General features: G+C 44.3%; 2 protein-coding genes across 6 annotated transcripts; one reads left to right on the top strand and one right to left on the bottom strand.

Moving 5' to 3' along the window:
• The first annotated feature begins 149,018 nt into the window (after window positions 1-149,018).
• FANCL (FA complementation group L) lies at window positions 149,019-199,111 on the top strand. 2 transcript variants are annotated; one of them, XM_035110929.2, is made up of 14 exons: window positions 149,019-149,119; window positions 158,010-158,068; window positions 162,901-162,961; window positions 164,810-164,866; window positions 170,711-170,808; window positions 173,434-173,530; window positions 182,303-182,371; window positions 192,462-192,612; window positions 193,405-193,488; window positions 195,787-195,832; window positions 195,912-195,993; window positions 196,959-197,075; window positions 198,577-198,648; window positions 198,976-199,111. In XM_035110929.2, exons 1-14 carry the CDS (start codon window positions 149,024-149,026, stop codon window positions 199,009-199,011), a joined length of 1,125 nt encoding a protein of 374 aa, XP_034966820.2. In that variant the 5' UTR covers window positions 149,019-149,023; the 3' UTR covers window positions 199,012-199,111. The 2 variants fall into 2 exon arrangements, with proteins under 2 accessions (XP_034966820.2, XP_060129128.1); XM_060273145.1 differs by lacking the exon at window positions 149,019-149,119 and adding an exon at window positions 150,082-157,679.
• VRK2 (VRK serine/threonine kinase 2) lies at window positions 199,082-257,844 on the bottom strand. 4 transcript variants are annotated; one of them, XM_035110924.2, is made up of 14 exons: window positions 257,723-257,844; window positions 254,513-254,653; window positions 246,657-246,712; window positions 245,292-245,361; window positions 244,883-244,970; window positions 244,079-244,187; window positions 242,762-242,854; window positions 234,496-234,628; window positions 220,396-220,516; window positions 211,215-211,273; window positions 209,183-209,364; window positions 201,023-201,190; window positions 200,083-200,148; window positions 199,082-199,324 (listed from the first exon to the last, which is right to left on the bottom strand). In XM_035110924.2, the coding sequence occupies exons 2-14, from the start codon at window positions 254,646-254,648 to the stop codon at window positions 199,082-199,084; spliced, it is 1,524 nt and encodes a 507-aa protein (XP_034966815.2). In that variant the 5' UTR covers window positions 254,649-254,653; window positions 257,723-257,844. The 4 variants fall into 4 exon arrangements, with proteins under 4 accessions (XP_034966815.2, XP_060129126.1, XP_060129125.1 ...); XM_060273143.1 differs by lacking the exon at window positions 257,723-257,844 and adding an exon at window positions 248,912-248,965 and having other exon boundaries at window positions 254,513-254,631; XM_060273142.1 differs by lacking the exon at window positions 200,083-200,148.
• Window positions 257,845-288,358: the final 30,514 nt, after the last annotated feature.

The following is a 288,358-nucleotide window of genomic DNA, read 5'->3' as shown; positions in this document are numbered from 1 at the left end:
CATTTCTGCTTCAGTGGTAATTTTTACATTGCCCTCCTTTCCTTCAGATAAACAGTGGGACCTCTTTGAGTCCCCTCAGTTAATTTCAGAATTAATTTGCAAGGCTGTCATCAACAGTGTAACAATTCACTGATCAACAGTTGCAGTTCTTCATAACACTGTCAAAGTCCCAGCTGCCACTGTGCCAGCCTGGGCTTCATGGCTGTCCCTTCCCCACCCCCACCCCACCTCCTTTTCTTTCTCTTCTCCCCCACCCCCACCCCCACCCCATCCCTTTCCATTCTTTTGCCGGGGCCTAGACATCCTGCCTTGGGACTACTAGTAAAGGAGGACTTTAGAAGCATTAAGTCTTTACTGCCAGCTACAATATCTCTTCCCCCAGAGAGCCAGCTGTCAGATCAATGGTGTTTTTGTCATAAAAAATCCCTCCAAAGGGACTCAAATTTGTTTTGGCAAATGTCAAGTAGCTTTGATGCATAAAAACCAACTTAAAGAGGTCACATTTCAAAAAAACGTGACTTTATTTTTTTTATTTTTTTAAGGGGAGCTGCAGAGTTATGTAATGAAAGCAGGCCTGGATCCTAATCAAAGGGGGGATTTGGGGAGTTGGGATGGGACATCACTCAGAAACATGGGCAGATGCAGATCGGAACGAGCTGCTTGCATCTGTTTTATGTAACATGTCTGACTGGGCACCATGTCAGTGGAAATCAGCGCAATGAAATTTACATTATAGGCAACTTTGCAGGATGTTGTTGGCATTGGGCAAAAGATTCCTGTTTTGCAGGGAGTTAGAATCATAGAATCATAGAATCATAGAATCATAGAGTTGGAAGAGACCACAAGGGCCATCCAGTCCAACCCCCTGCCAAGCAGGAAACACCATCAAAGCATTCCTGACAGATGGCTGTCAAGCCTCTGCTTAAAGACCTCCAAAGAAGGAGACTCCACCACACTCCTTGGCAGCAAATTCCACTGCCGAACAGCTCTTACTGTCAGGAAGTTCTTCCTAATGTTTAGGTGGAATCTTCTTTCTTGTAGTTTGAATCCGTTGCTCCGTGTCCGCTTCTCTGGAGCAGCAGAAAACAACCGTTCTCCCTCCTCTATATGACATCCTTTTATATATTTGAACATGGTTATCATATCACCCCTTAACCTTCTCTTCTCCAGGCTAAACATACCCAGCTCCCTAAGCCGTTCCTCATAAGGCATCGTTTCCAGGCCTTTGACCATTTTGGTTGCCCTCTTCTGGACACGTTCCAGCTTATCAGTATCCTTCTTGAACTGTGGTGCCCAGAACTGGACACAATACTCCAGGTGGACACAATACTCCAGGTATTGGGTTACATGATCCTCGTGGTTGCTTCCAGCTCTACAATTCTATGATCCTACCCTGTGGGGTAGAGAGGGGGGACCCTTGCCCCCCCCGATGTTGGGCTTCAATTTGCACCATCCGTGACCATTAGCCAGGCCGAGAGTTGGACTCCAGCGATTTTGGATATAAGATACAGTTAGAAGACTGGGAGAAATTGTGGAAAGGAGGAATAAAATTTACTGCATGTAATGCTCTGAAAGAAAACATAATGAAAATTATGTGTACAGTGGAACCTCAGTTTATGAACACCTCGGTTTATGAATTTTCAGTTTACGAACGCTGCAGACCCATCTGGAACGGATTAATTCACTTTCCATTACTTTCAGTGGGAAAGTTCGCTTCAGTTTATGAATGCTTCAGTTTATGAACAGACTTCTGGAACCAATTACACCCATGCTTCGGGTTAAGTACGCTTCAGGTTGAGTACTCCGCGGACCCATCTGGAACGGATTAATTCACTTTCCATTACTTTCAATGGGAAAGTTTGCTTCAGTTCATGAACGCTTCACTTTATGAACAGACTTCTGGAACCAATTGTGTTCATAAACCGAGGTACCACTGTAAATGGTATATAACCCCAGTGAAACTGGCTAAAATGTACCAAATAAGTAATAAATGTTGGAAATGTAAGGAAAGAGAAGGAACGTTTTATCATATGTGGTGGGAATGTAAGAAAGTGAAAAGCTTCTGGGAAATGATGTACAATGAAATGAAAAAGATGTTAAGATACAAATTAATCAAAAAACCCAGAAGCTTTTCTACTTTGAATTATAGGAAAGGATATTAGTAGACAAGATTTAAAAAACTGTTTTTGTATGCAACAACTGCAGCAAGAGTATTATTGGCACAGAAATGGAAAAAAGAAGAATTACCAACGATAGAGGAATGGCAGATGAAATTAATGGACTACGCAGAATTGGATAAGATGACAGGAAGAATTCGAAACCGACGGGACCAGAAGTTCTTGAAAGTTTGGACTAAATTGGAAAAATATCTGAAAGACAATTGTAAACAACAAATCACGCCAGTAGGCTTGCAGGAAGTTTTGTAAGGAGAATTATATGAAATATTACAGAGAAAAATTAGGAGATTAAAATTGGTTATGTTTATTAAAGGTGATAGTGAATTAAGAAATACGAGAAAAAAATATGACGAATGAAAATCCTTAGACGTGGCGGATGGAAGTCAAAAAATATAGTATAAGATATGAATGTAAAATGATGTGCTAAAAATATGCAAAAAAACCCAGTAAAAATATGAGAGAGAGAGAGAGAGAGAGAGAGAGAGAGAGAGAGAGAGAGAGAGAGAGAGAGAGAGAGAGAGAGAGAGATGGACTCCAGCAACATATGGAGGGGTGCTGGTTTTCCATCCTTGCTGTAGGAGCGTCTATGAGGATTGTGGGCAGTGATTAATTTCAAAGAAATATCACATGAGAGGGAAGGTGGGAATGACATGATTGGAAACCCTCCTTCCTGAAGCAACTGGTGTGGTGCATGCCAAAGATATTGTTGGGGTCCGCTAATCAGGCCCAGGCTGCCTTGGTCACTGAAAAGCCAACAAATGCCATAGACAGAGGAGATTCCCATAATCACGCATTTATTTAGCTGAGTTAAACAGAGTGGGCAAGCCACACTCACCAGTGTGATGGTGAAGCTGCCCCAAATAGCCTTTGTTCATACTTTTTTACAGGCATCCCCCCCTCCCTTTCCCCTGATCGAAACAGGACACCCTGCCTGGAGACCTTTAAGGGGGGAGTTGCCTGGCAGAGGGAGGTTTTCCTGAAAATCGCCTAGCAACGTTATCTGCTCTTCACATATTTGTGGCTCATCCTCCTAAATTCTAAAGCAGGCAGCTTTTTTACAGAAGCAAAATGGCATCAGTTAGGCTAACCAACAAACAGGACAAGAAGAGGCCTCTGGGCTTTTCCTGAGACCCCACAATCATAAAATCATAGAGTTGGAAGAGACCACAAGGGCCATCCAGTCCAACCCCCTGCCGGGCAGAAAACACCATCAAAGCATTCTTGACATACGCCTGTCAAGCCTCTGCTTAAAGACCTCCAAAGAAGGAGACTCCACCACACTCCTTGGCAGCAAGTTCCACTGTCGAACAGCTCTTACTGTCAGGAAGTTCTTCCTAATGTTGAGGTGGAATCTTCTTTCTTGTAGCTTGAATCCATTGCTCCGTGTCTGCTTCTCTGGAGCAGCAGAAAACAACCTTTCTCCCTCCTCTATATGACATCCTTTTATATATTTGAGCATGGCTATCATATCACCCCTTAACCTTCTCTTCTCCAGGCTAAACATACCCAGCTCCCTAAGCCGTTCCTCATAAGGCATCATTTCTAGGCCTTTGACCATTTTGGTTGCCCTCCTCTGGACACATTCCAGCTTGTCAGTATCCTTCTTGAACTGTGGTGCCCAGAACTGGACACAGTACTCCAGGTGAGGTCTGACCAGAGCAGATGTCTTCACTTAGTGTCACCTGATGTACCAGTAAGGGGAGGGCACTCCACAAACAGGGCACTACATAAGAAGAACTCTGCTGGGTTTCAGGGAAAAACTTTCTGACCGAAAGAGCTGTTTGACAGTGGAATGGACTTCCTCGGAAGGTGGTGGACTCTCCTTCCTTGGAGGCTTTTAAGCAGAGGTCGGATGGCCATCTGTCCTGGATGCTTTAGCTGAGATTCCTGCATTGCAGGGGGTTCGACTAGATGACCCTTGGGGTGCCTCCCAATTCTACAAATCTATGGTTCTATTATGAGAGCCCATCTAGCCCAGCATCCTGTTTTCACTGTGGCTAACCAGATGCCTGTGGGGAAGCCCACAACTTGGCCATGAGGACACCAGTACTCTCCTTCCCAGAGGTTTTCAGCCAGTGCAGTCTTTAGCATATGCGCCGCCGGGGTGCAAAGATCCACCCAGCGCCCCAAATTTAGTTTAGCCCCCAAATTACCTTTTATTATGCTTATGTCAGACACCACATATTTCGATGTAAGAGTTAATTTCGCGTGCACAGTGCTGTTGAGAATGACAACACCGTCGTTGAGTTGTGAATGACAAGCGCCGCCATTGGCACGATGTGTCTTTGGTAAATGAGCACACAAAGTCGTAAGTCCTTTAGTGAAACAGTAGGTATACATTTTGGTAATACCTAGGTATATATCTCTTTTGTTTTTCTAGCTTGATCAAAATTATTTATTATTTCATAACAGGTAGATAGTTAAGAGCTTAGGTGGCTTCAGTGCCGGGCGCCGGGCGCCCCCCAGAATTTAACACCTGGGTGCCCCGCACCCCATGCGCCCCTGGGTGAAGACGGCCCTGTTTCCAGCAAGTAAGATCCAGTGGCATACTGTCTTCATTAGTGGAAGTAGAACATACCCACTGTGGCTATTAACCATGAACAGACTTGTTCTTCATTAATTTGGCCAATCCTCTTTTAAAGCCATGCAGGTTTGTGGCCATTGCTGCCTCCTGTGTTTGCAAGCTCCATAGTTTTAACAATGTGCTGCAACAGAGACCTCTTGACTCCTCTTTGACTTGGCTCTAGAAACAAACAGCTAACTTGTGAAGACAAAATAAAATCTATGTTATATGTTTGGATCCATACTTTCCCAAGCATCAGTATTCAAAGTGCTACTTTTGAGAGGTCCGGAGGGTGGCTACATGACAACGGGGCCTTCTCTGCAGTGGCTCCCCATATGTGGAATGCTCTCCCCAGGGAAGTTCACCTGGCACCTTCAATATGCACCTTTAGGCACCAGGCAAAAACTTTCCTTTTTAACCAGGCCTTTGGTTGGTTTCATTGATGTCCTTTGCCCTTTTAATATGTGGGTTTGGGGGGAGAGGGGGTATTGAGTTGTTGTTTTTATTTTGATTATGTATTTTGTGGTTTTATATTTTTATTTTATTCTGTGAACTGCCCTGAGACCTCTGGGCATAGAGCAGACCCCCATCATTCTGCCCAGACCCTGAGGTCCAGCGCCATGGGCCTTCTGGCGGTTCCCTCCCTGTGAGAAGTGAGGTTACAGGGAACCAGGCAGAGGGCCTTCTCGGTGGTGCCCCCCCCCCCCCCGTGGAATGCCCTCCCACCAGATGTCAAAGAAATAAATAACTACCTGACTTTTAGAAGACATCTGAAGTCAGCCCTGTTTAGAGAAGCTTTTCATATTTGATGAATTATTGTATTTTAATATTTTACTGGAAGCCGCCAAGATGGGTGGGGAATAAATAAAATTTATTATTATTATTATTATTATTATTATTATTATTATTATTATTTACTCATTTCCATTCAGCAACTACCTCTCACCCATTTGAGTCCCTGTTATGAGAAGACAGATAACTTTTCTTTTTCTCTCTCTTAAAAACAAAAACAAATCTTCCCTTGCCAAGTGCAGAGAACATCAAAATGTCAAGTGCAACTTAGCTTTCAAATTCCCTTCGAAGTCCTTCATTAAATCCTAAAGCCGTTAACAAGGGGTCTAGCTGCTCCCCCTACCTATCGCTGATACGTAATTGAGAAGCTGCTTTTTAAAAAAATAAATGAAAAGTTGAAAAAATAAACCAACATTATTAAGCTGCATTTATTTCTGGAGTGGTGTTGAAAAAAGAAGAAGGAGCCTGAAGCATTTATCTGTGTTATGTGCTTGACGTTTTCACTTCTAATCAGAATCCTTTCATTCACCTGAGCCACTATTCCCTTAACTATCTCTCTTTTCTTTTCTTTTTTTCTGGCTCTCTGGTAAAAACATGAGAGCCTGCTGGATCAGGCCACTGGCCCATCAATCCAACATCCTGCCCCCACATTTCTATGCAAAATGTAATAGAATCACATAACAATCGTGGAGTTGGAAGGTACCTGAGGTTCATCTCGTCCAACCCTTTGCAATGCACCCATGACAGGTGGCCACCCAACCTCTGGTTAAAAACCTCCAATGAGGGAGAGTCCACAACCTCCTGAGGGAGTCCGTTCCGCTGTCAAACAACTCTTACTGTCGGAAAGCTCTTCTGATGTTTCGTCAGAATCTCCTTTATTGTAACTTGAATCCATTGGGTTGAGTCCTACCCTCCAGAGCAGGAAAAAACAAGCTTGCTCCATCTTCTACAAGATTTTTATAATGGCTATCATATCTTCTCCAGGCTCTCAGTCTTCTCCATGCTAAGCGTACCCAGCTTTGGAGGTCTTTAAGCGGAGGCTTGACAGCCATCTGTCAAGAATGCTTTGATGGTGGTTCCTGCTTGGCAGGGGGTTGGACTGGATGGCCCTTGTGGTCTCTTCCAACTCTATGATTCTAACTCCCTCAAATGTTTCCCTTACATCCATTCTCTATCAACTTATCAGGTGAGAAACTGCACCAGAAAATTGTGGAATGGGAGAGAAAAAATCCTAGAGGTCCTTCCTTCTACGCTGCACTTACCTGTTGTAGGAACTTTCCGTGAAGCAAATGGGCATGACCTACAGTATGGAAGATCTAGATGAGTTGTCAGTAAAATCCATGTAGCCAATGAAACAACCAGTGTATACCCTGGTTGTATACCCTGGACATCGGGGTCTATAACCCCATGTCCAAAGAAAGTGAATGGGCACTTACCTGGCCTTGGTCCAGTATACCTGAAGGAGCATCTCCACCTCCATCATTCTGCCCGGACACTGAGGTCCAGCACCGAGGGCCTTCTGGCGGTTTCCTCGTTGCGAGAAGCCAAGTTTCAGGGAAATAGGCAGAGGGCCTTCTCGGTGGTGGTGCCCGCCCTGTGGAACGCCCTCCCAACAGATGTCAAACAGGAAAACAACTACCAGACTTTAAGAAGACATCTGAAGGCAGCCCTGTTCAGGGAGGCTTTCAATGTTTAATAGATTATTGTGTTTTATTTTTCTGTTGGAAGCCGCCCAGAGTGGCTGGGGAGACCCGGCCAAATGGGTGGGGTATAAGTAAAATATTATTATTATTATTATTATTATTATTATTATTATTATTATTATTATTGGATCATAGAGGCAATGGATCTTCACTGCTGGAGTATCCAGCTACACTATGATGCCTCTGTCATAGACAGGCTTGAGACTTTGGCCTAAGAGATTCTGGTGGCGTAACTAGGGTGTTCAATAAAAGAACATGAAACAACCCCACAGAACAATTATGATGGATGTCACCTACTTTGATGTGCTCCTTCACCCAAACCCACACCTACAGATCAACTCTGGAAAAGCCTTAAATGGCTCAGGACCGCAATACCTCAAGAACTGCCCCTCGCCATATGAACCTACCCAGACCCATAGATCATCCTCTTAGGCCCTACTTCATGTGCTTCCTCCCTGAGAGGTCCAAGGGTGGCAACACAAGGACGGGCCTTTTCTGCAGTGGCTCCCCATTTGAGGAATGCTCTCCCCAGGGAAGTTCGCCTGGTGCCTTCATTATAAACCTTTAGGCACCAAGCAAAAATATTCCTCTTCAACCAGGTCTTGGGCTGATTGACACCCAGTGCCCTTTTAAAATGTGCTGTGGAAGAGCAGATTATTGGGTTGTCTTTGTTTTCATTATATATTTTGTGGTTTTTTTATATTGTGATTTTGTTGTGAACTACCCTGAGATCTTACAGGTACAGGGCGGCATGCAAATTTAAATCATCACCATCATCATACTTTTAGACTGAGCCCAATTTATGTCCTCCCAGATCACCCTGGCCATGCCAGGGGTGGATCATCCAAAATTCTCAATCCATCAGGAATAAACTAACTTCAGAGCTGATTTCTGCATTCAGAGCTGATTTCTGCAGAAAGTCAAACTTTTTTTCGCACTTGAAAGTACTAAACTTGAACCAGCCAAAAGGCAAAGTCTGTGTATCAACATCGGTACTTGCAACGATATAAACAACTTTGTTTTCCTCTCCTATTTTGCAAGCCAAGTAGAAAGACCGTGTAATCAGCTGTAATTATTGCTTTTGAAAATGTGAGCTTTACATTCTGCGAAATCCTTTTTTTATATAAAATATATATAAATACAGGAAGCTTCTCAAAATACATTTACTCAATTCAACAAAGAAGGGGAAAATATCAAACTAAGTTAGGACACTCAAGTGTTATTTGCAGCAATCACGATAAAGTCAATTTTGGCGTAAATCATGATTGTCATAAACACTCACAAAACATATTATTTACCAGATGGCAATTTCACTCAAGCAAACACATCAAACTTATGTTTCATTATTGTCAAATAAAGATGAACTTGCCACTGGGATAACCTCCAGTACTTAAACAAACACTTCTCCGAGCACAATGGATGACGCGGCTTGTTATTTGGGAAGCAAAGAGCTCCAGATAAATTCTCATGACTTGGCAACAGCAGCCCTGAGTTGTGAGTAGAGAGGAGAGGCAGCGGACCATGGGCTGTTCTTCTTTCAGCAGTATAAAGGTTCTGGCCCAAGGAAAGAGCTCAGGTTTGGGCCAGCAGAATAAAGTCAGCACCCTGGACAGTTCCATACCTGGCTCAGACTTGAGTATAAGAACTGAAAATAATGTGAATATATTTCACATCTGACAACCAATACACCCTTTTGGTTTCAGATAGTACAGGGGTAAAGGGACCCCTGACCATTAGGTCCAGTCGTGACCGACTCTGGGGTTGCGGCGCTCATCTCGCATTATTGGCCGGGGGAGCCGGCGTATAGCTTCCAGGTCATGTGGCCAGGATGACAAAGCGCTTTTGGTGAAACCAGAGCAGTACATGGAAAAACCGTTTACCTTCCTGCTGTAGCAGTACATATTTATCTACTTGCACTTTGCCGTGCTTTCAAACTGCTAGGTTGGCAGTAGCTGGGACTGGTTTACGGGAGCTCACCCCATCATGGGGATTTGAACCGCCGACCTTCTGATTGGCAAGCCCTAGGCTCTGTGGTTTAACCCACAGTGTCACCCGTGTCCTCTAGTTTACACAGGTAAAGGTAAAGGGACCCCTGGCCATTAGGTCCAGTCGTGACCAACTCTGAGGTTGTGGCGCTCATCTCGCGTTATTGGCCAAGGAAGCCAGCGTACAGCTTCCAGGTCATGTGGCCAGCATGACAAAGCTGCTTCTGGCGAATGAGAGCAGCACACAGAAATGGCGTTTACCTTCCCGCTTGGAGTGGTACCTATTTATCTACTTGCACTTTCGAACTGCTAGGTTGGCAGGAACTGGGACCGAGCAACAGGAGCTCACCCCGTCACAGGGATTCGAACCGCCGACCTTCTGATCAGCAAGCCCTAGGCTCTGTGATTTAACCCACAGCGCCACCTGCGTCCCAGTTTACATGGGTAGACGAGTCTAAAAAGCCCGGCACACAAATTTTCAAGGCCCTCCGGCATCTACGGTGGCTCATTTACCAGAAGTAATGTATGTAGCATTACCCTGGAAGTGTATACTTGATTCTGTCCAAACTAAGCCCCCTAGAGCAAAATATACATCAGTAGGCTTAGAACATTAGACTATTAATCTCAGGGTCGTGGGTTCAAGCCCCACACTGGGCAAAATATTTCTGCATTTCAGGGGGTTGGATTAAAGGACCCTCGTGGTCCCTTACAACACTATGATTCTAAGTAGCCATTTAGATTTCCGAAGATAGCATCACTCTGGGACATTCTGGAAAATTTAATTGGCAGCTAGGCTCAGCTGCCCAGCAGTGCTGAGAGAGCTGGGATGGGGAATTGTTTTGGGGAAAGGGGCCGCAAGGAGCGTCTCCACCCCCATTGTTCAGCCTGGACACTGAGGGCCTTCTGGTGATTCCCTCACTGCGAGAAGTCAAGCTACAGGGAACCAGGCAGAGGGCCTTCTCAGTAGTGGCACCCGCCCTGTGGAACGCCCTCTGATCAGATGTCAAGGAAATAAACAACTACCTGACTTTTAGAAGGCATCTGAAGGCAGCTCTGTTTAGGGAAGTTTTTAATGACTGATGTTTTGTTGCTTTTTTATTATTATTAATATTCTGTTGCGAGCCACCCAGAGTGGCTGGGGAAACCCAGCCAGATGGGTGGGGTATAAATATATTAGTAGTAGTAGTTTTTGCATTGCTGCTGCTCAATGATTCTGATCGTTGGTGCTGCCCAATAAGCATCCTTGGACTAGATTGACCATTAGCCGAATTCAAAGGGAAGCAGTTTCATATACCACAAGCTAGCTTTCTTTCTTTTTTTGGAAAAAAGGCCAAATGATGATTTGGTTTTGTATATTCTGAATAACATGAAATCCATTACCTGAAAGGCTGTGGGGAAATTAGTTTATGTTCTACATTCACAGGATGATCCCTGAGGATGCGTTGTGAAAGGAGAGTATCAACCATGATTGATGGGGAATAGTACTGCTTCTCCACCTTTCCCCCGCAGCAGAATGAAAGGATGGATTCAGATGATCAGATTTTTTTTCTGGGAATGCTTTGCATATCTGGAAAGATGATGATTGTCAGCAGCACCAAACTGAACAAAAATAAATATAAATATGGGCATATTTTTCCATTGCGGCTCAGGTGTCAGATGCATGGGGATTTTAAAAGAAAAGGGAATGGTGACTTGCTATGTAATTAAGCCCATTTCACAGAATAGGGAAGGGTGTGCAAATAGCCTCATCTATGCTTTTGCACTGGAAATCTTACTCAATTAATCCACTCCTTCCTTCTTGCCTGGAACATTTTGTTCAAAGAAGAAGAAGAAGAAGAAGAAGAAGAAGAAGAAGAAGAAGAAGAAGAAGAAGAAGAAGAAGAAGAAGAACTGCAGATTAACCAATCACCTTGCTTCTCTCTCTCTCTCTCTCTTGTGTTTGTGTCTTTGTATAGCAAATATTATCTGCGTACTTCCTCATCAGAAACAATGAACAATGAAGACAGGCCTCTGCTCTAAGTTGGAGATCTATGCACTGTGTTGATTCTCTGTGGTTTTTCATTGGGACCCATGTTTGTTCATTGATTGGTTTCATAAAATGTATAGATTTAAAAAAATCCAAAAATCATAAAATAAGTGACAAGCTTAAAAAGAAAACCAGATTAAAATACATGTCAATATTCTACATAGCTGGATAGGCTTATCTATAAAAAAAAATGTTTTTAGCAGGCACCAAAAAGGGTACTGTGATATCAGCACATGGGAAGACATTTAGGGTGTAATAATAATAATAATAATAATAATAATAATAATAATAATAATAAGGTAATAATTTATTATTTATACCTTGCCCATCTGGCTGGGTTTCCCCAGCCACTCTGGGCGGCTTCCAACCGAATATTAAAAACAGTACAGCATCAAACATTGAAAACTTTCCTATATAGTTGTTTATTGCCTTGACATCTGCTGGGAGGGCGTTCCACAGGGCGGGTGCCACTGCTGAGAAGGCCCTCTGTCTGGTTCCCTGTAACCTCACTTCTCGCAATGAGGGAACCGCCAGAAGGCCCTCGGCGCTGGATCTCAGTGTCCGGGCTGAATGGTGGGGGTGGAGACGCTCCTTCAGGTATACAGGACCGAGGCCGTTTAGGGCTTTAAAGGTCAGCACCAACACTTTGAATTGTGCTTGGAAATGTACTGGGAGCCAGTGTAGATCTCTCAGGACCGGTGTTATGTGGTCCCGGCAGCCACTCCCAGTCACCAGTCTAGCTGCCGCATACAGGATTAGTTGTAGCTTCCGGGTCACCTTCAAAGGTAGCCCCACGTAGAGCGCATTGCAGTAGTCCAAGCGGGAGATAACTAGAGCATGCACCACTCTGGCGAGACATTCTGTGGGCAGGTAGGGTCTCAGCCTGCGTACCAGATGGAGCTGGTAGACAGCCTCCCTGGACACAGAATTAACACGTGCGCTGTGAGTCCAAAATGACTCCCAGGCTGCGCACCTGGTCCTTCAGGGGCATCGTTACCCCATTCAGGACCAGGGAGTCCTTCACACCTGCCCGCCTCCTGCCCCCCAAAAACAGTACTTCTGTCTTGTCAGGATTCAACCTCAATCCGTTAGCTGCCATCCATCCTCCAACCGCCTCCAGGCACTCACACAGGACCTTCACTGCCTTCACTGGTTCTGATTTAAAAGAGAGGTAGAGTTGGGTGTCATCTGCATACTGATGAACACCCAGCCCAAACCCCCTGATGATCTCTCCCAGTGGCTTTATATAGATATTAAAAAGCATGGGGGAGAGAACAGACCCCCGAGGCACCCCACAAGTGAGAGCCCAGGGGTCTGAACACTCATCCCTCCTCCACCACTTTCTGAAGACGGTCCAGAAGGATGTTATGGTCGATGGTGTCAAAGGACGCTGAGAGATCCAAAAGCTGTGTGTGCACTTTTCCTGGGAGTAAGGTCCCATTCAACCCAACGGGGCTGATTACTGAGGAGGCAGGAGGCAGGATTCGTTACTATAAATGAGCTCAGGGGTGTTTTAAAAAGGTGGGGCTTACTTTCTCCAGTGGACCCTTTCCCCACGCAACAACCCTGTGGGGTAGGTCAGGGAGAGGCTTGGTTACTGGTCTTCAGCTTGGTGGGTCTGATCCAAGGCGGGTCACAACGGATTCCAGCATTGCAAGAGGTTGGACTAGATGACCCCCAGAGTCCCTTCCCTCTCTACAATTCTATGATTCAATAGGCAGGAAGCTTCCAAGTTTCCAGGTGCTGCCATTCTGATTTCTGACATATGCTGAGTTATTGGGGTGGGAGTGGGGGTGGAATAACATATGAAATAAGTATTTGGAAAATTCTACCTTCGCACAAATACACCCTTGTGGATAAACCTCTTGGTCAGCAAGCACGAGAAAGGAACTTTGGAAAATTTTACACTTCCCTAGGCTTTCCCTAGGCTTATTTTTGCTGGTATAGAAGTCCAGTTGAAGAAATATAAGCATGCAAGTTGTCCATGAAGTATTACTGGCTTGGATTCTGATAGGTGTTTGGAGACGCTTCTCCTTTGAAGATCTAGCATCTTTTCTCCCATCTACTTTCTGATATACTTTTGCCTACACAAATGTCAGAGTTGACTGCAGAATAAAGCTATTTAAATGCAAAGGAAATTCAGGCCCTGCAGTCACCAGAAAGCCTTCCATTGATTTTCTCTGAACCGACTCACGCCCTTATTGAGCAATTATGATCTTGCAGTCCAGAGTTGATTAAACTTCCAAAAGAGCTGTTAAATTTCCCAAAAAAAATCCATTCCTAAGTCAAAGGACTGCATTTTGCAGGGATTCCTAAATAACACTACCATCAAGAGGATGCAAATGGAAGCCAAGGCCTATTCCCCACCCCACAAAAAAATAAAATAAAATAAGATTCATCATTAGGATCTCAATATGAATAAATAATAAGGGACATCAGAAATGTATGTTGTTTCTATGAATAAGACCTCTCAGTAATGGGAATGTTGCATTTAGTTACATTGCGAACGCTAGGCAATTGCAGGAACTAACTCTCAGGTGCCTCCACCGAGTTGTTCACAGGTGGCTGGAGGGGCAGAACAATTTATTATTATATATATATATATATATATATATATATATATATATATATATATATATGAGAGCGAACAATGAAAGTGTGGGGGGGATATGTCAATACATCAAAACATAATTTCCTCTACAAATGGAAGCACATCAAGGCTTTGTTTAATTTGCTTACAAGCCCTACGGTTACAGAAGGGGATGACTGAGAAATTGGAGGCGAGGCTGGCTTTTTCCTGGGTCCTGCTAAACTGATTTCTGGGAGAAAGTAGGGCAGTTAAGGGACAGAGGTTTTGAGCTGGAGAAGGGAGGGAGGGAGGGAGGGAGGGAGGGAGGGAGGGAGGGAAGAAAGAAAGAAAGAAAGAAAGAAAGAAAGAAAGAAAGAAAGAAAGAAAGAAAGAAAGAAAGAAAAGAGAGGATTGTAGAGTTTTAAGGGACCATGAGAGTCATTGCAATACTGGATTTTTTTTTTTATTTATTTTTTGCCCAACATGGGGTTTGAACCCATGACCCTGAGATTAAGAGTCCCATGCTCTACCGAAGAGAAAGGAAGCCAGGAAGCTGGGATAAAGTTCAAGGCAGAAGGAGCTGCAACCTTCCAAGAGAGGAAAATACAGTGACAGAGGTTGTGTGCCACCCTTAAATCTCTAACTGAGCAGGGGGTTAGATGCACTCATCGAGGGTCATGTTCCTCAAGGCACAGCGCAGACTGTAGTGCTTTAAGAGATTTGCTTTATTTGACACCTGTGTCTATTCGCACCTGGGTTTCGGTGGAGGAATAGAATTCACAGCATTGCACCTTAAGAGGGGCTTGTTCCCCACAGCAGTGTAGTATTGAAGTCCAAGGTGTCCTGCATGTCTTTCTCGTTCCTCTGTCCCCCAGCCTGCCGAGATGATCCTGCCGCATTCCACTGCCAAACAGCTCTTAGTGTGAGAAAGTTCTTCCTGATGTCTAGTTGGGATTCCCAGGCCTGGCTCTGCATTACTATAGCTGTTTCTTTGTTTCTTTATAGCCCACCTTTTTTCCTGAAAGGCTCGAGGCGGCTTAGGGATAATAACAACATGTAAAAACAGCTAATTTAAAAAGCAATTAAAACATTAGTAGAATTAAAACATGCATAACTATTAAAAACATACAGATAATTACAGTGAAAACAACATGGCATGTTCCAAAAGGTCTGATGGAATAAGGTCTTCACCTGTTGGCTGAAGGACAACAAGGAGGGAGTCAGTCTAGCTACTCTAGGAAGGGAGTTCCAGAATCTGGGAGCAACCACCAATAAGGCCCTCTCCAGTGCCCCCACCAAGTCATAGAATCCTAGAGTTGGAACGAACCCCAAGGATCATCTAGTCCAGCCCCCTGCAATGCAGGAATCTCCACTAAAGCACCCATGAGAGATGGCCATCCAACCTATAGGGCTTGATATATAGAGATGCGGGTGGCGCTGTGGTCTAAACCACGGAGCCTCTTGGGCTTGCTGATTGGAAGGTCGGCGGTTCGAATCCCCATGACAGGGTGAGCTCCCGTTGCTCTGTCCCAGCTCCTGCCAACCTAGCAGTTCGAAAGCACGCCAGTGCAAGTAGATAAATAAGTACCGCTGTGGCAGGAAGGTAAATGGCATTTCCGTGCGCTCTGGCACTCATCACGGTCCTCCATGTGCCAGTAGCGGTTTAGTCATGCTGGCCACGTGACCCGGAAAGCTGTCTGAGGACAAACGCCGGCTCCCTTGGCCTGAAAGTGAGATGAGTGCCACAACCCCATAGTCGCCTTTGACTGGACTTAACTGTCCAGGGGTCCTTCACCTTTACCTTTTACCTGATATGTCATAACCAGCCCAGAAACAGACTCCTAGAAAGTGGAGCTGTCGCAGCAAGGGAGTCTTCTGCTCCCTATAACCAGCACAGGTCAACAATTTGGCAGCAGCTCTTTGAGGCAGCTAAAGTTTCTGAGCGCTTTTCAAAGGCAGCCCCACATCGGGCATGTTACAATAATGCAAACGGCATGTAAGTAAGGTGCGCACCACTGAGGCCAAATCAGGCAGCTCATAATGAAAGTACTTCTGTCAAATATCACTTTCCACAGCCTCCCTTTAATAATTGTGTGTATACATGTCTGCGTACACACTCCATATTCACCAGATGTTTCGTGCCCCTGTGACCATCATCAATATGCCATTAAATGAAATTTCGTAGAGTGTGGCTTTAGCGCCAGTGCTACGGTTCAGCAAGCTTGAACGTATAATATTTTTTTCAACTTTCTGACACTGAAAGTAAAATTAAAAATAAAGAAGACCGTGGTTGACAGGGTGTGCGTTCGAAAGCATTCCAGAGTCAAGTTGACATGATGAATGCCCAGAGTTCAGAGGCCTAAGGACTTGCCATTTCTTAAGAAGACGCACAAAGAGCTTCTTCCCTTTCTTTCCATTTTAAATATTCAATGGGAGGTTACATAAAAGTCATTCCATTTCGTTTGTGCTACTTCAGTCTTAGGGGTGGAGGAAGGAATTAGATTCAGGTTGCATTTAAACATGAACCTGGCTATTTTACCCTTTCGGGAACATATACGCCATGTGAAACACAGCCGACTTTTGAAATTCACGCTTCTGCAAATTTTGCAGTGCTGTAATTCCTGCCCAAGTAACGCACAGAAAAGTGCATATATTGCGGCAATGTATGTGTATAGATGAATATATAATTGTTTTGCAAGTGTATGCATATACATATATATTAGGGGGAAATCTCGTGTGCGAATGTGACTTCAATGCTGGTGAATTGTCGTGGGGACATTTTTAAAAATAAAAAGTGGTGTGCAAATGTGGGGACATGAACATAAGAGTGGGAAAACGAGAAAATGAAAGTGATGCAAACTTAATGTCCTACTAAGTAACCAAAGAGGGGAAGCCCAGGTTCTAACAGAGAAATCTGACAAGGTTGGAGAAGGCAGCTTGAAGTGTGTGTGTGTGTGTGTGTGTGTGTGTGTGTGTGTGTGTGTGTGAACGCATGCACGCACGCGCACACACACACACTGCATAACTGCCAAGTACCCCGTATTTCCCGGGAAACCCCCGTTTTTTCTTACCCTTTCCCGCTGGTCTCCCGTTTGAGCTCCTCTCCTGTCAATCTCCCTTATTTTGGCTCCTGATGGCAGCCATTTTTCTGGTGTCACTTTGCGCATCTATGGGCACCAGATAATGGCCGGCGCCGGAAGTGCATCTACACACTTCCAGACATGTGTAGATGTGACTTCCGGTGCCGGCGCCGGCCATTTTCGGTGCCCATAGATGGGCAAAGCAACGCCGTAAGTTGCCTCCACGCACTTCCGGACATGCGTAGACACGACTTCCAGCGCCACGCCGGCCATTTTCTGGTGCACATAGATGGGCAAAGTGACACCGGAAGTTGCGCGGCTGCTGATCCCAGATTTCTTCGCAAGAGACTTGGCAGGTATGACACACACACACACACACACACACACACACACACACACCCCAACTGCCAGATTCAAAGCCCTGTCTTAGCCTTGCCAGGGAGGTAGAAGGTATTGGAAGAGTGGCTGGGAATCACAGGTTTGAAGAATGTTGTACGTATACAGGTACTACCTGAAGACTTCCCAGAGGCACCCAGTTGGCCACTGTGAGAACAGGATGCTTGGTTACGCAGGCCATTGGCCTGATCCAGACCCTTCTTGCCCCCTTTTTAATCATTGCCTTCCAATAAAAAAAACCTACCCCAGTTATTGTAATCTGGTAATGCTCAACACTGGATGATTTGAAAAGCATGTTGGGAATTGGTGAATAATAGTACTCTCAATGCAAAATTTATCCCCTATTTTTAGGTCGTCTCAATAGAACAGGAGGGTGGTTTAATTCTATATGGCTGTGCTTCTGTCCTTGGCAAATGGACACTTTCAAGAAGCACTTTCGGGATTTGCTTAGAATTTGACTTCCTCATTTGGAGACAGAGAGAGAGAGTCAGAGAGAGAGAGGAGAAGGAGGGGAAACACTTCACTTTATTAAAAATGACACCTTGGGGATGCACAGAAGGCCCTGCGCTGGCGTCCATGTCATGTTTCCTCAGTTTACTTCCTGTCAAAATGTATTCTTTTCCCATTTGCTCTCAGCCCTGCAGGGTCAAGGCAGCTAATGAAAATCAAGCTGTCTTTTTGTATGTGTGTGTGTGTGTGTTTGCGTGCCTTTCAAGAACGGTCAGATAACAAAATGCGGTCCCCGATCCTGGCATGTTTATTGTTAGCGATGATGTAGAAATTGATAGCAGACAGATTCGTTTTCTTCAAGACAACTTGACCCTTCGGAGAGAACTGGAGGGCAAAAACTTTTAGGTTTTGACTAGTCGGGGAGCAGTTCCATAAACAGAACATGACACCAGATGTCAGAGTGCATAAGACGGCAATGCTAGCTTAAGTAATACGGAGAGAATAGGAAGGGATGGGGTTTTTTTAATGCCTCAATTAACCTTTTGAATATGCTGTGAGATTTATTTCAATAAAAAATTTAAGTGATGCTTCATGGCATTCCGAGGCAGACATGGGGTTGGACAGGAGACCAGGCTCTCTCGCTCTCATATATCTTAAATTAATCAATCACTTGCCTTGAACATATGGAAATCTTTATGGAATCCAGCACTAAAATTAAAGGAAAAAAAAACATTTTTAAACAAGTCACATATCATCACAGCTATACATTAAGGGTCATGACTTATGCTGCTCCTGAAAATTCAGAAAAATGAAAAATGATTGTCCTGTATGTAGTCAGAATGCCTAGGAGCTAATATAAAAACAATATAGCTAAGCAACTGCTAAAAGCATTTTTGTTTAGGCAAGTTTATTCAGCTATGTAAAGCTAGCATATATTACAATATGTAATTTTGTTTTTTGCTGTATATTTTTAACTGCTGATTTGATTTATATTTTGCATTCTCGGGGGGTCGAAATGTTTTTTAATTCTTTTTCAAAAAAATGAATATGTTATTAAAGCTTTTAAAAAACACAATAAAAGAAACTAATATGAAGAGTAACAAAAACAGAAGGAGAGAGTGAAAAGAAAATGCAGAGCCTGGAGTCCATAAACACTGAGCCCTTTCCCTTCTGTTTGGCATTAAGTACCTAGCTGCAAAGGATACCTTTGTGAAGACCAGCCTTCCTCAACCTTGGGTCCCTAGATGCTGTTGGAGTACAACTCCCATCATCCTTAACCATTTGTCCTGCTAGGTAGGGATGTTGAGAGTGTAGTCCAATGACATTTGGTGACCCAATATTGCGAAAGACCCTTGTGGCCTGCCAGATGTTATAGGACTCCAATTCCCATCAGACCCATTGAGCATGGGCAGTGATCAGGGATGATGGGAGTTGGAGTCCAGCAAGCAAGAAATGGAGGGGGGGCATCACAGTCCCTCACTGGTCCACATAGCAATGTGCTCAAGAGAGCAGTAGCACTAGTGCTCAGAGAGGACTCGAAGAGAGCTCCCCGGTAGATGCCTGTGACAGCTATCTGCCAGCTGCTACTGTCACATGGAGGCTTTCAACACAAACCTATGATTAAGTTACATGTATTTGTTTTATTTATTAAATTTCTACCCCACCCTTGCACCCACTATACCCCACTGAACCGTGAAGGCTCTTTCCCATGACATATTTTCGAAGTGAATGCTCTCCCACACCTCCATTACAACATCACAAGTCTGCTTTTAGGTATTTAAAAAAGAAAACCCAAAACATTAGGGGAAAGTAATATTACGTTTCACACCTATTTGGACCCAAAAGACAGTTGATTTGCACTGAAAAGATGGCAAGCCTTTCTGTACCCCAATATAAACCGTTCCCCTATCTGATTGCAAATTTAATCAAAGGATTATACTGTTATCAGATCCTTAGTCCATCAAACCACTGTATTCTGCTCTGGTCAGACCTCACCTGGAATACTGTGTCCAGTTCTGGGCACCACAGTTCAAGAAGGATACTGACAAGCTGGAACGTGTCCAGAAGAGGGCAACCAAAATGGTCAAAGGCCTGGAAACAATGCCTTATGAGGAACGGCTTAGGGAGGTGGGTATGTTTAGCCTGGAGAAGAGAAGGTTAAGGGGTGATATGATAGCCATGTTCAAATATATAAAAGGATGTCATATAGAGGAGGGAGAAAGGTTGTTTTCTGCTTCTCCAGAGAAGCGGACACGGAGCAATGGATTCAAACTACAAGAAAGAAGATTCCACCTAAACATTAGGAAGAACTTCCTGACAGTAAGAGCTGTTCAGCAGTGGAATTTGCTGCCAAGGAGTGTGGTGGAGTCTCCTTCTTTGGAGGTCTTTAAGCAGAGGCTTGACAGCCATCTGTCAGGAATGCTTTGATGGTGTTTCCTGCTTGGCAGGGGGTTGGACTGGGTGGCCCTTGTGGTCTCTTCCAACTCTATGATTCTATGAAACTCAGTACTGTCCGCACTGACTGGCAGCAACTCTCCAGGTTTTCAGGCAGGGAACATTCCTAGTATTACCTGGAGATGCCAGGTAATGCCTGAGACCTTCTGCATGCAAAGCAGATGCTCTACCACTGAGCTATGGCCCCTTAGCTTCGCTGGTTGTATAACATTTCAGCTAAGATGTATTGACTTGGGGGCTTTAAAGAAAACAACCAGCCCCGAAATGAACACTTTTCTTCATAGACTGATCTCACAAGCCCAAAAGCACAAGAGCAACAGGCAGACATATCACAAACTTCCCCATAATGGGCAAGCATTCAGCCATTGGATCAACATCTTTCAATTTATTAGCATGACAAAGGACACAATTATTTTGGATATGCCTGAATGCAATTTTCATTAACTTTGCAATGATTTATTAACAAAAGTGTCAGGAATGTAATAAAAGCAGTGGGACTCCTCAAAATGCCAAAATGCAAAAGGAAGAGAGGGGGGGGGAAATGAAGAATACAGCAGAATTGCCAAACATGCCTCACAGCATCAGGTCAATAAGGTTGCCCGATTCTATCAAAAGCATCACCATGGTGAGTGAACTCTGCAATTAACAAAGAATAAGCACAAAAAATGCTAATATCTCATTTGAATGTAATTATGCACAGATTACTGTTCACTGGAACCAGGACGGGGGGAGGGGAGGGGATTTTTAATTGTCACCCAAATTTATGCACAATCCATAGATTTTAGTTAACTCGGAGCAGTCGGGAGGAGACGGGGTTTGGAGGGTGCATGGGATAGTCAGAAATGGTCAACCAGGAAGAAGATGCTTGGTAAATTACTTGGTATATTACTGTCCAACTCGGGACTAATGGAGAAAAGTTCTTACTTGTGGAAGGAAGGAAGGCTGGTTTGATGAGTGTAATGGCAAGTCGCTGTCAAGGAATAAGAAGTCTTTGTGCTTGGTAGGTTGAGAATACTGAAGATGGTTCAGAGATCACTTATGGTTTGCATCTATGCCGGTGATGGGCAACCTTTTGAGCTTGGTGTGTCAAAATTCGCCAAAAAACCGAGCATAACTCGGGTGGTGTGTCACTTCAAGAAAAAAACACCATAATTTCGTGATATTTATAGTTTAAATAACAAAAATGTATAATTGTAATATATAACTGTATTTAATAAACCAAAAACTAATTATTTAACCAAACCAAACCAAAAAACCCCTTATTTATCACAAAGTGCCCAGAGTTGTTGAGCTTTTTGCGGGGAGCTGCTGACCAAAGTTTTGGAGTTTTTTTTGGGGGGGGGGGGTGCAGGCAGATGATTTCAGTGATGTAACACTAATGTCTCAGCAAATGAAACTAATCTGTAGAAATTGTAACTTGAAAAAAGAGACATTGCGTATTCTTTTGTGAACCAAGAAATATTTAATAAAAATATATTTTTTTTAAAAAAGAGTGTTCACACAAGCCTCGATCCATTGCAGTTATGAGCAATTTAACTCTATGTGAGTCAACGGAGCCAAGAGGCCATTTCTCTGTACATAATCACTGTGTTCAGTAGGTTACTCTCCCACAAATGTGCAAAGGTTTGCGCCCTTGAATAACGATTTGCTGTCTATATTCATCACCCTCCCTTCACCAAATGGTCCAGGGCAGGTTATATGAGATGATGGCGATGATTGAATTCACATCCCAATTTTTCCCCCAAGGAAGTCATGGCTCTTCCCCTCCTCAACGGATCTCCGCAAAAACCCAGGGATGGAGAGGTTAGGCTGAGAGGCAGTGACTGTCCGCAATCACCCAGTGAATCTCACCTAGTGGAAGATTCAGGAAAGACAAAAAGTCCTTCTTCACATGGCAAATAATTTAACCATGGACAGAGTGGCGGCCACCAACTTGGATGGCCTTGGATGACCTGAAGGAGAGTCTCCACCCCCATCGTTCAGCCCAGACACTGAGGTCCAACTCCGAGGGCTTTCTGCCAGTTCCCTCACTGCAAGAAGTGAGGTTACAGGGAACCAGGCAGAGGGCCTTCTCAGTAGTGGCGCCCACCCTGTGGAACACCTTCCCATCAGATGCCAAGGAAGTAACCAACTACCTGACCTTTAGAAGACATCGGAAGGCAGCCCTGTTTAGGGAGGTTTTTAATGTTTGATGTTTTATCGTGTTTTTAATATTCTGTTCGGAGCCTCCCAGAGTAGCTGGGGAAACCCAGCCAGATGGGTGGGGTATAAGTAAATTATTATTATTATTATTATTATTATTATTATTATTATTATTATTATTATACAAACAAGGCTCTTGTTGTTTATTTATTGCCTTTAAATCCCACCTTTCTTCCTCCAAGGAGATAAAGTTGGGGGGGGGCGGGTACATGGCTTACCTTCCAGAATCCGGGACCGGCAGCCATGTGACACTGGAAGTTGCGTCGACATAACTTCTGGTGTTGCTTTGCCCTTCTATGGGCACCAAAAATGGCCGCCGCCGGCTTCGAAAGTCGCTTCTACGCATGTCAGGAAGTGCGTCGACGCAACTTCCGGTGTCGCTCTGCCCATCTATGGGCACAAAAATGGCTGCCGCCGACACCGGAAGTCGCGTCTATGCACTTCCGGACATGCGTAGATGCGTGTTTTGAAGCCGGCGGCGGCCATTTTTGGTGCCCATAGAAGGGCAAAAAAAAAAAAAATGGCCGCCGGCAGGAGAAAATAACGGAGAAAAACGGGAGACTAAATGATACGGGGGACCACCAGGAAAAGGTAAGTAAAAATGGGGGTTTCCCGGGGAAAACGGGGTACTTGGCAGCTATGGTACATGGTCCTTTCCCACCCCAGTTAACCCCCCCCCCAAAAAAAAACCCTGGGAGGCAGCTTAGGCAGAGAGGCAGTGATTGGCCCACAAACAGCCCCCCCATCAAGTGAGCTCCATAGCCAAGTGTGGTTCGAACCCTGATCTCCCAGGTCCTACTCACTACACTCTAATCACTACACCTCCATTGGCTCAATGCAAAAAGGATACACAATACTGCATGTTGCAAAAGTGTTTGAGTGCAGCCAACGGTTCGTAAAAGTACCAAAGTGGCTCAGCAAGGAACTGACTGGGCACAACTAATGCTAAAGGCAGTCATGTTGCCCAAAGCGTTGCTAAAATAAAGATACTCAAGGTGCTCACCGATTCTCACGCAATACTTGCTCGTTCCTCGTCCAGAAAGTTGTCCACGTTTTCTCCCACCGCATTTCCACCATCCCTGTGAGTACGTCGGCAAGGTTAGTTTGCAATAAGTTCCCCCCCCCACACACACACACCACCATCGTTTGCATTTTAATACTATTTGATCTCATTTACATGTTTAAATTTGTTCCTGTAATAAAATTCATTAGTATGTTTATCATAACCACATAATGAATATAGCCCTTATGTAAAAAAAAGAAGAAGAAAAGAAAACTGAAAGTACATTAGAGACATTACAAGCTGTTTGAAATTACAGCGCTTTGCATATTATACCTTATTAATTAAATTATAAATTATTTATTTATGTATTTCTTTAATCAGGGGCAACCACTAGAACAATATTATATTAGCAGAAGAAACACAATGCAACTCCAAAGCTAATTCACACACACACACCAACTTTACATATAGAGGCTTGCTGATTCATTTTTGCCGGGGGGGGGGGGGGTGTTGCAAATGCCACATTCCCTGCTGTGAGGCAGGATACATGAAATAGCTATTTAAAGGGCAGTGCTTTGAGGCGGGGGGGGGGGGAGATATGTCTCACACAATGAAGAAAAATCCTTGTTAAGATAATATCTCCTTTTGTCTTCCCTTTTTATGAACATAATTAGATCAGATATGCAGATGGAAAAAAGAAAAATCAATAATTATTTATGCTAATGCCACATCCTTAACATACAGAGCTGGTCTGTGCTTTCGGAGAGCAGGGCTGCGGGGGGGTGGATTTCTGCCTACTTCCGTTGGATTTCTCCTCCATTGTCATTTGCAAAGGCTTGGGGAATACAAAAAGAAGAAGAAGAAACAGACTTAACTATATCCTCTGCTGGGAAAGCCTCTCAGAAGTTCGTACGGCTGCACAGCTCTTTCGGATAAGAAAAGTCCTCTATGTGTGTCGGCTCAGAGATCTGGTCTATGGCGCATATGAAGAACGGCGATTGAGTCCCGAAGCGGCCAGGTGAAGTGTGCCACTTCAAAAAGGAGAAATGGCTGAACCCTGGAGAGATGCTGCCGGCCAGTGTGTACAATACTGAGCTAGATAAGCCAACAGTCATCTATTAGCCTGGCTTGGGAAGCGGGTGGCACTGTGGTCTAAACCACGGAGCCTCTTGGGCTTGCTGATTGGAAGGTTGGCAGTTCGAATCCCCGCAAGAACCTCTGGCAGGAAGTTTTTAATATTTGATGTTTCATTAGGTCTTTATATATGCTGGAAGCCACCCAGAGTGGCTGGGGAAACCCAGTCAGATGGACGGGCTACAAATATTGCTTATTTTTATTAATTATTATTATTATTATAATTATTACACATTTAAAAAGTGGTATGCCACTGCTGCTGAGTTGGAGTGCGCCCCTACTCATTCCACTGCATGGAACTCTGGTCTTAACATAAGACAAGTCCTTCTGGGTCAGAAGAAAGGCCTACCTACAAAGGTGTGGAGGATTCCCTGGTCCTGAAAGGGGTATCTGTGACCCTGAAGGACCAGGTGCGCAGCCTGGGAGTCATTTTGGACTCACAACTGTCCATGGAGGTGCAGGTCAATCCTGTGTCCAGGGCAGCTGTCTACCAGCTCCATCTGAGACCCTACCTGCCCGCGGACAGTCTTGCCAGAGTGGTGCATGCTCTGGTTAACTCCTGCTTGGACTACTGTAAAGCGCTCTACATGGGGCTACCTTTGAAGGTGACCCAAAAACTGCAACTAATCCAGAATGCGGCAGCTAGACTGATGACTGGGAGCGGCTCCCAAGATCATATAACACCGGTCTTGAAAGACCTACATTGGCTCCCAGTGCATTTCGGAGCACAATTCAAAGTGTTGGTGCTACCCTTTAAAGCCCTAACGGCCTCGGCCCAGAATACCTTAAGGAGCGTCTCCACCCCCATCGTTCAGCCCGGACACTGAGGTCCAGCTCTGAGGGCCTTCTGGCAGTTCCCAGTGAGGTTACAGGGAACCAGACAGAGGGCCTTGTTGGTATTGGCTCCCGCCCTGTGGAATTTCCTCCCTTCAGATGTCAAGGAAATAAGGAACTACCTGACTTTTAGACAGGGCCGTCTTAAGCGCCCCTGGCGCCGTGGTGCGCCGGATCCCTCCGGTGCCCCCCCTGCCCCATTTCCCAGCGCGGTGGGTGGGTGGGCGCAGTGTGGCTGCCACAGGCGCTGCTGCATGGCGGGCGGGCAGGCACAGCACGGTTGCCATGGGCGCAGCTGTGCGGCAGACCGGACGGCCAGCGGGCGGGCGCAGCTCGCGGCGCCCACCTGGTGGGCTGGCGCCGTGGTGCCCTGTGCCATCCAGCCCGGCCGTAGGGCCGGCCCTGCTTTTAGTTATTCCCAGGAATTGGCTTTTCATGGGCGTCTGGTTGGCCACCGTAAGAACGGGATGCTGGCCGGATTCAGCAGGGCTCTTCCGGAAGGGGGAACTAGCAGATCTCCAGATGTTGTCAGACGACAACTCCCATCATCCCTGAGCACTGCCCGTGCTGGCTGAGACTGATGGGCTCAGCTGCCAAGTATCCCGTTTTTCACGGGAAACCCCCCGGATTTTAATCTGTTCCCCGCTGTTCTCCCGAATGGAGAAAAATCCCGGAAATCCCCCGGATTTCCTACCTGCCAGGGAGCCTCCATTTTGGGTGCTGCTCTGACCATGTGTGGGCACCGGAAATAGGGCAGAGCGGCACCGGAAGTCGCTTCTACGCATGCCCGGCGGCCATCTTGGTGGTGGCTGCATGGCGGCAGCCATCTTGACCACCGCCAAGATGGCCACTGGGCATGGGTAGAAGTGACTAGATGGCCTCCGCCATGTGGCCACCACCAAGATGGCCGCCGGGCATGCGTAGAAGCGACTTCCGGTGCTGCTCTGCCCGATTTCCGGTGCCCACACATGGGAAGAGTGGCCCCGGAAGTTGCTTCTACACAACTTCCGGTGCCGCGCTGCTGCTCATCCCGTATTTTTCAGCAGGAGACTTGGTAGGTATGCTGATGGGATTTGTAGTCCAATAACATCTGGAGGGCCACAGGCTCCTCATCCCTAATCTATAGCCTTGGAAGTGTTTTATCCACTCCTCTCTGGAAATATAGAATAAAGGGATGAACTACACATTACAAGGGATTTCTTTTATCAGGCGGAACAGCTGCGGGTGGCTTCGGAATGAGCAAAGAACCAGAGGGATGGAAATTGGGTACTTAATCTTCTCCGTCCAGGAGAACATGTGTGTTTTATCTCACAAGGGAATTGGGGAGGGGAGCAAACAAATAAATACCTTGGAAGGAAACAGTTCTCTCAACAACAAGCTGAAACCACCTGGACAGGTTCAGTGATAGAACACAGACGGTTCCAGGTTCAGTCCTGCAGGTAGACCTCAAATCATATACTGTCCCTGCCAGTCAGTGCAGACAATACTGAATTAGATGGGCCGGTGGTCTGATTTGGGTTATGATTCCTATATAAATGCTTTACTTGACAAAAGAGAATTTGGGAGGTATGAAGAATTATGGGGCAGTATATATTTTTGCTCTAAGAACTCCTAATTCATACTATATAATAATAATAATTTTTTATTTATACCCCGCCCATCTGGCTGGGTTTCCCCCAGCCTCTCTGGGCAGCTCCCAACCAAATATTAAAAACACAATACAGCATTAAACATTTAAAAACCACCCTATACAGGGCTGCCTTCAGATGTCTTACATATCTTTACTTATCTCCTTGGCTCAAGGGTCACATAACTCCATACCCTCCAACATTTCTCCAATGAAAGTACGGACGACCTAAGGAAAAGCAGGACATTCCAGGATCAGATCAGAAACCAGGACGGCTTCTGTAAATCTGGGACTGTCCCTTGAAAATAGGGTCTGCTAATTTGGAGAACACCCCGTGGGTACCTTCTGAGAGGTGGGAAGTGTGTGTGTGTGTGTGTGTGTGTGTGTGTGTGTGTAATTAGGTACAAGGATGGAATGCATTTATTTATTTAAAATTATATACCACTTGATTTTGTTGTTGTTGTTTAGTTGTTTAGTCGTGTCCGACTCATCATGACCCCATGGACCATAGCATGTCAGGCACTCCTGTCTTCCACTGCCTCCCGCAGTTTGGTCAGACCCATGTTGGTCCGCCGCGCAGCACCCCCTGGCAACCCAGTGCCCTGGCGCCCAGCACCACTAGGGTCAATGGGCAAGCCGCCCCTGCTTCGAGAACACTGTCCAACCATCTCATCCTCTGTCGTCCCCTTCTCCTTGTGCCCTCCATCTTTCCCAACATCAGGGTCTTTTCCAGGGAGTCTTCTCTTCTCATGAGGTGCCCAAAATATTGGAGCCTCAGCTTCACGATCTGTCCTTCCAGTGAGCACTCAGGGCTGATTTCCTCCAGAATGGATAGGTCTGATCTTCTTGCAGTCCATGGGACTCTCAAGAGTCTCCTCCAGCACCATAATTCAAAAGCATCAATTCTTCGGTGATCAGCCTTCTTTATGGTCCAGCTCTAACTTCCATACATCACTACTGGGGAAACTATAGCTTGAACTATACGGGCTTATTTATATAAAAAACCATTTGATTTTATTCATATAAAAAACCACTTGATTTTATTCATAGAAAAAAAACACAACCACCTGAAAGCTGTTTACAAAAAGAATAAAACCATGAAATTATTGGTAAAAGCAATTAGCAGCAACTATGTAAAGCCTTGCCATATGTCCTCTTTTTCCAGGACACATCCTCTTTTTCATGGGTATGTAAAATGATAGTCGTCACATCAAGATCCATAGTTAAAAGAAGAAGTTGGCAAATGTGACCTCTTTTTTGATTTCAAAAATATGGTAGATATTCGCTTCTTCAAAATATGGCAACCCTAATGATTAAAACTAACAATAAGCTAAAAAACAAAACCCAGATTAAAACATATTCTACATGCCTGGATAGGCTTGCCCAAACATAAATATTCTTAGCAGGCAAATGAAAAGTATACAGTGATGTCGATAGGCAGGGAGTTCCAAAGTGTGGGTGCCACTGTACTAAAAAAAAATGATTTCTTACCATAGCTGCCAAGTTATCCCTTTTTTACAGGGATTTTCCCTTATGCTGAATAGGCTTCCTCGTGAGAAAAGGGAAAACTTGGCAGCTATGTTTCTTACTATTGTGGAATGGGTATTATATGGCACCTGTAACAGCATGGACCGTGGACTCAGAGATTTTAAAGGGGCTTTTCAGTACAAAGCTTTAATCCAATTTACGCCAGAACTTAGCTTTATATAAATGAATAAGTAGCTTGAGAAAGAGGAGCTTGTGGCTTTCTACCTGAGCTACGGTCATATTCTCAAGCATAGCATTTCATTAAGGCAGTGCCTTACGCTGAATAATTGGTCTGCTCCCTCTCCCAATGGCAGGCAATATTAGAGTCCAATCCATATTGATTTTTCTTAAAATACCCTGGACAATTTCAGCTCAAGAAGATGAATGTCCAGAAAAGTTATGAGCTTGTGTGGCAAACCAAGAATAACAAGGGAAACTATTTTCTCCAACTTTTAACAGAGAGCAGAGAAAGAAAAAACAGGAATGGAAAGAAGAAGAAGAAGAAGAAGAAGAAGAAGAAGAAGAAGAAGAAGAAGAAGAAGAAGAAGAAGAAGAAGAAGAAGAAGAAGAAGAAGAAGAAGACCTCATGAGTGTCTTTTGCAATAAATCCAGTGTTCTTCGATGTGACACAGTTTTTTGTTTTTTTTTTAAAAAAATCAACTGTCCTTAAAGTATTAATTTTAGTGCCACGATTACAAGACCGGCTATTATTACCTTAATGAAAAGCATTCCGTTTACAAGCTAAAAGGTCTAGGGGGTTGAATGCAGGAATAATCCAATCTAATTAGGATAACAATGTAGAAACGGGTAAAGTCACAATTGCCAACCATTTTCTAATAGACTTAAAATATGTGATGGGAAAGGAGAGTGACAGAAAATAGATCTCCTTCTTCCTCGTAGTACGCTGGAAGGAAGACGGGTGAGACCGCGTCTTGTTTGCAACAGCCTTTTGTGGGGCCTGCGATTCCTAGTTGCTCTCTCTCGGAGGAGGAGGACAGAATTATCTGGGGGTGGGGAATGCAAGGGATTGAGGGTCCTGGATATATTGGTTTCATTTTCTCAGAACAAGAAAACAAACTTCCAGCCCTTATGCAGAGGCATTCCCAAAGGTGTGTGTGTCTAACTCCTATCAAAGAAACCCAAGCAAGATTTGCCGTGGGGGGCAATGGGTGGGGGGCAGTGAAGCAAATGATACAGAGCAGCGGCAGCAACAACATAAAATACTGCAAACATGCTCCACTTGCATCACTGATATGTGGCTGAATTCATCTTTTCAGAAATGCAGCGGCCTGGCAGGTGATAAAGTGGTATCCCGGGGCTTTTAAAGGTATGCCGAGAACGTGGGCTAAGAAATAGGAAGTTGACAGGCAGTGTCACCTTGCTGGGCTGGTTGTAAACAAGAAGACAAGCAGGTGAACGCAGGATGAGGTGGGTGGGCCATTCCATGATTCCCCTGCACGCGCATGTTGGTCTAGTGTGTCTTTTACATGTCCCAGCAACTGTTTCTTCTGTCCTTCTGTTCTGTCCTGCTTGCAAGTTTTTCACAGGCATCTGACTGGCCACCTTGAGAGCCAGCTAGATGATTCTTTAACCTGATCCTGCAGACAGACTGTGCTTCGGTTCTTAACCTTGTACGATTGCATGCAGGCAAATGCCTGGAAAGGGCTTCAACGCAGCGTGGGGAGGAAGGCAAATTTCACATTAGGATTTATAAGGAAAGGCTCTGGCTGATTAAAGATCCTCCTCGTTAATTGAGAACGCTCCCCCCTGCCTTGTTCTTTTTGCTGTTGAATCTTATATCCCAGACACTTCCTCGTAGCTCTGTTTATATTTAATTCTGCATTTTTATGTCTTTTTGTTATGACCCATGTTCTCGCGTAATAAACACTGACATTTTTTAATGGCTGGGGTTAAGGAGGTATGGTCTAATTTTAATTCCTTTGAATGCTCAGTGTTTTATATATTAATGGGGATTTTATCTCCTTGGCTTCAATGGATTAGTCTCGCCGTCTGACCTGAACCCTGGGGCTGAATTAAAAAAATAAATAAAATAAAACTCTGAACTTGAATAGACCTCCATTCATACGGCAAGAGCAGGCTCTACACTCTGAATGAGGCAGTCTAGAGCTACAGCGTTAATATGTGTAGAAAAGCAAGTCCAACTAATCCCACCCAGAACAAAAGTCTCTTTATTCTGGGACTGGCTTCAGGGTTTAGGGCAGGGGAGGAGGACATCTTATCTCACCAGAGGGCCACATTCCCCTTTGATCAATGTTCCAAGGGCCACATGTCAGAGGTGGATAGGGCCAGAGGCAAAAGCTGGCTAAGAAATGCATGCAAATTTTACCTTTCTACAATAGACTAGGGCTGGATCTACACTGACCTGTTTAACGTTACCCCCTCCCCCATTAGAATGATATTAGATGTTGTTTAGTCGTTTAGTCGTGTCCGACTCTTCGTGACCCCATGGACCATAGCACGCCAGGCACTCCTGTCTTGCACTGCCTCCCGCAGTTTGGTCAAACTCATGTTCGTAGCTTCGAGAACACTGTCCAACCATCTCGTCCTCTGTCGTCCCCTTCTCCTTGTGCCCTCCATCTTTCCCAACATCAGGGTCTTTTCCAGGGAGTCATGAGGTGGCCAAAGTATTGGAGCCTCAGCTTCAGGATCTGTCCTTCCAGTGAGCACTCAGGGCTGATTTCCTTCAGAATGGATAGGTTTGATCTTCTTGCAGTCCATGGGACTCTCAAGAGTCTCCTCCAGCACCATAATTCAAAAGCATCAATTCTTCGGCGATCAGCCTTCTTTATGGTCCAGCTCTCACTTCCATACATCACTACTGGGAAAACCATAGCTTTAACTATATGGACCTTTGTCGGCAAGGTGATGTCTCTGCTTTTTAAGATGCTGTCTAGGTTTGTCACTGCTTTTCTCCCAAGAAGCAGGCGTCTTTTAATTTCGTGACTGCTGTCACCATCTGCAGTGATCATGGAACCCAAGAAAGTAAAATCTCTCACTGCCTCCATTTCTTCCCCTTCTATTTGCCAGGAGGTGATGGGATAATTAATAATATAATGCTATTTCTCTTTTTGCAGGACCCCCTGCCCCCCCCATATACGGTGACCTCTATGCAATCCATACCAAAAAAACCCGAAGCCACAGAAGCCATCTATGTGAGACTACCCAATGTTTCTTAAGGCAGACTATTAGATGCACATCCAATTTCTTCCTGCACATTTTATTTATTTGTTTATGAAGCGAGCGAGAGGAGCAATTGGAGATTCGTGCCAGCCCTGCGACAAACAGCTTCGGCAACCAAACAAAGAACTTCCTGGCCGGGGTTAGATTTTTGTCCGTTGTCCCCCCCCCCCCCCCGCATCTTCCTTTGAACTGCACGGTGCAAATGGGGAAAGCCCCCCAAAACAATATTTTTGCTCCCTTCCTTGCAACGTCTAGTTGCTAATCAGTAGTAGATCTAATCAAGGACCTAATAAGTTCATAATGGTATATTTGCTTCCCAGGAGAAGCGAGGGCTCCTCATCATCGCGGAAAATAACAACCGCCCCCCCTCCCCTCTTGCGAAAGTGCAGGCAGGATCCGCAGACATCGCAACAGTCTAATAATTTGATTGCAGGCCCTCAGGCGGGGATAGCTTAAATTACAATTAAGAGAGCTGGTGCTGCTGTTAACATCTGGGTGATGAGGCACTGTATGGATGCTGTAAAGGGAGGCTGTGTTCTCTTCACCTTCCCACCCCCACCGACAAAAAGAAAAGGAAATAATGGAATGTTTTACTGGCTAGGAAACGTATGGAGAGCATGGTCTAGACCACTTAGAATCATAGACTCATAGAGTTGGAAGAGACCACAAGGGCCATCCAGTCCAACCTCCTGCCGAGCAGGAAACACCATCAAAGCATTCTTGACATATAATAATAATAATAATAATAAATTTTTTATTTATACCCCGCCCTCCCCAGTCAAAAACCGGGCTCAGGGCGGCTGACACCAACAGAACCACAATAAAACATAAAAACAATTAATTAAAATACAGATTAAAATACAGTATTAAAATTTAAAGTGCAGCCTCATTTCAAGTAGGCCATAAGTGGCTGACACCAACAGAACCACAATAAAACATAAAAAAAAAAAAATTAGTTAAAATACAGATTAAAATACAGTATTAAAATTTAAAGTGCAGCCTCATTTCAAGTAGGCCATAAATCCAAGCCATGAGGGAGAAAAACACAGGGGTCAGGCTGAGTCTAACCCAAAGGCCAGGCGGAACAGCTCTGTCTTGCAGGCCCTGCGGAAAGATGACAAATCCCGCAGGGCCCTGGTCTCCTGGGAAAGAGCGTTCCACCAGGTTGGGGCCAGTACTGAAAAGGCCCTGGCTCTAGTAGAGGCCTGTCAAGCCTCTGCTTAAAGACCTCCAAAGAAGGAAACTCCACCACACTCCTTGGTAGCAAATTCCACTGCCGAACAACTCTTACTGTCAGGGAGTTCTTCCTAATGTTTAGGTGGAAGCTTCTTTCTTGTAGTTTGAATCCATTGCTCCGTGTCCGCTTCTCTAGAGCAGCAGAAAACAACCTTTCTCCCTCCTCTATATGACATCCTTTTATACATTTGAACATGGCTATCATATCACCCCTTAACCTTCTCTTCTCCAGGCTAAACATACCCAGCTCCCTAAGCCGTTCCTCATAAGGCATTGTTTCCAGGCCTTTGACCTGAAGCACTGTGTCCAATTTATTGCACATTATTAGCCCTCCTATTTTCATCAATGGGGCTGGGAAGTACTGTGAGTTCCTGGAACCCACTTGGAGTAGCTAAGGGCTCATCCACACTTTGGCTTGGCCTGGATTTTGATCATACACTGGTACCTTGGTTCTCAGACTTAATCCGCTCCGGATACTCCGTTCCAAAACCAAAGCGTTCCAAAACCAAGGCACGCTTTCCCTTAGAAAGTAATGCAAAACGGGTTAATCCGTTCCAGACTTTTAAAAGCGCCCCCCTAAAAGAGCAATTTAACATGAATTTTACTATCTTACGAGACCACTGATCCATAAAATGAAAGCAATACACAATTTACTATACTATAAAATAAATAAAACAGTATTGTAGATTATAGAAATTTAAATTTAATTTTTTTTCCTTACCTGCATTGATGATAGTCATTGTTTGGATTGGGGGGGGGGCTTTTATCCATTTTCGCAGTCACACAATCAATCAATCAGTTGCTGAACTGGGATCCACACAGCCACAAAAACAAATTAACTGAAAAAGCCTCAGAACAAAAAACACAAAATAAATAGCAAAAACAAAAGCATCAAATATAAGCTCCAAATATCACCTAAGAACATTGCAATCAGAAACGGAAGGCTTGAATTACAATGGGGGGGGGGGCACACGCAAATTAGCAGCCAACAGGAAACACAGGGGGACTCAAAACGGAGCACATTCGGCTCCCGAAAAAAAGTTCAAAAACCAGAACACCTACTTCCGGTTTTCAGTGTTTGGGTTCCAAGTTGTTCGTGAACTAAGCTGTTCGAAAACCGAGGTACCACTGTATTGTTCCCCTAGGTCTGGGAACTTTACTCATTGTTCTGCGGCCATGCCTTGCGAAAACCCAACCTTTCCCCCTGAATTGGATCTTACCGGATGGGGAAAATCTGAGGTTCCCCCATTTCTCACTTCAAACCCAGCGATTTGCGTCTTGATTTCCAATAGGCGATGACACCCAATCTGTAGAGCAGTGAAAGCAGATCCATTTGCGGGCCCCTTAAACTTGCTCTGCCCTCTGCCAGCTCCCACCTGCCTGTTTTCTTTCTTACAGCCAGTCCAGGGAGAGTGGCATTACTTGCCATTACTTCCTCCTGATTAGTCTCATTGTTGAGGACAAAGGAGGAAGATGGGGACAAAGCTAGAATACTGCCTGTCATAGCCTCTGGCACCACCTACTGTTGGCCTCCCCACTTTCTGGTCTGCCAGTCCCAATGGGCGCCAGCCATTGCTGCCATGAAGGTTGGCACACTTTAAAGTCTCAGATGATGGCGCTGACATGCACAGCTCATGTGCCTCTTTTGCCGACAAGCTGCTGCAAAGGGTTGGTGGTTCTGCCACCGTGATGGGGAACCCCATTTATGTAAAGGGGGCATCTTCACGGTCACCTAAAAAGGTAAAGGGGCCCCTGACCATCAGGTCCAGTCGTGTCCGACTCTGGGGCTGCGGCGCTCATCTCGCTCTATAGGCCGAGGGAGCCGGCGTTTGTCCGCAGACAGCTTCCGGGTCATGTGGCCAGCATGACAAAGCTGCTTCTGGTGAACCAGAGCAGCACACGGAAACGCCGTTTACCTTCCCGCTGGAGCGGTCCCTATTTATCTACTTGCACATGACGTGCTTTCGAACTGCTGGGTGGGCAGGAGCTGGGACCGAGCAACAGCAGCTCACCCCGCTGCAGGGATTCGAAACGCCGACCTTCTGATCAGCAAGCCCTAGACTCTGTGGTTTAACCCACAGCGCCACCTGAGTCCCTCACGGTCACCTAGGATGCTGCTATTTACTGAATGAAGTCCATGAATGAAATAATGGAAGTCTTTCCTTCCACCCTTCTCCCTATGAGTCAGAGAATTCCAGCATTTCAAAGAACAAAGTCGATGCAAAACAGGAGCCTGGAAATACTGTCAAAAGAAAAAAAACATCTCTATATATAAATACATATACTTTAAAAAGCATTCTTTCTTTTATTTAAAAAAAGAAAAGAACAAAATGCTAAAAAGGAAGGAAGGAAGGAAGAGAATCTTGCCATATGGTAACAAAACCTATATAATTCTCTTGATCTTTAATCTCTATGCCAATGTCTGTTTTACAGATTATGGCTTCAGCCTTTTGACAAATCTGCTTAGTGAATTTTTGGCTGGAAACTTTGGCACGGCAACCGCTGTCTGAAATACATTCAAAAGGCTAAACATTTTCATAATAGCTACTTTACACAGATTAGTAAGCTTCCCTTCAGGACACCAATTTAACTTCTCTCTCGCTCTCGCTCGCTCTTTTTAAAGTGACCACATTCATTTGTGTGATCACACGCACACAGGGAAAATTGATGTTCTTGTTGTTGTTGTGTGTGTGTGTTTTAAAAAATGTGTTTGTTTAATGCAGTAGTTTTCTTGAAGGTTTCTCTTTTTTTTTCTTTTTGAAAGAGGATCAAGCTTTTTGCCAACAGACAAGCTATATTGTAACAAGGGGTTATTACGGTCATTTTTCATGTAATTGGGAGTCTGTTTGGTTGCTATCCTTCGCAGGCTCATTACCTCATTTTTATAATCCATCATAAAGGGGGTTTCTTGCATGTCACAGAAATATGCGAAGCAGCCAGGAAAACAAATAAAAACTGTCGTGTGAGTATTTAAACATCTGCCCCTGATTCCCTTTTAAATGTAGTAACCAATTTTAGCCCCGTCGCAATGATTTTGCACAGAAATGGCATTATTTTAATTCTTAAGGCTTGGGCCAGGTCGCAAAGAAAAGCAAGCGTCATGAGCACTCACTGAAATTTATTTGGAGGGATGTTTGCAGAGTAAATATTCCAAATAAATAAATAAATGGACATAATAGCATCAGAAAACACCTGGACGCCAGTTTGTTTCCTTCAAGGTAGCAATCATTCCTCTGCCAGAGGAGCAAAGGCTTAAAAACAAAACCTAATAGTCTAGTGCAGGGTTCTTCAATCTTGGGTCCCTAGAAGTTGGACTACAAATCCCATCATCCACAGTCAGATTAGTGAAATGGCAGGTATGATAGGAACTGTAGTCCAGAGAACGTGGAGGAGGAACATGAGGAAGAATGGTGAGTGAGACAAAGAAGCAGCAGATCCCTGTTTCTTACAATGTCTACATCTACCTTTCAGTTGTTTGAATTTGGAGTGGAAGAATTGAGATCTGCATGGGAAATGACTGTGGGTTTTCCTTCACACAAACACACAGAAGCCTCTATGACACTTCTTAGCTTGGCACAATTAAAGCCAGTGAGACTTGGAATTCATTATCCCAGTTTGGAAACTTGCTCTTTTGTGGCATTTTATTCTGCTTTAATAAACCAAACAGACTTTTAATTAAAAAGGTGAAGAAAGGGGAAAGCTCTCCGAATGATGATTTCAAAGAAGAACGTGGATTCGCCTGGCATTTCCAACTTTGCACAGATGATATTTCCAAAACTGTGTTTGGATGCTAATGGTCTGACTCAAGCAAGCATATGTGAATTTACGCTCATGTACAGTACACCATGATCCCATTAATGCATGACACTTGTAAATAAAGCCCATTGATTTCCTCTAACCATCTTGCAGTACAGAAGGCTTCGGTGGGGCTTTGGAAAGGCTTTGATCAGCCTAGAACCAGTTGTGGCCTTCACTGGTGGACCCAACCCCACCCCATCCTGAAGGAGCGCAGTCTTGCAAGCTTGGCACTCCTGTGAGCCAAGTGAGCACCCCACATCTTGTCATCAAAAGCTTGGTGGGAAGGCCAGGGGAACTTGTTGGGACATCTCTGTTGCTTCCGTCCAGCTCTGAGCTCCTGTGTATTGTGTCTGCTGCTGTCTCCGTGTTTTGGACACTCTGTTTCCATGGGGTATCCAGTCCAAGCCCTGCACAAAGCTGTCCTGGATCCCTTTGAAACTTCACCTTACCGTTGTACTGCTGCTGAGGCCGTAGCTCAAAACAGAGCCATTTCTCACTCTCTATTCCAGACATAGGCAACCTTGGTTCTCCAAATGTTTTGGAACTACAACTCACATGATCCATAGCTAACAGGGCCAGTGGTCAGGGATCATGGGAATTGTAGTTCCAAAACATCTGGAGAGCCAAGGTTGCCTATGCCTGCTCTATTCCAAACCAGAGGGGGCAAGTAGGGACTGCCAATGCAAGCTGAAGCTTCTGAGTTAGAATCATAGAATCATAGAGTTGGAAGAGACCACAAGGGCCATCCAGTCCAACCCCCTGCCAAGCAGGAAACACCATCAAAGCATTCTTGACATATGCCTGTCAAGCCTCTGCTTAAAGACCTCCAAAGAAGGAGACTCCACAACACTCCTTGGCAGCAAATTCCACTGCCGAACAGCTCTTACTGTCAGGAAGTTCTTCCTAATGTTTAGGTGGAAGCTTCTTTCTTGAAGTTTGAATCCATTGCTCTGTGTCCGCTTCTCTGGAGCAGCAGAAAACAACCTTTCTCCCTCCTCTATATGACATCCTTTCATATATTTGAACATGGCTATCATATCACCCCTTAACCTTCTCTTCTCCAGGCTAAACATACCCAGCTCCCTAAGCCGTTCCTCATAAGGCATCGTTTCCAGGCCTTTGACCATTTTGGTTGCCCTCTTCTGGACACGTTCCAGCTTGTCAGTATCCTTCTTGAACTGTGGTGCCCAGAACTGGACACAGTACTCCAGGTGAGGTCTGACCAGAGCAGAATACAGTGGTACTATTACTTCCCAAGATCTATATGCTATACTCCTATTGATGCAGCCCAGAATTGCATTGGCTTTTTTAGCTGCTGCATCACACTGCTGACTCATGTCAAGTTTGTGGTCTACCAAGACTCCTAGATCCTTTTCACATGTACTGCTCACAAGCCAGGTGTCACCCATCCTGTATTTGTGCCTTTCATTTTTTTTATTTTTTTTTTTGCCCAAGTGTAGTACCTTACATTTCTCCTTGTTAAAATTCATCTTGTTTGCTTTGGCAAACAAGTTGTGGGTTCAGATCTCACCTCTTCCTCGAACACACTTGGTGCCCCTTTTTTGCCACCCTCTCTCAGCCTCTGTCTACTCCATTTGCACTATAGGGTTGTTATAAGATTGCACTTTGAACATGCTTGTAAAGTGTGTTTGAACTAGAAGTGGGCTGAATCTTTCCCCATTTGTCAGGGAGGCAATCCATTCCACACTAAATGTGAAATTTCTGCTCCTTTCAGCAGGTGGGCCAATTTTACCAAACCTTTCAGGTGTGGGGAAGGGGCAGCAGCTCTTGGCCTTCTTGGCTTGTGCCAGATGCTTCATAGGATGTCCACAATGTTCATGAATGATGGGAGTTGTAGTCCAACAAAGATATGGAAGGTCACAAGCTCTCCATCTCTGATTTATACACCACCCTTTAATTCAGTGTTTCTCAAATGTGGGTTCCCAGCTGTTGTTGGACTACAACTCCCATCATCCCTGACCACTGTTCCTGCTAACTAGGATTAATGGAAGTTGTAGTCTAACAGCAGCTGGGGACCCAAGTTTGAGAAACACTGCTTTATTGTCATATTTATAGCCAGCATACCTTTCACTGCCAATGAGTTGTGAGAGAGGCAGGTTGGCAGGGCAGTTGGCTTCACAGGATCCTGGAGAAGAGAAGCCTTTGGTCTGATCCAGCATGGCTCTTTTCTCATAGCCTCGTGGACTCATCCAGAGCTTCTTGGGAGGAACCGCAAGATGGTGGCAACCACACAGAGGAAAGAGATGCAAAAAGCCCAATGTGCACTGCATTTCAGCAGGGAAGCCTTTACAGAAATGTCAGTAGTTGACATCTGCCTGAAAACTTTGCTGTGCATCCCCAGGAAAGGCAAGACGGCCTGAGCCATTTTTGTCGTCTTCCCTACGGCTTCCTTTCTACATGTTTGTATTGATATTTCCTCCCTCCCACCCACCCTTCTTTTTTTCGTTTTTACCTTCCTGCACAGTTGGGAGGCCGTATCGTCACTTTTGATTTTATAATTACACAAACAATGCCTGGTAGGAAGCTGGTCGAGGGAAACGGGTGGAGGGATATTATTGGATGGAGGGGAGGGAAAATTAGAGAGATAAAAAAAAAATGAAACCCCAATCAGTACACAGTGTGTCAGTGTGGAAATTATCCTGTTTAGAACAAGACCCCCATTGCGGTGGGGAGGGAACGGTAAACAATAAATAAACGACAACTTCTGTTGACTAGCTTGGCATAAATACAGGATAGAGAGTCTGTGGCCATGTAGGCACAAGAAGCTCCCTCGTGATTTAAACACCCACTAGTGTAGCAAGGGGGTGTGATGGGGGCGGTCCACCCCATGTGTCACCCTGGAGGGGGGTGACACTTGGTGCCCCCCCCGCAACTCCCAAGCCGAGCAGCGCTGCTCCAGCGCCCCGTGAGGACAGCACCAGGACCCTCCGCCTGCGACTGCAGCTGCAAACAGAGGACCCTCTGCTTGTGGCTGCAGCCGCAGGCGGAGGGTCCCAGCGCTGTCTCCGTGCGGCGCTGGAGCGGTTTGCCAGCACCGGCGCTGTGTAGCCAGCATGTGCAGCATTGCCGCACATGCACACCGCGTAGCGGTTTGCAAGCTGCTCCAGTGCCATGTGGGGATGGTGCCTCCATTCGCAGCTGCAGTTGTGGGCGGGGGGCCGGCGCTATCCCCGTGCAGCGTTGCATGGCACACATGTGTGCCGTCCCTACGTACAACACATGCGTCATGCGTGGCGCGCTGCATGGCAACGCCCCGCCCCCGGGTGCACGCCCCTGGGTGCTGCTCCGGGTGCCCCAGGGGTTGTATCCACCACTGTTAACACCCTAGCATGAGCCTGTGTGGTTACAAGCATCGGGAGACCAGGACTGAAGTCTCCACTCGGAGATGAAGCTCACAGGATGACCTTAGGTTAGAATCATAGAGTTGGAAGAGACCACAAGGGCCATCCAGTCCAACCCCCTGCCAAGCAGGAAACACCATCAAAGCATTCTTGACATATGCCTGTCAAGCCTCTGCTTTAAGACCTCCAAAGAAGGAGACTCCACCACACTCCTTGGCAGCAAATTCCACTCTCGAACAGCTCTTACTGTCAGGAAGTTCTTCCTAATGTTTAGGTGGAATCCCCTTTCTTGTAGCTTGAATCCATTGCTCCGTGTCCGCTTCTCTGGAGCAGCAGAAAACAACCATTCTCCCTCCTCTATATGACATCCTTTTATATATTTGAACATGGCTATCATATCACCCCTTAACTTTCTCTTCTCCAGGCTAAACATACCCAGCTCCCTAAGCTGTTCCTCATAAGGCATCGTTTCCAGGCCTTTGACCATTTTGGTTGCCCTCTTCTGGACACGTTCCAGCTTGTCAGTATCCTTCTTGAACTGTGGTGCCCAGAACTGGACACAGTACTCCAGGTGAGGTCTGACCAGAGCAGAATACAGTGGTACTATTACTTCCCTTGATCTAGATGCTATACTCCTATTGATGCAGCCCAGAATTGCATTGGCTTTTTTAGCTGCTGCTGCTGCTGCTGCTGCTGCTGCTGCTGCTGCTGCTGCTGCTGCTGCTGCTGCTGCTGCTGCTGCTGCTGCTGCTGCTGCAGGTTAGTCACAGGCCACATCCGTACCATACGTTTAAAGTGTGGTGATGCCACTTTAAACGGTCATGGCTTCCCCAAAGGTATTCTGGGAGCTGTAGTTTGTTAAGGGTGATGAGAGTTGCTAGGAGGTACCTGTTCCACAACAGTTCACAGAGTGGTTTAAGAATCCATCCATCTTTGCAGGGAACTCTGGGAATTGTAGCTCTGTGTGAGAAATAGGCGTCTCCTCTCAGCACCCCGACTTATCCACCAACTTGCATGGATTTTATAAATAAATAAATAAATAGTTTAGAAAACAACAACTTGCATGGATTTTTAAAGATTAGATGAGTTCATAGTGGTTAAGGCCATCTGCGGCTGGTGAACATGAGGGTTAGGTTCCCTTTGAGAAGCGGTCTGTCTCTGAACACAAGCAGCTGGGAATCACGAGTGAGAAGAGAGAAATGTGTTATTTGCATTTCGCTCATCTTGCAGCCTCACCACAGATGGTCACTGTGAAAACCGGATGCTGGCCAAGTGGAGAGGCTATTGGCCTGATCCAGCAGGCCTCTGTCTTATGTCCTTACTTGGCTTAATGCATTGGTTCCCAAACGTTTTGGGGCCACTGCCCCCTTGGTTCCATGCTATCATCCCCAGTGCCCCTTGCACTATAAAAAAGCATTATTCAGAATAGTCGTTTTTGCACAGCCCAGTAAAGAAGATAATGGCACAATCGAATTCAAAACAATAACAATTAATTGCACATTTATTAAAAATCCTACTAAAGCGATTTAGTTTAATTAATTCAACAAAACTGATGAGCTTCATCCAGGGATACCAGCTTTTCAAAGGACTCAGTTATATACCTGCAAATGAAACGTTTTAAATGTGTTGTAAAGTGCATTGTACAAATGTGACACTAGATGGCGACGGTGAGCTACGGCAAATTCAATCTATTTTTCAAAACATTTTTTAAAAAAAGCATTTTCACAATTTATAAAATGTGTGTAGATTCCACCAAAGTCTGGTAGTCATGGAGATCTTCTGCTGTCCCCTCACCTCTTAGGACCCCACTATGTAATCCCACCACCCACTTTGGGAAGCAATGACTTAGTGAGACGCAAGGAGTTTTTCCAGCCCTACTTTAAATCTCTCTCTCTCTCTCTCTCTCCCCCTCCCTCCCTTTCTCTCTCCCTCTCTCCCTCTCTCCCTCTCTTAGAATAAGAGTTGAATCAGACGATTACTTACTACGTAGTTTGGTTTAAAATGTCCTCCCCGACAGCAGCAACTACATGGAGAATGAGACAGTTGCGACCAACAGTCGGCAAGGGAGCTTGGCATGTCACAATTATTTAGAAATTCAAGGCAGAAAGGAGTTTATGACACTGCTAAGTTGTAGTCTCAATGCCAGAGGTATAAGGTATAAGCAGACAAGCAGCAGGAGCGAACAACAGGCATTTGTAAGGTATCTAAAGTACCTATTTGTCCCCCTGACTTTGGCAAGAGATGGGGGGGATTAAAAATCCTTAGTGATTTTTAAACGCTGTTCATTTATTCCAAAATTATTCTCCTTTCCCCTGACGATAAAAGTCAATAAGACGGCAACCAACAATTATGCCATTTGATTGCTAAAATGAAATAAATGTTCTTCTTTGTCTCTGCATGTATTCCTAGGGGACTCTTCCCTCTCACTCCCTTATTCTGCTGCTCAGTGAGCCAGTAAGAAGAATATTATGAGTTCTGGGTGTTTAACCAAAAAATCCTAACATACCACAAGCCCTCAAAGAATGCAACATCTGCTTTTCGGGTTGCTGATGCTTTCTTTAAAAAAATAAAAATAAATCTATTGCTTCTGTCATTTCAGTTGCAAAAAGCACCAGAGTCAGTTTATGCATTATGACTTTTTCGTTGTCATAATGCGCAGGCGGAGCCAGGGGCAAGGGGACATGCAACCTTCCTCCCCAAAGACGAAAAGCTTGCTCTGTGCTAAATTTTGCACACGCACACACATGCACACAAATGCACACATGGAGCCAACCTTTCATTGAACCGCTTTCTCTCAATCTCTTTCCCAAGAAAGCTCCATGACAGAACACAGCTCTGTCAGTTGTTAAATCACCCCATGTTATTGGTTCTAATCAGCATTTTTCGGAACTGTTTGCGGTGCTGCTCCTCAGTCCTGACCCCTTGGTCTTTGCTGCTGCTTGGGTGGGTGGGTGGGGAATATACCATATTGGCCTGAATGTAAGCCTCACTTCCCCCCCCCCAAAAAAAATCCAACCGTGGAAAGTTAAAGTGCGGCTTATATTCGCGACCTTACGGTATGCAGCGAGGAGCGCGGGGCAAACAGCACCAGGAGCGCGGCAAAGTGGCACCCGCCCTGTGTGTAGCCCCCTGTCCTCTCCCCCAAGGCTGGGAAGGGAAAGAGCGAGGGAGGGGAGGGGCCAATAGGAATGCAGCGTGGCTCCCCCCCCCCCCGGTATGCTGCCAGGAGCAGCGAGGAATGGAGCGGCTTAAGTTTGGGTATTTTTTATATTTTTTCATTTTATCCCCCTCCAATTTTAAAGGTACGGCTTTTATTCGGGTGTGGCTTATATTCGGGCCAATACGGTATATGCTAGAAGTGACTTTCCAGTTGCCTCTGGGAAAGGGTTCCACCATGGCACAGGTCCCTGCTGTGCCCAGCTGGGCAGAAAACAACCCCCAGTGGCTTAGCTGCCAAGTATCCCGTTTTTCGCGGGAAACCCCTGGATTTTAATCCGTTTCCCGCTGTTCTCCCGCATGGAGAAAAATCCCGGAAATCCCCCGGATTTCCTACCTGCCAGGGAGCCTCCATATTGGGTGCCGCTCTTCCCATGTGTGGGCACCGGAAATCGGGCAGAGCGGCACCGGAAGTCGCTTCTACGCATGCCCAGCAGTCATCTTGGTGGTGGCCGCATGGCGGCCTCCATCACCAAGATGGCCGCTGCCATGTGGCCTCCATCAAGATGGCCGCCGCCATGTGGCCACCAGCAAGATGGCCGCCGGGCATGCGTAGAAGCGACTTCCGGTGCCGCTCTGCCCGATTTCCGGTGCACACACATGGGAAGAGCGGCCCCGGAAGTTGCTTCTTCGCAACTTCCGGTGCCGTAATGCTGCTGATCCCACATTTTTCAGCGGGAGACTTGGCAGGTATGACCAGTGGGAAGATGCAGGAAGCCTCTACATGGGGTATATTGTGATCCCACAGACCTGCCAGGGAGCCTGATTCTCAGGTATCGTAACTGTACCTACCAGGACCTGGAGCAGCAATTTTAAAAAACATAAAACCAAAACTCCCACTTCTGCCAGAAGAAAGAGCATGAAAATCTAGGAGTAAGAGGTTAAAGCCCTGAACGGCCTCAGCCCTGAAGGAGCGTCTCCACCCCCATCGGTCAACTGAGGTTCAGCGCCAAAGGCCTTCTGGCGGTTCCCTCGCTGTGAGAAGTGAGGTTACAGGGAATTGGCAGAGGGCCTTCTTGGTAGTGGCACCCGCCCTGTGGCATGCCCTCCCATCAGATGCCAAGGAAATAAACAACTACCTGACTTTTAGAAGGCATCTGAAGGCAGCCCTGTATTGGTAAGTGTTTAATGTTTGACGTGCTTTTATTATGTTGGAAGCACCTTGTGTTTTTGATGTTCTTAAAAGCTTCGTTTTGGAGCTCCCAGTACATTTCAAAGCAAAAGTCAAAGTGTCAGTGTTGACCTTTAAAGCTCTTAACGGCCTCAGCCCAGGATACCTGAAGTAGCATCTCCACCCCCATCGTTCAGCCCGGACACTGAGGTCCAGCGCCGAGGGCCTTCTGGTAGTTCCCTCACTGTGAGAAGCCAAGTTACAGGGAACCAGGCAGAGGCCTTCTCAGTAGTGGCACCCGTCCTGTGCAACGCCCTCCCACCAGATGTCAAAGAGATAAACAACTACAGTCTCTGACATTTAGAAGTTCTGTAGCAATAAGCTTGTTCAGGGGAAAGGAAGCTCAGGTTCGGGGGCTAGAGGCAGCCTTCTAAGCCTATCCATCTGTCCCTCGGGATTTGGTAAGGCTGCACTTCCTCCTTCGCTGCACCCTTCCCTCCATCTGAGGTCCAGCTCTGAGGGCCTTCTGGTGGTTCCCTCACTGCGAGAAGTGAAGCTACACAGAACTAGGCAGAGGGCCTTCTCAGTAGTGGTGCCCACCCTGTGGAACACCCTCCCATCAGATGTCAAGGAGATAAGCAACACTTTGACTTTTAGGTGGAATCTAGACACATATTTTATAAAAAAACAACACTGTGAAAATGTTTTCTTTTTATTATTTTTTGGAAATATATATATTGAATTTGCCATAAGCTCACCATCGTCATCTAGTGTCACATTTGAATAATGCATTTAAAACATTAAATTTGCAGCTGTATAGCTGAGTCCTTAACTTATATGCAGAATTCATCATGCGAAAGGCTGGACTAGATGAATCCCAAACCGGGATTAAGATTGCCGGAAGAAATATCAACAACCTCAGATATGCAGATAACACAACCTTGATGGCAGAAAGTGAGGAGGAATTAAAGAACCTTTGAATGAGGGTGAAAGAGGAGAGCGCAAAATATGGTCTCATGGCCACTGGTCCCATCACCTCCTGGCAAATAGAAGGGGAAGAAATGGAGGCAGTGAGAGATTTTACCTTCTTGTGCTCCATGATCACTGCAGATGGTGACAGCAGTCACGAAATTAAAAGACGCCTGCTTCTTGGGAGAAAAACGATGACAAACCTAGACAGCATTTTAAAAAGCAGAGACATCACCTTGCCGACAAAGGTCCGTATAGTTAAAGCTATGGTTTTCCCAGTAGTGATGTATGGAAGTGAGAGCTGGACCATAAAAAAGGCTGATCGCCGAAGAATTGATGCTTTTGAATTATGGTGCTGGAGGAGACTCCCTGGAAAAGACCCTGATGTTGGGAAAGATGGAGGGCACAAGGAGAAGGGGATGACAGAGGATGAGATGGTTGGACAGTGTTCTCGAAGCTACCAACATGAGTTTGACCAAACTGCGGGAGGCAGTGCAAGACAGGAGTGCCTGGCGTGCTATAGCCCATGGGGTCACGAAGAGTCGGACACGACTAAACGACTAAACAGCAACAACAACAACAGCTGAGTCCCTAGAAGAGACACCTGAAGGCAACCCAAGCAAGATGAAATACCATGAACCTGCCCAGGTTTTGAGATCTTCAGGAGAGGCCGTTATCTCAATCCTGCCACCCTCACAGATGCACTTGTGCCAGACCAAGATGATCAATGGCCTGGAAGCCTAGATAAATAACAACACAATTTTTAGAAGGCATCTGAAAGCAGCCCTGTTCAGGGAAATTTGTAATGGTTATGTTTTACTGCATTTTTTATATTTTGTTGGGAGCCGCCTAGAGTGGCTGGGGCAACCCAGTCAGGTGGGTGGCATATCTATATAAATAAAAATGTAAATGTCCAAAAGTTCTTGACCGATTGCTTTGAAATTTTGACACAACATTCCAATCGAATACGGGAGTGTTTGCATATAATTAGATTATATAGATGTCACACCTGTGACACGTAAAAATATTTTTTTTGAAAAACAGCGCCATCTGTTGGACGTCAAAGCAACACACACTATAGTAAATTTTTTACACCCAGGATGCCTTGGGGTACGTGGTGCCGTCCTTCCGGTGCAAGCGTGCAGAGGGTACTGAGAGCAGGTGGCCACCAGCTCCTTCTGGGAGAGTGGGGGCCGTGTCCTGTCCCTTCACCGCTGGCACCTCGGCCTTCGATAAGGACCTGCAGCTGGGCCGATAAGGACCTGCAGCTCGATGTCCGCCTTCTATAAGGACCTGCAGCTGGGCCGCCTGCCCCCTCACCCACTGGAATCCACCGGGGGAAGGGGCCAGCCCCTTCCCAAAATGTACATATGGTGGGTGGCTACTTCTGGGAAACCGGGGGCCGTATCCTGTCCCTTCGCCGCCATCGCCTCTCCTCTCCCCCCTGCTCTCGGCATGTCCACCTTTGATAAGGGACTGCGCCTGGACCGCCTGCCCCCTCGCCCACTGGGATCCACCAGGGGAACCGCCCAAACCCTCCCCAAAATGTGCATACGGTATGCGAGGGGGGGAGAGAGAGAGGTCGGGGTGGAGGGTGATGTAATGTGGGGGGAAGATGTCGTCATGTGCCGGGGGCAACAAAGAGAGGGGTGTTGTTACGCCGTGCTCCTGTCTTGGGAAACGGGGGCCCTGACTGAGCCACAGCAACGCGTGGCCGGGTACAGCTAGCAAATAATAAAAATCAGCAGCAGCAGCAGCATTATCACGAGAACCTAAGAACATCCTTCTGGATCAGGCCAACGGCCCATCTAGTCCAGCATCCTGTTCTCACAGTGGCTAACCAGATGCACACTGCTTGTGACGGTGGTGACAGAACATGACCCATGAAGATTGATTAGAGCCAGCTTTTCATGTCAGAGTCGCCGGAGGCATTTGCAGAGGATGGTGAGTGTGCCTTACAGCAGCAACAGCTTTTTTGTTTTCGTTTTCCACCACCCCTCCCCGCCTCGCAAAAAAAATAAAAAAATAAAAACCCAAAGTTAAGAATTGATCACATGCTCACAGCTGGAGACTGTGTTAGTCTTTAGTCGAGAAGGTATAAGGCATCATCATTTAGCTCTCCCCCTGCCCCAGCAGGTGGGCCAAACAGTGGCGCGGATAAGAACTATCAGACATCAGGTGCACAGCGGGAACCCCTTTTACCTGCATTGTTCTGATCCCGAATGTGGCTCTTTACACTTTTAAAGAGAGGAACACAGAGGAGGGAGAAGGGAACACATCAAATCAGTGCAGTCGCTTTGTACGAAATTAAATAAAAATATGCATGGCATCCTTGCGGGGAAGGGGGGCTTAAGTAACGCATCGTCTCGTTCTTCCCTGCTCGGTACACTTTGCTAGTCCTGGTAGTGGGACTTGCTTGGCAGATGCTGCTTATCCAAGTCCCTCTGCTACTGGACTCTTCAGAATAATGATGAATTGCTACATATTCCTGTTGTTAGAATCATAAGATGCTTAATTCTCCTGGCCCCTCAGCAGCTTTCGATGCCCTCGACCATGGTATCCTTCTGGAGCAGCTGGCACCTCTGCTGGCACAGAAACTGCCCTGGTCACCTTATATGTTGACCTCTCTCAGGAGATGGACAGGGGTAATATACCCCTGTTAATCTTGCTTGACCTCTTCCTCGACCACTATTGGTACAATTGACCCCAGTATCCTCCTGGAGAGGTTATCGGAGCCGGGAATGGGCAGCGCTGTTTTGCAGTGGTTCTGGTCCTACATTGTTGGCCATCTTCAATGGGTAATGCTTGCGGAGTGCTATTCAGCACCGTGGGGCCTTCAATGTGGGGTTCCTCGGGGTTCGGGTTTATCCCTTATGCTGCTTAACATTGGCGTAAACCCGCTGAGTGGTGTCATCTTGAGTTTTGAAGTATGTTGTCAGCACACAAGCTTGTCTTCTCCTTTACATCTGCAGGTGAGGCAGTGAAAGTGCTGGACCATTGGCTTGCCTCGGGAATGAACTGAATGAGAGCCAAACTGAACCTCGATCCAGATTCGGCAAGGTGAAAAGGAAAAGGTAAAGGACCCTCTGGATGGTTAAGTCCAGTCAAAGGCGACTATGGGGTTGCAGCGCTCTTCTCGCTTTCAGGCCAAGGGAGCCGGCCTTTGTCCACAGACAGCTTTCCGGGTCCTGTGGACAGCATGACTAAACTGCTTCTGGAGCATCAGAACAACGTGACGGAAACCAGAGTGCACAAAAATGCCATTTACCTTCCTGCTGCAGTGGTACCTATTTATCTACTTGCGCTGGTATGCTTTCGAACTGCTAGATTGGCAGGAGCTGGGACAGAGCAACGGGAGCTCACCCTGTCACGGGGATTCGAACCACCAACCACCAACCTGTCACGGGGATTCGAACCACCAATCTTTTGTTGGTTGGATAACCACCAACCACCAAGAGGCTCAGTGGTTTAGGCCACAGCGCAGTGGGTAGCTCCCTAGACTAGATGGAGGTTGCCTGTTCTAGATGGGCTTACACTCCCTCTGAAGGAGAGGACATGTAGATTGGAGCATTTGCTATTACCTGATGCTCAGGTGGCACGAAGTACCTTCCATGAGCTTCAGCTGGTGTCCCACCTGTGACTCTATCTGGGCAAGGATAGCCTATATTCTGTCGCCTATGGTCTGGTAATCTGCAATGTGTTGCATGTAGGGCTGCCTCTGAAGATGGCAACACAAGGATGGGTCTTTTCTGTGGTGCCTCCCTGTTTGTGGAATGCTCTCCCTAGGATGGCCCACCTGGCGCCTTCACTGCATATCTTTATAGGAGTTAGAGATGAAAATGTTTGTCTCTAACCAAGACTTCGGCATATTAACATTCTATGTCCTTTTAAATATGCTTGCCAGAGGATTGTTTTGTTTTGTTTTTAGATTGTGTTTGCTATTGTTATTGTTTTTATTATGCACATTGGGTTCTCGTTTTGTATTTTTATGTTGTGAGCCGCCCTGCGATATCTGGATGAATCAGACTCCTAGAATCAAAGAATTGGAAGGGACCCTGAGGCTTATGCAGGAATCTCAACTAGACCATACATGCCAAATGGCCACCCAACCTCTGCTTTAAAACCTCCAAGGAAGGAGACTCCATTGCCTTCCAAGGGAGACCATTCCACTTTCGAACTGCTCTTGCCATCAGAAAGTTCTAGCCGATGGAACCTCTGTTCTTGCAACTTGAAGCCATGGGTTTGTGTCCTACCCTCTGGAGCAGGAGAAAACAAGCTCCATCCTTCATAATGCCCTGCTTGTGGGCTTCCCTTCATCTTCTGGTTGGCCACTATGAAAAACAGGATGTTGGAGTGGACATGCCTTTGGTCTGACCCAACTGGGACACTCTTATTCTCTCCAGGGTCTTCAAGGCTATGAGTTGCCTCTGCTAAAGTGTTACCCTTGAAATCATTCAGCTCTAGTGAACTTAACGAGAAATGTTGCTGCTGTATCAAATCAAGTAATTCTGCCAAACATATTTTCCTTCATATATATTTTTTTAAAAAAAAGGATTAGCCCTACATGCGTCTCACAAAGTGAGATGTGAATCACGCATTGCACAAATAGCGATTAAGTATCAACATAAATACCTTTCCCTTAAATAGGAGTTCTTATAATTAAGCTTGAAAGCACGGAAAGCCGACTATTAATTTAACTGGAGTTGGGAGGAGGAATTGTCAGAGTGCAAAATATGAATTGTCAGACATGGCTCTTTAGGTATCAAACTCTGGGATAAAAAAAAAATCCATTAAACAAAGGTTTAAGGATAAATTATTTAAAGATCCATTAAAAAAACATTAGGCAATGTCACTTACAAAAGAAACACCCTGCAAGCCAGACAACCAGAGCATTAGGTATTTTCTTTAGCCACATTGAAATCATAGGCGGGCGGGGAGGGGAAGTACATAAAGACCTTTATGTAGCTCAGGGATGCATTATTTGATAGGGAACATTTTACTGCGGGCGTCCATTAACTGATACTTAGACAATAACTCATCGTATTTGGCCTCCCCAGGATTCTCAGATGAATTTAACTGAACATGATGCTCTTTGATCATCAGTGTTAGGACATTACCTGTGCTCTAGCCTGGCACCCTCTCCTCAGAGTGACCAAACTGATGCCCATGTGAGGCTGACAAGAAGGTCCTGTGCACAGCAGACCCTTCTCCACTCATGTTCTCCAACAACAGGTACAGAGGGAGTTCATAGCCATTGTGGCCTGTAAGGGTTGTAGATCAGTGGCAGAGCATCTGTTTTGGATCCAGGTCTCAAGTTCAATCCCTGGCATCTCTAGGTTGTTGTTGTTGTTGTTGTTTAGTCGTTTAGTCATGTCCGACTCTTCGTGACCCCATGGACCATAGCACGCCAGGCACTCCTGTCTTCCACTGCCTCCCGCAGTTTGGTCAAACTCATGTACGTAGCTTCGAGAACACTGTCCAACCATCTCGTCCTCTGGCATCCCTAGGTAGGGCTGTTAAATAATAATAATAATAATAATAATAATAATAATAATAATAATAATAGTACAGTGGTACCTCGGTTTATGAACACAATTGGTTCCGGAAGTCTGTTCATAAACTGAAGCGTTCATAAACTGAAGCGAACTTTTCCATTGAAAGTAATGGAAAGTGGATTAATCTGTTCCAGACGGTCCGCAGAGTACTTAAACTGAAGCGTTCATAAACTGAAGCAAACTTTCCCATTGAAAGTAATGGAAAGTGGATTAATCCGTTCCAGACGGGTCCGCGGAGTACTTAAACTGAAGCGTTCATAAACTGAAGCATGGGTGTAATTGGTTCCGGAAGTCTGTTCATAAACTGAAGCGAACTTTCCCATTGAAAGTAATGGAAAATGAATTTATCCGTTCCAGATGGGTCCACGGCGTTCATAAACCGAAAATTCATAAACCGAGGTGGTCATAAACCGAGGTTCCACTGTATGGTAGTAGTAGTAATAATTTATTATTTATACCCCGCCCATCTGGCTGGGTTTCCCCAGCCACTCTGGGCGGCTTCCAACAGAAAGAGAAACTCTGAAACTCTGCAGAGTCGTTGCTGGTTAAGTCGAGCTAGATGGACCAATAGTTCTCAATACTCCCATGCATTAAAACTACAACTAATCCAGAATGCGGCAGCCACGCTGGTGACTGGGAGTGGCCGCCGAGACTACATGATACCGGTCTTGAAATACCTACATTGACTCCCAGTACGCAGGGCCGGCGCGTCCATATAGGCGGACTAGGCCACTGCCTAGAGCGCCGAAATTGAGGGGTGCTGCGCTGGCCAGCCAGCCCGTCGCCATCCGCCTCCAACCGCCGCTGCCTGCAGAGCCGTCTCTAGGCTCGGTGCTGTGCGCGCCTTCTGGGGGCTGGGCAGCAGACGCTGTCTCCGTGCTGTTTCCTGCAGCCAATCAGAAGCTGTGGGCACCTCTGGGCCGAGCGGGAGGAAGCGGCCGGAAGCGGCCGAGAGCAGGAAAGAAGCGGCGCCGGCAGCGGCACGGAGACAGTGACCCCTGCCCAGGCCAGCAGCATGGGCTCTGTGCCCCATAGAGCTTCAGTCATCTCATGTGCTCTATAAAGTTTTCATCCCTCCTGCCATTCACACTGCACCATCTCACGTCTGAGCTATCAGCTGAACCGTTGATCTTCCAAGTAAAGTAAGTCAGTGGAACCACCAGGCGTGCATCGATAAGATAATACCCGGGGGGGCGGCGCCAGAAGGTGATCTCACCTAGGGCGCCAAAAACCCTAGCACTGGCCCTGCCAGTACGTTTCCAAGCACAATTCAAAGTGTTGGTGCTGACCTTTAAAGCCCTTAACGGCCTCGGCCCAGTATACCTGAAGGAGCGTCTCCACCCCCATCGTTCTGCCCGGACACTGAGGTCCAGCGCCGAGGGCCTTCTGGCGGTTCCCTCACTGTGAGAAGCCAAGTTACAGGGAACCAGGCAGAGGCCTTCTCAGTAGTGGCACCCGCCCTGTGGAACGCCCTCCCACCAGATGTCAAAGAGATAAACAACTACAGTCTCTGACATTTAGAAGTTCTGTAGCAATAAGCTTGTTCAGGGGAAAGGAAGCTCAGGTTCGGGGGCTAGAGGCAGCCTTCTAAGCCTATCCATCTGTCCCTCGGGATTTGGTAAGGCTGCACTTCCTCCTTCGCCGCACCCTTCCCTCCCAAAGCCACACCTCTCACCTGCCCAGGTTTGTACCCTTCCTCAAGTGTTTTCACCCGGCTGGGATGCGCCACTCAATGCTGATAATGCCTCTTTTGCTGGCCTGGATGGAGGAGAGAAATGGGTGCGCAAGTCCCAAGCACTGGCCGTCACAACCACCACCCATCAGGACTACACAAAGGTTCCACAAGAATATCTATCGCGTGATCATCAAGTCTCGGAAAGCCCTGTGCATAGCACTCCGCAAGTGGTCAGGTCTTGCAAAGACCTTTGCGTAGCTGGTCATGGATACGTTATGTGGGTCACCTAACATTATTGCGACTTCAGTAGATTGACAAGTGTGCAGTCCTGCCCATATACCAAACTTGGCCCATTGGGATTGGAGGAAGGGATAACAGACAGACCCACCAGCTGGACCAATTTACCACACCTGTGCTTTAAACCTTCATGGGTGATCCATGCAAAGTGGGGGTGGTGGTAGTGCTGAGACTCGCTACTTTCTAGGGTTGGCCTGTGCTAGGGCGGTGCTACCACAAAAAGCTCCTGCTTTGTGACCTGAAGCTTATGATGTTACTAGAGCAACACAGGCAGGAGACGACTAGTGGGGGCTTCCATTCTGCCAAGGCGAAGTCACAGAAAAGGCAGCGAGTGAACCACATATTTCCGCCTCCCAGAGACTTTGCAGCTGACCACAAAGTGAACAAAGGAGCCAACGAACAGGATGCATAGGCAGGTTTTGAGCCTGCTGTTTTAAAAGTTTATTAAGACATTTGATGCTGCAGAATTTGATGATGCAGAACAGGCAACTTGAGGGCAGGATTTTCCCAGAGCAAGAATCTGTGCCCCCAAGTTAGGTGTTCTTCATATTTTCCTCGCTCTGCTGATTTATCAAACAAGCAAGGAAAGGAGTGATGCTTGCCTCAAGCGTTTACCAAAAGAAGCTTTATTTACGAAGCAGCCCAGTGCATTTTGACGGGTGCCTTCATCAAGGACAGCAATCGCAAACTCTTCATTTATTCTATTCTATTCTATTTTTTAAAGACGACGCCTCTCAAGTGTTTCCACACAATGCAGCGTCTCGTCAGGAGCACATCATGCATATCCATGGAAGCAGATACAGTGGAACCTCGGTTTTCGAACGTAATCCATTCTGGAAGACTGTTCGAGTTCCGAAACGTTCGAAATCCAAGGTGCAAAGGGCAGTCTGCAAACCTAATTGAGAAAATTGAGAAACACTCAGTGGAAGCCATTTAACTTCCAAGTCATGTTCAAAAACGGAAACATTTACTTCCAGGTTTTCGGTGTTTGAAAACCGAAATGTTCATCGACAGAGATGTTCAAAAACTGAGGTACCACTGTACTGCACTCCCAGTGCCAGATTTATGTATAAGCTAAACAAGCTATAGCTTAGGGCCCCACTCTCTTGGGGCCCCGCCCAAAAAAATGTAAAGGAAAAAAAATGGATCTACGTTTCCAAAATATAAGATTAAAAACAAATAAAATAAAACCTACATACAGGAACAGTGTTTTGTGTTGTGTGTTGTGTTACATCCTAAGATGTAAGCAATGGGCCCCGCCTGCTCGCAGAAGGAAACAAGCTTGCTCCATCCTCCATGTGACAACCCTTCAGAGATTTTAAGGTGGCTCTCATATCTTCCTCTCAAGCTTCTCTTTTCCAGGCTCCCCTTTCCAGCCACTGGTAGTTAGAAGCATTTACAGGCTCCTCCCCACTTTTGTCTCATCAGCACTTGCACGAGTGCCATTTTCAGCACTGAAGGTGGGCAGGGTCAGAATGGGGAGGAGCAGATTTGTGCGCATGTTGCTGGTGTGCGCAACAACCAGGAATGGAACACTTGTGTAAGTGGGGCAGGGGCAGCTCTAGGGGTAGGCTGGGTGGCGCAGGGTGCCAGGGCGCCGGCCCACCAGCAGTGACAAGAAACGGGACGGAGCGGGGGCGCCGGAGCAATCTCCGCACCACGGCGCCAGGGCGCCCGACATGGTTGAGACGGCCCTGAAGTGGGGATTCCCCTGTACAGTGGTACCTTGGCACTCAAACGCCTTGGTACTCAAACAACTTGGAACCCAAACACTGCAAACCCGGAAGTAAGTGTTCCAGTTTGCAAACTTTTTTCGGAAGCCGAACGTGCTCCGTTTTGAGTGTTATGCTTCTGATTTAGATGCCACACTTCTGTTTTGAGTGCCACACTTCCATTTAGCGTGTCACACTGAGGTCTATCTGTTTTTGCTATTTATTTTGTGTGTTTTTTGCGACTTTTTTGTTTTGTTTTTGTGACTGTGTGGAACCCACTTCAGCTACTGATTGATTGATTGATTGATTGATTGATTGTGTGACTGCAGTACATTGTTGATTGCTTTCATTTTATGGATCAATGGTCTCATTAGATAATAAAATTCATGTTAAATTGCTGTTTTAAGGGTTGTTTTTAAAAGTCTGGAACGGATTAACTCATTTTGGATTTCTTTCTATGGGAAAACATGCCTTGGTTTGGGAACCCTTTGGTTTTGGAACAGACTTCTGGAATGGATTAAGTTTGAGAACCAAGGTAGCGCTGTACTGCAGCTGATCATACTAGCTCTGAGAGTTGTCTCCAATAATGAAATCCTATCCCACATCACTTAAAATAACCTTTGAAAGTGTAAGACGAGATAAATGAATTACCGTACTTTTCAATGTATAAGATTATGGTGTGTGTTTTTTTTAAGAATCATGCTAAAAAGTGGGGACCGTCTTATACATGGGTAGTGCATAGGGTGGATGTTTGATTGGTTGCTGCCATGTCTGTCAGCAGCTATTTTGCATGTTATTGGTTGCTGGGTCAATGGGTGGTGTTGGTTGGCTGACACTCTGGCAGTTGGGCGGGCGATTGGCAGCTTCTGCCGGCAATGGGACAGGTGGGCGGTGGATTTTACGACTTGTGCGGGTGAGTGATTTTCAGCAAACGCCCCCCCCCCCAAAAAAAGCTCAACAGCTCTGGGTAGTCCCAAGAAAGCTCAACAACTCTGTGCCATCTCTCCCCATTTTCTTAAACTTGAGTCCCCAGAAATAGGGGGCATCTTATACATGGGGCATCTTATAGACGGAAAAGTACATTATGTTTTTATGTTTTATGTTTTGCTTAGAGCTGGTTGGTGTACTCCTCCTGCTTAGAGCTCAGAGAAGCTCTGGGTAGGAGCAAATTGAGACCCTCCCTGAATCCCTGAGCACTTCAAAACCCATCAGTCATTGAGAAATTCCTTCAGTTCACGAGAAAGGAGGGCAAACCAGTCACTAAAGTTGTTGTTCTCTCTCTCTCTCTCTCTCTCTCTCTCCAACTGTTATGACATCCAATGGCAACTGTTTCATATAGTTGTTGTTGTTGTTGTTGTTTTAAAAAAAACTTATTTAAACAATTGAAAAAATTAATCATGGAAAGAGAGGGCTGGGAAGGGAGGAAGTAGCTATCCCAACAGTTAACACCACATTCAAAGGTAATTACTTTGCACATCTTATGCCTCAATTGTGAATCCCACCATCCTTCCAACTGGTGCCAGCTCCTTCTGCGTTCTCTTGTTTTAATGTTTCTTTTCTTTTCTTTTTTTAAAAAGAATTTCTTTTCTTTTCTTTTTTTGTCAAGAAAAAAAACCTTTTTTCTCTCTCTCCCTCTCCCTCTCCACCTCGCTCCTGCATGACAAGGGAACAGATGGCAATTTAAGGGGAGAATTTATGAGAGGCACAATCTTAATGTTCCATAAAGAAAAGAGAGAGTCTCGCATCAAAACCACTGACAAATGCACTCGCTAATATTAATGCACTTCCCATTCATCCAATATGCTTCCTAATTGCTTTTCTGTACATACTAATGTGGCACCTGCTGCTCAGCATTGCGGGCGCGTCAGGATCCCTCCAAAGTCAAACAGCTCCTGCAACTGGTCCTCTCCCAGTGATGAATGTAGAGCACTGTATCACACACAGTTCCTGTCAGTCCCGTAATTAAAATTTTATACTTACAGAAAAAGATAGTAAACAATTGGTCCTTAAATGGATTCACAAGAGGAACTCTTGTTACAGCCAACTTTCTAATTAGCATGCATCGCGGCTCGCTAATATATCCATGACAAGAAAGTGGAAAGAATTGTGTGTGCATGGCGGGGGCTATAAACTTGGGATTTCTCCCCCTCTCCCCATCTCTCTCTCTCTCTCTCTCTCTCTCTCTCTCTCTCTCTCTCTCTCTCTCTCTCTCTCTCTCTCTCTCTCGTGTTGATGTTCAGCTACGCAGAACCTGAAATGTGAAATGCAAGCTATCCAACCTGGTCTCGTTCCGCCCATTCATTTTGACACTGCAGGTGGCAACCAAGTGGCTTTGTTTTGGTGCTCTTCTAGAGAAGCCCGTGCTCCGAGTCAGAGGGTGTGCATAAGTGGCATGCTTGCGCAACGAAGGATGCCTCGCTCCTTTCAATCCAGGCAGCAGAGCTCAGAGGTTTGGACCATCAATACCAGTTAGCCAAAACAACAACAACCTCAAGCAGTGGCGGAGAGCAGGCGGGGCGGGGCTGGCGTACGTGTGTGCGTCCTGGGGGCGTGTCCTTCAAGCATGCTGGTTCCGGATTCTTTAGTGCAGGCATCCCCAAACTGCGGCCCTCCAGATGTTTTGGCCTACAACTCCCATGATCCTGGAGGGCTGAAGTTTGGGGATGCCTGCTTTAGTGCATTAAGGCCAAGAACTGGACTTTGAAGTGGGTCCAGAAATGATTAGGGAGCCCATTGAGATGAAAAGACACCCGAGTTTATTAAATTATTTATCTTTAAAGTTTATGTCTCTTTGCTTGGGCAAACCAGTAAGATGTGTGGGGTATAAATAGTAAAAAAAACTATCATTATGGAATGGCTTGCTCTGGTCCATGGGGTCACAAAGAGTCGGATACGGCTAAATGACTAAACAACAACAAGATCACAGTCTATTGGAAGTTGGATGTGCCCTGCCCTACAACATTCATCAGATGAAAATAGGCACATAGCTCACTACCCTCACCAACTGACCCTCCTCAAACGCCCCCCCCATTTTTGTCCCTCCACCACCACAGAGCCTTTCCCATCAGAATATAATATAATATAAAATATATAGAATATATAATAGAAAATACAAACCAATACAAACCAATACAATACAGAATAGAATAGAATAGAATAGAATAGAATAGAATAGAATAGAATATAGGGACACAGCACACACGCCTTCTGCCATCCTGAGAAAGCCACTTGAATCTTGAATTTATTTTATTTTATTCTTTGGCCAATTTACAAAAAAGAAAAAAGCACACCAATAAATAAATTTTAGAAAGGGGCAAGATTAGATGCTGCCACACAAAGATTTTTTTAAAAAAAATAAATCAAGACTCCTTGTGCTCTCCCCTCTCTTTCTTCCAGCCCAGGGCAGCCCTGCCTTCTGCCTGCCCCTCAGAGCTGGCATGTCACATAGGGCTGGGCCTTGCCTGCTCTTCAACAGCTGTCCAAGGGAGGAGGCCAGTGGCGATGGCCATGGGATGTTGCCTCGCAGCCGCAGCCTCCTCCATCATTGTCACTCGGGACAAGCGCCGGCTCATCCTCCTTCCTGAGCTTCCTGGCAGGGAAGATCGGGACATTCAAGATCAGTTCAGAAGCCGCGGTGGCTTTTGTACTTCCGGGAATGTTCCTGGAAAATTGGGACACTTGGTGGGTATTATGTATTCAGTGGTCTGTGTTTGCCTGAGCTTATATCTGGACCAAGGATTCTGAGCCCCTGTGTTCTGATTCGATACATGACATCCAATCACAGAACATTTCAGGATTTGGGCCTCTGCCATTGGCCTTTAAGCTCTGAGTCATGGTTCGCAGCTTGGAAGTTTAGACAGCCAATCACATTGGGAGTGGGAGTGGCCCAGGTCTTCAGAGAGGTATATAAGCAGTTGTTTTGCCCCCGTGGTCCAGTTCTGTTAGTTCAATAAAGGTTCTTGCGGTTATCACTGTGTCTTGCCTTGTGGGAACGCAGCTACACTTCGGAGGGTATGATGGCTTCCCTCTCAAAGAGTTCTGGAAGCACTAGTTGGTCAAGGGTCCAGAGAGTTGTGAGGAGACCCCTCTCTTCTCATGGAGCTACAGCCCCCAGAATTCCCTGGGAAGAGGAACAGGTTGTCAAACCACACTGGATGTTGTAGCTCAATATGAGGGGAACGTCACAAGCCCCAGACTTCTCCAATATTACACGTCTACCAAGATTTGTATTTAGGAGCTAGGAAATATGAACTCAAGCAGGATCACCAGTTAAGAGCCGGTGTGGTGGTGTGGTTAAGAGCGGTAGACTTGTAATCTGGTGAACTGGGTTTGCTTCCCCGCTCCTCCACATGCAGCTGCTGGGTGACCTTGGACTAGTCACACTTCTCTGAAGACTCTCAGCCCCACTCACCTCACAGAGTGTTTGTTGTGGGAGAGGAAGGAAAAGGAGAATGTTAGCCGCTTTGAGACTCCTAGTTGTTGTTTAGTCGTTTAGTCGTGTCCGACTCTTCGTGACCCCATGGACCATAGCACGCCAGGCACTCCTATCTTCCAATGCCTCCCACAGTTTGGTCAAACTCAGGTTTGTAGCTTCAAGAACACTGTCCAGCCATCTCGTCCTCTGTCGTCCCCTTCTCCTTGTGCCCTCCATCTTTCCCAACATCAGGGTCTTTTCCAGGGAGTCTTCTCTTCTCATGAGGTGGCCAAAGTATTGGAGCCTCAGCTTCACGATCTGTCCTTCCAGTGAGCACTCAGGGCTGATTTTCTTCAGAATGGATAGGTCTGATCTTCTTGCAGTCCATGGGACTCTCAAGAGTCTCCTCCAGCACCAAAATTCAAAAGCATCAATTCTTCTGCGATCAGCCTTCTTTATGGTCCAGCTCTCACTTCCATACATCACTACTGGGAAAACCATAGCTTTAACTATACAGACCTTTGTTGGCAAGGTGATGTCTCTGCTTTTTAAGTTGTTGTCTAGGTTTGAGACTCCTTAGGGTAGTGATAAAGCAGGATATCAAATCCAAACTCTTCTTCTTCTAAAACTGGGAAGGGGGTGTCAGGGGCTTGTGGATTTCATCACCTCTCACTTTCTTCCTCACTCCCTTTTAATTTAAATGCTGCTGATCGGTACCTCTCCGTTTAATCTACCTTGCAGGTAGAGTTGAGAATGAAAGGGAATCGGTGCCACACACATTGCCCTCAAACCCATGGGAGACTGTTGGGATAAAAAATAAATAATAATCACTATTATTATTTTAGTACAGAGAGCACACCACCCAGGGCATTGCTTTGCAATCAAGATGAATCAAGAACCATCTGAAAATTTACTATGATCTCAGTCACAATAATGGAGCAGCGGCGACGAAGGGTGTGTGTGTGTGTGTGTGTGTGTGTGTGTGTGTGTGTGTGTGTGTGACTCGAACCAATCCCCGCATTCATCATTAGATGTAAAAATTCATGTCTTCCCATTCCTTAGTGCTGACAGGTGCTTTTTCAAAAGAGCTGGAATACTAAAGAAATAGCATTCCTTTGTAAATAACGGGGAGTGGTACCAGAGCTTTTTACCCCTGCGCTGTAAGATCACTCACAGCAGGATACATTATAATGCAGATTTCTTGGAAGGGGGGGGGGAGAAAAATCATTTTCTGTGTGTTTTTTAAAAAAGAAAAAAACATTCCCCATATTTTATGGGAGAAAAATAGTGTCAGGCTGCAATCCTATTAAGCCCCATTTTTATATTAACCCAACCTACACAACCTACATAATTTAAAACCAAATTGCTAATACATTAGAGTTATTTCCACTGTATCTAATTAGCTTTTCATTGTTTTAACCTAAGTGCAATATCCGATCGCATCCCCCCCCCCCTCTTCCAGACGCAATGGGATGTACTTGGCCTACTCTGATAAATGAAAACTTTCTCCTTTAAAAACAAAAACAAAAAACTACGTAATTGCCACCGCACTACTTTTATTTAAAAAATTATATATGAATGTTATGAGCCAGAAGCTAGATTTAAGAGTGTGGTGAGGGACGTTCTTGGATCGATAATGTGGTCTGAAGATATGAGGAAAGTGTTAGGCCCTGGAAAAGAGGTGTGTTCAGGTATGAAAAGGCAGCTTGATGGTTAAGCATTTCAGGGAAATGTCATTTTCTCGCCTTCTATAAGAGTTGTGCTGTACGCCAGGTAGGTAGGCAGCCTTGGGGAAGAGAATCAGATGCGCTGATGTTGGCCTGCCTCAGTCCCCAGGTGTTGGTTGCCACATTAAACAGCTGATGTTTAAAGGGCAGCTTGGTGATGTCCAAGCAGATTCCCATGCGCTTCCCAGCAAGCGCCCCAGCTGCCTCCACCGCCTCAAGCAATCCTGCTTTGGGAACTTAGGGCTGGCCTGTGCATCCAGGAAACAAGCAAGCAAGCAAGCAGCAAAGCCCATGTGATACAGCCCTCCTCCAAGTATTAGACCATTTCAGGATACAGGTGAATCTCTGCTTTCACAACACAGAGTCGGAGGCCGCAGAGTTTTAAAGGAAGGGCTGTGATACCTCCAAGCTTGTAGGGAGCAAACAGGAGCCCTCCAGAACAATATCTCGTGGCAATCGGACCTGTAGAGCAAGACCCTTCTCAGGCACCTTAAACTGAGGAACAGGGCCAGAATTAGGTTTGATGAGGCCCTAAGCTCCTGAAGGTAATGGGGCCTTTATATGTCCAGCTGTCCTTTGTCGACAACAAATTGTCACTGTTTTTGTGTGTTAAATATATACTATATGGTAATTTATGGACCTAATTGGTATCTGAAGCCATTTGCACATAAAAAAATAATGTATTTTATCGAAGTAATTGATATAGAAATGAGCAAACCAGTGGTATTTTAGGGAGCAGGCTAGCAGGCGGGGCCCATGACTTACATCCCAGGAGCCTACACACCACAAAACACTGTTGCTGTATGTAGGTTCTATTTTATTTGTTTTTTTATCTTATATTTTGGAAATGTACATCCAGGTTTTTCCCCCTTTAATTTTTGGGGGGCTCCCCGAGAGAGTGGCGCCCTAAGCTACAGCTTGTTTAGCTTATACGTTAATCCGGCACTGCTGAGGAACCAAACGCCTCTTACGGGAACTAACCAGCCCAGACATTCCAAGTGTCCCTGTTTTTCAAGGACAGTCCCATATTTAGAGAAGCCATCCCAGTTTCTTATTTGATTCTGGAATGTCTTGATTTTCCCTAGGACATCCCTATTTTCATTGCTGGACGGTATGACCCCCAAACTGAGGAGCTAAGTAACGACACAACCTTTAGAAGATATCTGAAAGCAGCCCTGTAGAGGGAATTGGACATCCCCATTTTCACTGGGAAAATGTTGGAGGGTATGCCAGCCCAACAGGCAAAAGACCAAGCTCAAACCCATGGAATGTGCCTCTGTGCTCTGCTGACTGTTGAACAAGAGACTGGGTGGCAGAAAAATGCTAATATATATCTGAAACCCCACTGTTCAGCAGATCAATGGGGGCCACATAAGATTAGGCCAAAGGTCTCATGCAGTCGGAAGGGTTCACACTGACACTAAAGGGAAAGGGGGTGCGTTTCCTGAATATTCTGCATACTGACTGGAGAATGTGCATATTGTCCAGAATGTACAAAATGCACATTCCCCAGAGTTTGTTGGAGATTGTGCACTATGACCAGAGAGTCTACAAAATTCAATCAATCCCCAAGGCCTGTTAAAGATTATGTATATCTACCAGGAAATGTGCACAGTTGCATGGCTAGATTATGCGCACATTCTCTGTGAGCTCTGGTTGTTGTGCACAGTAACCACTCAGCTTGCTCTCCCCCCTGGCATGCATGTGTTCACAGCGGCAGATGGGAGTTATAATCCAAAACATCTGTAAAGCACCAGGTTGGGGGAAGCTGGATTAAGAGGGAGACAAAAACAGTGATGGCTTGCATTTTAGGGCTCTGCGTGAGTCCACTCTTAGCATTAACAGAGTTCATAGGAAATCCGAATGAGTAAAAGCGCAGTATTTTCTTTGGGAGGAACTCAATGCAGCACTGTGACAATCATTCCATGTGATGGACTGACCCTTCCTCTTCTACCCCACAAGCTGTTCTGGGGGTCCACATGCCCCACACCCAAGAGATGGTGCTGTGGGAGGAGAGGGGGGGAGCCCTCTTGAACCAGCAACAGACTTCTGTAGACTGCCACAGACTAAGCAAACTTCTGCTAGCAAGGCTTGTTTGTTGACTCCTTAAGTTTGTTTATCGAAAGGGCTGCGGGTACCACAATTTAAGGATGCTGACAAGCTGGAATGTGTACAAAGGAGCGCAACCAAGATGATCCAGGGTCTGGAAGCCAAGCCTTATGAGGAACAGTTGAAAGAGCTGGGTACGTTTAGCCTGGAAAGGATGGAGAGGAGATATGATAGCCATCTTCAAATATCTCAAGGGCTGTCACATGGAAAAGGGGAGCAAGCTTGTTTTCTCCTGCTTTGGAGGGTAGGACTCAAACCAATGGCTTCTCTGCTGCTCCAGAGAAGCGGACACGGAGCAATGGATTCAAACTACAAGAAAGAAGATTCCACCTAAACATTAGGAAGAACTTCCTGACAGTAAGAGCTGTTCGGCAGTGGAATTTGCTATCAAGGAGTGTGGTGGAGTCTCCTTCTTTGGAGGTCTTTAAGCAGAGGCTTGACAGGCATATGTCAAGAATGCTTTGATGGTGTTTCCTGCTCGGCAGGGGGTTGGACTGGATGGCCCTTGTGGTCTCTTCCAGCTCTACGATTCTATGATTCTATGATTCTAAGTTATGAGGAAGGAGATTCTGACTAAACATCAAGAAGAACTGACAGCAAGAGCTGCTCAACAGTGGAACGGTCTCCCTGAAGGGGTGGGGACTTTACTTCCTTGGAGGTTTTTAAGCAGAGTTTGGGTGGCCATCTGTCATGGGTGCTTTAGCTGAGATTCCTGCATTGCAGCGGGTTGGACTAGATGACCCTTGGTATCCCTTCCAACTCTATGGTTCTAAGAATCCATCTCTTTGTTTAGAGGAGTGTAGTGGTGAGGAGAAGGTTGCTCCCCAAACCCAACTCAAATAAAGACCAGTTTTGGTCCTCTGCCTAAGGAAAGGAAGGTGTTGTTCTAGTGGTTTCCTAAAAATAGTGTTACGGTCAAATCTTAAACTGAGAGACAGACCTTAAAGAAAACAGTACAAATATTATTTTTGCCATTTCTATTTCAGCTTCACAAGCATGCCCCACCCCCCACCTTGCTAAAACAGGGCTCCACTTCCGATCAACTTTATACTTTGGGAAAAAACGAGACTTATCTTTCCTGCCCCTTTTTTCTTTTGCTTTGAGCCTTTAAAGCTCGATATAAATTCAATCCAATTTAAAGCACAGTGACAATGTGGGCAGTCTCAGGCTATTACTCTCAATGGGCTTCCGTCCCTAAGGATGACACAGGCTTGGTCCCCATCGAAAAGTAATGGGGTAAAGCAATCACATGCCATTACTTTCAAGGAGACGAGGTCTATACTATCCGTAATAACATGGTAATATGAAGTTGCACCAGCTCATCGGCATGCAGCTCGAAAATGCAAAAGGACGACAAAGCTGAAAACATGAACACTGAGACAAAACAGGGGAGGGAAGGACCCAGACTTCCCTCCCCTCCATTTTCAGAATCACCCGAATCCAGAGTTTCTCTTCTAAGGACAGCAAGACTGAATATACATAATGATGTATACACTAGGAGATTTATCTATTCGCTTTTTTGGCAGGGGAAGAGATCCAGGGGAAGAGATCCAGTGTCTTCTGTATGGGGCAGCCACTGCACACAGGATAAATGGATCCCAAACACATTGACAAAGCAGTTTGACAGATTGGTCCGTTCGTGCAAACTCCCTCAATTCAGCTTAAAAGAGAAATAAAGGAATGGAAAGGAGAGGAGGGAGAAACCATGGGGTTTACTTTAGCTTTCTTTGAAATAATATAATGAACACATGTTTTTTATTTGTGTTTATAGTATTTTCAAGAAAATGTTTTTTAAGAGAAACACAGCCCCTCTCCTCCCCTGCCAGCCCCTTGCCAGGGGGGGAAAAACGACAACTTACTTTTGAGAAGTGGGTACCCCTGTTGGCACAGAGGTCAGCAAGAAACAGAAGAGGCTTTTATTGCCTCTTTGCCTGGAAATAAAATGTGATTATGTGCTGGGTATCAAGGGACTCATATTCTACGCTGTCTCCCAACTCAGAAGCCTCTAGAGATGCAGGCATAATTCTTCCCTGTTCACACTGAAAGGTGAAGCCACGCAATTCGCAGTTTCCGAAACGTTGCGGAACCGAAACACAGTGATCCTTCAGAACCCGCACTTTTCCAACCAAGTAATGGGTACAAAAATGCATGGAAGTGCATATAAGCAATGGCAATCTTTCTTTCTCCAAACCTTTATTAGGCATTACATATGTATATAGACCATTGTAAAATGTCCATATACAATATATATATATATATATATATATATATATATATATATATATATATGAAGTGAGGAGGGATTAAAGAACCTTTTATTGAGGGTGAAAGTGGAGAGTGCAAAATATGGTCTGAAGCTCAACATCAAAAAACCCGAGATCATGGCCACTGGTCCCATCACCTCCTGGCAAATAGAAGGGGAAGAAATGGAGGCAGTGAGAGATTTTACTTTCTTGGGTTCCATGATCACTGCAGATGGTGACAGCAGTCACGAAATTAAAAGACGCCTGCTTCTTGGGAGAAAAGCAATGACAAACCTAGACAGCATCTTAAAAAGCAGAGACATCACCTTGCCTACAAAGGTCCGTATAGTTCAAGCTATGGTATTCCCAGTAGTGATGTATGGAAGTGAGAGCTGGACCATAAAGAAGGCTGATCACCGAAGAATTGATGCTTTTGAATTATGGTGCTGGAGGAGACTCTTGAGAGTCCCATGGACTGCAAGAAGATCAAACCTATCTATTCTGAAGGAAATCAGCCCTGAGTGCTCACTGGAAGGACAGATTGTGAAGCTGAGGCTCCAATACTTTGGCCACCTCATGAGAAGACTCCCTGGGAAAGACCCTGATGTTGGGCAAGTTGGAGGGCACAAGGAGAAGGGGACGACAGAGGACGAGATGGTTGGACAGTGTTCTCGGAGCTATGAACATGAGTTTGAACAAACTGTGGGAGGCAGTGGAAGACAGGAGTGCCTGGCGTGCTCTGGTCCATGGGGTCACGAAGAGTCGGACACGACTAAACGACTAAACAATGACAAAGAAGCAACCATATAAGATATATAGCAACAGAAAGTTTCATTGGAATGTTTCCCCACTAAACAGTGCCATTCACCATTTTAAGAGAAACTCAGCCACTCTTGCAGTTACCTCCGGGTTAATATCAGATAGGTAGAATCTGATATTTTCATTGTACCCTGATGTTAAACAACCAAAGGGGGATAACATTCGTTTACATAGCTGGTTGTACAGTGGACAGTACAAAAGAATATGTTCTACAGTGTCAGGCACACTCAGATAACATCCACAATGTCTGTCATTTCTAGGGATGTTTAAATATCTGCCCTTAACAAAGGCTATGGGGAAATGCACTACATTGGGCTGGAATTATTAACTTTGAGATATAAGTGATCCTGTTATTGGTCATATTTAAACCATAGAACTGGTAATAAGGTTCACATATGCATTAGGGAAAACTGCTTTGAAGGGGGCAGTTTTTGCATATTAGGCAAAATTGTGAACAAAATGTGTACTGTATAACTAGGAGAAATTTGCTGGTGAGTTTTCATGAAACTTTTTTTTAAAAAAAATTAGCAAACTGTTTTCTTTCTCCTTTAATGAATGTGTGTTATTAAAAGAAATAAATAGAACATTTTGGTGCATAGATGGAGGTATAGGATGAGAAGTTTTTAATGTGCTGACCTTCCTCTCAAGAAGAAAAAGAAGAGTTTGGATTTGATATCCCACTTTATCACTACCCTAAGGAGTCTCAAAGCAGCTAACATTCTCCTTTTCCCTTCCTCCCCCACAACAAACACTCTGTGAGGTGAGTGAGGCTGAGAGACTTCAGAGAAGTGTGACTTGCCCAAGGTCACCCAGCAGCTGCATGTGGAGGAGCGGAGAGGCGAACCCGGCTCCCCAGATTACGAGTCTAACACTCTTAACCACTACAGCACACTGGCTCTCAAGATGCCCAAAGGGTCCTTTCTTCCCATCTATAAATAGTGTCTCCAGAGCTCTGCATTCTGCAGCCTTCCTGGGCACCCACATTCCCTGAAAACCCCACAATGCCTTAGCTGGGTTTTCCTGTAAGGAGGAGCAGGTGGGGAGGGCTGCCTATAGCAGCTGCTCATCGTTGGTTTCTTAAGTGAAGTTTTTCCCTGCATATCTGAACAAATCGGCGCAGAAAGATTCATTTTCTTTTTTAAAAAAAATGAAAAAGGAAAGGAAGAACTTCTCTTAAAAACAAAACAGCGACTACACCAATCCCAGACACCCAGTCTCAACTTAAAAAGCAGAGACATCACCTTGCCGACAAAGATCTGTGTAGTTAAAGCTATGGTTTTCCCAGTAGTGATGTATGGAAGTGAGAGCTGGACCATAAAGAACCTTCTGACTTCAGCTGACCTTCTGACTGATAGCTCAGTTGGCAGAGCATGAAACAAAAAATAAAAAAAATCCTTCCAGTAGCACCTTAGAGACCAACTAAGTTTGTCATTGGTATGAGCTTTCGTGTGCATGCACACTTCTTCAGATACCAGTGTGCATGCACACAAAAGCTCATACCAGTGTGCTGTGAGAGCCAGTGTGCTGTAGTGGTTAAGTGTGCTGTAGTGTGCTGTAGTGGTTAAAAGCGGTAGACTTGTAATATGGTGAACTGTGTTCGCGTCTCCGCTCCTCCACATGCAGCTGCTGGGTGACCTTGGGCTAGTCACACTTCTCTGAAGTCTCTCAGCCCCACTCACCTCACAGAGTGTTTGTTGTGGGGGAGGAAGGGAAAGGAGAATGTTAGCCGCTTTGAGACTCCTTCGGGTAGTGATAAAGCGGGATATCAGATCCAAACTCTTCTCTTCTTCATACCAATGGCAAACTTAGTTAGTCTCTAAGGTGCTACTGGAAGGATTTTTTTTTATTTTTTTGTTTCGACTACGTCAGACCAACACGGCTACCTACCTGTAACTTGGCAGAGCATGAGACTCTTAATCTCAGGGTTGTGAATTTGAGCCTCGCGTTGGGCAAAAGATTCTTGCATTGCTGGGGAGTGGACCAGATTACTCTTGTGGTCCCTTCCAACTCTACAGTTCCACAATCCTATGAATTAAAGATCAGGGAAGGCATCGTGAAATACCTCCTCTCCTGGGGATTTTTCAGATCAGGAAGTGCAAGAAGCTGGAGAAGCTGCAGAGTACTGGAGCAGCCATAGGCAAACTCGACCCTCCAGAAGTTTTGGGACTACAACTCCTCTCATCCCTAGCTAACAGGACCAGTGCAGGATCATGCACAGCCTGAGCATCAGATGATGCTTGTGTGTGCATTTGTATCGTGCACCTGTCCTTATCTTTCAGGTAAAGATACCCCTGACCATAAGGTCCAGTCACGGACGACTCTGGGGTTGTGCACTCATCTCACTCTATTGGCCAAGCTCCGGGTCATGTGGCCAGCACGACTAAGCCGCTTCTGGCGAACCAGAACAGTGCACTGTTTACGCCGTTTACCTTCCCGCCGGAGCCGTACCTATTTTATCTCCTTGCACTTTGACGTGCTTTTGAACTGCTAGGTGGGCAGGAGCTGGGCCCGAACAACGGGAGCTCACCCCATCGCAGGGATTCGAACCGATGACCTTCTGATCGGCAAGCCCTAGGCTCAGTGCTAGACCACAGCGCCACCTGCGTCCCTCTTATCTTTCAGAGTAACCTGCAATTCTCTCTCTAAATTTATTGAGCGTTCAGCTCACCCCACTGAAATCAGGACTTCTGTGTAGAAATACGGTTACGATCTGGACGAGAGAAGAACCAAGAGGTAAAGTGGATTTCTGAATTACCTTGATTACCCACAATACCTTTTGAGACTATGGCTAATGAACACGAGGAAGAGCATGCGATTCGTGCCTGTTTAAAAAATAAATTCCCAAATGCTCTCCGGTATTTGAGGACACTGAAAGAGAGAGAAGTGTTGTGTGTGTGTGTTAAAAAAAAAAACAACCAGTTTTTTTGGAGCCAGACCAAATTTCCCTTTTGCCACTGTAGCTCCAAAGCACGGCTTCAATATTTAATGAAATGCTTATGTTGCTGCACCTGGATACATTGTGAGCGCCAGGTCCCCCGTGGGTCATTACTGCAGCCATCTGAAAGGGGGCAAACTGTTCATCTGTGGCAGTAATGCCTGTCTTGAAGACTTGAAAGCTTACAAAACAGCAGGGAGCAAAGTTATGTTGGTTCTGATCTTGGGGAACAATTCAGCCAGGGGGCAAAAAAATCTTTGTTTCCTCCCGTCAGAGGTGATGTAGTTCGCCATAATTCTGGAAGTCGGAATTTAGGGGCTGGATGCAAGCTGGCTCCCTCTGTTCCCCATCGCATCCTCCCCATTTGGGGGGGGGGGAGCGAGCGAGGCCTCTCCATCAACAGCAAGAAAAGGACACCAATTCATGCTTTCCCTGCTAATGATCTGTTGCGTCAATAGCTCAAAACAAGCAGATGTCCTAAGTTAATGCTAACTTTCATGGGACTTTAACTGGGGTGTGTGTGTGTGTGTGTGTGTGTGGAAACGTGGCTTTTCGGAGGCATTTGTCTTCCCTGCCTTCCCAACCCCTCGCTAGAGATCTGCCGAATCCCTGGCACAGGATTCCTGGAGCACACGAGGAACCCACAACTCTGCCTCCCCCTTCCACACTCACACACACACACACACACACACACACACACACACACACTTACTTCCGCCCTGACTAATGGAATTTAATTACCGTAGTGGTATTAATCATCTGTACAGTAGAGCAAAGTGTATTTTATTACCACTTTTAAGGGTTATTGGCACAGTTATTTCAAATGAACTGTCAAACTGCATTACGTGTCAGGCATGCCAGCTTTGAGAGCCTGCAGCACGGGTGGGAAAAAAGAGGGGGGATTCAGGAGAGGAGAAGCAGCACCTTTCTAAAAAAGGGGGGGGATTTTACTATTTACATGCACGCAAGGATGGGGTGGGGGGAGGTCAACGTTCCCATGAACAGGGGAGACTTAGCTTGGGGGGGGGGGGGGCAGTTTGCTGAAGCGGATCAGAAGTGATTGTTCCATATACATAGATGTCTTTGCCTAGATTTAAAGTCAGAGGGCAAAATGGTACCATCCCATTCTGGACAGAAGCCTACTTTAAAACCAAAGGTCAGAGGCTCGAGGCAGGAAAATGGCACTGCTCTGGCACTGGCTATAGCTGCCACATAATATACATTCCCACATCTGTAAGAAACCCACCTTTTCATGGCACCACCTACCCTTTGGAACTCCCTGCCTCTTGATATCAGGCAGGTAGCTTCACCGCACTCTCTTTGGTTTCTGCCATGAGCAATTTTGTTCAAACGAGCCTACCCAGATATTTAGAGTGTTTTCCCATTATATGCTGGAAACCACCTAGAGTGGCTGGGGCAACCCAGTCAGATGGGGAGGGTACAAATAATAAAATTATGATAATGGTGATTTACTGCTGGTTTTAATTTTCTGGATGCTTTACTTGTTTTTGCTAATAATTTTATTGTTTAATATTTCCGTAAACAGCTTTGAAGTGGTTGGGTGTTGTTGTTGTTGTTTTTACAATCAAGTGGCATATAAATTTTTGTGTAATAAATAAATAACATAAAATATCCCACGACGAATTCTTCTCAATCCTTTTTTAAAAATCCATAGTGATTGTCATGCCTTGTGGAAGTCACATGGTTGAAATATGTGGTGTGCTCCTTAGGGTAGTGATAAAGCGGGATATCAAATCCAAACTCTACTTCTTCTTCCCGGCCGAGGGAGCTGACGTTAGTCCACAGACAGTTTTCCAGGTCATGTGGCCAGCATGACTAAACCCCTTCTGGCGCAAGGGAACACCGTGACGGAAACCAGAGAGCACGGAAACGCTGTTTACATTCCCGCCACAGCGGTACCTATTTATCTACTTGCACTGGCGTGCTTTCGAACTGCTAGGTTGGCAGGAGCTGAGACAGAGCAACAGGAGCTCACCCCACCGTGGGGATTCAAACCGCCGACCTTCTGATTGGCAATCCCCAGAGGCTCAGTGGTTTAGACTGAGTGGTTTAGTGGTTTAGTATTTCCTCTTGTCTGTCCTGAGCTTCCCATCATTCAATGTCATCGGATGACCCTGGATCCTAGCATTATGACAAAGGGGCAAAAATGTATTACAGTCATACCTTGGTTTAAGTACGCCTTGGTTTGAGTATTTTCAGTTTAAGTACTCCGCGGACCCATCTGGAACGGATTAATCCACTTTCCATTACTTTCAATGGGAAAGTTCGCTTCAGGTTAAGTACGCTTCAGGTTAAGTACTCCACAGACCGCCTGGAACGGATTAATCCACTTTCCATTACTTTCAATGGGAAAGTTCGCTTCAGGTTAAGTATGCTTCAGGTTAAGTACAGACTTCCGGAACCAATTGTGTTTGTAAACGAGGTACCACTGTATTGGAAGCTGTCTTCTACTGAGCTGTTGGTCCATTTAACTCAGTGTTGTCTACACTGATGGGCAGCAGCTCTCTGGAGTTTAGGGAAGGAGCCTCTCTCAACGCTACCTGGTGATTCCTGGGATCGAACCTGGGACCTTTGGCATGAAGAGGTCTACCACAGCAACTGCTTCCTGTTGCTGAATAGGAATGCCAGCCCACTTATTTTCTGTCCTAAAGCTGCACAGAATCTCCCTTTCTCTTTCTCTCTCAAAAGTGAGCATTCCTTTGTTTTGGTTACTTCCATGCAACAACCACAGCAAAACACGTTGCATTCAGATAAAACTCTTTTCGGGCCACAGAGAGCATCAGGTTGTTTCTTATATCTCACGGTGCACTCGAGGCATTTATCTCCCTGTAACACATGCTTTCCTGTGTCTGGTTATCGGAAAGCGACCTTTTCTTTAAAAAAACAAAGCAAAACAAACTTGCTTCAGTCTCACCTTGCAGGGTCACCCGGCCACACAGCCTGCTAGCTGGAGGTATGGGGTGGGTGCCAATTTGTGTGAGATATGATGGGGGAGGGGGGAATCCACCTAGAATCTGGGCACCTATGGTGGGACCAGAAATAAGAAGAATAAGAATAAGAAATAGGACAGGTCAAAACCAAAATGCCTTGCTGCTGGAGATAGGGGAGAAATTCGGCTCCGTTTGAACTGGTGACCCTCGGATGAAGGGCAGTACAGTGGTACCTCGGGTTACGAACGCGATCCGTTCCGGGTCGCGGTTCGTAACCCGAAAAGTTCGTAACCCGAACCGCCATTTTGCGCATGCGCAAAGCGCTATTTTCGTGCTTTGTGCATGCGCAAATCGCGCACGCTGCTTCTGCGCACGCACGGGCAGCAAAAATACTTCCGGGTTTGTGCAGTTCGTAACCCGAGTTGTTCATAACCCGAGGTGTTCGCAACCCGAGGTACGACTGTATAGAAATGTAAGGATAATTAAATTAAATGATTTTAACGCCTTTGAAATCCAGACTTCTCCAAATGCCGCTGTGTGGGTGTCCAAACAAGTAATGTGTACACCGATGTGTATATTTGGCAGAAAATGCACTAGTGAAAATAGCATGGAAAATGCATGATATTGGGGGGAATTGCTTGCAGAAAAACAAAAAAAAGGTGCAGTGGTACCTTGGTTCTCACATGCCTTGGTACTCAAACGCCTTGGTTCCCAGATGCCAAAAACCCAGAAGCAAGTGTTCCGGTTTTCAAACGTTTTTCAGAAGCCAAACATCCGCTGAGGCTGTCAGCTATGGTTTCCAGGGCACGTACACCAATCAGAAGCTGCACCTTGGTTTTCGAACATTTCAGAAGTCAAACGGACTTCTGGAACAGATTAAGTTTGGCACTTTTGTTTTTGCTATTTATTTTGTATTTTTGTTTTTGAGGCTTTTTCAGTTAATTTGTTTTTGTGACTGTGTGGAACCCAGTTCAGCTACTGATTCATTGACTGATTATGTGACTGCAGAAATGGATTTTAAAAAAAGCCCACCCCATCAAACCATGACTATCGTTAGTGCAGGTAAGAATTTTTTTAAAAATTTTTTAAATTTTTTTTAAAATTAAATCTTATTTATTTTAGTACAGTACATTGATTATTGCTTTCATTTTATGGATCAATGGCCTCGTTAGATAGTAAAATCCATGCTAAATTGCTGTTGTTTTAAAAAGTCTGGAATGGATGAGTACGTTTTGCATTACTTTCTATGGGAATGCGTTCCTTGGTTTCGGAACACTTTGGTTTTGGAACGGACTTCCGGAATGGATTAAGTTTGAGAGCCAAGGTACCACTGTATGCAAAAATGTGCAATGGAAAATTTGCAATGCAATGCCGATGAATTTTCATTCATAGGCTTGTAGAGTCAGACCATCTAGACTGGGAGCTCTCCCAGTCCTACTTGAAGATGCTGGGGATCGAACCTGGGAAGATGCTGGGGATCGAACCTGATCTAGCATGGAGCGATAGCCCTTCTCCAAGTCTATGAGAAGCTGTAGCTCTTTGCGTAGAAAAAAGATGGGATAAAATGTCACCCCCTTTACACCTGGCACTGCAGACGCCAACATTTCGTTGGCTTCTTTTCATTTCTGTTATTATGAATGGAGCCTGCCGTGATTACACTATTTGTTGCCGTTCTTAGTTTAGTATAGGATTTTTATTTTTAATTTGAAGTTTATGGCATTTCTCTCCCCCACCAGATCTCCCTACATCCCTTTGTATTTGGAGAATCCATGTTTGCTGGGAGAGATGGGGGGGGGGGAGAAAGGGGAAGTTCAGTTTCATTCCACTATTGATCTGTCAGACAAGAACCTAATCAATCTTCTTTATAAGCTATTAAAGCAGAGCAAGAGAAATGAACTCACCTGATACATTCAACATTGATTGCTTCTTTCGAAGAACCGAATGTCAGTCTTATCTGCTACTACAGCTGCGATCCAATTTTTCAGAAACAAGTTTTTCCTCTTGTTAGTTTCCCAAGAAATAAAAGAGTGGGTTTTTGTGCTCCCCCAACCCCACCCCATCATGATCTTTGTTTTAGCCCATCATGACCATCATCAAGATTCAATAGGGCTCATTATCTTCTGGATTTTATTAGCTACATTGGTTATGAGCTAGTGAGATGTTCTCCCCCCACAAAAACCTTCCCTACCCCAAGACCACCTAGAACAATGGTGACCATTGTGACACCTTCTGAGGGCTGTCTTGCTCCAAATCCCATCACTCAGCAATAAGAACACAAGAATAGGTGGCTGGATCAGGCCAATGGCCCATCTAGTCTAGCATCCTGTTCTGACAGTGAGCAAGCAGATACCTGGGGAAAATCTACAAGCAGGATTCGAACACAAGAGCCTTCTCCCCTTCTGCAGTTTCCAGCAACAGGGATCCAGAAGCATTGGCTACCTCCAAGCAACTATGGGGTTGCAGTGCTCATCTAGCTTTCAGGCCGAGGGAGCCAGCATTTGTGCACAGACAGCTATCTGGGTCATGTGGCCAGCAGGACTAAGCCGCTTCTGACGCAATGGAAACCAGAGCACATGGAAACGCCGTTTACCTTCCTGCCGCAGCGGTACCCATTTATCTACTTGCACTGGCGTGCTTTCAAACTGCTAGATTGGCAGGAGCTGGGACAGAGCACTCCGTCACGGGGATTCGGACTGCTGACCTTCCGATCAGCAAGCCCAAGAGGCTCAGCGATGTAGACCACAGCACCACCCGCATCCTCACTATATTCATGTACGCCATACATGGCCATTGAGCTTTGTTGGCAACAGACAAGACAAGTTGTGGAATTACTGTAAAAGCAAAGAAAGGGTATTACATATACACAGACATAGGAGTCCTCGGGTGCAATTCCAATGCAGTGCTCCTTTTCAGGAGCTTCACTAATGCAGGATAGGAAAGCATTATATTCAACCATATCATGGAGCCAAATAGTGAGATTGCAGTGGGGTTCCCGCTGAGCTTGTTTTATTTTCCTTAATACTAAATTGATTCCTGGAATATTAACTGTGCACACTTTCTCAGAAAACCCATCCATTTGCAATACGTGGATATAATTTCCCCCAGGAAGATATGATGGTGCAGTCAAGCTTATGTTTATTTATTGCACACACACACACACACACACACACACACACACACACTGTGCAAAAAAGGGGGGCAGGGAGTCTTCTAAGAGAATGTTTCAGTCAAATTAAATTAATTTCTAATTAATTTTCACTGCTATTTCCGAGAGGAAACCTTTCATCAGCGTCATTTAGGCTTTGAAAATTACAATATTAACTAATAGTAATTAAATAATAATTTATTAATTTCAATCGTTTTAATTATCTCTTCTGATTAAATTACCTGTAAATCAGTTCCACACTGCTTTTGTTATTAATTAGTTAATTTAAGAGTGAACTGCGAAAAGAAAAGAAAAGGAAGAAAACAAGCCTCTTGAGGATTCGTTTATGTTTTGTCTAAACAGGTCAGTGGGAACTATTTCAGAAGATCAGCTTGACTTCTCTGATTATTAGATAGATGCAGTAGATGGACTTTGCAACCGGCTGAATTGATCTTTCATTTTTAGACACTACTTAGACCACAGGATTTGAATAGGGGATTGAGCCAGAAGAACTGATGTGAATTCAATGGGGAAGAATAAAAAAAGAAATCAGAAGTGCAAAATAAATAAATATAAGATGCTCCAGGATCATATGTGGTGTCAGGAGCAAGATAGCACTAACTCACCCCTAGCAATTTGGAGGTTTTTTTATTAGCAAAACCAGGATATACAAAGGAGGGTTAGGACTAATGAGCACAGCAACTCATCTCCCGTAGGCCTTGACCCCATGAAGCAGCTGCTGAGACTGAAGGTCCACAGCTGCCCAAGTCCCCTCCTCTCCAGAGTTTCCCCCATGCAATCTGAGACTGCACCTGTGTGATGCTAGCCTCTCCTCTGCCCTCTTCACGCCTCTCCTGATTCTAGGAGACCTGTGGGGAGGGGAGCTTGCTGCAGCAGGAGGGGGAGTCGCCCTGGCTTCTTCACCAGCTGGACTCATCTCTGCCTTTTGGCCTCCCTCCTCTCCTCTCTCTGCCACAGACACACACACTTCTCCCTCACCATCATTCCACCTCCAATCCTTGGCTCTGCGCTTTCTTCCCTTGGGGGTTCCCCAGCTGGCTCCTCCAGCCATTCCTCTGGCTCCAACACATAGCATAAGGAAGGTTTTAAAAAGGGATGCGGGTGGTGCTGTGGTCTGAGCCTCTTGGGCTTGCCAATCGGAAGGTCGGCAGTTGAAACCCCTGCAATGACGTGAGCTCCCGTTGCTCTGTCCCAGCTCCTGCCAACCTAGAAGTTTGAAAGCATGCCAGTGCAAGTAGATAAATGGGTACCGCTGCAGCGGGAAGGTAAACAGCGTTTCTGTGTGCTTTGGTTTCCACCACGTTGTCCTGTTGCCCAGAAGCAGTTTAGTCCTGCTGGCCACATGACTGGCCGGCTCCATCAGCCTGAAAGCGAGATGAGCACTGGAACCTCATAGTCGTCTTTGACTGAACTTAATAGACCAGATGTCCTTTACCCTTTTTTTTTTTTTTAGCTAATGCATAGCTGCCAAGTTTTCCCTTTTCTCGCGAGGAAGCCTATTCAGCATAAGGGAAAATCCCTGTAAAAAAGGGATAACTTGGCAGCTATGGCTAATGAAGGCCACCAATTGAAGGTTTCTATGGAGCTGTTAATCTAGCTCAGTACTGTCTGCACTAACCAGCAGCTTCTCCCCAGAGCAGGGGTCTTCCCCACCCCGGCCCTGGAAAAGGGTGCTCGCTAGCTGGCTGCGAAGGACGGAGCTGAACTGCTTCTCTCTCAGAGGAAGTTGCCGCCTGCCAACTTTTCTCATTGACTTTGTGGGTGCCCGGCCCCTACAATTATATTATTGTAGGTGCCCAAGCACCCACGGCTCCCTGTTGTTGGCTCCCATGCCCCAGAGTTTCAGGCAAGGTTCTCACCTGTCCCTACTTGGAACACCTAGAAATTGAACCTGCAACATCCTGCAAGCAAATCAGATACGGAATATAATTGTGATTCACACAAAAAAAAAAATACTATGCTTCCAGATTTTGTATGGAGGGGTTAATATTGCAACTGGGCCATTGTCAACAATTGTTAATAGCTCACTGAATTTTCCAAAATTAAACTTAGAAAGAAAATATATGACAATCTAGGGTTGCCATATTTCAAGAGGTAAAAATCCAGTTGTTGAGCTTTTTCAGGGCAATCACTTGATAGCCCTGAAAACCCACAAATCCAGGACATTTGCTTTAAAATGTAAAATTCCCCTGGATGGGCATATCAGGCCCCTGAAAGAGGACATGTCCAGGAATTCCTGAACTTATGGAAACCCTAATGATGGCTAGTACATTTATGTTGAAGGAAACTTGTGAAGAACCCAGCTTCCGCAATAAACACTCGTCTGAATGCACTCTATCTTTAAAGGGTATCCAGGGAAATTCTTGCTAAAATGTTGATACATCTCAAGGTGTGGCATTTTTTTTTAAAAAAAAAGAACCAAAGAAACAACTGGCAATTTCCTTTTGCAAAACATCAAGTGGTTAAAATAAATGGATCTCCTTTTAAAAATGTGCAATGTGTGTTTGCCTTTAAGAACATTATCTATGTCTTTTGTTAAGTGATTTGTAATTGTTTTTAAATTGTTGATCTCTCTTTAATGGTATATTTGCAGCTGTGCGGCTGTTTAAATTCTCATCGCAGAAGCAATTTTTGGATTAACGTAAATTGTTCATCCATCTTGCGGAGCTCTTAAAAAACAGTGAAGAGCAGAGCGGGGCGGAGGCGGGGGAGAGAAAGTAGAGCAAAAAGGGGGGGGAGACTCTAATATGCAATTATTAAGAGATGCATTGTGATAACACCTTTAAATATTTATATAGCCACTGATTATATATTAAACAATTCTCACATGAACTCCCTGAAAACCCATTAATATTATTATTAGATTTCAGGCACACCTGCAGACTCTGTTCAAGGTGGGGTCCATTATCCTAGATCCTGTTAAAAAAAACCACAACACTACATAATTCAAATTCCATCCCAGTCCCCCGCCATGCCCCAGGTGGCAAAATTCATCGGGCCCAGTAGGCACCACAGCTGCTTGAAAGCACCCATGCTCCCATTTCAAAGTTCTTTTGCACCGCACAGAAATAGCTCACGGAAGCACGGTCTTGCTCCATGCTTTTCGATGCTGGGTGTGTGTCAATTAGGGATGGAAGAGAAATTTTATCCAGTCTGCATTTAAAGGCAGATCTGCCTACTTTTGCACTCTCTCCTAAACACGACACAGAACGAAACACAGCTGTCCTCGGCAACAGGGCTGACTTCATAGAATCGTAGGGTTGGAAGGTACCCTGAGGGTCATCTAGTCCAACCCCCTGCAGTCCAGGAATCTCGCCTACAATAAACCCATGACAGGTGGCCATCCAACCTCTATTTAAAAACCTCCACAGAAGGAGAGCCCATAACCTTCCGAGGTAGTGCGGTCCACTTTTAAGCAGCTCTTACTGTCAGAAAGTTCTTCCTGATGTTTCGGCGGAATCTCCTAAGCATTAGAAAGAATTTCCTGACAGTAAGAGGTGTTGGACACAGAGAGCTCGCAAAACTACAGTTCCCAGCACCCTTATAACATACTAGAGCTCCCAGGATTGTCCGTGATTATTAAAGTGGTATCAGTGCTGTGAAGGTATGCTGTGATTTGAACCTACGTTCTTAAATATTACAACATGTTGGGTCTGGTGGACTGCAGGTTTATACAGTGGTTGTCAAACAGCTTGGCTCCTCAACAAATCGGCTCCGGATGCCGCAAACCCAGAGGTAAATGTTCCAGTTTGCAAATGTTTTTTCGGAAGTCGAACATGCGACACAGCTTCCACTTGAGTGCAGGAAACTCCTGCAGACAATCAGAATGTGTGCCTTGGTTTTCGAACGGTTCCAGAGTTGAACCGACTCCCGGAACAGATTATGTTTGACAACCAAGATACCACTGTACACACTATCCTGGGAATATATCCCATTCAATGGACCTTGCTTCAGAGTCAGTACATAAGAATTCACTACCAAAAAGTCAAAAGAGATTCTGGTTTTTCAGAACGAATGCTTTCCATGGCAATCAATAGGACTTACTGCCAAGTAATATATCGGGAGCTGAGGTTGTTAGTAAGCCCTCTGGTTCTGCCAAAGAGGAACATCATTTATTTGTGTTCCACTTGCTGGGTTAAAAAAAATATGGGGGGAAAAATCTGGCCTAAGCCGTGTCCTTTGTTTACACACAAATACCCTATTGATTTAGAGCAGCTCATTCATTTGCTTGAGAACGTCGAGATCTAAAATTGATCTCCAGTTTTAAGCCGTGTGTCCTGTGAACCTGAGAGTCTTGTGCAACTTAAAAGGGTAATTAAAATAAAATAAAATAGAGCAAAATGGGGAAATGCAAAATAATAATGATGATCAAAGCACAGGTAGCGGGGGAGGGGAAGCACTGGGGGGTGGGAATGCAAAAACAAAACACCTCAAGAAGATGCATGGAAGACTTGGGATGTGATGAATATCTGCAGTTCTTATTTTGGGGAGCAAAAATTGTGCATTTGCAAATTGTTGCACAGAATATAGCAACAACTTTCTGAAATCAGCGTATAATTGAGTCTCGGATGGGAATCTATCCCAGGCCTGAGATGCCGCCGGAGGATTGAACCTGCTGTGTTGTGTTACTGTTCCCTCTGTGCAATGCTTTATTTTTGCTTACTAGAATGAATGGACAGCATCTTAAAAAGACAGCATCTTAAAAAGCAGAGACATCACCTTGCTGACAAAGGTCCGTATAGTTAAAGCTATGGTTTTCCCAGTAGTGATGTATGGAAGTGAGAGCTGGACCATAAAGAAGGCTGATCGCCGAAGAATTGATGCTTTTGAATTGTGGTGCTGGAGGAGACTCTTGAGAGTCCCATGGACTGCAAGAAGATCAAACCTATCCATTCTTAAGGAAATCAGCCCTGAGTGCTCCCTGGAAGGACAGATCGTGAAGCTGAGGCTCCAATACTTTGGCCACCTCATGAGAAGAGAAGAATCCTTGGAAAAGACCTTGATGTTGGGAAAGATTGAGGGCACTAGGAGAAGGGGACGTCAGAGGACAAGATGGTTGGACAGTGTTCTCGAAGCTATGAACATGAGTTTGACCAAACTGCGGGAGGCAGTGCAAGACAGGAGTGCCTGGCGTGCTATGGTCCATGGGGTCACAAAGAGTCGGACACGACTAAACGACTAAACAACAACAGAATGAATGGAATCAACCTACAAAGCAAAAACAGGCATTGAATACCGCTGAGATGAGAGTGAAATCTAAGCCAATAAGACACAAGCCTGCTCTGTGATCTTCAGATGAATCATATAATTGTAGAGTTGGGAAGGTACCTCAACCATCATCTAGTTCAACCCCCTGCAAAACAGGAATCTCAGCTAAAGCACTCAAGACAGATGCCCATCCAACTTCTGCTTAAAAAACCTCCAAGGAAGGAGAGTCCACCAGCTCCCGGGGGAGACTGTTCCACCATCAAACAGCTCTTAACGTCAGAAAGTCCTTCCTGAAATTTAGTCAGAATCTCATTTGCAGTTCGAGGACCCGCCCCCCGTGAGAAATAAAGACACAGTGACACATGAATTTAATAAGGCCACAACTTTATTGATTAGAGCAGGTATCCCCAAACTTCGGCCCTCCAGATGTTTTGGACTACAATGCCCATCTTCCCCGACCACTGGTCCTGTTAGCTAGGGATCATGGGAGTTGTAGGCCAAAACATCTGGAGGGCTGCAGTTTGGGGATGCCTGGGTTAGAGCAAGTGAGAGGTATTGGCTTGGCATTGGACACACGAGCAAGCATGACTCCACCCCGCTCAGCGGGGAGTCATATAAGGTTAACAACCAGTGGGAGGAGCCTGTATCAACAGGCAAATACAACTGAAAGCTTCCCCTGATGTCACTGGGGGTCGTGCCATGACCCTAGCCACCAGCAGGGCATCGGACGGGATCCATGACCACCAGATCCCTTTAACGGGATACCCCTAAAAGAGGGGGGTTGGATGATGGCCACAACCAGTCCTCAAACACAGAGTTTCTCAACCAGTGTGCCTCCAGATGTTTTGGGACTACAACTCCCATCATTCCTGACCACTGGTCTTGCTAGCTAGGGATGATGGGAGTTGTAGTCCCAAAACATCTGGAGGCACACTGGTTGAGAAACACTGCTCAAACACACCAGACAAATACTTATTCCAATGCCTAACCGCCACCCGAGCCAAAGAGGCTCGCCGCCAATACTCTCACCACTGCAACCAAATCCTAATGCTTTTTGTTATATCAGCCAACCAAATGTCATTGCCTTGATTGGAAAGATGGACGCCATCATCACAAAAGAGAGCCACCTCGCTGAACCTGGTGTCATGCAGCAACAGAAAGAGGATTTGAATGCTGCCGCGCCGCCTTAAATGCAGGTAAACCCCGCCCCCCAGCCGGCCCTTTTGGCCAGCTAGAGGCTGGGCACGGCAGCAGGAATAGCTTGTAGCAGGGGGCCAAAACACCCCCCCCCCTGCTTAGCACGGGAAGCGGATCCCGTCCGCAAAGTCTCCCCTCTTGCAAAGAGGAGAGATCTTATTGTAACCCTCCAGAGCAGGAGAAAACAAGCTTGTTCCCTCTTCCATGTGACAGCCCTTGAGATATTTGAAGATGCCTATCATATCTCCTCTTTTCCAGGCTAAGCAACCCCATCTCCCTCAAACCGTTCCTCACCAGTCTTGGTTTCCAGATCCTTGAACATCTTGGTCACCCTCCCCTGCACACATTCCAGCTTGTCAACATCTTTCTTAAATTGTGGTGCTCAGAATTGGACACAATATTCCAGGTGTGGTTTCATGGCAGAACAGTGGTACTATTAACTTCCTTTGAAGTAATAGTAAGAACAGTGCTTGTTTGTAACAGACATCACCAATACAGAGTAAGGTCCCCAGTGCCGGATTTATGTATAAGCTAAACAAACTATGGCTTAGGGCCCCACTCTCTTGGGAGCCCCCCCCCAAAAAAATATAAAGGGAAAAAACTGGATGTACATTTCCAATTGTATTTCAATTCAAGAATTACTTTGATAAAATACATATTTTGTTATGTGCAAATGGCTTTAGATACCTATTAAAGGTAAAGGTAAAGGTAAAAGCAACGACATCACCTTGCCTACAAAGGTCCGTATAGTTAAAGCTATGGTTTTCCCAGTAGTGATATATGGAAGTGAGAGCTGGACCATAAAGAAGGCTGATCGCCGAAGAATTGATGCTTTTGAATCATGGTGCTGGAGGAGACTCTTGAGAGTCCCATGGACTGCAAGAAGATCAAACCTATCCATTCTGAAGGAAATCAGCCCTGAGTGCTCACTGGAAGGACAGATCATGAAGCTGAGGCTCCAATACTTTAGCCACCTCATGAGAAGAGAAGAATCCTTGGAAAAGACCCTGATGTTGGGAAAGATTGAGAAGGGGACGACAGAGGATGAGATGGTTGGACAGTGTTCTTGAAGCTACGAACATGAGTTTGACCAAACTGCGGGAGGCAGTGCAAGACAGGAGTGCCTGGCGTGCTATGGTCCATGGGGTCATGAAGAGTCGGACACGACTAAACGACTAAACAAAAACAAAAACAACAAAAGACCCATGGCAGTTAAGTTCAGTCGCAGATGACTTTGGGGTTGCGGCGCTCATCTCGCTTTACAGGCCGAGGGAGTTGGTGTTTGTCCGCAGACAGTTTTTCCGGGTCATGTGGCCAGCATGACTAAGCCGCTTCTGGCGCTATGGAACACCAAAACCAGAGCAGTGCACAGAAATGCCGTTTACCTTCCCGCCAGAGCAGTACCTATTTATCTACTTGCACTTTTTTTTGCATGCTTTCGAACTGCTAGGTTGGCAGGAGCTGGGACCGAGCAACGGGAGCTCACCCCATCGCGGGGATTTGAACCGCCGACCTTTTGATCAGCAAGCCCTAGGCTCTGTGGTTTAGTCCACAGCGCCACCCTCGTCCCTTGATCCACCTGCGTCCTAATACCTATTAGGTATTAGGTATTATTTAATGACCTAATACCTGTTAGGTCCATAAATTACCATATAGCATATATTCAACACAAAAAACAGAGACAATTTGTTGTTGACAAAGGACAGCTGGACATAATAAGGGCCCTGTTACCTTCACTAGCTTAGGGCCTCATCAAACCTAAATCCGTCCCTGACCAACTCCTATCCTTTATTTTTGCTGCCTATGGCAGCCTTTGTGTACTGGCACACAGCACTCTTATCAAGATATAGAATCATAGAATTGTAGAGCTGGAAGGGACACCAAGAGTCATCTAGCACAACCCGCTGCAATGCAGGAATAAAGTACCAGCACCTTATTTTTTTTACCCCAAAAAGCAATGGTTAAGTATATGGTGGAATGTTAGGAACTGGGACACACACAATGACAGACACACAATGGAGCTTCGCAAAATTGCAGTGGCAAAGTTGATCCTCTCCCTTCCTTGCACTCGCTTCAACAAAACCGGCGATTCCTTGATATTTTCCAAACAACTTTGCAACATCTCCCCCCCCCCCCGTCGCCGCCCCCTTTTAAGTTAAAGAGAATGGAAAATAGTGCCCGTGGGAGAAATAAAGAATGTGTGTGTGTTAGGCTAAACCTCTAATAAATCACATCGTTAAACCCTTTATGATTCCCCCCCCTCCTTTTAATTACATCACGGGAAGAATCTCTTTTCAAAAATAATAATAATTGCACTTTAAACATTTCTTTAGAAGCACCGAACAAGACATTAATAAGAAAGTGAAAAGATAAGCAGAAAAGCAGTCAGTGAAAAATTCTATATTTGTATTATAAAGGCATTGTTTTCACGGCTGGTACCTTATTTTTCAAGTACATAAAGAGAATGCAAGCGAGAGCAGGGTGAGACAAAGATCAATGCTGAATGTATTACCTGGCAGTGGTCAGACTCAGTTTAATAAGAAAAGAATTGATCCATTAAGCTAAACCTAATTCTTCGCCGAAAATGGTTGAAATCTATTCTTTATATTGCTAGCTTCATAAAGACCTATAATATTTGGAAGAAACAACCGGGTGCTGGGTTTAATCTGATTAAACGTATTGCAAAATATACTTAACAAGAATCTATCAAGTTGTTAATGATCGCTATTAATAGCAAACAATTTTTGTATAGAATTCTTTTATTGTTATTGTTATCAGAGATGTCAGCAAAATACGATGATGTGGAATGCAGAGGGCGGAAGGAGGGAGGGAGGTAGAAAGAAAAGCCTTTGCAGTAATTTGTAACAGCTACAATTGCAGGCCTAAAACCTTCACCTACAAGACCTAAGTAATTTATTTCATCAATCCAGTTTCTAACACAAAGCGAAATTTGATTCATAAAGTATTTGAGTGCCGGCCATTAACACCTACCAGCAAAGTTCAGAGGGGCAGGAACAACTGTTTATAGCCAGGGCAGCGCAGAGCAGCATAGGACGAGAATGATGGAAAATGTTTTCACCTTCCCGACCAAGATGATTGAAAGTGTTTTCACCTTGCCAACAAAACTTTCAGAACCATTCTGAAGGGCAGTGTGGTCATTTTAATTTTGAGTGTTTCTCGGACGATGGAAATTTATGGCACCTACAGTTCTTCCCAGGATTAGAAGCCAGGACCCTTTCAGTGGAGGCTCCACATGGCGGGGAGGGGGGGGGAGATGGACAACTGTTCCCCACCAGCCCCCAGAAGGCACAGCTGGAAGTTGTGGCATGCCCTCCAATTGGTTCCAAGTTTCCCCTGTGTGTGTGTGTGTGTTTAAGAGAGAGAGTGTTTCAGTGCTAATTTCTCCTAAAAACTCTGTATTGTGGTAGCCCAGTTCTGTATTCTCACATCTGGTATGCAGGCTGAGACCCTACCTGTCTCGCCAGAGTGGTGCATGCTCTGGTTATCTCTCGCTTGGATTACTGCAATGCGCTCTATGTGGGGCTACCTTTGAAGGTGACCCGGAAACTACAACTAATCCAGAATGCAGCAGCTAGACTGGTGACTGGGAGCAGCCGCCGAGACCACATAACACCGGTCTTGAAAGACCTATATTGGCTCCCAGTACGTTTCCGAGCACAATTCAAAGTGTGGGTGCTGACCTTTAAAGCCCTAAATGGCCTCAGTCCAGTATACCCGAAGGAGCGTCTCGACCCCCATCGTTCTGCCCAGACACTGAGGTCCAGTGCCGAGGGCCTTCTGACGGTTCCCTCGCTGCGAGAAGCAAAGCTACAGGGAACCAGGCAGAGGGCCTTCTCGGTAGTGGCACCCGCCCTGTGGAAAATGCTATAAAATTGCTGTAAAATTAGAATTTCCACAGTAGTAACATATACAATAACTGATTTGATGACAAGCCACCTGCGGTTCACTTCCACCTCTTCCTGAAGCTTTCATTGTGAAATATCCATACCTTTATTTTAAAAACAGCAACAACAACAACAACCTGTCTCTTAATCTGTAAAGCAATCGTTTTAAGAAAAGCCCTGCTCGATCACATTGAGGGCCCATTTAGTTCAGCAGGAACGACAGTAACAAACCAAGAGAGTAACATAGGGACAGCCACTACTGAGAAAGTAGTGAGGTCTTCAGAACTGAACCTGGCAGTGAAAACATGAATAGGAACATAGGAAGTTGCCCTCCCATCAGAGATCAGAGAGATAAACAACTACCTGACATTTAGAAAATACCTAAAGGCAGCCCTGTTTAGGGAAGTTTTCAATCTGTGATATTTGATGTATTTTAATGTTTGTTGGAAGCCGCCCAGAGTGGCAGGGGAAGCCTAGCCAGATGGGCAGGGTATAAATAATAAATTGTTGTTGTTGTTGTTGTTGCTGCTGCTGCTGCTGCTGTTGTTGTAGTAGTAAAGGTAAAAGGACCCCTGACCATTAGGTCCAGTCCGGGACAACTCTGGGGTTGCGGCACTCATCTCGCTTTACTTGCCGAGGGAGCCGGCGTTTGTCTGCAGACAGCTTCTGGGTCATGTGGCCAGCATGGCTAAACTGCTTCTGGCGAACCAAAATAGTGCACAGAAACGCCATTTGCCTTCCCGCCGGAGCGGTACCTATTTATCTACTTGCACTTTGACGTGCTTTTGAACTGCTAGGTTGGCAGGAGCTGGGACCAAGGAATGGGAGCTCACCCCATCGCGGGGATTCGAACCGCCGACCTTCTGATTGGCAAGCCCTAGGCTTAGGATGCCCCTATTTTCATCCGAGAATTGTTAGAGGCTATGGAGTTATGTGACCCCTGAGCCAAGGAGATACCATAAGTAACTGTACAACCTTTAGAAGACATCTGAAGGCAGCACTGTGTATAGGGAAGTCTTTTTTATGTTTCATGTTTTAATATGTTTCTATATGTGCTTCTATATATGTGTTGCCCCTGGGGCAACCCAAAAAGATGGGAGGGGTATAAATAATAAAATTATTGTTATGATTATGGAATGGGACGTCCCTATTTGAAGGTAGCCCTGTTTAGGGAAGTTTTTAATGACTGGTGTTTTAATAATTTTATTATTTATACTAGGATTTTATTGAGACAAAGGAAAAATGACTTTATAGCTCATAGTCTTGAATTCTATATACCTGGGGAGCATATAGACCCAATACCTGTGGTCTATACCCACTCAAATCATTTCTACTCTCTTGCTGGAAGCCGCCCAGAGTGGCTGGGGAAACCCAGCCAGATGAGCAGGGTATAAGTAATACATTATTATTATTATTATTATTATTATTATTATTATTATTATTATTATTATTATATTTTCATCGGAGAAATGTCGGAAGGTAGGCAAGATGCATTCTCTGGGTTCCAATACACTTTCCAGCCAGGCAAAAATATCAGGCCTAAAAGTGAGAAGGGGCGTGGCCTGGGGAGCCTTCCAAGGGCCAGAGAGAGGACTGGAGGGCCACACCCAAACGGCCTACAGAGCTGCTTAGATTCTAAGTGATGCCATTTGCTTACTTTCGTACTTTGCTCGACAGCTAAATAACAGGCTTTGCCTTACAGCCCTCATAACAAGTGTGTCGTCCGCTTAAAGAAACTGGAGCACGGCGGCAGAAGGATCAATTGGGCAATTGTTCTTTGTAGACACAAGATATAGCTGTTTGCTAATGCAGAAAACAAAGGAGAAAAATAGTGCCGAGACAAAAGGCTTTGCTGGGCTGCTAAATAATAGGCCATAACCGAAGATCGGAGCTCTAAATGTTTTTCTGCTAAAATTATCCAAGACCCGCCTGAGAAAATGACGTTGCCCTTTAACATGGGAAGCTATGTAGCCATATCTGGCAATAAGTCAAATTATCATAGGAAACTCCTTTATACTGAATCTGATCAGTGGTCCATCATGGTCATTATTTCCTACACTGACTGGCAGCAGCTGTCATGGGTTTCAGGAAGGGGCTATACCCAGCCACATCTGGAAGTGCCTGAGATTGAACCTGGGACCCTCTGTATGCCAACATAACACTCTATCTTTTATTTTTTGGCAGCCAAGCATCTCTTCGGAAAATCCCACCCTCTTGTCAGTATTTCAGTGCATGATTACATTGAAATGTGTGGGTTTATATGAATGTGATTATAACTTGCTGTGAACATTTGCTGTTATCAATTTTTTATAAAAAAATGAATATTTTTAAATATTTTTTATTATTTTATAAATAATAACATACTGGAGATCCCGAGTCACAGGGTGGTTAGATTGGCCTCGACCAGGACCAGGGCCTTCTCAGTACTGGCCCCGACCTGGTGGAACGCTCTCTCTCAGGAGACTAGGGCCCAGTGGGAGTTGGCTCCCAGTACGTTTCCGAGCACAATTCAAAGTGTTGGTGCTGACCTTTAAAGCCCTAAATGGCCTCGGTCCAGTATACCTGAAGGAGCGTCTCCACCTCCATCATTCTGCCCGGACGCTGAGATCCAGCACCGAGGGCCTTCTGGTGGTTCCCTCGTTGCGAGAAGCCAAGTTGCAGGGAACTAGGCAGAGGGCCTTCTCGGTGGTGGCGCCTGCCCTGTGGAACGCCCTCCCAACAGATGCCAGAGAGGAAAACAACTACCAGACTTTTAGAAGACATCTGAAGGCAGCCCTGTTCAGGGAGGCTTTTAATGTTTAATAGATTACTGTGTTTTATTTTTCTGTTGGAAGCCGCCCAGAGTGGCTGGGGAAACCCAGCCAGATGGGCGGGGTATAAAGAAGAAGAAGAAGAAGAAGAAGAAGAAGAAGAAGAAGAAGAAGAAGAAGAAGAAGAAGAAGAAGAAGAAGAAGAAGAAGAAGAAGAAGAAGAGGCTTAAAACTATTAAGTTTCAAAAGATGCCCCAAGAGTCAAGAAAGGTACAGTTAGATCATATTCCCAGGAAAGTGACAATCTGCCACACAGACCTAAGGGAGGTCTGCTCATAAGGAATTGGCAGAAGTTTAGCAGTTTGGGGGGAGACGGCAGAGGAGATTTGCGGGTGGATCTTTTGAGGCTTGAGTTGTCTACCAGGCAGGAGAATTCCTTAATTCCACAGCAACAGCAAGGAGATGAGGGATCAAAGTCAAGCACAGAGGTTCACAGTGTGGTGTATTGGTTAAGAGTGGTAGACTTGTAATCTGGGGAACCGAGTTTGTGTCTCTGCTCCTCCACATGCAGCTGCTGGGTGACCTTGGGCCAGTCACACTTCTTTGAAGTCTCTCAGCTCCACTCACCTCACAGAGTGTTTGTTGTGGGGGAGGAAGGGAAAGGAGAATGTTAGCCGCTTTGAGACTCCTTCGGGTAGTGATAAAGTGGGATATCAAATCCAAACTCTTCTTCTTCTTCCTCTTCTTCTTCTTCTTCTTCTTCTTCTTCTTCTTCTTCTTCTTCTTCTTCTTCTTCTTCTTCTTCTTCTTTGCCAACTAAATGTCCTTTAGATGCTTTGACTCCCATCAGCCTCGGTCAGAACATTGGGAAGGACCACAACTCTATGCTAGAGCATCTTCCTTGCAAACAGGTCCAGAAATGTCCCGTCTGAAATCCTATAGAGCTGCTGCCAGTCAGAGTTGACAGTACCAAGCTAGATGGACCAATAGTCTGACTCAGTCACCTTCCTATGTTGCAATAATGTTCACCACCTTCCTCACCTTCGCAGAAAAGTGGGATAGGTGCCCGGTGGCTGTGTGTGTGTGTGTGTGTGTGTGTGCATTTATCTACCTATATGTGTGTGAGGGTAAGGCACACAAAGAAAATAAGAATTATGCACCATACGCGTATTCTTTACCTGTCAAAAATCTCTTAGTTCTTGACAATTTCTGTGTAAAAATAAACAGTAGATTTACTCTTTATCCTAACAGACAGGATAGACATATTTATACACGCAGGTTTCCTACACTGCTTTGTCTCGGAAATATTTATCATTATAAAAGGCAAAAGATGACATCCCATAATGCTCCCTCTTAGTGTAGTTAACACTGCAGGGAACAGATCTGTCTTTGTCTTCAAACTCCATTACCATAAAAAGAGCAGTAAATGAAATCTAACAGGTACACTTGCGGACCAATAAACTGGTTCTGACCACAAACATGCCTTCTGTTATGGCTGCCATTAGGTGCCATTGTCTCATCGGCCAAACAAGCACCCCTGCTTTAGTTCCATAAGGGCTGTGAGAGCATCTGATTTTGCATCCGATTACCAATTTGGAATCCTCAAAACTAGCGCCTCAAAAATTCCCAGGTTTTATTCTCTCCTGGGGATGGCATGGGACTAGGGGGTAAGCAAATCTATCACATTCGGTTTCTCAGTTTGCAATTAGTACTCTTTTTGAAAAAGTCTTCATAGAAATTCATCGGCATCTTAGTACGCATTGATCCCAATACAGACATTCTTGTGTGCAGCTTACATATTTTTTTTGTAAGGCATTTCCCCTCTGACCTAATGCATTTTTGGATCATATTTTCTCTAGCGTGGGCACACGATCCCCTAGTACATGCATTCTTTTGGTGTGCATTATTTCGTTGCAGAACACCATTGCAAAATTCAGAGAGGTGCAAATTTCACAAGATGGTTGCGTTTCAGGAAGCGTGAATTAGGTGGATTCACCTTTTGGTGTGAACCAAATCTAATTTCTCTCCCCTTCATGGAGGAGACATCAGCCTTCGTCTCGTCTTGCACCGCCCCACGCCACAGTAAGTAACTTTTCCTTAAGTGCTTATTTAGGACATTTTCAACCCAGTCCATTCTATCAGCCTGGCTGGGATCCTCTTCTGCCAGAACTATGCCCATCAGCAGACAACTCCACCTGGATGCACCTGAGGACAGGTAGCACGGGGCACTCCCATCATTTTAGCTCCTCCTCTCTGAGAATTGTCTCCTTAGTAGCCATTGTGGCTGGTCAGCATAACGGAAAGAGGAAAACTAACCTAATTCCCAATTCCCAAACTAAGACCCTGATAAGGATGCAGTTATCCTTTGGACTGTGCACTACCCCAAATGTGCAACTCTCAATTTTTTTAAAAAAAAAACCCAACAACAACAACTGTGTATTTTAGGGAAAAATCAGAAAAGGAGAATCTTAAGGATGGAATTAACATGCATCATATTTGGTGGAACATGCTTTCTGCATGGCCATCTCTACCACTTGGCAGATTGGCAACAGTGCCCCTAATATTCCTCTTGGTTCTCTAAGCTAGCCTGCTGCCATCAGGTCCATTGGAGGATACTTTCCCATTGCCAGTGTTGAGGTGAGATTCAGCTGCTAATCCATCCAGTTTGGAGAGGGGATCTTGTCCTTCACCTTAGGTAGCAAAGGGTGGCTTCTCTCACACACAGAGAGAAAACCCTTTGGCACAATCTCTTGATCTTCATATCCTGGGCACAACACTATGTGTGTTTACTTTGAAGCAAGCCCCACTAAGTTCAGTGTGACCTATTTTGGATTAGATGGTTGTGTTGTTTAAGTATGTTTAACTGGGGCCACCAAGAAGAGGACCATCAGTGGTAGGTTGGTTCAAGTGTTGGACTAGGATGTGGGAGAGCAGGGTTCAAATCCCCTTTTAGCCATGAAGCTCACTGGATGACCTTGGGCCGATCACCATCTCTCAGCCTAAGAGATGCAGACTCTGGGCTTTTCGAAGAAGAAGAAGAAGAAGAAGAAGAAGAAGAAGAAGAAGAAGAAGAAGAAGAAGAAGAAGAAGAAGAAGAAGAAGAAGTCGTCTCTAGCACTTCTAGAAAGAAAGTTATGAAGCAAAATGTGCAAGAATCCTTCTAACTGATTCTGTCAGGCATAAAAGGATATGCATACCTGTCAAGTCTCTCGCGGAGAAATCCGGGATCGGCAGCTGCGCAACACTGGAAGTTGCGTGGACACAACTTCCAGTGTCGCTTTGCCCATCTATGGGCACCAGAAAATAGCTGGCACCGGAAGTCGTGTCTACGCATGTCCGGAAGTGCGTAAACGCAAGTTCCAGTGTTGGCGCCGGCCGTTTTCGGTGCCCATAGATGGGCAAAGCAACACCGGAAGTTGCGTCTACACACTTCTGGACATACAGCGCCGGCCATTTTCTGGTGCCCAAAGATGGGCAAAGCAGCACCAGAAAAACGGCCGCCGACAGGAACCAAAATAAGGGAAATTAACGGGAGAGGAGCTGGAATGGGAGACCTCCGGGAAACGGTAAGGAAAAACGGAGGTTTCCCGGGAAATACGGGGAACTTGGCAGCTATGAGAATATGTGTGTGACCAATTTATTTTGGGACCATCTGCAAAAAAAAAAAAGGCCGCAAATTTGCATACGATGTGAATCAGATGCATATCTGTGTCCTCTTTTGTAATCAGAGAGCCCGATCCACGTACAGGGTGCTCAGTTGAGAAAATCCTTTTGGCATCCTACATTTAACAGAAATAAATGCATAGTCTTCCGTGGTTTAGCCCTGAGTCTCAGATTGCAAGCCCTTTGTGGCAGGGAACAGTGATGGTGCATATAATGGGGGGGGGAATACTGAGTCCCAATCCAGACATGACAATCTGCATACATACACGTAGCCTTTCTGGTGTGATCAGGAATCACGAAAATAAATTGGATGAGCACCTGAATATGGAAGCCATCTATTACTTTCAACAGGATGCACAGTTGGTTGTGCAATGATGTGAGCATGCCCATCTCCATTTGGTTGGGGATATGCATTCAGTCCAATGTCGAGAGATGACTTCTTGCACGTCCAACTGAGATTATGGTACCCACAGGAGCCCACTTCATAATGCATCAGTGTTTGTGATATATACGTTTACGATTGATTGGACCGGGGGGGGGGGTTGTATGCATTTATTTATTTGCATTTCTTCATAGCATTTTTTTAAAAAAATCTATAATGCCATTCTGCGAGAGTTGCTATAATAGACAGAAGCAGCTGCTATGGTCTATTGTGTAAATAAGTAATTATGGAATTTACAGACTATCATGTAAATATGTAATTATGGACTTTTTAAAAAATGTGCATTATTCTCTCCATGTATTATTTACTCAGCTTGCAACAGTTCCTTGGGATGGAGCCCATCCAGTCTATTTGGGTAAACACATCATGGCAAACATGTTTAAGATATGCATTATTTAGCAACTTAAATTTCAGCCCATAGTGCTACTCTCAGTACACCCGAGGCATTTCTGAATGTGAGACAATGCTCTGTCCAAGACATCGCAGGTCCTTTTGTAACAGGAGAAGCAGAATCCCATGTATACTGGCACCAAACTGGAAGAAGGAGCTATGAGCAAGCTTGGGGGAAACGCAAAACTTTGCAGGAGTACAGTAGATTTTTCTAAAGGGGTCAGGAGAGACGCGGAAATGTGTAGACCTGAACTTAAAAGTTGGGAAAGTAAGAAAGTGAAATGGACAGATCCTCCCTGTCCACATGTATCACCGCAAAAGAGGGCATCCTATCTGCATAACAATTGCATATGCTAATGTATATCATTGATGCACATCTAGAAGTAATCCCTATCCTTTAGAATGCAGCCCGCCATAGGGAGGAAGAACGGTTGTGAACTGTTCAGTCAGCTTACAAGCGTTAGTTCAGGCATCCCCAAACTTCGGCCCTCCAGATGTTTTGGACTACAATTCCCATCCTCCCCAACCACTGGTCCTGTTAGCTAGGGATCATGGGAGTTGTAGGCCAAAACATCTGGAGGGCCGCAGTTTGGGGGTGCCTGTGTTAGTTGTTGGTGGGCAACTTCAAGACCCTCCTTATGGTTCTTTATTTTAAGCTAGATTTGGAACGGGAAGGCCCTCAAATAAGGAACAAATGAATGACTTCTTCCTCGGAAAGGGTAGTGGAGAAGAGATCTATGAGGACCTGTGTTGAGATCCTCAGTTGAGAGCTCTCGCCTCTGGAAAACGCATGCTGAGGGCATGTGTGGTTGCCTGCCTGGACCACAGGGCATCCATTTCACACAATTCGCAAACACCAACACTTTGCCTCGCTCCCCAATTTCCTTGCTGCCTCTCCATGCTTTCCCCTCGTTCCTCCGCAGTGCCAATCTCGCCTAGGCCACCTTTGCTCCTCCCCACACCTGCCTTTTGTCCCTGGGCTTTGGAGAACTGACCTCGGCTTGTCTACTTAGCCTCCAGTTTTATTTCCCTTTCCGTGCGACAGTCGGACGTCCCGCCTGACTCTGCGCAGCTCTAGATCCTTCCCCTCTTCCCAGGGAAAAAGTGCTGGAATTCCTTTTCTGGATCTCACCATCTGCTCTACATATCCCCCCCTCGCTTTGTTTATTCTGGAAGCCCCGCCGGCATTCACAAGGTCATGCCGGATACTCTAGTCACACTATATTGCCTATGCGTGAAATCCTCATTTTGTGCAAAGCTCACAAATATATATTCATGTCATAATATCTTAATGTCTGGGAAGGAATGAGCAAGCAGAGGCGAGGGTGTCCATCGTACGCGCTCAGCATTACGGTGCCTAAGCAAGCCAATGGGAAATGCTGTCAATTCAACGCTGGAAATCGGGAGGGGAGGTGGGGTGGAAAGAGGTTTTAAGTTAGTTGGCATTGTTGGAAGTAGGGCATTCGGCCAAAAAAGGAAAGAAAGAGAGAAAGCAAAAGGAAGGCACTGCCTTTCTGTGATTGCAATTAGTTGTGTGTGAAGCAGACATGTCAATCTGGGAGGGGGGGGGACCCTGTCCGCATGTTTGTAAGAATAATTGCAGGGCCATGTTCAAGGTGGGATTATGGACAAGAAGCCCCCAGGGCCCATTGCTGCCCATGCAGTAAATCCTCATTCTGTGCAGATTTAATGAGAAAGAGACTTTCTTGTAATTCATTCCGAGGTTTGTCACTTGTTTCTCCGACATCGAGATGAGGATGTGTCACTTGCAGGAAAGGCAGCGATAATTTGGTGGCGGGGGCGGCGGACAAACCAGAATTAAGACTTTCCCCCCCAATATGCATTAATAGCTTTGAGCCAAAGTTTTGTACTAACCCACAAAGCGTGCAAATTCCTTGGTATATCAGCCTCATTCTCCGTCATGCCACGGTTAAGGCTGAGCATTTGGACTCGCAAAGGGCATTTTACTTTGTGTTCTACATCCAACAGACGGCAGTGTTTGGGATCATGTAGAGCAACTAATTATGACCACCATCTTACTATTACTGCCACTGGGAATAATAATAATAATAATAATAATAATAATAATAATAATAATAAATTATTTATTTATTATTTATATATTATTTATACCCCGCCCATCTGGCTGGGTTTCCCCAGCCACTCTGGGAGCCTTCCAACCGAATATTAAAAACAGTACACCATCAAAAATCAAAAACTTCCCTAAACAGGGCCGCCTTCAGTTGTCTTCTAAAAGTAAAATAATTGCTTATTGCCTTGACATCTGGTGGGAGGGCATTCCACAGGGCGGGTGCCACTACCGAGAAGGCCCTCTGCCTGGTTCTCTGTAACTTGGCTTCTCACAGCGAGGGAACCGCCAGAAGGCCCTCGGCGCTTCCTTGGCCACAAGGAATAGATAAGAGCTATATGAAATAGTCTGGCTAATAAAAGCTCTGAACTCTACTCTCCTGTGTTCTCTGTGTGGTGTTGCGGTTATCAGCATCATTAAATTTATTACCTGCCCTTCACCAACAGGGTGAGTTACAACATCTTAAAAATCAAGATTAAAAACAGTTAAAACAGATCACAGCTAGATGCTGAGCCAAGTCAGTCCCTGGTGTCTGTTCCCTCAATCTACTCCTTCCCTCTGTGTCATGGAGTTAGTCCTTCTGTCTAACTCCCTTACATTGTTCCACATATATTGATATAACTGAAGAAGCACACACATGAGTATATAAGACGACATCCAGGGCCTTCGTCATGGCCTCCCTACTATTCCTCCAGTAAGTAGCACAGCAAAGGGGAAGAACACTGAATCAGGAACTGAGGGCCTAAGCCCTTGAGATGTGCCAACTATGCCACACACCACAAGGGAAGAAGCAAATATCACCAGTGTCAAAGCAATGATTCTTCAACATCAGCTTCATTGGACTGGTCATGTTCTGCGGATGGCTGATGATCGTCCTCCAAAGCAAATACTCTATTCCAAACTTTAAAATGGAAAGCGCAATGCTGGTGGACAACAAAAGAGGTTTAAAGACTCTCTCAATGCAAATCTTTAAAAATGTAGTATAAACACCAACAACTGGGAATCATAGAATCATAGAGTTGGAAGAGACCACAAGGGCCATCCAGTCCAACCCCCTGCCGAGCAGGAAACACCATCAAAGACCAAAGGGAGAAATGAGCTAAGAGGAAGGCATATTTGGCAAACCCTCACCGTGAACAACTCCTGCCCGGAAACCTATGTCCCCACTGTGAAAGGATATGTGGATCCGGAATTGGCCTCCACAGTTACCTACGGACTCACTGTTAAAACCATTTTCATGGAAGACAATCTTACTCGGCTATGACTGATCACAGAAGAAGAGGAAGAGGAAGAGGAGGAGGAGGAGGAGGAGGAGGAGGAGGAGGAGGAGGAGGAGGAGGAGGAGGAAGAGGAAGAGGAAGAGGAAGAGGAAGAAGAGGAAGAAGAAGAAGAAGAAGAAGAAGAAGAAGAAGAAGAAGAAGAAGAAGAAGAAGAAGAAGAAGAAGAAGAAGAAGAAGGGAAGACCTGTAGGGTTGATCTGGACTCCGTCTGGAGTCTGAATTCATTTTGTTGGGGAGCAGCAGCCCTTGGTAATCATAGAATCATAGATTTGGAAGGGACACCCAAGAGACACCCCCTGCAACGCAGGAATCTCGGGTAAAGCATCCATAAGGGATGGCCATCCAACCTCTGCTTGAAAACCTCCTATGAAGGAGAGTCCACCAACTCCACTGTTGAACAGCTCTTACTGTCACAACATTTATCTGTATGGTTAGTCAGAATCTCCTTTCTTTTAACTTGAAGCCGTTGGTTCGGATCCTACCCTCTAGAGCAGGAGAAACAAGTTTTCTCCTTCTTCCATGTGAAGGTATTTGAAGATGGCTAATGTCCTCAGCAATATTTCTGAAGACTGGCATGAGGCTGCCCTGTTGAACCATTTCCTTAATTTCATCCCTTTTCTGCATCCTCAATTTGGTTACAATGAACTTGAAAGCCAATGCCTTTGTACTGATTGGATAAAATGCTAATACCTGGAATTGCGACAGCTGGTGCAATCCAGTGCCATTGACCTTCTTGTCAACAACCAATAATGAGTACATCATCAAATGTATGGAGAGAAAAAATAAAATAAAAGGAATCAGGGAGATCTTAGTTAGGCCATGCCAACAAAGAGATTTTATGAACCAGGCACAGAATGAGGAAAAGTATTATTAGCAGCATAAAAAAGAAAAACGTCCTGTTGATTTTGTGCATGGGGTTTTCTGCAGAATGCATTACGACTCAACTTCCCGCTGAAAGCACAAGGTCATGGCGGATACGACTTGTCACAGTATATTGCCAATGCATGAAATTCTCATTTTGTTCAGCACTCCAAAATATATATTCATGTCATAATACCTTGCAGTCCACTTACCGTCTGGGAGAGCCTGCCTATTACATATGCAGCATGGGTGAAGACAAATCCAGCAACGGTCCTGAGATCTATTTCTTCTCCCTCGCTACACATGCTAACTCCCATTAGCTGGGAGTTTCACACCAAACCGCGAATGGTTCTGCGTTAGGCTCACGGCTCAAATGGGCAAAAATGAAAAGAGAAGGAAAGCTCTGGTTGAATATACATGGACATACCGAGCGGACTTCTACTGAGTCAGAGGGACATTGGCTCAAGTAGCCCAATCCTTCGTTTTTGGACTGGAGGTGACTGCTGATGGCCACGTTATGGCTGAGCTGAAAGGATGGTGTGTTAGCACTTCTGCTGCAGCAAAAAGGGCCCCTCCTTTTGCTGATTGTTTGGGAACAGAGAGAGAGAGAGAGAGAGAGAGAGAGAGAGAGAGAGAGAGAGAGAAGGAGAGGGAGGGAGTGAGGGGTGTTCCTTCTTTCAATGAGACACACAGTGATCCCATTGGGTAGGATCACTCAAGCGATGAATCTAGGAGCTGGCTTCATTTGCCCCCAGTGACTTTGTCACATGGCTGGATCTGATCAGCTAACGGTATGCAGTGGCATAGCGTGGGTTGTCAGCACCCAGGGCAAGGCAAGTAATTTGCGCCCCCTAACCCAGGTCAAAGCTGTGCTCCCTAGTTGGCTAGAATCACACAGCAAAGGACAAAAGGAAGAAATTGGTCCAAGCATCAGACATAGAGAATGGAGGTGTCCAGAGCAGGCTTGTTTAATAAAGAACCATTTCATATAACTTCTAGCTATTAATTGTGATTGCCAACATCACTTGGATGCCAAGGACCATGGGAAATGCCCTTCATTCCTTGAATAGCATGATCAAGACCTGTGTCGGGCTACTAGCCACAGCTCAATCTGCACCAACTGTGTCAGTGAAACTCACCTTGGTACCAGGCATCAGTACTCTGTACAAGCCTTTTTCGTACCCCAGGAAGATACTATGCTTCCTGCCATGTGACGTCTCCACCCACATGTCAGACCCATCGGTTGGTCTCTCAGGCAGGTGAAGGACAGCTGTGGGCAGACTTATGGATGGTGAGGCCAATTTATTCTCCTGGACCTGCACCCACCGACTGCAGGCTCTGAAAACCAGATAATTTGCAGTGTAAAAAGATATCACTGTGAAAGAGCCAGAGGTAGCTTTTCTGCTTTGCAAAGAGGCATGCTGCTTCTCTTCTGAGATGAGCCCTTAGAAATAACACTGGCGTGGGTTTTCAGTGCGGTTTAGCTTGAATGGGGAGGATCATTCAGCAGAAGGGATTTACTCTGGTACCAACAACATCACATGACTGCATCACCTTACCCCTATGATAGTTTTGCAACTTTTTTTTTAAAAAAAAAAGTTTGCAGATTCCCACTGGCTTGGGGGTAAGCCTCGTTGAAATAAAGGGGACTAACTTCTGAGTAGGCGTGTGTAATGTTAACACAGACTTGATATAGTCTTGATTTGAAATTAATATGCTGTTTTACGGTGCTGCTAAGATTCCAACTAGAAGTCAACAAATGCAGAATATATTTCATAATATGCTGGCAATACATGCAATACTTGGATGGATATCTAAAGGAGGGGTGTTGTACCTCAAGCTTGGGGGGGGGCAAATATAGCAAATATAGCCTCCTTGGCCCTGCTGTAGATCCTGAATATTTTTTGCCTGGCTGGAATGTGCCTTTGGATTCTCTGATAATGCCTCTTGCTTGTCTGGATGAAGCACAGAGAAAAGGTGTGCCAGAGAGTAAGTTAGAAACTAGCCTATCGTAAAAAGGTAACATTCACGTTTGTCCCTCTGCCAATTTTCACCTCCAGTCCTGCCAAGCACTAACATATGGCCCTCGGGAGATTCAAGCCTGTTATTCTTGCATTGCAGGGGTTGGACTAGATGACCATTGGGATCCCTTCCAACTGTGCAATCCTATGATTCTAAGCCAGGCATAGTCAAACTCAGCCCTCCAGATGTTTTGAGACTACAATTCCCATCATCTCTGACCACTGGTCCTGTTAGCTAGGGGTGATGGGAGTTGTAGTCCCAAAACATCTGGAGTTTGCCTATACCTGTTCTAAGCCCTGACATCTCCAGCCAAACTTTGGAAAGACTCCCTGCCTGAAACCCAGAAGAGCCACTACCAGCCGCTGTAGATAATTCTGAGCTACTGACCAAAGGTCTAACTCTGCGTATGAAAGTTCCCTGCATTCCTATAAAAGGGAGAATAACCTCCAGGTGTGTCCCAAATGAGAAGAGAAGAGGGTAGCCTATTCATGCCATCACGCCACCTCCTTCCCCTTTCTTTTTCCTTTCAGTTTTTTTCATTTGTTCCTTTCTGCTATTTCCACTCAACCTACGCCACTCCCGTATTCTTCAGAGCCCTTTCATGCAGAGAAAGGGTGGGCGTTTGCGCTTTGGTGAGGACTCAACACCTTATTAACCTTTTAATAGGCGAATGCTTCTGTTCAGCGACGAAGCCCTCTATACATGCTCAGAGGCTGTCTGGAATTAATTATCATTGCAGACCCTCCAGTAATGAGCTGCCCCCTCCTACTCAAAGTAGGTCTCGGCGCTGACCGGTTCTTCTCTGGGAGAGGGACATGGGATTGTTGTTGTTGTTTGTTTGTTTGTTTTTTGCTGCTGCTGCTGCAGTAGCAGATTAAACTTCTGGAAACCCAGCGCATTTCTTAAGCCTATTTTGTCCTTCTCCAAGAACTGGCGCCGATTTTTAGCTTTCCATTTACCGTGGAGCGTGTACTGTACACTTTCTTTCTTTCTTTCTTTCTTTCTTTCTTTCTTTCTTTCTTTCTTTCTTTCTTTCTTTCTTTCTTTCTTTCTTTCTTTCTTTCTTTCTTTCTTTCTTTCTTTCTTTCTTTCCTCCCAATGAGTTCAAGGAGGCGCTGTTCCCCACGACCTCTCCCTCTTCCCCGCCCAGGGGGCAGAGCCAAAGTGTGCCCGCTCCCACACCAATGAGCAAAAACTCTTTTCTCCAGACTAGCGCCGGTGAGGACAGGCTGGGGGGTGTGTGTGTCTAAGCCACTTAAAGACGGGCGTCTGTAACCTCTCCGGGGGTCCTAACGTGAGAGCCCCGCCCGGAAGCGGCCTCGGCACCCCCTCCGCCCTCACCCCAGGTCTCGCCCCCCAGGTCGAAGGCGGAATCCGACGCGCCATCCCGCGCCTTTGCGCAGTGGAATGCGCCCCGGCCGCCGCTGCGCAAAGCGAGGGCGCAGCCCTCTCCAAACTACAGGCGGTTAGGGGGTCGCAGCTGGAGTTTGGCGTAGGGGAGGGGAGACGGGGGTCTTTGGAAAGGGGGCCAGGGAGGGGTTTCCTCCTCCACCCGCCAAAACCCACCCGCCTTGCTGATGTCGCACTTACCTGGCCCTTGGCGACGCTCCCGACCATCTCCCAGGAGAGAGAGAGAGCGCGCGTTGTATTTGGGTACGTTTTCAAAAGTCCATAATCCACGCAAGCCTTGGAGGGCGCCCGATAAATAGGAACGCTCCGCCATGATTTCTTTTGTTTAGCTAATTCTTTTCTGCATTCTGGCTTGCCCGCTCTACGCCCCCCCCCCCAAAAAAAACTCGCGCGCGCCTTCTCGCCATTACTTATATATATAATGCAATAATATAATCCTCTTCCTTTATTTAAATATTCCACCGCTCACTTTGTCCCTGGCTGCTGCTGCTGCTGCGGCTTCTTCTTCCCCATACCGGAGGAAAGAATCATACCTGCTGGTCACTCTTGTCTTGTAAGAAGACCCTTTCCCCTCCTCTCTTTGTTTTCCCTTTATCCCACACCACCAACAAAATTGATTAAAAAAAATAATGAGTAGAAAGTTGAGACTTCGGTGGCTAACTTGTGGTCCTGTAGCTGCTATGGACATTCACCTCCCATCAGCCCAAGCCAGCCTTGCCCAATGATCTGGGATGAGGGCCGCTGTAGTCATAGATAGTAGAGTTGGAAGGGACCACAAGGGTCATCTAGTCCAACCCTGTGCAATGCAGGAATCTTTTCCCCCAATGTGGGGCTCGAACCCATGGCCCTGAGTCTCATACTCTACCAACTCCAAGAACTTTTGGATAGCCACAGGTTCCTGGATTCTGGTTGAGAGCAAGGAGGTAAGGCAATAAGGGCCTAAGAGATGACTTCGTAATCCTCGTTTGTAGGGTTTCCTTTGAGCCCTAAGTCAAGGAAGTGATGGGGAAGAAGAGGGTGCATTGGCGCACGTACAAAGCACATCTGATAGCCAGTGTGCTGTGGTGGACTAGGACCCGGGAGACCTGGGTTCAAATCCTCACTCTGCCATCAAACTCACTATGTGACTTCGGGGCAGTCACTGCCTCTTAGCCTATCCTGCCTCACAGGGTTGTTGTGGAGATTAAAGGAAGAGGGGGCAGGGAGCCATGAACAGCACCTTGAGTTCCTTGGAGGAAAAGGTGGGATATAAATGCAATAAATAAATATAGGGTTGCCAATGTGTCAGGTAGCCCGGGTAGCTGTGCCTTTAGCAGCAGCTTGGTGTAGATCCATTAGCGAGTGGCTGTGCTATCTCATGCCGTGAAAAGCTTTGCTGGCTATTAAAGGCACAAGAGCAGCCCATCCTGCTTTTTGGGGGGTTGGTTGGTTGGCAGCCCTTTTAGGAGAGTGTTTTCCCTCCCCACTCAACATACGCATGGATTCCATCTGGATTTCCCTACCCTCCCTGCGCAGGAGCCCTGTCAGAATAAAAGCTGGCAACCTTTTGCAGCTTTTTGAATTCTATTCTTAAAAAAAGAGAGAGAGAAATCTTGTTGTTCCCGCAAGGGGACAATGACAATAAAGATTTATTCTATTCTATATTTCAGGCATGTCCAACAGGTAGATCGTGAGCTACCGGTAGATCACCGGATGTCTGCGGTAGATCACTGGTAGATCATTGGCTCCCCCCAAAGAAGCTGAACAACTGTGGCTCCCCTAAAAAAAAGCTCAACATTTTACCTCCTCCACCCAAAAACAACTTTGAACTGAACCCCCCCAAAATGGGCCTTCCTCCTCCCTAAAAAAAGCTCAACAACTTGGACCTGAACCGCCCAAAAAGGGGGTAGATCACTGCCAGTTTTTAACTCTGTGAGTAGATTGCAGTCTCTTGGAAGTTGGCCACCCCTGCTATATTTGCTTTAAAAACAACAGCAATGATCTGTTTTATATGAAGAGGAATCGTCGTGCATCAGCAAACACTGCCATTTCTAAGTTCTACTATCCTAACATAACTTCCTAGAAAATCACGTTACAGCGAACTAAATAGGATTCACTTTTGGGTAAACGTATTTGGGACTGGGCTTGAAGCTATCTTCAAAGCAGACTTTCCCAGCATTGGCTCTCACTGTTGGGAGCTGTAGTTCAAAACATCTGGAAGGCATCAAGGTTAAGGAAAACTGCTGGAAAGAAAGTCTCATTGAAAACGACAGGGCTTATTTCTGAGCAAACATATTTAGGACTGGGTTATAAATTCCCATGTGCAAAGAGAGTGGCCTGTTGTTTTTGCCCTTGCAGTGCTTCTGAAACCTTTCACAGCTAGATGAAATTCAGCAGGCGATAAGTTCCCTCCTTCAACATGTTAGCCCCATGTTGATGAAAGACATCTATCTGCGATATTCTCATGTGCCATGGAGTCAGTAAGACCCAGGAGCCTTGGTCAAAAACAAAAACAGGCAACCCTGAGTCATAAACTCCTGTGGCATAATTTTCTGCACATCTTGTTTACTTCTGATGCTGCTATTTTGGGGGGTCCCTCATTTTCCATTGACTTGCATGACTCTCTATCATCTTCCATCGAGGCAAGTAACAATCAGGGAGGGTGGCAGCTCCTCTCTGACCCCAGGGATAGGATGTCACATGGAATTAATAAAAGCTAGGCTGGATTACCTCTGTCTGTCTGTGCTTTACCTGCACACTTTCCCAAGGCAAGTAAAGCAGCACGTGAGCTAAGAAAAAAGCCAGTCTTCCTGTGCATTTATGAATCACTCTGGCACAGGACTGGATTTGTAAAATATGGCCTTTCGCCTCTCACGGTTGTCTTGAATGTAGGGCCCTTCCGACTGGCTTCTACTGCACGAGAATCAGGGAATTCAGAGTGTACAACAAACACACAACTGCATAGAAATGCAATGTGCATAAGCTTTAATTAGCTTATGTTTAAGTAAACAAATTTACCAGTCCAGTCGCGCTTCCGGACGTAAACCTTCCTTTTTCTGCAGAGCGTGTGCGCAACGGCAAAGGGTAAGGATGAGTCAGCTAGAGTCGTAAATTCAGGAACTCTGGAGCACGTTGCAAACTCAAAAGACTTTATTTACAAAAAAACATAGCCTGGAGATAAGGCAGACATCCTTCATCTCTGGCCAAGAAAAACTTAAACAAAACTGTGCCTCAGCGCACAAGCTTGAGGCATGATTTCTACTACAAACTGCAACCAAGAGAAAAATCCGCTACTAAGAGAGCGAGCACATGTAAGGAACTGATTATTTATACAGGTTGTCTAACATTCCCGGATGGTCCATGATGCTCAGCTGCTCAGTGTTCAGAGCGTCTAGTATAACTTAACCCTTTAATACCAACATGCAACAATGTAGAAAACTACACTGGTTGAATGTTTGCTTACCAGAAGATAAGCAGAGCCTTGTTTGGTCAGGCTGAAGTACCAATGAGCCCAGCATACTGTTTCTAAAACTGGGTCTCAGTCAGGTGCCTTTAGGAAACCCACAAAACAGCCTGGAGGCAACCGCATCTTCTGTTCGTAGGTACACTGCCTCTAAACATTGAGGTTCCATTTAGCTATCATGAACTAGTAGCCCTGGATAGACATGGAGGGGGAGAGAGACATTTCTCTTTCTAGTATTTTCACTGCATCTTGAATGATATCACCCCAAGCAAAACCCCAACAGCATGGTGACTACAATAGAAACGTGTGCTTACTCAATCTGTTATTGCATCTTCTTTTAACGTGGATTTAATGTTTCAACTGGTATATTAAAGTGTTTCCATAGCTTTGTGCTGATTAGGTCATGTTTTGGTAATGTAAATGTTCTAAGTTTTGTACCAAATTTGTATATATTTTACTGAATTACATTGTATACATTGCAGCAGCCTTTGGCTATAAGCAATAAACTTGATACCGATGAAACATAGATGAACATGCACACATACAATGCGAAAAGTCAAAGTGAGGAAGGAGGAACCTGTGGTCATCCAGATGGAAAATCTGAATCCTGTACCCTGATTTGTAACATTTTTGTTGGCTTAATAGAAGGCATTGCATCCATGTGGATTTTGACATATTATAATGAATCTTATGAAAGCAATATTTTATTTTCTCTCTGACAGAAATGTTCTTCATCAGTTTTTGTTGTTGTTTAGTCGTTTCCGACTCTTCATGACCCCATGGACCATAGCACGCCAGGCACTCCTGTCTTCCACTGCCTCCCGCAGTTTGGTCAAACTCATGTTTGTAGCTTCAAGAACACTGTCCAACCATCTCGTCCTCTGTCGTCCCCTTCTCCTAGTGCCCTCAATCTTTCCCAGCATCAGGGTCTTTTCCAGAGAGTCTTCTCTTCTCATGAGGTGGCCAAAGTATTGGAGCCTCAGCTTCACGATCTGTCCTTCCAGTGAGCACTCAGGGCCGATTTCCTTCAGAATGGATAGGTTTGATCTTCTTGCAGTCCATGGGACTCTCAAGAGTCTCCTCCAGCACCACAATTCAAAAGCATCAATTCTTTGGCAATCAGCCTTCTTTATGGTCCAGCTCTCACTTCCATACATCACTACTGGGAAAACCATAGCTACTTAGTACTTACCGGTAGTACTTAGTACTTAGATCTACTCAGATCTATTCTTCATTTTTTTCAGTCTGCCTCTCTTCCTGGCATGAACTGGCTGGATGATCTATATATTCATGCAAGTTAGGAATAACAACAAAGCCCTAGAAACTCTCCTGTGAGTCCATCATTGTGGATTCCACAAAGGCATTGTCCTTTGTCAGGCAAAATAAAAGCAATTGTAGTGGGGGTCCGGGGAGTAAACTCCCCCCCCCGCGCCTGCAGTTGCATTATCCTGAGTTACCAAACTGCTATTTTATAACAATAACTGCACATTAATTATGTCAATTTTGGCCCATGATGACAGATTACAGTGAGCAATTCATCATTGTAACATATTAATCGCGAGTATTAGTTTTTAAACGGAAGAATCGCATCTGTAACATACTTGTCATATTAGTGAAAATTACCACAATGATGAAAAATAACCACCCAGCTTGTACATGTATTAGCAAAACAAGGAGTCTGTGTGTGAGTCATGATTCTCCACCTGAGTTTTCTGTAGCCACAGATTACTATAGAGAATGAGAATGAGAAGTAATCGTCTCTGTAATTATTATTATTATTATTATTATTATTATTATTATTATTATTATTGGCTTATCCGATGTCTTGTGAATCATTGTGGGCACAGTTTTATGTGAAAGTGCCATTTAAAGAAATGGGGGGGGGGGTTGTGGTAGATGAGCATCAGCTATGTAACAGCAGGGCTGACCTTAGCAATAGACTCCCTGGGATCTGTCCATGGTCCTGAACTTCTCTGGTTTTCTAGTGCAAAGGTTGTTTTGTTTCGAACTGGACCTGCTAGCTGGCTCTATTTTTTCTCTGTGTTTGCCTTCAGCTCAAGACTGCTTGCTGGACCTGGTAGCTCCCAACCTTTCTGTGGGCTTAGCATCAACACACACACAATATTAGGAAAATCTCGCTTGGGAAACAAACCTGTTTGTGAGATTATCTTACTCTTACTTCCCCCAGAAAACTGATTCAAGGGTAGTGAGTGACATTGTGCTGCCTTGCATACTCTTGAAGGACAATGCAGGTGTCCATCAAAACAGATTAGGCTCTATCTCTGGCTGAGGCACTCGGCTGTGAACTAAGCCTTCTTATCCCTGTTGCTGGCCTGATGTGTGTGCTTGGGTTATTCTACTTTGAGAGCAGATAGTTGAGCCATCAGGCATAGGCTGCTGTCTTCTCTCCATCCAGGCTTACTGAAGTATAAGGCTCAATTCCGGGGTGGTGTATGGCCATCTGTCAAAGACTCATTAGCTGTGATTCCTGCATTGCAGGGGGTTGGACTAAATGGTCCTCGGTGTCCCTTCCAACTCTACAGTTCTATGATTCTGTGGAAGCCACAGACCAAATAACTGGACTCCTCAATGCAACAATGAGTTTACCCATTTCAATTGAATATTGGAAATTTAGATTTATTTGCTTTCCGTGTCAATCCAATTTGCTAAAGAGTTACATATACATTTTTCCACAGCTCTTTTTTAAAAAGATTTACAAGTGCCCCCCCTCCTTAAATTAAGCTACTCAACATTAATTAAAATGAGAAACAAAAAAAACTTGTAAATGTAACAATGCTGCTGGTTTGTCTACATAAAAGGATATATTTTTTTAACATACTCTTTTTTTAATTTAAGGAAGCGGCTGTCACGTAACATAACCAGGTTTTGGAACACCCTTCAGATTGTTCTTGTAGGTGTACATCAAGAGAAAGAGAAAGCTGCTCCAGAGAGATATAAGGCAGCTGACAATTTGCATAAAAGATTCTGCACTTTGGTTTTTTTTAAAATATATATGAATAAATATCCACCCATCCTTTGGCACTGTAGCTTTTTTCTTTGGATAAATGGGCACCTCCATTCTCCTGGATGTCAGCGTGGCACGTCTTGCTTCTGAAGTGCTAGCAGTTCAGTTCTTTGGAAAGGCCTGTGGCATCTGACACCTTGGCTTTATTAGCAGGCGTAGTGTTGTCACCCTGCATGTTTTCAGTCAATTGGAGTGCATTGTAGTCGCCAGAGAAGCACCCAGCAACATTTCCCAAGGCAACGTGCTATGGGAATGGCTCTTTTCCCTTTGCCGTGCACCACTGTAACTTAACACTTGCACAAAAGCTGCTCCTGAATTTAAAGGCGTCAAGCCAGGTGTTGCATATTCATAGATTGTGCCAGGCAACTGCAGGGGACGGGTGCTGATTCCTTACAAAATCATGAGAGGACGCTCCATTTTGTTTCTTCGGTATTCTTCGAGAATGACCGCTCCCCACACCAAATGGGAGGCGCCTTTTGCGTGGTCATGTGCAGCCCCCTGGATCCCAGTGCAACTCCTGGTAGTTCAGGCTGGCCTCATCCTCCCCAGGCTGGATATCTGGAGGTCTCCACCTACCTCAGCCAATCATCAATTCCGCCTGGGGAGGCGTTGCCAGGGGATTGGCCAGGTAAGGGGAGGGACCGTTCTGCCCACACAACAGAAGGTGAATCTTACCTGTGAAGCGGCAGAATCATAGAATTGTAGAAGGGACCCCGAGGGTCGTCTAGTCCAAGCCCCTGCAAGGCAGGAAACTCAGCTAGAGAATCCATGAGAGATGGCCACCCAGTCCCAAGCTGTACTTAAAAACCTCCAAGGAGAGTCCACCGCCTCCCGAGGAAGACCGTTCCACTGTTGAACAGCTCTTGCTGTCAGTAAGTTCTTCCATTGGTTCAGGTCCTACCCTCCAGAGCAGGGGAAAACAAGCTTGTTCCCTCTTTCATGCAAAAGCCCTTGAAAATGCATAAAACCTTGGAAATGGTGCAAGGGAAATGAGGAGAGCAGAATTCTAGGCATCAGGAATGGTGCTTCTTTTGCTTCTTCTGAGCAAGAAGACAAAATTATGCAAGTTAAGGGAATGGAGGCATATCTATGATATATGTAACTTGCAAATTACAACTCTTGGCTGGATGCAACAGTGGCTGAAAAGCTTTTTGCTGTCATTAGTGACATGGAGTTGGTCTTAAAATGGACTTAAGCCCATGCTTGGTTGGTTTTCTCTCAAGTTCTTCTACGCCATTGATCCAATCATTGTCTCCATTGTTTCACTGTCCCAAGCATTGTGGAAAAGTGAGGGGCCAACTGGACTCCGTGTGGTGGTAATAAAAGATATGGAGCGATCGCACCAATGACCCTGACCATTTCCCATAATGGAATTTGGTCAGGGAATTGACAGACCCATCTGCACATTTAGTTAGTAGCTTTCTCCTCACAATTGCCTGCCACCTGATATTGCCTCCTGCTCAGCATGGCAGCAGTATTATAAACAAAATGGAAATAAGATAGAGAGGGGAGGTCTGGGAATAATTAACTAAAGCCCCACCAGTCTTGTTGGAAACAGTAATTACCAATTAAGATGCAGTTGTGAAGCTGCCACTTGAAGCAATAGCAGGAACAGAAAATACAGGGAGGAAGCTATTAACTGAAGGCACAGTATCCCCTAAAAACCTCAATAGTCAGCTCACCCCAGACAGCCTGGGACCCCACTTTGCATTTTAAAAAAGAAAGAAAAGCTTCAACATTCCAAAATAAAAGCTGAAAAGACACCATATAGAAGACTAGAGAGCAACGAAATGGTGCTAAAGTTGACCAGATTCTTCATAAAAAGTGAACGACTGGCTAGCAATCTAAGCCAATGACCACTTCATATTGGAGTAGAGAATTCCATTCCAGTATGAAACGACACTGGCTACATGCTGAACCTGATGCTAAATTCTGGGTGCCGCATATTATGCAAATTTGGGACGTGCCAAAGTACAGACCTGTCTTCCCAGGGATCATAGAGCCGGGAGGACTCAGAAAGTAATCAGGTGGGACCACCTACCAGCAGTTTCCCATCGCTCAATTTGTGCATCCCTCCCCACAGAGAGGCATAATCGGGGATCACATTTCCCATCTGAACTCCCAACATCTCCAATCTGAACAACTGATCCAAGCTGTATGCTGCCAAAATGGGTGCATTTAAAATTCTTCATCCTGGCATCAAGGACGCATTGTGATTCTTGAAAAATCCTGTTATTTCCCACTCATCCCCTTTACAAAATGAACTCCCCACCCCCACCCCTAAAACTGCATTTGCTAGCAAAATACTTGGGAAGTAAAATTTCCACCCAAGCCTTTGTAGTTTACAGCGTGCTCACTTGGTAATTGTCAGTTATAATTCCTTTCAATTACCAGGGAGAAGTAGGTCAGCCAATCCTCGGTGCTTACAAAAACTTGTGACACTGAGCTGGAAGGCAAAACAGTAAAAGTTCGGCTAAACTATGATTGAGCAAACAAGATCCCCTGTGGGCTTCTGAAGTCAGTTTAGAAGTGATGCCCTAACAGGACCTCTTGAACACAAGCACGGCATCATTAAGATCCTTGGTGCTTGGCAATTTGGGATTGATTCATATGTTACCTGGGCAGCTGCTTTGTGGCAACACCGCTGACATTTGAAGACCAGAACTAACATGGGAGACAGGTCACTATTAAGAACACCAGAAGAGCCTATTGGATCAGGCCAAAGCAGGCCCATCTAGCCCAGCATCCTGCTCTTACAGTGGCCAACCAGATGTCTGGGGGAAACCAGAAAGGAGGATTCAAGCACAAGAGCACTCTTCCCCAGCCACTGGTACCCAGAAGCATTGATATTTCCAGCTGGCAGTAGAGCAGAGCCATTCTGATTAGTAGCCATCAATACAGCCGTCCATGGAGGCGCAGGTTAATTCTGTGTCCAGGGCAGCTGTCTATCATCTCCATATGGTATGCAGGCTGAGACCCTACCTGCCCGCAGACTGTCTTACCAAAGTGGTGCGTGCTCTAGCTATCTCCCACTTGGACTACTGCAATGCGCTCTACGTTGGGCTACTTTTGAAGGTGACCCGGAAACTACAGCTGATCCAGAATGCGGCAGCTAGACTGGTGACTGGGAGCGGCCGCCAAGACCTTATAACACTGGCCCTGAAAGATCTTCATTGGCTCCTAGTACGTTTCTAAGCACAATTCAAAGTGTTGGTGCTGACCTTTAAAGCCCTAAACCAGGGGTCATAAAACTTTTTCAGCAGGGGGCTGGTCTACTGTCACTCAGACCTTGTGGGGGGCCAGACTATATTTTTTTTTGGGGGGGGGAATGAACGAATAATGAATTCCTATGCCTCACAAATAACCCAGAGATGCATTCTAAATAAAAGGACACATTCTACTCATGTAAAAACACCAGGCAGACCCCACAAAAAACCCAGAGATGCATTTTAAATAAAAGGACACATTCTACTCATGTAAAAACATGATGATTCCTGGACCATCCGCCCCTGGGCCTTAGTTTGGGGACTCCTGCCCTAAACAGCCTCGGTCCAGTATACCTGAAGGAGCGTCTCCATCCCCATCATTCTGCCCGGACACTGAGGTCCAGCTCCGAAGGCCTTCTGGCGATTCCCTTGCTGCGAAAAGCCAATTTACGGGGAACCAGGCAGAGGGCCTTCTCGGTAGTGGCACCCGCTCTGTGGAACGCCCTCCCATCAGATGTCAAGGAAATAAACAACTATCTGACTTTTAGAAGACATCTGAAGGCAGCCCTGTTTAGAGAAGTTTTTAATGTTTGATGCTTTATTGTGTTTTTAATATTCTGTTGGGAGCCACCCAGAGTGTCTGGGGAAACCCCCCCCCAATCCAATGGGTGGTGTATAAATCTATTATTAATTAATTAATTAATTAATTAATTAATTAATTAATGCATCTCCATGAATTTGCCTAAATCTTTTTAACTGCCCCCCAAGTTGGTGGCCATCACTGCCTCTTGTGGAAGTGAGTTCCATAGTTTAACTATGTGATGTGCAAATAAGTACTTTCTTTTGTCTGTCCTGAATTGTCCAGCATTCAGCTTCATTTGGAAGTCCACAAGTTCTAGTGTTACGAGACAGGACAATAAACTTTTATCTACCCTCTTGCTTCATGCGGTGCATAAAATACAGCTGGACTGAAATGCTTCCTTTCACCTTCCTATATCACAGTCTATTCCCAAGCAATGAAAATTGAGACATTTCAACTATTTCCAACACACCTCAGAAACAATATTGCAAAAAGGGAAACCAAGATGATCGAGAGGTTGGAGCAACTCTCCCAAGAAGAAAGGTTTCAATATTTGGGGCTTTTGAGTTTCGAGAAAAAGCGTGTAGAGGAGAAACATTATAGAAGTGTTTAAAATTATGTATGGTGCAGAGGAGGACAGAGAGAAGTTTTTACCCATCTCTTATAATGCTAGAACTTGGTTCATCCAAGGAAGCTGAATGGTGCAAGATTCAGAACGGACAAAATGAAGTTGTTTGTCACGTGGCAAATAGTTAAACTCTGGAATTCTTTTCCCCCAGGTGTAGTGATGGCCAATTTGGGTTGCTTGAAAAAAGGATGAGACAAATTCATGGAGGATAAGGCTATCAGTGGCTACTGATACCTAGTCTGCCTCTACTGTGGGAGACAGTATGCCTCTGAATTGTAGTTGTTGGGGAGCACAAGTGCAGAGAACACAACTGTGCTCAGATCCTGCTTCTGGGATTTCCATAGGCCATTGTGGATGAAAGACTGGTGGACCAGATGGGTCTTTGGACTAATCTAATAGTACCCTCCTTATGTATTTATGGAGGCAAATTTCAAGGGCGGGGGTCATAAAACTGGTGAAGTTTGGTGAAAAGAACACAAGGAAACAATCACAGCTCAGTGGTAGGTACCTGTTTTGCCTGCACAAGGTCCTAGGTTCAATCCGCAGCATCTCCAGGTTGGGCTGGGAAAGACTGCCATCCGAAATCCTGATGAACTGCTGCCGGTCAGTGTGAACTACATTGAGCTAGATGAACCAATGACATGACTTAGTATAAGGCAAGTGCCTGTTGTCTTTGTCCATGGAGTTTGGACAAAGACAGTCTACATCCCAATTCCAAAGAATCAGTCTACATCCCAATTCCAAAGAAGGGCAGTGCCAAAGAATGCTCCAACTACCGCACAATTGCGCTCATTTCACACGCTAGCAAGGTTATGCTTAAAATTCTACAAGGCAGGCTTAGGCAGTATGTGGACCGAGAACTCCCAGAAGTGCAAGCTGGATTTCGAAAGGGCAGAGGAACCAGAGACCAAATAGCAAACATGCGCTGGATTATGGAGAAAGCTAGAGAGTTCCAGAAAAACGTCTACTTCTGCTTCATTGACTATGCAAAAGCCTTCGACTGTGTCGACCACAGCAAACTATGGCAAGTTCTTAAAGAAATGGGAGTGCCTGATCACCTCATCTGTCTCCTGAGAAATCTCTATGTGGGACAAGAAGCTACAGTTAGAACTGGATATGGAACAACTGATTGGTTCAAAATTGGGAAAGGAGTACGACAAGGTTGTATATTGTCTCCCTGCTTATTTAACTTATATGCAGAATTCATCATGCGAAAGGCTGGACTAGATGAATCCCAAGCCGGAATTAAGATTGCCGGAAGAAATATCAACAACCTCAGATATGCAGATGACACAACCTTGATGGCAGAAAGCGAGGAGGAATTAAAGAACCTTTTAATGAGGGTGAAAGAGGAGAGCGCAAAATATGGTCTGAAGCTCAACATCAAAAAAACCAAGATCATGGCCACTGGTCCCATCACCTCCTGGCAAATAGAAGGGGAAGAAATGGAGGCAGTGAGAGATTTTACTTTCTTGGGCTCCTTGATCACTGCAGATGGTGACAGCAGTCACGAAATTAAAAGACGCCTGCTTCTTGGGAGAAAAGCAATGACAAACCTAGACAGCATCTTAAAAAGCAGAGACATCACTTTGCCGACAAAGGTCCGTATAGTTAAAGCTATGGTTTTCCCAGTAGTGATGTATGGAAGTGAGAGCTGGACCATAAAGAAGGCTGATCGTCGAAGAATTGATGCTTTTGAATTATGGTGCTGGAGGAGACTCTTGAGAGTCCCATGGACTGCTAGAAGATCAAACCTATCCATTCTTAAGGAAATCAGCCCTGAGTGCTCCCTGGAAGGACAGGTCGTGAAGCTGAGGCTCCAATACTTTGGCCACCTCATGAGAAGAGAAGAATCCTTGGAAAAGACCCTGATGTTGGGAAAGATGGAGGGCACTAGGAGAAGGGGACGACAGAGGACGAGATGGTTGGACAGTGTTCTCGAAGCTACGAACATGAGTTTGACCAAACTGCGGGAGGCAGTGCAAGACAGGAGTGCCTGGCGTGCTATGGTCCATGGGGTCACGAAGAGTCGGACACGACTAAACGACTAAACAACAACAACAAGGCAAGTGCCAATCTTCTTGATTTCCACCAGCTTTTCCTCTGCAGTAGTTATGGGCGACTGGTTTCTCCCACTTGACCAGCTCTTTGTGTTTTGCTATGAGGAGTTAGGCTGAGCACCGGAGTTCACAGTGTTGTGGCTCTTTCAGCCCAGCCCCATAAGCTTGCAGGGAAACAGTCCGGAGCAATGCAGCTTCTGGAAAAAATCCGCCAGAGGTGTCCTTGTGGCAAAGAGCACTTGGGCAACATCAAGGCAAAGAGCTGGTAAGTCTCATCCTGACAACAGGCAACAGGTGCTTAACTTTACAGTCCTTCCTCTTATATTGAAAAGTATTCTGGCTTTATCGCTGTAAACAACTTGGAACATAATGACGCCATTTGAAAGAGCTGATCAAGGCGAGAAAAAATGGTGAGTGCTGTAATAAAGGCATACTAAATTGTGCTATTAACATTTTATAGTTCATCTATGGAAGTGGCAGGGGAGGGGGGAGACAATGGTTCCATGTTGCAGCTACAGACAAAAATGAGAAATTAATTCTTTTTTAAAAAAACAAAACAGGACCATGGAAGCAAATGTTTGCCATATATTGGTGAAGCACTGCACAATGTGAAGATTAGCACTGATGCTGTGTTAACGGCATTGAAGGGAACTGCACAAGAGAGTGAGGCTGGCTCGTTCTTTGGTTTCTGTCCGTGCTGTAGCCGAAGAGCTCTAGAATAGCTCCGGAGCTAAAAGCAAAGTGCTTGTGTAGAAATAAAAAGCCTATATCAGGGAGGGGAAATCTTTTTTTCAAGCTGAGGCCCATTTTTCCTTCTAAGTAACTTCCTAGGGGCCACATGACAGTGGAGGGCAGAACCAGAGGGAAATATGAGTGGAGAAATGAATGTTGATTTTACCCTGTTATAAGAGGCTGGTTTTTCCACACACCTCCTCTCTATTCTCCATCCAGGGAAGGAAGGGGGATTATATCACAGTTCAAGGACACATTGCAGCCCGAGTGGGAGTCGATCATGGTGAGGGCTTGCCAAGCATGCCTTCCTCTTAGCACGTTTCTCCCTTTCGTCCTGCGTTTGAGCGCCTTCAAAGCCCTTGACAACTTTGGTAATGGCTGTTCTCCAGTTGGAGCGTTCACAGGCCATTGTTTCCCAGTTGTCAGTGTTTATACTACATTTTTAAAGATTTGCCTGGAGAGAGCCTTTAAACCTCTTTTGTTGACCACCAGCATTAAGCTTTCTATTTTTAAGTTCGGAATAGAGTAGTTGCTTTGGAAGACGATAATCAGGCATCTGCACATGACCAGTCCAATGACCAGTCTATGAAGATTGTGGCCTGGGAAGAGGGGTGTGATGTAGCCAAAGTAAAGGCATGTGACAACCAGAAGATTGCCAGGATGGGAAGCTGACTGGGCTGAAAAATGGTACCCCACCCCACCCCCCAGCACTGGAATAGATGGAGCAATGGTTCCATTTGAGGCAGCTTCAAATAAAGTCCAGCTTTCTGCCACAGGATGAAAGTTCCTGTATTACAACTGAGTCTTGACAGTAGAAGAACCCAAGCAATGACTGAGCGACTTGACACTTTATTACTGGAGAATCCTGTGAAAGTATTTCAAAGTCAGTTTGATGTCTTGGAAAGAGAGTCTCAGATTAAGAAATGTCAGCCTGGTGCAGATTGGGAAGAGGAGAGAATGATGGATCATGTTATGGAGTAGCCAAGATGGCCCAGGCCAACACCTATAAATGTCCCCTGATGGAGTGATGCAACACTCTATATCCTTGGAGTGGAGCGCCCATTATAGACACTTCTGAAACGTTGTGACAAGGAACCCAAAACTGACACTGGCACATAAATCCAAACTCAGCTGTTCTGGGAGAAGACTTTCCTCTATTTCTGGATTGCCCTGCTGGTCTCGTCTGATGTTGAAGAGGTGTGCTTATAGCAGCTAAGCAGAGTATGACATATATAGTGCCATTCACGCTAAAGTGGGAATGAATGAATCTGTCCATTTCGGTTTCTCTTAGTTTTTCATTTCTCCAGTCTTAAGTTCTCCATATTTCCACATTATTTTGTGTGTGTTTTAAAGAGGTCCATATTGCATTTCAATTGCAAATTCCTCCTGACATCTTTGTATACAAATTTGCCTAGTATGCACATTTTCCCTCCAAATAATGGATTTTTTGTTGTTATTTTTTCTAATACAGTAGAACCTCTACTTACAACTGCCCCAGGTTACAAATGCTTCAGGTTACTAACCTGGAAGAGTTACCTCGAGTTGAGTACTTTGCCCCAGGATGAGAATGGCAATCGTGTGCCTGCGGCGCAGCAGCAGCCAGAGGCTCCATTAGCGAAAGCATGCCTCTAGTTAAGAATAGTTTCAGGTTAAGAATGGACCTTCGGAACAAATTAACTTCATAACTAGAGGTACCACTGTATATGCATTTTTATCAACACCTTACCCCAGTACAGTATATGATTTTTGGTACACATAACTTGGCTGGAAAACTACATTGCAAAATTTGGAGAAGTGCAAATTTTTCAGTATGGCTGTGTTTCGGTAGAGTTGGAAGGGACCCCAAGGGTCATCTCGTCCAACCCCCTGCATTGCAGGCATCACAGCTAAATAATCCCTGACAGATGGCCACTCAACCTCTGCTTGAAAACCTCCAATGATGTCCACCACCTTCCAAGGTAGCCCATTCAACTGTCAAACAGCTCTGGACCATTGGCCATGTTGGTTGTGGCTGATGCAAGTTAAGAGTCCAACAGGTTCTACATCCTGACTTTATGCAAAAAGATTAAGGTAAAAAAAAATTCCCAAAAAAACCCCCCTGAGTGCGATTTTACCCACTGGAAGACTGGGCAGGTTATATTACAGAAGCTTATTATTTTGAATAGTTCGTGTTTAAAAGTTCTCTTTGATATGGCAGGATGTCGTTTGACATCCCCTGACCCCCCCTTCCTCTCATATAAGGGAAGAGCAGATCTAGAATATTAAGAACGAGCCCTTTGAAGCTTGCAGTTTCCCTAGAGTTCAACGGTATCCGAAACCGTAGTTCTAGATAAGTGTTCTTGCTTCAGGCTTTCGCAGACTTATTACAAGCGTAGGCAGGACTCGCTATTACTGCGGTGGAGTACCCATTAAAACTTCAAAGCGCACACTTAATCTGCATTTTGCCCGTTGTGTAGCACAGAGCACTTATTTGAAAAAGGAGGGATGAGAGATTCTCTTTCTTTCTTTCTCTCTCTCTTTTTATGAAACTTCCTCTGTTTTGTAGGCTGAATTCCAAGGAAGGGTCACGGATGACATTAAGGTTTTGCAACCATCAATAAAGAGCCCAGATTCTGATCTTTCTTGCTTACTCTGGGCTTTGGGAACGTATGAAATAGCAGCCCACATTAAGACTGTGGAGCATTGCCTTGGTGCTGCCGTAAGTGTATGCAGACAGTCCGCTTATGGATAGAGGAGCGGGTTCTTAAAGCAAATTGCTAGTAAGCTGAGACTGGGCGTGCCAAAAGAAATGGATCCAAGGGTAGTCATGTTGGCTATGTTCTAGCACCATGGACAGAGGCAAGGTTACCCGGAATACCAGTCGATGAGAATCACAAGAGAGGAGAGCGTTATTGCCCCCGTGCTTTACTTGTGAGCTTTCCTTAGGCATCTGGTCGGCCGCTGTGAGAACAGGATGCTCGGCTAGATGGCTCTTTGCCCTGATCCAGCAGCCAGGCACTTCTGATCTTCTTATTGGGTATTCAGAGCTCTTCTTCTTCTTTGGCGATCACTCATAACCGAGTAAGATTGTCTTCCATAAACACGGTTTTAACAGTGAGAACGTACGTGATTGTGGAGGCCAATTCTGGATCCACACATCCTTCCACAGTGGGGGCATAGGTTTCCGGGCAGGAGTTGATCATGGTGAGGGTTTGTCAAGCGTGCCTTCCTCTTAGCATGTTTCTCCCTTTCGTCCTGAGTTTGAGCGTCTTCAAAGCCCTTGACACCTTTGGTAAAGGCTGTTCTCCAACTGGAGCGCTCGCAGGCCAGTGTTTCCCAGTTGTCAGTGTTTATACTACATTTTTTAAGATTTGCCTTGAGAGAGCCTTTAAAACTCTTTTGTTGACCACTAGCATTAAGCTTTCTATTTTTAAGTTCATTGAAGATGATGGCATACACAATGTTAGAAGATGAGCAATTAAATAGTCCTGAGATGGCATGTTGGATATTTTTAAGTTCGGAATAGAGTAGTTGCTATGGAAGATGCTAATCAGGCATCCGTACAACTAGAGCAGTCCAACAAAGTTGATGTTGAAGAACCATTGCTTTGACACTGGTGATCTTCACTTCTTCCAGTACACTGGCATTAGTTCGCCTGTCTTCCCAAGTGAGACACAGTTGATGGAATCTTTTGAGGAGTTGGAGATGGCATTTATAAGTGGTCCATGTTTCACAAGCGCACACTATTCAGCGGTATACTGTCTTTGAACCTGAAGGCTCTTCTTAGCTTTGGTGGCTGCCTAACTGGAAAATAAGAAGAGTTCTTGTGGATCAGACCAAAGGCCCACACAGTCCACCATCTTGCTTCCAAAAGTGGCTAACAAGACTTCCAGAAAGAGAACTCATCACAATAGCTATGCTCTATCTCCACTGGTGGAGGCAGGACTCTGCTGAATACCAACTGCTGGGAATTACAAATGGAGAGTATGCAAGTCCTGCTTGCGTGCTTCAAGAAAGGTATCTCATTGGTTATTGTGAGAACGGGATGCTAGACTTGTCTGGAGGTTCATGATGGCTGGGATGGGGCCAGTAGAGTCGCTTGGCAAAAAAAAATGTATTGTTATCAATTGGGTGAGGCAGACTAGACTCCCCACAATCTCTACATTCAGTGAAGGGTCAGAGTTTGCGCAAACTCATAAATTCCACCTAAAGGGCTGGGAATAACACCGGCTAACTTCCTCATGAGGCCTGCCTGGCAATGGTGAAGAAACAATTAGGCCCTCAATAGGAGTCATCAAGCAGGCAAAAGGCTCTGACGAGCACAGAGGGAGGTTGCCAGGGTAACAGGGGACGTGATGTCACCACAGGAAGAGAGGGCGACCTTTTGCCACAGAGGTTTTGAGAGCAGGGGTTTCTGGGAAGAAGGAGAAGGAAGTGGCCAGAACTCCATGTGAGGACTGAAGGGCAGCAGCAATGCTGGCTGGCTGGAGCAGACTGTTGCAGAGAGGCATGGTTATGGCACATAGGATGCCTCCGAATCCATCACTGCGCTGCTGGGAAGGAGAAGCACCTATTGGGATGTAAATGCTGTGAACTTTCCCTCCACAAAACTCAGGTGTAAATATGTGTGAATAAAACCATATTTCTTAAAGACACTGGTTTCCACTGTGCCTCATTTTCACCATGAAAACACAAACCCTAGTTAAGTGCCGAGAGCCTTGGAATCTCTTGCCACCACTCAGCAGAGATAGGAGTGGCCCATAACAGTATCTAAGCTGAAATGCAAAGAGAATTTGGGGCCTCCTGCTCAAGTTAGCCATGTGGGGCAGCCTCAAACATCCAAGTCATTTCAATTACATGTGTGTAATACACAAGGACATATCGGAGAGAGTTTTATAACAAGTAACATCATTCATTCCAGTGTTCCATTGAGTTTGGGCTTCTTCCGCCTTGATCTCCTGGGGGCACCCAGAAATTGATACTGAAATCCAAAAGAAAGCCTGATGAAACAGCGTTTCCATTGTTCCATGCAACTGTCGTGATTTATCTTTTGAAGAACTCAAAGGCACCACCCCAAGCAAAATCCCAACAGCACGATGACTACAATAGAAACGTGTGCTTACTCAATCTGTTACTGCATCTTCTTTTAACGTGGATTTAATGTTTCAACTGGTATATTAAAGTGTTTCCATAGCTTTGTGCTGATTAGGTCATGTTTTGGTAATGTAAATGTTCTAAGTTTTGTACCAAATTTGTATATATTTTACTGAATTACATTGTATACATTGTAGCAGCCTTTGGCTATAAGCAATAAACTTGATACCGATGAAACATAGATGAACACGCACACATACAATGCGAAAAGTCAAAGTGAGGAAGGAGGAAGAATCTGAATCCTGTACCCTGATTTGTAACATTTTCGTTGGCTTAATAGAAGGCATTGCATCCATGTGGATTTTGACATATTATAATGAATCTGCATTGCTTATGAAAGCAATATTTTATTTTCTCTCAGACAGAAATGTTCTTCATCAGTTTTTAGCATGCATTTAACTCAAGGGGCAACAGTTAATCCTCGATCCAACGAGATGAAAAGCCCTGGTTTGTTTTGCACTCTCAAAAACTCCTATCTCATCATCGCCTGCCCCCGAACTCCTCTGCCGCTGCGGCCTAAAACAAAATTGTGATTTACAACTGTATTCCACGTTATCAGAAAATAACACTGTTGTATCCCAGGGAGCTAGACCCAGTTGTCATATACGGTTACCATTGTTTCTTTGGAAATAAATGACTTCTGGTTATCACTGGCCACTCTGACATGATAATGTAAAATCATATTCGGGGCTGTGGTGTTGAAGGCGATAACGCGTGCTGCTAAAGTTACAAAACCGGCAAAAAATAACAATAAGTCTCTCTTGGATTCCATGCACATTAACACATTCAGATTCTGGCCACAGCAAACTATTGATGGCATTTTTAGGGACATTTCAGGCATTACACAGCTGCCAGACCATCTTTCCCAAGGGATGTGTGCTGGTCAAGAAGGCCCAGCCAATCACAGTCTTCTGGCAACCAGAATTTGGTTTGGTTCAGCATTTCAATGCGGAAGGGCCTGATTCACACTTGCCGAATTAATTCACATACTGAAAGGCAGCTATCATTTGAAATCCACGCGTCTCTGAATTTTGTGGCACACTTGTGCAACCAAATAATGGGTGCAAAAAAAGCACCTATTAGTGGAAAGTATGAGTAAGAATGTATAGATTAGTGAAAACAAAATTCAAAGTGTGTTAGATCTGCGGAAATGGTTTGCAAAAAGGTGTACATTAGGCAAGATTGCATCCAAACTTTGTATTAGGAGAAATGCGCACCAGGATGACAAATGTTATTGAAGACTTTAATGATGACATTCTTACATTCTTATTACATGGAGATATATTAGTCTATTAGTGTGCATTTGTCCCCTTGGTTTTCAGTTATGCTTTGAAATATTGTTTTGACATATTTGTGGTATGTCTCTGTGTGTGGTTTTCTACTGTATTTTGTTGTATGCTCTGCATGTGAATCGTAAACCACTCTGGGAAATAAATATTCAAGAAGAGGGTGGATTGGATGACCTGAAAGACTTCTTCCAACTATTGTGCATCAAAGAAACAAATTCTAACAGAAATTTAATGGGCCCACTGACTCTACAGCCAACATCCAAATAACAGAAATTGCTTCTGGAGCTTCATATAAATAAATGCAGCAGGCCTAAAATGAGCAAATGGAATAGATCCAACCCCACCCACCCCCACCCCGAAATGTCTCCTATGCAAACCAATTTTGTTCTGCGCTTTACATATTTGCCTGCTGCTAATTAAATTGAGCTCTAATTCCAATTAAAATGCTGGTTTTCTTAAACAGACCACAGTAAAATGACAGTGCCGTGCAATTTGGTGAGTTCTTACGTGACTGTTGTAACAATGGTTTGCCTGGCTTTCTTCCTCCCTGCCTTCTCAAAAGCCAATGAAATCAATGGGATTTTACCACCCACTTGGGGTATTGCAAAACTATTGCATTCTCTATTGTTTTAATTCTCCCCTTCTACAACTGGGCAAAGTGTTTCAGTGGTACGGATGTTTTTAATAGATAGTTTTGTTGATTTTATTCTTGCATTCCATCTCGCTATATGTCTATGAAAGTGCAGCTTATAAAACTCCAAAATATAATAAAGGCCCTCCTTTCTTAACTCAACGATGTGAGGCTGGTTGTGATGGCTGCACAGTTGGCGTGTGTTGGCTTTCACTGGTGGCTGGAGGAGAAATCCATAGTTGGATCGAGATAGAAAGCTGATAATAACCCAAATTCCTCCAGGCCTGAAGAGTCAGGTGACACAAGAGAGCCAATTGGCAATTGACATCGTGTCACCTGGTGGTGACAGTCATTCTTTCAGGCTGTATTGCAGAGGGAGAGAAGGACTATGCCTTTTCTTCTTCTGAGAGACTAGCTGGTCTCCACAGCTACAGCTGTTCCATCAATTTACCTGAACTGTTCCCAATCCAGCTAGTCGATAATGGAGGTGGCTACCCTGTGGGCCATATGGAGCCTACTAAGAGGTTTGAGGTAGCCTGAGAGTACAGGTGAAATATACTCAAGAGTCGAGAGTGAATTTCATGCTCTTTATTCAGCTTGTAGTCGTCAAAGAAGAAGAGAAGAATCCCTCTTTTCCCAAAAACATCTGCTTATATACATTATTTACACAATGGGCCTTGCATGATTGGCTACTTCAGGGCTACACCTGTGGGCCAATCAGGTTGTGGATTGACTTCTGGCAGCAGCCTGATTGGCTGCTCCTGCAGGCCAATCAGGTTGCGGATTCACTTCTGCCAGCAGCCTGATTGGCTGCTCCTGCAGGCCAGTCAGGTTGCTGATTCACTTCCACCTGGAATTGGATTGGGTGGCTCCTGCGGACCAATCAGACTGCTGATTCTGGATCCTATTGTTCTAGGATTCAGCTCAGTACATAAAAACAGGTGTGATTTAACTATAGCTTTAACTTTAAACTATAGCTTTAACTATATATAACCATGTCCTGGGAGGGTCCCTCAGCACACAGGTGTAGCCTTCCCCTTCATCAGTTGGTATTCCTCTGGCAGCCCAACCAGCTGATTGGCATCCCTCCCTCCCTCCCTCCCTCCTTCCTTCCTTCCTTCCTCCCTCCCTTCCTCCCTCTTCTGCTCTCCATGGTCTACCTTTTAAATCCCAGGCAACCCATGTAGGTTTAAAGCATTGTTCCAATCCTTTCTCCTTCTCTGCCTCTTGCCTGCTGCCCATCAGCGCTTGCACACAACATCGTAATTTCCTTTGACCCTGGGTTACATGAGGGCCATACGTAGAATTGAATCACTGGTTCAACTCAAAAGTTTCCATCCCCTATGGGGAAGTGACATAGCTCAGTGGTGGTGTGTCTCTCTTGTATTGCAGAAAGTTCCATCTCCAGGTATGGCTAGGAGAGACTCCTGTCTGAAACCCTGAAGAATTCCTAGCCTGTGTCAACAATACTGTGATCTGACTAGGTAGAAGGCAGCTTCCTATGTTCCCATTTAGTTTTTCGCTGCACAGTTAAGTTCTGAAGAGCTCCTGAACTCCTTGGAAGTGGTCCCCTTCTGTGGAATGCTCTCCTGTCTGGAGACACATTTAGGTTCTTTCTTGTACATTTTAATTTTGCCAGTCCTTTAAACGTTATTTTATATTTTAAAAACATCTTTTCAATAGGACTGATATTATAATAGCATTGATTTTAGCCTCCTGGATTGTTTGCAGCATTGCTTTTGGTTTTGCATTGCTGACGGGTGAGTTTTGTCGGCTTAATCTTGTGCGTTCGAATAGTTAGCAGATAGCTAATAAATGCAATAAACCAATAGATGTGGAATATAGTTTTGTTCCAATGACCAATGATGATCTCCGATTTACATTTGTCTTCTGCAACGAATTCATTTAAAGCCCGCGATTAAAACCCTTATGTTCCTTCGTAATGCAAATATGTCAAACCTCCCCCCCCCAAAAAAAAACCATTGCAAAGAAAACATCGTGAGGCTGGTGCCTAGAAATGATCTCCGGTTGAATTCTCAGTTTGTGCGCTAATTGTATCGGGTACGATTTATGCAAAACCCTGGGATCGGAAGGCCAAAGCTTTCGCTTCTATAAATGCAACAACAGGGCTTCCCGGAAGATAGCCAGCTTTAGAAAAGGAGAAGAAGAATGTTTATGAGTGAGAAGGGGCCTTTGCTAGCAGGTCTAGCTGCATAAGAGACATCAGATGTTTCTGCTGAGGAAAACTTCCCTGGAAGGTTAAATAGGCCATATGCCATCTCTTTTATTTCAAAGATGAGATGGCTTTTGAAAGAAAAAAGAAAACCCTACCTGGCTCCTTAATGCGAGGTCTCGCCACGTGAAGCAATCTCTCCAACACCTTGCTGTTGCCACGTGGATACTCCTTCCTCCCCTCCCCTGGTCTTCTGTGCATGTCTGAAAGACTGATAAATTAGTTAACTTCCAGGGTAAAATGTTGATGCCCTCAAAGGGCCCAGCATTTATGCAGAAGAGGGCGAATCCATCGGTCTTTGTCCCACAGGTACCCCCCAAGTTAATTTCTCTGCTAAAAAGCAAAGATGTGTGGCTGTTTTCCCTCGATCAATATGTTGATGAAATGCCTTTGAAACGCCCGCAGATCAAGGACCCCCTTTTCTGGCTCCGAGACTTTTTTGAACCACCTCAATTCGCTGTTCTAGCCACCCTGGGATCTGAGTGGAAGGAGTTCTCAAAGGTGTCTTAGAAACCCTTCCTGCTGCTCCTTGTGTTCTTCCAGCAAGACTTTCTGAAGGTTTGAGATGAGAAGAAGAAAAGATCAAGAACCAAAAGTGTCTTTTTCTCCGTGGTTTTTAAAAATCTTCCTGGGCACCCCTTGCTTATAACTAAAATTAAGGGCTTGCAACAGCAGTTTACAGGAAGAAGAAAAAAAAAGCTTCTCCCTGTAAGGGAACCCACGGGGGAGAAATAAGCAAAGTTTTAGTCCTTCAGTTACTCCAATAATTTCTTTATGATGTTTGAATGTTGTGTGTTTCACCCATGCCATTCCTTAAAGGGCTATCTCCAAAGGACTGTCTCTCCCACGCCCACTGCTATCCTGCCTGGGACTAGATATAGGCTGGGGGGGGGTATACTTTTGCTTTTGCCATCACCTAACAAAGTTTGGGCTTCCATAACTTGCTACAGGGCACTCTCAGTGGTGGCACCTCAACAGCAGAACACATTTCCCTCAGAGGTCAGAGTGGCACCAACATTGGTTTGCTTTGGGCGCCGTCCAAAAATATTTCCCTTTCTCCAGCCTTTTTATTATTATTAAATAGCTCAGGCACTAGAATATGATAGCTGAAAGGTGGAGGATGCTGGGTCTTATACTGGGATGATTAATTGATTTTATGTCAATGAACTCTTTGAATGTTTTTACCCACCCTCCGCTCCTTTTATGATGAAGGGTGGGGTATGTTACAGGGGCCAGACACAGAGGTCTGGAGGGCCACATGTAACCCCACTCCTCAATCTATCAGGTACTTCAAGTTGTGTCCTAAAATCTTTCTGGATTATATGCTTGTTTTCATGGTTTAAGCTGCTGTGTTTTAGCCTGTTTTTAATTATTACTTTCTTGCTGTTGGGGGGGGGGGTATTTGCTGCTGGTATTTTTGCTTTTGTGATTTATTAAACTTTTGCTTTTATCTTCTTCAATGTGGATTGCAATTTTTTTGTTTCTGTTTCTGTAAACCGTCCAGAAAGCCAGTGTAGTTTAGTAAAAAGTTAAGTGCAGTCAAAGGTGAGTATGGGGTTGCGGTGCTCATCTCACTTTCAGGCCGAGGGAGCCGGCATTTGTCCACAGACAGCTTTCCGGGTCATGTGGCCAGCATGACTAAACCACTTCTCGCACAACAGAACACCGTGACAGAAACCAGCGCGCACAAAAACACTGTTTACCTTCCTGCTGCAGCGGTACCTATTTATCTACTTGCTCTGGTGTGCTTTTGAACTGCTAGGTTGGCAGGAACTGGGACAGAGCAACGGGAGCTCACCATCGCAAGGATTAAAACCGCTCACCTTCTGATCAGCAAGCCCAACAGACTCACTGGTTTAGACCACAGCGCTACCCGTGTCCTACTTGTAGTTTAGTGTAGCATAGTGGTTAGAGTAATGGACTAGGACCTGGGAAGCCGGGGTTCAAATCTCCACTTAGCTATTAAACTCACAGGATGATGTTTGGCTAGTCACTGTCTCTCAGCCTAAGCTACCTTACAGGGTCATTGTGAGGGAAAAAATGGGAGGTGAAGAACCACGTGCGCCACTTTCAGCTCCACAGAGGGGGGAAAATCCAGCATACCCTTCAAAGTTTAGAGAGGGTAAAAAGAAAAAGAAAGGGGGGGGAGATTAAATAGTTCTTTCAAATGCTCTAAAACAAAATATATTGGGGAGCTTTTCCATCTTGAAATCCTACTTCAACCTTACCCTTCCTGACCATGGTACAAAGTCCTTACATGCCTTTGGAAACTTCCAGACCACGCCAAGCCAAACTGATTTTGTCATCTTACTCACGGAAGCTGGACTTTGTCAACATGTTGTGACCTGACCTTTCCTCTTCAGCAGCTAGAATGTCAGGGTTTTTTGCTTTGTTTGCTTGCTTGCTTGGGGATACTGCAGCAGATTAGCCAAGGAAAAGACTTAAACCACTTGTGTCATGGTTTTTAAGCCTATAATATCTCTGGATAAAGGAGCAGACATGTGCTGTTGCATTCACATTCTGCTTGAGGGCTTCCCGCAGACATCTGGATGGCCACTGTGAGAACAGAATGCTCTCCAGGAAGTTTGCAAGCTGGGCTTAAACTTTGGGACCAATAGGAGGGTCGTTCCCCCCAAGTCAGGGTGGGGAGGGTGATGCATTTCTTCCCTGCACCCTTCCCACCCTCCACCTTCCAACCCTCCACATTTACACTGGGTAAAGGTCTGTTAGAACAGCAAAGAGGGCCCCCCCAAAAAAAGCTAATTAAGGTATTGGACCAAATTTTTGGCAGCAGAGTCACAGCATATGGGGAGGGTAGTGTTGACCCTGCCTCCCTCTGCCATGTACCCTTCCTTCCCCCCCCCCTACTAAGTTTCCATATGGCAAATAGGCTTTCCAAGTGTCCTATTGGGTCCACTCTGGGGTGGTTGCTTGCTGCGGTGCTGCAGAGAAGAGTGGTGAGAGGGGACAGTGCAGACCAGATGGGGAGGTGTCTCAGTCCACATCCAGCTCGCAGGTTGGCAGTTCTCCACCGCTGGCTTACAGACAGTCCCTCTCTGCTGTTTCATGCAGGCCACTGGTTTGACAGCATCACATGCCGTCTCTGAAGAGCGCAGACCCACTTTGACATCATGGCTAACATAGTAAGACAATCGGAGATGTGAAATACTCAAAGCATGCTGGTCCACAACTTCTTGTTTCTGTGATGCAGAGAGAAACTCTGAAAGAAAAGTTTGTTTCCGCGGGAAAGCAGGAAAAGTCCATTGCAGCTTGATTTCCCACTTATTATTGGATGCTGTTGGCACATCCAAATCTGGGGATGAACCATCTAATTTCCGGTGATACGAAGAAGCGCCACTGCCAAGCTCATTTAATCTTTAGAAAAAGCAGGGTTTTATCGGCTTCACTAACAACTTCTTTTGGGGGGGGGCACAATATACTCACGTGGCTCGATTGTGCCAAACACCCGTCTCCTCTTGTTATGTACTAGACATCGTTTAACGGGAACAGCCAGCATCCAGCAGTGATGTTGGATAATCAATCGTGTCTTCAAGGATAAAAATAAGCCGGACAAAATCTACGGTTTCTTCTTGCTTCCAGTGTGTTTGGGAAACACTGTTAATGAAAAATGAGGCGGATGTCCCCATTGCACATTTTTGGATTACTGTTTGGTGCCATCAATCTGAAGCCTAATGAAACAAAGACCACCTACAGGGGAAGGATATTGTGTCCATCTGACAAACAGCATCCGGCTCACTAGCTGGTTGCAAAGATGCAAGCTGGCATCAGCTGAGAAATTTCCTGCTTCTCATCAGGCGTAGCAAGCAAAGTCCCAAACTTTCCCCCATCTCCTTCCTGCAGGGAATCCAAAAAGGGAAACTCAACTGTAGCACAAGAGTGGGGAAGCTATGGCCTCTCACATGTTGTTGGACTCCAACTCCCATAAGCCCCAACCAGATTGTCCGGTAGTCAGTGATGATGGGAGATGTAATCCAGATTCCCCATCTCTCTGCTCTACAGTCTCTGTGTGAAAGAAGGTCCAGAGAATGGGGCAGCTCTTTCTATGCTTGAGTGATGCTCAGTGTCGAAGGCCCAGAACTGGGAATGTCTCCTTTCTGAAACTCTGGAGAGCCACTGCCAGTGTAGAAAAAACTTTGTTAGATGGACCAAGGATCTGAAGCAGTGTTAGGTAACGGTAAAGGTACCCCTGACCGTTAGGTCCAGTCACGGACGACTCTGCGGTTGCACGCTCATCCTGCTCTATAGGCCGAGGGAGCCAGCGTTTGTCTGCAGACTGCTTCCGGGTCATGTGGCCAGCATGACTAAACCGCTTCTGGAGAACCAGAGCAGCGCACGGAAACACTGTTTACCTTCCCGGTGGAGCGGTACCTATTTATCTACTTGCATTTTGACATGCTTTCAAACTGCTAGGTGGGCAGGAGCAGGGCAGGGAGCTCACCCCATTGCGGGGATTTGAACCGCCGACCTTCTGATCGGCAAGCCCTAGGCTCTATGGTTTAACCCACAGCGCCCCCTGCCCCCCAAAGCAGTATTATTATTATTAATATTATTATTAATACCCCAGCCACTCTGTGAGGCTCCCAACAGAATATTAAACAGAATAAAACATCAAACATTAAAAACTTCCCTAAACAGGGCTGCCTTCAGATGTCTTCTAAAAGTCAGATACCCTGTTTCCCCCTTTTTAATACGTAGTCATAAAGTAAGCAGGGTTTTTAAGCATTTGAGAAATATAAGACATACCCCCAAAATAAGCCATACTTCCGCGCCGTGGAAACCAACCCCCACAGGCACTTCCACTCACAGAGTCACTCCATGCGACCGTCACTGCAGGAGCATGATCAGCTGTGAAGCGGTGCTCCAAGAGCGCTGCTTTACAGCTGATCGCGCTCCCGCCTTGCTGGCTGCATCCCCGCGCTCCGCCTTCTCGTCCACCGCCGTCCCTGCCACTTCCGTGCTTGCCGCCACCGCTGGGCTCACTGCTTCTTCCTTGCCTGGCCTGGCCAATGAGCTTGGAGTGCCCTGCAGCGACGGGCGGAGCGCCTGAGCTAGCGGCCTCCACCTGGCCCGGCCAAGGACGCCTGCCACCCCGCTACCCGGAACCGGTGGCTGCTGCAGCACCAAGCACTCAAGAGAGCCCAGAAGCGCCCTGAGCCAGCGCCCTGAGCTGTAAAAACCGTACCGGTAATAATAAAAAAAGACATCCCACCGAAAGTAAGCCACCCTGTGTTTTTTCGGAGGAAAAAGGTTATAAGACGGTGTCTTTAAAAAAGGGAAACACGGTAGTTGTTTATTTTCCTGACATCTGAAGGGAGGGCAACTTCCTATGTTCCTATTCATGTTTTCACTGCCAGGTTAAGTTCTGAAGACCTCACTACCTTCTCAGTAGTGGCTGTCCCTATGTTACTCTCTTGGTTTGCTGCTGTCGTTCCTGCTGAACTAAATGGGCCCTTAATGTGATCGAGCAGGGCTTTTCTCAAAACGATTGCTTTACAGATTAAGAGACAGGTTGTTGTTGTTGCTGTTTTTAAAATAAAGGTATGGATATTTCACAATGAAAGCTTCAGAAAGAGGTGGAAGTGAACCGCAGGTGGCTTGCCATCAAATCAGTTATTGTATATTGTATATAACTACTGTGGAAATTCTAATTTTACAGCAATTTTATAGCATTGTATTTTAGAAATACAATGCTTGTTGTTAAAAATAAATATCCTAAAATGCAGAACAGATGCCCATTACTGCATCTAATTAATATTCTAAGAAAGCTCAGTGAAACAGAAATGTTTTCATCAGTGATAACTGCAATATTCCTGGTGCACCAGGGACAAGTCAAGTAACTTGCCATTTTCAGCAGGGAGTTCATTTGCTTCTGCACCTTAGTAGCACTGCTAGAATTGCCAGAATATTACTGCTTGTAAGGGTATCTCCAGGTTACCTGTTTATTGAGCATTAACCCTGATACATTTTCAGGGAGATTTAATGAGCATTTGGTCTAATCTGCAGAAACGTCAGACAAAATTGCAGGAAAGCAAGTATTATCCCACACTTCCCAGTGCCTTTCCCCATCCCTCTCCATATCACAAAAACTCTGATATTTGGAACAAGGTGCTTTGTTGTACAAAACTTCCCAGGCTGCTGTAATTATGCAACCTGAATTTCTTGGTATATGACTGCATCCCATCCAAAAACAGTCTGGAAGCGCCTTGACTTTAACAGGGAGAAGAAGACAATGCGAAATTATGGTTCACATTATTTGGGTCTCTTGCCATCGCTAGACACGATGGCAAACTCTTTCTGCTGGCCATGTGACAAGACCACTGCTGTTTTAAGTTTTTGCCTGACACACCATGTTATAGCTGTTTAGAAATCTACTCATCACCCACACATTACTAGGTTGTGCATCAACGTTATGGTTTTCATAATCAGTTTTTTGTTTTTTTAAAGGTTCCTGACAGCCTCATCTCCAGCACATCCTACTGAACTGGTCCACCTGTATGAACAATACTTAGGATTTATGCTTAGCAGGTGCAGAATTGTTTGGGGCTTTCTCGGTGTTGGTGCCTGCTGCAGAGGAGATGCTGGGGTTACTACTGCTTATTGTAGACCCTGTATCATTCGCCAGTACACAAGGAACTTTCCGGCTGACTTTGACTGCCATACTATCTGTAAAACAAAAATGTAATTAAATTTTTAAGAGAGATCTTTACAGTGTGGCTCTCCACAACAGAACTGGCACCTCTCCATGTGATAGACACACTCCCACCAAAGTGCCAATTCCATCTACGAGAAGCGCGTGATTGGCAAATGAAACGTGCTTTAGATTTGTAATTGTACGTATTTGTTTCTTGAATTTATACCCTGTCCTTTATCATCAAATGATCCTGGGGTGGGTCACCATAAACACATAACAAATAAAACAAGATTAGAAGTCTCGATATACAACACAATAAGACGACTCCAACGCTCCACTGTTAATCAAAACGCCTGGCAGAAGAGGAAGGTTCTTAGTTGGCACTGAAAACTATTCAGTGTAGTATGGTGTGCTTGTTTATGAATGGGATTTATACCTTGCCATTCATCCTAAGGTCACAGGGCTACATCAAGGAAGATAACAACAAAGGGCCATATTCACCTAACTGGTCCCATGTAAGACGGTCACCTGCCAGGGATTCATAAGCTGTGATCCCTGCCTTGCAGGGGGTTGGAATAAATGACCCTTAGGGTCCCTTCCAACTCTACAGTTCCATTATTCTAAGAACTTCTGCTAGCAAAACAGGGCCAATTGTATTTGCTGGATTGATTTCCATTCCAGACATGGGATGAATAAGCAAACATTTCCACTCCTGTTTCTGTTGGAATCCTCCAACATCCTCAGCTATTCCTTTTAGATGATTTTTTTTTTGGGGGGGGTAGTACTATCTTTATTGAATATTGGCTTTGAATGCTTGTTCAAGCGGATAGGGCATAAATACCCTGAAGGGGGCATTATTAAAGCAGGAACAGGAAACAAGCATCTTTGAGCATTTGATGACATGTAGTGAAAATATACTGGGGAGCTGAAATGGGCCCAGAACTTTGTACAGTAACTAAGTCCACCAACCTTTTGCATCAACCATATCAACTCTATCCCCATGGCATGCAAAGTATGCAGAAACCTAACGGTTTCTGAGTGAAACTTTGAATGGGGAGCCTTGTTCATTATGACGAACTTTTGTAAGTCAATGGAAAAAAAATGTTTGCTGGATTCTTGTTAATGTTCTATGTGTCCTTTTTCGGATAACTCTTGTGCCAAAAAAATGCCTCTGCTGTTTACATCGTGCACAATTTATATAACTCCTCAGCAATGTTACTAATCACTTTATGCATATTTATGGGTGGGGTGCAATTTGTATATGTCCGTGTGCCTGTATTTTTACAGCCTTACGTTGATTAAGCTTAGAAGACGAGGGACAAATAAGGAGGTAGAGTTGCCAATTACTGCAAGATGAAATCTATTATCGCTGTAACAACACCCCCACTTTCCACAATCATACCTTTATATTTTACCCATCTCTCATTTCCTTGTGGGGAAACTAAATAAGCTCAGCATATGTGTACTGAAAAGCTAGTGTCAATAGACCATTTAGAGCATGGGGTTGCCAAGCATGTAGGATGAATTAGGGAGAGGTACCAGAAGAAGCAGGGACCCAGGTGGCGCTGTGGGTTAATCCACAGAGTCTAGGGCTTGCTGATCAGAAGGTCGGCGGTTCGAATCCCTGCAACGGGGTGAGCTCCCGTTGCTTGGTCCCAGCTCCTGCCCACCTAGCAGTTTGAAAGCACTTCAAAGTGCAAGTAGATAAATAGGTACCGCTCCGGCGGGAAGGTAAACGGCGTTTCTGTGTGCTGCTCTGGTTCGCCAGAAGCAGCTTTGTCATGCTGGCCACATGACCCGGAAGCTGTCTGCGGACAAACGCTGGCTCCCTTGGCCTATAGAGCGAGATGAGCGCCGCAACCCCAGAGTCGGACACGACTGGACCTGATGGTCAGGGGCCCCTTTACCTTTACCTTTTTACCAGAAGAAGCAGGTATTAGGTGGAGAAATGTCCAAGCAAACCAGCCCATACAATGAGAGCAAAGAAAGAAAATTATGCCCGTTCCCATTTATCAGAACTATCTTCTGTTTTAGATGCCGTGCTCCCTGGGAAATGAGTGTTGTCCTTCCAAGTACACGAGATTAATTGGCAGTAATTGAACACAGTTTGGAGGCTAATTATGTAAAAATTGATATTAAAGAATACTACCAAATTGATGGAGTTTAGCAGTTCATATTTAGTTTTACAAATTACATGAGTTGAGAGGCAGCAGTAAGAAACAATAAAAATCCGCTGAGAGCTGCTAAAGCAAATTAAGGTTTACTAGTCCTTTGAAAGACAAATGATCCACGCGCTTGTAATGTAGGGAGGGCAGTAAAAATTGTTCCTGACATTTACTATAGATTTAAAATATCAAATGGTTGCAGATGCCATATGTTGAACACATTTCATTTTTTCCCCCTCCCCTTTGAGGGTAAATGCTGCTTTATTCCAAAGGACAGCAAGGAAGGAAGAAATCTGAGACAAGAACTTCTGGATCCACGTTTCTGTTGCTGCAGCAGAAATACCTTAAGATCACTGGTTTTCAAACCACGTGTCGAAGAAAGCTGGGGTTCCTCCAAAATTTATCGGGGGTTCTCCAACAAGAAGGTCAATAAGAAGAGAGAAGCATCTCTGAGGGAGGGACTTTGGCTCAGTGGCAAAACAGCAGCTCTCCATTTAGCTCTCCCAGCCTCAGTCTCCAACATCTCCCATTTTTAGAATGAGATAGGAGGTGACGAGAAAGAACACCAGATAAACATGGGCAGTCAGAGTCAATGTTAGCTGGCATAGATATTAAGTTCCATCTGTTTGACTTTTTTACCGTTTTTGCTTAGTTTTTTTTTAAAAAATAATAATTATTGTTGGCCTGTTTTAAACTTGTGCTTCTTTTTCTATACTCTTGCAAACCACCTGGGAATCAATGTTGATGGAGTGGAACATGATTACTGGCAAGTGCTCTCCCAGGTCTCAAGTGCCGTCATTTCCCACCATTCCCCTAATTCCTTGGAAAAAAACCAACTCCAACTCTCATCAGCCCTGGCCAGTATAAACTAGAGAGCCATAAGTTTGCCATCCATGAATTAAACTAAGGTACCATGCTATTATCTACCGTATAGGAGAGAGAAATTGAGAGAGGTGCTATCTCCTGCCATATGGAAAATGGATATTACTTATTTTTACAATAGCCTGACTTGGTGGCTAAAGAATAGAAGTTGTCAGGTGGGCTCATTCAGTGCATCCTATGCTCAGGCAGTTATATCCCCCCTACCTGTCCACATGTAAGGAATTGTGAGCTGCGGGAAGGTATGACATGGGTACAGCACAGTCACAGACTAAGATGAAGATTAATCCCATGAGCACAGCTCACACTGACCCCAAGGGCCATACTTAACAGAAACTCAATGAGGAAGTCCCCTTCATGGATCACTGCCTTGCCGTGGCGAAGGGGCTTAAATAACTTAGAGAAGTTATGTTTTGACCAAACGTGATCCACCTGGAGAAGGAATTGGCAAGCCACTCCAGTATCCCTGCCAAGAAAACTCTATGGACAAAGACAACAGGCATATAAAAGTTATGACGCTGGAGGATGAGCCCCTCAGGTCGGAAGGCGTCCAACATGCTACTGAGGAAGAGCAGAGGACAAGTACAAGTAGATTCAGAGCTGATGAAGCGGTTGGGCCAAAGCCGAAAGGTCGCTCAGTTGCGGATATGCCTGGAAGCGAAAGGAAAGTCTGATGCTGTAAAGAAAAATATTGCATAGGAACCTGGAATGTAAGAACCATGAACCCTGGTAAGCTGGATGTGGTGAAAAATGAGATGGCAAGAATAAATATTGACATCCTGGGCATCAGTGAACTAAAATGGAAGGGAATGGGTGAATTCAGTTCGGGTGACTATCATATCTACTACTGTGGGCAAGAATCCCGTAGAAGAAATGGAGTGGCCCTCATAGTCAACAAAAGAGTGGCAAAAGCTGTAATGGGATGCAATCTCAAAAATGACAGAATGATCTCGATACGAATCCAAGGCAGACCTTTTAACATCACAGTAATCCAAGTTTATGCACCAACTACCGGTGCTGAAGAAAGTGAAATTGACCAGTTCTATGAAGACTTCATGGATCAATGCCTTGTCGTGGCGAAGGGGCTTGAATAACTCAGAGAAGCTATGAGCTATGCCATGCAGGGCCACCCAAGATGGACAGGTCATAGTGGAGAGTTTTGACTAAACGTGATCCACCTGGAGAAGGAACTGGCAAGCCACTCCAGTATCCCTGCCAAGAAAACTCCATGGACAAAGACAACAGGCATATAAAAGTTATGACGCTGGAAGATGAGCCCCTCAGGTCGGAAGGCGTCCAACATGCTACTGAGGAAGAGCGGAGGACAAGTACAAGTAGATTCAGAGCTGATGAAGCGGCTGGGCCAAAGCCGAAAGGACGCTCAGTTGCGGATATGCCTGGAAGCGAAAGGAAAGTCCGATGCTGTAAAGAAAAATATTGCATAGGAACCTGGAATGTAAGAACCATGAGTGGAGGTAAGCTGGATGTGGTCAAAAATGAGATGACAAGAATAAATATCGACATCCTGGGCATCAGTGAACTAAAATGGAAGGGAATGGGTGAATTCAGTTCGGATGACTATCATATCTACTACTGTGGGCAAGAATCCTGTAGCAGAAATGGAGTGGCCCTCATAGTCAACAAAAGAGTGGCAAAAGCTGTAATGGGATGCAATCTCAAAAATGACAGAATGATCTCGATACGAATCCAAGGCAGACCTTTTAACATCACAGTAATCCAAGTTTATGCACCAACTACCGGTGCTGAAGAAAGTGAAATTGACCAATTCTATGAAGACCTACAACACCTTCTAGAAATGACACCAAAGAAGGATGTTCTTCTCATTACAGGGGACCGGAATGCTAAAGTAGGGAATCAAGAGATAAAAGGAACAACTGGCAAGTTTGGCCTTGGAGTTCAAAATGAAGCAGGGCAAAGGCTAATAGAGTTCTGTCAAGAGAACAAGCTGGTCATCACAAACACTCTATTCCAACAACACAAGAGACGACTCTACACATGGATATCACCAAATGGACAGCATCGAAATCAGATTGATTATATTCTCTGCAGCCAAAGATGGAGAAGCTCCATACAGTCAGCAAAAACAAGACCTGGAGCTGACTGTAACTCAGATCATCAGCTTCTTATAGCAAAATTCCAGCTTAAACTGAAGAAAGTAGGAAAAACCACTGGGCCAGTAAGATACAATCTGAATCAAATCCCTTATGAATACACAGTGGAAGTGAGGAACAGGTTTAAGGATTTAGATTTGGTGGACAGAGTGCCTGAAGAACTATGGATGGAGGCTCGTAACATTATACAGGAGGCAGCAATGAAAACCATCCCAAGGAAAAGGAAATGCAAGAAAGCAAAATGGCTGTCCAACGAGGCCTTACAAATAGCGGAGGAGAGGAGGCAAGCAAAATGCAAGGGAGATAGGGAAAGATACAGGAAACTGAATGCAGATTTCCAAACAATAGCAAGGAGAGACAAGAGGGTCTTCTTAAATGAGCAATGCAAAGAAATAGAAAACAATAGAATGGGGAAAACCAGAGATCTGTTCAAGAAAATTGGAGATATGAAACGAACATTTCGTACAAAGATTACCATAATAAAGGACAAAAGTGGTAAGGACCTAACAGAAGCAGAAGACATCAAGAAGAGGTGGCAAGAATACACAGAGGAATTATACCAGAAAGATATGGAGGTCTCGTACACCCCAGATAGTGTGGTTGCTGACCTTGAGCCAGACATCTTGGAGAATGAAGTCAAATGGGCCTTAGAAAGCATTGCTAATAACAAGGCCAGTGGAAGTGATGATATTCCAGCTGAACTATTTAAAATTTTAAAAGATGATGCTGTTAAGGTGCTACACCCAATATGCCAGCAAGTTTGGAAAATTCAGCAATGGCCAGAGGATTGGAGAAGATCAGTCTACATCCCAATTCCAAAGAAGGGCAGTGCCAAAGAATGCTCCAACTACCGCACAATTGCGCTCATTTCACACGCTAGCAAGGTTATGCTTAAAATTCTACAAGGCAGGCTTAGGCAGTATGTGGACCGAGAACTCCCAGAAGTGCAAGCTGGATTTCGAAGGGGCAGAGGAACCAGAGACCAAATAGCAAACATGCGCTGGATTATGGAGAAAGCTAGAGAGTTCCAGAAAAACGTCTACTTCTGCTTCATTGACTATGCAAAAGCCTTTGACTGTGTCGACCACAGCAAACTATGGCAAGTTCTTAAAGAAATGGGAGTGCCTGATCACCTCATCTGTCTCCTGAGAAATCTCTATGTGGGACAAGAAGCTACAGTTAGAACTGGATATGGAACAACTGGTTGGTTCAAAATTGGGAAAGGAGTACGACAAGGTTGTATATTGTCTCCCTGCTTATTTAACTTATATGCAGAATTCATCATGCGAAAGGCTGGACTAGATGAATCCCAAGCCGGAATTAAGATTGCCGGAAGAAATATCAACAACCTCAGATATGCAGATGACACAACCTTGATGGCAGAAAGTGAGGAGGAATTAAAAAACCTTTTAATGAGGGTGAAAGAGGAGAGCGCAAAATATGGTCTGAAGCTCAACATCAAAAAAAACAAGATCATGGCCACTGGTCCCATCACCTCCTGGCAAATAGAAGGGGAAGAAATGGAGGCAGTGAGAGATTTTACTTTCTTGGGCTCCTTGATCACTGCAGATGGTGACAGCAGTCACGAAATTAAAAGACGCCTGCTTCTTGGGAGAAAAGCAATGACAAACCTAGAGCATCTTAAAAAGCAGAGACATCACCTTGCCTACAAAGGTCCGTATAGTTAAAGCTATGGTTTTCCCAGTAGTGATGTATGGAAGTGAGAGCTGGACCATAAAGAAGGCTGATCGCCGAAGAATTGATGCTTTTGAATTGTGGTGCTGGAGGAGACTCTTGAGAGTCCCATGGACTGCAAGAAGATCAAACCTATCCATTCTTAAGGAAATCAGCCCTGAGTGCTCACTGGAAGGACAGATCGTGAAGCTGAGGCTCCAATACTTTGGCCACCTCATGAGAAGAGAAGAATCCTTGGAAAACACCTTGATGTTGGGAAAGATGGAGGGCACTAGGAGAAGTGGACGACAGAGGACGAGATGGTTGGACAGTGTTCTCGAAGCTACGAACATGAGTTTGACCAAACTGCGGGAGGCAGTGGAAGACAGGAGTGCCTGGCCATGGGGTCACGAAGAGTCGGACATGACTAAACGACTAAACAACAACAACAATGAGGAAGTGGTTGTCCCATTATGGCTCCGTTGAGCACATAAGGAGAGCTGGGTGAAAATAGCTTCTGGAATAGATCTCAAGTTACTGGTCAGTGCAGTTATTATGCAGGCAGGGGCACCAGCCAGTCCTGGGTCAGGAATCAAGTGGAAAACACTGGTGGACAGAGATAGGCACTTCAGCACCCTGGACAGAGCCAGGGAGCAGGTTGCTTGTTCGTAAGAATGTAAGAAGACTATGGTACTCTTGTGCGTGCATGCTTCCCCCAGGCATGTGGTTGGTCACTATGAGAACAGGGTGCTGGACTAGATGGGCCATTGGCCTGATCTAGCAGGCTTTTTGTGTTTTTATAAATATGTATCACAATACTCCTGCAGTGCAGGAGGTCAGACTTGATAATCCAACTCTACAATTCTAAGTCCCTAATCAAAAGGTAACACCGTTACATCACATCAAAGCATTTCATTGTGTTACAGAAACACATAATACAGCCATAATTCATCTACATGTACACTACATAAAACTGTACATTCGTGCTACACAAAATTAATCTAGTTCAGTTGGTAGTACATGAGATTCTTAATCTCAGGGTCATGGGTTTGAGCCCCACGTTGGGCAAAACATTCCTGCATTGCAGGGGGTTGGACTAGATGTCCGTCGTGGTCCACTCCAACTCTACAAATTCTATGATTCTATGATACAAAACCTCCATATACACCTCCCAAAACAATCTCCTTGCACCCACCACATCACTCCATTCACTCAATTCCTGCTTCAGTTAAACACTCCAACAATGAATAACTAACCAATAATTTGGTTCAGTAAACTTGCGCCACTGGCCCTCCTGATCTGCTTGGCCCTTCTCCTGATCTATCAGAGTCATGACTGAGGTAGACAGCACAATAGAGGTGTGTTGTGAGGTTTTTTGTACTTGTATTGATTTGTCTTCCGTGGATCCCTTGTAACTTAAGAGAATATTCTGGGCCCAGTATTTACTGGGTGCAATGAGGGCTATTGAGTCTAACCAGCGCACCATACAAACTGTTTGCATATATCTCTACAGGGGAAGATCCGTAACAGCAGACAAGCAAATCTGGAAGAAATGATCTAGGCCAGTGGTTCCCAACAGGTTGTCCGGGGACCCCCAGGGGTCCGCGAGCTATGCCAGAGGGGTCCGCAAGATGCTATTAGAATGAAAAATATATTAAATATATTTCGTATGATAACAGATTTTTTGTTTTGGCCGCTTCCTGCATGAGCAGAGTCTAGCGCAAAACTAGAATTAGATAGAGGCAGTAGTTCTGCTGTATGCCGTTAGGCGGCGCTTTACAGACACTACTGTTTTGCAAAGAGGCAGTGCCGCATTCTACTAACGCTCACCTCCTCAAGATGCTTTGCGCGCGTCAGCTTAATTTGTGCGCTACTGCGCAGGTACCCTGTCTTCTCCATTCCCCTCCCTCCTCCCTGGTGTGCGCTGCCTCTTTGCAAAACAGTAGTGTTTGTAAACAAAGCGTTGTTTTTCGCGGAAGCTACAGTTCACGTAGTTAAAAATGGACCGTTGGTTAAAAAGTGGTTCGTTAAAACGACAAAGGCCTACAGATGAAGAGGAAGATAATGCATTTGATGTTCAAGCAAGTAAGTCAGTGACTCTCGAACCGATCTTGTCAGTGTCCATTGAACCTAAATCGTCGGCGTCCCTTGAACCTAACCCTTCCAAGATCAGTGTTAAGCTTACTGGAAAAATTAGATTAGGAATTAGGAATTAGATTTAGGATTAGGAATTAATGGGGGTCCTTGTCACAATAGCGGCTCGATGAGGGGTCCTCGAGAAAATTTTGTTGGGAACCCCTGATCTAGGCTAAACAGTATGTGGACAAAGGGGATGTTCACTGAATGCAAATTGCATTCCATCCTTATTGTAGGTTTAGGAGTGCTTCCTACATCCAACAGTGTCCTCATATGGTGAGATTCCCTACCCACACCACCACCAGAAGCCAATGACATGTAGGGTGGGCACTGAAACTCACCATCTCACAGAGGGCGGTAGCCAAATAAATTAATTGCACTAGCAGAATAACTTCAGCTTGCAAAACGAAGTTTCCCTCCTCTCCTCCTCCTGGGCAAATCTGCCCCAGGTAGTTGTGAGAACTTCCCAAACAAATGTAGGGAGTGTGGATGGGAAGGGGGAGGAAGAAAGTCCCATCGCATAAGCAGAAGTTGTTCCGCTCTTCAAGGAGTTACTTAGTGATACTTTGGATGCAATGCAATGCTTTGTCATGTTTTTAAGTCCTCCTAGGGGGAAGGAGAGGAATAACATTTCTGTAGTTCAGTAAAGGTATGTATAGCTGAGAGGCTAAGCAAATGCCATGCCTACACAAGACTGTATATTCAGGCCTTTGCAAACTCCAGGTGATGCAAAACATGTCTGAAACTGTGGTGAGCTGCTGCCAGTCAGTGTGGACAACATGGAGCTAGATAGACAAATGGTGTGACTTTGTATAAGGCAGCTTCCCATGTTCCTTTCAGGGAGTATATTCACTATTACAGCCATGCCAAGCTTTGGTACTAGTGGAGGAATCATGTCTGAAAACTAATGGTATAGAAGAAAGATAATTGCTTTATTTAATAAAAGCCTCAGCGACATGCTTTTTAAATTAAAAAAGAAACAAATATTAGAAGTTTTAATAAAAGAATACAATGCACAGTTGAATAAAAGATCTGTTACGGGTAGACAATTTTTGCCTACTAAAGTAGCTGGAAATTTTACTGCTAGCAAAAACTGGATGATGGCTTTTACTGGCATGAGATGTAGGACAAAGAAAAACTAAGTAAGTTATAGGTCCCAGCACTCTAGGAAAAGTACATGTGCCATGTAAAAACTCAATGGATGCCGAGAGAGAAAGCAAAAGCCAAGTCTGACCAGATGGTAAAATTGGATGTTACTGAATGACGTCACAGAACAGACCGGTCTGTATAATGAAACCAAGCAAGCCAGAAGTTTTTTTAGAGTCCAGGAAGACATGAATAGAAGTGGTGCATGAAAGAAAAGCACTCTCCTTTGAGAATGCTTTTGAGGAGATCATGTCTAGACTCCAAATGTTAAGAGGCTTTTCCATTTTGAATTCAGACCGAAGACTTTGGCGAGCCAAGCTCTGGGGTAAATATGCTGCATTCTGTGCTTCCTTCCAACAACCACTTTAGTAAGGCAAATTAGGAGTGTATCTGAAAGGGGCACTTGGAGAATGTCGGTTGAGTCTATCAGTGTCTACCCATGCAAGGAGTCCAACCCAAACAGGGATGTATCCCTGAAGAACCTATAATGCCTGACAGAGATGTTCTCTAGCCAAAAAGGCAGGCAACATACAATTCTAGGGCTTGAACCTAGAACCTCATGGCTGAAAGTCAGACTTTGACTTGGACTATGTGTGTCCAGACTCCTCTTCACAGAAGGGGATACAGGTGAGGCATGCAACATTACGCCTTGTGATTGGTAGGCTGTTTGAAGCATCAGGATTGGCTAGGCCATAAGTTCTTGCCTGGTTAAGAGAAGTGTCATAGTCCTGGTGCCAGATATCATAGACCATTGGTCTGAAAGACTCAGTCTAGCTGACCAGGACCTTTGCCTGCTCCCGACAGGTAAATTACGCTAGTCCAAAGCGCACAACCAAAGAAAAAGCAGTAGAAAGTCAGGCAAGAGTTTGAGTCCAAGGACAATGAAATATACTCGGAGTCGAGAGTGAATTTCATGCTCTTTATTCAACTTGTAGTAGCAAAAGGAGAGGAAAAAAGGGACCCGGGTGGCGCTGTGGGTTAAACCACAGAGTCTAGGGCTTGCTGACCAGAAGGTCGGTGGTTCGAATCCCTGCAACGGGGTGAGCTCCTGTTGCTCGGTCCCAGCTCCTGCCCACCTAGCAGTTCGAAAGCACATCAAAGTGCAAGTAGATAAATAGGGACCGCTTCGGCGGGAAGGTAAACGGTGTCTCCGTGTGCTGCTCTGGTTCGCCAGAAGCAGCTTTGTCATGCTGGCCACATGACCTGGAAGCTGTCTGCGGACAAACGCCGGCTCCCTCAGCCTATAGAGCGATGAGCGCCGCAACCCCAGAGTCGGACATGACTGGACCTGATGGTCAGGGGCCCCTTTAACTTTATTCAGCTTCTAGTAGCAAAAGAAGAAGAAGGGAAGAGAATGGCTCTTTTCCCAAAACGCCTGCTTACATACATTATTTACACAATGGGCCTTGCGTGATTGGCTACTTCAGGGCTGCACCTGTAGGCCAATCTGGTTGCAGATTCACTTCTGCCAGCAGCCTGATTGGCTGCTCCTGCAGGCCAATCAGATTGCTGATTCACTTCCACCTGGAGCTGGATTGGGTGGCTCCTGCAAACCAATCAGACTGCTGCATTTTGGATCCTATTGTTCTGGGATTCAGCTCAGTACATAACAGACAACAAAGCAGGCCCTCACAAAAGAGCAACAGCAACTGCTGCCTAGCCTGCCATTAGCCTTTCCTGCTTCTTTAAATAGGACTGCTGGGAGTTCACTGGAACCAAACCCGGTACTCTGCAGTTGTCATGACAATGCGTCCCAAAGTGCAAGGCAGGGGGTGAATCTCGATAGCTGTAGGAGTTGTCAACCAAGTTGCACAACTGTGTGCTAAGACTTTGCTATAACTGCTTTTAGCTTCTGCTGAACTCTGCTCAACCCACATTCCCAGTTTGTTCCACTTTGGCTGTGTGAAGAGATCAGCTTGCAAGTCAGCAATATATCTAATAACAATAGTCTTATAGTGCAATAGCCACGTCGCTTTTGTCTAATCAGCAACCCAGCCCTTTCCATCCCAAGGTTTTTTCTATCAGGTTGCCCTTCTCAAAACATACCATCAGTATCTTCTTCTTCTTCTTCTTCTTCTTCTTCTTCTTCTTCTTCTTCTTCTTCTTCTTCTTCTTCTTCTTCTTCTTCTTCTTCTTCTTCTTCTTCTTCTTCTTCTTCTTTTCTTCATATTGTGGTTTAGTTAGAAGCCTCTTTATTTTTTAAGACTTATTTTACTGTAGCATTATCACAGCTTAATTTTCATGCAGTTTAATCACATTGGGTTATAAACTAAAATATCTCGGTACTTATGATAGCATCTAGTGGAACCTACCCATTTGCTCCTTTTAGTACCCCTGACTCATCATCTTACTCTATATTCATTCATCAGTGTTTTAACAACCATTCTAAAAAATGTGATGTGATAGATAATTTGTCTAAACATGCTTGGCTTTATTCTCATCCTCTCTCTCTCTCTCTCGTGTGTGTGTGTGTGTGTGTGTGTGTGTGTACAAAGCTTTTGGGGCAGCATGCTTACTAGGAAGTAAATCCCACTAAACTCAGTGGGGACCTACTTCAGAGTAGGAATCAACTGCAATTCTTTTCATTCTATAGCAGTTTCCAGCTTTGTAGTTCTTCCATTTATCCTGAAAACAACCCTAGGAGGTCGATTGTGCTTAGAGCCTGAGCTGTCCAAGACCACCCCCAGCTGAGAAGGGCTTTCTGGCTGAGCGAGGCCTGGAAAAAGAAAAAACTCCTACATCTAAAAAAAAGTGAACACACAATCCACCAGGGTCGCAGACTCCATCACACAATCCATTTTTTCCCTAAATAGATCTTCAGAGAGAGAGAGAGAGAGAGAAAATGCATTCAAAACACCATCATTTGAAATGCTGCCAGAGTCTCTCACCTCCTTCCATCAGACAAAGGGGAAAGGGATCATTTCTACCAGTTATCCACCCTACCCCACCCCACCCTCACTTTCAGGCTGAGTACAGGGAACAGCTCAAATCTAGGAGTTCCTCCACTGCCTTCTCTCCCTACTGATTCCCAGACATTATCTTCCTCTCTTTCTTGGGAAGGGTAATAGCTCAATGGTACAGCATGAGCTTTGCATGCAAAAAGTCCTAGGTCCAATATCCAGGATCTCCAGATAGCTTTCCAGGTCTGAAATCCCAGAGAGTCACTAGAGGTGTGGAAACTTTGGCCCTCCAGTTGTTGAGGGGCTGCGGCTCCCACCACCCCTGACCACTGGGGATCTCCCCTGAGCCATTTGAAGCTAGATCCCTAGATTATGATATTGGTTACTCATTGCTCGAACAGGTACCTGAGATGCACATGCCATAGAGAGAAATGGGGGAAAAACTAAACAAAACATTTGCAAGTGGATTCTATTTCTGTATTGATGATTCTTTGAAAAGCCTACGTAAGTATACAGACAAAGGAATTTAAAAGCTACCTGGAGAGTTCTGGCAAATGAAAGAATAAAACTTGAAGATTGGAATGCTGAATTTTAAACCTGGATGAGAGAAAATCACTTTAGTCTGATAACCGGATTACGTAGAACAAAAAAAGGAGAGAAAATTAAGAACTGAAGAGCATAAAATTAAGGTGGAATGCAATTTGAACAGTAAGTACATGATGCAGGCTTTTATATTCATCTCCCCCTCCCAGTGTCCAACTAATTAAAATTACAGTTAAAATGAAAGAGACCAAACTTGTAAATATCTTTTTGCTAATGATGTTGTCTTTTTAATCATCTTTGCATTCAAAGACTTTTCTTTATTCATTTAGAGCCTTACAAATCAAAAATTGTTTTGCTCCATTTCTTAAAATGTTTTCTCTTAAGCTATGAATTTGGAATTTTTCTTTTGATTTTCTGAGTTTTTACAACTACCCTTGTGAAATCATGTATTGTATCAATTCATAGGATCTTATTTTTGCTGCAGAATATATTTTGTACATGATAATGGGATTTAATTCAAGCAACCTTATTCATTTAGGAAGGTCAATCCATCTGCTCATATTATTCATATTTAAGATGCACTTTACATAAAAATGCAACAATCACAACCCAGTACTTTATTTGATCTACATTTATCATATGTATATGCACAATATACAAAATAAACAATGATTACATAATGGAAATGTGTTGAAAAAACAATGCTGATATGCTACTGGCATACTGTAACATTATTAAGAATCATATCACACGAGTGAAGTAATGAATAGACAGAAACTCACTTCGGTTACAATGTTCCTTGCCCAACGTTTTCTCTAGGTATAGATTGGAGTGGGGAACCTTCTTTTAGCCCAAGAGTCATATCCCTGGGCTTCTGCTGAAGAAAGGGTGGGACAGAAAGGCAATAAATAAAATTATTTTTGTCACCCACACATTCCAGTTTCTGGTTTCTTAAACTGCAGTGCCCTGAACTGGACACAGTATGCAAGGTAACAGAATAGAGTGTTACCTTTACTTTTCATGATCTGGACCGGGTAGGCAACCTATGGCCCATGGGCCACAAGCGGCCCACAGGGGTCGTTTAACTGGCCCACGAGCCGCCCGCGAACGAAGCCGCCCGCTCGGTGAGTCCCCGCGCACTGCGCTAAACCGGTGCAGCAAGGTGCAGGGACTCACTTCCCCAGTGCAGGAAATTGCGTCTGCGCATGCTCAGACGCCAAAAATTGCGGCCAAACTCGCATGATCAGTCCCACGGAGGGACCAGGTGTGGTAAACCTTGCCGACCCCTGGACGCTATACAGTGGTACCTTAGTTGTCAAACTTAATCTGTTCCGGGAGTCCGTTTGACTCCTGGAACGGTTCGAAAACCGAGGTGCAGCTTCCGATTGGCTGTGGGAGCTTCCTGTACTCAACTGGAAGCCGCGGAAGCCGTGTCGGACGTTTGGCTTCTCAAAAAAAGTCCGCAAACCAGAACACTCACTTCCAGGTTTGCCGGCATTCGGGAAGTGATTTGTTCCGACAACTAAGCCGTTTGACAGCTAAGGTACCACTGTACTTCTGTTGATGCAACTTAGAATTGCATTAGCCTTAATAGGTGAACTAATACCAGTGTACTGGAAGAAGCAAAGGTCACCAGTGTCAAAGCAATGATTCATCAACATCAGCTTCATTGGACTGGACATATGCGGGTGCCAGATTATCGTCTTCCAAAGCAACTACTCTATTCCGAACTTAAAAATGGAAAGTGCAATGCTGCTGGTCAACAAAAGAGGTTTAAAGACTGTCTCAAGGCAAATCTATATATAAAAAAGGTAGTATAAACACTAAGAATTGGGAAACACTTGCCTGCAAGCGCTCCAATTGGAGAACAGCCTTTACCAAAGGTGTCATGGACTTTGAAGACGCTCGAGGGAGAAACGTGCTAAGAGGAAGGCATGCTTGGCAAATCCAAACCATGATCAACTCCCGCTCGGAAACCAATGTCCCCACTGTGGAAGGATGTGTGGATCCAGAATTGGCCTCCACACTTACGGACTCATGGTTAAAACCTTGTTTATGGAAGACAATCTTACTCCGCTACGAGTGATCGCCAAAGAAGAAGAATAGCAACCACATCAAACCTGCTGACACATGTCTGGCTTCTGGCCTCCTAATAAACCCAGATCCTGTTTACATGGGCTGCTATCAAGCCAAGTGCCACACATGCTTTTATTTGACAATTATCCCACTGCAAATGGACTTCCTTTCCCTCTTCCCTCCCTGCAGCCTCTTCCACCTGCTCCAGAGGACTGGGGGGGGTAACCACCAAAAGATTTGGAAGGTGCAGGCGACCTGCAGGGAAAGGAGAAAGAAAATCCCATTGTGCAGGGCAGAAGCCTTTGTGCTAATGAGACAATGCTATATGCCAAACTTGGGATACAATGCTATATGCCAAACTTGGCATTTATCTGTGTTGAAATTAATCTCGTTTGGCCCAGTTCTACATCCTATCTTGAATCTATTTTTAAAACACAAGAACGGAGAGATTTACGGGCAGTAGGGAAGCTTTATTTTTTATTTTAAAAAGATGCAGTTATGTGGTTTAGAAAGATCATACTGGGGATGAATTTTGAAGAAGGGTGGGAACAGGCAAACAGGAATTATGAGCCAAAGCTCTATTTTAGAGATTCAGACCACCCCCGCCAATCATTTCTGAAGGGGAAAACCTTCAGCGGACAGTCTGGAAAACCTCCAAGTATTTTCAAGGTTTGAAAGGGATTAACAGCATCCTTTTGGGCCTTCCAAATCAGTACAGCATATGGATTGATCTGGTCTTCCGGTGTTGTCAATGTCTGTAATGGGAATATTTTTTGTAATTCAAGATGTAAATGAGGCATTAGAGAACCTATGTACTTTATGTGTAGAAGATAACTGATTTATATGGTTGCTTTTGGACACCTGCCAGGAAGAAATAATTCTTGGGAGCCAAGATCGTGTTCTGCATATGTGCGCAGATGAAAAATTCAAGGCCACTTGATGTTATTTTTAGAGAAAGAGGTCCGAAAATTGGAATAGATAGCAGCATGCAGGCCTGTGCGTCCTCCATCATCCTTTGCTAGCACAGAAATTCTTACCGGAGACAGAGTTCAGCATCCCTGTGAATCCTAAAATATTTTTTAAAATGGAAAGAGCAAGCTTCTAGTCCCTATAGCTATGACAATTGGCTTAAAGATGTGTAGGCAACATCTGATGGAACCTCAGAAAGTGGGGAGCAGTGGATGTGGCTTAAGAGACCTTTGTGCCCGAGTTCAACCCAATGATTTTTTTTTTTTAAAAAACCCAACTAAATACCTGATCCTTTTCTGCCCTTTAATCTATTCCTTGAAGTGGGCTGTCTCACTCAGCCTAACTGGTCAGGAAATGGCCTTATATAGAGTCCGGCCAATTAGTCAATCTAGTTAATCTAGTCCGTATAGTCAATCTAGTCTGTATACTGTAGTTAAAGCTACCGTATGGTTTCCCCAGTAGTGATGTATGGAAGTGAGAGCTGGACCATCAAGAAGGCTGATCGCCGAAGAATTGATGCCTTTGAATTATGGTGTTGGCGGAGACTCTTGAGAGTCCCATGGACTGCAAGAAGATCAAACCTATCCATTCTGAAGGAAATCAGCCCTGAGTGCTCACTGGAAGGACAGATCGTGAAGCTGAGGCTCCAATACTTTGGCCACCTCATGAGAAGAGAAGAATCCTTGGAAAAGACCTTGATGTTGGGAAAGATGGAGGGCACTAGGAGAAGGGGACGACAGAGGACGAGATGGTTGGACAGTGTTCTTGAAGCTACCAACATGGGTCTGACCAAACTGTGGGAGGCAGTGGAAGACAGGAGTGCCTGGCGTGCTCTGGTCCATGGGGTCACGAAGAGCTGAACATGACTAAACGACTAAACAACAACAGTTAAACAAAGAAACATAATTCCCCAAATCTAGATTACGACAGGGTTGCCATATTTCAAACAGTGAAAATCCGGACAGAAAAGTTGGTGAGCTCTCCCCCCCTCCCCAAGTTGGCAAAGTTTTTAAGGGAAATCGCCAAAATGACATGGGGTTGCCTTACGTCCAGATTTTCCCAGACATTTTAGTGATTTTTGGCCAGACACTGCTTCCGACTGCAGTATTCTGGATATGTCTGGGAAATCCCAGATTTATGGCAACCCTAGATTACGGCTCTTCTACAGCCTTGGGGCCCCAACTGCAAAGGCCCTGCTATTTTAGGGCGAGATGTTTATATAAGTTGAATAGGCAATAACGGAGCCTGGAATCCTAACTCCACTTACCCAGGAGTAAGCCCCACTGAATTTAGAAGGGCTTATTTCTGAGTGGACATTTATGGCATTTACCCATTAGCTCAAAAGACTATCAGAGCAACTTGCAAAAATCAGTACTGAGGTCACTTCCCTCAAGCTCACAATCTGAAAAGACACCACCACACATGGAGAAAAAAGAATGAGAGGGAAAACCAAGTTCTTTAAATTACATTTCTGAAAATGCAGGTTAAATGGGCTTTGCCCTAGAGCAGCCTCTCCCCAAAAGCATTCTTCCAGGCCATAACTAGGAGCAATCAGAAGTTTCCAACCCTTAATAAATGTCAGTAATAATTTTTCTCTAATTAAACACATTAACTTCACCGTCCCAGCTAAGTCCAATAATTTTATCAACCATTCCTCCACAGTAGGTGGGGTTGGATATTTCCATCTTTGTGCATGTCATAATCAAGCCTGTGCATGCCTACTCTGAAGTAAGCCCCATTGAGTTCAATGGGTCCTACTCCCAGGTAAACTGTGTATATAAGTCGCCCTTAATTCAAGGCCTGCAGTTTTTACTGCAGTTAACTTGATGTTTTTCATAGGTTTGTGCGTGTATATACGGTAGTATTAACTTTCCCAATGTTTGTTTTGAAGGGATTGTTTTTTCTGTATGTTTTTAATTGTCCTCATTTTTCTCTGTAAAGCAGCCTTGAGTCCCTGTCGGGGGGGAAGGTGGGGTATAATAATAATAGTAATAATAGTAATAAAGGACTACACCGAAATACAGCGCGAGCCAATATTTAACTGTATTTAACTTCAGCCCCGCCAAACCGCAGGCGGAAACTTATTACAGTACAGTATATACTTGCCACAACTGACTCGAAAAAAGGCGTGGCTTACCTCCAGCCCCGCCCCTCCACTTTCCTCCATGCGCGCGTTCTGCCCAATCACAGTTAGCGGCGGGAGGCACGGGGCGGATTCAAAACGAAACTGATTTCATCCCTCCCTGATAGAACACAGAACGGCGCGCGCGATGGGCGTGACCATCTCTGACCCCGCCCTCGACTCCCTCCCGCCGCACTCTTGGCCTTTCTTTCGAGCTGAGAGGGAACGGGTGTGGAGCGCGCGACATTGTCAGTTGCTTCTCTCGGGGCCACGCGCATGCGCCGCGCCGAACCCTCCCTCCTCAAGGAGGGGGGGAGAGAGATTGCGCCTGCGCGGTTGTGGTCGAATGGTTCGGCGGCGGTAAAAAAAAAAAACGTTTGCGCGTGAGGAGAGGAAAAAGCGAGCGGGCGGGAAATAGTACCGGTAATAACAATAATGGCTGCTGGTGTTGGGTCGCTGCTGCGAGAGTGCCCGCTCCTCCTGCCCCAGAACCGGGAGAAGAGTGTCTATGAGGGCTTCGTCACCGCCCAGGTACTGAGACGCTGCATTCCCCCCCCCCCGACACACACACGGGAAAACGTTTAAGGTGCAGCATTCGACCATAACTGTCAAGTTCTCCATTTTTTTATGGGAAATTCCCTTATGCTGAATAGGCTTCCTCGTGAGAAAAGGGAAAACTTGACAGCTATGCATTCGACCCGAGGAGACAAGTGGCAGGGATAGTGTGAACGACTTACTCGCTACTTTTCTCCTCACAACAACCCCGCGAGGTTGGCCGGGAGCTTCATGGCTGAGGGAGGATTCGAACCCGCGTCTCCCGCGGCATAGGTCGAGGGGAAGGCGGAAGAGCAGGCTTCGTAATAGGCTTAAAAGGTGGTGGTGGGGGGGAGCATTTCTCTGCCTGAGAGCCGCTGGTTTCTTCAGATTGGTGGTCGCGGATCCAAGGCAGGTCGCTATGGATCCCTGCATTAGAAGAATCACAGAATTGGAAGACGTATCCGAGGGCCATCTAGTCCAACCCCTTGCAGTGCAGGGTGGTGACCTGCCTAAAGACCCCAGCGCCCCATTTCCAAATTTACAGTTCTGATTCTGTGCAACAGGAGCAGCCCTCCCCCCCTCCAGCATGCGTGCCCAGGTACAAAGCGGATCTCAAAAAGTTGAAGGTACCTGGAACGTTCTGTGTTGTTATTATGGTTTAATGACATTGTTGCTTATTAAATTTATTAGTCTTTCTGGGGTGGAGGGGTTGCCGCAGCAGCTCAGAGCGACTTAAAATATTTTAAGTGAATGCATGCAAGACCAGCTCCCCCCCCCCCCAAAGCATCTGAATGCAAATCAGAAATAATAATCATTTAGGCTAGATAAACCAATAGCCTGATCTGGTATATGATGGTAGTGTAGCAGCACCTTTGGAACTCTCTGCCTGTTGACATTAGGCAGGTACTATACTGCCTTCAGAAACCTTTTCTGTTTTGGTGGGGCTGTGCAGACACATGATTTAGTGACATATCTATTTATTTAAATATGTTTTAGATGCTATATTGTTTTTGTTGTTTTACCAGTTTTAGAATGTTTTAAATATTTTTTATTTCATTTTTAAATGCATTTTTATGACAGAGGTTTTTGCCACCCTAGGTTCCTTTGGGAGGAAGGTTGGGATATAACTTAAATAAATACATACATTAGTACTACTGTACTGCTATGCCTTATTAGTTGCATCTCACAATCCAGTTTAACTCACAAATATTAGTAACCTTCACAGTACGGTATTAATAATGATGGGCTGGATGGACAAGTAGGCTTCCTATCACTAGAGTAGGAAAGAAGAGAGCTCTTGTTTAATTTTCAATTTACACTGGTACCTCTGGTTAAGAACTTAATTCGTTCCGGAGGTCCGTTCTTAACCTGAAACTGTTCTTAACCTGAGACGCCAGATTTAACTAATAGGGGACTCCTGCTGCTGCTACGCTGCCGAAGCATGATTTCTGTTCTCATCCTGAAGCAAAGTTCTTAACCCGAGGCACTATTTCTGGGTTAGGGAAGTCTGTAACCTGAAGCGTTTGTAACCTGAAGCGTTTGTAACCTGAGGTATTTATTTGTTATTATTTATGCTCCACCTTTTGGGAATGCAGATCCATTTCAGGCAGTTTACGAATACATTAAGCTACATTTTAAGTAACCGCAGTTAACAATGCTGTTGGTGTTAAAATGTAGTCTTCCCTGCCAAAAGGGTGGTTGCAGTTAAAAAGAACACACAAACATACACACAGTCATAAAGAGCATGGAGGGAAATGGATACAAGAGGGAAATTAGTCTGACGATGCCAGAACAAATAAATGAGCTGCAAAATAAGTTCTTTAACCAGTTGCTGCCAGGCTGACCTTCCTGATGGTCTTGACTGGATAAAAGTGCTGCAACTGACCCAGTGGACCTTGATCCCCTGGCCGGTGTTGGAGGCTATAGTATGCATCAGGGCAACTGGAACAGAGCCACCTTCTTTAAGAAAGATGCAACAGAATGAGATGGCAGAATGGACTATATCTCTTCAAACTGCATTAAAATTGGGGTGAGCTTTCTAGTTGAATTCAGTAGTAGATCACCAGGGGGTTTGGGTTGGGTGTTCATCAATATGCGGATGATACCCAGCTCTACCTCTCTTTTAAATCAGACCCAGTGAAGGCGGTGAAGGTCCTGTGGGAGTGTCTGGAGGCAGTTGGAGGATGGATGGCGGCTAACGGATTGAGGTTGAATCCTGACAAGACAGAAGTACTGTTCTTGGACAGGGGGCAGGCTGGTATGGAGGACTCCCTCATCCTGAATGGGGTACCTGTGCCCCTGAAGGACCAGGTGCGCAGCCTGGGAGTGATTTTGGACTCACAGCCGTACATGGAGGCGCAGGCTACTTCTGTGTCCAGAGCAGCTGTCTACCAGCTCCATCTGGTACGCAGGTTGAGACCCTACCTGCCCACAGACTGTCTTGCCAGAGTGGTGCATGCTCTAGTTATCTCCCGCTTGGACTACTGCAATGCACTCCATGTGGGGCTACCATTGAAGGTGACTCGGAAACTGCAATTAATCCAGAATGCGGAAGCTAGACTGGTGACTGGGAGTGGCTGCCAATACCATATAACACTGGTCCTGAAAGATCTTCATTGGCTTCCAGTACGTTTCCAAGCACAATTCAGAGTGTTGGTGCTGACCCTTAAAGCCCTAAATGGCCTCAGTCCTGTATACCTGAAGGAGCATCTCCACCCCCATTGTCCAGCCCGGACACTGAGGTCCAGTGCTGAGGGCCTTCTGGCAGTTCCCTCGCTGCGAGAAGCGAGGTTACAGGGAACCAGGCAGAGGGCCTTCTTGGTAGTGGCGCCTGCCCTGTGGAATGCCCTCCCAGCAGATGTCAAGGCAATAAGCAACTGTTTTACTTTTAAAAGACAACTGAAGGCAGTTTAAAAGTTGTTTAAAAGAAAACTGTTTAGGGAAGTTTTTAATGTTTGATGTTGTATTGTTTTTAATATTTGGTTGGAAGCCGCCCAGAGTGGCTAGGGAAACCCAGCCAGATGGGTGGGTTATAACTAACAATTTTATTATTATTATTATTATTATTATTATTATTATTATTATTATTATTGGCACAGGATTCCACCCTTAAAATCATTAATGCACTGGCAGCTGTATTATTTGAAACAGAACTTTCTCTGTGTTTTCTTGAGAAATTGTTTAAGCAAAGGTAGCTGGCTGCACACAAAGTGCTGTCGAATGTACAAAGAGAAGATAGGGGGAAAAGAAAGCAACACCCCTTCACCCCCAGTTAAAGCACAGTTATCAAAGCTATTGTATGTCTAGAATTTACAACATTTGCGTATGGCACCATATTTTCCTGTAGGAGATTTTCTTTTTAAAGGTGTTTTTTAAAGTACCTTTCAGTACTTTAATGAAACACTGAATCATAGTTATTTGACCTTTACAAAAGGTCAGAATTACATCTGCTTTTATTTTATAAAAAAGGCCATTTAAATGTAATAGAAGTGAGAGTTACAATATACCATGGAGGTAAAGGTTATGGGGTACATTAATTGTGTTTCTGTATTCTTCATTATGACAGTTTCTTGAAATGTCCGTTCCTTTGTGCAAATGCTGAAAATAATTAAAACTCTGATAAGTGCTTCTAAACTTAGTTAAAATACTTCCCTGATCAGAGATTTATGAACTGTGTTGTGGAGACTTGACACCTCCATTTGTTTCCCAGATTTGGCCAATAGCATCCTTTACAGTATTATGAAACTTAATTGAAAGAGTACAGTTACACCTTTAAGATGAACTGAAATTATTTTACTGAAACAGCATGAGCTTTTGTAGGCAATTACCTACTTCATCAGATGCTAGAGTGGAACTGATTAGAAATTAGTTCTTATTAGAAAGAAGATCCTTTCTGCCCATGACATTTCACACTGCTTTAGCCAAGACAAAATGTGTGCTCTGGGGAGTCCTGGTAACTTGCTAAAAAGTGAGTGCAAACTACAGGCCCTGACCAATGCAAGTCATGAATTTATTAACCAACTTTAGTTGATTTTCCAGTTAGAATGTTAGACCACATGGAACCACACAAGGTTCAAGAAGTGACAGAATTTTGTATAGCTACCGGTATTTCTATGTATGGACACTATTCTGCCCTCTTGAGAATGAATAGAGGAAGGGAGGCAAATATACCATCAGGGCCTCTGCCAGTCCCTCTGCCACAGGGCGAAGGAATATCACCTGCACTGTGAAAAAGAAGAAGAGGGCTGGGAGAGGGAGTTTGTGGTGTTTTTTTTTTTTACCATCTGCTGACCACTGGATGGGAGAATTGTAAGCCTCCCTGACTGCCGTGTCAAAAACCTAGTGTATCAAATAATAAATAAATAATATTTTCAACCTGCAGATGCTCTATTATAGGTCATTCAGTGGCCTATAGCTTTAGCACATCATAGGAAAATTAAAACAATAACTTTAGCTTCCATGCAAATTAATGTGTTTTCCCATTTGTGGAATAGCCTCCATGGAATTCTATATACTAAGAGTGAAGTCATTCTTCATGAATGGATCCAAATGTGGTCAAAATGGTACCTCCTATGTATAAGAGGAAGGTGTCAGAAGACTTGAGGGAACCCCATGGTATGCAGAACTAGAGAAAAGCTTCACAGGGCAGGGAGAGAACTCTAAAACAGTCCAGTAAAGGCTAAGCAAATGTAGAATGGTGCTGAAATACAGCATCCCAGAAGAGGGCGTGGCTGGCTGGCCGCATCCTTGAACAGTGAGGATTCTACATGTATTACTTGGATGCCCAGCATGGTTAGCATCCTAGGCATGTGCCTTAACCCTTTGCATCTTTTAGCTTCACTCCCCAGGTGATTGTGAAAAGCGGTAGGGCTTCATAAGCACATCAGAAGAAGCAAAACTTGGTGCATGCTAGCTGCCCTTGCTAATAGAAAAAATTGCCTTCAGTGACTGGAAGGTATAAGAATGCTGAGTAACAACATAAGGAAAGACCTGCCAGGAAGCTAACAGTACAGTGGAACCTCGGTTTATGAACACCTCGGTTTACAAATTTTCGGTTTATGAACGCCATGGACCCATCTGGAACGGATTAATTCACTTTCCATTACTTTCAATGGGAAAGTTCGCTTCAGTTTATGAACGCTTCAGTTTATGAACAGACTTCCGGAACCAATTATACCCATGCTTCGGGTTAAGTACGCTTCAGGTTGAGTATACCGCGGACCCATCTGGAACGGATTAATTCACTTTCCATTACTTTCAATGGGAAAGTTCTCTTCAGTTTATGAACGCTTCAGTTTATGAACAGACGACCGGAACCAATTGTGTTCATAAACCGAGGTTCCACTGTAACTGCAAGCATGCATATTGGTCAACTCTAATTGAATTCATTTTTCCAATTTAACAACTGAAGAAGAAGTACAGTAGATTAGGAAAAAACTAGAACATGGGACTTTTTATTTGGAGTTTCCCCCAAGTTTGCAATGAGTAAAATGCCTTTTAAGATTTTCGCTAGAATGTATAATATGAAGGGTTTTATGTAAGTCAATTTTCAGCATTAGAGAATAATAAATTCCATATCTACTATAGATATATATGTCATTCAAATCCATTACCTTTTCTGCACCTAAAGGGTGCTTCCATTTTCATAAGAGGCAAAAATGTCCTTGATTGCTTCTGAAGTGCTGTTTGTCTTTGGATAAACTTGGATCTAATTTAAGATATGCTGGAAGCAAGTGTCCTATGTCTGTCCTTTTGACCTGACTTCTTTCTTGGAAATGACCTTTTTACCTCTCCTCAAATCCATTGTGACAGGGCACCCTGCTACATACTCTGAAACAAGCAGCTCCTTGTCCTGCCTTGCTGGAGGATAAAATGGTCAGAAGGCACTGCAAGCCTATACAGTATATGTTTTTATGGGAGTAAGTTCCATTAAAGAGCATGGGTCTTCTGAGTAAGCCTATGTAGGATTGCTCTGTAATAGTGCAATCCTATTACTATGTCTGCTACTTAAGTATGAAGTAAGACTAACTTCAAGATATCCAAGTCTTCTGTAAATGTTAGTATTTATAATTCAAATTGCAGAAGAGCTAAACATATACTCCTAGCCCAGAACTTCCAGGCATACCGTAAGCAACTTAATCAATTAAATACTTCTCTTGTGGAAGCAATCATTTTGTAAAGGTATAGGATTGCAGCCTAAATTTCATAAACATACCAAATAGTACAATTTTATTTTAAAAACATTGAAAATTATGCAACTACAGTCATACCTCGGTTTAAGTATGCCTCGGTTTGAGTATTTTCAGTTTAAGTCCTCCGTGGACCTGTCTGGAACAGATTAATCCACTTTCCATTACTTTCAATGGGAAAGTTCGCTTCAGGTTAAGTACGGACTTCCGGAACCAATTACACTCATACCTCAGGTTAAGTACGCTTCAGGTTGAGTACTCCGCGGACCCGTCTGGAACGGATTAATCCACTTTCCATTACTTTCAATGGGAAAGTTCGCTTCAGGTTAAGTACGTTTCAATTTAAGAACTCCATGGACTGTCTAGAACGGATTAATCCACTTTCCATTACTTTCAATGGTCTTTAAGGTGCTACTGAAGGAATTTTTTTATTTTACTTCGACCCAGACCAACACGGCTACCTACCTGTAACCATTTCAATGGGAAAGTTCGCTTCAGGTTAAGTACAGACTTCCGGAACCAATTGTGTTTGTAAACCAAGGTACCAGTGTACTGCATATATTTCAGTTTCCACCAGCATTTCCATAGTCCCCCATTTTCATTTGTTTCCCTCTGTGACTTCAACATTTCCAGAATTTTTACATTTCTGTCAGTATAGTTTCTCATTCTGCTTGGCAAATTAAGAAATCTGGCTCCTGATCCACAGTGTGGACATCACTATGTTGTATTGTACATGCTTGAGTTCTCATCCTATAAGAATTCTGAATAATACAAGCCACTTAAAAAGGGAAAGGGGGAAAAAGAAGTGAAGCAGACTTGCAGAGAGATAAAAGAATGTGGGCTATGTTAAGATAGGGCCTTTCCACACAATGAGAGGCAAAATGTTTCCTAACCGCATCTCATCCGTTGTAAGATTTTTCTACAGTATTCAATCCGGCAATGGATTGATGATTGATGTCCCTTCAATGTGATGTGGGGCTCGGGAGGGAGAGAGAATAACTGCTACTATTTCTGTCTTCCGCCTTCACTTTCCAAAGAGTGTTATCTTGTGCAACTTCCAAAGAATTTAAGATTTTTGAACCCCAAACATTTAAAACCATGGGGCAGTCAGGGTTAGGAAGTAAATAAAAGAAGATCACACAGTGGTGCAAAAATGTGAAGTGTCTGTAATACTTGCACACCTGCATTTTCCACATCAACCACTTATTTATATACCGCTTATATGACAAATTTCTAAGTAGTTTTCAACTATAAAAAGTTAAAAAACACACACACTTAAAACCCCAGTTAAAACTGTAAAATCAGAAGTTCAATTCAGTGGACTGCTTATCTAAGCTGATGGGGCCTCCTGTTAACAGGGAAGGCATTCTATTGCTGCCAACCATGTTATGGTATGCCCTCCCTGTTGAAATATGAAAAAGCCTCCATCCGTTACCTCATGTAATTGTCAGGCCACAGCAAAACAAACCAAGTTCTATTAGATGATTGTAGTGCCCTTACCAGACAGTGAAGAGGAAGGCAGTTTTTCAGGTAATCTGGTCTACGGTTATTTAGGGCTTTATATGGAAGTACTGCAAGCTTAAAAGTGGCTTGATGGTTATAGGCAACCAGAGCAGATCCCTCAGCCCTGGTGTGACACGTGCCTGATAAAGAGCACCACTTAGCACCCAGGCTGCAGTATTCTGCATCAGCAGTAGTCTCCAGACCAACTGCAAATGAAGCCTCACACAGAGCACATTACAGTAGGCCAAATGTGAGGTTGCCAGTGCTTGTGTCACAGTGATCAAGATGCCCCTGTCTAGGAAAGGGTGCAGCTGACGTAGCAGCTGAAACTGATAAGTGCTCTTTGCCACAGACCACCTGGCCAAAAATAATTCCAAGAACATCCCTGAGCTGCATACCTGTTATTTTTCAGTGGGGGTGTAAGCCCATCTAGGTTCTCCAATTCTCCAATCTGGAAATCACTTAACCACAGTGCTTCTATCTTGGCAGGATTCAGCTTCAGTCTGTTTGACCCTCATCCACTTCACTACTGCACCCAGGCCCTAATTCAGCTCATTGTTTCTATAATGCATGTTCCCAGATATAAAATACTGCACTGAGTGCTTGGAAAATAAAACATCTGCACAACAAGAGCATGGTTTTGAGAGAAGATGGGTGATACAGTACAGATGATAAATAGATCAACAAATTAAGTGTGTGGAAAGGCACTGAGAACCTCATTAGATTGTGTTGAAACCATTCTGCAAATGGAAGAGCTTCTGTACATGGAAATGACTCCAGCAGAGACTCCCTGGAGGAGAGGAAATGCTGCAATTTTTGGTATCCTTGTTCCCCTGCATCACTTTCCACACTTGTTCTGGAAGGTACGCAACCCTCTGTTGCAGCTTTTAATATTGTATGCTTATTCTGGTTCATACTAGGTTTCCCTCATGGCTTGTTGTTGGTCAAGTTGCTCCTGCTGCTTTGTACTGACCTCTTATCCAACAGTAGCCACATTTCTTTTGGTATTTGGCCATATTTTTTCTATTATTTTATTGCCTGAGGCTTTGAGTTGTAAAATAGTAAAAAAAAAAAATGTAAAAAAATAGGTCAAAGTCTACTTTTAAAAAATTCCTAGATATGCCTTAGCATTCCAACTGTGCTAAGTTGATATATTTGTAGATATTCTACCTAATGAGATGCTACTTTTCCAGGGCAGAGACTTTCACGTAAGGATATTGTTACCATCGGATCTTCAGTTGAAAAATGCCAGGTAAGGTGCATGATTTTTTAAATATATTTTTGCTATTTTGCAAGATAACCTTTTCATTTTTAATAATATGTCTTGTGTGAGAAGTAGTGATGGCTCTTACAGTTTGAAGAGATTTCCGGAGTATCAGCAATTTTAGTTGTTAAATGATTGTTGCTAATTAACTTTGACACCAGTAAGATTTAGTGGAACCAGTCAAGGAAGAGCATGGAAAAATGTAGGAAAATGAGCAAGTATTTTCTGATTCTGCAGACCACGGAACAACCACAGAAGAATGTAAAGTTGAATTTGGTCTGAAAGTAATCATATTGGGGTTACTCTTGTACAGTCAGCGACTTTTGCAAAGCTGAAATGTCTTAAGTGAACTAGCCAGGGAAATGGCATTGTAGGTCTAGTCAGTAAAGTACTGGGGCTTCAGTTGGTACCACCATAGCTGCCAAGTTTTCCCTTTTCTCGCGAGGAAGCCTATTCAGCATAAGGGAAAATCCCTTAAAAAAAGGGATAACTTGGCAGCTATGGGTACCACCCCCAACCAGTGGGGGACAGAGATGCTGTGGTGCACACACCTCCAGTAAAATATGGCTCATAACATATTCAGATGGCAACTATACTGACTTGCATGTCATGCAGATCCCGAATTAGGTGGGTTTGTGGTAACACATGCAAATGAGTGGGATTTTGTATATAGAAATTGTTTCACACCAACTGATCATCATAATGTGGGAGCTGCAGCATGCTTAAATTTAAAGTGGCTGTCATACATTTTGAACTGGTATGCATTAGATCAGAGATGTTACAGTTAGAGACAGGTGGGGGAGTGTGACGATTACAATTTTTCTCTTGAGGACACTCAGGTTTTGCATCATGGTTTGATTGAATATCATATTCCATGCATTTCAGGCAGAAACATGCACCCAGCACAGCTTGACTGATAATTCTTTGTGGGGTTTCCCCCCCCTTTACCTTGAGTATGAGATTTATCTCACTTTCTTGAATTATGTGGAGCTATGTTTATCATGGTACAACTTGTTCAGTTCTCTTCAGTGGAATAATTTGGATTACGTGGATTTATCCTGTAAAAGGGTTTACAGATGTTCTGCTTGGGGCAGGGATTGAACATGTGTGCAAGTATTGTTTCCATAGCTTTCACACCTGCAAATGTGTAGGGGCATACACCCTTCACTGCCTGCACTGTTGTAAACTCCTGTATCAGAAAAGCCTCTGATTCTGAAAAATCAGTGATTCTGAATGTGATTCCTCTCTCTGTGTGTGTGCATACCTTTGGCTTTTACATGGCTGAATGTAGTTTACTGCACAAAGGGTAAGAATCTGTTACTCTGCACACTTTAGTTTCTGGATCCACCCATTACTGACATGCCATCCTGGAAGTTCGTCCTTGAGAGAATGTGACCCTTGGATTGAAAAAGGTTTCCTCCCCTGCCCTATGTCAACTGTAGATTATGCTAATATTATTTCAGTCTGTCTGAGTTCATCTAGGGCTGTGGAAAATTTCAGAAAGCTAATTTGGCTTGCGGAAAGGTGTTAAGGTCTGTGCTTCTTTTATGATAAAACACAAGAACCTTAGTTTCTTGTTTCAGCACCTAAAGCATGCATTGCATGCTCTGAAACGTGCATTGCTCTTTGAGATGCAAAGGTTGAATGGAATTTGTGCTTCAATTCAATGAATATAATGGGAATAAAAGCTGATAGGAACGGTTGGTTACCCAGGTTATGAGGAAGGTTATGAACCCTTTAAGTGAAGCTGAATGGTCAGTAAACACTGGCTCTGTTTCTCTTTTTTAATTATGCCTTCCTAGATGTTTAAAATAAATTAAGTACTCATGTATGTTTATCTTAAAATGCTGGTTTGAGATACTGAATTCTGTGCAATCAGGCAACTCAAAGTTATTATATCAGTTAATACAAATAATGGTATAATACAAGCAACACATGGGCGACACACAATGATCTCCAAATCAATTATGCAATATTCAGTATATATTGTTTATCAAACCTCTGAGAAATATATATACGTATATAAGAAACTTACAAACTAACAATTCTGAAAACAACCAGTTGATATCTAATGCCAATACACTATTAAATGTTTAATGCCATCTGAATGTCCAGTTCTAATATGTTTTCCAGATGTAAAACTCAGTCTTTTGATATTCTTTTAAATAAGTTCATAGAGATACCAACACAGATAAGTTTGACGTTATTTCCAATACCATGAGGTGCTAATGATGTTGTAGACAGATGTTACTGAAGGTAAAAATGAAGAGAAGATGTAAATGAAGAGACAGGGTGCCGGCGTTTTCCTCCTGTTTCGGCCTGGCAGTCCTGTTATTTAGGGTCCCAGCTTTTGCCCCCAATGGGGCTCTTTGACTTGGTGTTTCCGCCAGCAAGTGGGCATTATCATGGCTATTATACTAGTTCCTGGTTTCTATGATTTTGTTTTATTAAGCTTGTTGCATTGTAATATTTTAATGTGAACCACCTTGGTATTTATATTTAAGATGAAAAGCAGTATAATAGTACTGTGCAAGATGCACACAAACATCCAGAGCAGGACTTTCCAAACTTTTCATGTTGGTGGCAAACTTTTTAGACATGCATCATTTCGCAATACAGTAATTCAGTTTTACTAGCAAACCGGAGGTTAAACTAACCCCTTTCCAACCCTCTAGCAAAGGGAATGGCGGAAAGCAGGGCTATTCTATTGGCTCAGCAGTTACATTTGACTTGTACTCTCTATAGGGAAATTGTTATCTCTGATCCACTTTTTATACATACAAGATTAAATATTTGTGCTTCTTTAATTTTTATATTTAACTTTTTATATTTATATATGGAACTCTATTCTATTCTATTTGTTAAATTTATATACAGTACCGTCCAGTAGCACCTTAGAGACCAACTAAGTTTGTTCTCGGTATAAGCTTTCGTGTGCACGTACACTTCTTTGTATCTGAAGGCAACACTGGGTGTTGAAATTTTGCACCCCCTAACAATTTTGTGCCCCGGGTTCAGGTTAAGAACGGACCTCTGGAACGAATTAAGTTTGTAACCCGAGGTACCACTGTATTGATCTTCCCAAGCCACTCAGAGCTTTTTGCTTGCTTATTTGCTTAAGAGCAGGGTTAAAGCTCTCAAATAAATAAATTACAAAAAAGGCAAATAGTTTTAGAGGAGACAAGAAGGAAGCATTTTTGCCCCTGTATTTTAAAAAAACTTCTGATTGTGGTTGGCGTAGTATATAATCTGACAAGCATTTCCATTTTAACAAAGTATGGATAGAAGCAAGCTAACAGAACATTCAACAGACTGAATAATCAAATGTTCTTTAACACCGTTCTCACCTAGTCTCTCACGTATGGTAGCCCATTCACTCCCCATCTCTTACTTTCACAGTACCACTTGTGAAAGGAAGTTAAAATATATAGTATCATTCCATGCTAAAATAAAATATAGTCCAAAATTGGGGGTCGTCTTATATACAGATGGTGAATGCACAGGGGTTGAAGAAAAAAAAACACTACGAAAGCTTCCACCACCAGAGACATACTTCAAGGGGGAGGCGGGTGCAGCTTCCTGCAAGCATTGCCGCCTCCTTTCCCCCTCCCCAGCAGCACACAGTGAGCTCTTTCTCAGGCGTGCACACACGGGCGCAGGTCTTTGTGCTGCGCCACAAACAGTGCAAGGTATAGGGTGGCAACTGGAGCCCTGTGGCTGCACCAACAACTCTATGAGAGAAGTGCAACCTGGGCCTGCTTCACCCCTTTGGTCGGCTTGCAGTGTCGGTGCCCTGGAGAAAGCCAAAAAAAGTTCAACAGGGTGATCGCCCCCCCCCCCCCCGAAAGCTGAACAACTTCTATTTTTTTAAATTTTGGGTTAAAAAAAATAGGGGGTGTCTTATACGTGGGGGCGTCTTATACCCGGAAAAATACAGTACAGTGGTACCTCGGGTTACGAACACGATCTGTTCCGGGATGCAGTTCGTAAGCCGAAATGGTCGTAACCCGAAGCGCCATTTTGCACGTGCGCAAAGCGCAATTTCTGCGATTTTCACGCTTTGCACATGCGGCAAAAATACTTCCAGGTTTGCGGAGTTCGTAACCGAGGTGTTCGTAACCCGAGATGTTTGTAACCCGAGGTATGACTGTACTTCCATCTGAAGGTGAATATTGATTTTCATTTTTATCGTTCAGGATTAGAAGGACAAACAGCACTTTCAGTTTTATGGAGACTGGTTTTCTTCATGTTTTGTTGTAATGATGCTACGTTTTGCAACCTTGTGATCAGAGTCAGAATTGGAAATTACCTGCACCATGTATGGTAAATTTAGGTTATAGAATCAGGCTTTCTGAAATTATGTTGCAATCAGAAATGTGTTCTACAATGTACTACTACTTTGATTCTAACACTATCCACTCTTTTGAAGCGTAATAGAGGAAAGTGAAGCTCTCTCTCTCATGCATTAGCCAATTGAAAGTTTAAAAATCTTAGTATGTTATACTTCATACTTCAGTTAACATGCACCTTTATAAAGTGCACTGAGAAAATAGCAATTCCTATAAGATAATACAGCACTGTTCCAGAGAATATTAGGCATTTTTATAGAACACATTTGGTAAACATATACATTTGAAATTCATGTATTATGGTAGATGACATAACATACAAGAAACTAAAATTTCTTAAAATAAAGGATGTGTGTGTGTGTGTGTGTGTGTGTTTTATTTTCCTTTCCGTGTACATAAAACTACCAGAAAGCACTCATTTTAATGTTAGTCTTCCAGTTTACTTCATATGGATTATTTTATGTTTTGTAGGATACAGTGTAGCTGGTATTTGAAAAAGTTGTTGGATGGATACCAGCAAATTCTAAAACAGGTATGTTTGTGAAATGTGTTGCTGAACTTACTGAATACCAGTAGCTAGTGATGTTATAAATACTTGAGAAGGCCTGTAGCCTACAACCCATTTGCTTGCAAGTAAATATTTAGAGCGATTTTGTCATCTTGTGTAGGAATGCTTCAAAGTAAATGAATTTTTAGATCACAACAGAAGTGAGTGCTTATGACCCTGACCCTGAGTAGGGGAAGCTGAATCCCACAATGAAGTCTTTTTACCATCTACATGCAGCCGTTGGGAGAGATCATCAGGGGGTTTGGGCTGGGTGTTCATCAGTATGCGGATGATACCCAGCTCTACTTCTTTCAAATCAGAACCAGTGAAGGCGGTGAATGTCCTGTGTGAGTGCCTGGAGGCGGTTGGAGGATGGATGGTGGCTAACAAATTGAGATTGAATCCTGACAAGACAGAAGTACTGTTTGTGGGAGACAGAAGGCGGGCAGGTGTGGGGGACTCCCTGGTCCTGAATGGGGTAACTGTGCCCCTGAAGGACCAGGTGCGCAGCCTGGGAGTCATTTTGGACTCAAAGCTGTCCATGGAGGTGCAGGTCAATTCTGTATCCAGGGCAGCTGTTTATCAGCTCCATCAGGGTTACGCAGGCTGAAACCCTACCTGCCCGCTGACTGTCTCGCCAGAGTGGTGCATGCTCTAGTTATCTCTCGCTTGGACTACTGCAATGCGCTCTATGTACATTTGAAGGTGACCCGGAAACTACAATTAATCCAGAATGCGGCAGCTAGACTGGTGACTGGGAGCAGCCTCCGAGACCACATAACACCGGTCTTGAAAGACCTGCATTGGCTCCCAGTACGTTTCCGAACACAATTCAAAGTGTTGGTGCTGACCTTTAAAGCCCTAAACAGCCTCGGTCCAGTATACCTGAAGGAGCGTCTCCACCTCCATCGCTCTGCCTGGACACTGAGGTCCAGTGCCGAGAGCCTTCTGGCGTTTCCCTCGCTGTGAGAAGCCAAGTTACAGGGAACCAGGCAGAGGGCCTTCTCGGTAGTGGCACCCGCCCTGTGGAACGCCCTCCCACCAGATGTCAAAAAGAAAAACAACTACCAGACTTTTAGAGGACATCTGAAGGCAGCCCTGTTTAGGGAAGCTTTTAATCTTTAAGAAATTAGTATATTTTAATATTTCTGTTGGAAGCCGCCCAGAGTGGCTGGGGAAACCCAGCCAGATGGGCAGGGTATAAATAAATAAATAAATTATTATTATTATTATTATTATTATTATTATTATTATGGAGTGCTATTCCTTATTAGAGAGGGGGAAGAATGTGCTCCAAGCTTGGTTGACTGATAGTGTCTCTTTGAAAGATCTGGCATTCTGACTTAATGATGATGATGGGAGGACAATGTGGGAACAAAGTCATGGCTATGTAGCCATCTGCTTCACTAAATGTTTTCTTCATGGGAGGAAGGGCTGTAGCTCAGTGATAGAGCCTCTGCTTTGCATACAGAAGGTCCTAGGCATCTCCTGGTAGGCCTGGAAGAAGACCCCTCTCTGAAATCTTGGAGAGCCACTGCCAGACAATACTGAGCTAGGTGGACCAATGGTCTGACTTTGTACAAGGCATGTTGAGTGAGATACTTTCTAGGAAACACTTCAGAAGAGATTTGGGGAGTTGTGTGTAGAGATGATATTTCTCTCGAAATGTTGAAGCCATGGGAGCATTTTTTATTTCTCACTTTCTGCAAAATGGAGTCCTGTCTAGCTTTAACAGCTTTAACTCACATGCTATATGATTAAAAGCAGGCCAATGCAATAATATTAGCACAAAACATTACATGAAATAATTAACAAAAAGTAATTGTTTTTCAGCGGTTGCAGCATTCTTCGGATCTAGTCAGTTTCATGGTGGAGTTGAAGACTGTTTTGGTGAGGAACTATATTACAGAGAATTAGTGATCCTAATTTGTCTCCTTACTGTTTGCTTTTACTTACTTCTACAATAAGCAAGATACCCTATTTGCTAATCTTCCATAATAATTGCAGTTTTCTGGAATTGTGCTGGATCAGCAATTACTATTGCTTATGTAACCTCTTTTTACAAGTTACTAGTTAGAAACTGGGATATGATTTTCCAAATGCAACTGTTTTAAGATACAGTGGTACCTCTACTTACGAATTTAATGTGTTCCGAACGCACATTTGTAAGTTGAAAAAAATTGTAAGTTGAATCCCATAGGAATGCATTGGGAGAAAAAATTCGTAAGTAGAAGCAACCCTATATAAAAATTCGTAAGTAGAAAAAATCCTATCTAAACCGCATCAAAAATGGCAGATGGAGCTCCATTCGTAAGTAGAAACATTCGTAAGTAGAGTTATTCGTAAGTAGAGGTACCAATGTATGTACAAACTAACACATAACCATGTAAACAATAGCAGAACCATACATGGAGCATATTCAGTATAAAAAACTAATTACAGAGATGCAGTTACATATACAGTAGATCCTATAGACCCCAAACCACAATGATGAGTGACTCATGGGAGGGATGCTTATACAGTCGTACCTCGGGTTGCGAACACCTCGGGTTACGAACAACCCGGGTTGCGAACTGCGCAAACCCGGAAGTATTTTCGGCGCGCATGCGCAGAAGCGCCGCGCGCAAAGCGCCGTTTTCAGGTTACGAACTGCGATCCGGAACGGATCGCGTTCGTAACCCGAGGTACCACTGTATGACACTCTATTTCTATAATTTTTATTTTTTTTATAAAAAAAATGAGAACCAGTCTGCATCAAAATTGGCTGATTTGACTTTGCCCTGGACTATTTGTCTGTATCTAACTCAACACTCAGTTAAAACAATGTTCCATACATTTGCAAACCTCTGTTATTTTCATGGCCTTCAAATTTGTGGAAGATGGCTGTTTGAAGTAGAGAGCCTTTTTTGATTTGTGGAGACTCATACGTTTTGGAACCTTCTATTATTATTTTTAATAAACATTTTAATTAGATTTTCCAATTTAAATATCTAATCCATTTTCAAATTATACAAATTATGCAAATATCAATTAAACAATTAATCCAAATCCTCTGCCAAATTATACAAATTTGTCGACTTCCCATGCTTCAGACTCAGAAGGCCTAGCCCTAGAATCAAAGAATCATAGAGTTGGAAGAGACCACAAGGGCCATCCAGTCCAACCCCCTGCCGAGCAGGAAACACCATCAAAGCATTCTTGACATATGCCTGTCAAGCCTCTGCTTAAAGACCTCCAAAGAAGGAGACTCCACCACACTCCTTGGTAGCAAATTCCACTGCCGAACAGCTCTTACTGTCAGGAAGTTCTTCCTAATGTTTAGGTGGAATCTTCTTTCTTGTAATTTGAATCCCTTGCTCCGTGTCCGCTTTTCTGGAGCAGCAGAAAGCAACCTTTCTCCCTCATCTATATTATAGTCCTCCCTCTTATAGTCACTGCAATTCTTTTCAATATAGTCCACATCTTATTCCATAATCTATTATTATCTTCTTCTTTTCAAGTCACTGAGTTTTTCTGGCAAGCAAGATTAATCAAACCATATATGATTTTGTGTGAATTTATGCCATAATTCCCTTTTATAAATTTAGCACTGTCTCCTCGCATGCTGGTATCTTGCCAAGTCTATCCAGAAATCCAAAAATCCTTTTCACAGTTGGCAACCACAATCTTCAAATAATCCCAATAAATCAGATCTTAAAGCCTCTGTGATGATTTTCTCCAAGCTGCCACACAAAGCAGCCTTTTCAGGGGAGGTTTTGCCGAGTCACAACCGTATACACACATCTAATGTCATTATTTATGGCTCCCTCCCCCTTTGACTGCTGTTGCAGCTGGCTCTGTCTCTAAGATGGCGGAGGCTGTTTTTGTAACTGCGTCATATCTCAAACATTTCTTGACAAGTTTCCAACTGCTAATGAGCTTGCTTCTCTCAGATGTCCATAAATTTAGGGAATCTTTAGCCACATTCCAGGCAAGTCCCAAATTACAAAATTTAATTATTTATATTTTCAATTCACACAGTCTATATATTTAAAAAACCATATTACCGCAATACATTTCCAACATTCCGATCTCGCTTGCTTTATAAATGCTGTATATGGCTCTTCCAGAGGGAGGTTTGTTAAGTAAATAATAAAACACAATTATAGAGTTATAGCCTCTCGCCTTCTGCTCCGTCACATACCATTTCTTGCCTTGGTGGAAAAACATTCCTCAGTTATCTTGTTTTCTCAGTGGCTGTGCTTTGCAGAATAAATCTCCTTCCTTGTCTGAAGCATGTCCACAACTCATATCCAATTTCTCTCTTAAGTCATGGAGCCTGGTTAGCTCGTAAGAATCAGCGTCCAGGAGATCCAGACTCACACAGGGGCTTTCCATCCAGTGCCGCCAGCCCCTCCTTCCAAAGTTGAAGCTGGTGATGGGCATCTGCGGATGAGACTGCGTCTTCCCGTCCCCCCGGGGAAGATTTCGGGAGGCTGCGTACTCCCATTACAGCCTCGTTAATTACCCTGTGCAGGCCAGAGAGATGTTATTGTCAGCCATCTTCTACAGCGCTCAGGCGGAAGTCCATTTTGGAACCTTCTAAACACAGAGTGGAAAAAACAATGACAGAGGAAGCAGAGTTAGTGTGGCCATCCCCATTGTGCCCCTCATGTGTTTATTTCTTGGATTGGTAACCCCTGCATAGGGCTTGTTTGAATAGGCAGTATCTACCTTAGCTGAATATCAGATTAGAAGGGAAGAAAATGGTTACCTCTTAACTTCATTGCTGGCCATAAAGGAGGAGTATGAGGCAATGTGCATAGATTAATTTACCTGCCTATTTAAGTTCTTGGGTATGTCATGTGCAGCACAGTATTACTAGTGTAAGAATATCTCTTTATTGCTTATATATCCATCATAAAGGTGATTCCAGAGCTAAAAAATGAGAGGCATGCTTTATTTTGTTCTTATTTTACCATGACCATGGTTTCTGATTTATAACTTGCCAAACAGAAATGGAATAGGAACTGACCATTGCAAGGTGAAATCCAGTTGCAACTTCAAAAGAACCACAGTTTCATTCCTGTGAAAATGTTAAATTTCAGAACCTGGGAATTTGGATATTTTGGAGAAACCTGAGCTATTTTCAGCTGAATCTAAAGAGGCTCTCTATGACACTGTTTTTTAAAAAAGTACAATTGAGAGTACATACACACTTCGTTTGTTTGAACTTGCTTTTCTTCAAATATTTTTCCTGTTTGCTGATAATGTTTAGTGCTGAGGGCTTTTATAGACTATCATTTTTAGCACAGTGAATGTGCAGCAGTTATATACTTGTTGCTGAAGATCCAGATTCTTCTTGAGTAGCATATCATATTTTTCCAGCACTCAGGCAACAGTATTTTGTTGCAGGTTAAATGATACGCTTTTGTGCATTTCTTCTGCAAATGCTGTGCGAAATGATACTGCTACATGAGGGCACCTCTTGGATAGTGCTTCTGACTGTCTACTGATGAGCAGCATAATTCCCTTCATATCTGCACTATTTTATGACTTCTTATAATTTCTTTTAGAGGTTGATTGCTCTCTCATTGTGCCACTCAAGTGTGTACGTGCCTATGTAACCCTTTTAAGAAGAAAACTGCAGACACCAGCAAGGATTTCATGTTTCTTTCCCTCTCTCTGCAAAAATTCTACCATTTCATGATTTTTCTTCTTCTCTTTTTTACCCTAAGAGTGTGTCCTCCCCTTCCTGAGCTCTGAAGCACACAGATCTTTTTTTATTTTTCTGTTTAAAAAAGGCAAAACCCACAGCTAACCCATGCAGCAAGGCTATCATTTGCAATCCATTAGGTGTGGACAGGTGGTTGTTCTGCTGCCAGTAGATTGTGGCAAGGTGAAAGGCTGAGATTTATCACCTGATAAGCTCTTAGAACTTAGAAACTGCCATGATGCTTCTATCATACTACTCTTCATTTTTTAGGATGTTTCATATTAAACTTGTTGATAGCTCTGAGCTTCATTTTCTGAATCATACTGGAGTATATTTCCAGAAGGAACTTGGTCAGTGGTTGTGAATTTTCTAAATACGTATTTCCACTAGACATAGGTTTTATGTACCCCTTTCTCTTCACGATGTCCTTCTAGTTAGAGTGTTTGAGTGTTCCCATTTTTTTTAATCTCTGAGGCATGCTTCAAATTTGTATTCATATATGCATTGACAATGCCTGATTAAAAATGTGGAGAGATTTCTACCAAAGGGTTCAAAAGCAGTTTAATGGACCCAACCTTTATTAGTATGAGGACCCCCTTTTAACCGGGAAAAAAATGCAAACCCCCTCATTCCAATTGTTGCAATTTTAGGCTTCATTAATTGAGAACATACATAATGACAAAAAAAAATCTATTATGAATTTAATACGGTATAAAACCAATGTAGATCTATACAGAAGACAGCGCACACTGTGCTGTCAAATGAGCAATTATGATATGGTGCTATCTTGTACTTGTCTACTCAGAAGCAAGTCACAGTGAGTGCAAATTGGACTTACAGTGAGAGAAAGAAGTATTTGATCCCCTGCTAAATTTGCCCGTTTGCCCTCTGATGAAGAAATGACCAGTCCATAATTTTAATGGTAGGTTTATTGTAGCTGTGAGAGACAGAATAACAACAGGACAACCCCCAGAAACTCAGAAGATAAAAGTCAGAGATTGATGTGCATTAGTCGTAGAACAAATTGGCTCTTGAACGCCGCAAACCCGAAAGTAAGTGTTCTGATTTGCGAACATTTTTCAGAAGCCAAATGTCCGACACAGCTTCTGTTGCTTCTGATTGAGTGCAGGAAGCTCTTGCAGCCAATCAGAAGCCACACCTTGGTTTTCAAACTGTTTTGGGAGTCGAACGGACTCCCAGAATTGATTAAGTTTGAGAACCAAGGTACCACTGTATAGGGAATAATTTGTAAACTTCAGAAGACAAAATCTGTGTCGTGGTCCCCACCACATGTTTTGTGGAAACGGAAGGCACAAAGAATGAACAAAAGAGAGCAAATTGTGTAGTAACAAAATTTGGATGAGAAGAAAGAAACGGGGGGGGGGGGTTCCTAGACTCTGGGTGCAAAGAGTACAAGAGTTATTGGGAGAAAAGGGGGAGGCTGATGGAGGGAAATAGTTTTCTTCGGGAGAGGCTGTTCAAGCAGAGTCTGTTCCTCAGTGCTCTTGGAGCAAGCCCTGTGGGAGTTGTGGTGTCAGCTGCTGCTACGGATATCTCCTCCATGAGGTGCTTGGAATCCACTGCTGGCAGACCTGAGCAAGCAGGCTGAGCCATGAGCTGAGGAGTGGAGAAGCAGGAAGGGACCAGTTCTGTGGTGCTGACAAGGCACTGCCAGCAAGGCTTGAGGTGTAGAGGAATCAAACCCTAGCAAGTAAGTGTCCATAGCCTTCACACACTTACCTCAGTGTAAGTTCCATCGAATACACTGAAACTTCTGGGTAAACGTGCATAAGATTGCATCCATAAGCCTTGCTGAAAACAAGGAAACTTGTTTTAGTTATGAGTGTCTTTTGAATAGACATATAGATTTGCATTGTTAGCCATGACTAACCTTAGCTGGATTGGGATTCGTCTGAATGTATACAATCAGAATGAATATATATCTATCTATCTCTATATCTCTCTTTATATATCTCTATCTATTTATTGTTTAACACTTAACACTTAACAAATGTATAAGATGCTATATTTTTCAACAGGAAGTTGCTTTGAAAAACACACAAGAAGTTCATGCGCCTCCGTCTCCACACTATTACTCTGGTGTCATCGGAGATATACAAACTTTGGGATGGAATAAGTATGTCATGTTTAATAATTGTGATCTTCAATAAACTGTTTAGTCAATTTAACATACAACTTCTGTTTAAATAGTTTTTGTTATTATAACTATCCTTTAATTAAGTTCTTAACTTAGATTTTTTGAAAGGCCTTAAGAAGAACCTACAGGTCAAATCTTGTTTACAATTGAAAGTCTCTTCTACAGAGTTTATGTAGTATGGAATTGGGATTCCCCTCAGGGTAGTTAAGGGTAACTGGTCTTTGACTCCATTCTTTTTTGCTGGTTTCCTCAAAAAGAAAAAAGAAAAGAAAGAACAATTTGAGAAAGTCAGAGCTTAATTATTTCCCCTCTTCCTTAATTATTATAGGGTAGACAGAGGAAGGGGATCTTCCAGAATAACAGGTGCAAAACACTACCCTAGTTTCACAGGAGTATTCACTTCATTCTTGGAGGAGGTATATCATGCCGTGCCTTCATAGAAGTTACAAGGCTTTATCTTCCTGCCTGTATCAATTGGCTGGGGAAGGGTGGCAACCTCCAAAGCAGTTCTGTGGAACCACAAAGGTAGCAAAATGCACATAGGAGAAAGCAAGGGGTAACCTCTGGAGCTCCTCTGGAGCTCCAAATCCATCTGTACAAGTAACATTTCTTAATGCCCTCCCATGGACAGAAATCACTTGTCTCAAACCTGGCTGACATAGAGAAAAACAACTTATGGTACAGAGCCCCCACAGAACCCCACCCTTCACACACCCCTCTTCATTTTCTATTGCAGAGATCCACACCTTGAATCCTTATCTGGAACCATGGAGTAATAGTTATGTATTGCATGTAGAAGGACTCTGTAGGTTGTATTCAACTAACTTTTACTTGGAGACAGAGTTAATGGACCTATGTCAGTCAGTTTATGCAGAATACAATTTCATTGATTACAACCCTACGAATGGAAGTGGAGGAAGTGGTGGACACTGCTTCTGCTCGGGTTGCCATATATCTGAAATTTCCTGGATATACCCGGAATACTGCAGTTGGAAGCAGTGTCTGGGCGGAAATTGGCAAAAGGTCCAGGGAAATCCGGGCGTATGGCAACCCATGTCGGCAGTGCCATTTTTGCCAATTTACTCGTAAGAGCATCTGGTTTGCATGCAGAAAATCTATAGTTCAGTCCCTGGTATTTTCAGGTTAAGCTGGGAGACAGCTATTTCAAACCCAGAGAGCTACTGCCAGCCATAGACAATACTGAGCTAGATGGACCAAGGTTATGACTTGGTATAAATATGGCAGCTTCCTATGCTCCTAACATTAACAGTAACTTTGAACTCAGCTGAAAGCAAAGCTTCTTCTTGCACCCAGTTCTGTTTGCATTTCTGTTTTGTCCTACTCTTTTACAGTGGAACTTCTGTATGCATAATCTGTAGTGTGACTTAAATCTTCTACCTGTTATCCATTGAAATTTCACATAACATGAAAGTGGTCTTGTTGCCACAATGCAAGATAATGCTTTCACAAAGATTACTAATCATATATAAATTGCGGTGCTGAATTTCCTATAGTACCTGTATTTATAATTTGTTGACCAGAACAAGACAATCCAAGCATGTAATATCGATCGTGGCCTGACTGCTAGCTAATGGATGAGCACTTATACGTTTTATTATGTGTTTTGTATTTTAAATATCAAATAACTTTATTTTAATATTTTGTAAGTCACTCTGAGACATTTTGTAAAAAGTGATGAACAAATATTACATATATTTAATAATTATAATTGTCAGCGGGACTCCCTACAGGGAGCCTCCCCCCCATCATCCTGACCAGCACTTCGCCCAGCGAGAGAGAGAGCAGCGGGTCAGGCAGGGGGGGAATGAGGAGTGGAGCAGAGTGGGGGAGGGAAGGCTCAGCGAGGTATCGGAGCCCCTGCACCGCTCAAGCCAACTAGTGGAGGAGGGACGACTCAGCGATGTATCAGAGCCCCTGCACTGCCATAGCCAACAAGTGGAAGAGGGAGCACAGCCACTTCCGGCGCCCAAATTGAGGCACACACCCAAACGCAGGTTTAGGGGGTGGCGTTTTGGGGTCCCCAAGCTATTATGCTGGCCCCGGAGCAGAAGGGCGCCATTGCCAGATTCTGCGAGTGAGTAGGAGGTCATGTTTTCTGCTATCTGCACTGTAAATAGTATGCACAATAAAACCCTTAAAGACAGAACGGACTGGAACGTCTTTACCCGGGAGTAGCCACAACAATCACCTGACAATAATGAAAAAAGTTCATTGAAGAAAGAAATCCAAGCACAAAAGTCTTCTACTTTAAGAAACTGCAAAAATGGATCAAATAGTTGACAGGAAGTTTAATGTGTAGATAAGTGGAGGCTGACAAGAACATGCTGTGTGTGCCAAAGGTTCCAGTGATGGAAATCTGAAACATAGTGCTCACTGACCACAGCGTGAGCTCTGACACATAATGTAAATAACTCAGAGATATATGACTGCATTAAGCAGCTGGCTGCTGTATTTCAGTGATAAATCTGCAACAGCAGAAAGGGCTGTCATACAGATTATTTCTGATTAATATATTTGTAACAGACTAATAGGGGTAAGGCATAAATGAAATTACACAAGAACTTGTTTCTTTTCTTCTTCCAGGGTTGTTTTTGTAGATCCTTGTTTTAGTACCATCAGGTTAAAAGCAGAAGATTCCTGTGGCCGGGAACATCTAATAACATTGAAATTAAATCCAAAGGTGAATGAATGTTTTTATGGTTTGGGGAATGGGGAAGTACATTTCTAGGACTTGTGCCTCAGATATATTTTTAGTAGTTGATCAGTTGAGTAATAATAAAATTGATATATGTTTAAGCAAAGTTAAGAATCGTTATTAAAGACAGATACCTTTGTGATGGATGTAATTGCAACCTGTAGAAGTTTCTGATAGAAAATAACTATCCAAAGTAAAAATTCTACATCAATGGTTTTGCCAGTAGAAACTATTTCATATCCTTCTGGCTTGGTGTGGGCTGTAAATGTATCCATTCGCTTCATCATTGGTCAGTTTTGAAGCCCTCTAAAGATAAGTCACCCAGCAGGCTTTGTATTAGCTGAATGTTTTCCATTGAATTTTAACTACCTAGAAGTGGCCTTCCCTTGAATAAGAAACAATTCCCTGCATATGGATTACCTGGCCACAATTGTGGCTCCCTGGCATGTGTGTGGAGCACAGGTTACAGATTCCACCCCACCCCCCACCCACCCACCCACCCCCGAAAAAAACTGCTGCTAGAAGATAAGGGCAGTAAGCAAACCACATTGACACAGTAAGATGGTTTGGAAGGAAAGAGGTCTAAATGACTCCTACGAAGCATTCTTCTGTAGCTGGCTCTGGCATGTAGTTATTTGTTTGCTTTTCATTTAAAACATTTCTGTGCTATTCTTTAGTTAACAAAACTCCCGGAGTGGTTTGCAACAGTCATAACAATATCGGATGAAAGAATATAAATTAACAATGGCAGAATATTTTTTTAAAATTCACACACACACACACACACACACACACACACACACAGAGAGAGAGAGAGAGTGTTAAAAAAACACCAGCAACCAGTAAACATCAGATTAAAACCTGCTTGCATGCTGAAAAGACTGGGTAAATGAAATGTATTTGCCTGCTATTACTGAAGAGCTCAGCCTTACTGTTTGTTGTACTATGTATGCCGTAACAAATCTCCATGTTGTCTATATAGATGACAGATCAAGAAGAGGCTTGAGACAATAATGGCAAGGTTGAACTTGTGGTCCTTTATCAGCATATACACTATTCATTTTATTTTTTAATTTATTTTGTTAGAAAAGAAAAGAGACAATGACTGTTGTCTGCTCTAGAAGGGACTCTTCACCAGCTATGCTTAGTACCATGAGACTTCTGTAAAATGCAAATACCTGTTACTTTCTGTGAGTCAATCAAGTTATCCTCAGCACTAACAGATTTGACCTACTTAGAGTCTTGACAGAGGAAACCCCACACTTCCTGCACTGCCATCACTTGTAGTCACATCAGTGCTTATTAGCATTATTTGAGAATTAGCATTATTTGAGAACCCTCCACTTGACATATGCATAAAGAATCCTCTTTCTTGTATTTCACTCATCACCCTAGGGGGGAAATTGAATCCTAGTGGTACAGCCATGTAGATTCTGCTGGTAATCTATGTCCCCTTTTTTATAGGAATTCCCTCCCCAAGGATACCATCACCCTAAGCCCTCATGATGAGTCAATCCTAGGTTAGATTGTTGCAATCGTAGACAACATGAGTTGTGGGTTCAAGCCCTATATTGGCGAAAAAAGGATTCCTGTATCACGGGGTTGGACTAGATGATCCTCGTGGTCCCTTCCAACTCTACAATTCTGTGATTCTATAAGATTTCATAAGGAGCCTTTCAAGTTACCCACCATTGTCCTAGTGCTGAGGCCAGCCTCCTAATTTACTACAGCCCTTCTGACAAAGAACCTGTTCCTCTTCCTCCCACCTTTGGATATGTAATATTAATGCTTAAACCTTTCTTTCTTTCTTGAGCTGCTGTGTATTTACTTAACTTTCCTTTTTAACCTAATTCATGTCCATCTGACATCTGCTGATTTCTTTTCTCTCTATTTGGCACTGGGGCCCTTCTACCTCTACAAGCTTTTAACTTTAACATCAAAGTTTCTGGTTCAATTTAAATATCACCTGCATAATTGACTTCTTATTTCTGCAGCAACCTGTATGTCAGTATTTCCCTTTTGTAACAAATTGTATATTCTTAAATTCGAGACCCAATTTGTGTTCCTCCTAGATACTGTATGTGAACACTAATATGTAGGTTAGGTCACATGATTACACTCACCTCGAATTGGTAAAGGTAACCCTCCGGGGAGGGCATTCCACATGTCTGGTGCCAGTACTTAAAAGGCCATTTCTCCAGTCACCACCTCCCTCATGTTCAGACAGTGGGAGGATTTGAAGAAGGGCCTCTGATTATTACCTTAATACAGTGGTACATCAAGTTACAAAGGCCTCAGATTACAAACGCTTCAGGTTACAAACTCCACTAACCTGGAAGAGTTACCTCGAGTTGAGAACTTTGCCCCAGGATGAGAACAGAAATCATGTGCCGGTGGCGCAGCAGCAGCAAGAGGCCCCATTTGCGAAAGCATGCCTCTAGTTAAGAACAGTTTCAGGTTAAGAACGGACCTCTGGAACAAATTAAGTTCGTAACTAGAGTCACCACTGTAATTGAGCAGGCTTCTGTGAGAGAATATGATCCTGTAAATAGATGTTGGTAGGTTCAGGGCAATGGTAGGATTGTCATCTCGGTCAGGTGGAATTAGACCTGTTGCACCTTCAATTTAATCTGGTGACTCCAGTCCTCTGAGCCCAGTCTCTTTTAATTCATCTTACAACTCTCACTTTAAATCTTTAAATCAAAATTCTGATTTCTTTAAGTTTAATGAGATTACAGGGTGAATGCTAAAGCCTTCACTGCATCAGTTAAAATGTTCCTTGCAAAAAATAGTGTTCCCATTAAGTAAGATTCTTGCAGAAGCCAAGAGTGTTGCACATTCATAGCACTAATTCTTCATAGCTTTGTTTTATCTAAAGTGAGTATGTTGTTGGAAAATGAAGTAACTATTTTAGTTTTACTGTGCAATGACCAGATTATGCAAGTTGCCAGTTCTACCTAGTGGTCATCAATCAACTCTGTTTCACAAGATTATAGTGATGAAAGGATCAATTGTGTTTGTCCTTTTTAAAAATGTGTCTGGCATTTAAACTTGCCAAGGGAGAAAATTAATATATAAAACGTGTGCTTGGTGACACGGGATTTGATTTCTGGTAATATATGTAATAAATACACTGTGCAATGATGCTCATTCATATGTTATTTTTTATTTAAAGAACGTCAAGCAGAAAATGTTTGTGCATAGTCCACCAAAACTAAATTTATTTAATTCACATTTTTTAAAATTCTGCCATTGCAATCAATAGGACTTATGGTACTGAAAAGTGCAGAGTTTTGACTGGATCCTTCCTGATAGTATGCTAAAAGGTATGCAGGGGTTCTGCATTTTTGAAGAGCTGTTCTAGTAATCCTATATACATTGTTTTTTCTTAATAGGTGTTAGAAGGTTGTGTCCTTCCTGTCTTGGTGTAGATGTGATACTACCGATCTAATCATGATGGGGAGAGTACTACAGGCTTCTTTTCTCTCTCCTTCCTGTTCCTGTCTTTGTGAATTCTACTCTCTTCCATACTTGAGGGAGTTTTATAAAATATGCATGATGGAAGGAATATGGATAGAATTTTCTCTTCTTTCTCTTCTATAGTACTAGAAGTCTGTTTATATATACAATGAAATGGATAGGCAGAAGAATCAAGACGGACAAAAGAAAGCACTTCTTCTCATAACACATAATTAATTTATAGAATTTGTTCCCGCAAGATATAATGATGGACATTGGTTTAGATAGCTTTAAGTGAGGATTAGACATATTAATGAAGGATAAGATTATCAGTAGCTATTAGTCATGATGGCTAAGTGAAACCTCTCTGTTCAGAGGTAGTATATCGCTGAATATCAGCTACTGGGAGCAATAGTAGGAAACACCTACTGCCTCCTGTCCCGCTTGTGTGCTTCCTGGAATCCTCTTGTTGAGCACCATTGGAAGTAGATTGTAGGATTAGATGGACCATTGGTCTGATCCAGTAAGAGCTCCATTTATGTATTTATGTTCACCCCATTCTCTACTTTATGTTAGCAAATGCTAACCAAAGGCCTAAATCTCAGTGGAATGATAATCCTGTATCTGGATTGCACAGCATCAGATTTTATGAGAGTGGTGAAGTGATTGAATGTTCCTCCATACAAAAAGCATTTCCTGCACATGGACGAGAAGCTGGAACCCTCCCTAAAATTTAATTGATTGTGTGGACTCTGAAGTGGTATAGCCCAGACAAATGGATTAGTTCCTCAGTGAAAACCTAGGCCATAAAAAGGAGGGCTGGGATTTGGAGAAAGAAGTAGCCTATAGGTAACTTCCTGTCACCTTACCAAAGTTATTATTCTTGGTAGCAATTCAGCAAAGAAGTATTGACATGTTTGAATTCTTGGGGCTGGGGGCTCCGCTTAAACTCTGTTTTTAGGAGGCTACATGATTTGCTACCAAGAATGGAAGTCAGAGTGGAGGGCTTGTGGGCCCTTTTCCTCCTCTAATTCAAGCACTGATTGTAGGCACTGCATTATTTTAATAGACACCATATGAATGCCTTGAAAAAGGACTATCGACTAGTAATATTTGTTGAAAATGTCCATGCTTTTTTCATATCTAGTACAAAATAATATGTTACTATATGTAACAATCCAGGTTTTATTGAAGACTACAGTGAACTCCCCCCCCCCCCCATTCAGATCCACGTTATTGGGCTTGGTTTAATTTTCTGAGTCCATCATTATGGCAATACGTTAAAAACATAAATAGAACTCATATTCTTAAAAGCATAGAGCAAGCCCACACCTTTCTTGATAAGTGAAAGAGAGTGGTGTAGTCAATCCTGTAAAAGGAAAGCAGAATGTTAACTGACATCGGGTTCTTTAAACTCAGAAGAATGATTGTGTTAGTTTCTTGGGCAATTCTTTGTATTTTGTCTTTAAAAGGCTGAAAATAAATGCAGATGTGCTTGAGCATGGGGTTGTGTGTGTTAGTAGGTATAAAACACATTTTTAAACCATTTAGGTCTTGCATCAATTTATCAAAATTGCAGGCATATGATGTTTAGAAAATCTGGAGTACTTAAGCATACAGTTAGGAGTACCGTGTTTCCCCTATTTTAAGACGTAGTCATTTTATAAGACGTAGCAGGATTTTTACACTTTTGCGGAATTAAGCCATACCCCGAAAATAAGCCATACCCCGAGCCAGCAGAACCCAGCATGCTGGCCGCGGCAGGAAAAGGAGGGCTGCTGGGTTGGTGCCCGGAACTGGCTACTGCTGCTGCTGCTGCAGCGCCGCTTAGAATGAGACCGCCGAGCGCCCCAGCAGCGGGACCGACAAAGTGCCCAGCAACACAGCACGGAGCGCCCCAAGCGCCCCAAGCCACAACAGCAGGAGGAGGAGGTTTCAAAGGGCTATAGAGCACCGCTGGGTCCCGGAGACTCAGGGCGTTCCGCGCGCCGCCTCCTCTTTCTGCCGCGGCTCGGCACCTGGAACTGGTTGCTGCTGTTGCTGCTGCTGAAGCGCCGTGCAGCTCTCTATCCGTCCTCGCCCTCAACTGCTAATTTCTCCCTCACACACGGGCGGGGGGGGGGAGAAACAGGAGGAGGCACAAGCACCGCGCGCTCGGCCCTCTTTCGGTGCTCGCGCTCGCCGAGCTGTTGACCTGAAGCACAGAGGAGGCATGCACACGCACGCAAGAAAGGATGGGTGGGGGGAGGAGGAGAGCGGTGTTTGTGACACGCTCGCGAAAGAATGGCTGAGCAGCCGTGCGCACGGAACGGTGTCTCTCCCTCTGTGTGTGTGTGAGAGAGAGAGAAAAGGCGGGGAGCGAGGAAAGGAGACAACTGGGGCGGGGAAGAGGAGGAGGAGGCTTTCCGCAAGGCGGAGGACTGAGAGACGCTACCAAACAGGAAGCGCTGCCACCAAGCCAGGAGCCGCTCCGCGCTTCCCTCGGCAAAAAAGGCGCGACCTGCAGCTGTCACAAAAGCCTCCCCGAGCCCAGCTGACTGGCGGCTGTCAGAGCGCAGACAAGGAAAAGCCTGGCGAACCGCTGACAAGCGGGTTCAAGCCGCTTGTCAATGGACTCAACAAAGGAGGGGGAGGGAGTGGAAGCCTCCGCACACAACAGCACCCCTCCAAAGGCGCCACAAGCCAGCCCTAAAACTGGACACGTGGCCTGAGGCGCGCGAAAATGGCACCCTGCCGCCCAAATACCGGTAGCTGGCGGCGGTTAGAGCGCTCCCGCTCAGAGCGCTAGCCTAGAGCACGGAAAACATGGCAAAAGCTTAAAATTAGCCCGGCCACTAAAGCGCTCTCGCTCCCAGCGCAAGCAAACGGAGCGTTCTGGACTGCTCCCCCTTCAAGCAGCTAAAAAGCCGCTCGACGAAGCCTATGCAACCGAAAAAATTACCCCCCCCAAGCCGCACCCCCCAGCAGGGAACACGCAGTGAAGGTATGGCTCTAGGAGGATGAGGGGGTGGGAGTGGGGGTGGGGAAGGGTTAGGGTGGGACAGGGCGGGGATAAGAAGGGATTAGGAAATCAAGGAAACACAAGGGAAACAACGATCCAGCAAGCCTCCTCCGGCTCCCAGAGGCTCGGGGCGCTCCGCGCGCGCTGCTGGGCGACAACCCGGCAAGCCGCCTCCTTGTGTTGTAAGAAGACTAGACTCAGCAGCAGAATAGAAATAAATGCAAAACTGCTTGCACACACCAAATATTTTCCTTATTTTGTGTATCACTTTGCATCTTACTTAAGACACCCACCGAAAATAAGCCACCCTGTGGTTTTTTTGAGGAAAAAAGTTATAAGACGGTGTCTTAAAAAAGGGGAAACACGGTACTTGTCTTTTGCACAACTGCAGTCCTAACCACAGGGTGTAAATCTCACTGATCATCTCAGTAAACATGCCTAGAATCACATACTTATTGTTATTCATTTTCCCCTTCCGTTGTGTGACGTTTTAAGAAACATATACCTAACTGGTACTGAGTCTAGACTAATTTTCACACTGACTCATTTCTATTCTATTCTAATATATTTTCTCTCTGATGCAGTAAAGGCTGAAAAGCTAATAGTCTGCACATCTCAACCCAAACTGCCCTCTATGGTCAATCAATTGTCAGGAAGTGGGATGACTTAATCCAGACATAGGCAACCTTGGCTCTCCAGATGTTTTGGAACTACAACTCCCATGATCCCTAGCTAACAGGGCCAGTGGTCAGGAATCATGGGAGTTGTAGTTCCAAAACATCTGGAGAGCCAAGTTTGCCTATGCCTGGATTAACCCAACACCTTCTGTCCTAAAGATAAGGTGTGTGGCGGAAGAAAATGGTGCATGCCTTCCCTTCTTCGGCTGCATTTCCCTAACCACTCCCTCTTCATTTTGTGACTTGTTCAAAAGTCATTAGTGTAACTGACTGAAAAGAGCATGATAAACTGACAAAGCATAAGAGCTTTTGCAAGCTATAAAAGTTTCCTTTAAAAATGGAAAGTACAGCGGGGGACATGAACCATGGTAGGCGTAATAAAATATAAGTGTAAATTTGAATACCAAGTAGCCAGAGAAATAAAAATAAATGTAAGTGTAGCATAGGTGAGGAGCAGGTGTGAGAATCAGTGAGAGATTACCAGAAGCGGATATAAAGTTATAGAGAAGCTAAACTTCATTACCATAAAAGCCAATTGGATGTGGTCTACTACTGAATTAAGTTTAGCAGGGACCATAGCATTAGAAAACAAAGTAGAAGGATAATACATTCAGAGTAGTAGATGGCAAGTATGCAGGATTAATGTTGGGTGGATTCATTTGGGAAGGTTTAAGTTGTATTTATATTTAACCTCACTTCCTCTTAACACCTCAAATGTTCGTGTTCTGCCTTTTAATCAAGAGTTTTATGAAGGTGGATTAGGGGAAAGGTAGTGGTCTTTTCATCAGTGCTTCTCTTTCAGTTTCAAACTTGGTTTTTTACATTGCGTTCAGTTGCATGTACAAGTCCATCTTATATCAGTAGGACTTGCATTATATAAATATGTATGTATGTATGTATGTATGTATGGTATGTATGTACAGTTCATGTGAGCACTGGAATCAGTGGAAATTGGAGCATTAACTTCTGTTATGCTGGATCAGTCACCTCTTGTTTTCTTCCCATAGGTTCCAGAACACTTTAGTTATGCATATGGCAGTGTTGTTAGGTTTATTAAGTTTAAAACTCATCTTGGGGCTCAACTTGTGACAGGTGGCCAGAAGATTTTTTGTGACAAGAAAATGTCCTACTTTGTCTTTGCATATATAGAAAGAGATTGTGTAAAATATTATATATAGGATGCACATAAGGCAGAAAGCCTTTTTCCTGTTAACATTCTGTGCTTCCCAGAGAGGTCTGCTTTGAAACCCCAGAATACCTGGTTTGTTCAAATTCTATTTACTCTCAGGGGTGGCCCATGTCTGCGCTGCCCCTTCTGAAGCCTTGTTTATTGGGGTTATGCAGCTTCTGTTTTCAGGTGAGATCTTGCAATAATCCTGTGAGATTTCACTGGAAGCCACTGCAGCCGATTCTCCAGCAGGGGGAGCACGCCTGTAGTGGAGCCTCTTGGATTCTGCTGCCTGAGGTGGCTGTCTCACTCTGTCTCATGGCCCTGTTTACCTTTGTCTTCAACTTTGCATTTATTTAAACTAACCTCAGCTATGTGTATGCTTACATTGCAAAAAAACAAACACCACTCATAAGGTGTAAAAATATTGAACTTCCACACTTCTGTCTCAGTATCCCACAGAACCACCAGATTGCCTTGTGGACTTACCAGTTCAGTTCACTTTCTCCTGGATTCCAGAGGTAAGCGGCCTTCCTCCTTTTCCCGGTTATAATGAACTTACCTGCTTAGCCTTCTGCAGGTACCTTGTCTAACATAAACTTGAGCTCTCTTCCTTTGTTCCATTTATGTGAAAAAAATAACATAATGAACATTTTATATTCTATGTAAACCACTTAGAGGCTAAGTGTGATTAAGCAGTATATAAATCCTGTTACATAAATAAATAAACAAACTTAATTTTGTATTTAGTATTAATAGGACAAAATCCAAAGAGTCAGTGGTCAATTTTTCTGCACTTCATAACAACAACAACAACAACAACAACAACTGTTGTTGTTTTTGTTGTTGTTATACCCCAACCATCTGACTGGGTTGCCCCAGCCACTCTGGGCAGCTTCCAATGAAGTATAAAGGAAAACATCAAACATTAAAAGCTTCCCAATACAGAGCTGCACGCCTGGCCCTTTAGGAGCACAGTTACCTCATTCTGGACTTGGGAGTCCCCCAATGCTGTCTACAGAAACAGTATGGGGGAAACCCCGGGTCCAGAATGGGGTACCTTCTGTCTACTTGGGACTCAACCTCAATTTGTTAACCACCACCCATCCACCGGGAAGTCTTGAGCTGTTTCAAATGCAATGTTCAATATTAATGAAGCTCAGCTGTCCAAAGAAAAGTCTTCAGATTCCATTGGCTGGCACAAGATCCTTGCATGCCAGGCTGTAGATGATTAATATTATTATTGCTATTATTTTAATTTAAATAGCTTCCTATCAATAAATATTCCCTGGGTGACTTCCAAGTAAACAATATATAATATGTAAAGCAAACAATGAAAGACAATGAGGAAAATTCTGTGCAACAGACAGCCATTATTTAACTGAATATACTGTTTAAACTATTCACATCACAACTCTGATATACACTCCGCCGCCGCCCCCCCTTGCACTGCTGTCCTATGCCATTTGGGACATGTGGGGGAACAAAAGAGTGCAACATCAGGGAAATGGAGGTGATGCAAAGAATACGAAGAGTTGAAATGCTAGTAATTACCTTCTCCAATGAGAGGAGGATATTATGAGCAATTTCCTTGAGATTCGTGGTGACTCAAAGGTTGAGGAATCAGACTGGATACTGGGGCTTCTGTAGTGGCTAAGCATCCTCTTCTGGCACTACTTACAGGCTGTATAAATTGAAAAGCAGACTATGTTTCGTACAGAGAAATTACTATGGTAAGGGGACCGAAGGCATGCAACCCTTCATAGGTCAACCTTGAGCCCCAAACTCTGTGGTTCCAGGCAGGCAACTAGGTTCTTTAGAAATTAGAACTCTTCAAAAATGATGAAAGGTCAAAAAATCACCAAGAAGTAAAAATGAAGAGTCATATTCCTGTAAGATCCCTGAGTAACCAAGGAAAAACAAACATGGGGAATAGACAAGGGCTCAGGGGAGGGGGGGAGGGTGACTAGCTGGGGTTGAAGCAACCTGTCCTGGAGATGAAGTTTGGAAACATTGCATTTCCAGGCAGATTGGAGAACATTTCTTGAGAACAAGCACTTAAGTCAGTTACCTAAGGGGAAGGGTTATATGAGACAAAAGGGAAATGGGCTGTGTCCAGCAGAAGGAAAGCATTGCAAGACATGCTGAATGAGTATAGATATGATGATAAAAGTTTCCCACCATAGGATGCAGAGGGTAGTCAGGATGGAACAGTGAGGGATCACTGTTCATCTAGATCGGGGATAAGGACCCTGGAAAAATGGGGTTAAGGAGCTCCAGCCAACATGCATACATATATTCAGACATAATTTTAATTGCATCCCATCTTTCCACAGTTCAACCCATGTGCAAGGCGTGGGTTGCACAGCATCTAGAAACACATAACAAAAGTAGTCACAAATAAGATATGATATGGGAAAGCTAAACAAGCTATGATACGGGAAAGCTAAACAAGAGAAAGACATAGCTCAGTCGATGAGTGTGTGATTTGAATGCAAAAAGTCCCAGTTTCAATCTTTGGCATCTCCAGGTGGGACTGGGGAAGACTCCTGTCTGTAATCCCAGAGAGTTGTTGCCAGCCAGTGTAGACAATATGGAGCTAAATAGTAGACTCAGTATAAGGCAGTTGGATGTTTCTAATAGTGAAATGACCATCATAATGCATTAGACATACAACATACAGAAATCACCTTGGGTTTAGGACTGCATAGCTTTTGTGAATTCAGACTGAAAGACAAATCAAATAATTGTCATTTCCATACTTTTCCATTTTTGTCATGGGGGCTTGAGCTTCGCTGAGAAATCCACCTTTTTTCTTTCTTAGGTGCAAGTGCAACACACTGACTGATACTAAAATTTTATCCCATGAGCAGCAATCTAAAGTGATTTCACAAATATTTTGATGTCTAAAGGTGCTGAAAATCTTTGAATTTGAATTCAATATAATTCTTTATATGGGGAGCTGGTATTTATGATGGCTGTAAAAAAATATTGTTACTAGGAATCATTTCATTCCTGTTAAATATAGAAACTTGACTACTATATATGATTTGTATAGAATTAATAGTTTGTCCTGTTCATGGGATGCCCCCCTCTGGTAAGAATGCAAAATACTTAATTTCCTAAAAGTTTCTCACATTGAAATCATTATTTTGCTTATTTTTTTAATGTAGTGCTGTCAGAGAACATGGTGCTTTACAGAGCAGAATAAGCTCTGTCATGCATGGCTGTGTGGTTTGTGAAAGTTCAGGGTGCACCAATTTGGAGAAGTATTACAAAAGGCCTGAAAAAAGCATCCATATTCAGTATCCTGCAAATTCCCCAGATGGGATTTTGGGCACCTTAGGTTATTTTATCAAGGGTGTGCAACCCTTTCATAATTTGAGGCATCTGTATTGTTCAGTGTTTTAGACAATGAGCACTGCTCCCATCCATGCTTACATCCCTCTTTCTGTTTCCATATTTTTCTTCTTCCCAAAAGTCAGTATTCTGTGGCTCCTGAGCATGCTCTATCCTCACTAATATGTTTTAGGGTTTTGTTTTTGTTTTCATTTTTGTACTTTTGCAAATCTTGGAGCTTTCCCGACCTGCTGATATTTCTGTCTCACGTGTGGGCTGTGCAGTCAGACAACCTGTCTACATATTGTTTTTCATCACTCACAAAGAGAGAGAAAACAGTGAAGTCTTTTGAAACCATCAACCAGGACATTAAGACTCAAGAGATAAGTCCCATTATGCTTACAATTCTATATTGGAATATCAAATTTGGAAAATGTTGCATTGAATGCCTCAATGCCTTCAACATGTGCTGTGTCAGGAAATTTGGGCACCGCAATGTAGGACAGAGTCTCCAACAAAAATGTGCTCTCCCAAGCCCACATTCCCAGCATGTTTGCACTCCTGTCTCAGTGATGTCTGCACTGGCTTAGTCATGTCCACAGAATGGAAGATGGCAAGATCCCCAAGGACATGCTCTACAGGGAGCTGGCTTTAGGCACTAGGTCTGTTGGCAGATCAACTCTGTTTTACAAAGATGTCTGCAAATGTGACGTGAAGGCTAGCAACGTCAGCCCGGTTGTGTGGGAATACCTTGCAGACAACCACAAGGCCTGGAGAAAGACAGTTGGGCCATGCATCCAGAGGAGGAATGACCTCTGGGGGGAGTGCAGAGAGAGGAAATGTCATGGTGGATCTGCAGCAGCACAACCGGATGCCTTTGTCTGCCCCAGCTGCAACAAAATATGCCTCTCCCGTATTGGTCTCTACAGCCACAGCAGACACTGCAAGCTTCCAACAGTTTGACTTCCCCCTCAAAGAAACACTCTTCCATTGTCTCCCAAGACAGACGGACGCCAACCAAACAACTGTACAGTATTGAAAACATTAAACTGCCAGGTTTTTTATGGTGATGCAATCTGCATCTGCATAAGAAAACTGCAAATGATTTTTTTCCTTGTCCAATATTATTCACAAGTACAAACAGCTGGATTTGCCCCTTGATTCTAAATGTCCAGGTGGATGGTTTTAAAATACTTAGCTGTTCTCTCTCTCTTTGTGAGTAATGGAAAACAATATGTAGACTGGTTGCCTTTTGTTCTAGATATTTTGGGTATTCAGCATGCATGTGCTAGTTCTTGATAGGTATTTACTTCTTACATCTGTAGGTCACCTTAATGAAAACATTGGCAAGACCCTTAACTCAAACAGTGCAAGTGTCACTGTTAGAATACCAGCACACTCTAGTTAAAGGGAATGTAAATAGATTTCAGGTACCATAATTGATTTCCCCCACTAACAGCTGTTTCCTATTTCATCTTCTAGTACTTTTGGACTTTAAGCTTGATGGTTGTCCCCCCCCCCAACTCTTTTTTTTAATATATATAATAATAGACATGGCTTTATGGCATCTGTATTAAAAATGGGTAATTTTCCTTATGGTCCCTGTCTTCCTGCTGGGTTGATAATGTTTTGATGTATTTTTCTTGTGCTCTGATGAGAGGTCTGCTGCTGCTGCTCTGACATATTCATTTGGATGAATAATTATAACGTGCACAATGTCAAGCTGAAGATGGTAGGGTTTTGTGCGTCATGACAAGCCTAGTAGCCAGTGCAGGTGTCTCACAGCATGATCAGTAGCAGCCAGTGTATTCTGGCTCAGAGGAGACATTTTAGAGTAGTCAGAAATCAGCACCAAGGGCAAGGCGGCTGCCATTGTTTCATGTGCCAAATAAACCAAGAGCTTCCCAATGACAAGTGCGAGTACATTTACTTACTTTAGATACATTATTATTTTTCTAGTTAGCCTGATAAATTTGCTCTCTACTCGGTTTTTGCCAAAATATGCAGTTAACTGCATATATTATTCAAGGGACCTTATATTAAAGCCCTCCCTTTTCCTCTGAATTTTTAGTTAAAGTACATATCCAGTAAAATATGCGATGCAGGATCTTCAAAATAAGCCTGGTGTATTTCTAGCTTCTATTGCTAAGCCTGCAATGGAATTGTGGAATATTGAATCAATAAAACACACAAAGGCTTGGATGGTTGACAAGGGGAGTTTTTTTAAAAAAAGATTTCAGATCTGATGCTTTTTTTTCTTTCACTGGTGGATATATCGGAAGGATCGGGAGGGGTACTGAAGAGGGGGTTCAGCTTGAGTAAATGACAAATGGAAACCATTTTCCAGGCAAATCTGAAAGAATCATAAATTACTAGGAGAAGAGACCTAGCGGGTCATCCAATCCATACCCCTGCTGTGTCAGAACCTGTTCACTGCAGTGCATTTTTCTCATGTTTTTGTCTTAATCTTCCAATCAATGTAGTGGATATTGCCTAGCCTAGCAAGTCTTTCCCTCCATTATTTAGTTGAAAGGAATTTAAATTTCTTCTTAAGTTTTAATCATGAACACTTTCTCTTAAGTTCTGTAATTGGAAATCCAGAAGACGTACTGCAAATCACTGAAGCATCTAAAATCTGTGTATCTGTGTTGCAAGATGCAGTTTAAAACTTGCAAATGAATGTTGCCGGGATGAACAACTGCATCCCTTAAGCCATAACAGGTTTTTTTTTGGGGGGGGGGGGACCTTGAGGAAGCAAGAGGGAGAGAGCAAAAACTTTAGACACTCTGCTACATCATTTCCTCTAAATAGTGAATTCAGTCAAGTGCCTGATCAGTTTGGACGCAAACTGTGTGCTTCTCGGGTACTTGCTATGAATGCAGAAGCAACTAAGTTCGTAAATGAAAAGAAAATGAATTTTTAAAAGACCCCCAAAGCTACTTGACAAAAAGAGGCATGGGAGACGCTCTAAAGATACCAAGGTTGGAGGGAGACTGGAGTCTATTGATTGTCTGTAGTTGAGGTAAGGAATGTGAGAAAGAGTATTGAAAAACACCTCTCCCTGCCCCACAAAAGGAGGACAGTATCCTGAAGGGGGTTAGGCTTGGGAAGGACGCATGCCATGAGATTTAAAAACAAAATAAATGCCCCCTTTCACTGTCCTGCAATGTTTTCTTTTTCTCTTTCTCCATCTTTTTCTACTCACACCTCCAATGCTCTGGTGTGGAGCTGGCAATCTTCTAGCGCTATATAGCACAGCAGGAGTACAAGAAAAGTGTGAGGAGGTGGTCACACTTTTGAACTTCTCTGCAGAGAACTGCACAGAACATCTAGTTGCTTCAGGTAGAAAACCTGGGGTTGGAACAGGGCAAAAAGTGCTTTACATGTGAGTAACATGTGGATAGCACTAATTTCTAAATATGGATATTTGTTGAATCTCTGTGTGTGGAAAGAGCCAGATACTTAGTATCTTTCAAGAATTTTATTTTACCACCATGATCTGAGCCCAGCATTGGCCATCTGCCTATCACTTTGCCTTCCTCCACCTTGCAAGACAGCAGCACTCTTCTCTAACTGTTAGTTGTCTTGGGATATTAGAGATTAAGGTATGAATATACTCTGGCTTCTAGCGCCGGTGAGGTCACCAGGGGCCAGTACAAGATTGCACTTCCTGGCCCCATCAACTGTGTAGTGAAGGAGCAGCTGTTCCAGTGCTTGCTTATAAAATATTAGGTGCCTTATAATTGTAATAATTATTACTCATGTCATTTCTATACTGCTTTATACTTTTAAGGAAAAAATCTCAAACCGGTTTGCAACACATTAAGACATCAAATAAAACAATCCTGAATCACTGAAAAAAAGTCAAACATAAAGTACACATTTAAAGCAACATAATTAACAGGAAACTAATTGTCTTGAAGATTTCAAATAAGTGTTAAATAAGAAAAAATGGAAAGTGAAATGGTGCAGTTCGCTTTTCCTGCTCAGTTCCTGTTTGCAGTGGCTCAGCCACTCCTAAACTGAACATGGTCCTTAAGCATGCCTACATTTCAATAGATGCCAGGATTGGAGATCCAAGCCCAACACCCCACCCCTCTGTTCTGAACAGAGCAGAGGTGCAAAGAGCTTCTGGTCTTTGAGTGACGGTGGCTGATACAGATGCCCTTTCCCTGGGCACCAATGACACACCCTCAAATTTCCAAATTTGCCTTCTGGTTCCTAAAAGGCTCCATCTTACAGTACCCCGGAGATGGTGATGAAGGACAGGCAGATGTGTATTTCGAAGTTAAAATGCTTGCTTCCCTGTGTTAATAGAGGGCTGGGGGGAATTAAAAATGGGATATGCTTTTCTTTCAAACTCTGCAGGAATGTCTTTAAGTCCCAAACAGCACTACAGTCTGGAGCCCTTGAAAGAGCCCTCTTGTTGCGGGGCTGGAGATAATTAGCAACGTTTTGTTGTGGGTCCCTGCTTGTTCATATTCTTTTAAAAAAATGCAACTAAAAAAAAATCATCCCTGTTTATTTTGTATAAGTCAGCTTTATTTGCAGGTATAATAATAAATCAGTTGGTAGAATCCAAAGATGACGTTCTATATGCAGAATACATCTTCTGCTCCTGGAAAGGCTTTTAAGTTGCACTAGATCATTTTGTGAGAAAAGAGAAACTAATTCTGCTGGATGTTTGGGAATTGGTAGCATTATTTTCCTTTGGCTTGTACTATTGGGACTTACTCTGTGCTGCTTGTCGTTTTTAATACTGTATTTGGTGATTGGTCATTAGCATCACATTCGAAAGGGTCTGGGAGAATGTGATGGTAACAACCAATACCAAGAGGAAGGTCTACCAGGCTTGCAATACCAAGAGGAAGGTCTACCAGGCTTGCATATTGAGCTTTATGGAAATGAGAGATGGGCAGTGAGAGATGTTGAGCATCACATTGCAGGACAGAGCTCTCCCAAGCCCACGTCCCCAGCATATTCACACTTCTTTCTCAGCTATGTCTATGCAGGCTGGATCCGGTCCACAGATGGCAGGATCCCCAATGACATGATTTCTGCGGAGTTGGCTTCAGGCAGCATGCCTGTTGTCTGACCAACTCTGCATTACAAAGATTTATGAAGGCTGTGAACATTAACCCGCCTTGTGGGAATCGATTGCAGACAACCACAGCACCTGGGGACAAATCAGTCAGGTCATGTATCCACCGTAGTGACCAGAGGAGGAATGACCACAGGCTTGTGCATCTGCGCAACCGCATACTTTCATCTGCCCCAGCTGCAACAAAACATCTCTCTCCCCTGTTGGTCTCTACAGCAGCAGGAGCTGTAACTCTCCAACAGTTCGACTTAACCGTCAAAGGCACACACTTCCATTGTCTCTTGAGACAAATCGATGCCATCCGGTGACTCATACCAGAGTTTCACTGTAACTTGTCCACCTAAAATCATGAAGCGGCAGACTCACTCTATTCCTTTACCAAGTATCTTGTCACACTGTGAATCACAGATAAAAATGGAATCCATGCAAATTGCTTAAAGGGGAAATGTTCAGAAATAAACTGGTTGAAGTATAAAATGGATGATAAATTCCTCCATGATTTGCATGACAAAGTAATGCAGCTGATTTTGAGATAGAGATTTAGATATGCATATGGAAAGTCAGTTGGCGACATCAATGAAGCATGCAAATAAGATCAGATGAGCAGATCACTTTAAGAAAAGATTTGGCCACCTTTTAAGGCACATCATCGAAAAATTGCAATTAGTATTAAAATTAATTGGATTTCAAAATGTATCTGTGGATTCTAATCCCTTGATGTTTCTTTATTTCTACTGGAAACCCTTTGAATTCCCTAAAGATAAAGATAAAAATGATTATTAGAGGATTTATCTGTATGTGATGTAGGGAAATGTGAAAAATCAAAATGGAAAGCATCTGTTGCAAGTACCAGAAAATTATGCTATTAATTTAAGTGTCATCAGAGCACAAAAGATCACATTCCAAGACAGTGTGAAAATTATTAAAATACTGGAAATAATAGTACTTAAGATGAAGATATTATGCTCTAAGATCTGGTTAAGTGACTGACACTATTATATCACTTCAGGTATTATAAAAGTAACAAAATGCTTTTAAAGATAATAAGCGTTACATTTTGAGATTGGCAGTATTCACACTTTTCTGCTTAAGTGCTTTCTCACTTTAATATAATTTAATAACAGTAGGGGGAAAATCCAACATTTTCTTTCTGAAGCTCTGCCCTTCCTTTTTTCAATATTTTTCATGTAACAACAAAAAACAGCATCTAAGCAATTTTTGCAACACCCAAAACTTTATTTTTGCCTTTTGACACTATGGTTAAAAGACCTGTATTTGTTCTTTACTCTTAGAAGATATAATTTCAATTCATGATGCTTTAGAATTGAATACTACATAACTCTGTTAAAAATAATAATACCACACACCTAAAATACCTTGCTGCTCCATAATAAAATGTATATATACATGTATAAACTCTGACATTATACAATTTGGTGATATACGGGCTCTACCAGATGTCCCTGCTAATTCTGCCAAAAGACCCTGGGGTCTCCCAGAGTCTAATTTAAAAGTGTGTTGAATGTAACAGGAGAGCAACCACACAAGTTTCTCTCTTCCTCCTGAAATGTGAGTCAGCAGTTGGTTCTTAGCACACATTTCAGTTAGGTTCCCCCCCCCACCCCAAAGCCCACATTATTGGCAGAAGATTATACTGGATACAGTTGTCATGGGATTCCTTTAATTGCAGCATATTTCTAGGCTTCCTGGTATTCTAAATCACTTGATGTTAATTGTGTTGTGCTGTATGGGTTAGAGGCCTTGCAGTGCAAACCAGAGGTAAATATCAGATGTTCTTGGTGGTTGTTTTTTCATTGACCACTGAATCCATTTGTTATGAGTTAAAAATGAATTTTAAAAATAGCTTTGAGAAATAAGCCATGTTTCCCCTGCTTTCAGCATGGAATACTTTGTATTGGAATCCCCCCCCCTTTTAATGGTTTGAAAGGTGACTCATAGCATACCTAAAAATGCAGCATTTGTGTGGCCTGTTCAAAAATCTAAAGTGTTTTTTGGGGAAATTCCAGTCTTTTCTCCCCCGCCACATATTTTACTGTTGGGTGTATGCTAGACTTTAAAATGTTGGAACAGGCTGTTATTAAAAAGCTATTCTGTATTGCTGTTGGTAAAGTGCCATCTATAAAATTTGTTACAATTTCCTTCTCTCTCAGAGCTCCTTATTAAGCATTCACAGTCAGTTCTTGGCAGCATTGGAATCATTGAAGGAGTTTTGGAATGCTCTAGATGAAATTGATGAGAAGACCTGGGTACTTGAGCCAGAAAATCCCACACGGAGTGCCACAATGCGAAGGATTGCCGTTGGTAAGAATAAAATGGACAACTTCATGTTGACTTCAGGTTAATGGAGATCACAGAAACGGAAATGCAAGACGTTTAAAATTATTAGTTTTCATGTGAAAATGTGGCTTTAAAACAGAACACATTGATTAATATCAGCTATTAAATCTGACATCGTTTCACGAACAGTGCAGTATCAAATCACAGTATGTCAGAATTTAGATTGCAAGTTCCTTGACTAACTTTCAAGTTCCATAGAATTCAGTAGGATTAAAGCAGAACTCTTTAGATCCCATCCCTTGGTTTTCAGATGGTTGCATGCAAATGTCACAGCAAGTGCTGTCACAGAAGACTCGTTGCATGCCTCTTTCAAGATTCTACCTGCCTTCCATAGCTTTTTTGAACATGTGAATTAAGAAGTATTTAACTTTTTTAAAAAAATTACACCTGCTATTTGAATAATTTGGTGGCATTTTAATTGATTTAAAGTAGTTTTAATCGATACCTCTGACCAATGAAGCAACTAGCTAATGTAAGCCTAATTATTTTTAAAAATGTTCTAAATAAGAAGTGGGAAAGCAAAGCATGTGAAATGGATAAAACAATTTGAAGCTAGTAACTTTTGCAGTAGCAGCAAATGTTAAAACTGAAGAAAAGGTCTGATGTATTGTTTTTTGAAATGGCCAGCACATGTTTTGGGCTCAAAGCCTAAACTAAGATTGCTCTTGCAGATTCCTTTTGTTTGTGTGAAGTTTACTTGAGTAAGGATGAAACTATATGTAGTTATAGCTCTGTTTATCTACATGTCTGTTCCAGGAAACAACATTTCAATTAATATAGATGTAGATCCCAGACACCCCACCATGCTTCCTGAGTGTTACTTTTTTGGAGCAGACCACGGTAGGATGACTCCTATTTAAAAATCCATTTTGTCAATCATAATAGATTTTCTGTCGCAGTGTATATCACTTTTTGCTTACCGCAGGTTAACTTTATACTAAATCGAGTCTACTTGTTTCAGGCAGACCAAGCTAGAATCACACCATTGACCTTAATTTTTTGAAAATTGTGTGTGTTGCTCAGAAAAACGTTGAAGATTCAATACATTACAAAACAATTTTACACTGTTTAATATATTGCCAGCCTGTTCTATAAGATGTATTTAGCTGCAAAAAATGCTACAGAGAGCTATACATGTGCTGTATGTCAGTTCTCAATCCATTGAAACAAGCTGCAGTAAAACCCTGGGAACTAAGGTTTGGCCAAAGGTAGATGGGTTTCTGGTGACTAATATGCCCTAAGATTTATTCAAAGCTGAGTTGTTTCCAGTTCTGTCATGACATCTCTGCTATGCCCATTTATTTGTTTAATGTTACATTGTGCAGTGGGTATGGTTTAGAGCAGGCATAGGCAACCTTGGCTCTCCAGATGTTTTGGAACTACAACTCCCATGATCCCTAGCTAACAGGGCCAGTGGTCGGGGATCATGGGAGTTGTAGTTCCAAAACGTCTGGAGAGCCAAGGTTGCCTATGCCTGGTTTAGAGGAAGCAGCCTCATAGGCTAATGGGAGAGGTCTGGCAAGCTGAATTTGGCCCATGGGCCAGAAGTTCCCTACCCCTGCTCTATCATGTCCCCCTTACTTGCCTTTTTTCTAAATTAAAAAGGCCTAAGTGATGTAATCTTTCCTCATAGGGGAGTTTGGGCTAGCTCCCCAATAATTTTGGCTGCACTATTCTGCCCCTCTTTTGAACTCTATTGTATCATTTTTTTAGATGCAGTAAATATAATTGTACACAATGTTCAAAGTGTAGTCACACAATAATATTTGTATAATGGCATTATGGAATTGGCAGTTTCATTTTCAGTCCCTCCCTTTCCTGAGCCACCAAATGGAATTTGCCTTTTCACAACAGTTGCATACCTTGAGCTGATTTTTTTCTTTGAGGCTGCAGTCACTGCCCCTATCAGCATATCTGTGAAATTAGGAGTTTTTACATCCGTGTGCATCGACTTGCACTTATTTAGTTTGAACTCCACTTGCCATTTTACTAGCCTGTTCAGCCAAATTGGAGAGCTACTTTAATAGTGAATAATTTACTGGTAATAGCATCCACAAACTTTTCCATCTCGTGACTCTTTCCCTCAAACTCTGCATCATTGTAAGCAAGTTAAAAAACAGAGGACCCTATATAGATCCATGGGCAATATCTGTTTAAAATCATTTATATCCAGATTTTAACCCTCAAGAAAATCATAGTAGTATACAATGAATGCTAGTGATGTGCTGGAAATGTTTTTTAGGTCGGGAGGGGGGGTTGTTTTTGTTCTTTTACCATTCTCTATTAAGCAATAAAAAAAAAGGTATTCAAAGGGGAGGACAAATTTCAGTAAAAATTTCATGGGTTTTCGTGAGTGTTCTTTCATTCTACAAATAAAATCTCCCATGGTCTCCACTCTGCAGGCTTCCTTAAAATCCCATGGCATCTATGATTGGGCTTTCTTGTAAATGCCATTCAGAAATGTAATAACTAAACATTTTATGTCTGTATACATTGTGTCTTGCATTGCAAGTTTACAGTGGTGCCTCGGGTTACAGACACTTCAGGTTACAGACTCTGCTTACGCAGAAATAGTACCTCAAGTTAAGAACTTTGCTTCAGGATGAGAACAGAAATTGTGCGGCAGCGGAAGGAGGCCCCATTAGCTAAAGTGGTACCTCAGGTTAAGAACAGTTTCAGGTTAAGAACGAACCTCTACAACGAATTAAGTTCTTCACCAGAGGTACCACTGTACTTAAAATCAACAGTGCAGGATACAAGGTGCCCAGTTACATGATGTGTTATATGCAGCACGCCTAACCTTGCAGTGCATGGACTTACACATCCAGTTGCCTTGTGAGCCAATATGCAGAAAAGTGGTGTATGCATAGAAAAATAAATACATGCCTGATAATTGAGAATTAATTCTCTGCTCATCAGGCAGCCTGGGGGTGCTATTGTTTTTATTATGACTGTGTTGTGCATTTTGTGTATTTATGATGTAAAACTGTGATATATAAATTTAATAAATAATAAAAAAACCAGCATAAAACTTTAGGATATAGCTGCCCTGCTCCTCCTCCAGTCCCCATTGTCCCCTTTGAAGGAAGTCTGGATGCTTTTGGGAGTAGTGCCAACACATATGATTTTTATTTTCAGTGGTAAATCCCTTGAAAGTAAAGTTGAACAGCAACATACACCTGTGGTAAGTGTGTTTGGTTGTAGACATTTAGTTCATAGCTTTGTTGGGAGTGTTGATACTTTATTTTCCTTCTTCTTTTCAGGGATCCAGAACTCAGTTTACTACAAAATTTGAAAGAGGTTTTAGAAATTGATTTTCCATCTCGAGAAGCTCTAGAAAAATCTGTAAGTTTCTCTGTGGTTATTACCGCATGTTCATATTTTGAATACTATGGCAAAAGGGAACTCTGTAGCATAACAAAATAACAGGAGCATTAATACATGTGATAAAGACATCCAAAATAAGCTTCACTTCATAAGTTTTAAAGATTTGTTAAAATGTTTACCTTGGCTCAGTAAGAGAGATTTGAAATATGACGGAGTACAAAAGGGGATATTTATTTATTTATTTATTTATTTATTTATTATCTTTAAAATTTGTATACCGCCCTATACATGTAGATCTCAGTGCAGTTCACAATAAAAAAGAAACCAAATACAATTTACAATAAAGGGTCGTTGCATGATCGTCAAAAATTCATTGAGATTTATTCTTAATAAGGACATGATTAAAGCTCAAAACACATTGCACACCTAGTGATAATGTAATGATACTTCACTCTTAATTGGAAAATTTCCACATCAACGATTTTCCACAAGATGGTCACTAGTTCAAAGCCAATTGAAACGGACTACCTGGGGTAAACCAAGCTCTTCAGTCTGTTGGTATCTCATAATCTGCATTCTGGAGAAATATTCTTAATATTTGTGGGTTGGCACCATTAAGGACTACAGCTCCCATCATGCCTGACCATAGGCCATACTGGCTCATAGTTGGAGGCTGCAACACACTGGCCACCCCTGTTCTAACAAAAGACCATTTCACATTTCCCTCTGTGTGCGAGGAAAAGGGATAATTCCTGCTACCTACAGATAAATGTATTAAAAATAAAGGGTCAAAAAGCATTTTCTAATCAGTTGGGGGATGCCTTCAGTTGATAACAGTTTTATAGTCCTTAAAAAATGATCATAAATGGACTCTTGTACATTTTCTTATAAATAAGCCAACCGCAAATGTAATTGTTTAAAATGGGTGAACCAAGTTGACATTCTTTATTCTATGTGCTCGAGCTGTGTACCATGTTTTTCAGGACTTCTCTATGGATTGCGGAATCTGCTACGCTTACCGTCTTGATGGGACTATTCCAGACCAAGTCTGTGACGACCCCCGCTGTGGCCAGCCTTTCCATCAAGCTTGTTTATATGAGGTAGAGCAATTTATGGTAGCGCTCTAGGATTGTGGAATGGAAAATTGATGGGTGGGTGCATTCATACGGGCACTCTTTTGTGCTGTTATTGAAGAGGAGGCATTTTTTCCTACAGCGCCCACATCCGCAAAAAAATAAATAAATAAAATCTGAAGAATGCCTGTAGATCAGGGGTCAGCAAACTTTTCCAGCAGGGGGCCAGTCCACTGTCCCTCAGACCTTGTGGGGGGCTGGACTATATATTTTTTTGGGGGGGTGAACGAATTCCTATGCCCCACAAATAATCCAGAGATGCATTTTAAATAAATGTAAAAACACGCTGATTCCCAGACTGTTTGCGGGCCGGATTTTGAAAGTGATTGGGCCGGATCCGGCCTCCAGCCTGTTTGCCTACCCATGCTGTAGATAGCACATTGAAGCTATTTGTACTTCTGATACAAAGCAATCTTACATGTTGTGTTTGATCACACATTATATGCCAGCCAGCATATAGGCATGTTTCACCACAGATGTGTGAAATTTCAAATTTTTGGATTAAGACTTACAGCACAGGAATGTTGTGCTGCAAAGGAATATGCAAAACATCACAGAGTTCCAGTTGGGGTTAAATTGAAATTGTAAAGTTATTGTGCCAAAACTGAATAGCCTGGAGCATATACTTGGTCTTGAGTAGTGTGTGCCAAAATGGAGGTTGAGAATAATAATAATAATAATAATAATAATAATAATAATAATAATAATAATAATAATTTATTATTTATACCCCGCCCATCTGGCCGGGTTCCCCCAGCCACTCTGGGCGGCTTCCAACAAAATATTAAAATACAGAAATCCATCAAACATTAAGATGCCTTCTCAAGGTCTGGTAATTGTTATTCTCTTTGACCTCTGGTGGGAGGGCATTCCACAGGGTGGGTGCCACTACCGAGAAGGCCCTCTGCCTGGTTCCCTGTAACTTGGCTTCTCGTAGCGAGGGAACCGCCAGAAGGCCCACGGCGCTGGATCTCAGTGTCCGGGCAGAACGATGGGGGTGGAGACGCTCCTTCAGGTATACTGGGCCGAGGCCATTTAGGGCTTTAAAGGTCAGCACCCACACTTTGAATTGTGCTCAGAAACATACTGGGATCCTTAAAAGATCCCTGTTGATTAGTTTACTGGTAGGGACAATACTTTTGTTCTCACCAGGACTAAGTGTTGCCAAATATCCTCAGCTTGGCATTTGGCAAATAGATTGGGGGCAGAATTAGATATTTCTGGAGCTCTTCTACTCAGACGATGGGGGCAGGTTTGTCTCCTAAAAATGAGGACAACCAGTTACCGGTACACCAAGCTTTGATTTCTCTGTCCTGCTAGTCAAAGGCTCATGCTGTGAGCAGCCACCTGGAGAGTGAGACTGGGCAACACGATTTAAGGCCTTGAATAGCAAGAGAGCTTGCTGTATTTGAGGCCTATTCTTTTGAGTCATCCTGGGACTTGCCTAATAAAATGTGTTTCTCTGTAGTGGCTGCGTGGACTTCCTTCCAGTCGGCAAAGTTTTAATGTCATATTTGGTGAATGTCCATATTGTAACAAGGTAAGGAAAGCAACGTAGTTGCCGGATAATTGGAACTGTTTCTGTATGAGCTTAAGTTAGGGTTTCAAAATACAATTGAAATTAGCTTGTCTTCTTTTAGGAGAGTTTACTGCAAAGTTACTGTCGTGCACATACTTAAATCTCAGAGATACCGGTGTCTCTTGATACAGAGCGGGGGGAAACAATTCCACTGTTTGAGTTAAAAATTAGGGGAGGAGGAATTATTCTTTGTAATAAATACCTTGGAAAATACTGTAAGCAAAATTCAAGTACTTTATTGATTTTTCAATCTGTAACAACTCACCTTGCTTTGAAAAACCATTCCAGCCAATAACACTGAAAACGTCTATGAAGAAAGTCTGAAGTGGAATTTCAGAAGCCTGTAACTATGTATATGTACAGTCTTAAGAATGCTAACACATTAGACATAATATCAAAGAAAATACACAGAAAGCAGTATTAAGAAGAAGAGGACAACGATGGTCATAGTGTATTGGTACAATTCTTCACGAACCCCAGACACTTCATGAAGTCCAGACGCCAAAGTGCTGCATATAGAGGAGCTATTCAAAGTCTGAAAATGTTCTGGTTGAAAGGCTTCAGAACACGTAACTCCTATGGATTTTTCCTCAATTTCCCGGAAGGTGCTGCAGATGGGTTGTGGTTCTCTACTTTTCTGAGAAGGAAGAAGAAAACAAATTTATCCATATCTTCAACAGAGATCAAATATATATATGTGTGTGTGTGTGTGTGTGTGTGTGACTTTTTGTACAATAATAATAATAAACTCATGGTACAAATATAATTGGCTAAGTGTAATAATTCACCGGACACATTTTTAATCTAACAGCTTTTCGATGTCCATTATCTCAGTTATTCTTTTCACAGACAGCCATGGGATGCAGGAGCTGAAGCCTGACCCAGCAGATTCCTAGCCCATTGCAAAAAAAGCCATACCATTGTCATACAAAGTAATCCTACTTGTTTGGATCTCTTTAAGACTGAATTTGTTTAGCCAGCTTCAGTAATAAAGCTGTATGCTGAGCATCAGAACTTCCAGATAAGGGAATGCCATCATAATTTTTTACAAGGCAAGTGGGGGGCGTTACACCTATTCAGTCAATCTTGCTACATTCAGCACTCCCACTATATCAGTATGTAAGTCCCTATGGTTTTACTTTTCCTCCAGCTTTCTCAGTGTTACATACCAACCTCTAGTTGAAACGAGTCAGGGTTATGAAACTTGCAGGACAATTAACAGCACTCCTCTGGATAATTCAGTGATTGAGCTGGGAAAGAAGGGCTCTGGTGGTCCTTGCGGTATCTTAGACCCAAGTTGCTCAGGGCTTCACATATCAATAGAACCATGAACCTGGCTCAGTAGCCTATGAGCATCACAGATGCTTCAAGCTGCCTGCTGAACTGAGCACTCACCTTGACTAACTCCCTCCTGTAAACATCGGTTGTGGCTCCAGCTGGCTTTCCTCCAGTCTCAGTGGGCTAGGAAGAACAAACAGAACTAACCAGTAATAAAAGCCTTTAGAGTAAGGCTGAAGTTGTTGGTGTTTTTTTTGGGGGGGGGGAATACAACCAGCAGCTGGCCTTAAAGTAACACATTTCTTGCCTCGGGGAGAACATAGTTAATAGGAAGATCTATTAAGGTGACACAGGTGTATATGCAAGTTCGGGGCGAACGCCTTTGAAGTAACAGAATTGCAAGGGTCCTTGAGGGTCATCTTAATTCTGTTCCGCTTTTAGTGGAGATCTAAAGGGCTCAGGAGCAGGGGGTGCCCACAGAAGCTGTGCCGCCATCCCTGGGTTTACAAAGCCTTCATGTGTGGTGGCTGCTTTTCAGCCTTCCCCTCTCTCCCTCGTGCATAGCAGCATATGCATGGGCCAGGGCACAGAGTAAATGATTTTGCAGTTAACCCAGGTATGTGTGGAATACTTGCATTGGTATGGGCTTTAATGGGCAATAGCAAGTCAGACCCAGTTAGCAGGGGATAAAAAATCATTAACCTTTCTAAATTTCAGAAGACCTAGCAGTTAGAACATGAGAAGCTATACTACACTAACTGGTCATATTGGTTTAAATGAGTGTGAAAAGGGGAACATGTTAAGTTCTCAAGGGCCTGTACCATTTCAAAGTGGTGGAGCATCACAGCATCCATCAAAATCCTGCCCCCCCGCCCACCCACGACTTATGGGCAACATACATTGCAGGAAAAATAACCTTTGTTCAGCGGTTTCTCACCTGCGCTTAATATTTCCCAAGGTGTACAGGGAGTGGGGGGATGTACAGCTAGAAAAGCAGGACTTTTCCGCAAGCCAGGTAGAATTTAATGCAGCTATTTTATTTATTTTAAGAACTCACCGCTTCATTCTGAAGCTGCTTGCTCAGCCCAGCCAGCATCTGCTCGTCTTGTCCTTGGCTGCTTTTCATTCCCACAGCGGCTCTTCTACGATAGGAGAGGTCCTTGCTTTCGAACTCCTTTCCCTTCTCTTCTTTAACTTGCCTTGGCACTGGCTTTGGCAAATCAACCTGTTAAATGTGCAAGTTGAGTGACTCGTGCAGCTGCTACTCCTGCTTTACAGAATCTGTTCCATTGACTGCGGCTAGTGTGTGAAATGAATGGCTTCTGCGCAACTTCTAGCAAAAGCATCACTAATCTGCCAACACAAGGAACCGCCAACATTTAGCGCGAGTTGGAACTGCACAGGGCAGTCGTTTCGTTGAGCTCTTGAGCAGAGTGCTTGCACTTGTGCTATCCTAAGGGGCAACATTATTTATTGTGAAAATTTGTTCCAAGGATTCTTAAAGAACTCTTAGATGAATGTTATTAACCTTTACTGGATGCAAAACCAATAAGTCTCTGTCAATTAAGCTTGCATTAACTATATCTAAGTAAGTTGTTTTTATTGTGGTGATTCTAATTAATGTCAGTGCCTGGAATGAGAAAATAATCACTACTTATTCCATTAGTGAGGTGATCTGACCCGCCCTAAATGGGGCGACAAATTTCTCATCTTCCCCATAATGCTGATATACTTGCTCTCGGGGCACCCTGAAAGGTCATGCAGCCCCCCCTGCCCACCCGAGAAGCTGCATTTACATTAAAAATGTTGGCTCACTGATAAGAATATCGTTTGTCAAATTTCTAGGTTGCCCTCCCTGGGATTATTTTATTTTTAACTTGCAGCAATGACATGTAGTAGGGTGAACTGAGCAATACGGTGAGTGAGCTGCACTCTTCAAGCAACAACGGAAGTGTGGATTTCCCATGTCCATTCCTTTACAGGAGGAGAGGGCAAAAGGCAGACTGGGATCTGCTGGTCGATGGCTGGGTGATTTGTAATAAATAGGCAAAGGCTTCCAAATTTCAATAGCAACGAAAAGGCTTACCTCCCCCCCCCCCAAAAGGAAAGAATCTGCAATAGTTGATATGCATTTATTCTTATATATTCAGGTTAAGGCAATGTACATCTTACGGCAGAGCTAGGGAACCTGTGGCCCTGCAGATGATGTTGAACTCCTGTCATCAACCTCACCAACCATGGTCCTTAATCCGGGCTGCTAGGAGTTGTACTCCAACAACATACGGAGGGGCACAGCTTCCCTGTACCTGGCTTATAAGGTGAACTGACCCATCCTATGATGGTGACTGTAATTTGTTTTAAATTCTTGTATTATACCTTGTAGCTTCGGATGAAGGGTAGATAATAAAGGGGGTGTGCATCTGAACCTGTACAGTCTATAGCCACAGTGACTAATAACCACTGACAGGCCTTCTCTAAGTTAATTTGTCCAATCCCCTTTCTATGGAGTTGTAGAGTTGGAAGGGACCCTGAGGGTCATCTAGTCCAACCCCCTGCAAGGCAGGAATTTCAACTAAAGCATCCATGAAAGATGGCCATCCAGCCAAAAAAACCTCCAAGGAAGGAGAGTCCACAAGTCCCGAGGGAGTCTGTTCCACTGTCAAACAGCTCTTACTGTCAGAAAGTTCTTCCTGATGTTTAGTCAGAATCTCCTTCCTTGTAACTTGAAGCCATTGGTTTGAGTCCTACCCTCCGAAGCAGAAGAAAACAAACTTGTTCCCTTTTCCATGTGGCAGCCCTTGAGCTATTTGAAGATGGCTATCATACCTCCTCTCAGTGTGCTCTTTTCCCAGGCTAAACATGCCCAGCTCCTTAAAGTGTTCCTCATAAAGCTTGGTTTCCAGACGCTTGATCATCTTGGTTGCTCGCTTCTGCACGCTTTAAAAACACCTGTGCCTGCATCCATCAGTACACCTTCTGGCATCAAGATGAATAGCCTGCTTCACAACAGACGTTTCAATATCTAAATAGCCAAAGTGACTAGGTGCCTTTTGCCACTATAATCGCATCCTTCAATCTTTGCCTGCTCCACACTGGGAATACAGAGCAGCCCTTGCACCACTTCTTCCTAATGCACAGGCGTCAATGGCAACAAGAAGGTATTGTTAAAGTACCCCTGGACGGTTAAGTCCAGTCAAAGGTGACTAAGGGGTGTAGCGCTCATCTTGTTTTTCAGGCCGAGGAAGCAGGTGTTTGTCCAGTTTTCTGGGTCAAGTGACCAACATGACGAAACCGCTACTGGCACACGGAGGACCGTGACGAGTGTCAGAGTGCACGGAAACGACATTTACCTTCCTGCGGCAGCGGTATCTATTTATCTACTTCCACTGGTGTGCTTTTGAATAGCAAGGGTTGGGAGAAGCTGGGACAGAGCAACGGGAGCTCACTCCATTGCACAGATTTGAACTGCCGACCTTCTGATCGGCAAGCCCAAGAGGCTCAGTGGTTTAGACCGCTTCCCCTAATGTATTATATCGCTACTTGAGATCAGGTATGTGGTCTCCCATTCATCCAGAGATGTGGTGGGATTTCTAGCTTTGTAGGTTGGAGTTTTGAACAGTTAACGGATAAATACTTCCAGTACAGGCTAATTTGGAGCCATTTTTAATCTGATCATGTGGCAATATATGCAAGATTATTCACTCCTCCCTCAGAATCCAAACTGATTATCGCCTTCACTGTATTCTGTATGGCTACTCCATTTTCACCTATACAATCATTAACTGAATTGGGGGTGAAGTACAATGCTTTTCCAACTCAAAAGCAGTTGAAGCTTTTCACAGAAAATGGACTTTCCTGCCTTTATTCCCTATTTGCCGATGGTTCACAACACGCTATATTTTAGAATACCCTCGAGTCAGAAACAGCTCTAAAATCTGAGACGATGCAAGGTATGCATTTCATGCTAATGAAAGAGGATATTTGAAATCTCCACAAAAAACTCAGAGGATGATGGGGACGAGGTTCAAGTCATCTGCAAACAGTACAGTTCTCTCCCTGACCTTGTTATTGGCCATTAAAAATACTTCTGCCTGTGTCTGAGGAACAGAAGCTGTGATAATTGACACTCCTCGCTCGTGGACTTTAAATGGGGTTATGCACTTGCAAATAGCAAATACTATTGCAGATCTCTCTTTTCTTGCAATCAAAGTTCAGCAACATCTAGTTTGACATCAATATCCAAGGTAAGTTTTAAGCTAAATACAAAACGTAATAGATTTCTGCGCTTTTGGAGGAAATGGAAGGGGGGGGGAGGAACTGCTTTGTCCAGCGGCCTATTAGAGTTTCAGGGGATACTCTCCATAACCCAGCCTGTACGAAAACTTAATCTTTCCAGAACCCTGGAATTGGGATGAATAGTCCTTTTTCTAAACATTCTTCTATGCCCCCCTACTTGTTTGCTTGCACAGGAGCTGGACACAGAGCAGGTGTGAGGGGTCCTGGCCAGTTCTCACTGCATAGCTCAGTTGGTTAGAGCCTGGTCCTGATAACGTCAAGGTTGCAGGTTCAATCCCTGGATGGGATACCTGTATATTCCTGCATTGCTGGAGGCTGGACTAGACTAGATGATCCTCAAGGTCCCTTCCAACTCTACAATTCTGATTCACCTGATTGGACAGAAAGCCTGTCCAGGAGAAATGAGAAACTGTTCACCTTCTGGCACCGTGCCCTTCTTGTCTAAACAAAATGGCTGTGTTACACTCATAGTCCCTAGCCCCAAAATGGGTCACAGTGTCCTGTTGGCATGTGCTATGACCTTTGTACGAGTCCAAAATTGGATGCTTCCCAGCCGTTGTTCTGCCTTCCAAAGCCGGATAAGGGAGGTACCGGTCTCTGACAGAGGTCTAAAGCCCTCCCATCTCCTTCCCAAAGCTGGACAAGTGCTAACTAGGCTTTGGGAAGGAGGCAGGAGGACTCTAGGACCCTGTCAGAGCTTTCATGCCTCCTTCCTGAGGCCCAGTGATTATTAGGATTTGGGATGGAGACAAGAAGGCTCCCCCTTGGCCTCCGCACCCTGTGCAGGGGAACCAGTCATGGTGCCCTAAATCCGCAACTTTATGATAAACAATGAATACACACCAGCAAGCCAAATCTGCTTGTGCTGGACCAACAACCTGGCTTTTCCTAAGGAAATGGAACACACAAGATCCATATCAAGATCTGGAGAAGAGAAGGTTAAGGGGTGATATGATAGCCATGTTCAAATATATAAAAGGATGTCATATAGAGGAGGGAAAAAGGATGTTTTCTGCTGCCCCAGAGAACTGGACACGGAGCAATGGATTCAAACTACAAGAAAGAAGATTCCACCTAAACATTAGGAAGAACTTCCTGACAGTAAGAGCTGTTCGGCAGTGGAATTTGCTACCAAGGAGTGTGGTGGAGTCTCTTTCTTTGGAGGTCTTTAAACAGAGGCTTGACAGGCGTATGTCAAGAATGCTTTGATGGTGTTTCCTGCTTGGCAGTGGGTTGGACTGGATGGCCCTTGTGGTCTCTTCCAACTCTATGATTCTATATCACAGAACTAGTTCATTGAGGAAAGATGGTGGGTTAGGCTTGTTTCTCTCGGGTAGCATCTCCCAATGTTGCCCGGCAAATTGCTTTCAAAGTGAACGGAAGTTTAAGAACATAAGAGTCTGCTGGACTGGGCCAGTGGTTTCCACCTAGACTAGCATCCTGGCAGCTCAAGTGCTTATGGGAACTCCAAGCAGGATCTGAACACAAGAGAACTGTACCCCTCCTGCATCTTCCAGCAGCTGGAATTCAAAAGCGTCCTCCCGCCGCCAACTGTGGAATTGTTAAGGTGACATCTGGGAAAAGAGGGTCAAGTTTGAAGAAGAAAAAACACTTCTGGATCACAACCACTGGCTAGGACCCCCCAAATACCACCAGCATCATAGTTCTAAGTCCATGTTCATTGTGTATCAATAAATCAAACAGCAACCACACAGCAAAGCAGTTTTGAAATGAAGGGAAATATCCAAAGTTTGCAAAATGGCTTGGTAAGGGGGAGTGGTCCACAGTTTGGGGGTGGGAGTCAAAATCCCAGGGCAGGCAAATTGTGCAAATTCCTAGGACTACTGAGAGCACTTTGAATTACAGCTGTTGCTGCTTTTTTTTATATAAAGTTCTAAATGGTTGTCTAAAGCAGAAGAGGTAACACAAGTCACTTCTTCAATCTAGCAGCAAAAATATATACAGCCCAACGCAAGTAGTTCTGACTGTAATAGGCAGTAGTTACTAGCTCTTAAATCTCCACATTTAAGAATGGGCGAGGGGAAATCAAATTGGCCGAACATCAGAAGTTTAGAGAGCAGATGCCTTTTGTGGGGGGGAAATGAAACTTACATATTTCAATTAACTTTAGAAAACTACAACTTGCAGAAACAGAGAGACACTGCTCAAATTAGCATAGATTAAATGGTGACCACAACAGCAAGCAAACTATTGTCAAAGAAATGGCTTTTTGCTTTGTTGTAAAAGTGATAAAAAAAAATACCAAAGTCTATAAAACTCTGGGGGGAGGGGGGAAGAGTCTTGGTAATTACCAAGATCAAAATCCAGTAGCTTTTTATTAAAGATGAACTTTTGTTCTGCTTTTCTACACAATGTAAATAGTGCTGACAATTGGGTTTGCAAAGGCATTCGCTACAATAAAATGTAATTGTATCATGAGAGAAAGGTGACAATCGGGAGATCATGAAAAAATTACATATTCTCACTGGTAGTTAATTAGCCATGCAAAAGCCCCTCAAACAGAGATTCTCTTCTATTAGGAATGATTACTATGCAGACCTACAGATGTCAATACTGGAGTCATTCAAATACTTCTTTCGCTACTAATTGAAGGTTGTAAAGCTCTGGTGCCAAGGTTTGGCTTCCAAAGAGCTAATTTATGACTAGGCGGCTATTTTATGTCTTCAGTTGCAGCAGCTACAGAACTCAGCAAATCAGAACCATCTGTGCGCCGGGATTTGAATCGCCATTCATCTCGCAGCCCATCAGTCGCATTAGTTTGCATCCCGCATTTTTTTTAGCTCATGTACCATTCTGACAGTCCAAAGTTCATGGGGAATATTAAAAATGAACCAACCCCTTGGCCCTGCCATATTGTGTCAGCAAAGGCTGCGGGCTCATATGGCTACTAACATCCCCGGCCGAAGCTCCTAATCAGGCCCTGTAAATACTTCTAATTACACCGGTCTAAGTTTATTAAAAACAAAGGGGCTTGTATTTATTTGGTGGTTAACTGTATATTGACAGGACTGGGAGGTGGAAAGGGAAGAGCGTGGGGCCTGTTGGCATTAAAGCGTTGTGCGTCTCAAAAAGCGAGCATGCGCCAACATTCAAGGAAAGCGGCTTCTTGAAGGCCAGAGCAAAAAGAAAGACCCAAGTAATTTTAGGGGAACAATGGTTGCATCAATAAAGGCAACTCTGCTTTTGATCCGTTATGAAGGGACAGCTGTCATCCAAAGCGGTCTCTTGTGAACAACTTTGGCACTATCCCACTGCACAGGAAGCAAAAAAAAAAATTTGCACAAGTCTTACTGTTTGGAGCCATGATTCCCAATGTGGGGCACACACACCACAGGAGGGCAATTTGATTTTTAAGGGGGGGCAATCCAATAATAATAATAATTTATTATTTGTGCCCCACCCATCTGGCTGGGTTTCCCCAGCCACTCTGGGCTGCTTCCAACAAAGATTAAAAATACATTAAAATGTCACACATTAAAAACTTCCCTGAACAGGGCTGCCTTCAGATGTCTTCTAAATGTCAGGTAGTTGTTTATCTCTTTGACATCTGGTGGGAGGGTGTTCCACAGGGCGAGCGCCACTACCGAGAAGGCTCTCTGTCTGGTTCCCTGTAGCTTGCTTTCTCACAGTGAGGGAACCGCCAGAAGGCCCCCGGCGCTGGACCTCAGTGTCCGGGCAGAACGATGGGGATGGAGACACTCCTTCAGATATACTGGGCCGAGGCCATTTAGGGCTTTAAAGGTCAGCACCCACACTTTGAACTGTGCTCGGAAACGTACTGGGAGCCAATGTAGGTCTTTCAGGACCAGTGTTATATGGTCTTGGTGGCTGCTCCCAGTCACCAGTCTAGCTGCCGCGTTCTAGATTCAAACTACAAGAAAGAAGATTCCACCTAAACATTAGGAAGAACTTCCTGACAGTAAGAGCTGTTCGGCAGTGGAATTTGCTGCCAAGGAGTGTGGTGGAGTCTCCTTCTTTGGAGGTCTTTAAGCAGAGGCTTGACAGCCATCTGTCAGGAATGCTTTGATGGTGTTTCCTGCTTGGCAGGGGGTTGGACTGGATGGCCCTTGTGGTCTCTTCCAACTCTATGATTCTATGATTCTAGATTAGTTGTAGTTTCCGGGTCACCTTCAAAGGTAGTTAGTTCCACACAGAGTTATTAACAGTGAATGGCCTTTTAGGTTTCCTCCACATGAATAGAAGTCCACTTTTTGAATAATAAGAATTATATGTCACCAGGGGGGAGTGGGAGGCATCAGGATTTTAGAGATGCTTAGGTGGGGCATGGCCAAAAAACAGTTGGGAACCACTGGTTTGGAAGGAAGAAAAGAGCTGTGGGTCAAAAAGGAGTTAGGGCAGTTTCCCTCTTCTTGTAGGATGGCATCCAACCTCTGAACATAACCCTCAAATCTTTCCTTGGATATCGACAAACAAATCAGCCTTATTAGCACAAGGGCACCTGTAAGGGCACTTCATCTCCTTGCCTCAGCCCCCCCAAAACCTGTTCTGAGGGTCCCCAAAAAACTCTGGAGCCTATTGGGGGGCACAGGGATGTGTGGGGAGAGGAAGCCCCGTTGCATGGGATTATGTCTTTAGGTGCAACCCTAAACATGTACTTTAACATTTTACATCATCAGCTCCTTCCTTGAGTTGAGAAGGGGAGACTCCTTATATACTGAATCTCTAGCTCCACACATTAAGTTAGTGTTGCTTAAAAGAATAGTGACATTTCCTTTGTTGGCGATTAACTTCCAAAGAGTAGCATTTTTTTTTAAAAAAAAGTACCACTTCCACAAGCGTCACTTTCGCCCACATGTTAAATTTAGCTGTCAGTGAAACTATTCTTTGACATGTGTTCTATTTATCCAGCCTTGACCAAATCCAATGGCTATGTACTTACTTTCTTGTGTTTAGTAGCAGATTCATTCAGAGGTCTTTTGGCAGCTGTGAAATTCAGTGCTCCATTGCAACAGACTCCCTTGTGTTCCAGACCATCCAGGAAGATTTTCTTTAGTGCTTCATAATCGGGCTTTTCCTTGTACGCTAAATCAGATGCATTTTTCAAAAACCTGGCTATTTCACCTATAGAAACACAGCATTCAATTTGTTTGAGGTCAGGCATTTTGTAAGGACACAAGAGCTCTGCTGCATCGGACCAAAAGCCTCTCTGGCCTATGTGAAACTTTCCAAAGTGGCCAACCAGATGCTACTGAGAAACCCCCACTCTTTCCTTGGCCGAAGTACGCAGACATATATTAGCAAGTGTTGCTTCTTAAATGACTTGGAGGTCACCAGCTCTGTGATGGCCATGCCTAACTGCATTTGCGTAACCAGCTATTAAGGTGGCGGGCAACTGTGAAACCTTGTGAAAACTAGTGTTAACACTTAAACTTGGCAACGCAAACCGAAACAGGGGAAGCTGATGAGGCTATAATGCTATAAGCTAAGCACAATGACCTTAATGGACTTCTGAGTAGAAGAGTACTGCTGCTGCTGCTGCTGCTTTTAAGCAGTTATAACAGCTTCAAATACCAAATCCCTAGCCAGGTAATGAAGCGATGCAACCCTGAGTATAAATAGGATTGTAGTGTTAATCTTTCTGTGGAGTGCAGAAGAGTCTGTGCGAGGTCTGTGCGATATGCAAAGGACCTTGGAATGCAACCTAGGTTTCATAAGCTCAAGTAACGCAAGCATGCATCATAAACTCATTTTCAGACTTGTGCCAATAATGTTGCTCAAAGGAAAATCAAAAAAGGAAGCAGGCAGCATTCAGGGTTGATACAGAGCATTTGCGAGCATAAGATCCTGACAAAAGAGGAGCAGGCCAATGGACCATCTAGTCACGCATTCTGTTCTCCCAAGGGCCAACCAGATGCCTATTGGAACTCGCAAGCAGAATCTGAACTCAAGAGCAGTCTCCCTGGGGTTTCCTTTGTTGCAAAAGCATTCTTCTTCTCCCAGGCCTTTAACTAAAGAAACATCCTATGGCCTTTTAAACAGAAAGGGGGATATTGTTTTTGTTATGCATTTTTGAGTTTTTCATATTGTGATCTTTGGACGCATTTAATAAATAATAATTAATTATAATTAATAATAATATATCCTGAATCTTCCAACATTCAACTTCATTGGATGTTCATAGACATCTAGACATCTAGAATATTAGCCTAGCCTAGAGAAGTCCTGGTCACAGCCAAGGTACAGTGGTACCTCGGTTTACAAACACAATTGGTTCCAGAAGTCTGTACTTAACCTGAAGCGTACTTAACCTGGAGTGAACTTTCCCATTGAAAGTAATGGAAACTGGATTAATCTGTTACAGACGGGTCCGTGGAGTACTCAACATGAAGCGTACTTAACCCGAAGGAATGAGTGTAATTGGTTCCAGAAGTTCGTACTTAACCTGAAGCAAACTTTCCCATTGAAAGAAGTGGAAAGTGGATTAATCCATTCCAGACAGGTCCACGGAGTACTTAAACTGATACTCAAACCGAGGTATGACTGTAGTTATGTGTAAAGAAAACAAATGCTCACAATTTGCAATGTGGCCACGCAAAACTTCGCTTAAATGCCGTCTACAATATCCTTGTATTCTTTGTTGGCTACACCTTTCCTTCCCTGTTCCAGGTCAGAGGTGCTTCTGATGTGAGCCAAAGAAATTGCTGCTGCTGCTAAATTTGAGTAGTTTTGAATTCAAGCAGGTTCCTATGGAAGAGGGGTGCACAACCAGATGTTTCTGGACTACAAGTCCCATCAGCCCCAGCCAGAGATCAGGAATGATGGGAGTTGTAGTCCAGAAACATCTGGAGGGCGACAGCTTGTGTACCCCTGATCTGGAAGGTGGCAAGCCTTCTGACACTCCAATTCCAAACCATAACGGGCTTCAAAGGTTGATTTCTGAATCAGAATGTTGGTCAATTGGCTCAACTTACTACAATCTGTTCCCACGGGAGCCCATCTTGTCACTGAATCTGGGAGCTCGTCCAGGAGCCTGAAAAAGTGAGAAGGCACAGAATGTTAGATCAGAAGGCAGCAAAATCCGAAGGTTGTCAGCGACGAGATGGGGAGGCAAAGCAGATCAGCCTTCCTCTTGAAAGCTGGAGACTGCTGGAAATTCGGGAGACCTGTCGGCCAGCAAATCACTCCGTGAGTCTCTCTACCCACTGCGTTAACCCCCTTTGAACCGTGTGACTATAAGCACCACTATAGCCTGAGCAGAATTATGGCCAAGGAAAAGTCTTCTCTTTCCAGAGCTCTTGCCAAACGCTTTGCAGGGTGATGGAAGAAAGGAATCCCCTCGCAAACACAGACCACCCTGCCTCCATCCAGACTGTAAAGTCTTTCCCATGCCTCCATCCAACACCTTGACTTTACCCCCAAAGGCACACAGCTCCATTGTCTCCCAAGGCAGATTGAGGCCAACTACAAAGCATTTTGGTCAAGCAACGTTCCTATCACCCACACCACATATGGAAAGGCATAAGACTCTTGTATTTATCACACTTTGGGACGGCCTTCCCCAACCTTGTGCCCTGCAGATATTTTGGATGGCATAGCCATCAACAAACAAACAAATCTGATCTGATTTTCACGCTTACTCAAATCTGCTCACTATAATGTGTGAAATCTGTCATAGCCTTCTTGGCAAACAGATGGGATAATTTAGGGCTAGGCTCTCGCCTCTCATTTCTGTTGCGGAACAGAACTTCTTTTGTCCTGAATCCTGCACAATTTAGCGTCATCGGATGGCCCTGGGTTCTAGAAACATGAGGAGTGATGTGCGGTAAGCAAGCCTGCATGGAGATTTCCCCAGAGCTTTCTTTCCCAGTTTTTCTCCTGTTTCGTAAATTCATTCGTAACAACCAACGGAGGCCAGTATCAAATACTGTAGTAGACAAGCCTGGCAGTTTGCTTACTAAATGCAAGTAAAAGAAACATGGTAAATTAGATCACCCTCTAGGGCATCAGAAGATGTTCCGATGTAAACTTAAAAATCTCAGAGGCAAATTATGTTATTCAAATGGTCCTAATTTGCATAGGATGTGTTTTGTTTTCCCCAGATTGTAAGAGTGGGAGAAAAAACACCTCTCTATCCATTTGCACCACACCATACTAAACAGGTCTGGAAACACTGCTTTATATTGGGGGGGGGGAGGAATAATAACCAAATCCAGGGTGCTTCACAAAAAGCAAGAGCACATGCTCTGCTTTAAAGTTTAGCCCCTTGTCATAAAATATAAAGCTGTGCACACCAACACCTAAAGAGCCATGGCAATATTCAACTCATAGAATCATAGAGTTGGAAGAGACCACAAGGGCCATCCAGTCCAACCCCCTGCCAAGCAGGAAACACCATCAAAGCATTCCTGACAGATGGCTGTCAAGCCTCTGCTTCAAGACCGCCAAAGAAGGAGACTCCACCACACTCCTTGGTAGCAAATTCCACTGCCGAACAGCTCTTACTGTCAGGAAGTTCTTCCTAATGTTTAGGTGGAATCTTCTTTCTTGTAGTTTGAATCCATTGCTCCGTGTCCGCTTCTCTGGAGCAGCAGAAAACAACCTCTCTCCCTCCTCCATATGACATCCTTTTATATATTTGAACATGGCTATCATATCACCCCTTAACCTTCTCTTCTCCAGGCTAAACATACCCAGCTCCCTAAGCCGTTCCTCATAAGGCATCGTTTCCAGGCCTTTGACCATTTTGGTTGCCCTCCTCTGGACACGTTCCAGCTTGTCAGTATCCTTCTTGAACTGTGGTGCCCAGAACTGGACACAGTACTCCAGGCGAGGTCTGACCAGAGCAGAATACAGTGGTACTATTACTTCCCTTGATCTAGATGCTACTCGGTTTATGAACACAATTGGTTCTGGAAGTCTGTTCATAAACTGAAGCGTTCATAAACTGAAGCGAACTTTTCCATTGAAAGTAATGGAAAGTGGATTAATCTGTTCCAGACGGGTCCGCGGAGTACTTAAACTGAAGCGTTCATAAACTGAAGCATGGGTGTAATTGGTTCCGGAAGTCTGTTCATAAACTGAAGCGTTCATAAACTGAAGCGAACTTTCCCATTGAAAGTAATGGAAAATGAATTAATCCGTTCCAGATGGGTCTGCGGTGTTCATAAACCGAAAATTCATAAACCGAGGTGTTCATAAACCGAGGTTCCACTGTACTCCTATTGATGCAGCTCAGAATTGCATTGGCCTTTTTAGCTGCTGCATCACACTGCTGACTCATGTGAAGTTTGTGGTCTACCAAGACTCCTAGATCCTTTTCACATGAACTGCTCTCAAGCCAAGTGTCTCCCATCCTGTATTTGTGCCTTTCATTTTTTTTGCCCAAGTGCAGTACTTTACATTTCTCCTTGTTATAATTCATCTTGTTTGCTTTGGCTCAGTTGTCTAATCTGTTAAGGTCATTAACTCAAGCAGCAACGCAGTTAGTGTGTTTCACTAGTGAGGTCAGCCAACGCACATGGCACTCCCTCATACTGATGCTGCCCAGTGAGGGTTTTCAGCTCAGTCCTGTTGACTGATGAGCAATGTTTTGCCAAACCGGGGGTTAAGAATGTGGTGCCCTCCAGTTCCCATCATCCTTGACCATTGGGCAAGCTGGTTGGTGCTGATGGGAGCTACTAGGAGATTGGCAACACCTGGAGGCAGGGCCGTCTTACCCATAGGCACCAGGCGTGCAGGGCACCAGGGCTCTCAGGGGCGGCAGGCCAAGAGTCCGGGGAAGAGCCTGCCCATCGGTCGGAGCGCTGCGGTGGGCTCTTCTGCTGCAGGCAGCTCTGCACCGCGAGTTTGGGGGCAAGTGAGCTAGTGAGGTGCTGAGGCAGCCGGCCGGCCGACTCTGCCCTCCTGCACACCTGGGATTGCTGTAGGGTCATGGAAAGGCCCGCCCAGCGCATGTAGCTTACACCACGAGGCACCTGGCTTTGCTCAGACGCCAATGCTTTGGGCTGGTTTGTTGCACTGGGCTCCTCTGCTGCTTGCATTCGTTGCCCACCCCCAGGTGCCCGACAACTCTGGGGAAACTTTCCTAAAAAGAAGGTCAACAACTTTGGGGCATGTGCTTAAGACAGCCCTGCCTGGAGGGTGCAGCATTTGCTACCCCTGCCTTAGACAGAGGATCTTCCCAGTCCAGTTACCTGAAATTCTATAATGACATCATTGCTCATGGGGATAGCTCAGTTGGTTAGAGCATGATGCTGATAACGCCAAGGTTGCAGGTTCGATCAGCTGCATATTTCTGCATTGCAGGGGGTTGGACTAGCTGATCCCGAGGGTCCCTTCCAACGATTCATTACTGATAAAATATTGTGCTCTACCACTGAGCTACAACCCTTCCTTCAGCCACCACATTTTTGAAAATTAAAAAAGTGCAACACGCACACACAGTCGTGTATACAGATTTAGTTCGGAGTCTTGGGGAGGGGAAAAAAGAAGTATCATCCCTCCAAGGGGTTAATACTTGGCTGTAGAATTAATAAAGAAGCTTGATGGATTACATTGATCGGATACTGAATGGCACTAGGGGTGGTCTGTGAGGGACTCTAATGATCAGAAGTTCTAAAGCAGGGGGGGGGGAAATAATATATATATTAAACAATACTGTACAAAGTCAACATTTACAGATGCAATCTGTATTATCTGCAGCCTGCAGGCTAACTCCCCCACCCCCGCTCTCTGCAGAGAGCCAGTGCCAAACTGAATGCACAGATTGATTTCTGCAGATCAGCTATCCCCATTGTGTACCTCTGTTGTGACTTGCCCTACTTAAAAGTTTGCTGCCTCCGCCACTCGCAGCACCTCCATCGCAGCGTTGCTGGTCTTTGGCGTGCCGAGCAACCGGCTATGTGGGGCCACAAGCAATTAGCTTCCTCAAGTCCCACCAGTAAGAGCAAAGGAGCAACAACAGGCAGTGCATTTAACCAGGGCTAATTACAGTACGCATGCTGGGTGGAGGAGGAGAAGGGCGAGGGGGAAAAGGGAAATGCTAAATGTTTGTGTTTCCCCCCCTCCCTATTCATGAAATGCTTTCCTGAAAGCACCCAAAAGAGATGAGGGAGGAAAAACACCCAATAAAATCATCTTCAAATATCCAAAGGACTGTCACATGGAAGAGGGAACAAGCTTGTTTTCTCCTGCTCTGGAGGGTAGGACTCGAATCCAACTCCATAATTCTTAAGGGGGCGGGAGGAGGAAGCAACAGCATTTAGACTGTGGCTCTCTGGACATTGCTGGGACTCCAGCTCCCATGAGCCTCAAGTGATGCTGGGAGTTGTAGTTCAGCAAACATCTTGAGGGCCACATCTCCCCCACCCTTAATTTCATGCAGTTTAACTGCTAGTCCTTGGTCCTGATCAAGCTGCAGAGATATTCATGGCCTTTATATCCGAGCTTGATCTCTGCGATCATCTGCAGGAGTGTCGTTGGCCGTTCCCCAGGTTGGCGAGATTTGTATGACAGTAAGTAACTAACCCCCCCTTCCCCAGTTATTGACCCAGAATTATGGGGTGCTCTGCCAACAGTGATTCAATGGCCGCTTTCTGTCTCTGCTTTTAAACGCTTGCTGTAAACTTTTCTATTCTGTCAGTCTTCTGCAGGCAATAAGGAACACACCTTTCTGCAACAGCTAGCTGATTTCTGATTTTTAACTTTTTATATGGTTTTACTGTGTGGTTTTATGCATAATTTGTTGCAAACGGCTTGGAGATTTTTGTATAACTACCTAACTATGCCCTTTGAGCCAATGGAACAAGTGAGCTACCTGCATAACTTTCTTCTGCTTTCCAGAGGGGCTGTTCAGCCACAACTTTTAACGTGATTTGCGCGGTGGTGGTGGGGAGATACGACTTTTCCCCCAAAGTTACAGGTGGGTTGGTCTAATGCAGTCGGAACAAAATAAAAAAATTCCTTCTAGTAGCAAATGCCAACAGTGCCCTTTAGCTCTCTATATTGGACAGACAGGCCAAACCCTACGCCAAAGTAGGTAACAGTAAAGGGACCCCTGACCATTAGGTCCAGTTGTGACCGACTCTGGGGTTGTGGCGCTCATCTCGCGTTATTGGCCGAGGGAGCCGGCGTACAGCTTCCAGGTCCTGTGGCCAGCATGACTAAGCCACTTCTGGCGAACTAGAGCAGCACACGCAAATGTCGTTTACCTTCCTGCTGTAGCGGTACCTATTTATCCACTTGCACTTTGACGTGCTTTCGAACTGCTAGGTTGGCAGGAGCTGGGACTGAGCAACAGGAGCTCACCCCGTCGCGGGGATTCGAACTGCTGACCTTCTGATTGACAAGCCCTAGGCTCTGTGGTTTAACCCACAGCATCACCCACGTCCCTACACCAAAGGATAAATAGACATAAATCTGACATCAGGAATCACAAGACAGAGATACCAGTAAGAGAACACTTCATTCTCCCAGGACATTCTATACAAGATCTCTTAAGTAGCTGTCTTATTACAAAAGAATTTCAGAAATAGATTGGAAAGAGAAGTTGCTGAAAATAGATTGGAAAGAGACGTTGCTGAATTGCAACTTATTACCAAACTTAAAACCATGGAGAGACCTGGTCTGAATAGAGACATTGGATTCTGATCTCATTATACATGATAAAGCCATCTCACCCCTTGCTTTTTCCTGTAAGACCAAGTGCAGTCATTAACAGTCGTCAACAGGTTTACCACACCTATCAGTCTATCACCTATTCCCACCACCCTTCTGAGTAATACCGTTCCCCACCCTCTCACTATATTTAAGGGTCTGGTGACTTCTGTTTCAGTGTATCTGAAGAAGTGTGCATGCACACAAAAACTCATACCAATGACAAACTTAGTTGGTGTCTAAGGTGCTACTGGAAGGATCCCCCCCCCAAGTTTAGTTTATGGACAAATTTTAAAAATGCTTTCAGGCAACAAGGTCCCCTTGATTCTTAACCCTTAAAATGTCCTGGGCTGGTACATATACAGGCTGAAATCGTAGCCATATAGGAAACAGTAGTAAATATGAGAGACACAGAGAGAAAGAGACAAATTTCACAGAGTCTTCTCTTCACTTTGCCCAGTTCCGCCTCCTTAAAGATCATATGGAGGGATTTATGTAATTCCACGCGTAAGAATAAACCCGACTTTTGGCAGCAAAGTAACCAAAATCCCACACCAAAAAAAACCAACAGAATTGAGCAGGCTGGATCAAATTTAATCAAATCAAGCCGGCGTGCCACTGTGATACACTGCACAGCATGCTGGGACTAGGCAAACCTGGGTTCGAATCCTCATTCTGCTATGAACAGCTGACTTAGATTACACTGGGACATGGCCTGTTCATCTTTGCAGGGCTGTTGTGAAAGCAACATGTGAGCCAGCCAGCCAGCCATGGCTGGAGAAAAGAGTGGGGTTTATATAGGCAATTTGTACACCTCAATCAATTTCTATCTGAAAGAAAGGCTTTCAGGAAGAATGATTTCATTTGGCAAATGCCAAATGTGAGGGCAGATGTAGAAATCAACCATATGTAGAGTCCAGCCTAGCCCTGCATACTTCAATGGTGCTAGTTTTCCAGGTCGAACCTTGCACCAGATTTTTACGTTTTTAAAAACAAGCGTTTAAAAAGCATTTTAAAAAAAACAAAACCCAAGCTGGAAGAGACTGACGAATTTGTCAGTTTCAGTTCCTCGTTTTTTCCCCCAATTTTAAATTCAAGATTATTATCATCATTAGTCCTAACCAACATTTGGCAGCATTTCTCCCAATATGCATTTTTTTTAAAAAAAATCAAGACTTTTTACTATTTTAGCTTCATAATAGTTAAAATAGCAACCTGGTAAGAATTATGAAATAACATAAATAAATAAATAAAAGGGGTAAGATAAAGCAACACAACACACACACACACACCCCAAGGTACAGAGCCAATACTTCATAAAATAAAATACATTCTCAAGAGACTACAGTGATTTAGATGTTACAACGCAAACCAACCTGATAAAGAAAAATACAAAGCAAATGTTGTGAATATCAAAAAAGGGTCATGTTTCATTGGAACTTGCCATCCCCATGATTGGCCTGCCATGTAAGTTAGAAACGACTACCAAATAGAGGCAAAATCCATAGCTTTATCTGCACCTCAAGATACTCTTAATTTATAAGTCAATTTTTCCAGTAATGAGAATAAACATTAGATATTTGGTTCAAAAAAGTTATTTTTTAAAAAAAAGCCCCGAGAAATCCTTCCAGCATTGTGATGTGGTCAAATGAGCAGCTACGAAAAGCAACGACTGTAAGTGGTTTACATAATTAAATCCACATATTTGCTCTGAATGCAATTTTGCCTAACGTGCACATTTTTGCAAGTGCATTGCTGGAAATTAAAAACATTAGCAACTAGTCCAACATATTGTTCTCACAGTGGCCAACCAGATTTTTATTCTTAGTACGTATTTATTTATACCCCGCCTTTTCCCCTGAATATTACATGTGTGTGGGGGGGTGCGCTGTTGTGTTCAGATCCTGCTAGCAGGCTTCCCACTGAAATATCTGTTTGGCCACTTTGAGAACAGGATGCTGGACTAGATGGGCCTGATCCAGAATGGGTTGCCTGTGTTTCAATTTGCATGTTGTTGCGGGAAGGGCATATCAGGGAGCTGCTGGAAATTGAACCTGCAGCCTCATACATGCCAAGTTTGTTAGGATCGTCCTACTCATGTGCAGGACCCTGTCAGAGACACATGCCCAACTGGCATGTTCTCTCCCTCCTGGTCGGTTGTTCGGGAGCTTCAAAAGCTTTCTCCAGCCCAAACATCACAGCGACTGATAACAAAAGGCATCAGCATGCTTAGGCGTCCTGCAGAGTATTTGCAGTTCACGTAACAGAACTCAGTAGCACAACATTCTGGCTAATCTACTTTCATTTACATATAATACACTCGGAGCATTCTGCCTTAGCTCCTTCCTCTTTCTCATCAGACAGCAAAAAGAAACAAACAAAGGACAGTAGTCCCACATTCCGGAACACGGTAGTACAAAAAATCCTGTCTCCGTCACTTCCCACTATGTGGAATGAAAACGTACACCGTCATGTGATAGACAACAATCCCATGACTGCAAACACGGAGCAGGAATCCTAACAGAACGATTGATAACAAATCACTGTCATCTGCCTGCTAGCCAGAGCAAGACTCAGGACAGACTGGCCCATATCCACCCAGTGGTGGAGCAACAGCTACAGCTCTGATCATAAACTCATTTAGACTGTCAGCTGTCCATTGAAATAGACAATGCAAGAAAGAGGTGACCCTCACCAGCCTGCAATAAGGAATGTACCTTAATCCCCCCATCTCCTGCAGCTGCTCCTCATTCCTGGAACTGTGTGTGGTTATGTAAAGAAAAGGCACTTTTCATATACTGAAAATTAAATAAGGTTGCAGTCTTAAGCATGGTTACTTGAAAGTTAAATTAGTCAAAATCACATTAAGAGTTACTCCGGAAAATGCATGTTTAGCAGTGTGGGGAGGGAGCATTTGTTAACATAAAGTGCTCTGATATTTGTCTTTTGGAAATCTAGCAATGGGAGAATGTTCACCCCACTCGCCAGAAATGCATACCCACCCACCCGCCCTTGTGGCCATCACTGTTCTCTGGTTTCTTGATCATTTGAGAGCTATTTTGCAGAATTGTAGACTTGGAAAAGGACCACAAGGGTCATCCAGTCCAACCCCCTGTAATGCCAGAATCTTTTTGCCCAACGTGGTTTTTCAACCCAGGACCCTGAGATTAAGACTTGTGGAATTGTTGAAGGAAATATCTATCTCTTTAAGTTAGGAACATTGGAGCAGGTACCTCAATGTTGTCTGCACTGAATGGCAACAGCTCTCCTCCCGGGGTTTCAGACAGGGGACGTTCCCTTACCTGGAGATGCCAGAGTTCGAACCCAGAACCTTCTGCACACAAAGCAAATGCCCCTGCGATCCTTCCCTTCAAGCTTCCCTCCCCATTTTACAGATGCAACAATTTCACCATCATAACCTGCCCTGAGCTTTGGAGGGAGGTGAGAATACCCCAAAATACGTGTTAAATATATCATGCTTCTGTTTTTTGTTTTTACTTTGCTTTTGCATCCCGGACGGCATCAAGGTTCCTCAAATTCCGCTCCCAGGGCAGATTCCCACACATCCACTGGAGCATGCAGAAGCCAAGAATTTCAAGGTCTCCTCGTCTGGATGGAGCTAAAAGGAGAGAGAAAGGGAGGGAGAGAAGGAATGTAAAGAGCACTTTTAAAAGGTGGGGATGGAAAGAGACAGGGGGTGATGTTCAATTGGTCCCCCTTATTTGTGAGGGAGGGAAAGGGAGAACTGGAAACTGCGGTAACTTGAATCTGCAGTTCGATGCAGCAGAGCAACAGGCAGAATTGTGTCCTGTTTGTTCAGCTGCCCCACGAACTCCGGGCGGCCCCAAATTTTGGCTGCGGCCCACAGACAGGCAAGGATTTGTTGCTGCTGAGAGAGGAGAGAGGGAGAGGGTCAGTTTCCTCACCTCTTCAGACTCCATCCTTCCCTTTAGCTTGGCCTGTCACATGAACTTGATCCCCGTGGCCTCTGACATGCTCCAGACAGCCCATAACCCAGCACCGACACTTTCTCCAAGAGCCAGGCAGTAAAACAAAGAAATAAATGTCTGCTGCTAAATTGCTAACACATGTTTCGGGAAGTCCATGGGGTCCACACTGGTCATGTGGAGACCCTTCGAGAGCAGACTAAACAGAGATGGCCTTCCCTGCTCCAGCAAGCAAGAGGCGTCTGGCGGGTGGAAGGCAAGGCAACAGTGCGCTCTAGTGGGCAGACGAACTCCGGCAAGATGCGCAGGGAAGTTCCCTCGTATCGGCTGAAATCATAAAGCCCACTTGGCTCTTCGAGCGAAACTGTCAAAATTCAAACCTGGGTTTCATTTCCAAAGCCTCGAACGCAAACAGTTTCAAGGGGCACAGTCAACTGTGGCTGACCTAAGTGGCAAGTTGAATTAAACATATGCATGCAACACCTCCCCCTTTTTTCCCTAGCAACATTAAACCCAAAACACGTATTTGCAGGCAGATAGCTGAAAATCGCATGACAGAACGGTTATTCCCAAGGGCAGAGGTCATGTGCACAGAAGAAAAGAGTCAGGCACACAGTGTAATCTGAGATGCCCGACATCCATGGCCATTTTAAGCTTCATTCTCAAACAAATATTGCGGGAGCAAAAGCAGAATTCTGCATATTTGGAGCTTGCTCTTGAATTTAGGGCACATTCAGGCATACTGTTTGTTGAACGTTCACCCAGGTCTGTCTTCAGGGAGAGTAGATGACGTCGGCTATTTTACGAAAATTCATCCCAATTTCTTCGAGGGGCAGTTAGGTGATGTTGCATCCAAGCAAGTTTTGCTTCTCGGTGCATTCTCCTATCACTTCTTGCAAAAGGTCTGATCTTTGGGGAAGGGAGGAGGTGGTTTGTTGTACAAGACCTCTCAATGAACTATGATTGTGAGATCTGAATTTGCCAGGACATTGACTTAATCCCAGCTAAAAACAGCAACAGTCTGGAAGCACCCATATAATAGAAAGAGGGAGGGGGGAGGTTGGGGAGAGAATATAATAATAATAATAATAATAATAATAATAATAATAATAATAATAATAATAATAATAATTTATTATTTATACCCCGCCCATCTGGCCGGGTTCCCCCAGCCACTCTGGGCGGCTTCCAAAAAAACAGAAATTCTAAAATACAGAAATCCATCAAACATTAAAAGCTTCCCTAAACAGGGAAAACTAGCCACGAATGCTTTGACAAAATCCATTATTAAGAATTGTGCATTTGCACTGAATTTCAGTGCAAATTTCAGTTTCAGTTATTTTGACGGTGCAATGCGTTCCCGACCTCTCTATTTGCATCCTGCTCTTAGAACAGGAGAGCTCGTGTTCAGGGAGGGATACAGGAGAGTACCAGAGACGGATGACGACCCTCAGAGGATGTGGCTGTTAACCCAACAGGTTCTGTATTATGAACTTTCATTACAGGAATTCCAACAGAGACCCCCTCAGCACTCTTTTTAATTATAAGAGTTGACTTCTTGGAAGTCCAGTTCTATGAGACCACTGTCCCTGTTATCCCCCCCCCTACTCTCTCACGCACCTCTCTCTGATATGATGAAAGCACATAAATTCTTAACATGTTCTCTCTATATTAACTGCTGCTAGACTATCGGATTATGAAAGGCCCTTCCATCTAGCTGGATGCCATTTTATCCCCTGGGGGTCATTTCTATCCTACGCCAGCCTCGACTGTGTCCGAAATCCAAAGGCTTGGCGCGTCTTGTATAAAAGCCAGCCGGCCTCGTCTTTTAACACTTGCCATACTGTTGTCGTTTCTCGAGCCGTAGTCGCCGTAATTAAAATACAGTAGGGCAAAATATTTCCATTCAAGTTAATGCAGCACTCCTCCCTACACACACACACACACAAACACACACACACACACACACACACACACACACACACACACACACAGAGAGAGAGATTTTCCTGCCTCACAAACCAATTATGTTGGTTCCTTCATCATTCTCACTCCGCTTTCTCCAAAAATGCTGCTCTGGTACCTATTTTGTCTTTCCCAGAGGAACGACAGCTAAATCCTCTGGATGAAAGTTGTCAGAATTATAATGATCCAGTTCTCCCCCACCTATGCATGTGTGTCTGTGTGTTTCAGTTTTTTATTAAAGTTTAAAATCTTTTACATATGAATTCCAACTTTCAAATGTCTGTGAACTTTAACTTCCTGCCTTTCCCTCCATGCTGTTCTTAACCCCATCCCATTTACAAATGGCATTCTAATAAACATTTTCCCCCAAGACATATTTTTATTTCAAATATTATCATTTTCCTTCCACTCCTCCTATTTCAAATCCTGCTCATGATTTCCTCTGATATTTTTTTCCAGATATTCCAAAAAAGGGCTTCCATTTCTTCATAAATAGTCTGTCCTATTGGTTTCTTAATTTTCTGTTAGTTTCACCAGCCCCGCATAGTCCATTAACTTTAAAATCCATTCTTCCATGCTGCTGCTGCTATTTATTATTATTATTATTATTATTATTATTATTATTATTATTATTATTATTATTTGTATACCACCCTTCATCCGTAGATCTCAGGGTGGTTCACAACATACAAATATTCCTCCTCTACCCCCAACTGAAGATGCAATTTGATACGAAGCCAGGAGGAAACATTAAGCCATTTAGAATCCCGTAGCTAAATTATTGCAACCCTTCTTCAGGAGAAAAAGACCCCAGAGACACAATTTTCCTCCACTTCAGCACACGATGTACCTATACCCAAGCTGCTTTGAAATCTTTTTTTTTAAAAAAAAAATAAGATTCCCCACGATGCATTTGGCTTTGCGGTTTTTAAATGTATTTAGAACTTGCACGTTTGAGACATTTGGGAAGCTGGCGTGTTTTCTGTGCTCTCTGTTCCCTGACAGAGAGGAAGAGGGTCACCATTCGTTTTATTCACTCTAGTCCTTGTGTGCATTAGTGAGCACACACACAAAATAAATAAGTATGCAAACTGCCAAAGATGAGAGGGCGAGAGGAAATTATTAAGGATGCCTTGAGACAAGTAAGCTGAACAAGTACCAAAGAGGAAGTTTTAATGCATGGCATTTATCAGCTTCCTTGTGTTATTTGTCAGCCTGCTTCCTTGAATAAAACCTACCTGGTCTTCATTTAAAAGTAAATAACAAAAAGTCACAATTTCTAAGTAAATCATTTCATAATGCATTGATCCATACCCCCACATCAAAATCCACACAATTTTTATACAAAGGTGCACATATTTCTTTTGCGCTGCATTTCTCCTCAAATCAGATTGTGAGGGCAGAATATTTATACTGTTTTAAAAGAAATATTGGCAAATTATTATGCTGTTACTGGGTGGGAAAGGTTGGTTAAAAATCCAAGAGACAGTGTTACTGAGCACTTCCTGTCAATTTCAAAAAGGATAAATTTCATTGAGGATCGTGTTGCTTCATTTTTAAGATGTCATAAACAAAGTGACAATTCTGATAATTTCATTTCTAGAAAATCCAACACTTCCTCTCTATAATCCGTCACTTTTACAGGCCTATATTTTTCCCAACGAGAAACCCAACTCTCATTTAGAATCAGATTAAGTTCAATTTCTCTGTGGACAAACCAGAACTATGGGGGGGGGGAGGGAGTAGGCATTTGAAAATTGTTTTGCTCGTTAACGACATAATTCTTCAGTGACCGTTCTAAGCCAAGCCAAATAAATTTGTGTGGGGTGGAAGAAGTCCAGGAACAGGAAATGGCACGCACCAAGTAAATGTCCATAAATTGGCACATTTTACAGCCGATGCATACGCAAAATCAGATCACGCTGAAGAGGAGAATAGCAAGCTTTACAGAAGCGTCACTACTGGGCAGAGTTTTCTTTTGTTTGACAGCCGTGGCCAAATCATATCTGTGATGTGTAATTTCTAGAAGAATGAAACAAGAGCTGTGCTGAGAGGTATTGGCGGAGGATGGCAATGGCTGTGGGAACTTAAGACACCAAGGTTTAGTAGTCTAATGGTTTCCTAGGAAGGAACAGAGCTTTAAGGAGTGACAACGCATGCGCTTCGATGACCTCCCTGCAAATGCAGAATCTGGCCATGGGAAAAGGGGATGTGGTAAAACCTTTTCCAATGGGGGGCCTTGCAGTTGTGACATTCCTTCCCCCAGGAGACGTGCATGGTCCCAGCAGCCTCAGTTTTCAAGGGAAAACTTTTAGAAGTTTTTATTTCAACTGCATTTTATTAAATGCTGTGCTCCAGGTTAACCTTGACCACTTCGTTTTAAAAGGGGCGTAACGTGGGTTTTAATTTGATGGTACTATGCGCCACATCCTGTTTGTTTGTTTTGTTTTAAACCTCTTGGTAAATAAAATAAAGAATCAGCATCTTGAAAATCTCAGCTTTAAGGGTTCCAGTACCAAAAGCTATAAAAAAATAAAAGGTTTCAATAATAATAATAATTCATTATTCATACCCCGCCCATCTGGCTGGGTTTCCCCAGCCACTCTGGGCTGCTTCCAACAAAATATTAAAATGGTCCGTTTAACATTAAAAGCTTCCCTAAACAGGGCTGCCTTCAGATGTCTTCTAAAAGTCTGGTAGGTGTTTTTCTCTTTGACATCTGGTGGGAGGGCATTCCACAGGGCGGGTGCCACTACCGACAAGGCCCTCTGCCTGGTTCCCTGTAACTTGGCTTCTTGCAACGAGGGAACCACCAGAAGACCCTCGGCGCTGTACCTCAGTGTCCGGGCTGAACGATGGGGGTGGAGACGCTCCTTCAGGTATACTGGGCCGAGGCAGTTTAGGACTTTAAAGGTCAGCACCAACACTTTGAATTGTGCTTGGAAACATACAATGTGTGCTGATATCCTGGTGATCTGGGTTTTTTTTTATGGTGGTGGTTCTTCAGTGCCGCACATAATTCTTTGTGTGTATTTCCTTATCCTGAATAATTATTCTTCTGTAAGCCTCAAAGGGCAAACATGCTTCATTTGCATAATTAATAGAAATGGCACTAATTTTATTTTGATTTAACCCACAACCGCCAAAGCATGGAGTACCCCCATTGTTCTATTTTCATGGATACATGACTCTGCCTTAGGAGAGGGATTGGGGTAGCTGGATTATTTTTTTAAAAAAAAAAAAAACACCAGCAACTACAATGTTTGATCTATTTAACCTACTACTGCCCCCAATGACTCTGCAATGCTCTAAAGCAGGGTTTTTCCAATACCTGCCCCCTGGACTCTTTAACCCCGGATGCCAAGAATTGAACTCAAGACCTCATGTGATTTCCTTCCCGAGCTCTAGCCTCCTCCAATTCATGGTCCTCTGAAGCCTGATGTTGGCAACAGTCTTAACAACAGAGATTCTACTAGGGTGCTCAAAACCACTCTGGGTTTATTTCTAAAGGAAGAATACATCGGAAAGGGGAGAGGAGTTGGGAGAGACATGCAGGGTTTTTTTTTTGTTAAATATTAGCTAAAAATACAACAAATATGTACTCCAAGGTTTTCAAACTGCAGGAGAGATTCCTGGAGTTCCTCAAAAACTGATCAAATGCCCTTGATTTAACAAATGATCAGTAATCTTAGTCCAAAACCCAGCCACATCCTTTCTGGTGGGGACTGGTCATTCAGAATGCATTCTTATGTTTTCTACTTTTAGTGTCTTTTTATGATTTTCCATTTTATACATTTCAATAATTTTACAATCATTTTTTTTTTTACATTTCAAAACTTGACTTCCTTCCCCCTCTTTCTGCAGTTCCTTAAATTTATTCTTCATATTTTCTGCATATCCAAATTAACTTAATTTGCTCATTTATTCATCTACTTTAAATACACACCCTTATAAACTGCAGGTTATTACAGTCATCCTGCCAGTATTCTTATCTGTTTACAGTTCATTTGTAAATATTCAATAAACCATTTCCATCCTTTTATAAAAAGTTGGTTATCTTGATTTCTTCTTTTTTTTAAACAAAATAAAAAAAATTCATTCCAGCAGCACCTTAAAGACCAACTAAGTTTTTATTTTGGTATGAGCTTTCGTGTGCATGCACACTTCTTCAGATTTCTGCATATTCCACAAGTTTTCGTATCTATTCTTCTTGTCCTGGGACTTCCTTCTTCTTTCCATTTTTGGGCAAGTAACATTATTGCTGCTGTAGCAGCATACATGAATAGATTTCTATAGAGTTTGGGCAGTTCTGTCTCTATGATTCCCAAAAGTAATTCTATTCAGAAAAGTTTTCAGCATGCATTTTACAAGCTGAAATGGAATGCGCCTGCTGAATCTTTTATAGGCAAGAAACTGGCCCAATGACCATTTAAAAGCTCCATTTCTCGTTGTTATCAGATGAGTCTCACAAGCTTGGCGAATCATCATGCCACTTTAAACCACTGTGAAGGAATCCCGGGCATTACAGTTTGTTAAGGGTGCTGAGAGTTGTTAGGAGATGGCTAAACGGAACCATAACTCCCAGACTGGTTTCCCAGTCCATCCCCTTTCCTGGGGGACTCTGGGAACTGTAGCTCTGAGAGGGGAATAGGAGTCTCTCCCAGGTGGCGCTGTGGGTTAATCCACTGAGCCTAGGGCTTGCTGATCAGAAGGTCGGCGGTTCGAATCCCTGCAACGGGGTGAGCTCCCGTTGCTTGGTCCCAGCTCCTGCCAACCTAGCAGTTCGAAAGCACATTAAAATGCAAGTAGATAAATAGGGACCGCTACAGCGGGAAGGTAAATGGCGTTTCCATGTGCTGCTCTGGTTCGCCAGAAGTGGCTTTGTCATGCTGGCCACATGACCTGGAAGCTATACGCCGGCTCCCTCGGCCAATAATGCGAGATGAGCGCGCAACCCCAGAGTCGGTCACGACTGGACCTAATGGTCAGGGGTCCCTTTACCTTTTAACCAGGCATAGGCAAACTCGGCCCTCCAGATGTTTTGGGACTACAACTCCCATCATCCCTGACCACTGGTCCCTGTTGGCTAGGGATGGTGGGAGTTGTAGTCCTCACAGTGCTTTAAATTTATGCTTCAGGTCCAACAACGCATCTCTCATCACACACACCAGCCTCTCTGCCTATTTAAAGCCTCGTGCCTGAGAATGCCCCGGTATCACTGCAAAAACGCTTGTGCAGAAGTGCTTCCGCATCGCTTTGTCGAATTAATAAAAAGCATATTGAGATGAAGATTCCCACCTCTCTTAGGAAAGGAATGAATCTCTTAGCATCAGCTGTGTAATTTACTTGTTAAAAGCAATTGGGCAGGAAACAGCACCTGAACTCTTCCTCCCCACCCCACCCGACCCCACAGCCAGCCAAGCCAGCCACCCCCTTACAGATAAACACACTGGAACAAATTTAATTCAGACAGTTCATATTCCTCTTATGTTCATCAATGGTGGCAAATTAAAACCAGTCTCATGCACTCCGCGTGCAGGGCCCAGAGTATTTAAAAGAAGCTCGATATGTTAAGCGCAGTATATCTCCAGAGAAATTAGGTATTGACTGCATGCCTCAGTGAGTAGAAAATCTGCAAAAATCCATTTGCCACATTGATCCAAATATTACTTTTTAACACTACTAACAATGTAACAAATTTTTAAGAGGTATGCTTGACGCAGGTATAATTCTCTTTAATTATCAAGGAACAAGCAAGGAAGGCAACACTATTTGCACAACACGGCTTTCGGGAAAGAAAACGAATGCTCCATAAGATCTGGGCAGATTCTGGGATTAAAATTGGGGGGGGGGGGAGAAAAAGAGACCCAAGCCAATCGTACGGTTGCTTAGACCATTGGTTTCAAGCACAAAGAATTGAATTTGGAGGAAATAGGAGCCCCCAATGCCGAATGTTTATCGCTCATATAGCATTTTTATGGCTTTACAGCTATTTTATCACTTCTGCCGCAAGGTGGGCTGTGATTCTGTTTAAGACCGAGACACAAACAACCCCAGTTCTGCATGCAGAGCAGGGGGGATTTTAAGGAACACAGAAAATCCGTCTGAGGCAGAGCCAGTCCCTGAAGCCTCCTAGCTCACCTGTGTTGACTGACAGCAGGGCTTCAGACAGGGGACTTCCCTGGAGATCCCAGGGATTAAATCTGGGTCCTTTCCTATGCAATTCACATGATCTACTGCTGAGCTGCAGACACCACCCCACACACTCTGCACGTGGTTTAGGAGCAGCCAGTGATGCAATGCAGGCAAGGGGTGCAGTGGCAGGGAAGCCCATGTGCGTGTTCAGAGATACGGCACTGCACCCAGAACGGTTACATCTTAGAACCCCTTTTGGTCCTCCTTTCTATTACAGTCTATCATCATCGCGAATGGACTTGGATGCATTTCGAGACAAACTGGGCCACTTACAAAGCACCTTGGACTAAGGCATGCAGTTTTCCAAAATGCCAAACAGGGGGTCTAAACTGGACCTTGTGATTGATGCACGCTCCTAGTTTCTAGGCCTCCTAGAATTGTACATTCGGAGAGGACCCTGAGGGTCATCCAGCCCAACCCTCTGCACGGCAGGAATCTCTGAAGCATCCATGATTGGTGACCACCCAACCTCTGCTTAAAAAACTCCAAGGAAGGGAGAGTCCACCACCTCCCAAGGGAGTCCATTCCACTGTTGAATAGCTCTTACTGTCAGAAAGTTTGGAATGAATCTCCTTTTTTGTAACTTGAACCCCAGAGTTGGCTGGGGAAACCCAGCCAGGTGAGCGTGGTATAATAATAATAATAATAATAATAATAATAATAATAATAATAATAATAAGGTAAGGGACCCCTGACCATTAGGTCCAGTCATGATCGACTCTGGGGTTGCGGCGCTCATCTTGAGTTATTAGCCGAGAGCACCGGCGTACAGCTTCCGGGTCATGTGGCCAGCATGACTAAGCCGCTTCTGGCAAACCAGAGCAGCACACGGAAATGATGTTTACCTTCCCGCCGGAGCGGTACCTATTTATCTACTTGCACTTTGAGGTGCTTTCGAACTGCTAGGTTGGCAGGAGCTGGGACTGAGCAACGGGAGCTCACCCCGTGGCAGGCATTCGAACCGCCGACCTTCTGATCGGCAAGCCCTAGGCTCTGTGGTTTAACCATTTTATTAATGGATGGATTATTATTATTATTATTATTATTATTATTATTAATCCATCGGATCAAGTCCTCATGAGCACAGAAATGTCTGCTCTCTTCATCAACTCACTTCCCCTTGGCCAAAAATAATTACCCCCACATATGCAAAAACAAACAAACAAACCCATAACCCATAGGGGTGGAGCACATTACACAAATGCATTCAGGCTGAGCAACTACAACTCATCACATAATTCAGCTATTTGAGTGGAGTAACTATTTCCTATTCCCTTGAACCAGGGAAATAGTGAGCGCTCAAGCGCCATCCATTCAGGAGCCGTTTTTCACCTGATAATTCCTTTCATAGACTAAAGCAGGTGCCTTTTACAGAACAGGCCGTGCCTGCCTGTCGCACAGCATCAGTGGACTTAACAGATTTCCACCCTCCTCATCCCACTGCACAGGCCAGAAAAATGCTTGCCCATTATGGCCCCTTTCCTCCTGAAATGCTTCCAGCAGGTCAAACAGTGCAATTGTCTCAGCACCAGAGAGGCGCAAGAGCCCCATTTCATTCTTCCTAATGACCAGCGTTAAATGACTGCAGGTCTTAACAGTGCTGGCAAATTATCAAGGCCCTCTACATTACATGGTCAATGGTCCTTTTAATAGAAAAAGCAATAACGTATAGCTGTTTGTGCCAAGTAAAACTCGTTAGAAAGTATTAGTTTAAGATAACAGTTCAGCAGCTATTAACGACCACAAATGTTTGCCGACGCGCACGTTCCCTCTTCTGGTGGGCAGAAGGTAGGGTGGGAGGAAAGAGAGAGAAAGAAAGAAAAGGCCTGCCCCTTTCCCCTAAGTATGGACATTATTGTTTATACAAAGCCATCAATGTATATGAGGCTTGAAGGAGGAACCTTGGAGAATGGGCAACAGCTCAGTGGCCAAGGGCATCTTTCGAATGCAGGGTCGATGCCCGGTTATCACCAGCTACAAAGTTTGCAGATAAAAAAAGCTGGGAAAGATCGAGAGAGCTGCTAAAGTACACAGTACTGGCATATATCAGTAATCTAACTTATGTGCCACATTTCTCTAAAAGGAGCTTACAAGAGGGAGAGAGGGAAGACAGGGGCAAGGCCAACAGCAGAATACAAGGCATGGGTAGGATCTGGCCCAATCGCCCTCTAAATCCACCCCACGTACGGTCCGGGAATCGGCGTGCTTTTACATGAGTAGAATGTGTCCTTTTATTTAAAATGCATCTCTGGGTTATTTGTGGGGCATAGGAATTCTTTCATCCCCCCCCCCAAAAAAATAGTCCCCCCCCCCAAGGTCTGAGGGACAGTGAACCAGCCCCCTGCTGGAAAAGTTTGCTGGAAAAGTTTACAAGGCAAATGCACCAACACTGACTTAAGTCCTTAAAAGCCCCAAACAGCTTTGGCCCTGTATACCTGAAGGAGCGTCTCCACCCATATCATCCAGCCCGGACACTGAGGTCCAGCTCCGAGGGCCTTCTGGCGGTTCCCTCACTCCGAGAAGTGAAGCTCCAGGGAGCCAGGCAGAGGGCCTTCTTGGTAGTGGTGCATGCCCTGTGGAGCATCTTTCCATCAGATGTCAAGGAGAGATGTAACTATACAACTTTCCGAAGACATCTGAAGGCAGCCCTGCATTGGGAAGTTTTTAATGTATGGTGTTTTGTTGTTCTTTTATATTCAGTTCAAAGCTGCCCAGAGTGGCTGGGGAAACCAAGTCACATGGGCAATGTTGCTTATCTCCAACTTTCATCATCCCTGACCATGCTTGTAGAGGCTGATTGAAATTAGACCCCAACAACATCTATAAGAGCAGGAGGTAAAGGTAAAGGGACCCCTGACCATTAGGTCCAGTTGTGACCGACTCTGGGGTTGCGCGCTCATCTCGCATTATTGGCCGAGGGAGCCGACGTATAGCTTCCAGGTCATGTGGCCAGCATGACAAAGCCGCTTCTGGCAAACCAGAGCAGCACATGGAAACGCCGTTTACCTTCCCGCTATAGCGGTTCCTATTTATCTACTTGCATTTTGATGTGCTTTCGAACTGCTAGGTTGGCAGGAGCTGGGACCAAGCAACGGGAGCTCACCCCGTCACAGGGATTCGAACCACCGACCTTCTGATGAGCAAGCCCTAGGCTCAGTGGTTTAGCCCACAGCGCCACCTGGGTCCCATGAGAGCAGGAGAGTTTCTCCTAAAGGTTCCCTGAAGATCAGAAGACACAGAAGATCAGGGCCTTTAGTGTGGTTGCCCCTGTTCTGTGGAACGGCATTCCTGTCGCTATTCAACAGATGCCTGCTATCCACACTTACCAGAAACAACTGAAGACATTTCTGTTCCGGCAACCTTTCCCAGCCATGTGAACAGGTCTCTGCCAGGGGTGTTAACTCAGCAGAACTGCTTTAAAATTTATCCGATATTACTTCCTATGTTTGTTCCCAATTTTTTCTTAGCTGCTTCTGTTGAATTCTGTGCATTGCCCCAAGGCATTTGTGGAAGGCAATATGGTAACATCTGGAAAGCACATGTTTGCTACCCACAGATTTTGGGTGGGGGGGAATCAAATTTAAAAGCTTTATAGAAGAGGCAGGGGTTTTTTTTGGGGGGGGTTGAAGCTGGTAGGAGAAAGAAAGGAGGAATCTTATTGGCAAGTTGGGAAGAAATTTGAGACAGAACTCCTAAAGAGCACCTACTCCCCTCCCCCAAAAAAGTCTCAAGTTAAACAGTAGTCAAAGTTTGGCAATAATCACTTTTATTTTTTCCACACTAGCATAACATTAGAATTGACTTTGTGTCTTGCTGACATAGCAACTAAGAAAGTCGCGTTGCATTGACCCTCATCGATTGCAAGCAATGCAGCCATTGGGGGGACGGACAGGCTCGCCCAAGTGCCATATGTTTTCGATATTGACCTTTTTCTCTTTTTCTATGGCTCTTTGGGCCGGCTATTGAATTTGGACTGCAGTGTAATAAACAGCTGAGGTTTAATTAATGGTAAATGAATACAAGACACAGGTTATGACTTTAACTAATTAGGGAATTGTTGAATTAAGTCTGCCTTGGAATGCAAGGCAGTGCAATCAATATCCAATAAAAGGACTATGTATGTAATTTACCTGCAAATGTGTTTCCAATACCGTCAAAGTGAGTTTAAATAAGTAAGATATATGAAAGGCTACTGTGGGGGGGGGCGTGAGGGAGCAGGGGCGGGCAAGAATTTTTTAAAAAGTTAACACTTCACATAGCTTGCAAAATAACGAGAAAAGATGATGAGCTTTAGGAAGTTTAATCAGAAACGAGGAGAGCCGTCTTGCCGAGAGCACGGCATAATATAGTTGGAAAGGGGCAAAGTGATCACTGACTTCGGCCAACAGGTGGCCTGTAGGTAGGAGGATTCCTGTGTGTTTTGGTATGAGTAGTAAAATAAGACAAGGTAGAGATGAAGCCGCAAGGTTTAATCTCTGCTGAATTAATTTAGCTTGCACTCAGTTACAGACCAGTCCCCTTTTTTTGTGTGTGGATTTTCCCTACAAATGCACAAATATTCCACGGGTAAATTGTACACGTTTTGTAGGCATTCTTCCCATATAGCAAAATGCATAATTATTATTAATTTTTTGCATTCTTTTAGGGACCAAAGGTGCACTGCAAAATCTAGAGGTGCACATAATTCAGAAATGGGGAATCTCCCCAACCCCACCCCCAGCTGAAGGGCCACATTCCATTCTGGATAACCTTCCAGAGGCACATACGAATGATGGGCAGGGCCAGAGACAAAAGAATGTGTAGTCCTGAATTTAAACTTCACCTTATACAGTCGGCTAGTTTCTACACACAGTCATCCCGCCACCTCTCTATTCTCACATCCAGACAAGCAAGAATCATCATCAGAGATTAAGGACACACACTAGGCAAATTTATTCAGGAATGGTGTCAATCAAGGCCAGTGAGGGGCGTGGCCTGAAGAGAGGCTCAATGGCCAAGACAGAGAGGCCTGGAGGGTTGGGGGGGGGGATGCCCGAGATTCTCCTTTCCACGCATCTAAATCTGCAAGTAAGTCCAGTGATGTCAAAACAGATTCATCTGCTGTAAAAAGCAGACTGAAAGAGTGAGAGTTCCACTCTACTACTGATCTGATTGTACAGCTTCACAGTGCACGACATCAAAGTTTACTTAAAGGCAGTAATTTCCTTTCTTTAAAAAAAAAAGGGAAAAAAGAAGTTCTCTTCGCCTTGCAGCATTATTCAAAATTCACTGTTCTGTATCATGCTTTCTCCCTTGCTACACTACAGATTGCCACACTGACTTAGGGGGACAGGAAGTCGCCACACAGAGCCCCATAAACCCACGGCTGCTCCAAGTGTGCTTCACACCAGCCCAATTACTCATTTCTCCTCCCCGAAATGTGTTTGAAGGGGTGAAGGAAGACTGAGGGAGGAGGGAGGTGGGGGGGGGGGAGAGGGAGAGAGCAGCCTACCTACTCCCTTGTGGGCATCCAAGCTGGTAAACTCTATGGTCCCATTATGGCCCTTCTTAGGATTTTCCCGATACTCTTTGTGGTTCCCATCGGGACAATATCTGTAGGCGAGTCCATAATCAGCAAGATAAACCTGGAAGACAAGAGGAGAGAAATGAATGATGTTTTCGTCCTCTGGAAAAAAGTATAACCTTTCTAATTAAGCTGGAGGAAAACGGTGGCTTGAGGAGACTCTCAGATCTGCATTTTATTAAGCCAAATGGCATCTCAGGATAAAATATGTCCATTGAGGGGCTGTTAAGAGCTACCCTCGCCCTCCTGAATTGCGTGCCTCTTCCATACCCATTCTTATTTCAGAGCAGAAAGGAATTTTTTGTCTGTTTTGCTCCTAAGCTATCTTCTCTCCAGGTGGGCCTCCAGACATCATAAAGTGCAATATGTCTTTTATCTGTCTCCATGCTGCTTATGGGACCCCGTCTCCTCCTTACTAAACACACTCACACACGCAGGCACGACAGATCTTGTCTTTCAACAGCAAGCCCCTTCGACAAGTTCATAACAGCCGTGCTTACAGAAAAAGGACAGAAGGAAGAGGAAAGTTTTTCACAAACACCAAGCGTATGCCATACTAATTTTTCCTTCTGGTGGGGGGGACAAAAAGTCTCCAGGAGAGAACATCTCTCTGTAGTTGGAACAGAAGCTCTTGAAAGTTTTCCAACAGCCACACACAACCCCCACCCCCCGCAAATAAACCTGAAAAGGAAGGCCCCCAGGTTGTCAGTTTTGCCATGTCTGAATTTGGCAGAAATAAGGAAAGAATGGTAACCCTCTAGGGGTGATGTCACAAGCAAACCCAGCTATGGTCTCAGCACTTGCTGAGCACTTGTTTAATGAACTTTCACACAGAGCATGCCAACTTGACTTGGTAACCTCTATGTTTGATTACTGCAATGCATTATACATGGGGGCTGCCTCTGAAGACTGTTTGGAAACTTCAGCTGGTGCAGAAGTTGGCTGCTAGGTTGCTCACTGGGGCAAGATGGTGTGAGCATATTACACCAATCCTGGCCCAAATGCACTGGCTGCCAAGTAGCTTCCAGGCCCAATTCAAATAGCTGCTTTTGCCCGGAAAAGCCTTAAATGTCTCTGGACTGCAATACCTCAAAGACCGCCTCTCTCCATATGAACCTACCCGAACCTTGAGATCATCCTCTGATGAGGCCCTCCCTTTGTGTGTCTTCTCCATGTGAGGTCCAGAGGGCGGCAACATGGGAAGGGACATTATCTTGCGGTGGATCTCCATTTGTGGAATGCTCCGAACAGGGAGGCTTACCTGGCACCTTAATTACGTAACTTGAAGTACCAGGCGAAAACATTCCTCTTCTCCCAGTCCTTTGGCTAATTAAAGAATCAATGCCCTTTTAAATTTGAGGAGGTATTGTCTTTGTCTCTTATAAGGTAATGTATTTTTGTGTTTTTATTTGGTAAACTGGCACATGATCTTTGGGTGAAGGGTGCTATAGAATTTTAAATAATAATAACAGTAATAAGATCAGTCTACATCCCAATCCCAAAGAAGGGCAGTGCCAAAGAATGCTCCAACTACCGCACAATTGCCCTCATTTCACACGCTAGCAAGGTTATGCTCAAAATTCTACAAGGCAGGCTTAGGCAGTATGTGGACCGAGAACTCCCAGAAGTGCAAGCTGGATTTCGAAGGGGCAGAGGAACCAGAGAACAAATTGCAAACATGCGCTGGATTATGGAGAAAGCTAGAGAGTTCCAGAAAAACGTCTACTTCTGCTTCATTGACTATGCAAAAGCCTTTGACTGTGTCAACCACAGCAAACTATGGCAAGTTCTTAAAGAAATGAGAGTGCCTGATCACCTCATCTGTCTCCGGAGAAATCTCTATGTGGGACAAGAAGCTACAGTTAGAACTGGATATGGAACAACTCCATGCAAAAATGGAGGGAGGGGGCAGGGCCACCGCAAAGGAAAAGGAGGCCATGATCAACCAGAACGTCCCGGGGATCGACCAGTCGATCTCAATCGACCTGTTGGACAGCACTGCTGTACATCACAGGGTTTGGGGAACTTCTGGTCCACAGGCCCCATCTGACCTGCCAGAGCTCCTCCAGAGCATGGAGTACAGTGGCCAAATTATTCAAACGGGGTTGTAGCTGGCGAACCAGCCAGAACTATTTAAAGAAAGGCAATCCTCACCGCCGAGGCCACCTGAGCCTCCTGGGACAGTGTTGAATCCAGGAGCACCTGCAAGATGCAGACCTGCTCCTTTCAAGGGAGTTCAACTTCCCACCTACCGGACAGGCTACCCCTTGCGCTAGACTAAACATGAAAAGAAACAAATTATGGAGTTACAGCACCACCGAAGGAACAGCCCAAAGTATTCGGAGAATAAGCACCTTTTAGAAGCTTGATAGAATAAGTGGACATTAAGCCTAGGGCTTGCTGACGATCAGAAGTCTGGTGGTTCGAAACCCCGTGACAGGTGGCTTGGCCCCTGCTCCTGCCAACCTAGCAGTTCAAAAGCGCATCAAGTGCAAGTAGATATTTAGGTACCGCTCCGGCGGCAAGGTAAACGGTGTTTCCGTGTGCTGCTCTGGTTTCGCCAGAAGCGGCTTAGTCATGTGGCCACACGACCCAGAAGCTGTCTGCGGACAAATGCCGGCTCCCTTGGCCTATAGAGCGAGATGAGCGTGCAACCCCAGAGTTGTCCGTGACTGGACCTAATGGTCAGGGGTCTCTTTACCTTAAGCAGCAGCAGCAGCAGCAGCCACTGCCCTTAAGGCTATGCTCCCGACCAACACCTTTGAAGCATCACCAGCGTTAAGAAAACCACTGCATTAATTTGCAAGCTGCTAAGTTGGAGAAACTACTTTCCGCATCACTCTCTTTAACTAGTTTTGTGATGTCCTGGCAGGCAAATCCCTGCCCGGGGGGTGGGGGGGTGGGGGGTGGGAGGATATGAACAGCACCAGCCTGACCTTGCTCTTAATTTAATTATATTGCTCTTGATGGGTTTCTTTCTTTTCCGTCTCCCTTTTTCTTTTCTCTTTTTCTACAGGAAAAAAAAAGGCAGCCAGGCTATCTGGTAGCTGATTCTATTAAAATTACTGACTCCTGTTTGTGCTCCCGGCAGATTTAGAGTCTTGGGATGGCTGGTCTGTGTCTTAGGGGGGGGGGGCGTTTCTTGCTGCTGCATTTTCTGTGCCTATTTGGAGCGTGTCACCGGGACTGCAGCTTTCTGTTCCTGCAGGGGCAACAGCTTTTAAAGATTATACTGATTATATTTCTCACCTGACGACCTGTACAAACTGCAATACAAAGATTAAAGACTGGAGGCGGCGTTTGGAAATCTGGGACAAGGCATAAAAGTTTTGTCAGGTTGACCGACTCTTATTTCCTCCCGTATCCTCCAGCAGATTCATGCTGCTTGCTACCCAACCTAGCCGAGCTAGAAAGACAATAATGCGTCAACTCACTGTGACGGAAGAGGCGACTTAAGTGGAACTGGCTGGCATTCCCATGTCATTGAGTTTAGCAATGTAAGAGGCAGCCTTACCCAAATATTGCCTCCATCTAGGCACAGAAAGCTATCCTTTATTTTATTATTTGGAAATCACGAACTGTGGCTAGCCAACTGCAATTCTGACACTGCTTAAATGCGGGGGAGAGGGCACACACTTTAGAGCAGGGGACAGCAAACTTGTTCAGCAGGGGGCCAGTCCACTGTCCCTCAAACCTGGGGGGGGGGTTGACTATATTTTGGAGGGGGGGGTGAACGAATTCCTATGCCCCACAAATAACCCAGTAATGCATTTTAAATAAAAGAGCACATTCTACTCATGTAAAAAACACGGTGATTCCCAGATTGTCCGTGGGCCGGATTGAGAAGGCGATTAGACGGGATCTGGGCCCCGGGCCTTAGTTTGCCTACCCATGCTTTAGAGCACTCTCCAAAGTAGTTTAAGCAACTTTTAATGGGACAGAAAGGATGCCATAAAATAAAACTCTGAAAGAAGAAAGATTCCACCAACCCTACGACAAAAAGTCATAGATGTAACGAGACAGGGAGAGAGAATTTTGGTCAGAAGCGAGGAAGCCCTTCCTCAGTGTAAGAGCGATTTGGTCAAGGAAAGCGGCAGCTCAGGCAATTGAGGAACCACATTCCTTGAATATTTCCGAGGAAATGCTGAATGAGCAACTGCGGTGGATGTTTCAAGTATTTTATTCATTCATCAATTCAGATTTCAATTAAATCTTATTGTAATTATCTGATGGCTCAAGGCATAAAGCACTTGCTTCACACCCGATCCTTAGCGGCTACACGGAACTGAAAAATACATAGAGGTCCGAGGAGAGCTTCGAATGCTGTTGCCAGGGCAAAAAGCTCAGCACCCTCTCCTGATGCACTGCAACAACCCTCAAAGCGTTAAGAGGCTTATTGATAAAAAAGAGAGGCTCTTTTGCCCTGAAGATTCACTCAATGGCCTAACTAACGCTTCCCTGCAAGTGAATGAAATCAGCAGCAAGCTGACCTTCCGGAGGTCAGCAGATTCCGATCATCTTACAATTCCCAACACATCATTTAGGAGGTCAAAGGAAAAGAAGAGAGCTGGTTTTATTTGGTTGCCTTTCTCACTCCCATACATGTAAACAAATTGCTGTTGTTGTTGTGTGTGTTCTGCATTGCCTATAACGCTGGGAACATTTCAGACAAAAACAATTATAAAACACTTCTATATAAGTTACATAGGATATGATTGGAAGTTGCTGTTATTTTATGCATTGTTTGTATTTTTTTTCCTTTTCTCCTTATTGTGTCCTTTTTCTGTTTTTTGGCCTTTTCATTTTTATCATAGAGATGAAAAACATGTAACAAATTGCTTCCCTGCTTTCTTTTTTTGATTTTTGTATGTAAATATATGTATGTTTTTAACAATTGAAATAAATAAAAAACATTTTTTTAAAAAACAAGTAAACAAATAATTACTTGCTTTACACACACCCCATTGCTGTTGTTGTGTGTGTGTTCTGCATTGCCTATAACGCTGGGAACATTTCAGACAAAAACAATTATAAAACACTATAATACATATATATATATATATATATAAAAGCAGATATTCTGGAATGTACATTTCCAGCAGAAATAACTAAAATTCCAACACAAACTTTCTTAGTTATTCCAAAAATTTTAACATACCACTTGACTGTAAAACACGAAAGAAAGAAAAAGCCCTCAAGGCAATTGTAAGAAAGCTTTTCTTAAACCTGGTTTGGAATTAACTACGTCTTAGTGCTCAGTTGGTTAGAGCACAGAGCTGATAGCGCCAAGGTTGCAGGCTCGATCCCTGTATGGGGCAGCCACATATTCCTGCATTGCACGGGGTTGGACTGGATGATCCTCAGGGTACCTTCCAACTCTACGATTCTAGGATTCTATTACCCTTGCCTGCCAGGATGGAGACTTCTGGCTACCATGGGGCCTGCTGCCTCCCCCCTGCATTTTTGCATCTGGCCTCACTTATCCATAGCATGCTGTCCTATGAAAGAATCTGGCCCTTAGGATTTTCCCTTCCTCACCCTGGGGTTTAGTGTAATTTCTGAACCTGCAAAGCCGGCAAACCAGAGTCTAAAGTCATGCACTTAACTGTTGCCTTGTTTGGGAGCCTTTAGGCAGTGCACACAAATATAGGCACTAAATGACAACATCAAAAGGAGGTTCAACTCCAACAGAATTATCACAGACTAAGGATCCCAAAGAGCAATCCCGGTCAGAATTAAACTCCAATAAATTATACTAAACACAACCTAGAATCATAAAACTGTAGAGTCTGGTTGTCTAGCCCAACTCCTTGCAGTTTAGGAATCACAGCTAAAGAAACCTTCACAAGCAGGGAACTTAATGTTAGAAAAGCATCACAACTATAGAAAGAAGATATTGAGGGGAAGGCATTACAAACACAGAATGTATTTCATCCTTTCATATACAGTGGTACCTTGGTTCTCAAACTTAATCTTTTCCGGAAGTCCGTTCCAATACCAAGGCGTGCTTTCCCATAGAAAGTAATGCAAAATGGATTAATCTGTCCCAGACTTTTAAAAACAACCCCTAAAACAGCAATTTAACATGAATTTTACTATCTAATGAGACCACTGATCCATAAAATGAAAGCAATAAACAATGTATTGCAGTTACACAACCAATGATTTGGTAGCTGAACTGGGTTCCACAGTCACACACAAAAAAGTGTGTCAAAAACAAAAATGCAAAATAAATAGCAAAAACAGACAGGCCTCAGCGTAGCCCTCAAAACGGAAGTGTGGCACTCAAATTGGAAGCGTAACAGTCAAAACGGAGCTTGTTCGGCTTCCAAAAAAAGTTCGCAAACCAGAACACTTACTTCCGGGTTTGCAGTGTTTGGGTTCCAATTTGTTCGAATACCAAGGTGTTTGAGAACCAAGGTACAACTGTATATTGTTTTAGTCAAGAGAGCTGCCACATAAAACCCAGCGATATATATTGCTTTGTTAGCTCAGCAATAAATCTGGATCAACAGTATATTAGCAGGCCAACTTAATTAGGCCGCAGAACTCAACGACGGCATTATTAGCAGCAAAGCGGCAATCAACTGCGCTGCAAGATGCCACACCTGATCACTCCAAAGCATTGCGTCCCTGGGGCGCAAGGAGTTCTCATCCACTTCAGTGGCATTTGCAGACAGGGAGTCTCATCCAACTGGCCTGTGCATGGACACAAAGGCCAAGGTGTGCATAGGGAGCTGAACAAAGGATTTCAAGCTGCAGGGACCACTTTGAATGCAAGTCCTCACAGTGTGTGCAAAGCTGCACCCAAGCCTTTAGCGTGCATGCGCTACACTGCTTTAGCGTGCATGCGCTACACTTCAAAAACACATCCGCCTACTGCGCTTTCAACTCTTAAAACGTTTCCTTATGATTATATATAAACCGTCTTAAGTTAAAACAAAAAGAGAGAGAAGGCACTGCTGTTTACTCGTAGTGCAGTCACAATTTTATTTGTTTGTTCCATAAAATCTACATACTGCTCGATTATAAAAGAACCTCAAGGCGGTTTTACAGAAAGAAAAGATAACGTAACAAAACCATCACTAAGAAAAACGAGTTAAAAGGAGCAACAGACTAACAAAACAGGTTAAAGCTCGCATCGGCTTTCTAAGCATCTGAGTAGGTTTGCTGTCTAAATGAAAGTGTTTTATGCAGCTGCCAAAGAAAAGAGTACAGCAAAGGAGCCTGACAGATATCCATAGGCAGGGAGTTCCAAAGTTCAGGTGCTGCCACACTAAAAGATCAAGTTCTTAATAACGCAGAATGGGATCAAAACAGAGATTGTGCTAGGGTTATGTTTTTAAGGGGTATTTTTTTGTTTCAATTAAAGAAAAGCAGCTCTGATTCCGACCCAATATATGTAAAAATATATTTAAAAATTGGAAACAAAGTGTTCAGGTAGGCGAAGGATAGATGCCGAGATGAGTCCCCTCCCTTTCTGCTCCCGTTTCTAATGCCAGCAACTGCAGCAGCGCCAATTCCGCCAATCCAAGCAGTTGAGTGCGCATGTATGGGGTAAGGCCAGGGAAAAGGCAGCGTTTGCACCCACCCCAGTGCTGGGATGGCCCAAAATGCTACGTTTTCCTTGTAAAGAACAGGTAGGGGGCCTCAGCCCTGGGTTGCTTAAGTGCCGAGACTGGGCATCCCTCAGCCTTCCCTTTTAAAGATCACTCCCTATAGCACAGACAGAGAGTTTTATAGCCTGATTAGATTGAACGATAAAGCTGCAGGTGCTGGTGGAAGGGTCGTTGGCGAAGGAGGCTGCCTCAATGGTGATACACCTGTCTTGCATGCAGAAGGCCCCCAGGTTCAATGCTGGCATCTACAGGTAGGACTGGGGGAGCCCCCAGCCGCAAACCCTGGAGAGCGGCTTTTGGCCAGTGCAGACTATACAGATCTAGCTAGAACATTGGACTGAATCACAATAAGGTCATACTCAGGTCATTTCCTGTCATTTAGCAGGCTGGATCTGGCCCGTGGAACAAATGCCGGTGACTCTACAGAGCCATGCGATTCCCCACAGCAAAACAAATGAACTATAGCACACACCCCACCCAAACAAACCATGAACTATAGCAATGGACTATAGCACACACCCCAACAAAACAAATTTAACAATGAAGCAGGTGGGGGGGGGAAATGTGATGCTTACCTCATGTGGATTTCTGTAGCCCAAAAGCAAATTTCCTGCTTTAATGTCCCCATGAACATATTCATGTTCATGTATGTATTCCAAGGCATCCAGCTAGTGGAGGAGAGGGGAAAATTACAAAGGAAACGAGGAGTCATGCTGATACTAGGCCAGTAGGTCAGCCAGTTTTAGTCGGAAAGCAATAAGCTGAAGAGGAAAAGCAGGCCATTGTCTTAACTCGGGATGAAAAGTGGGGGGTGAGGGAGGCGTTGAAATTTTGATCTTAAACCCATCTACAGTGGTACCTTGGGTCACAAACACTTCGGGTTGCAGACTCCGCTAACCCGGAAGGAGTACCTTGGGTTAAGAACTTTACCTCAGGATGAGAACAGAAATTGCGAGTCGGCGGCATGGTGGCAGCGAGAGCCCCCATTAGCTAAAGTGGTACATCAGGTTAAGAATGGTTTCAGGTTAAGAATGGAACTCCGAAATGAATTAAGTTCGTAACCAGAGGTACCACTGTATGAGGTTCATGGCTGAGGACAGCCTCCCCAGCTACCACAATACACAAGCTCCCCAATATCAATGAGTAAATAACAAGTGATGAAAAAAATGCATCTCAGTAACTCGTATCAACTTTATTCAATTAAATCTGCCTATGGAAAAAGACCCAGGTGGCGCTGTGGTTAAACCACTGAGCCTAGGGCTTGCTGATCAGAAGGTCGGCAGTTCGAATCCGTGTGACGGGGTGAGCTCCCGTTGCTTGGTCCCAGCTCCTGCCAACCTAGCAGTTCGAAAGCACATCAAAATGCAAGTAGATAAATAGGAACTGCTATAGCGGGAAGGAAAACGGCGTTTCCATGTGCTGCTCTGGTTTGCCAGAAGCGGCTTTGTCATGCTGGCCACATGACCTGGAAGCTATACGCCGGCTCCCTCGGCCAATAATGTGAGATGAGCGCGCAACCCCAGAGTCGGTCACGACTGGACCTAATGGTCAGGGGTCCCTTTACCTTTACTTTATGGAAAAAGAAAGCAATGCGCTGTATTCAATGCTACCCCTGATTAAAGAAGGCCCATTAACGTTGACAGGCATGGCTAACTTGGGTTAACATCAATGGGTACAACTTGGTTGGATACAACCCAATATTTCTGAAGCAATATGTAATTCCTTTAACAATAACTTATGAAAACGGTACAGCAATCTGCATCTGGATAACGTTGCAGAACTTCCCCATCAGAGTTAACCATCAGGTTAACAGTACACGAGCATCGGTTAGAGACTGTTTAGACAACACACATTTCCTTCAAGCTTCGCACTGCTAAGGGCCCAATACCCACCATGCGGACTCCAATCTGTAGAACCGTTCCCTTGCTGAACTTCCGCCCTCCTCTTTCAAAGATGCTTTGCAGATCCTCTCCTAACCTTTCCATCACCATAAATCTGTAACTATATAAAACACACACAGAGAGAGACATAAGCATAGGATTGTCATGGCTTGTTGCCTTGTATTATAAGCAACAAAATGTATTATTCTTTTTGTTTCTTTATTTATGTGCCACTTAATGTTAAAATAGGCTTCTACGAAGTATAAAAGCCCCTTACACAGGCATTAAAATATAAGCACCCACAATAAAACAATCCTATTAAAACCATACAGCAATTCAAACCAGGGACTCAGGTCGAGAGATCAAGGGAAATCCTGTGTACACAGGTGCACGTACTAGGACTGCACTAAACTGCCTTTGAGCAGATTAGATCACTGGTCTAATGCTCTAGTTCAGTGGTGGCCAAACTTGGCCCTCCAGCTGTTTTTGGACTACAACTCCCATCATCCATAGCTAACAGGACCAGTGGCCGGAGGTGGTGGGAATTGTAGTCCCCAAAACAGCTGTAGGGCCAAGTGTGGCCACCACTGCTCTAGTTGTTAGTTGGGCTACCCAAGACCCTTCTAATCTGAGAGGCCAGGGGGACAGTAGCTAGGAACTTCAGGCTGCAAACCATGAGGTCTACGAATGACCTAAACAGCTTCCTCCTCCTTTTGAGGAAATGGACAACTTAACTCCCCACCCTCAAAAATGCTAATTCTTATTCACGTACATTGTGTGTGTGTCTGTGTGTGTGTGTGCGTGCGTTTTCCTTACCTTTTGCCATTATGTTCAGTCTGGCCAGCTCCCCAGAAGAAAGGAATTCCTAAAAATGTCAGTCGTTTCAGCTTCATCCACTTCTTGACTGGCAAAAATGTAAAGAATGTAAAAAAAATTAAAAAAGAAGTTTCTTTTTTTTATATGAAAAAATATGCTTGCGTGTTTAAAGTTTTTTAAAGAAACAGTTGGGCTTAAGGTTTTTATTTATTATTTATTCTATTTATACACTGCCCTTCATCAAAAGATCCCACATGTTTTGAAACTGTTAGTAGACAATAACAGCAAGAAAACAATACATGCAACTACATTTGCGGAAGAGAACAACCGTGTGCTTCTGTATTTGGAAAAGCGTTATTGTACTGTAAGAAGTGTGTAAATGCTTCGACTCGTCCGCCACTCCACTTACTATGCTCTTGTTTTGCAGCTCGCTGGTAGAATTTCAGTTCAGAAAACAAGGGTCCGTTTTCAAGGTATTCCTGCATTAAAAAACAAAGAAGCAAATGCATTGAACACATCCTGTTAACGAGATGTCACTCAAAACTAGGGCTGGGTGATATCTGTTTCTCAACATCATTGTATATCACTACCTAAACATCACAATGTCTTGAGAGTTCAACAAGGGTTGGAGGCACCCCAAAAAATTTTTTTAAAAACCTCAGGCCACAAAGCTTCATACAGTTACACATTTTAGGCCAGGCATGTCCAACTTCCAAGAGACTGTGATCTACTCCCACTATAAATAAAATGGCAGTGAACTACCCATTGAATTGACCAGAGTTGTTAAGCTTTTTCTTTTTGTGGAGGCTTCATCAAAGTTGTTGAGCTTTTTTAAAAAATTAACCTCACAGGATCGTTGGAAAGAAAAAGGGAAGGCTGGTGGTTGTCCTTAGAAGGAGGATGTGATAAAGTTGTGTAAAATGAATAAAGAGGATAGATAATGGGTTGTATCCAGTGCAGGACTTTCCTATCCTCTGCCCATGTACCCCCAGAGTCTATCCTAGGGGGAAACTGGAGCAGATTCTGAGGGGGCTTGTTTAAGGAAGAGGAAGTTCTCTTGTGAACACAGGTCTCCATCCCTCCAAACCCTCTCAGGTGTTGAGATAAGCAGAGGAGGGACTCTTGGCAATTCCACTGTGCCCCAATCAGGGTGGTGGGGTGGCCCAGGAGGGGGCATTCCTCGTGGCAGCTTCTAGGTTGTGGAACTACACACTCCCCGCCCCGTGTACCTGGCACCTCCATTCTTGCAGATTCCATCGTAACTGTAAAACTAGAGTAAGAATTATTACTCCAGTACGGATGAAAATCAATACTAGAAGGTACATCAGGAAATTATGCTGTGCTGTTAGGGGCAGGGCCTATAGACATTCTGAAATTGCATTGAAAACGAGGCAAAAGTAATAATAGAAGCCTCATATGTAGGGAAAGCAACATTTATTAGTTGTTCTGTGGTGCTTTCCCCATGTTTCTGCATTATTGCCATCTGGAGGAGCACTCCAGGGACAAAACAAGCAAACAAACCCTGGAATGCTTGTGGTATGCAATGTTACAGGATTTTAGCAGGAAGTTACAGGGCAGGAGACAAAGCAGTCTGTCTACCCCCAAGATATTTGCAGGCGTAAACATTACTGAAAGCACGATCAAGTATAACCGCCCCAATATCACCGTGAACGCAAATCACCACAAATGCATAACAAAAAGGAAATACAGAGAGTTACAGTAACTTTCAGCCCTTTGCCAAGGAAGTTGATATTTAAAAAGGTATGAAAATTACCACTTTAATGACATGATCTGCAGTGTCTTCTACGGGAACATCAAGGCGAGGGGAAGCTGCAGGACAGAATGTGGGTGGAAAGAGAGAGAGAGAGGTGGGTTACGGATGAATTGATCTCTCTAGCTATGAACAGAATTTAAACTAAGAATCAACAGAAACAATATGACAAGTCCCATATAGACCATACAAACAACACCATTTATTTAAATGCTTCTCTAAACAGATTAATAACTAAACACCTCTGGGCAATATGCACAAATAATTTAAAGAACTCGAATAGTATCATAAAATCAAAAACATAGTAACAATAACAATGAAAATATCTTCTCACTGCATAACAAGAACCTCATGTAGACCTCTACCCGTTTTCTTCCTTACTTCAAGTACTGCTACAGTGATGCCTCGCAAGACGAAATTAATTCATTCCGTGAGTGGTTTCGTATTGCGATAATTTTGTCTTGCAAAGCACGGTTTCCCATAGGAATGGGGGGGGGGAGAGATTGCCAAAAAAAATCGTCTTGCAAAGCATGGCCATAGAAAAATTAGTCTTGCGAGTCACCAAAAAAAACGCGAACCCCTTTCGTCTTGTGAGTTTTGCGTTGTGCGAGGCATTCGTCTTGCGAGGTACCACGCCCGTTTCATCAGATGAGACAATGAGGCCAATAAATAAATAAAAATCTGCAACTTGCTCCAAAGCCATCCAGTGAACAAGTGGCTGAGCAAAGACCGGAACCCAAGTCCCCACAAATTCTAGGAGGAAGAGCAGGACTGGGCAGAAGTGGGGAAGGCTCTCCACCCCATGCAGCATGGCAATATGACAAACTGCATCTGCCAAAATTCCCTATTTAGCTCCGACTGCACTGCAGGAATGAACTGCCATGGGCAACCATCGATTTCCAAATGACTTTGGGGTCTTCTTCCCCACCCCCCACCCCCAATGTGGTTCTTCTCTAGGTTCTGTGGAGCAGAACAGGGAACAACTGCACTACTTGTACCCCCATTTTTCCACCCAAAGACGGGCAATGAGGCATTAAGGCAGTGGGTTGGGGTGGCTAATCTGCGGCACTCCATATGTTGCGACCTGAATCATCCCTAACTATTGGCCATTATGGCTGGGGATGATTGGAGTTGGAGCTCAGCAACAACCTGATGGCCAAAGGTTAAATACCTCTGCTGTAGGTCCTGCTAAACTAGGGGTGGAGATACCCTGTGGCCATCCAGATGTTGCTGGCCATGCTGGACTGGGGGATTGATTAATAATAATATTTTATTTATATCATCCATAACCGGGCTCAGGGCGGCTGACATCAAAATAGAAATACATCAAAACATAAAATTCAGCAATTGACTGAAATACAGCTTAAAATCGGATTAAAATCAAATTAAGATCAGAAGGCAACCGGCAAATTATGACTATAGGGGTTGGAAACCTTAGGTACTCACCAGGCTCAGCTATTTATATGAGCCGGTGAGAGGAGTTAGAGAGGCCTCATATATATAGGGTCTTGTAGGAGGAGAGGGGTCAGACTGGGCCCCAACCAAAGGCCTGGTGGAACAGCTTCGTCTTACAGGCCCTGCGGAAGGATGTCAAGTCTGCAGCACCCTGGTCTCTTACGGCAGGGCGTTCCACCAGGCTGGGGCCAAGGCCGAAAAGGCCCTGGCACTGGGTGAGGCCAATCTAACCTCCTTGAGGCCCAGGACCTCCAAGATGTTACTGTTTGCGGGCCGTAAGGTCCTCCGCAGGGCATATGGGAATTGGAGTCCAATGACACCCAGAAGGGCCACACCATGGGCATCACACTAAGGGCAATGCTAAAAAGGAACTGGTCCTCGAGTGAAGTTGGAGACTAAGGCCAAATTTACATGAAACTGATGCATACCGTTAAGTGCTTCTGTCCTTATGCAAATATTATAATTAAAATTAACTTTAAAGACTTAATTATCTTAAGAATAGGAGACTTTCAAATATCTTTATTAAAATGTAACTGGGACCGAACTGATCAAGAAAGAGACAGAACTATTGAGTTAAAGCCTTTAACTATAATTAATAAAGCCAAAATTACAACCTTACAACCAATCATTATTTGAAATACTGTAAAAAGAAGAAACTTATCTGTTAAAGGAAGAAAAACAGATTGTTGAGGAATAATGATTTCTTCAATAAAATTAAAATGAACTGAAGATAATTGAAGATAGTATCATTGATTTTGAATGATTAGCACCTTCCAAACAAACCCAATTGAACTGGACTTTACCAATAACTTTGCACGAGGCCTTACGTCTGATAATTTTATTTTATGAACTGAAAACTGAAAGAAAGGAAAAGGAAAAATCAGCTGGTTAAGAACACTGAAGAAGATGAGATAGCAGCAATAGAAACTCAAACCTTTTCTCCAGTAAAATAAGGATAAAAAGACAAATAATCTGCAACTGAAACTCTTCTCACTTTTTCTGTCTTATTCTTCACATACTTTCTTTCCCAACTTTTAAAGTTAAATTGACACTCTCTCTTTACAATTCATGATGAAATCATTAAAGATTACATGACTTAATGTTAAAGGCCTAAATCACATAATATCATAATTGTATATATTATTATATTATATTATATTATATTATATTATATTATATTATATTATATGCAGGGATATCTGCTTCTTTTGTTTTAATTGTTCAGAATATTTATAACTCTATATAACCTTTTAAAGCAGAAGTTAGATGGCCATCTGTCATGGATGCTTTAGCTGAGATTCATACATTGCAAGGGGTTGGACTAGATGACCCTTGGGGTCCCCTTCCACCTCTACGATTCTACGATTCTATAATATATATATATATTATTATATGCTTGAGCGAGCACATATGCAGGAAAGGCAATTTGGCAGGTAAACTGGTCCTATGCTGTCAAGGGCTTTCTCTTCTAATAGTAACGCACTGAGCTTGACCTGGTAACAAATCAGCAACGAGCAGAGAACCCCGGGCAGAAACGCTATATGCTGGCAGGATCTAAATGCAGTTTCCAGGTCAAGTGCAAAGGAAGCCTCACAACAACAGAGTGCACTGCGGCGAGCCAACCTTAAAAGCCGCCAATGCCTGAACTGATGTGGTCCAGAAATGGTCAAAGCTGTCATACCAGGCACAGAAGGTAAGAGGCGCTTCCAGCCACTGAGATTACCTGCGCCTCCACGGATAAAATGAATGCTCAAATGTTGTATGGATGCCGCAGGTTAGGAACATGGCCGAAGATTCCCTAACATGAGTCACAGGTGGTCTACCTTGACTGCCTTACCACCACTCACTGACTCGCTCCCACAACTCCAGTTTCCTTCCACCTCTAGCTACACCTTCCTATCCTGCTAGAATGCAACCCGTGTGATTTCCCAAGTGTTAGGCTTTGGGAGAAGCTTGGAACACCTCTTTTTTTACATCTGCCTTCCAGATGTTCTGCACTACAGTACAAGTCCTGTCTGCCCTAGCTAGAACACGCTAGCTGGGGTTAATGGGAGTTGAAGTGAAAAACCTCTCTGAAGAACAAGCTCGTGAGAGGTGGTGTGATGGAAGTAAGATCTGATCCTACTATACAAATGTAATGAACCAGCTCGCAAGCAGCTGGGTGCTACAGCGTAAGCTGCCTCCCTCCCTTCCACACGGCTTAAGAAGCTGGTCACCGCAACCTCTGGAGAACAACGTCAAGGCCAGTGGTCATGTATGTACAAACACAGGTCCTTTGCACAGTATGTTAACCCCTAGGTTTCTTTCTCCTTCACTTGAATGAAAATCCTTTAACTCTACATGAAATCAAAGATACAGTGGTGCCTCGCTTTACGAATTCCCTGCTTAACGAAATTTCCGCTATACGAATGGATTTTGCGATCGGAGGTTGCCTCGCAAGACGACGAGGTTTTCTATGGCCGCCGCTTCGTCTTGCGAAGCGTGGCCATAAAAACCTCCAATCACAAAACCTATTTGCAAAAGGCATTCGTCTAGCAAAAGGGGAACCAGCTGTAGGAAGGGAAGAAGGCAAAGAAAGATCAGCTGATCTTCCTTTGCCTTCTTCCAACTGCGGCTGGTTCCCCTTTGTTTTCCACTGGTCTCTGCCGGTTTTCCACTGGTCTCTGCCGGTTGCCCCGAGCAGTGAGGGGCAACCGGCAGAGACCAGCGGAACACTAGCGCGGAAAGAAGGCAAAGGTCTTTCCCCGCCTTGTGTCCGATCCAGGCGGGAGGCGGCGGCAAGGAGAAGCTCTTCTCCCGTTGCCGTCTCCCACCACGCACAGCCGGCATTGAGCACAGTTTCGGACACCTCCGAAGCTGCGCTCAATGTCGGGGAGGCAGGCGGGAGGCGGCGACGGGAGAAGCTCTTCTCCCGTCGCCGCCTCCCACCACGCACAGCCGGCATTGAGCGCAGTTTCGGAGACCTCCGAAGCTGCGCTCAATGTCAGGGAGGCAGGCGGCGACGGGAGAAGCTCTTCTCCCGTCGCCGCCTCCCACCACGCACAGCTGGCATTGAGCGCAGCTTCGGAGGTCTCCGAAACTGCGCTCAATGTCGGGGGAGGCAGGCGGGAGGCAGCGACGAGAGAAGCTTTTCTCCCGTCGCCGCCCCCCGTCACACACTGCCGGCATGGGGCTTGGCAGCGGTGGGGGAAAGGCGCAGGATCGTTCCTTCGCCTTTCCCCCACCCCGCCCGACAGAGCCGGATCCGACGAAGCTTCTGAAGCTTCGTCCGATCCGGCTCTGTCGTTGGCAGCAACGGCGCTTGCTCTCTTGGCTCGGGGAAGCGCCTGCCTGCCTTCCCCGAGCCAAGAGAACAGGCGCCGCCACCGCCACCAGTTCCGCCGGAGCCCATAGGAACGCATTAATTGACTTTTAATGCATTCCTATGGGAAACGGTGCCTCGGTAGACGAAATTTTCGTAGGACGGATTTAGTCCTGGAACGAATTAATTTCATTTAGCGAGGCACCACTGTATAACTGAACTTTCTGGAGATGCTAGGGATTGAACCTGTGACCTTCTGCATGCAAAGCTGACGCTCTACTAGTGAGCTACAGCCTTTCCACAAACGAAACCCATATGCATCAGCTATTCGACCCACCTAAACCCGAACTGCCTTTTGCTACTGGTCTCGCTCCGCTCTCCTATCTAGAGAGACTGAGCCCAGGATGTTCTGCATGCAGAGCATGTTCTTTGCCACTGAGCTATGGCGCTCCCCCACAGCTTTATTAGTTTTAATAAGCAAGCAGCAACATTGGAGCACATTTCTGGAGGAAATTGCCATTCTCCGCCTCCCTGCTCAGCCTGGCACCACAGCACCCAGAAGTCCGACAAAGTTAACTTGCTGGCTTGGTCTGCCAGCTGGAGGCTGCCAGCTTTCACTTCCAGCGGTTCATTTTCGTGGCAATCGTCTCTTGGAATATAATGGAGAAAAGTGTCTGCCATAGATCTTAGGGAGCCGGTTTTGCAGGCAAAGTTTGCACACTAGGGGAGAGCAAAAAAGCTATGCCTATTGGCAATTAAATAGAATTCCCCAACTCCTGTCCACAGCTGATCTCACTGCTGCTGCTGGAGGTTTTGGCAACAGATGCTCATTTTGCGAACACTGATGGCCTCAAGAAAGTGTATTTGTGTACGTGCACACACAGGGAAAGAAGGGTGGGTGGGTGGGAGGTTTAACCAGTGTTCCTCAGAAATTATTCTTCTGCTGGGTTTACATACTGGAGTGTTTCTCAAGCTTAGGTCCCCAGCTGTTGTTGGACTATAACTCCCATCATCCCTAGCTAGCAGGTCCACTGGTGAAGAACGATGGGAGTTGCAGTGCAACAACAGCTGGGGACCCAAGTTTGAGAAACACTGCAGTAACATCACAATAACCATGCTAGGAAGGCATATTTCAGAACCAGAAAGTTTTTAAAAATGGCAAAGGTTTCAAACTCAACTTAAATATGGTCCAGTAGACCTTTGTCTTTCTAAAACCACGACATTGTGAAAGTCTTAACATGCACGAAAGACATTAACTGAAGCTCAGTCTGTGGATAAGCGTTTTACTTAAGCTTGAGGCCTGCAGAGCTCAGGGGAAATATTATGTTACTTTTGAGAGAAGATCTATACAGACAGAGCTATCTGATATCAAGGCTGTAATTGTCTAGTAACGTCTTCTCTCATGGGCTTCGGGGGATTCCTTCTGCTCTCCCCATAGGTCTATGTTTCTGCGCACCCATCTTCTTCACTGTCTCCTTCGTGCATGTAATCAAGTCAGATCCTGGCTGCAAAATCTCTCACAGCCACAAAACAGTCAGTCTTTCAGCGTGACATGATTATTTGGGCGCATCCAGACAGATGCCAATGATGAAGTGAAATTCAATCTATTGTTATTGGCATCTGTCGGTCTTGAGAGACAATGGAGTGTGCCTGTGGGGGTGAAGTCAAACCGCTGCATTAGCAGCACTGGAGTGACCTCCCCAGGCTGGGCAGTGTGTATGGAGGCCCTGGGCTGCCCAGATGAACCCTCCCGGCCTTGCTGATGTGATCCAAAGGAAAGCAGAGCAATATGTTAGGCACTAGCTTGGCTGCAGGAGTTGCTGGAAGGAGGCGTACAAGGCACCATCCAACCTTCTTAGGGATTTCATTCCAGGGTTTACTCCTTAGCAAGGGGTCGGCAACCTAAGGCCCATGGGCCACAAGCGGTCCACGGGGGTCGTTTTACTGGCCCAGGAGCCACCCCCGAACCGAGCCACCCGCTTGGCGAGTCCCCGCGTGCTGCGCTAAACTAGCACGGCGCGGCACAGGGACTTGCTTTCACGGCGCCGGAAATCGCGTCTGCGTAGATGACGGAAATTGTGGGCGCTCACGCTCACACCCGGACGCAATTCAGCCCACAGAGGGGACTTCGCGGCAGTGAGCTGGCCCAGGCAAGGTAAGCCTTGCCAACCCCTGCTTTAAGTCTTTTCTACTCCTGAAGTTATCCCGCAAGGTGGAAGCGATTTCATTTGGCCACTGTCTCTTAGGTTCGTTGTTCCTTATTCAGTTAACCAACAGCACGGATGCAAGCCAATGGGTTAGAAAGAGGAACCTGCATAAATCTTTGCTGTTAGGTGGATTACGGACAATCCAGAAGGATATGTTTCCCTTAAATTGGCACCGAGTTGTGGCACTGGCTGTGTTGTGGAATTGGCATCTAGACCCTGTTGAAACTGGCATGCCACCTTCTGAACGGGCACGGGGACAGGACAGCAGATGGCCAGGAGCTGAGATGTGTCTGAAGACACCATGCATAGCCCAGTTAAGCTTCCAGTGCCAAGACAGACATCCAGAAATCCCAAAGCAATTCACTTTTGCTCCTAAAGGTTAATGTCAGCTCTGAAAGTCAAACACTGGTTTCTGAAGCTGTGGAAGTTAGGAATATCATCAGTGTTGCTATTTAGGGTAGTAGTCGTGAGCACCCAGAAATTACATATTACCAGCATCTGTGCTGGCTTAAAAATTGTATGGGAATAATTTAGAGATGGGAATAGGGTAATCTAGGATAGCCTTCCTCAGCCTGGTGTCCTCCATATTTTTTGGACTACAGCTTCCATCAGGCACAGTCAGTGCTCAGAGATAACGTAAGTTGTCACCCAAAATGTCTGGAGGGTACCAGGTTGGGAAAGGCTGATTTAGGAACAGAGTTCTCAAGTACCCCCAACTGTGCCTTATGGTTATAAAGTTGTGTATGAAAGCAACACAGAGATTGAACTAGTTAAGAAATGAAGCCAACAGAGAGATTGAAGAACTAACAATTATAAGGAAGGAAAACAAACACCCAGAAATCACCAACAGCAAAGGCAGTACATTGCAACGACTCAGGTGATGATCTATACTTTACCTAGGTAGATTAGCCCAAATCCTCCCTGGCCAATCATACGCCCTAGTCTCCACTCTCTTTTTTCGGTATCTTTCAGTATTACCCCTTCTTGAAGAGGAGTGGGGAGCTTGCTTTTTCCTTGCCGTTTAGGAGGCATCACACCTGAATGGGAGAAAAGGAATACAGTCACACATGAAAAGTTCTTTCATCTATATATTATTTACTGAATGCCCCACTCTACCCAGTGCTCGAAATTAGCCAGGCGCCAGGCACATTTTGCACCTGGATTTCAACCACTTGTGACCAAGTAATGGCACCTGGTATCTCCACTATCGAAGAATTGATGCTTTTGAATTATGGTGCTGGAGGAGACTCTTGAGATCAAACCTATCCTATCCATTCTTAAGGAAATCAGCCCTGAGTGCTCACTGGAAGGACAGATCATGAAGCTGAGGCTCCAATACTTTGGCCACCTCATGAGAAGAGAAGAATCCTTGGAAAGGACCCTGATGTTGGGAAAGATTGAGGGCACTAGAAGAAGGGGACGACAGAGGACAAGATGGTTGGACAGTGTTCTCGAAGCTACGAACATGAGTTTGACCAAACTGCGGGAGGCAGTGGAAGACAGGAGTGCCTGGCGTGCTATGGTCCATGGGGGTCACGAAGAGTTGGACACGACTAAACAACAACAACATCTCCACTATCTGGGGAGATCATTGGATCTGGACTGTTTTCACACACTAATACCCCTTCCTGTAGAATTCTATCAGTTATATTTTATCTGCACAATTGGAATGAATTTCTAGAACCAAATCCCCCCCCCCACGGAATAGACCAATATAAATGTGGGCTGTCTCTGGATCAAGTGACTTATCTTATTTAAGTTCTCAAAGCTCTTAACCTAGCTCAGGGTTGTCATCTGAACTAGCCAGATGTTTAACTGAGACTCAGTCACAGTCAGTCCACCATTTGAAAAATAAGACTTTAGAGCAGTCTTGCCCCAAAATGGAAACTAGACATTCCATTTTGGCAACTGCAACCTTGACTTAAGGAGCCAGACAATAACGCTTATTCAATGGAGCATTCGTGAATTGTTAATTTGTTGATATAATGTTCATGGACATTTATCAACTATAATAATAGAATTGTCACTGTAGTCTAACTATTGTTATCTATTGCTGTTTACTGCTCATGTTATGTGTTGTAAGCAGCATATATGTGTATGATCGTGATTTCTTATTTGGCCCAGACTGCATTTCCCCCCCTTAAATTTGTTAGTTGCTTTACCTTGCAAAGTGACTTAAAACAAACCAGACAGACAGACAAAATCCTGACACAAATACATTAAAACCAAGAGGGGAAAGAAACACATTTAAAAATAAAATAAAAAATCCCATCCCCTTATGCGTATCTACTCAGGTGTCATGCTGAACGCAGCAAAACTTACTCCCGACTAAGGACAGAACCACATCATGCATTTAGAGCACATTCAATGCACATTTAAAGCACATGACTTCACCTAAAGAATCCTGGGCACTGTGGTTTGCTAACAGTACTGGGAATTGTAGCTCCGTGAGGGAACTACAGTTCCCATGGTTCTTTGGGGGAAGTCATGTGCTTTAAATGTGTGGCGTGGACCTGCCCTAAGTGAGTATAGTATAGTATAAGACAGTTGTAGTCACTTTTTTTTTTAAGAGCATCTCCCCACTCAACTCCCAGGAATCTTTGCAATACATGAGCCACACCTACCGTAGCCTGCACGCTACTACCGGTAGCAAACTCAATTCCCCAAGTGAACACTGCCACTCCTGCACAAAAGGGATGCACCACAGAACCTATGGAGGGAGGAGACTAAATTTTGCAGAGAATCCCAGCCCTAAAAAGGAGTGAGAAGAAAACTCAAAAGGGAACCGCCCAAAGCAGCTGAAAGAGCATGCCTAGTGGATGCAGAATATCTGTCTTTTCCCAAGGGAGGGGGGAAGTGGGTAGGAATGGAATGGAGTACCCTGGAAGGGGCTGGCTGGCTGAAACCACCACTCCACTGCTGCAATATTACACTCCACTTCCCAAAAATCTCGGCAATACTTTTACATTATAAAAAATAATAATCTAAATTTGCAAAGAGCCTGAGGACAGGAGGGTAGGGAAGCGGACCACAGAGTCCATTATTTCTTTGACGAAGCTGAGGAAAGACATTGCCCATAGCTGCCAAGTTCTCCCTTTTTTTAAGGGAAATTTCCTTATGCTGAATAGGCTTTCTCATGAGAAAAGGGAAAACTTGGCAGCTATGGACATTGCCAAGCTTGGGGTGGGGAGCTTGTGTCCCACCAGATACTGCTGCCCTCCCAACTCCCACCCACCAGCCTCAGCTGGAACAGGCAATTTGCCAGGGCTTCCTCTTTCACTAGAGATTCCCCCCCCCCAAAAAAATATTTATTTGGTTTTTCATATTCATGTTTTACAATCACATATCCAAGATACAACACAAAAACAAGATTCCGAAGAATCCCCTGGACTTCCGGGGAGGGTGGACTAGACGACTCCTGGGGGGTCCCTTCCGACCAGGGCCGGATTTAGGTTTGATGAGGCCCTCAGCTCCTGAAGGTAATGGGGCCCTTTATATGTCCAGCTGTCCTTTGTCAACAACAAATTGTCACTGTTTTTTGTTGTTGTTGAATATATGCTATATGGTAATTTATGGACCTAATAGGTATCTAAAGCCATTTGCACGTAACAAAATATGTATTTTATCAAAGTAATTGCTGAATTAAAATACAATTAGGAAGAAGTATATTAACAGTGAAATAATTATTAAGCTCAAACTTAAAATAATTGGGGGCCCATAACTTACATCATAGGAGCCTACACAACACAAAACCTGTATGTAGGTTTTATTTTATTTGGGTTTTTCCCCCCTTATATATTGGAAATGCACATCTAGGGTGTTTTTTTCCCTTTTGATTTTTTTTTTGGGGGGGGGGGGCAAAAGAGTGGGACCCTAAGGCAGCTATAACTTGTTTAGCATATACTCTAAGTAAATCCGGCAGTGCTTCCGACGCTACCATTCTATGGTTTGGGGGGGGGGTTGCGGTCCTGCCTCCCCCTGCCCTGGCCTAGCTCAAACTTTCAAGTCACCCCAAACTTTCAGGGTGGGGGGCCACCCTTATTCAGCGCCTAATTTTGCCCCCTCCTTCCCTTCTTCTGGAAGAGACCGCCAAGTCCCCAGCCTACCGCGGAGAGAAGGCTCCGGGGCTCGGGAAGGTCTCTCTCTCTCCCCGCTGGAAACTTTGTATCCTCCTCCTTTCTTCCCCTCCTTCCTCTCCTTCCTGAGGCGCCGGGCGAATGGGCGGCCGAGCGTGACGGCAGCCGGTCAGAGCGCCGCTCCCACGCCAAGGAGCCTCGTCACGTGGTCCGGCAGGACGCACTCCAAGGAGTCGCCGGCCGGCTGCTGGGGGGAGGGGAAGGGGGAGGAGCGTCCGCGCGCGCGCGCGCCCCGCCCCGTCTCCGAGAGCAGCCTATCGGAAGCGGAGGCGGCGGACAGGCCTCCTCAGCAAAACAAACACCCGGCTCCAGCGCGCGCGCGCTAGGGGCGATCGCGGAATCGCGGAGTTGAAAAGGGGGCGCTAGGGTCATCCAGACCAACCCCAACCCCCGGGGCCGGGTTTAGGTTTGATGAGGCCCTAAGCTACTGAAGGTAATGGGAAAACTTTTTAAAAAAATCCTTCCAGTAGCACCTTAGAGACCAACGAAGTTTGTCATAGGTATGAGCTTTCGTGTGCATGCACACTTCTTCAGATACACTGAAACAGGTAATGGGGTCCTTTATATGTGCAGCTGCCCGTTGTCAACAACAAATTGTCGCTGGTGTTTTTTTTTGTGTGTGTGTTGAATATATGCTATATGGTAATTTATGGACCTAAAGCCATTCACATGCAGAATGTAGGCACCCTATATAAAGAAATGAGCAAACCAGTGATATTTTAGGGAGTAGGTAGGGCCCATTACTTACAGCCAGGCATCCCCAAACTACGGCCCTCCAGATGTTTTGGCCTACAACTCCCATGATCCCTAGCTAAGAGGACCAGTGGTCAGGGATGATGGGAATTGTAGTCCAAAACATCTGGAGGGCCAAAGTTTGAGGATGCCTGATCTATACAACACAAAACACTGTTGCTGTATGTAGGTTTTATTTTATTTGTTTCTTATCTTATACAGGTGAAACTTGGAAAATTAGAATATCGTTGAAAAGTGCATTTATTTCAGTAACACAATTTAAAAGGTGAAACCAATATATGAGATAGATGCACGACATGCAAAGCAAGATATGTCAAGCCTTTATTTGTTGTAATTGTAATTATGTGTCATTAGGTGTGTCAATTATAAACAGAATGTAATTAATGAAATGTAATAGCGATGTTTATTTTGTTTATTTTTGTATTATTGTAACTATTTGTTTTATTACTGTGGATTTCCGAAAGAAAGCATTTGTAAAAATTAAAACTAAAATAAAAAATAAAAAGTTGCATTACTGAAATAAATGCACTTTTCGACGATATTCTATTTTTCCGAGTTTCACCTGTATTTTGGAAATGTACATCTGGTGGTTTTTTTTCCCTTTAAATTTTTATAGCTTGCTTAGCTGATACGTAAATCCGGTACTGATCCAGACCAACCCCCAACTCCCACCTTGCCAGGCAGGAATCTGTCGCCCAACCCTGGTCTCGAACCCGCGACCCGGAGATTAAGATTGCTCTACCAACTGAGCTTCTTTGCGCCTGCCCTCGTCTAGTTGCATTAGGCAGGCTGGGAAGATGGATCGAGAAGGAAGGCGCCACCCTTGCAAACAGTCCAAGAATCCTAGAGTTGGAAGGGGGACCCCGAGAGTCATCTAGTCTGACCGCTTGCAATGCAGGAGTCTCAGCTCAAGCATCCAGGACAGAAGCAAGCCAAACATTTGCCCCCGCTCTTTAAATCCTAAGCACTTTGGTTTATTTTATTATTAATCTGCTGCATTTTAGCCTGCCTTTTCCTCCAAGGAGACTGAGGTGGTGCACACAGTTTCTCCTCCTCCCCATTCTATGCTCACAACAGCCCTGTGAGGTAGGTTAGGCTGAGAGTGAGTGACTGGCCCAAGGTCATCCAATGTGCTTCGTGGCTGAGTGGGGATCGGAACCCTGGTCTCCCTGGTCCTCGTCCAACACTCAAAAACTACTGCACCACACTGGTGCACAATTAAACTCTGGAACTCCCCGCAACAAGGTGCAGTGACGGCCATCAACATGGCTTTGAAAGGGAATGGGACAAATCCATGGGGTGTACGGCTTGCCAATGACCACTAATAACGATGGCTCCATGTTTACCTCCAGTGACAGTTGGTATGTCTCTTGAGTACAGATGAGCTATAGTGGGATCATGAGTACTGTACTCTCATCCCAATTTTGGGCTTCTCAAAAGCATTTGGCAGGTTGGGGAGCACAGAATGCTTGGCCAGATGTGACCTGGTCCAGCAGTGTGACCCAGCAGTGTGCATCTTACGTTCTTAATGCTAAACAACTTTTTTGATCGTTGCTACTTGAGCTATTTAAAAACGTGCCCTCTTTTTCTCCCTCTCTCAGATGTGTGAGGTATAAATAGTGAAGTTATCATTCTGGAATGGGACGCCCCTACTTTTATCAGAGAACTGTTGTAGGGTATAGCAAGACAGCAATGTGAACCTGGATCGTCCCCACCCTAGTCCCAACTATGTTGAATTTGCCCACCATCCAAAGACCAATGTGTTGTTTATGGAAAAGATGGACTTATGCAGAAGTAGCTCCGACTGACGCATCTTTCAACAATAACAATTTAGCAGAAATAATAGCTATTTCCTTTGCCCCAAACACTCCTCCTGTCCCAAACCAGTGTTTCTATTTTGACTTGGGGGTATGTGTGCAGTAGTTGTTGTTTTTTTTGCAAGGGTTTTATTGTTCATTGTCTCCTTTCCCAGAGTCCCGCAGCATCAACTGTGCAGATGTTCACATCATCCATTGCCAGAGGTCTGCATTACGTACTTGCCACCCTAAGCACACTTACTTGGGAGTAAGTCGCACTGAACTTCCCAGGGTTTCAGGCATGACTTTGAAAGAAGGGAGGAGGGGGGGGGGAGATCACAAGGCCTGTGGTTAAAAGGAAGGGGCAGAGTGCAGGGATACGATGGCGAATGCACATAGAAGAAGCCCCTCATCAAAATTGTTGGCCCTGGGCATGATCCGGTCAGGGTTAAGCACAAATTCCCATTGTTTTTAGTGGACGCTTCAGTCTCCTGCGGAAATCAGTGGGGAACAGAAAGCGGTTAAACTTTCATTGCATCATTACCCAAATGAGTCACTTGGAAAGAACCTTTGTCAGGTGATTCCTGCTCCTTTGCTTTCGTTTCTCTTTCCTGTTGCTGTCTGTGGGCTGTTGGGAAGCCAATGAGTCTTTAAATCAGAGCCACTTCACACAGTCTGGCGTTCATTCTGGGTGGTTTAAGTGTAAACCTAAAAACGAACATGAATGTAATGCTTGCCAGGGACCTGGGTGTGCATTCCAGGGACCTAGGGTTGACTGTTGCTCTCTACCTACTATCTCTACCCTGCTACCAGGCAGGGGCTCTCCAGGATTTCAGACAGGATCTGTCCCTGCCCAACCTGGAGATGCCACGGATCAAACCTGGAGCCAGCTACATGTGAAGAAGCTGCTCTTCTTGCCACTGAGCCAAGGGCCTTTTCCACCCCTTTCCTAGATGAGGAGGAGGAGGATATGAGCAGCTTCCAACATAATAAAAACACGGCAAATGTCAAACATTAAACACTTCGCAATACAAGGCTGCCTTCAGATGTCTTCGGAAAGTTGTTTATCTCCTTGACATCTGAAGGGAGGCCGTTCCACAGAGTGGGTGCCACTACCAAGAAGGCCCTCTGCCTGGTTCCCTGTAACCTCACTTCCCACAGTGAGGGAACCGCCAGAAGGTGGAGGTGGACCTCAGTGTCCAGGCTGAGTGATGGGGTGGAGATGCTCCTTCAAGTATACAGGACCAAGGCCAATGTAAATCCTTTAGAACCAGGGTTATATGGTTCCAGAAGCCGCTCCTGGTCACTGGTCTAGCAGCTGCATTCTGGATTAGTTGTAGTTTCTGAGACGGACCTTATCCTCCATGAATTCATCTAATAGTCTTCTAAAGCTTTCTAAGATAATTCATGGCAGTGAATTAAGAACTTAAGGAGGGCCTGCTGGACCAGGTTAGTGGTCCAAGTAGTCCTGCATTCTGATCAGACATGGGCCAACCAGGTGCCTATGGGAAACCAGCAAGCAAGACCTGAGCACAAGAGCTCATTCTCCAGATGTTTCCGGAAACTGGTGTTCAGAATCATTCTGTCCTTCAACTGTGGAGCTAGAGCACAGCCACCGTAGCTAGTAGCCATCGGTAGCCCTCTCCTCCACGAATTTGTCTAATCCTCTCTTAAAGCCATACAAGTCGGTGGCCATGACTGCCTCTTGTGGGAGAGAGTTCCATAGCTTAACCATGTGTTGCATGGTTCCACCAAGGGACCACCCATGAACCAGCTCCTGCCTCATAGAAATCATAGAACTGCGGAGTTGGAAGGGACCCTGAGGATCATCGTGTCGAACGCCCGGCAAGGCAGGAATATGCAGCTGTCCCTTCGATTATACTCAGACCTCCTTCTAGCTGAAATATGAGATACGCAGCTGAACGCCTAGCCTATGGTTTTATAAAAAGGAGCAGATCCAAGCACAAACCAATCATTTGGCCAAATGAGAGAAAGTGGCAATCCTGTAGTTTTTCACCCCACACCCTGCGGTCTGTGCTCTTTCCTGTTTGCAACACCACTATTTTTATACTGCAAAGCTCTTGCCTCTCTGAAGAGTCTGCTCCTTTTCCTTTTTCCCCCTTTTCCTTTTGCTGTTGAAGAATAGCTCTGACCTCCAGCGCCGCTTATGCCTTTATGACAATCTGTAGTCATCAGTGAAGTGTGCTGGCTTTTGGGTCATCACTAATGTCAGCTGCAGACCTCAAAGGTCTGCGCAGAATGGATGGCAGGACTGCTACTGCTTGCATTGAGTTACGGCATCTCCCTACAGAGAGGATAAGGCTGCAAGGTGGGGGAGGAATCTCAGTGTTATTCATAAATCCAGATGTTTCAATTGCCTAAAAGGTTTTGGCTCAGGCTTTTCCCTCCCTGGTCTCCCTTAGTGTTTTGGAATCTAGCATTTTATACAGTGCAATATATTCACACTCTCCAAGTGTCCCTGTTTTCCAGGGACGTCCCTCACTTAGAGAAGCCGTCCCGGTTTCTGATTTGTTGCTGGAATTCCCCGCTTTTTCTTAGGATGTCCTTATTTTCACTGGAGAAATGTTGGAGGGTTTCTCCAAACCCTGAGCCATCTGAAGGCAATCCTGTACGGTATAGGGAAGTTATTTTTTAATGTTTCATTCTGTTTTTATATATGTTGGAAGCTGCCCAGAGTGGCTGGGGCAACCCGCCAGGAAGATGTGTAGGGTATAAATACCAGTAGCAAAATTATCATTATGGAATGGGACATCCCTATTTTCATTGGAGAAATATTGGAGGGTATGGTAGACCCGTACACCATAAATTGGTGGTCAGGTGAAGAAACAGGTGGCCCTCTGAAGTTACTGCACTACAACTTCCATCATGCTGGTTAGGGCTGATGGAAGGCAGAGTTCATCAGCCTTCAAAGTGGCACAGGTTAGCCAGCCCTGCTGTGGGCTAATTTCAATACCAAGTAGCCCACTTTCGGCTGCGTATACGCTACACCTTTAAAACACATTTCCCTCAAAAATTTCGGGACACTGTCATTTTACCCCTCACAGAGTTACGATTCCCAGCAACCCTTAACAGATTACAGTGCCCAGAATTCTTTGAGGGAAGGGCTTTCCACGGCGTTCCGGAACATATTCGGGATTCACGAAGACTCGCACTCCTGCACACATTGCCCTGGAGTAAGTCTAAACGCTGTGTGAAGAAAACTGGGGGGGAGGGAGCACAGTTGCTGGTCAGCCTTTCTCATCGCAGCCCTGCATACCACTGGCGGTTTTACTGCTGGTAGTGTGTGTGTGTGTGTGTGTGTGTGTGTGTGTGTGTAATCCCTGTTCAGCTTCAGCAGGTTCTTAATGGCTGTGAAGGTCAGCGAGCAATCGGAATTCTGTCCTTACCTGATGCACAGACTGAGGCTAGTAAGGAGATTCCAAGGCATAGATGCCTGTAGTGGCCTTCGGGGGTCTAGTGACCACTACAGTTGCTGGGAGGCTTCAATCTATCCGATGCTTCCATCAATGGCAAAACAAAAGTATGAACTGGGGCTATCATTTAAATTTATACAGTGCCTTGAATACAGTGAACAATATTGCCCTGATTCAGCATTTACATTTTTCTTTTTTCAAACTGAGACACGTTGCTGCTTTAGATCCACTTCCCTTTTTTTAATTTCATTTTATTCTCTCGGTGGGTTTTTGGTTTTTGGTAAAAGCAAACTGTAGCTAGGGATAAAACGGATGGCTCAATTATCTTGAAATCTTGCCGTTTCACACCTTAGATCTGCAACAGCGGTTGCTAGTCGACTTGCGACTTCTCACACTGTTGCCTGGTGTGACACCCTAGTGGTATTTAACACTGACATTTCAGCACCTCCTCTCTGCATCCCTCCTTTTAGTCCGAGAGTGCTTAAAATATCATCGCTAAAATTACACCGGGAGGGGGGGGCAGGGAGAGACATAACAACCTTGTATCAAGCTCATCAGCAATACAACCGAGCAAAATGTGGAGTACATTCCCCAGAAGCTGCAGCCGAGAGAAAGTTCTTTGTGTCCAAACAGAGATCTATCCGTGCTACGGATGGTGCTTTTTCCTCCATCCCCACCACCAGGTTCTCAGAAACTTTTCAGGCAATTACTTCCCCAGGTACCAGGGGGCCTTGAGCGCCCAAAGGCCACACCACTCATTTCCGTCAATGTCTGGGGCACGTTGACACCCATTTTGAAAGTCCCCAGCAAGATTCCTTCTGTCTGGCCTCCTGATTGAGATCACGTAATTGCAATAATTAAGGAAGCTCACCTCTGGATATTATCAAAGTGACCCACCCAAACCTAAGTCCATATGGTTGGAAATAGCTAATGAGTCAGTTAATGTACTATGTCTAGGAGAATGTGTGCTCAGTAAGGATGGCACAGGAGTGTAATTTACCAAGGCGGTGACTGATTAAGGGTTTATTTTCCCCGTTATTTCCGCGTGTGCATGCTGCCACCCCCCCTCAAGTGGACAATTGTTAACGTTCTGCGACGCGCTGCGAGTTCAAACTCCTAAGCACTTTTTTGTGTGTGTGTTCACAGATTTGCAGAAGGGAGGGAATGTGACCGTAAACAGCACCTGTGACCTGGGCTTTTTAAAGATGTCTCAGCTGATTAATGGTTTGGCTTGTACATAAATTTGCATATGAATACGATGATCGTTCTGAAGTGGGAGGGGTGGAAAAAATTGTTCATTCGTGTGTTGCTTCAGAAGAAACATCCTTGCCCATGTGAGTGTGGAAAACATAGAAACATGCCTTGGACACAGTATAGCCTGCTCTGGCTGGCAGTGGCTTTCTGGCAGGGGTGAGGAACAGCTGGCCTTGCTAGGTCCACCAAACCTCTCAGGTTGAGCTCCCAGCCCATTGTGAGCGAACAACCACTACTGTTTCTGAGATTGTCCAGTGTGGGGAAGTTCTAGCTGGGAAAGTGCAATTTCCTGTTTGTTTGTTTGTTTGTTTGTTTCATAAAATTGATACATCACTTGATTGTAATTAATAAATAAATAAATACAAAACCCCCCAGTTTTCATGATACAGTTTAATTCCATTTTTATGCAATAAATTTTGTTAATGCTGGAAGCTGGTTAAACAGTGATCTTGCCAATTGCTACTGCACTCCTCCCTTCTTACAGCCCTCCATTCCACTTTTTGTAAATATTATTAGCAAGCTGATATGACCCACCCCTCCTGGGGTAATTGACTTAACAAATGTTCAGATATGTTCTTTTTTTTTATAGAGTTTAAAAACCAAACAGGAAAAATATTTATCTGTAAATGGAAGGGGTGCGGGTGGTAGAAATGACTGCTGACGATGTCTGAAATAAATTATTTTGAAAACTTCCCCATCACCAGCCAGTAGCTTATTATTTTACCGACCTCAAAGAAAATTGCTTCAGAATTATGTATTCCCGATCTCTTACTCCACAAAAAGTTTTAAAGATCTATAAAACTGCTAATGATGATGGTTGACACTGTTCAAAATCAGAAGCTTCCACACATGTCTAGCGGACCACCTCTCAAAATACAAGCATATGGGGGGTGGGGTGGGGGGAAATCATCTATATAATTAAATTAATGATAGATTATGATAGTCCTCTCTACTCATTAAAATTTTTGTTGGGTTATTTATACAACCCTATTAAAAAGGAACATTACACAACTTAATTTAGAATCTTATTACAGCCATAAGCGCAGGGCTACAGCAAACCCAAACAAGTGCAATTAGAACTTTGTACAACTCAAGAAGAGGCTCCTCCTCCTCCCAGAATCCTTTGCAACGTAGAGTGGTTCCATGTTGGAATAATCCGTGGTGGAATACCAATTGTTGGGCATGAGAAGCAGGAAGATGGCTGGTTGTTCTTACATACCCTCCGGCATTTCTTCGATGAAAATAGGAACATCCTATTCAACAACAACAACAACAACATTACTATTTCTTCTTCTTCTTCTCTGGCAATCACTCATAGCCGAGTAAGATTGTCTTCCATGAATATTGTCTTAACAGTATGTCCATAAGTGACTATAGACGCCTGTTCTGGATCCTTCCACAGTGGGGACATAGGTTTTCTGGGCCAGAGTTGATCACAGGATTTGCAAAACATGCCTTCCTCTTGCCTCATTTCTCCCTTTCATCCTGAGTTTGTGCTTCCTCCAAGCTTGTTTTATATATACCCCACCCATCCATAGCTGCCAAGTCTCCCGTTTTTCCCCAGGAAATCCCCGTTTTTCCAGCTGTTCCTAGCTGGAAAAAAAATGGTTTTTTTTGTTTTTTCCCAGTTTATTCTGGCGCGGCAGCCATTTTGGAACTGGGCGGAGCATGCTCAGAAGCGACTTTTGATGCTGCTCTGCCCCGTTCCAAAATGGCTGCAGTGCGACTTCTGGCGCGGCAGCCATTTTGGAACTGGACAAAGCAGCATCAAAAGTCACTTCTGAGCATGCTCCGCCCAGTTCCAAAATGGTGGCAGCGCTACTTCCGGTCTGCTATTTCCGGCCCGGTCCCTTATTATTCTGACAGCAACTTGGCAAGGTATGCACCCATCTGACTGGGTTGCCCCAGCCACTCTGGATGGCTTCCAGCATAAATAAAAACCATAATAAACATGAAACATAAAAAACTTCCCTCTACAGGACTGCCTTCAGATGTCTTGTAAAGGTTGTATAGTTACTTATCTCCTTGGCTTGGGGGGGGGGGGGTCAGATAACTTCATACCCTCCAACACTTCTCTGATGAGAATAGGGATGTCCTAAGGAAAAGCGGACCATTATGGGAGCAAGTCAGAAACCAGGACAGCTAATAGATGAGTGGCAGGCTAAACTAATGGAATACGCAGAGTTGGCAAGGATGACGGGACGAATAAGAGATCAAAAAGACCAAAGGTTTCAAAAGGAGTGGAATAAATTTGTGGAATACTTAAAGGAATATTGTAAAAATGTGAAGACGCTGGTAGGATTAACATAAAAAACTGCAACAAAAAGAATAGATACCTATGTCTGTGAGTAAGATAAAATGGAAAATATTAAAGAGAAAGACGGGGAAAATGGGGAAAGCACATAAAAATAAGAGAAGAAATTGGAAGACCAAATGAGGGGAAGAAGGGAAGTCTGGTTTGACAAAACACTAGTATGTATGAAAAGACCGTATAAATATGATCATAGATGTATGAAATGTATAAAATAGAGGTTTATTAATATGATAACCGATGTTTATTAGAGGAGTATCAATATGGAAAATTTGGATTAAGGTTACTTTGGATATATTTGTTTTGTATATGAGAAAATTTTAAAAAAATCAGTTTAAAAAGAAAGAAACCAGGACGGCTTCTGCAAATCCGGGACTGTCCCTGGAAAATAGGGACACTTGGAGTGTCTGCTCTTAGGCCCTGCTTGTGGGCTTTCCACAGGCATCGTGTTGGCCCTGTGATACTGGTCTAGACAGGCCATTGGACTATTCCAACAGGGATTACTTATGTCCTTAAGTCTTGTTACTGTTTGGCTCATCACTTTCCTCCCTGTTGACCTCTAAAATCAAATGCAATATAGCATGACTGTGCACCCATGTGCAGGAATTTCACTGCATTTGAACATCTAAGGCAAGCAGGGTTGTGTTTTTTTGTTTTTGTTTTTTTGGTATGCACACATCTCTAATTCATGCTATCGGGAGGTAGTTATTGCAATACCTCCCCCTGTTCCCCCTTCCTTTGGTTCCTCCACTCATAATTACACCACTGTGTCTATAATAATACCTTAAATGCCAGCAATATGTTCTCCGTTCAGTAGTTAAATGTGTATGTAGTGCACAGTGCAGTAAAACAAACAGCTGTACCCTGAGCAGAATCATTCAACCTTCCGAACAAATCTTTACAGTAAGTCTCATTTTATTGCACAGGGAGAAAGCTCTTTACCAAGCAGAAGTATTATTTTTGATGGAGGGCTAGCACTTAGCTTTCGAAAAACCATTGGAACCACTTCTCGGGACATTACTTGCAGGCTGTGATGGTGGGTACCCAGCTGCCTTCCCTCTCTTTAAAAAAAAAACACACACAGCATTATTGTATTATCTTTTATATTATTTATACTTGGAAACAAGCAGAGCAGGCAAGTGTTGGAATTTGGGGGTCGACAATCTCTGCAAACCACTCCTCAAAAACCCCTCCCTGGATTCGGAAAGTCTTTAGTGATTACCAGCCAATTGCCAGTCTCCTCTTCTTGGGCAAGGTTCATGAGTAGGTGGTCACGAAACAGATCCAGGTGCTCTTGGAGGAAACTGATTTTCTAGATCTGTTGCAATTGGGGTTTAGGTCTGGTTTTGGGACAAAAGCTGCTCGGGTCACCTAGTATGATGACCAACGTCAGGAGAAAGGCATGGGTTGTCCTAGTTAATTCTCCTCAACCTCTTGTTATAAGAATTTAAGGTCTCAAATATATAAATAAAATATTCAGAAATTTAAAAGGCAAACACATACCGTATTTTTTGTTCCATAAGACACACTTTTTTCCTCCTAAAAAGTAAGAGGACATTCTGTGCATCTTATGGAGCGAATGCATGGTCCCTGGAGCCGAATTGCCCAGGGGCGAAAGGCAGATCGTGCTTTTTTTTAAAAAAAGAAAGCTCAAGGCTAACAAGAGGGAATGAGCAAGAGATTGGGGAGGGAGATAAGAGAGCTAGCTCCCTTCCTGGCCCCTTGCCTAGGCCTCAATTGTTGTCTGCAGAGGGAGACATTTTATGGCTGGTTAGATTATCTGCCTGGAAACTGTAGAAATGAGTCCCTTTCCTAGAGAAGCTGCAGAACTGTGAGTTGAACCCCATAAAAACAGGATTTTTTCCCTTTGCAAGGAAACGCAGCAACTTTGAGCTGATCCTAAAAAATGGAGCTTTCCCCCTTTGCAAAAAAGATGCACAACTCTGAGCTGACCCCCCCCCCCAAATGGGGCTTTTCCCATTTGCAAAAAAAGCTGCACAACTTTGAGCTGATCCTTGAAAAAATGGAGCTTTCCCCCTTTGCAAAAGAAGCTTCCTCAAATATTTGTTGTTGTTGTTTAGTCATTTAGTCGTGTCCGACTCTTTGTGACCCCATGGACCAGAGCACGCCAGGCACTCCTGTCTTCCACTGCCTCCCGCAGTTTGATCAAACTCATGTTTGACCAAATATTTAATGGGGGGCAAAGGCACCTAGACTTCTAGGAGTTGGCTGCTATGCCTCGGACAATTCAAGAAAGCAAAATATTTTCCCCCCCCTTGTTTTCCTCCTCTAAAAACTAGGTGCACCCTATGGTCAGGTGCGTCCTATGGAGCAAAAAATGCGGTACCTAGAGTCATAGAATTGTAGAGTTGGAAGGGACCCTGAGGAAGGGTGTCGCTGGAAGTGCGCTATGTCTCCATGTGCCCACAGATACCCACAGGACTCCATGGGGTGCTTGCAAAGCACAAGTCCACAACACACTCACACATCCGGCACCTGTCAGAAGGGCGCCTACTTTGCTCCTGTTTCTACGAAACGAGTGTTTTTATAGCATAGTGTTTAAAACGATGGATTGCTGCCTTTATTTATTTCGTACCAACTCTCCAACATTTCAGCTCCCTCAGAGAGTGGGGCAAGCATAAGGCCATCCTTTGAATTCCTGTTTGTGTTATTACCGTCTAATGAATTCGGTCCTACAGCAGGTGTCAAATCATATCCGTTGTTTTGCAATCGACTCTGAATAGAAGATGTATTGCTCCTGCAAATGAATCTAATATGAATCTAATGAGCAGTAATGAGCAACTGTTTTGTCATTATTGAGGCAACCACTGTGATACTAATAAACTCTCATTTCTGCTCTTTAGAAGAAAGCAGTGGCCGGGATTTATAACATGGCCTTAATGTCCCCGAAGCCTGAGGCAAAAGACCGAAGTGAAACCCCCTAAACTGAGCATAATTTAGTCATTTTCGATCCGGTGGCCCTCTTCCTTCACCTTATTAAAATGAAGCTGGTTTTACGCCATCCGAGCGCTCTCCGGCTTGAAGGGGGAAGATGAAGGATGATTGTCTATTAAAGGAACATAAAGCTAAAGAGATGGGCATCCTGCCTTAATTTCATTTAATGTAAATATAATAATTGTCTGCCTCCGTACTCAATGGTCCTGTCTTAGTCGTAAAGCTAACGGCGCGAGAACCCTCAAGGCCTCTCGAGGCACCCCGGGTTGTCAAAGACTGAAGTTATTGACCAGGGCAGGAGAACCAGAGATGGTCATGGGAGCAGAGTGTGGTCCTCCTCTCCTCCCACCAGCTACCTGTCAGTGCTGGACAGTTGGTAAGAAAACCAGATCTGGATTCAGTGCCTACGGATTGTCCCTGGCTGGCATTGCCAAGGAAGCCGAGAAGCCATTGGCTAGAGTGGTGGTGGTAGACCTCAGACACAAGGCCCCAGACTTCTTTGTCTGGCCCTCAGAATTCACCCCGGGCCGCACCCGCTGTCCATCAGACCCCACACTTCACTGGCTCGGCTTCACACCCTGAGTGGTTTTGCCTGCCTGTCCTTGAACATTCATAGCTCTGCCCATCATTGGCATGTGGCCCCCAAGAGACTGCCTGTGGAGAAATATGGCCCTTGACCCCACCCCCCTCTTAGAGCATAAGAGGAACCCATCTATAAAATGTATAAAACTGCAGCTTAAAAAGCCAATGCAATTCTGGGCTGCATCAATAGGAGTATAGCATCTAGATCAAGGGAAGTAATAGTACCACTGTATTCCGCTCTGGTCAGACCTCACCTGGAGTACTGTGTCCAGTTCTGGGCACCACACTTCAAGAAGGATACTGACAAGCTGGAACGTGTCCAGAAGAGGGCAACCAAAATGGTCAAAGGCCTGGAAACGATGCCTTATGAGGAACGGCTTAGGGAGCTGGGTATGTTTAGCCTGGAAAAGAGAAGGTTAAGGGGTGATATGATAGCCATGTTCAAATATATAAAAGGATGTCATATAGAGGAGGGACAAAGGTTGTTTCCTGCTACTCCAGAGAAGCGGACACGGAGGAATGGATTCAAACTACAAGAAAGAAGATTCCACCTAAACATTAGGAAGAACTTCCTGACAGTAAGAGCTGTTTGGCAGTGGAATTTGCTGCCAAGGAGTGTGGTGGAGTCTCCTTCTTTAGAGGTCTTTAAGCAGAGGCTTGACAGGCATATGTCAAGAATGCTTTGATGGTGTTTCCTGCTTGGCAGGGGGTTGGACTGGATGGCCCTTGTGGTCTCTTCCAACTCTACCGTGTTTCTCCAAAAATAAGACACCGTCTTATATTTATTTTTCCTCCCGCTCCCAGCGCAAAGCTCCAGAGTCGCGCGGGGAGCGTAAGCGGAGGAGCGCTAAGCAGGAGTGGGGAGCGTAAGCAGAGGAGGCAGCCAGAGGCTCGCATTCCCCGCGCACTTCTGGAGCTTCGCGCCGGGAGCAGGAGCCTGGGACCGCCTCCTCGGAAGACCGGGGAAGCGCGGAGGAGGCAGCCACAGGCTCACGTTCCCCGCGCACCTCTGGGGCTTCGCGCCGGGAGCAGGAGCCTGGGGCTGCCTCCTCAGAAGACCGGGGAAGCGCGGAGGAAGCAGCCACAGGCTCGCATTCCCCGCGCACCTCTGGGGCTTCGCGCCGGGAGCGGGAACCTGGGGCCCCCTCCTCGGAAAACCGGGGAGGCGCAGGCAACGTAGCCCCGCCCACATTCCCACTGTGGCCCCTCCCCTCCCGCCCCGCCCCTTGCCCCCCCTAATTTTTATCCTGGGTATGCCCCTGGGTCTTTAAGCAGAGGCTTGACAGGCATATGTCAAGAATGCTTTGATGGTGTTTGATTAGAAAGAACTTCCTGACAGTAAGAGCTGTTCGGCAGTGGAATTTGCTACCAAGGAGTGTGGTGGAGTCTCCTTCTTTGGAGGTCTTTAAGCAGAGGCTTAAGAATGTTTTGATGGTGTTTCCTGCTTGGCAGGGGGTTGGACTGGATGGCCCTCGTGGTCTCTTCCAACTCTATGATTCTATGATTCTAAAACTGATTCTTATACGACCGAATCAGTTAAGTGTTGGAGATGCAATGAGGCTGAGGGTTGTTGTTTAGTTGTTTAGTCATGTCCGACTCTTCGTGACCCCATGGACCAGACCAGAGCATGCCAGGCACCCCTGTCTTCCACTGCCTCCCGCAGTTTGGTCAAACTCATGTTCGTAGCTCCGAGAACACTGTCCAACCATCTCGTCCTCTGTCGTCCCCTTCTCCTTGTGCCCTCCATCTTTCCCAACATCAAGGTCTTTTCCAGGGAGTCTTCTCTTCTCATGAGGTGGCCAAAGTACTGGAGCCTCAGCTTCACGATCTATCTATCAAATGGAATGGTTTGATCTTCTTGCAGTCCATGAGACTCTCAAGAGTCTCTATTAGCCCAAAAATGGAAGCAACAAGAAATACCAACGATTGAAGAATGGCAGATGAAGATGATGGACTACGCAGAACTGGCAAGACTGATTGGGAAAATCCGAAACCAGCGTGAACAAGCTTTCCAAAAAGACTGGAGTAAATTTGTACAATATTTGATGGACAATTCTAAGCAATTAACAACACCAGCAGGTCTGTTTTAAGAATACTACTACTACTACTAATAATAATAATAATAGATTTTTATTTATACCCCGCCCTCCCCAGTCAAAACCCGGCTCAGAGCGGCTAACAGCAATAAAATTACAATAAGACATAAAAGAAAAGAAAACAATTAAAATACAGATTAAAATAAAATATTAAAATTTAAAATGCAGCCTCATTTTAAGTAGTCCATAAATCCAAACCATGAGGGAGGAAAACACAGGGGTCAGACTGAATCCAACCCAAAGGCCAGGCGGAACAGCTCTGTCTTGCAGGCCCTGCGGAAAGATGACAAATCCCGCAGGGCCCTGGTTTCCTGTGAGAGAGCGTTCCACCAGGTTGGGGCCAATACTGAAAAGGCCTTGGCCTTGCAATGTTAATGATTATTACCTTTTAGAATAAAATTTTAAAATGTGATAATGAAGGAGGGAAACATAATTTGGAAAAGGTACAGATGCTATGATGTAAAATTGGAATTATGAAAACCATGAGGTGGGATGGAGGGAAGTCGATAGCTCGTATGAGCAAATAATGAGAGTTTTATAAGGAGGTATTTAACATTATAAAATGGAAAACTTAATAAATATATTATTTTTAAAAAGAAATAAATTGGAAAACAGAAACAACTCTTGGCAATGCTTGGTTTATAGCACAGAACGCAACTGCTTTATAATAAGATCACGGGGCATCCGGAAAATATAGAACTATGCAGCTACATAAGAACATGAAATATTCCCCAAAATATAATCAACAGTTAGGACTGTCCTCAGTATCAGATGCCAACTTTGCTGCCACATACACCCGGACAACATCATTACTGGCCCCAACAACATCCAACATACCATCTCTGGTCTATTTAATTGCTCATCTTCTAACATTGTGTATGTATGCCATCAAATGCCAACAGTGCCCTTCAGCTCTCTATATTGGACAAACAGGCCAAACCCTACGCCAAAGGATAAATGGACATAAATCTGACATCAGGAACCAGAAGACAGAAAAACCAGTAGGAGAACACTTCAATCTCCCAGGACATTCTATACAAGATCTCAAAGTAGCTGTCTTACTACAAAAGAATTTCAGAAATAGACTGGAAAGAGAAGTTGCTGAATTACAACTTATCACCAAGCTCAAAACAATGGAGGGACCTGGTTTGAACAGAGATATCGGATTCTTATCTCATTATACATGATAAGTGATCTTCAGCCATCTCAACCCTTGCTTTTTCATGCAAAACCATTTGCAGTCGTTTTCGGTCATCAACAGCTATCAGTCAGTCAATCACCCACTTCCACCACCCTTCTGAGTGATCTCCCCTCCCCATCCCCACCCCTCCCCACCCCTTCTCTACATAAGTGCCTGGGGACTTCTATTTCACTGTATCTGAAGAAGTGTGCATGCACACGAAAGCTTATACCAAAATAAAAACTTAGTTGGTCTTTAAGGTGCTACTGAAGGAATTTTTTTATTTTACTTCGACCCAGACCAACACGGCTACCTACCTGTACTCAGTATCACCTGACACTCTTGCAAATAGCTGAGCTGCTTCACTGACGACATTTCATTTTTTTTAGCTAGAGAAAAATGGCTAAAAATTGTGATGGGGCATAAGAATGCAAATATATTAATATTGCATGGTCAGGGCTGCTTCCTATTAATATGCCATTAATATAATAATCCTTGGACTGCATTTAAAGATCACGGAGATCAATATGTATTCAGAGGTCAGGAGGAAATCAATTCTGCAGTAAAAGTGAGTCATATTTAATATATTCCCCATCACAATAATTAAGTTATTATAATTATTAAATATATAAATAGAAAGAGAGAGAGAGTGTGTGTAGCTCTGATATATGAATAATGAACAGTGTGACCGAGGAGCTCTCCATAACCAAGCAACAGTATAGCGATGGTGTAAGGTATTTAAAAAGATTTAGCTGAACTTATTTGACCTCTTGCGGGGCAGAAATAGGGAACCAAACCTGTTAGGTTTGACCCTCCGTCCAAAACAGAATAGTAATGGAAGGTATATCTCACCCACCTGAGTTATGATCAGTGGCATATTCATTCATTCATTCATTCATTTGAACACCTCTTGTCTACCAACGCAGCCAATCCTTTTTTCTTTTTTGAAATGGCTTACAATTTTGTGCATGATCAGAAGAGGGAAATAAGCAAAATTCAGGCAGCAGAGGCAATGCCTGAGATACATGGGGGAGGTGGGAGGAGTCAAATGTCAGTTTGCCAGTCCCAGGGCCGGACTAAGCTACTGAAGGTAATGGGGCCCTTTATATATCCAGCTGTCCTTTGTCAACAACAAATTGTTGCTGTTTTTTGAGTTGAATACATGCTATACGATAATTTATGGACCTAAGAGGTATCTAAAGCCATTTGCACATAACTAAATATGTATTTATTCAAAGTCATTGTTGAACTGAAATACAATTAAGAAGTATATTAATAGTGAAATAATTATTAAGCTCAAACTTAAAATGATTGGGGCCCCATTGCTTACATCATAGGAGCCTACACAACACAAAACACTGTTGCTGTATGGTTTTGTTTTATTTGTTCTTTATCTTATATTTTTGGAAATGGGCTATGCTCTATATTTATATATCTGTGGGCAAAGTGTGCATACAAATGCATATATTAGTGAAAGCAGCGTACAAAAATTAGGGGAAATTGCTTTGGAAATGCCGTATATTAAGCAGAATGGCAGACAAAAATGGGTATATCAGGAGATGAATTTACATTAGGACTTAAACAAACAAACAAACAAACTGGAAACTGATGCGAAATGTGGGGAGATGGGAGGGGGAATGAAATATATTCGGAGTCGAGAGTGGATTTCATGCTCTTTATTCAGCTCATAGTCATCAAGGAGAAGAAGAGAAGAAGAATGCCCTTTTCCCAAAACCATCTGCTTATATCCATTATTTACACAATGGGCCTTGCGTGATTGGCTACTTCAGGGCTACACCTGTGGGCCAAGCAGTTTGTGGATTGACTTCTGCCAGCATCCTGATTGGCTGCTCCTGTAGGCCAATCAGGTTGCGGATTCACTTCCACCTGGAGTTGGATTGGGTGGCTCCTGCGGCCCAATCAGACTGCTGATTCTGGATCCTAGTGTTCTGTGATTCAGCTCAGTACCGTACATAACAAGGAATGAGAAACTTTGAGAAACCAAAATTGACAGATTATTTCACGCTACCTAACATGTAGTCAGGTGATCTGAATGTACGCCATTCTCCCATATAGAACTTTCTAGCAGCTGAGATGCATCCCATAGCATACAGTGGGAGGGCACTTTTCTGTTGTGGTACCTAGCTTGTGGCATCATCAGGAGCAGGGGTTGGGGAAAGGATACATTTAGATTTTGGCGGGAACCTATCAGAGTGAGGATCCAAATTGTGCTAACAAGTTAACCAATAGCAACTGTCACCGCACCCATTTGAATCTCCCAGGAGCGGGAAAGGTAGTTACAGGACTAGCAGAGAAACTCATGTACACAAATTAAACCAATACATTTACTACGACTAATCCGACATAACATTTACTACGACTAATCCAGAATGTGGAAGCTAGACTGGTGACGGGGAGGAGCCGCCAGGATCATCTCACACCGGTCCTAAAGGATCTTCACTGGCTCCTAGTATGTTCCCCTCAAATAAGGCATGCACCATCTCTGTTGAGTTTTTGTGCCCCCTAGGCAGCCGTCGACCTCAAGCCATTGATAATTGTCCGGCTACCATGGTTGTTGTTACAGGAGCAGGGGTTGGGGAAAGGATACATTTAGATTTTGGCGGGAACCTATCAGAGTGAGGATCCAAATTGTGCTAACAAGTTAACCAATAGCAACTGTCACCGCACCCATTTGAATCTCCCAGGAGCGGGAAAGGTAGTTACAGGACTAGCAGAGAAACTCATGTACACAAATTAAACCAATACATTTACTACGACTAATCCGACATAACATTTACTACGACTAATCCAGAATGTGGAAGCTAGACTGGTGACGGGGAGGAGCCGCCAGGATCATCTCACACCGGTCCTAAAGGATCTTCACTGGCTCCTAGTATGTTTCCGAGCACAATTCAAAGTGTTGGTGCTGACCTTTAAAGCCCTAAATGGCCTTGGTCCAGTATCCCTGAAGGAGCAGCTCCATCCCCATCGTCCAGCCTGGACACTGAAGTCCAGCTCCGAGGGTCTTTTGGCAGTTCCCCCTCCCTGCGAGAAATGAGGTTACAGGGAACCAGGCAGAGGGCCTTCTCGGTAGTGGCACCCACCCTGTGGAACGCCCTCCCATCAGATGTTAAGGAGATAAAGAACTACACATTTTTTTGAAGACACCTGAAGGCAACCCTGTATAGGGAAGTTTTTAATGTTTCATGTTTTCTTATGTTTTTATATTTTTCTAGAAGCTGTCCAGAATGGGGAGACCTGGCCATATGAGTATGGAATGATGATGATGATGATGATGTATGGTCCCCAAGATCTGCCCTGGAGAGCTGCTGCACATCAGAGTAAGCAATGAAAATTCAATAAACAAAATAAAATATGTGTTGTGGAAGGGGGAATTATTGGGTTGTCTTTGTTTCTATTTTTATTATGTAGTTTGTTTTTTTAATATTGTGATTTTATTTTGTGAACCGCCTTAAAGTCGACGGGTATAGGGCGGTTGTAGTTTGTGCTTTTTATATTGTGCTTTTATGTTGTATGCATACAAATTTAATAAATAAAAATAAAATAAAAGTATAAATACTGGGCTATATGGTCAAACGAAGCCTAGCCTAGTATGAGGCAGCCTTCTATTCGATAACACGATGGCCCGTCCGATTTTGACAGTGGCTTCGCTCTCTGGAGAACCACGTGATGTAAACAGAGACATTCCCCTCGTCTCTTTCTGCTGGATATTACATCTTGATGCTGAACAAAAGACAGGGCATGTTTATCTGCTTTCGTGGGCTTTGGTTCACTGATCTCTTTGGTGGTCTGAGGGGAATCAGCCCAAAGACAACAAATCACTCTTTCCGAGGCCTTTGAGGAAGCAAAGTTCATCGTCTGACTGGTCCAGGCCATGGGGCAGCGAGGAGAGACCATGTTGCCCGTAATCCTTTGCTACCGAAGCTTACATTTTGTAGGTCTGCCAAATGCATCTACCAACACGCAATTTTGCGTTATTTGCTTCCTCGTTTTAGAGATCTGTGCTGACAGCGGAAGCAAAGCGCCTACCAGCTCTGGCTAAACCTAGATAACTGTAGGTTATCCACTGAGTGTGTTTAGGATTGCTGTATAATTTCATAATGTCTCCCCATCTTACAAACCTTTCCCCCGCTGAACGAAGATCCAAAAATCCCCGCACTTTTACCATTTTTATTTTTGCAAATGACCATAGATTTGCTTCCAGTTCTGTATCTACCTTCCTTGCCACTTTATCTAACAAACTACTTTCTATATCCCCCCCCCCCTACTCGTTAAGGCATTTGTCCACGGGAAGTGGCTCTCCAGAGCCCTGATTCTTTTAGCATTTTGCTGTGGAGATGTTGCATGGAGATATTGTACGTAACTCAAAGTTCACATCCTTGACTGGCCATCACACCCACCGAAGAACCTTTGCAAAGCTACATCTTCCCCCTTGGAAGGGCTGCTGTGAGATGAGCAAAACAAAAACACCTCACTTGGTATGTAGAGCACATTGCATGTTTTCTGAATAACTTTTGATTGCACAAAAGGTATGTGTAGATACTGGGAAGGGCCAGCTTCTTTCTGTTCAGTGCTAGTTTCCATCCACTTTTGTGTGGATTTTTAAATATTTTTTTTAAAGTAACTCATGACAATTTCACAGTGTTTGCAAATTTATGTACAGTGGTACCTCAGTTTACAAACGCAATTGGTTCCAGAAGTCTGTACTTAACCTGAAGTGTACTTAACCTGAAGTGAACTTTCCCATTGAAAGTAATGGAAAGTGGATTAATCTGTTCCAGATGAGTCCGCGGAGTACTTAAACTGAAGCGTACTTAACCCAAGGTATGAGCATAATTGGTTCCGGAAGTCCGTACTTAACCTGAAGCGTACTTAACCTGAAGCGAACTTTCCCATTGAAAGTAATGGAAAGTGGATTAATCCTTTCCAGACGGTCCGCAGAGTACTTAAACTGAAGTGAACTTAACCCAAGGTATGAGTTACAGGTAGGTAGCCGTGTTGGTCTGAGTCGAAGCAAAATAGAAAAATTCCTTCAGTAGCACCTTAAAGACCAACTAAGTCTTTAAGGTGCTACTGAAGGTCTTTAAGGTGCTACTGAAGGAATTTCTCTATTTCCCAAGGTATGAGTGTAATTGGTTCCGGAAGTCCGTACTTAACCTGAAGCGTACTTAACCTGAAGCGAACTTTCCCATTGAAAGTAATGGAAAGTGGATTAATCCGTTCCAGACGGTCCGTGGAGTACTTAACCTGAAGTGTACTTAACCTGAAGCAAACTTTCCCATTGAAAGTAATGGAAAGTGGATTAATCTGTTCCAGACGGGTCCGCGGAGTACTCAACCTGAAGTGTACTTAACCCAAGGTATGAGTGTAATTGATTCCGGAAGTCCGTACTTAACCTGAAGCGTACTTAACCTGAAGCGAACTTTCCCATTGAAAGTAATGCAAAGTGGATTAATCCATTGCAGACAGGTCCGTGGAGTACTTAAACTGAAAATACTCAAACCGAGGCATACTTAAACCAAGGTATGACTTTATATACATCCTTCTCCCAATATAGAACATTTTGGGGCGGGGGGCATGCATATCCATCAATTTCTCCCTAAACAATGCATTTTGGCACACATTCCCTCTGTTAAATTTGCACTTCAGTGCATGTTTCTAAAGAGTGGACTTCTGCTACAAAATTCAGAGACGTGTGTCAACTTAATGATAGCTGTGTTCTGATTCTCATGTTAGCCTGGGAGCAGCTAATTAGCTCATGATGCCTCTGGGTACCAGCTGCTGGAGAGCACAAACGGGGTGTGTTAATGCTGTTCCACTCATGTCCTGCTTCTAGGCTTCTACCACAGGCACCCAGCTGACCCCGGTGAGAACCAGCTGCGGGCCGACATGGGTCTTTGATTTGAGCCTGCGGGACTCAATGACTTGGGGTCCCAAATCACTATTTTTTTTAAAAAAAAACCTCACACAAACACACACGGTTTGTGAATGACCAATCTCATAGGGGCAGGGAGTCTCATGAGTGACCATGCTACATCTCACCCTTAAAAGCTGGTGGGTAGGAGAGGCCCATTCATCAATACATCTTCGTAGCTTTCATCCTGACTCAGACCCCGGTGCCATTCTTTAAAAATTAAAATTATAAAATTGGTTGGTTTTGCAAGGGCAGAGTTATAACAATGCCAAATAAATACCCACATTTAGAGATTTCTCTGAATATAGGCTTCCCCCCATCCCCTCCTTGGGTCTTATTGTCAACGTTTTCAACTGCATCATAATCCATATTTTGAATCTGTCCATATTGTCCATAGTACTTGTTGCGGTAAAGGTAAAGGGACCCCTGACCATTAGGTCCAGTCGTGACCGACTCTGAGGTTGCGACGCTCATCTCGTGTTATTGGCTGAGGGAGCCGGCGTACAGCTTCCAGGTCATGTGGCCAGCATGACAAAGCCGCTTCTGGCAAACCAGAGCAGCACATGGAAACGCCGTTTACCTTCCCGCTGTAGCGGTTCCTATTTATCTACTTGCACTTTGATGTGCTTTCGAACTGCTAGGTTGGCAGGAGCTGGGACCAAGCAACGGGAGCTCACCCCGTCACAGGGATTCGAACCACTGACCTTCTCATCAGCAAGCCCTAGGCTCAGTGGTTTAACCACAGCGCCACCTGGGTCCCACTTGTTGCATTACAAGTGTTATTAAAATCCTGCTAATGTTTTCATCTGCTTATATATCATTTCCCAGAATGCTTTTATTACGTTACACAACCACCACATATTGTCAAAGGTGTCTTATACATTTTTGCTAACTTACTAGGCATCAGATAACACGTGTACATCACCTGATGCTATTCTTGTCATGTCTATGGCAATCCGTACCCATGGCCTGACCTGGGAGTGAGGATTATCACATTACATTAAACAATTTACATGTACATTAAACAATGATATTTAACAAGTAAGGCCCTATCCGCAGTGGAGGAAGCAAGGAAAGTGCTCTTGGGGCATCAGCATAAAGCTACATTGCCTGTTGCCTATAGCAAAAGCCCCTGGCGAGTCTCCCACATTTTAAGTCTTAATGTCTAAGACATCTAGGCTCAGAAAATCAGACCTAAGCACTTTAGGCTGTTAATCTCCAGCTGACATAGCGCTATGGACACCCAGAGCATTAGGGGAGACTCCTTCCTTAAGAAGCCATTGATATACCCTAATCCTAAGAGCCAGGCCAACCGTGTGGGAAAGTTAGGGGCCTGCGGATGTCTTGTGAGATGTGGGAGAACTTTGAAAAATCACAAGCTACTCCTTGGTTCTGAGTTCTTTCTTCTTCTTTTACTCCAGAGATTTGCAGCAATTTCGTCGCATTCTTGCCGTTATTACTCGTAACAGGAGTTGTTGATATTGTTATGATCGTTGCCAGGCCTGAGTCTAAATAGTTGTGTGCTCAATAAATTCTCAGCGAGGGATCGGCAGACACACACGCCGTGCGCACGCAGAGAGTCACGCAAGTTGGACAATAATCGTAACATTAGAGACAAAAGGACGGGGGAGAACAAAGATCTCCCTCCCCATCCCCTCTTCCCTCCCACCCCTGTAAAGATTCTAAAATCACACACAAAACATTTGTTCTGCTCCAGCTCTTTGTGAACTAATTGGCTCTCCTGGAGGGACAGGTAATTGTACTTGACTACACAAGCTGTCCTCGAGCTTCCATGGAAAGCTCCAGTAAGCGTGCAGCCTTTTCTGCCATCAAGGATTTTACAGGTCAGGCATCCGATCGATACAGCTAAAAGCAGCAGGGACTGTAATGTCGACAGCAGGTTTCAGAAAACGCAGCAAGTGCCAGTTTGTCCCCCCGCTTCATGCAGAAGCTCGAGACAGCTTAATTAACCCCTGGAAAATACAATTTATCCACAGGCTCTTTTGGGTCCAGACTAGGCCTTATTGAGGAAACTGATAGCGAAGATAACAGCGATGGCAGCTCGGAATTCCACATACTCTCGTGCAAATGCCCCCCCCAGCCCCCATTTAACGCCACCCCAGTTAGGATGCAAAGGAAATGTGGCTTTTAGGCGCAGACTGTCCACGTGGTCGCGAAATGTGTAGGACACCGGGGAGAGAGCTTTCTTCACTCTCCGGTGTGATTTCATGTGGGGTGGGCATTGATCACTCACTTCCTGGAGAGAGAGAATGAGGGACGATATGCAACTTAGGTCTAAATACTTCTTTCCCCTCTTGCTACTTGTCTCTTCCTACTAACACCTGGCTACGAAAAGTGCCAACCGGGCGATTTCCCACCTGCCCGAATTTTAGAAAGCAAAAAAAAAAAAAAAACTCGCTAGTGGGAAATGGAGGAGCAAGTGGTTATGGGAGCAATATTCAAATCACATGCCAACCCAAGTCTGGACATGGGGTCAAAGGATTTCTCCTTTTGCCTTTAGTTTCCCTTTGTGTGGCTCACTTCAAGCTAAGATGCATCACACACACTTTTTTAAAAAAAGTCTTTAAAGTTTGTGACACTTAGCAATTTCACTCCGATAGAGGGGGCCTGCCCTGCTTCTTAAGAACAGACCCTCCAAGTGTGGCTATTTTCCAGGGACAGTCCTGGATTTACAGAAGCCGTCTTGGCTTCTGATTTGACCCTGGAATGCCCCGCTTCTCCTTAGGACGTCCCTATTTCCATCGGAGAAATGTTGGAAGGTATGTAAGAAGCTAAGCTTTATTCCAGGAGACGGACAGCGCAAATTCAGTGGCAAGAGAAGAGCAAGGATTAGTTTGGGCACCCTTAGGTGCCAGAGATGGGGCCAAGATCAAACTGACTTAGAAGAGGAGCTTCAAATTCCCCGGAGCTCAGTTCATGGATACAGCCAGGGAGGTCAAGATTCCAGGATCAGGAGCCATGAGTTGAGACTGCACAGGAGTAGGTGGTTGTTCCAACTATCTGCCCTGCCTTCTCGCTGTGCTTTCAAACAGAGGCAGGGAAAGCCTAGCTACTCATGTGCATACCTGCATACCTGCCAAGTTCCTGCCTGAAAAATAAGGGATCGGACCAGAAATAGCAGACCGGAAGTTACGCTGCCGCCATTTTGGAACTGGGCGGAGCATGCTCAGAAGTGACTTTTGATGCTGCTCTGCCCAGATCCAAAATGGCCACCGCACCAGAAGTCGCACTGCAGCCATTTTGGAACTGGGCAGAGCAGCATCAAAAGCCGCTTCTGAGCATGCTCCGCCCAGTTCCAAAATGGCCGCTGCGCCAGAATAAACCGGGGGGAAACAAAAAAATCCATTTTTTCGGCTGGGAACAGCTGGAAAAACAGGGGTTTCCCGGGGAATACGGGAGACTTGGCAGCTATGCATACCTGTCTCACCAATAAGTGGCCTGCAGCTAGGTGCTTCTTCTGGGGCTGCTCTTTCCCTTTTCTCCCACATAAACATTCCCTGCACAGTTGGAATGCTTGTGAATGTTCCGGGCCACCACACTCCCTCCACCAGGCCAACAGACTGTAGGATAATACGGAATTCAAAACAAAAGCCCTGATACTCAAAGAATGGATTTGAAGCAAAGAGCCTTACTGGATGCTGGTGATAGCAGCATGCCCAGGAGTAAAGAAACTCCCAAACTCTTATTAAGTGAGACCTTGGCTTGGTACTAGGAACATTGGACAATTCTGACGGAAAAGCGAGCCGGTAGAGCCAATATTCACAGATTTGTATTATGCCTGGAATGAAAATAAATCCAGCAGATACAATTTATTACATTTGTATGCCACTCTCCGTCTGTAGATTTCGGGGATCTCAGTTCACGGCTTAAAAATGCAATATAAAAAAACACAAAATGCACAAATAACTCCATTTGCTGTTGTTGTTTCTTTCGGTAGGCAAATGATATGCAAATTGATTACATCCCCCCATTTGCATTGGGTTTTCCTTGGCACTGAAATGGAAAAGGTGAAATAACAATGCAATCTACACGATCAGTTGCATAGGGTACATAATTTTGCCGCAGTGAGACGAGCAACATAGTTTTGGGCGGAAGACAAACTGCAGCAAAACGGAAGCCGCACTGCGTGCGAATAACACAGAGGATGGAATGGAAAGTGATGCTTGCCTGTATCCCTACTTGATTTCCTCCTGAAAAAAATATGCCCCACGATTTGGGTCTAGGTAGAGGAGAGACTGCACTGTGCAGTGACATCCCTGTGTCCTCCACAAAAACTCAATCTTTACATAGGCTTGTTGTTTTATTTGCAATATAAACCAGCATAAAAATACTCAGAAATGCAGCCTCTTACAGTTCTGTCAGAAGTGCTGTGTTCCACTTTATGAACTCTGCAGTAATAACTCTGCACGAGGTGCTTGTTGCAGCCGGTTATTGACTGTGAAGGCATTCTTTACCGATTGACTGCGAAAGAGAGCCTTGGTTTTTGCACTCATCCCCGCACCTGGATAATAACCCATTTTTGAACCTTTGATTTGATTGATATATCTTAGCAGCAGGATACTGAAGTATTTATGCCATCAAAAGAGGGAGCGGGGGGTGGGAGATGGAATATTTTATACCCCCCCACTCCCCATCTGCAACAAGACAGCAAGCAGGATTTACAATCAAATAAGAGTTCAAATAGTTTCATTCGTCATTAAACATTGGGAACTTTAAAAAGCTCAAATTAGTGGAGGCTTTTTCTTTTAATGCGCCTTCAGGACAATATTGTCAAATTCAAGGGACGGTCAATGGAAACAGCCATATTTAATGCTTCACAATGGCGGCCTGCAAAACTGTACTGTTGACAGGGCTGGTAAATAAAACTCAGATGATTTCATGAAGAAACGAGTGGTACTTGATGATGGATTATGAGGGCCAGTTCTCGCACCGCGGCAACCCGTGGCTTCTCCAATCCAACGTCATGATGCTGACCCAGATGGCAGTGATCTGGTTCAGAATTCAAATTTAACAGGATCAAAACACTTTGAGGCAGGAAGCTCCGTCACACTAAGGCATACCTGCCAAGTGCTGGACGGAAAGATCCAGGATCGGCAGCGCGCGACACCGGAAGTTGCGTGAACGCAACTTCCGGTGGCGCTTTGGCCTTCTATGGGCACCAGAAAATGGCGGCACCAGCGCCGGAAGTCGCTTCCACGCATGACCGGAAACACGTAAAAGCGACTTACGGCGCCGGCACCGGAAACACGTAAAAGCGACTTACGGCGCCGGCACCGCCATTTTCTGCTGCCCATAGAAGGGCAAAGCGCCACCGGAAGTCGCTTTTACGCATTTCTGGTCATGCGCGGAAGTGACTTCCGGTGCTGGCGCCGCCATTTTCTGGTGCCCATAGAAGGGCAAAGCGGCACCATAAAAATGGCCGTCGGCAGAAGCCGATTTAAGGGAGAATATCGGGATTAAAAACTAAACGGGAGACCGCCAGGAAACGGTAGGAAAAAAGGGTTTTTCCCGGCGGAAACGGGATACTTGGCAGCTATGCACTAAGGCAGAACAGTTGGCCCAATATTTTCCTACACCAGAGGTGGAGAGCCTTTTAGGCTCCACAGACTAGATCTCCATCAGATCCTAGCCTTGCATGTGGAGGTCCCCCAAACCACCCCTCAAATAACTCACACCATAGACATAATTTTTGTTTAATGGTTTTTGGCATGAATTTGGCCACAACCTTTATTGAAATACAAATATCAAACAACAAGTGAGTGGTTGCGTAGGCATTGGTTCCCCAACTGTCACCTAAGGACAGAAATAAACTCGCCTCGTCAACAAGGGGAAACCCTACAGGGAGAGACAGGGAGTCGGGTCCAATAGGCTCTCCCCTCTCCCCTCAGGCTCCCAGGGGCTCATGTGTGTTGCTGGTCCCATACCGGGGATATGGACACTGCATAGAGCCCCTGTATTCCTGACTGGAATCTCCCCTAACTCAGGCATTAACACAAGGGGCCAACGCAGTCAACAGACCCCATATACAACCAATAACCAATGCCTAACCGCCAACCTTACAAGTTGTGACTATTTGCTATGCAGTAGGCAAAAACCAGTTGGCACCAGCCAATCAGCCAAATGGAAAAAAAATCCTACCAGGCCCCTGAATACAGGTGACCCCACGTGAGGCACAGCAAGGTCAACACAGAGGCCTAAAAACAGCGGAGGGAGGGTGGGGATCCGAAAACGCAGCCAAAGAGAAAGAGAAACCTCTCTCTTTGGCTTTTATACCCATCAAATTGCAACATCCAAATTTGCGCAGCAACAGCCGAGGACCTATTCCACTCATGCCCCCGCCTTTGGAACTCAGGAGTGGTTTGTTAAGCCCCCACCGCAAATCGTGCTCACCATGATGGTGAACCCGCATTATCAGATCATAGAATCATAGAATCATAGAGTTGGAAGAGACCACAAGGGCCATCCAGTCCAACCCCCTGCCAAGCAGGAAACACCATCAAAGCATTCTTGACATATGCCTGTCAAGCCTCTGCTTAAAGACCTCCAAAGAAGGAGACTCCACCACACTCCTTGGTAGCAAATTCCACTGCCGAACAGCTCTTACTGTCAGGAAGTTCTTCCTAATGTTTAGGTGGAATCTTCTTTCTTGTAGTTTGAATCCATTGTAGCCCATCTGTCAGTCACCCTTATCAAAGCTCAAATGGAAGCACATTTTAAGGCTGCCAGCTGTGCCTTGGCATCCCTGCCTGCCCCACATATAACATCAGGTGTGGGGTGGCTGGACACGGTTTGGGGAAAACAGCCTTGCAGGCCCCATTTGAACCCCTGGAGGGACTGGGGAGGAAGGCACTGTTGGGTACTGTCTGAAGTCGCATGAAGCCACCAGCTTGCTGAAGTTAAGCAGGTCTGGATTTGGCCAGTGCCTAGATCATATAGAGAGCTTGCAGGAAGACCATTGCTCTGTGACTCTAGAGTAAAACTGGATTGGCATATGCACTGGAGATGTGGTTCTGAAGGGATAGAGAAATGAAAAAACAAAAACAAACATACCAGCCACCAGGAAGATCAGTGATGCCATGTGCATGGGTAAGAGGGCAATTAACCCATTAACCGCCGACTTTGGGAAAAAGTGAGATCACGTTGATGGAGAGAAGAATGGTTCTGACCTAACGCAGGGGTCAGCAAACTTTTTCAGCAGGGGGCCGGTCCATTGTCCCTCAGACCTTGTGGGGGGCCAGACTATATTTTGAAGGAAAAAAATGAACGAATTCCTATGCCCCACAAATAGCCAAGAGATGCTTTTTTAAAAAAAATTAAAGCTCACATTCTACTCATGTAAAAACACCAGGCAGGCCCCACAAATCACCCAGAGGTGCATTTTAAATAAAAGGGCACATTCTACTCATGTAAAAACATGCTGATTCCCAGACCATCCATGGGCCAGATTTAGAAGGCGATTGGGCTGGATCCATCCCCGGGCCTTAGTTTGCCTACCCATGAACTAGAGGCCTTGGGCGGGCGGGGGGGGGGGAGTGAGATTGTGGTGCAACCTCAAATTATGGACGTGATACTAGGGACGGAGAGCATTACATGGAAGGGTTGATGATTTCACGTGATACAATAGATCAATAAATAAGCGGGTATAGAAAGCACAGCCATGGCAACAAGAAATATATCAGATAATGTCTGAATCTTGACTTTCATGATGGAAGAAAGATGGGGGTCAAAATGCAAGAAAACAATTAGACTCTGCTAGGATGAGATGGTTGGACAGTGTTCTCGAAGCCACTAACATGAGTTTGACCAAACTGCGGGAGGCAGTGGAAGACAGGAGTGCCTGGCGTGCTCTGGTCCATGGGGTCACGAAGAGTCAGACATGACTAAACGACTAAACAACAGCAACAGGAGATATCAGTGCCAGGCGGCGCTTCCATTCGTTTTTCGAAAGCAGGGATTGGGAGACATATACCCCAGTGTCCATCAGCGCCAGCCAGTTGACACCTAGGAATGATGGGAGTTGTAGTTCAGAAACATCTGTAGGCCCATAGACTCTTCAACCCTGTTCTAAAGGAACACCTGCAATAGCACAGGAGGACATAAGTGACGCCCCGTCTCTCTGAGGCAAAAGGACACAACGGCTCCATAATGTTGCTTATCTTTGAAATTTTGACCTGGCAGCCCTCGCCACATATCCAAAAGCATCTAGTTATCCAAATTCACTGTGTGTCACCCACGTAGCCTAGGGTCAGCATAACCCCTGTGTAAATAGCACTTACCTTTATTGGAGCA

Source organism: Zootoca vivipara, chromosome 3 (genome assembly GCF_963506605.1).
Source record: "Zootoca vivipara chromosome 3, rZooViv1.1, whole genome shotgun sequence".
Lineage (NCBI taxonomy): Eukaryota > Metazoa > Chordata > Lepidosauria > Squamata > Lacertidae > Zootoca > Zootoca vivipara.
This window is presented reverse-complemented; position numbering and strand designations above follow the sequence as displayed.

Coding starts and splice junctions, on each gene's coding strand:
- VRK2 (XM_035110924.2), bottom strand. CDS start 254,648: ATGCCTCCTAAACGGCAAGGAAAAAGCAAGCTCCCCACTCCTCTTCAA. Junction 234,629..242,761: donor GCTACAGAAATCCACATGAG/GTAAGCATCACA, acceptor CTTGTCTTCCAG/GTTTATCTTGCTGATTATGG. Junction 220,517..234,495: donor GGATGCCCACAAGGGAGTAG/GTAGGCTGCTCT, acceptor CTCTCCTTTTAG/CTCCATCCAGACGAGGAGAC.
- FANCL (XM_060273145.1), top strand. CDS start 157,563: ATGGAAGAGCTTCTGTACATGGAAATGACTCCAGCAGAGACTCCCTGG. Junction 157,680..158,009: donor TTCCACACTTGTTCTGGAAG/GTACGCAACCCT, acceptor CTACTTTTCCAG/GGCAGAGACTTTCACGTAAG. Junction 173,531..182,302: donor CATTGAAATTAAATCCAAAG/GTGAATGAATGT, acceptor CTTCTGTCTCAG/TATCCCACAGAACCACCAGA.